At 39.9% G+C, this 288,358-nt stretch overlaps 8 protein-coding genes and 1 pseudogene across 10 annotated transcripts; 6 read left to right on the top strand and 3 right to left on the bottom strand.

Annotated features, from left to right (window-relative positions):
- Positions 1-30,281: 30,281 nt before the first annotated feature.
- caps2 (calcyphosine 2) lies at positions 30,282-64,371 on the bottom strand. The gene is made up of 17 exons (XM_062982741.1): positions 64,225-64,371; positions 61,820-61,905; positions 61,098-61,144; positions 58,249-58,294; positions 57,049-57,174; positions 54,137-54,169; positions 52,996-53,181; positions 46,419-46,538; positions 45,708-45,775; positions 45,038-45,157; positions 43,491-43,565; positions 40,988-41,146; positions 38,615-38,691; positions 37,982-38,136; positions 34,971-35,090; positions 32,941-33,037; positions 30,282-31,893 (listed from the first exon to the last, which is right to left on the bottom strand). Exons 2-17 carry the CDS (start codon positions 61,895-61,897, stop codon positions 31,718-31,720), a joined length of 1,683 nt encoding a protein of 560 aa, XP_062838811.1. The 5' UTR covers positions 61,898-61,905; positions 64,225-64,371; the 3' UTR covers positions 30,282-31,717.
- Positions 64,372-65,810: 1,439 nt separating this feature from the next.
- ccdc107 (coiled-coil domain containing 107) lies at positions 65,811-73,472 on the bottom strand. Its single transcript, XM_008110963.3, has 6 exons — positions 73,221-73,472; positions 70,726-70,931; positions 69,730-69,796; positions 68,633-68,723; positions 67,052-67,161; positions 65,811-66,288 (listed from the first exon to the last, which is right to left on the bottom strand). The coding sequence occupies exons 1-6, from the start codon at positions 73,381-73,383 to the stop codon at positions 66,017-66,019; spliced, it is 909 nt and encodes a 302-aa protein (XP_008109170.1). The 5' UTR covers positions 73,384-73,472; the 3' UTR covers positions 65,811-66,016.
- Positions 73,473-83,834: 10,362 nt separating this feature from the next.
- On the top strand, positions 83,835-96,967 carry LOC103278887 (glioma pathogenesis-related protein 1). Of its 2 annotated transcripts, none has more exons than XM_008110965.3 (6): positions 83,835-84,074; positions 88,589-88,834; positions 90,822-90,928; positions 94,537-94,625; positions 96,028-96,057; positions 96,145-96,967. In XM_008110965.3, exons 1-6 carry the CDS (start codon positions 83,910-83,912, stop codon positions 96,261-96,263), a joined length of 756 nt encoding a protein of 251 aa, XP_008109172.2. In that variant the 5' UTR covers positions 83,835-83,909; the 3' UTR covers positions 96,264-96,967. The 2 variants fall into 2 exon arrangements, with proteins under 2 accessions (XP_008109172.2, XP_008109171.1); XM_008110964.3 differs by having other exon boundaries at positions 83,850-84,141.
- A 4,211-nt stretch (positions 96,968-101,178) lies between these two features.
- On the top strand, positions 101,179-118,929 carry LOC100565505 (glioma pathogenesis-related protein 1). Of its 2 annotated transcripts, XM_062982639.1 has the most exons (6): positions 101,179-101,452; positions 107,248-107,493; positions 109,756-109,862; positions 117,025-117,113; positions 118,489-118,518; positions 118,610-118,929. In XM_062982639.1, the coding sequence occupies exons 1-6, from the start codon at positions 101,258-101,260 to the stop codon at positions 118,726-118,728; spliced, it is 786 nt and encodes a 261-aa protein (XP_062838709.1). In that variant the 5' UTR covers positions 101,179-101,257; the 3' UTR covers positions 118,729-118,929. The 2 variants fall into 2 exon arrangements, with proteins under 2 accessions (XP_062838709.1, XP_062838710.1); XM_062982640.1 differs by lacking the exon at positions 107,248-107,493 and having other exon boundaries at positions 101,180-101,452.
- A 2,129-nt stretch (positions 118,930-121,058) lies between these two features.
- Positions 121,059-136,558, top strand: LOC134299544 (glioma pathogenesis-related protein 1-like; annotated as a pseudogene).
- A 1,450-nt stretch (positions 136,559-138,008) lies between these two features.
- On the top strand, positions 138,009-152,548 carry LOC103278888 (glioma pathogenesis-related protein 1). The gene is made up of 6 exons (XM_008110966.3): positions 138,009-138,288; positions 140,696-140,941; positions 143,305-143,411; positions 144,635-144,723; positions 151,961-151,990; positions 152,078-152,548. Exons 1-6 carry the CDS (start codon positions 138,100-138,102, stop codon positions 152,230-152,232), a joined length of 816 nt encoding a protein of 271 aa, XP_008109173.1. The 5' UTR covers positions 138,009-138,099; the 3' UTR covers positions 152,233-152,548.
- Positions 152,549-157,788: 5,240 nt separating this feature from the next.
- On the top strand, positions 157,789-167,917 carry LOC100552394 (glioma pathogenesis-related protein 1). Its single transcript, XM_062982641.1, has 7 exons — positions 157,789-158,225; positions 158,965-159,210; positions 160,205-160,314; positions 162,840-162,922; positions 164,676-164,702; positions 164,793-164,843; positions 164,949-167,917. The coding sequence occupies exons 1-7, from the start codon at positions 158,046-158,048 to the stop codon at positions 165,092-165,094; spliced, it is 843 nt and encodes a 280-aa protein (XP_062838711.1). The 5' UTR covers positions 157,789-158,045; the 3' UTR covers positions 165,095-167,917.
- A 2,852-nt stretch (positions 167,918-170,769) lies between these two features.
- LOC100565902 (glioma pathogenesis-related protein 1) lies at positions 170,770-184,616 on the top strand. Its single transcript, XM_003221153.4, has 5 exons — positions 170,770-171,152; positions 174,889-175,134; positions 175,780-175,889; positions 177,279-177,361; positions 183,920-184,616. Exons 1-5 carry the CDS (start codon positions 170,895-170,897, stop codon positions 184,054-184,056), a joined length of 834 nt encoding a protein of 277 aa, XP_003221201.1. The 5' UTR covers positions 170,770-170,894; the 3' UTR covers positions 184,057-184,616.
- krr1 (KRR1 small subunit processome component homolog) lies at positions 184,213-194,269 on the bottom strand. Its single transcript, XM_003221152.4, has 10 exons — positions 194,155-194,269; positions 191,059-191,234; positions 190,620-190,754; positions 190,231-190,356; positions 190,011-190,094; positions 189,134-189,190; positions 187,931-188,101; positions 187,356-187,433; positions 187,024-187,117; positions 184,213-185,318 (listed from the first exon to the last, which is right to left on the bottom strand). Exons 1-10 carry the CDS (start codon positions 194,216-194,218, stop codon positions 185,146-185,148), a joined length of 1,158 nt encoding a protein of 385 aa, XP_003221200.1. The 5' UTR covers positions 194,219-194,269; the 3' UTR covers positions 184,213-185,145.
- Between the last annotated feature and the right edge of the window lie 94,089 nt (positions 194,270-288,358).

The raw sequence follows: 288,358 nt of genomic DNA on the forward strand, positions 1-288,358 counted from the left end.
CAACAAATTTGACAGAAAAAGTAGTTCAATACGCAGTAATGCTATGTAGTAATTACTGTATTTACTAATTTAGCACCAAAATATCACGATGTATTGAAATCATTGACTACAAAAATGCGTTGGATAATCCAGAACGTTGGATAAGCGAATGTTGGATAAGTGAGACTCTACTGTAATTGACTTCCTTAGGTGATTCCTTGCAGCCTGAGAATGATGGCCCTCCAAGTGTACTGTCTTGGTTGTGGGTGCGTAGGTGGCTGTAGAGCCTTATTCTTGTGGAAAGTCCAAGGTGAGAGAAAGAACTCTTGTCTACTTGAGGCAGGTGTGAATGTTGCAGATAGGGTTGTTGTGTGTTTTCTGGGCTGTATGGCCATGTTCCAGAAGTATTCTCTCCTGACGTTTTGCCCACATCTATGGCAGGCATCCTCAGAGGTTGTATACCTCTGAAGATGCCTGCCATAGATGTGGGCGAAATGTCAGGAGAGTGTCGCACCTCAGAATAGTTCACCTTGCTTTTGACACCAAGCCATACACAGAAGATAGTCTTTTGTAGTTTTATTGAGTAAAAGCAGTATATATGCATATATAATATCAAAGCAGGCAAAAATATAGTTCCCAAAGTAGTTGTAAAATAGAGTCAATAAATCAAATGGTCCATAGGCAAAAAGCAAGAGTCTATCCCCCAAAGATACAATAGTCCACAGGTTACTAGGATTCACGAGCAGGAGAACTCCCAAAGCATGAAGACATAGACCATCCACTCTGATGAAGGGAGAATTTGCTTTGACAGAGATTTGTCTCCCAACACACAGATTTAAAAGCAACTAAAAAAATGCATTTCTCTTCCCCTCAGTGGCCTCCCATTTTCCAGCTAATCTCAGGCTACGCTGAGGCATTCCTTTCCATTGCAAACTATCTACCCGAGATAGCAATGGAGCTTCTTGACTGTAAAGGTCAAACGGTTCATTATCTTGCACCTGAACAGGAGCCTGGGACATTATTTCCCATGGGAATGTCTCCCTGGTTTTTATCTATGACAGGCTGGTTCAAGAGTTCATCCACAGGCTGTGCTTCTGAACCAGCCTGTATAACTCCATGATTTCCCATCCCCATGACATCATCCTGGAATTAATCTTGCAACCCATCATCTGGCTCCTGCATCTGTAATCCAAAATCCCCTTCCTCATCTTCACTCAGGCTCTGCTGCTGCTGAGTCACAACGGATAGAATACTTCTGGAACATGGCCATAAAGCCCGGAAAACACACAACAACCCTGTGATCCCGACCATGAAAGCCTTTGACAACACATGTTGCAAATTGAATAGCCACTCAGCTTCAAAGCCTGGCTGCTTCCTGCCTGGGGGAATCCTTTGTTGGGAGATGCAGTGAGGGCATCTCTTTCCAGCTAGAAGGCAGTCCCGGTCAGAGTAAGGGTTGGCTTGGTGCACCTTCCTCTTGGCACATTGCTCCCTTAAGCCCTCCATTCCTGCCTCTTCGAATTCTGCAGCACTGCTGGTCACAGCTGACCTCCAGTTTGAGCACTCAAGGGCCAGAGCTTCCCAGTTCTCGGCGTCCATGCCACAGTTTTGAAGGTTGGCTTTAAGCCCATCTTTAAAACTCTTTTCCTGTCCACCAACATTACATTTCCCGTTCTTGAGTTGGGAGTAGAGTGACTGCGTTGGGAGACGGTGATCGGGCATTTGGACAACATGGCCAGTCCAGTGGAGTTGATGGCGTAGGAGCATTGCTTCAATGCTGGTGGTTTTTGCTTCCTCAAGCACGCTGACATTTGTTCGCCTGTCTTCCCAAGAGATTGGCAGGATTTTTCTGAGGCAACGCTGATGGAATCATTCCAGAAGTTGAGTGTGACATCTGTAGACAGTCCACGTTTCACAGGCGTATAACAGAGTTGGGAGGACAATAGCTTTATAAACAAGCCCCTTGGTATCCCTACGGATTTCCCGGTCCTCAAACACTCTCTGCTTCCTTTGAAAGAATGCTGTGCTCGCAGAGCTCACACAGGCGGGATCTTTGAGGTGGCCGACTGTCTTTGAGAGCACTCCACGGGAAGCCCCATCCCCACAAACATACACATGCCAAGGGATCTTTTGGGTGGGTGATCGTCTTTAAAAGCAGTCCAGGGAAAACCCTCTTATCCCCAATTCACTCTTTTTTTGCTCCCCACCTTTCCTCCTTTACAAGTTCAAGAGCCTTGGGAGCTCGGAGAGTTGTTTCATTTGATCTGTAAGTAGCATTTCCCTTCAGATGAGGAACTAAGCAAGGATGGCAGACACAGAGATGGGGAAGGGGTCAGACAGAGCTTGATTCTTCTTGGTGGAGCTGTCCCTTTTCTAGCACCACTTTTCTAGCAATCCAGTCATTGACGTGGCAACATGGGACCCCTTGATGCACATACAGAGAGGATCTTTAGATGGACAATTGCCTTTAAGAGCAATTCATGTACACAGACACACACACACACCCATCTCCAACTTGCCCTTGAGAGAGAGACCTTTACTCCCCACCTTCTCTCCTATACAAGATCATTTCACTCCAAGAGCCTTTGGAGTTTTAAAAGTTGTGTTGTCAAAGGCTTTCATGGTTAGAATCACTGGGTTGCTGTGAGTTTTTCGGGCTGTATGACCATGTTACAGAAGCATTCCCTCCTGATGTTTCACCCACATCTATGGCAGGCATCCTCAGAGGATATGAGGTATATTGGAAACTAGATAAGGGAAGTTTATATATCTGTGGAAGGTCCAAGGTGGGAGAAGAACTCTTACCTGTTTGAGATGGAAGCTCCTTCTTTGGAGACTTTTAAGTAGAGGCTGGATGGCCATCTGTTGGGGGTGCTTTGAATGTGATTTTCCTGCTTCTTGGCAGGGGGTTAGACTGGATGGCCTGTGAGGTCTTCCAACTCTATGATTCTATGATTCTATGAGGCAGGTGTGAATGTTGCAATTGGCCACCGTGATTATTAAAAAGCCTATCAGCTTCAAGGTCTGGCTGCTTAATGCCTGGGGGAATCCTTTGTTGGGAGGTGTTAGCTGGCCCTGATTGTTTCCTGTCTGGAATTCCCCTGGTTTTCTGAGTGTTGTTCTTTATTTACTATCCTGATTTTAGAGTTTTTTTTAATACTGGGGTAGACCGATTTTGTTCAGTTTCATGGTTTCCTCCTTTCTGTTGAAATTGTCCACATGCGGCGCAGACGGGAGAGCAAGCCAGTGCAATTAACTGCAATGAATCACTGACCAGGAGGTCATAAGTTCGAGGCCCGCTTGGAGCTATGTTGTTTGCCTTTGTCCTATGTTAAAAAGGCATTGAATGTTTGCCTATATGTGTAATGTGATCCGCCCTGAGTCCCCTTCGGGGTGAGAAGGGCGGAATATAAATACTCTAAATAATAAACTAACTAAATAAATAAATCTCAGTGGCTTCTCTTTGTAGTCTGGCATAGTGGTTGTTAGTGTGGTCCAGCATTTCTGTGTTCTCGAATAATATGCTGTGTCCAGGTTGGTTCATCAAGTGCTCTGCTATGGTTGGACTAGTCTGCAGTGCCTTTCATGTTCCTTGATTCGTGTTTGGGCAATGCTGCGTTTGGTGGTCCCTTTGTAGACTTGTCCACAGCTGCATGTAGATGGTAGACTCCTGCAGAGGTGAGAGGATCCCTCTTGTCCTTTGCTGAACATAGCATTTTTTGTATTTTCTTAGTGAAAGGCTTTTCAATGCTAATCAAGGAGCTAGATATATAAACCCCAATTGCCTAGTTTCCTACATCACAGTCTCTGAGGATGCCTGTCACAGATGCAGGCAAAACGTCAGGAAAGAATGCTTCTGGAACGTGGCCATATAGCCCAGAAAACCCACAACAAAACAGCGACAACATGTTCAGGGAGTTGTTTATCAAGTCTGTAAAGTAGCATTTCTCTACAGGTGAGGAACCGAGCACCTTGACACGTGACATTCAGGTGCCAAGGAAGGCAAAGACATACACAGAAGTAGACAGGGGTTGCTGCCTGTGTGTATGCATCTTCAAGACACTGTTGACTTTTGTTAATCTTATGGATGTCATAGAGTTTTCTTAGGCAAGAAATACTCAGAAGTGGTTTTGCCAGTTCCTATCTCTGAAATGTATCCTACAGCACCTGGTATTCATTAGTGGTCTTCCATTCAAGCACTACAGCCCTTTAAACAGAGAAATAGCTCTAAATCTGAGATCTAGAAAATGGGTAGGCAATATGCTTTGGTTCATGCAGCGCTATATATAGATATAACTCTAAAGACACTTACGCTTGCCCAGCTCACTCCTACTATTTTCCTTGGGAGCAAAAAGGCCACCCTGAAGACATGGATGAGTAGAGAGGTGACCAAGTTTGGCAGCGACACAGACTTATTTAGGGTAATGTGAATAAAAACTGTTGTCTTTAGGGTAGTGAACATTATTTAGAGTAGTGAGAACAAAAATGTATGTTCTCATACATTGTGAAGGTTCTTTCCAAATTGGGAAAATGAACATTAAAATAGGAAATGAGATGTAATGTAAGCGTGTAGAAAGTGATTCATATTGGGACCAAAACAACCCCAGTTTCACACATGTGGGATCTGAGCTGACAGTGACTGACTAAGAATTTTGAGGATGTGGTAGAAAGCTCCATGAAAACATTAAATCACTATGTGGCTACTGTATTTTTGTTGTTTTCTTTTAAAGGAAAATTCCACCACATTGGGCTTTAAAAAGAAATCAAAAGTAACACTGACACTATAATATTGAAAAGAACCAGCATGATGTATCGGCTTGAATGTTGAACGAAGACTCAAAGAGATCTGGTGCTGAATGCCCAACCTGCCATGGAAACCCACTGAGTAGCCTTGGGCAAGTCATGCTCTTTCAGCCTCAAAGAAAGGCAATGGCAAATGTCCTCTGAATAAATCTCATCAAGGAGATTCTAGGATTACATCACCTTAAAATGGAACAAAAAATAAAGATGGCAGCTAACAAAAATACAAATCTGTGATGCAACTACATCTGGATTACTATAGGCATCATACTTTAAAAGGGAAAGGTAGGAGAAAAGTAGGGAAGGACAATTGAAATAATCAGAGACTGAAGTAAGTTCCCTGTGAGCGAAGGCTACAGAATAGAAAAAATATGGGTAAGGTGAGACATGATAGAAATTTATAAAATTCAGTAAACAAGTAAAAAGAGACTATTTTTATAATGCTAGAAGAAACCTCCTGGATATCCACTGACTGGAGTAATAAGATATTTAGGAGAAAAAGAAGAAGTACTCTCTCTCTCTCTTTTTTTTTAAAGAGTACAGTACCTCCAGTGGAATGTATTGCCCAAGAAGTAGTGATAGTTACAGTTGCCTTGCATTCATGCCCTACTAGCTGACTTCCCATAGGGAAGTTGTTGGTTATTATTTCATCAAAATGTTTCTCTGTGTATAACTGATCCAGCAGATTCTTACAAATAGATATCTTTATACCGTTAAAAGCTACTGCCTAGAAAAGTGATGTTTCTTAACGTTTTGTTCCAATGTTCAGAAAGGCAGAAGGAGACTGAAAAGATTGTCATTCTTAATCAAACGACATGAATAGATCAACCAGAAGCCTGAAGTCTCTCCTGGGTAGACTTAAGACAGCTTTCACCAATCTGGTGCCATTTATATATATAAAAAGGTAATGTTCATTTTTCCAAAGCAGTAAACAAAAAACCACTGGATGAAATGACACCAAATTTGGCCACAATACCCCTACTCATCCAATGTATGTCCTTCACTCAAAAAACCTGTAAAATCCCCAAAATTGAAAAGACATTACAGCGCATGTGCGACCCCCCCCCCCCCCCGGGTGAGGGAAAAACAATGCACCAACCATCCATTTCCAGGGAGATGGTTGTCCTTAATACAGAAGCCAGGCTGCTTCTGGTATGACAGATTTTTTTTCTACTTGAGGCAAGTGTGAATGCACTGAACAGCCTTGCAGCCTCAAAACCAGGATACTTTCCATTTAGAGGGATCCTCCGTTGGTCACCTTGAATAGCACTGAACAGCCATAGAATCATAGAACAATAGAGTTGGAAGAGACCTCATGGGCCATCCAGTCCAACCCCCTACAAAGAAGCAGGAAATTGCATTCAAAGCACCCCCAACAGATGGCCATCCAGCCTCTGCTTTAAAAAGACATGCAGCTTCAAACCCAAGCTGCTTCCCATCTAGGGAGATCCTCTGTTGGCCACCTTGAATAGCACTGAACAGTCTTGCAGCTTCAAACCCAGACTGCTTCCCACCTAGGGGGATCCTCCATTGGCCACCTTGAATAGCACTGAACAGCCTTGCAGCAACAAAGCCTGCCTGCTTCCTACCTAGGGGAATCCTTAGTGGGCCAGCTAGAATACTGTTGAATGCCTTGAGCTTCAAACCCTGGCTGCTTCTCATTACTTTATTTTCCATACCACCAGACTATGCCACAGCAACACATGACCGGGCATGGCTAGTTCAGGTATACGGAGCTATCCCACCATGTCCAGCTAGTTAGAAGAACCTTAGATTGGGAAATGCTGGCTAAGACACCAACTACTCACTGTTAGCTTCTATTATTAAAAATAAGATTTTAACATCACCAAAAGGATATAGATAAGATTTTGCAAGCCAACATACACTTCCATTGAATGGTTCTAAACACACTTGTAAGATGGTTACTGGTTACTCTGAAATATACAGAATGCCTGCATGCACAGAACTATCATGGGGCTGGGAACTCTCTGGTCCCCTAGAAGTTGCTGGCCTCCAGCAACTTTAGCCAACATACCTTAGGATGGAAATTGCTATGGTTGTGGTTGAACATTTGCTGGGCCACACAGTTCCTACCTCTGCTCTCAAGCTATATGTTTGCATTGCATTTTTTGTTGTTGTGTACATCAAATGTGTGTGTGTGTTCTTAGTGCTTCCAGTATACTTGAAATCTACATCTTCTGCCTGTGCCCTCACTCCATCTCAACTGCCACTGCCCTGTCCCTGAAGAGAGAAAAGAGGCAGTATCTTCTAGACTTAATCTCCTTCCACACTGTTATTCGCTTTTTTGTTTGTATAATTGGAGTATAGACTTGAGAGCAAAGAACTAGAAAGGTTTGGGAGTGGGGTGGACGTTTACATGTAAAGTGCTATATAGTAATGGTGTTATAGACATCATTATATTCTCTTACAAATGCTAAGCACAAATAATGGCAGTTATTCACCAGATATAGCTGGTATAGTAAACTATATGGTGCAGTGGTTTGGGTGTGGGACTAGAATATGGGGTCCAATTCTTATTCAGCCAGGGAAACCTATAAGGTGGCCTTAGGCAAGTCATATTCTCTTGGCCTCAGAGGGGGAATACTAGCAATACACCCTTCAAATGGGTTTTGCCAATAAAATCCTGTGGTAGGGTCACCTTAGAGTTGCCATAAGCTGGAAAAAAGTTATAGCATAAACCAATGCAGTGCAGTGGCAAAAAAAAGCCAATGGGATTTTGGCCTGCATAAATAGGAGTATAGTGTCTTGATCCAGGGAAGTCTTGCTACCCCTCTATTCTGCCTTGGTCAGACCACACCTGGAATCACAATGTGTCTAATTCTGAGCACTGCAATTGAAGGGAGATGTTGACAAACTAGAAGGTGTCCAGAAAAGGCTGAAAAAACCCTATGAGGAGCAGCTTAAAGAAGTGGGTATGTTTAGCCTATAGAAGAGAAGGCCGAGAGGAGACATGATGAGGGCCATGTATAAATGTGTGAGGGGAAGTCCTAGGGAGGAGGGAGCAAGCTTGTTTTCTGCTGCCCTGAAGACTAGGATGCGGAACAATGGCTTCAAACTTCAGGAAAGGAGATTCCACCTGAACATTAGGAAGAACTTCCTAACTGTGAGAGCTGTTCACCAGTGGAACTCTCTGCCCTGGACTGTGGTGGAAGCTCCTTCTTTGGAGGCATTTAAGCAGAGGCTGAATGACCATCTGTTGGGGGTGCTTTGAATGTGATTTTCCTGCTTTTTGGCATGGGATTGGACTGGATGGCCCATGAGGTCTCTATGATTCTGTGATTCTATGATTTGTGTTTTTATGGCCCTCTTGCTGTCTCTATGTCAGGTCTCAGTTAACCAGAACTCTCAAGCAGCCAGCAAACAAATGGAACAACTAATACTTTAAACAGTGAAATAGTGTTATGTTAACTTTTTAAATTTCTAACAACTATCATGGCAGAGGGTTGGACTGAATGGCCCATGAGGTCTCTTCAACTCTATGATTCTATGATTCTAACTGTGCTCTCCCAGGTATTTTGGACTTCAGCTCCCAGATATATTCCTAGTAAAAATTGCAAAGGAATCAAAATACTGCTAGTCTCGAAGATCAAGTCCTGAATCAACTAATGGCCTCAAGAAGTTTTCATATTCATAACTGGCTGTTTAAATAGAAACATTTCTAACCATGTTTTTCATAGTGAGAACAATTTATAGTTTTCTTCAGATACACAAACATAATAATAGTAAAGTGCAAAATATTTAGATGCAATTGAGTTTTTTTATAATTAGAAATACTTCCACGTTCATTTTTTCCAAATTTTTTCTAATGGTTTAAATTATTGCATCTGTTTTTTGCACATACACAACTCTTAACCAACATTAACTGATATATACACAGACTTCCACAAGCTAGTGGTTTCATAACTGATGAATTTGTGAAGGTCTGTTGGAATGGACAGAGCTTTTTCAAACAATATCCCTTTCAAAGGAATTTTGAAAGGTACACATCTTGCATTATCAAAAAGCAAAGGCAAGAAAAGCGTTTGAACAGCACAGAAGCGGTTTCCTCTTGGGAGACAAAGGAATGCTTCCTGCAAAGCTTTTTTTCAGATCCCTGACCACTTAATGAAAAAGGATGTTTGAGAAAGTGCAAAACCACTGGCAATTTCTATGAACAAATAGCAGAAAGGAGCACACAGAGTGGGGTAATAATGTCTTCATGTGGTATTGTGATTTATTGAGAGGGTGGTAGTCACTATTTCTGTATTTATATTCCTTTCTAAATAAAGTTTCAGCCACAACACACACAACTACTATTTTTGATGCTATTACAACCATACCTGATACTGGGTAGTTAAAATGACACAATTGTTACTGGAAATGTAATAATAAAACAAAGAGTCTTATTTCATTGGGTTCTCTGAATCATTTTAACTATGCGATAAACCTGTTTTTGAATCAAAGTTTAATTATTGTTCTTCTTCAATTTGCTTGTTATTCTGATACCTACTTTAATAACAAAAATTACTTGTGCCATTTTTCTACAATTGGCCTTCCCCTGAGATTCAATAACATTAAACTTTAGATATTAAATGTGACTCTTACCTCTAATGGAGGCTATTTATGCTTTGCAGTGTCTGATTGACATTCAGAAAAGAACATGATAAGGACCTGCTTTTCTACTGAGAGGATGTATTAAATTATGACAGAGTTTCCTATTAGTGAACCCTATCCAATGGGGAATGCTGACAACGGAAGTAATAGAGAGAAATACAAATATATCTTAAAATATTAGCCAAGTGAAAAAGTACTTTCATTGTTGAAAGAATGGATAATGTGCATTAATACTAATGCACGCATTAGATGCACTATCAAACAAGAACTTAGTCAAGAACAGTGGATGAGCATAGCAGAAAGATAAACATACAGCTAGAGAGAGAAAGGTTTCATTTGTTACAAAAGACTTGTGGGCACTAATAAGAGACTGAAAAAGCAGGGTGAAAATCTGAAGATCCTTAGAAGTCCAGCAAAGCCCTCCAATTTCTCAATTTTTAAGAGAAACTGGCCAGAAAACAGACCACGGACTATCAAAAGCACCACCAAAATGTGGCTGTTGGGATTCTCTTCCCTACCAAACACACTCTGCCACACATTCCCAACAGTAAAAAACTGGCAAAAAAATAACTACTTTTAGACCAAATTTCAGAAATGGAAATGATATTGCATAGGGAAAGATGGGATGGTTTCTAGGAAGAGGAGTCACAGGGGAAATAGTACTATACCCATTAGTAGTTGTTTAACCCAGGTTTAGGGTAATTGCAGGGTTCTATTTTACAAGACTAAAATATTAATCCTAAGAGTACATAAAGGCAGTAAATCTTATTGACTTCTTTGACATTTGTTCTCAGCGTGCATGCCAAAAAAATGGGGAATGAATGTGTTAACTCTGCATCCAGGCAAAGATGTAACAACTGTAGAATTAAAGCAGTTTGACACCATTTCAACTGCTGTGAATCAATGCTATGGAATCATGGGTCTTGTAGTTTTACAAGGTTTTTAGGCTTCTCTGCCAAAGAGTGTTGGGGCCTCACCAAACTTCAAATCCCAAGATTTATTTATTAATTATTTCTATTATTTCTATCCCGCTCTTCTCACCCAAAGGGACTCAGGGCAGCTTACAAAACTGGCAGAATTCAATGCCAATACACAACAATACAAAAGAATAAAACATAAGCAATTAAATACAGATTTAAAATAATACAAAATAATTGAGCCATTCATCCAAAAAACATTGTACATAAACCTTAGTCCAGACCAAGTTGAAGCAAACGAAACTTATTCTTTGAATGCTTGCTCGCATAGCCAGGTCTTCACTTTCTTTCTAAAACTCAAAAGGGATGGAGCTTGCCAGATGTCACTGGGGAGGGAATTCCACAGCCGGAGAGCCACCACCGAGAAGGCCCTGACTCTCATCCCCGCCAGCCGCACCTGTGAGGCTGGCGGTACCAAGAGCAGAGCCTCCCCTGAAGATCTTAAATTACGTGGTAGATCATAGCGGGAGACACAGTCGGACAAGTAAGCTGGGCCGGAACCATTTAGAGCTTTATAGGCTAAAGCCGCACTTTGAATCATGCTCGGTAGCTAATTGGCAGCCAGTGGAGCTGACGTAACAGAGGAGTAGTGTGCTCCCTGTACGCTGTTCCGGTTAACAACCTGGCTACCTCCCGTTGGACTAATTGAAGCTTCCAAACAGTCTTCAAAGGCAGCCCCACGTAGAGTGCATTGCAGTAGTCTAATCGGGATGTAACAAGAGCATGGACCACCGTGGCCAAGTCCGGCTTCCCAAGGTACGGGCGCAGCTGGTGCGCAAGTTTTAGCTGTGTGAAGGCTCCCCTAGCCACCGCTGAGACCTGGGGCTCCAGGCTCAACAATGAGTCTAGGATCACCCCCAGACTGCGCACCTGCACCTTCAGGGGGAGTGTGACCCCATCCAGCACAGGCTGTAACCCTATACCCTGTTCAGCCTTCCAACTGACCAGGAGGACCAAAGTTTCAATTTGTTGGCCCTCATCCAGTCCAACACAGCTGCCAAGCACCGGTTCAGGACCTGGACAGCCTCCTTAGCGATAGGTGGGAAGGAGAGACAGAGTTGGACATCATCTGCATAGAGATGACACCGCACCCCGAAACTCCTGATGATCTCTCCTAGCGGCTTCATGTAAATGTTAAACAACATGGGAGGCAATACAGAGCCCTGCGGGACTCCACAAGACAATGGTTGTGAGGCCGAGCAGGAGTCTCCCAGTGACACCATCTGGGACCGACCCTCCAGGAATGAGTGGCGGCACTGCAAAGCAGTACCTCCAAGCCCCATCCCCGTGAGGCATCCCAGAAAGATACCGTGGTCAACGGTATCGAAGATTCCATACTATTGAGACATGGTGATGATGATGATGATGATGATGATGGGGAGGAGGAAGAAATTTATTACCCACCTTACCTTATGACTTGAGGTGGGATAATATTGGAGTTTGTGGATGATAGATGGAAGCTCTTACGTGTGCCCATGGGCCCAGAGACACCCTGCAGAATGATGCACCACTCAGCTTTGAAGAACAAATAACACAGGAACTTTCATAAAATTCAAGAGATCAACAGAACAATTGTATTTACAATAGTCTTTCTGTTTGCTTACAGAAAACAGCAGTTACAGTATAGGAAATCCTTTCTTAGTCCATGAGTCTGCTTCAGTGAAGATCAGCAGCAAACAAAGCCTCAAAAATAGTCAGGCCTCTCTGAGTACAGAGCCATCTTCTTTCTAGCCAGTACTCAGTAGACTTTCACACACAGAGAGAAACCTGTTCAAACTGGTTCTCCAGCAGCACGATAGCAACAGTTACAAACTAATTCCCAGGTCCTTGCGAACTCAGCCAATCAGCTTCATGCATTTGATTTTCCAGTGAACACACATATAGTATCTTTGCAAACCATGACAGATACAACATGGTTAAAAAAAAAGAAATATAAAACACATGATTATTAAAATACATATAACAAGATACACAGTTAAAATGCAGGTTAAAATTCACCAATAGAATAAAGTATTATCAAACTTAATTAATTCTACAGTGTAGATGCACTCTGAATTAAAAGAACTAAGAGCCTTGCATGTTGCCTCTATGTATATTGAGGAAGAAGGAAATGCAGGGTTGGAGAATGTTCAATAGTCTAGGATGCAGGAGGGAGCTGGGCATCAGAACCCAGGGTCAAGCAGTGACAAATCCAATCCTGCTTGTTCTTTGGGCTTGGTTTCTGTGCCCAACTTCCAGTTTAATTCTAAACTGCTGACCATTCTCCAAGAGGTAGGGAGGAGAACTATTTAAGCAAAAAATAAATAGTGGGTCAGAGATGCAACAAGGCTCAGGTAGACTTTTCTTTTTCTCATACTCCTTCCCGAACAAGGGAACCTAACAATTAAAGGGTACTCTACTGTGAGATTGCAGTTACATGGTTCAATCAAAACTAAAACAAAACTCCCATTTTCTAGCTAGTGAAATTATCTGCAGACAGCCACATTCTGTGACAAATCAAAAGCTGATATAAAGCTTCCAGCAACTAACTGTTTGGTCACTAATGCTGTCTTATTATCTCCAGTATGTTAACATTAACTTGACATTTAAGTATGAAAAAACATTAGAACATCCAACTTAAAATAATGTGTTTCATTTATTGTTCTTGCAGTTCACAGTAGGCCATCACTTATGCAAGCACCAATTTAAAATGAGGGAAAATGCATGTCTTTGACTCACTGTTCCAGACTACTCCTGAGTAAATAATGTGTAAGAGAGAAGTTGTAGTACCTTTCATTTCCTGAAAGTAATACTTATTCACAACCAGTGTGGTGGTGGTGACAAAAACTGTACTATTAAGAGAATGTGAATGTATGACTCAGTATGCCTGTCTTGAAACTAAGGCATTCCCTACAACAGAACCTAGTATAGGTGATCTGGCAGAATAATTCTGACTTAATCCATGCCTTGCCCCTTACCTGGGAAAATCCATATACCAGTGGTTCTCAACTTGTAGGTCCCCAGATGTTTTAGCCTTCAACTCCCAGAAATTCTAACAGCTGGTAAACTGGCTGGGATTTCTGGGAGTTGTAGGCCAAAACAATTGGAGATCTACAGGTCTATATACCAACCTGAACTCTATTGGAAAACAAGTCAAGATGTGACCAGTATAGTCAGATTGGGAACCAAGGTACAGATTAAAAGACAATTAAAAGGAGACAGAATTTGAAGAAAGCACAGGTAGAAGGAAGATCTGTCAAAAGTAAGTAGGATTGACACTGTCCTGTTTTGTATAGAGGGTCCCATATTTAGGGGGTTGAAGTACAGTTCCTATTGGGTCTATAATATTCTGTGTTCATTGATATATTGAGTGTGAACGCTTAAAAGTTTCACAACAGATTGACCCCATCATATTTGGTACACAGCAAAACAGCTTGGGGAGGGATCCAGCTATGGTAGAAGTGGCTGGTGCTCACTTATCCTACTGTCAGTAACAGGTGACTGAAACAAGGATGTGTAAGGTCCACATCAATTTTCATGAAAGGAAAGCCTTTTCAGAATGTTTCTGACTCCTGCAAGATATCAAGTTTCACAGGAGCCTGTAGCTCTTGTGAGATGTCCTCCACGTGTGGGGTTGAGGCAGGCTTTATGTAGGCCTGTCTTGAGCAGGTTGGACAACAAACAAGGTCCTGCATTAGTCAAAGCAAATCAGGAGACAAACTCCACATTCTGATAGATAGTCACTTGTTTTATTTGTTCTAAAAAGCTCAATGCATTTTAGCCAGTATCACAGCTGGGCTTCCTCGGGAGCTAGATTTACACAGAAATTCCAGGAGTTATATAACACACTCTCTAAAGAAATGGTCCATTAAGTCAAGAGTTCCTGATTTGCTTTGACTTTTCATACATGTTCATTGGTTCCTTCCTTTGTTCTGTATTGGTATCAGAAAAAACCTAGCAATTCTGAAAGTAAGGTAAGGAGATGCAAGCATGAACTTCAACCTGAAACTGGAGAGAAGCTTCAGCCTGCTTTTGTCAGGATAAATTCAAGAGAAGAAGAGCCAAGTAAAATAGATCAGCAGGGCTATCATTTGAATGCTATTCCTGATCTTCTTGACAGCCAGCAAGAAAGGTTACTAACACAAAAAACAATATACTGATGACTTGCAAAATGCTCAGTGCTGTTGCTATCATCTTCTAACACAGTGTTTCTCCCCAGATGTTTTTGGCCTTCAACTCGCAGAAATCCCAACAGCTGGTAAACTGGCTGGGATTTCTGGGAGTTGTAGGCCAAAAACATCTGGGGACCCCAGGCTGAGAACCACTGTTCTAGCACATCTAGAACGATGTCTAGTAGCTAGTGTTTCTCTCTTTTTAAATATTTTAATTAATTTTTAACAGAAAGAAAAATACACAGGAAGAAAAGCCACAACACTCATATGTACATAAACATAAACATACTTGGGCAACAATTACATAACTAACTACACAACATACATCTCTACTTTAATTACATATTACTCTAAAGCTACCAACATATACATACATTAGTTTAAAAGTGGATTTTCCAGCCTCCCATTTGTTGGGTTCTCTATAATTCAATGTAACATTGTGTTGTCAAAGGCTTTCATGACCAGAATCAATGGGTTGCTGAGAATTTTCAGGGCTGTATGGCCATGTTCAAGGACATGTATGGCCATGTTCTGGAACATGGCCATACATCCCGGAAAACTCACAGCAACCCACAAATTTAACATTTTTTCTTCTACTTTAAATCCAACAAGTTGTTAACTTCTGCTTGTTTTAACCTTAACAAGTAAGTATCTCAAGATTTTATGTCTCCACACCTGTCTATAAAGTCTTTCTCTTTCCCTCAGATATATATTGATTAAATAGTTTCCATTCTTCTAAGAATGTATCCAGTGGCTTATCCTTCGATGTTTTTATTAATCTTCCAGAAACATGGGTTAATGCAGAGATAAGCCCCATAAAGGAGCCCCCAGTGACATAGTGGGTTAAACCTCTGAGCTGCTGAACTTGCTGACTGAAAGGTCTGCAGTTCGAATCCAAAGAGTGTGGTGAGTTCCTGCTGTTGGTCCCAGCTTCTGCCAAACAAGCAGTTCGAAAACATGCAAATGTGAGTAAACCAATAGGCACTGCTCTGGCGGGAAGGTAACAGTGCTCAATCTAGTCATGCCGGTCACATGACCTTGGAGGTGTCTACAGACAATGCCAGTTCTTCGGTTTAGAAATGGAGATGAGCGCCACCTTCCAGAATTGGACACGACTAGACTTAATGTCAGTAAAAAACCTTTACCTTTACTTTATCTTTACCATAAGCCTCTTCAGCAGTTGCCACCTCCAGGAACCTGTGTGTGTGTGTGTCTCCAAGTTGACCTCTGTTGACTTACAAAAGGCCCCCCCAAATTTCACAGCATTTTCTTTGGCAAGAACTGTTTGGAGGTGTTTTGAATTCACCTGGTATCCAAATACTGCCCCTGCTTAGCTTACAAGATAAGACAAGATCTAGTGCCTTTAGGCCCTAAGGAACCTGTACAGGATTCCAAATATGGCAGAAGGTGAGCATAATAGCTGTGCTTGTTTTGTTTTGTGTTTTTTTTAATTAAGAGGGAGATACTGTACATGAATCAATTACAAAGCATGCCAGCTTCAAAGATACGCAGATATGAATGTGGAGGCGGACAGGTGAGTAAGGCTTTCCTATTCCCCATTCAAGCATTTATAAAACAACACGGTAGAACTGATCTACTTGCTTTCAGACCAAGTGCTAATAATCTTCTTTTGGGTTGTATGCCAACCCCAACCTCCCCCCCACCCCATAATATTTTTGCAGAGAAAACTGCCTGTGTTTGGACAGAGCTGTCTACTGCCATGGAAACCGAACAATGTTCTACAAAGGACCAATGCTGAGATTTCTCTGCTTGTTTTCAAGCACTATTTCCTAGTAAAGTCTCTGAGAGGCTCTTCAGGAGCTTCCTGTGATATCCTATGAATACACTATTTTGCTTCTCTGTATGGCTGATGATCAAGTAGAAGTGTGTCAGTTGGCAAATATCCATTCTTGAGCTTAGGATACTTGTAGATTCTTAATCTTTTGAAAAAGTAATACTGAAAACATGTCAGATCCCCCCCCCCCCAAAAAAAAAGACTTTCCCACTGCTTCTTTCCCCTTGAATTTACTTGCAATTTCTCCTACCAAAAGCTTTCTAAATTATGTAGGAAAGCATGCAGAAGGCTTATGAAGAAAAGAGTCATCACACAAGTTTGATAATATGGCCTAAGGTCAATTCTATTTTTTTTAAATCCTTAGAAGGGAAGATATCATAACCCACCCCACCACCATTGCCGCATGCCTCTGCAACTCAGTTTTCATGGTTTTGGGGGAACATTTTGAGTGTCCTCTGGAACAGGAATCTTCTGTGAACTTCCCTATCTTAATTTATGTTAAGAGTAATTTCACCTATTTCTGTTTTACTCCAGAAAATACTGAAGAAAACTAAAACACTGTAATTACTTCAAAGTTTCAACATTGTATTAGGTTATATAAATCAAATACGTTAAACCAATATTACCTCTCCCCAACGTCTCTTGTTAGCATATTTCCCCAGTTATTGAAAAAATGAAAACTTTTCCATCTATTTCTTTGACATGGACAAGATCCTTGGAGTGGTGAGAGCAACCACATGTGTTCTAGATCCTTACCCTTCCTGGTTTATCAAACTTGGCAGCAGAGGATTAGCTGAGTGGTTCACGAGGATTATAAATGCCTCATACGGAATAACTACCAGCCGATTTCTAATTTTTGCTTTTTGGGTTCTGGAACGAGTGGTGGCTTCTCAGCTCCAGGGTTTCTTGGATGAAACTGACTATCTTGATCCATCGCAGTCTGGTTTTAGGCCTGGTTACAGTACGGAGACGACTTTGGTCACCTTGGTGGATGACCTCCACAAAGAGATAGACAAGGGAAGTGCGTCCCTGTTGGTTGTCTTGGATATCTCAACAGCTTTCAATACCATCGACCATGGTATCCTTCTGTGGCGGTTCTCCAGAATGGGTCTTGGGGGCATTGCTTTGCAGTGGCTCCGCTTCTTCCTGAAGGATTATACCCAGTAAAGCTGGGGACTACTACTAAGACCTCTGGCCATTGACCTGTGGGGTCCCAAAAGGTTCAATTCTATCTCGCATGCTTTTAAACATCTACATGAAACACTGGGTGAGGTCATCTGGAGTTTTGGAGTTCAATGCCATCTGTATGCAGATGACACTCAACTCTATTACTCGTTTCCACCTAATTCCAAGGAAGTTCCCTGAATCCTGGACCAGTGCCTTACAGCAGGGATGGACTGGATGAGGGCTAACAAGCTGAAGCTTAATCCAGACAAGACAGAGGTTCTCCTGGTCAGTTGTGAGGTTGATCGGGGTAAAGGGTGGCAACCTGTGCTCGATGGAGTTACACTCCCCCTGAGAAGTTAGAGCACCTTCCTGAGATAACTTGGCAGACAGAACATATAAAGTGGATTGTTTTCCCTTTTAAGTTAGTAAGATACAGTAAGCTAGTCTGTTATAATTGGCCTGATTAACTCCATTTTTTTAATAACTGATAGCTCACCCATGGCCTGTTTTGTTTTGCTGAACCCTGCCATTTGTGCTATGCTAGAAATGCTGTAACCCCAATATTAAGTGATCAGGGCCAACAACTAAATGTTATTGCTACAGTGCCAGATCCTGAGAACTTGCTCATAAACAACATAAGGAAGATCTCTGTCTGCATTCTGTGATAAGACTTACCAAGTATGCATTAGATATTGCTCTCACACACTTTATCTTTTCTTTGTAACTAAATTGCTGATGCTTGGAATAAACACTCACTCTCTGGGAATGTTGATGGATCCTCTGGCCAAGGTTATTGTTTGTTGTCTGTTTGCCTTCCTGCTCAGTTTCAAGGCCCATCCAAGCTTTGTGTCCCCCTAGGAGGATATTGTGAGGCTGATATTCCAGCTTTATTCTACATGTGACTGCAACCCTATCTACACTGTCATATAATGCAGTTTCAGAATACAGTTTAACTGTGTTGAACTGAATTACAGTAGAGTCTTGCTTATCCAACATAAACGGGCCGGTAGAACATTGGATAAGTGAAAATGTTGGATAATAAGGAGGGATTAAGGAAAAGCCTATTAAACATTAAATTACATTATGATTTTACAAATTAAACACCAAAATATCATGTTTTACAACAAATAGACAAAAAAAGCAGTTCAATACACGGTAACGTTATGTAGTAATTACTATATTTACAAATTTAGCACCAAAACATCACAATGTATTGAAAACATTAACTACTAAAAAAAATGACCACCAATAAAAATAGAATTGCATAAAATGAACTTCCAGTAACAACAGTGTTGGAAGTTAAATCCGTAAAAAGTTCAGTCCTTGATGTCTAGAAAAACAGCTGTGGATCTGGGCGGGAGGCAGACTGCATTGGATAATCCAGAACATTGGATAAGCGAAGGTTGGATAAGTGAGACTCTACTGTATATTAGTCTACACTGCCATACAATGCATTTTCAGAATGCAGTTAAACTGCATCCTGAAACTGCATTCTATGGCAGTATAGACGAGGCCTATATGATAGGACTGGCAATGAGGAGACACCAAGCCATTGTAAATATCAGAACCAGCCATTCTAGCACATACATCCACTGTGCTGTAGTTTCATAGATAATGAAACTATTTTTGCGGTATGGAAATATTCACATTTTCTTATTCAGTCAGATAATTAAAAAGAGGCCAATAGTTTGTCCCTGTAGCAATCCTAAACCTTTTAAGTTTAAGATTCATTTGTAAACTTTGATTAACCAGCCAGAAAGGTTTAGTGTTGAAGCCGTCTGGCTTAGTAGTCCTTTAATGCTTTCCTTTAATCCTATTTGGACAACCTTTAATTTCTACCCAGAAAAATAAGGATTCTATTTTGTCTCCATTGTTGGTTATGCCACAACCTTCCCGCTCCTTGTTTTGTGGAGAGTGGATATCAGCCCGAGAGACTGCAACATCTAAAGCTTATTCAGAATGTCATGCCTTGCAGATTAATTAGAGCATAACTTCAGGAGCATGTTACTGGATCCGTATTAGCTTCTGGTAAGCTTCCAACTGAAATTCAAAGGAGTGGGTTTATTGGTTTCTCGGCTGTAAATGACATGGGATTAGTCAGCTGGAAAGCTACCTAAGTCTTGTTTTCCTATCTGAGTGCAGCTGTTCTAGAGGACAAATTTGCAGGAGATTCAAACAGCCAAACAGAGATGTTTACTCCGTGAAATTTTTTCCCCTCTTGAGAAATATTCTTTGCATCCATTTAAGAGCTAGCATGTATATATGCATACATGTATACAGGTTTTGCAACATGGTTACATTCTTTACCTTCAGCTTTTTGAGCTGCATAGTTTGAAACTTAGAGAGGTTATTTTTTCTTGTGTCTGATGTCTATTTTGACTGCCAGGCTGAAATGTGCATTATTGATGGTGCTTGAGTTGTATGTTTTTGGAATAATGCCCATAAAGTTGGAAGGTACATTCAGATAAGAACCTAAGTTCCCTCTGAGGAGAGAAATCTCACCGGGAGGAAAAAGAACTGTTTTCTAATTTATCAAAGTTCTATCATTAATCAGTCAAATGCCAGATGTAATTTGGAGAAAAAAAGAAAAATCTAACCAGGAGCAATACTACTTCTCTGAAACTAGGTTAGACAGCTGGTCATCTTGTGGCTTATAGCACATCTAGAAACTTCAGCTGCATAAAGTATCTTGTTTTGTCCTCAATAATTTGATGGGGTATATTCTGAAGCAGCTGTCAGTCCTGAGCCCATGAGGTCTAAATTAAAGAAGTGGGAAAATCTTTTTTTTTAAAAAAGCACACATCATACTATTATTAACCGCTGCATAAATATAGCAAATTGTGTCTGGGGAGATGAAACATTGATGCTATGTTTGTTTTAGATGTTATGAATAACTTTTCAATAACTTTAAAGCATTGGTTCTTTTTACTGCAATTTTCCAGTATGAGAAAGGGTATCAGAACTTTTACACAAAGAACGACATTAGACATAAAGACATACAGATTCTATGTAACTACATTTAATCCACAAACAACCTACAGTTACATTGGCTACCAACAAAGGGGGATTACATTTTTACTCAGCATTCAGATTACACATACACATTCATTCATCCTCATGCATACATCACCATTTCTCCTGCTATTTCCTGGAGAAGAACACTTATTAGGCCAGACTGCTTCCTTACAACTCTGCCACCTTTCCAGTACAGTAGAGTCTCACTTATCCAACACTCACTTATCCAAAGTTCTGGATTATCCAACACATTTTTGTAGTCAATGTTTTCAATACATCGTGATATTTTGGTGCTAAATTCGTAAATACAGTAATTACTACGTAGCATTACTGCGTATTGAACTACTTTTTCTGTCAAATTTGTTGTATAACATGATGTTTTGGTGCTTAATTTGTAAAATCATAACCTAATTTGAAGTTTAATAGGATTTTCCTTAATCCCTCCTTATTATCCAACATATTCGCTTATCCAACATTCTGCCGGCCCGTTTATGTTGGATAAGTGAGATTATACTGTACTTCCAGAACTCCAAAATGCATCCTCTTTCCCTAAGAACAATGCCAAGGATCAGATCTCTACAGCAGAACTAATTCCCTGCAAATGTATCATGACTCCAAAATCACACCCCTTTCTCTTCCCTTGAGAAAAGGAGGCAAGTGACCAGACTGTGTTCCATTGCAGATCTGTCACTCCCAAAGGTACACCACCTTTTTCAATAGAGCATAGTAGTTGAACAGCACAGCTGTCTGTCACACTTGAGAATTATTAGATTGAGTCTTTTATAGGAATATTCTGCTGATCTTGTTCCAAAGTTGTAAATGAATAATAAATATTTGTCCAGCCTAAAACATGTTAATTTCATCTCTGTTCCGGGCAGATGTTGACCCTCCTTAATTGGTGTTGGTAAACGTAAGGAGCCTTGTGTTGACTTCCTCCTTAACAAATACTGGTTTCTGGTTAATAAATGTTGACAGATGTAAAAATTTATCTTACCACTGTCACAGTTCTTATCACAGTTTACTAGGGCAGGTCAACCATTTCAGTTCTCATTAGCAGGTTTTAATTACAAATCATCAAGCAGGTAGTTAATGGTTTAGTCATTGCAGGCCTTAATCTTCAGACTGGTGTCTCCAGAATTATCAGCTCTTATTCATTCATTCCTTTCATTCAGCTCATTCATACCCACACATATAAAATCCACATTTAGCAAATCTATACATCATTTTAATATGACATGGACACCCATCAAATCTCCCATTTGACGTATCAAACCTCTTTCCTGTTTACTTGAATAATAGTGTTTCTGGGAGAACTATTTTCTCTTTTGTTTCTACTGACTGTAGATCAGACTATAAGATGTCCCAACTTAATTTGGCCTGTTAACGAAATATTGTGTCCAAAGCCATGTATAAGAAGCCTATGACAAAGTCAAAAGAGACTGGTGATAAAGGAGTTGATTTTATATCAAAGGCCACAAAGACTTGCTTTTAGGGATGTGAGAGGGTATGGCTATCTGCTCTCTTTACTCGGCTCTTCTCCTTCATTCAACATTATCATTTCAGCATTAATAGGAATATTTCATGCCAGGAGTAGGAACATCCTTTTGGCAATTTGGGGGTTGCAGGTCAACAACATCTGAATGATCTCCACCCCCATTCTATTCTGATCTCTCCCTGCAGAATGTCAACACAGTGGCCTCCAGATTATTTACAATTCACTGTATCTGTGACTCAGCACCGCAGCCATAATCCATTTAAAGCAGGGAATACAATGGAAAGCAAAAGAATTGGGGTATTTATGTAAAAATCCTGAATCGAATGTTTAAATGGGTCATTTCATGAAGATGAAAGGCAGAGCATTGTGCAGGTGGAAGGAGTCGAGCAGTAAAGATCATCATTAGAAGGGCTTCATGTCTTCCCATTTGGAATGCAATTTTAGAAAGCTGAATTGTGTTGCTGGCAAACGGCAAGAATAGTGGAACAAAAACCTAAGTCTATATATTTCCTCTTTGAGTGGACCTGCAGAGCTTTCATACATGCATCTACTCAGAATTATTCCCCACTGTGGGGGTTGTTTCCAAGCAAGCAGGCAAAGTATTGAGGTCTGACTTTATTAACCACTTGATTTTATGGAAGTCAGTCCAGCTGAGTTTAGTTGGGATTTACTCCCAGGTGCATATAGGATTATAAAGGCCTAACTGCCTTAAAGGCACAAGATTTTGTCTGAACTTGGAAGCTAAGTGAGGTCAACCCAGGATAATATTTGTATGGAAGACCACTAACACATATTGTGCACATAAGCTACATTTCAGAGGAACAAACTGACAAACCTACCTCTGAGTATTCCTTGCCTAAGACCATCATATGGAATTCATGTAATTGCCATGACAGGTGGTTTCAAGGCAGATATACAGTACAAATACTTCCATATAGTTATATAGAGATTGTTGTAAAAGGGTTGCAGATTAGATTCATACTGCTCCTGATCACACAACACGTAGTACCTAGATAAATACACATTTATCCATATGATGATACAGATGCAGACATACATTGACATCTTTGTAGTGAGGGTTTATATTTACCTAGATACTTTATCTCACTATGATCACAACTATGATGAGGATCTATGACCCACGTTCTAGCAAGGAGTTCCTTGAATATAAACAATCTCTCTCTCTCTCTCTCTCTCTCTCTCTCTCTCTCTCTCTCTCTCTCTCTCTCTCTCTCTCTGTGTGTGTGTGTGTGTAGCATGTATATGTGAGTGTGTGTGTGTGTGTGTGTGTGTGTGTGTGTGTGTGTATATATATATATATATATATATATCCCTGGCCGCCACCATCGATATAAACAAGCACATTGATGGAGCACATCAATGCGCTCAGGGAATTCTACTATTTATTTTTTTGCACCCCACCACTCAAACATTTCTGTGGAACCTACTCTTACATAATGGCCATATTCCACTGATCTACAGATACTGCTATGCATGAAGCTCTCCATATGCATACCTGCTAAACAGATGGTTTGTGTTTTCAGCTACAACACCTATCACTTGTTGGAGGAGGGAATCCTTGCTCACTCGATGTATTTAGAACGATATGTTCAGCCTCTGAATATTTTTGTTCAGACATGGTCTGGCTGTACTTGTCATTTTAGTTTCTGCAACTACTGTAAAATCTTCAGTTCCAAAAGCAGACATATGAGATTAGATAATCGGGTGAGTGGCAGATTAGATAATTTGTAAATCACACAAGTCTACCAAAAAGATGGGTTTATAAATAATTTAGAATGAGCAAGGGTATAGAGAAAACTGCACATGAATTTGTAAAAAGGATTAGAAAATATTTTAGTTCTCATGATCTTAAGAGAGGGAAAGAAGAGGTTTTAGAACTTCATTTTTAGTAAACAAGAAATAATAATTCCGCTATCATCTGCCCTAACAGACACCACTTGGGTCCATACTTTAAAGATACTCTGTGTAGAGTTGGTTGAATTTAACACTGAAAGTCAAACTTAGTTTGCATGTATCATAGGTCTTTTCTTTTACATTGCCATATAATCCATTTCTTAGCAGATAATCTAGATTTTATATGGCAGTGTAGAAGGGGCCATGGAGACCTGGTTGAATAGTATTGGGGCGGTCCCTCATAGCTTTGTCCATCAGAGTTCTCTGAGAAGGAGCTGGTTAAACTTGGGAAGATAGAGTGATGGCATTGCAGTAGTCTATCCGGATTGCAGCCCCCTGACCAGGTGTCATAACCCAGTGTCTTCTGGGTTCAAATGTGTCTAAAGGTAGGGGACAGGAGAAATTACCAATACTGTTGATGTACCTATCCCGCTACTCAACAATCTTCCTTTCTGAGGTAGCCAAATGGTCTTAGGGTTGGTGTTAAGAGTCCCTTTCAGCTTGTGATGCTGGGGAATTTCAACATCCATGTTGAGACTTGCCCTGTCAGGAGTTGATCAGCACATCATGTCTGCCACAACAAACATGTGTCTGTACATGTGGCATCCGGCTCCATTTATGCTGCTGGAGATAATTCTGTTGAAGCAATGGTCATTGTCTAGACTGGAGATATGGCCAGGTTGGTGGACACAACTGCTCCTAAGTATCCCTTTTTATGGAGTGGAGCTAAGTGAGCCCCGTTTCCAGGGGAGCTGGCAATGGTAAAACCAGTGGGATGAATTGGAAACTAGTGTAGTGTTGATTGCAAAACATTCAAAGCAAGCGCAATTGAACAGAAGCTAAAACTAATCTGAAGACCTACTGCATGGTAATATATGTAGCAAAAATGCATATGCTCTGTTGCCATTGCAGCTAGTGAGAGCAAACCAGAGTTGTTGTTTTGAGTCGTCATAAATCTTTTGCATGCTGGCCTATGAGAGAAAAATGAGAGCAAGGTCCCAGGGCACTGCCATACTTTTACCTTCACCGAGTTTCCTGCTATGAACAACTTCCCCAACCCTTTACAGATAAAATTGCTCAGATCCACTCTGACTTGGATGCTATCTTTAAAACAGATCAGGGAATGTTGCTTTTGCTCTATTTTTCCAGTACTTTTCAATTGCTACCTGGGGATGTGGACAGGGTTCTTAGAGATGCGAGAGCTACCATGTGTGTATTGGACTCTTGCCATTCCTGGCTTATTCCATTTTGTCTAAAGGTGGCAGTTGTAAAACACTATTTAAAAGCCATCTTTGGATCCCACTATATTCAACACCAACTGGTCATCCAACATCCCATAGTTGGGCAAGGTGCTAGTAGCTTTTTATAACAGCTTCCTAGGTCCATTTATTTTAGGCCAGTATAATGTGATTAAACCACTTAGCTGCTGAACTTGGCATTTCGAATCCGGGGAGTGGGGTGAGTTCCTGCTCTTAATTCCAGCTTCTGCCAAACTAGCAGTTCATAAACATGCAAATGTGAGATCCATAGGCACAGCTCCAGCAGGAAGGTAACAGCGTTCCATGCAGTCATGCCAGCCACATGACCTTGGAGGTGTCGACGGACAACGCTGGCTCTTGGAGATGAGCACCAACCCTCAGAGTCGGACACGACTAGACTTAACGTAACCTTTACCCTTATCTTTAACATCAGAAAAACAGGAATAATATCTGGGATTGGATGTGTCCTGATACAGACATACACACAGAGAGAGATTACTTCCCCAATAAAATACACAAATGCGTATATGTTTATAGGCCATCTTTATTACAAGTCAACAACAATTTAGATTACAGGAGAAATAAAAGTGAATTATTCTGAAGGAAACAACTGGGTCAAGGATAGAAACTGGAAGTAATTTAAAATAGTTTTTCTACTTTCTCTTCATATTTTTGTAATAGAAACATTCATTGGTCTTACCTGAAATATGTTCACTTCCGGGGGGAAAGGTGAACATCCTTTGATTGGGGTTGAAAGATGTAGCCTTTCTGGGTCAGCAGACCTGTCCCTGCATGAGTAGACCTGGACAGTATGGCAGAGGCATCAGATCCATGGCCTGGCAAATGATTTGGTGCACCAGGACCTTCTTGGTCACACCAAGGTGACTAGCAGACTCTTTCTAGTCCTATTTTCCTCATCATCCTAGGAAACAAGGCAATTGGAGTCAAGGCATATAGTAGACAATTAGACTAGGAAGGAGAAGGCATATTCTTGGTTCTATCTAATACCTCAAGATGAACCTATCTACCTTGAAGTTGATTAGGGAGGCAAAGAGATCTATGTCTGGTTGGACAAACCTTCTGGTTATTAACGTAAATACTTCTAGAAAGAAGCTCCATTCCTGTGTGACAATATTGTTTAAAGCAGTCCCATGCTCTTTAAGTCTAATTAGATTCATGAAAAGCAAAGTAATGATAAAATAATTTTATGGAAGCTACCTTGTATTATCAAACTATTAAAAATGTTATTTTAGAAAGTGAAATTGGAGCAGTGGCTTGACATTGAAGTACCTTAAATCCTCTTATCCTTTGAACGTTAGGCAAACCAGACATTTAAGCCTGTAGTTTCCAGATCTCAGCTACTTTTCTGTTGGGGTCTCTGAGACACTGTAGGAGGGGGCAGGGATTAATTGCTCTAAAATGCAGAAATAGTTACTGGATTCACATACTATGTACAGTTGTCCCTGCTATGATGTAAACGCTGCCATGAAAGAAAAATACTTCAGAGGATTTCAGAAGCCAAATATCTTTTTTATGAGCTTGATTACAGGATTTAATTTTTCTCAAGAAAAATAGCAGGATCCAGAATCAGAGGGAATTATAAGGAGTATTAAGGATTCACTTAATTAGCAGAGTTTATAGAGGAATGGAATATCACTGCCTCAGCTATTTGGACTATTGTAACTAGTCCTTTACTGTAGTGAAGCTTCTCTTTTACAGACAATCACTATTTACAATCAGATAAGGTATTTGCTGCAGAGCTAAAAAATATTTTTAGACCAAGATGGACTTCCAGAACTTTTGACCGTCTTTACTTTTTTTTGTACCTGGCAACCTCTTGGATTCAGAATCAAAGCCAACTTCAATGGACATTTAATTAAGGAGCTTTTAATTCGGCAATAGTTAAACCCATAATAGAACTATCCAGTTAATTTTTGTCACCATTAAATTATGATCAGGAGAATCCTACAGCCTTACTGGGAGAGAGAGGGTGATTTGACTGCTATATTAAGTTACACTCAGTCACTTCCCATCTAAGTCATTAAATGAGTCCTGGTAAATGGGTCCCAATAATCACTTTTATATTGTTTCTATGGATCTACAAAGACATCAATTTAGAAGCTGGCATATAAAGTGCGCTGTGTTTTGCCTTCAGAATCCCGAGGATGAAACCACACTAGCTGCACTTTTAACAAACAACAAGATTTATTAACAGCATGAAACAAGATGCTGCAGTGAATTTAAATAGAAAATAAGTGTTGTTATCTACAAACTTGCCTTGACTACAATAAGCAGACCACTTCTGGTAATGCATATGATCCATTTTTGTTCATGACTAGCATATCTACCCAATGTCACTAGGGCTACTCATTTTGTATTAAAATTAGGGTATTAGAAAAATTCATTTGCCTTTCAGTTTTATGAATTGACCCATTAGAAAATGCATACCTGTAAAACGAGATCTTTTATAAAACTGTACACCTGATGAGCTGCAACTCCCATCAGCCCAAGATCTGGTCAGGGTGCAGCTCCATCTATTCTAAATCTGGCTGGCTGCAACTTCGATCAGCCTGAAGAATGGGTGGCTGCAATTCCTATCAGCCCCAGATATGAGCTGCTGCAAAATCCACCAGCCCCAGATCTGGCCAGACTGCAACTTGCAGCTGTCGTCATAACCACTCAGATGACTCTGCCTTCTTGTTGGGCTGGAATTCCCATCATCTCCAGCCTACCTAGCAATGGAATACGGATGTTAAGAGATGCAGCCTGGCAAATAGGCTGCATCATTTGACTGGTTAAGTTGCACCCTCAGATGGGAATCATACAGCTCTCTGGATGTGATTGGACTCCCAGCATACTCTACCAGCCTCAAATGCTGCTAGTATTTGCTATGTGTTCCAAGGTTGTTTCAGAACCATTTTGGATGGGATTTATGTGGATTTATGTGGTTCTCAGGATATGACTGGACCTGGACTACAACTCCCATCCACCTCTATTAATCCCCCCCCCCCCCCCATCCAAAAAAAGCCCACCAGAATTTTTGGTAGATCATGATGGCGATGTGTACCAAGTTTGGTCCAGATCCCATGAAGCCTTTGTGAATCAAACATACATACATTCATACTTTGACTTCTATAAATATAGATAGGTCAGTCAGGAATTAGAGAGGTTTTGTTAAGCTCCTTTGCACATGTACAGCTTGGATTCTATGGAACTTTACCAGCAAACCCCAACTGAGCCTCCCCAGCACAAAACCTGGTTAAGCATAAATAAGATTTTGCCTTTCAAGGTCTTATAGATGAGCCCTGATTGCATCATGACTGTTCCTCTGAGGACATCAGAAAGGAACACTGGAGACTAAGCACAGGAAGAGATCAAAGCAGACAAAATATTATTGAACTTTCTTACATTTTGAATCTTTGCATTACAACTGCTTTCTGACTTTGCTTCCCCCTTAAAGGAAGAAATGAGGTGACACTGATTATAATTACGTCTCTTTCTCTTATACTGTCAAAATATGATACTGCATTATCTTAGAAAGATCCTCATTTTAAGAGAATCTCCAAATCTTCTTAGAAAATTATGGGGATCCCTTTTTTTTTAGATGTTGAGCTTCAAATTCAATAGCTTCAACCACCATAGACAGTGAACACGAATGATGAAGACTGCAGTCCACTATGTAGAAGACAAAAAGTCCTCACGCTACTGTCTTAGAAGAATGGAAGAAGGGAATTCAGATGTTAAGAATTCATTTTATAATCTGATTAGCTGTGCCGGCCACGCGTTGCTGTGGCTTATGGGAATCATCTGTTGACCAGGTGGAATAGCAGTGAATAGCTTTGCAGCCTCAAAGCCTGGCCGTTTTCTTCTTATGCAAATCCTTGTTTGGTGAGCTGGAATACAATGGAATAGGCTTGCTGCTTGGAAGGCTGGGTACTTGCGTTCTAGGGGAATGGTTTTTTGGCCAGTTTGAATTGCACTGAATAGCCTTGCTGCTTGCAAGCCTGGCCGCTTTCTACTTTGTTGAATTCTTGATTGGCCAGGTTGAATAGCAATTAATAGTCTCAGTGTGGCAGGTATGAATGCTGTAATTAGGCACCTTGATTAGCATTTGCAGCTTCAAAGCCTGTCTGCTTCCTGCCTGGGGGAATCCTTTGTTGGGAAGTGTTAGCTGGCCCTGATTGTTTCCTTTCTGGAATTCCCAATTTCCCTGCTTTCAGAGTGTTGCTCATTATTTACTGTCCTGGTTTTAGAGATTATATTGTTTTGTATTATTTTACCACAGTAATTATTATATATTATATTTATAATCTTATATTATCTGCATAGAAATGGATTATATGAGGCCCCTCCTACAATGCTGTATAAAATCCACACTGAAATGGATCATGTGGCAGTGTGAACTCTAGGTAATCCAGTTCAAAGGAGATACTGTGGATTATCCTGTCTTGGCATTCTGGGTAATATAGCTGTGTGGAAGGGCCTTGAGTCTACACTGCCATATAATCCAGTTCAAATAAGATAATCTGTATTTTATAGGCTGTGTCGAAGAAGCCTAACTGCCTGTGCCTTGGATGCCATCTTGGCTGAGGGAGTTGCTAGGACACGAAGGGGGCAGGGCCTAAAGGCAGCGGGGAGGGGGAGGGCTAAAGGCAGCAGAACCTACTTTTCTAACTTTCAGTTAAGGGGAGGAAAGCTCTTTCTCATCCTCTGTAATTTGGACTATTTTTCTATGTTTTTTATTGAAAGATATATTTTGGATGACTATGTCTTTTGTGGCCAAATTTGGTGTGATTGGGTTCAGTGGCTTTGTTGTATACTCCGTAGTAAAACGAACATTACATTTTTATATATATAGATAGCTATCAGCATTCCTTCTCTTGCTCAGAAGTGCTGTCCTTCCTAATACCCCAGCTGTCCTCTTACTCAAGAAAAAAAGAGTGTGTCTGTATGTGTGTGCCTTGAAGTCACCTGTCAACTTATGGTGACCCCATGAATTTTCAAAAGATAAGGAAAACTCAAAGGTGATTTGCCCCCTGCTAAATGGGAAATGCTTGCAAGAATTAATCATTAATGTAGGTCATTATATTAACAATAAAACGTAACATTTACAAATGTAGCAAATATTCATAGTTTAATGGTACATAATTACACATGAAATTTGCACGGAAAAGTCATTAGTATTAAATAATATATTTCATCTGAAGACTCCTATAATGAGACTATACTAATTTCCAGGATTTTTACACCATAAAATGGGAAACATGTTCAAAATTAATACAACCTGTATTATTTTACACGTGCAATAAAAATACATGATATTTGCAGTACTAATGAAAGTGTGAACATTTAGGCCAAATGAAATCTTAAAAAGCTTATTTGATATTAGTTCAGGTGTTTTTTTATTAGGTTTGATTAAAAATAGCCAACATTATGGTAGATCATAACAATGTAATAGATGTGAACAACATATTACAGTTATTAAGTAAGATACCAAAATAATTCTAACAGTAGTCAAGAAACTGTGTTTTTAAAATCAGAAACCTGTCATTTTAAGAAAAATATAACATTCATATTGGAATATCCTTTACAAATTGTGCAACTTTAAAAAATCTAAATAGAATATCTCAATGAATTGAAAGGGGCAATTTCTTTAAGAAAGAGTAATGTGGATTACTCATAACTATGTATGAAGTCCATTATCCAGCTTTTACTGCATTCTAACTACTATAGCAAGATTCTTCTTTGCTGTTTGCAACAAGATAATCTTTTAAAGGGCACATGACGCACATATATGAAGACTTCTGTATGCTACGTGATGTACATACAGCTACAGAAAGTAGCTAAGAAGGCACAGAAATACCATTTTATAGTAAGACATTTCATAGAAAAGTAGATTACTATAATACCATATAATTGTGTATGTGCTCTGCTAACTATACAAATTTACTAAAATAGCTCTAGCAAATAAAAGCCATACGTCTAAATCTTATTGGTAGTCTGAACTAGAACAAAGCTATTGAATCAATTGTTGAATGGTGAGTCCACACTTGTGGGAATCCCACTAGTTTGATATGCCTTGTTTAGATAGGACTATCAAGAAAGTTCAGGCCATAGCAATCACTGTGCTTCTGAAAAATTCCAACTATATCAAATAAGTTGACCTTGTGGGTAAGTCAAAGGCAGGGCTGGATCCAAAATGATGTATTATCTCTTATTTTTTTATTAAATATATATCCTTTTATCAGGTCCATGGTTCACATTATTTATTTATTTATTTATTTATTACATTTTATGTAGAATCTTGTCCAGTAAGACTTTGAGTAGTTGAAAAAGATTCTAACTGTAAGTCAAAAGTATATAACATTAACACAAGAAATATATACTGTTGTATGTCCAGACTCGAACAAACATTTGGAATGTTTCCTCAATTATCTTTATACTATTCAAACCAATCTATTAAATTGTCATTCAAAGGTTAGTGTGTGTCAAATTCTAGCATTTCATTTCTCGTCCTAGTTGTTGCTGTTGTTAACATATATCCTTTACTTTTAAATTCCCCAAGGGTTCCTTAATGTATTAACAAAATCTTCATCATCCACAATTCCAATACTTAATCCTTCATAATAATCCTCAAATTCAGAGAATGAGACTTCATTGGGATTGCTGCAAGCATCCTCCAGGGTTTCTAGAAATGAAGATTTAACTTCTTCCTCTGTTGCATTACCTGTTGAAATATTACTCACTATTACTCACTCTTGAAATTATGCCAGGAATGTAGAAAACAAAGACAATATAATCAAAACCTATGTGTGCATGTCAAAATAGAACATAAAGGGATTAAGTGAAAATTATAGCTGGTAAAATAAGACAGGGAGCTCAAAGGGGATCTCTGGAAAACTGATTCATCTCAGATTTGCAGCTTAAGTCTTATCCCAAGTTATAGATGCATAGAAAGGAGAAGCTAAGGAAAGATGTTACTTTGAGTGTATAGTATGGGTTTTAAGGACTCCTGATAAGTATACAAGGAACCAAAAATTATCACCAGAACTGCAGTACACACAATAAATAATCTTTCATGCAAGTTTTTCATCCAAGTAACATTACAGAAGAGTTTGAAAATCTGCAGGGCAAATGTACACGTATTACTAATTTGTTTCCCTTGAAACCCACCTGAGCTGGAGGAGTAGGCGAGTACACTCCTTCTCTAAATAAAGTGAAATAGGATTGCTGCAAATCATTCCGATGTTGAGAAAAAAAATCTCAAAAAGCATACTGGACTGAAATGTTGCCATGGGATAAATGGTTGCAGACAATAGTTTTCATGTTGAACAGGACTTTTCAGTTTACGTCTAAAACCGAAGAGCTAAAAAACCTGGACATCTATTTTAAGAATGCTTACTCCATTCTGGGAAACTGTGTGGAAGTAAAAATGTGGTGCCAGGATAATAGGTAGTTGGTTTCTTAATAAATTAATTGATGGGCTAACAAAAGGGTCAGCTACTATGTATGGTCATTTTATATCCTCCAGACCTATGTTGCCTGAAGATGTCTTTAGGAGAGGGAGGGAATCTATTTCCTTAGTCCAGGGAGACGGAGAGAATTCAGCCATGTTCCAAATCTCTTTTACCATGTCCTTCAAAATATATCATCAAACCCCTACATTCAGAACACTGAGTAAATCTTATTTTGTGCATAGGTAGGGAACAAGTCAGAAACAGTGAGACTTTGGTAACAACAAAAATGAAAATTAACTTTCTTGCACATTAATTACCTGCTAAGACTTGGGGATGTTTTTTAGCACAATAACATTTCTTAATATCGATCATAGGCACACTGCCAGTTTTGTTGTAATCCAACTTCATATAAGCCTGAACAAAGATAAAAAATCAGAAAAACATGGTAGGGAACAAATCAACTAAAATATTTTTCAAAAAGAAATATGTATTTATTTGAACACAATCCCAGAAATCTCACAAAGGTATTTTATACCCAGAAATCCTTTTAAGTTTTCTTTGGTCAACACTAATTTTTTAACTTTTTCTGTTGCATACACTGTGAGGTATTTTCTCACTGACTCATTTATTTTCTCACTCACTGAAAATTACGTTTGATGATCCAGAAATAGAATTTTAGTCGTTCCCCATCCCCACCAAACTGTATTGGCTTGATAATGTTCAAAGCCTAAATTATATTTTCACAAGTGAAATTCTAGTAGGTTCAGGGATAGTATAATTAAATACTAAGAAGCAGACATTCAGCTTAGTCTGAGGGGGGAAGCCTGCAAATGAAGGTAGATCAGGATGAAAGGCCTGCAGTTAAAAATAGGACAGGTTATTTCCAATGCAGAAAATTCAGCAGTGCCTTCTAATAAAGTATCATGTTATGAATAATCACTTTATGATTTCTGTAAAATATGACTTTTTCAAATGTTTATAAAATGAACTAAAGTCAATCCATGGCTATTTGCCACTGCAGATAAGCATAGTGCCACTTTATTACAATCATCCTTAATTACCACAATTCAAGATCAAAAAGAAGAAATTATTTGCGACATGGGTTGTGAACCTATGAGGCACACCAATTGTAATTGGTTCTATTCCCTCCATATTCATGCCAGAAGAGGAAGGTACCAGCAATGAAAGAAGGAAGATTTTGGCTACAAGCTGTCTAATCCTCAAAAGATTGGCTTCTTAGGAAGCTGTATTTTGAGCCAAGGTTGAACAGGAGGAGAGGTTTGGATAATTGCCAATGCCATGGAACAAGCAACTGTCCAGTACATTTCTTCCAGGTAGCTTTGGCTCAGAAATCTCCATCCTCAGAATAGGCAAAAACAAACATTATTTGTTTTTGCCTACTCCATACTGTGAGCAGGGAAATCAGACAACTTTTTTTTTTTGTGTCAGGAGCAACCGGAGTTGCTTCTGGAGTGAGAGAATTGGCCATCTGCAAGGATATTGCCCAGGGGACGCCCGGATGTTTTTTTGGATGTTTTTACCATCCTCGTGGGAGGCTTCTCTCATGTCCCCACATGGAGCTGGAGCTGATAGAGGGAGCTCATCTGCGCTCTCCCCGGGTGGGATTGGCAGCCTTCAGGTCAGCAACCCAACCTTCAAGTCAAAAGGCTTTTATCCCCTAGGCCACCGGAGGCTCCATCAGACAACTGACTATGAGTAGTGTCATAAATAGAAGTATGTTAGCAGTAATGAGCAATAAGTTAAATTCAGTGAACAACTATGGTATCCCTTTAGGACAAAAGGAGGACATCTAGCATTGCCTCTTTAAGTCCCAGGATTGGAGAGATGGGGAAAATAGAATGCTTTGAGGCTGGCTTAAGGGTTAAATCTTTAACCTCATTTCTTTGGATTTGGGGAGCAGGTAACTTTGGGCAAGACTTCCAGATGTGGGCTAATTGAGGGAGCAACCTCAGGCTCAGGTGTTTTGCCCAAGGAAAGCTGCAGGAGGGGTTTAGCAGGAGACCGCCTGCCCAAGCAATTCCCAACCTAGTTCTCTCCCACAGGTATCCCTCTAGACCAGGCCTGCACAACCTGTGGCCCCCAAGGTGCTTGGGACCCCCACCTCCCAAAAGCCCTAGCCAACTTGTACCATGGTCAGAAACTCTGGAGCTGAAGTCCAAAATACCCAGAGGGCTGCAGGTTGTGTAGGCTTATTCTAGAAGAAATAATAACTAGGTTAATAAATAGCCCAATTTTACCCCAACTTCTATGTCTGACCTCTTTAGTTTTTTATTGATCACAATACTCAGATTATCTACTCGCAGACTACATAAATAAAAAAACTTACTTTTCTGACAAATGTTTTTCTATATTCATTCATTTCTCCAAGAATGGCACGAATAAAGTCAGTATAATCAATGTTACCATTATTGTTGTCTTCAAGTATTGACCACAGAGATTCAAAATCCTAGAATTCAAAACTTTTGTGATGAATAAGTGACTAGTCAACATGAAGAACAGGAGATTCTATTACATAACAGAATGGTGGCAAAGTTCAAATTACTATCTAAAGATGAATTTTCATTTGAATATTATGTAGCATAAGCAGGACTATTTTCTTTTCACAAAAAAGCTGTATGATCTAAGCTTGTGCATTTCGGCTGAACCTCGAGCCATTTCTTCTATCTGGATTTTGGGGTACTTGCAGATCCGTTTTTGCACACCTCCCAAAAACAGACGGGTGTCCAAATTGACGTTTTTGATCTGCAGCTGGAAAATGGAGCAAGATCTGGCCCGTTGGAAGCAACTGGGGGGCTTCACGAGCTCCCCTTCCCATCATTTTTAGAGCTATCAGGATGAAAATGGCCACACTTGGAGGACACATTTAACATTGCTGGCCCACCAAGTTTCATAATGTTTGGGGTTTTAGGAATTTTTCTTTTTAGAAATAAAATCTCCTTTAAAAATTCCAGATGTGCTGCTGGAGTTTGGAGTTAGAGAGAGACGATGGGTTCTGTTGGATTGGCAAAGCTTCCACAGAACCCCAATTCTATTATTATTATTATTATCATCATCATCATCATCATCATCATCAGGCGGCAACAGTCAAATTATTATTATTATTACATCCAAGTCATGAAATTAAGAAGGCAGACAGCATAGAGAGAAATATAAACAGAGAGAACTTGTGATGAGATTGCAAAGTAAAAAAATTATTAGATATTGGTGGTAAGTTTAGGTAGGTAGGTAGTTTTTCTGAAAATGAGGGTTTGCTATTTGCTGTAATTCCTATAATTATTAACAATAATATTTTTTAAATACTTTCTGAAAGAGAGGAGGAAGAAGAGTCAAGAGAAGAAGCTAAAGGTTTTAATGAATGACTCAAAACTCAGATCCACCTTAAAAGAAAAGCACACCCACAAGTCCTCAAACACTGCACATACCCTCACCTGCACTTTCCAACTCCCAGTCCCACTAAATAAAGAATCAAGAAAATAAAGGGAAATCAAAAAGATTCAATGCTAGAGTGAGGCCAAGCAAGGCCAAAAGCTAAAGCTGAGAGTGAGAAGCAAGGCGATCAGACTGAAGCATTTCTGTCTAGAGTCAGGGTGCAACTGAGCAATGGAGCCACTTGCCCCATTAAATAGACACAGCTTGCTTAAGACATATCAAGACTTTGTTCTATTCTGGTTGGCCCAACGGGCAAGGCTCACATAGAAACCCCGTGCAAACAAGCGGCAGCTTCTTCATGCGCCACGTGATCCTGAACCGAGCAGAAAGTAGCCACGACCAGCAGCCACGTGGTCCGACTTGGTCGAAAAAAACATGGTGGCAGACCCCTTGCCATTACGGGAAGCCAAAGGCAAATGGACAAAACGAATCCGTGCACAAGTTTAGTGTGAACCATTCTATGTCTATCGAATTACAATTGTAGATATATTTTAACTCAAAATCTTCTTGGTTACCTAATAATAACCATTTAAAAATGTCCCCAAGATTGCCAAGAGAACACAGTGACATTACCTTATGCCCGCAAACAGCAAATGATATCCTACTCAATTGTTACATCCATTGCTTCCAGTCAGCCTTAGTTAGTGTGCTTTCCAAGTGAGAGAGAGACCTGAATGGCCCTGATTAGTAACTTTAACCTCTAAAACAGCTATAAGAATATTTCTAATTCTTCTGTCTTCAACATTAACATCATTTGAGACTACTTTTACAATGGCAAATCCAAATTTACAAACAGCACAGTGAGACTGAATTGGTTTCATTCAAACCTGCACTCTACAAATCAAACAATTTTCATAGAAAATTTCAGAACGCCGCCAATTGTAATCTTGACTATTATCATCAGTGAATCCCTTCTCCAGTCCACGAGTCATAAACTTCATTGTAAACACTTTCTTATAACCACCTGAGTGCTGATGTGATGTTATGATGTTTATAATGTTTTAGAAATACCCTATGCAGCAGAAACCTGTGGAAATATAATTTTCTTGAACTGTCAGTGTCATTCTTAGAATGGATGATGAGTCCCCTGAAAACTACCTGCAGAGCAGCTTGTGACAAGAAAAGTAATACAAGTAGTTTTCATGTCACCTAATATTCATATGAAGAATAGCAAGCATACCAGGGGCATTGCTGATAGGGCATGGTATCTATAAGACTGTCATAACAGTCCTTCATTTCACTATTACAGCAACTACAAAAACTACCAGGGAGTTAATGGATAGGGATTCTTCTCTGGCTTAATTTAAAATCCAAACCAGTAACAAACTATTAGCAGAATGGCAATTGATTTGCTATATACCATGACCGAGAACCAGCCCAACCCCTCTTCCACTGTTGAGGTAAAAATTCTAAAATAAAACTCCACCTTCCACAAACATCCATTAAAAAGATGCTTTTTGCTGGTTGGCCTGGACAACTGGAGTGTCTGATTCTACTATCATGGATAATGTTCCCTAGATTATTTAAAAAGAGATAAATAAATCTAAGTAATCCTAGCAATTTGTCTTATCCTAAAGAGAGCTCTGATCATGAATATCAATGCAGAAATAGGACAACAAAGCTTTTGTCTTTAGTTCTTCCTTTCTAAATTACCTAACCTGTTGATTCATATTTTATGTTCTATTCTACTCCATTTTTAAAAACTCAAACATGGAGGATGAAGATAGCACAACTAGGGAAATAAGAATCTCTAGGAAGACTGGGAATTGCTCAATAAAAAGCACCCCCTATGCTTGGTTAGAACAGAATCCATAGAGCACTGAGGAAGGTTAACTTCTGGCACAATTAGAATAGTTGTTTGAAAGAAAATGCAAGATGGGACTAGTGAGTGGGTTCAGGACAACATACCTCTGCAGGAACTTCTAAATGAAACACTTTCAATGCTTGCTTGAAGTCTGTTTTTGAGAGGACTCTATTCGCTTTCCTTTCTAACTCTCTGAAGTATTTCCCTAATCCTGTAACAATACGAACTCCTCTCTTACTCAGTTTTTCTCTTAGCTTTTCTAAGACGAAGAAAAAAAGAAACATTTTTATTGCAATTTGCTTTTTTCGTAGTTACAAAAACATAAAGGATAAGCTATTGTTGTGCAGAAAGCTAGCTCACTGCTTGATATAGTGATATTGTTCAATACTGTTTCTTCTTTAGGTTTTAGGCAGAGTGCTTTCTCAGCTCTGATACAATGTAGTGGAGATACTGAGAATTCAGCCTGGGAAATCATACATATAAAACACTATTCTAAGATACAGCATATTAAAACAAAGCATTCAATTGATCTATACAGCACTTCCCCCGAGTCAATAAATAACCAATTTATTATGTACGATCCCAGACCCTTTTTATCCTGAAGATCTGCTAATATTTATAAAAATAATTTGCAATAAACTGCATCCTATACACAAATGCAGAAATTTTGGTTTTGGAATAAACTGTATCTTAAATGTCACAAGACACAAAATGTAAAGCAAAGAAAATATACATACTTTGAACCATTCTAAAAATATTCTTGTCATCACCTTCCTGCTTGATAAGATGTTCCTCATTTTCCACATCAGAAGCCCTATAATATATGCATTCATTAAGCAGTCACATTACTCACAACAGAAATGAACTTTCACAGATATAAAAACACCAAGAATCATTTTCTGTAACAAGCTGAAGGAGAAGGAAAGGAGAAGACTTTTATAACAAGCCAATGTTTTAAATGAAATTGTTGTAATTAAGAAATGTTGAAGCTAATTTAATTGAAAGGGATGATTCTATTGTCAAGGTATACTTTTTCATGTGTCAGAACTGCAAACCCACAACGTAAATAAATAAAGATTACACAATATGACATCTTTTAAACCAGTGATTTCCAAACTCTTGTTCTTCTTGTATTTTGGGCTTCAGTTCCTAGGAGCCTCAGTTGCCTTGGCCAATGATTAGAGACTCTGAGACTTAAAATCCTAAATATCTGGAAGAACAGTTTGAGAAATACTTATCTAAGCTACATACCATACACTAAATTATCTTTCAAATCAAGACTAAGTCCAGGTTTGATGGGGCCTTGAGCAACATTTCACATTTGGACTTCGCATTCTTTTGGTAAGCACCTTTGCAATAATTTTAAGCAACATAGCATGCCTGAGAGTTGCCATTTTAAATACCCAAAATGGCCCAGAATGATTATATGTTGCAGGTACTATAAGAAAATAAACCCGCAACTAAACCAAGCCACTCTCAGTGAGGAGCCAAGAAAAAAAAAGTCAGGGAAGCATGAGACAATTTCACTATGTTTTTTATTGTTCTGGGATGTTTTATGCACAGGAGAGACTTTTTGAACAACCAAAAAAACCTGGAAGTCATTTCTACATCACTATATAAATAGACATCTCCTAGTACTAAATGCCAGAGCATCCAAAACCATAGTCCTTTCATGCTACAGAAGGGCAATTTGACTACATTTTTTAAAAAATAAAAGGATTTTTTTCTAGTGGTGGGAGCATAGAAAGGTGGATGAGCCCTCCTTATTTTGGGGAGGGGCTGCCTCATCCTTGCAGGGCTTTCAATTGACATTTAAAAAGTGCTAACCAATCCAAAGCTATAATGAAGTATAATCAGTCATATTTCATCAAAATAACATCCTACTGATTATATTTTCTACTAATAACTGTCTCTGAACTGCCTTTAAAGACAGCTAAATACCTTAATAATCTAGTTTTGATGGGCTTAGTGCATGGATTAATTAAGGCCAGACTCGTTCTCTTTAGGTAGTACTGCAATTGACAAATCAATGAAAACTGGAAAACTGTGATCTTAACTACCTCTGCTATTGGGTTGTTTATCTGATTCTTCAGGGAGATTAAAGTATCATTAAAACAAGGTGCACATCTCCACTTAATCAATACACATGTCTAGATTAAGCTTTACCTCCCTTTCTACTGAATTTACTATTTCTTTCTAACTTTCTTGTCAGGAAGTTATTTCTTTATCCTCACTCACCCACTCCTCCTCCTCCTCCTCCTCCTCCGCCTCTTAATAATAATAATAATAATAATAATAATAATAATAATAATAATAATAATACATCACACAGTCCTAGACACTTGGGAAGTGTTCGACTTGTGATTTTGTGATATGAAATCCAGCATATCTATCTTGTTTGATGTGTCATAATAAAATAATAATAATAATAATAATAATAACAGTATTATTATTATTTTATTTTTGTATCCCGCTACTATCTCCCCGGAGGGACTCGGGGCAGCTTACATGGGGACAAGCCAAAACAACACAAGTTAAAATATAACACAATAAAATTTACAAACTGCTGATCACTGCATTTTACATCATCTAGCTTTCAGTGAAGTGTCTGGAAACACAGAACAACAAACTAGGCATCTGCAGCAAAAACCTGGCTTGGTTTTTTTTTCTGCCTGTAATCTGCTTCCTATTTGAGGCTTACCTTTATACCCAACAATGTAACTGCTTATATATTCCAAAACCCCACTTTTGAGGATAACATTACATGTTATATGAAGCTTTGTGTTTTCTTGTATATGTTATAGGCAAAATTCAAAATGTAACTACACTTTCTGAAACAAAATATAAAAAACAAACAAGAGAGCAGTTTATAGCAGTTTCCTCTAGATGCATACTTCAGAGAAGGACCACACACATATTACTAATTGAAATTCCACTATAATACAATTGGGCAATGCAAACCTATAATATCTCTTAATAAAATATAAATATCTATGTCAGAAAGTGCCAGCAAAAGCCTCAGATCTCTTAAGCCAACTATAATTCTTTCTCTGTGCACATGTTTTCAAGATAGAGTAACTAGTCAGATTTAATTTCCTATCTCCACTTACTTGAGAAAAGTCCTAGCAATTTCATCAATATTTATGACACGGATTGTAAATATTGGCTTCTGTTTAATACTTTCGGGAAGACCAGGATGATGAAGGCTCAAAAACGTTAGGTCTGCTCCCTGTGAGTAATAATTTAAGAGTGATTTACAAGTACATACTCTCTTTTATATTTCACAAAATATAACTCAAGTCACCCCTACTACATTTATATATGTGAACTCTGTCGCAGAGACTTGACTTAAGATGAAGTAGAAAGCATCATGATTCATGATCAACATACAACCCACAGCTGCAGTCTAGCTGCTACACTCAATCTTCTCCTTTTTTCTTTATTGTTTATTTAGTAGTCTGAAAACACAATTCACAAGAACCACCACTGACCTACATCTTTCGTTCCTCAGTTACCTTCCTTAGTAATTTCTCCTAACCAAACACCTAAGTCCAATTCCATCGCATATGTTGCTCATTCATTTATTGATCCAGCCGCCCCCTCCAAGCTTCCACCTATTATCAGAAAATGAACTCATTTCTTAACAGACTCTTCTTTGCTCCCATGACTTTTTATATTATTTCCAACATCACAAAATATTTATAATGCATAGGCTGGAGGAGTGTTAAGCAATAGGGTGCAGTAACTTGAAGCGAACAAATTCTTGAGTCAGAGACAATTGCTGGAATGAGATGGATTTACTGTAGAGCTAAGAGGAACTTAGGTGCTCACTTCCTCTTATTAATAGTTACATTTTGAATCATAACATGCATCAAACAATCGACTGTATAGAAGTAACACTATTACCTAATTCTAGAACATTTCAGGAAATACTAATTCCAGGAAAACTATGCAACAGAAGCTTTATGTGATACACTATTATCAAACAATGAGCAATTAACAAAGCTATCTAGGCTGAAAATCTGTGATAAGGAACATGGAGAATGAGCTGAACCTATTTGGATAAGAATTGTGGGAGAAAGAAGTTAAACGGATATCTCCCAGAGAACTTCAAGCTAGAGTGAAAGACTCAGTGGGGTCTCCTTGGAAGAGATTGCCAAATATTAAAAAGATGGAAAATACAACAGTAATGGGAGACTTCAAGTATCTTGATATCTACTGGATTTCAACATTTGCCTTGAAAATAAACTCCATAATATTCAAACTCATGTGCCTTCCATGAGTTAAAATGTAGAGCAAATATGCATGCAAGTCCTGAACAGAATGTACCCTGTGTGATCCCATCCACATCTACGTACAGATACATCAGATATACCTGAAAAGTCTCTTATGTCCTGTCAAGTCCCAGGCTCAACTGCCACGATCATCATTATGATTACAGCAATAAAGCCCTGCAGGACCTGTCAGCAATCAGCTATGAAACTTGACTAGACATTGTTGCCATTAGAGACAATTCTTATCCTCTGCAGCAGCAGCAGCAAATGTTGCATATAATTGGATCTGTGCATTTTCTGAAAGGAAGGTGTGTCAGCTATTCACATGACATGACATGACATGACATGACATCCTGCTTTTCCCAGACCTAGTGATGGCACTTATCAACCCCCTTCTTGGTTATGACCATCAGGTGTAAAATGGCTGGTGATCGTCATCGCTCATTGCATCCAGTACTACTGGGCAGAGCACTGGTTCTATCAGAGAAGGTAGCAGGGGAAAGATTAAGGGATTCCTCCTTTCCCCCTTCCCTCTCCCATGTTGCTCTGGTGCTCCGGTCAGCATCAGTAGATGCAACAAGTGACAATCCCCAGCAATTTTGCATCTCATTACTAAACCAAGGACAAGAGGGGGATGGTAAGGTTGGTGGTCCAGTGGTGTTGAACCGGGTTTAGCACTGATGAGTCATGCAGACCCCATCTAGCTGCTAGGCCAGCTTGGTGCTATGCAAGCATGCACAAGCCACTGAAGTACTTGGCAGCCAGCCCTGCAGGCTCTCACGGTACTGATCCGGAGTACCCCACTCTGGATCAACACCGGCACATGTGGCCCATGCAGATGGGCCCTAAGAGATCTGAGTGCTAATTTACAAGTTTTGCATTTAACCCATGCATATAGCAAGTAGTTTTAAAATATAATTTTCAGTTAGTGATTTCAATCTGGATTAAGACTGCATAATTCAACTAAGAGGGGTGTTTAACCTTTCTCTCCTCTGTCACAAGGCTCACTTGTAGCCAGTGATTAGTAATTTTAATCAGGATCATAGCAAGGCTAAAACTGTCAAGAAAGGGCTAAAATGTGTCCCTTGCAACAGCTTATAAAACAATACTTACATTAAGTGTTACAGTGTATTTATCATTATGTGTGGATTGGTCCTAAAACTAAGTAGGAATCTGAGCTGTTCTGGAAAAACCACATACAATCTGTTGGAGGGTGCTGATATCACCCCCAAATATAATACCCACTTCCCCAAACCCAGCTTTTTGTTAACAATTTGGGGCTTTGCTTAGTCATTCATAGAAAAAAACCAAAGACTTTAGAAATAGTTTTTAGGCATACCTTGATATTAGTCTACCATCAAAGCGTAATTTGTTGGAAAGCACATTTTCAGTTAAGGCTGACCTAGTTCTTATTCTGCAAAAATAATAATAATAATAATTCAGTTCTATGCAAGCGAAACAGGACGGTTCTCAAAGTAAGAGTTTCTAGTACTTAAAATGCTAGTGAATTAAAAGTTAAACTAATCATGAAGATAGCCAAATTCAAAATGTATGCGTGTCACTAATACAATAGAGTCTCACTTATCCAACACTTGCTTATCCAACGTTCTGGATTATCCAACGAATTTTTGTAGTCAATGTTTTCAATACATCGTAATATTTTGGTGCTAAATTCGTAAATAGAGTAATTACTACATAGCATTACTGTGTATTGAACTACTTTTTTTGTCAAATTTGTTGTATGACATGATGTTTTGGTGCTTAATTTTTAAAATCATAACCTAATTTGATGTTTAATAGGCTTTATCTTAATCCATCCTTATTATCCAACATATTTGCTTATCCAACATTCTGCCGGCCCGTTTATGTTGGATAAGTGAGACTCTACTGTACATAGAGACACACAAATATCACAGAAAGTATAGAATGATGTGCAGCTCACTGATCATTGGTATAACATAACTTCAGGTGGTTTTCCATGGCTCTCAAGTAGAGATCAGTGCTAAAAAGAACTTTTATAATGAGCCAAACAACCATCTTCAGCTCACCGCTAAAACAATACTAATGATCAAATTTTCCACAGCAACTAAGTAGATGTTTATTGAAAATTCTCCTACTGTCATTTCTCAACATCTGACATTTAGAAGCCTACAACTTATGGCTACAAGCAATTTCATTTCCTTTTTAAAGCTATCAAATGGTGACTATCAACACCATCTTGCTGCAATACATTCCGCAAGTGGACTGTGAACTGTGTAGAAGTACTTTCTTTCATCTTCTGGAAGCTCCTGCCATTCAGATTCATTGAATAAGCCTAGATCCTAGCATTATAAGAAGAGAACTTCTCCCTATCCACTCACTTTACATTGTGCAATTTTTCTACACCTCTGTTATGCCCTCCTTTACTTTTCTGAACTCCACAGAGCCAACAAATACTGTAGCTTTTCTGCACTGGGGATTTGCTCAAGATAACACCTAATCTAGGATTGGTGGATCACCAAATCAAAACTATCACCTTTATATGTGAACCGAGTAATGATGCCATCATAGCATGGCTGGGAGCACATCTATGATGTCTCGACCATAGGACTGGAAAGAGAACAGCATACGCGGCCACACTTATATGTTACTATGGGCACTGAATATTCTTTTAAATAATGAGTTAATAAGATTTTTTTTAAAAAAAAAACCATAATCACACTTGATATGTGAAGAGGGAAAAAAACAACACCTTTCTGTAAAAAGAAACAGGACATGTGTTATTTCAGTTTATTATTTTCCTGTATAAAGAATAAAGAAATGTAAACACATGACTTTAAATTAACCATGCTAACCATTTCAAAGATTAAAGAAGTAAAACAAAACCATATAATAATATATCCTTACTTTGTTTCATGTAATGTTCTTTTCCTAAAGCGCAGGGGTGCTGTCCTTAATCCTGGAAGAACAGGCTCACTTTCAAAAAGAGCTCCATTTCCATTTTGCTCAGGATCACTGATCACGGCTCTAACTCAGAAAAAAAATCTCTTGGTTCATATCACAGATCCTGCTCACATAGTGTAAATCTCCACTTACGTTATTACACAGTGGCTGCACTACACTCTCATTCTGATGTGCACCCAAATTGTGCAGCTGATTGGTTATCTGTTTACTGATCCATTGTGTAAAGAGGAATATATAATGTTTGTTTCTATAAATGTGTTGAATGTGGTTTAAGTTTTGTTTTCTCAGCATCCTACATTGGTTTATATGATTTATAACATATAAGCTATATGGAGAATATTATCAAGGGGACATATAATTGTACAAAATCAATGTGTAATATAAACACAATCAAATGAATATTTTAAATTTCTATTGATTTCATGTACTTCACTCTTCCAAATTAAATCAGTGAGACAAGAAAGACCCCAGTTTCAGCTGAACTGTAATCTAAACATGCTCAAATTAATTATATCCATAATTTTAATTTCCTTTGATAAAGAGAAGGAATGCACACATATTTATAACAGAACTCTTATGTTTAGTAAATCAACATTTGTATTTATTGATTTACCTAGATAATTGATCTATCATCACTTGTTCCACTACCGTTTGTTTTTTTCTCTCTGCTGCAACATCCTCCTGCAAAGCAACCCAGGAAAAGAAAAGGGAAACACTGAATGAGTTCAGAAAATCTTGCTAAATGCAACATAGGATAAAGTTCAAAACATAGGATCATTTAGGACACAAATAAAATATTGTAAAAAGTTTTCAAAGATTATTAATCATACCCGAGTCAACAAAAAAGGGAATCCTTTCCAGCAAACTGGATAAGAAAATACTAACTTGAGTATCTGCTTTATGTGCAAACAAACTTCACCCAATAGTTGAAGGATACTTCCATTATTTTTGTTTTATCATTATTGTAAATCAACCTTAATAGAGCTAAAATGTATAATCAAATATGCACATCAATTAAATATTTAGTCAAATGAAATTGGAATTCTATGCTATTATAATCCTAAACTCAGTGTAATGATTTTAAAACACTCTAATGCTTATTGAATGTAAAGTGTTCTAATGGAGTGGAAAATAATTTAATTAGTAATGGTAAATGATGCATGGGTTTACTGTCTTCCAATTTAAGGTAGAATATAGTATTAATTTGAGCTTGTGGCATCAATGCTCTTGAATAATAAGCATTTATGCTGCTAGACTGTAACAATTAAATGCAGTGGTCTATACCAAATTTTCCTAAAAATATCACAGGTCTATGAAAACTTACTGCTTCCAATTTTCTTACACTGTGTTGCACTGTGTAGGGTTTACTTGTATAACACTGTTGCAGAAATGCCTTCTCATCAAGAACTGTCAATTCATCCTCTTTTCTTTCAGGCTGTAAATCCTACATCATAGAAGAATACATTATTTAGAGAAACAAATACCACATTATGTTACTAATTTGTTTTGTTTCCCACTGCCCAGGTTGTATAGAAAACATAAACATAAAACTTTGTTCAGGCCAGCTACATAATCTGCACTGCCATATGGTGCAGTTTCAGAATGCGTATTGACTGCACTGAAATAGATTATAGAGTTAAAGGTTTTCCCCTGACATTAAGTCTAGTCGTGTCCGACTCTGGGGGTTGGCGCTCATCACCATCTCTAAGCAGAAGAGCCAGCATTGTCCATAGACATCTCCAAGGTCATATGGCCAGAATGACTGCATGGAGCATCATTACCTTCCCACCAAAGTGGTACCTATTGGTCTACTCACATTTGCATGTTTTTGAACTGCTAGGTTAACAGAAGCTGGGACTAACAGTGGGAGCTCACTACGCTCCCCGGATTCGAACCACTGACCTTTCGGTCAACAAGTTCAGCAGCCCAGCGATTTAACCCACTGCGCCACTGGGAAATGGATTATAAACTGACATATAATCCAGTTCAATGCAGTTAGTCTGCATTCTGAAACTGGATTGTATAGTAGTGCAGTTCCAGTCTTAGCTTTGGATAAAATGTTGAAGCATGTTGAACTGTTTCTCTACAGTGAGGGAACCTATTCCTATTCTTTCCACATTATTTTCTGCCTCTATAAATGTTCTATTAAAAAGTAATGCTGGGGAGATATTCTACAATAAAAAAGAATGGAAGTGGAGGTTAGATGAAAATCTATTGAAGAAAGAGGAAGATATTGAAAGAATAAGGAAAGTAATACAAGAATATTTCGAGATAAATGACACAACAGAGATAGACCTATTTACATTGTGGGAAGCAAGCAAAGTAGTAGTAAGAGGGAGATTTATCCAACAAAAAGCAATTAAAAAAAAGGAAAGATTAAAAAAAATGAACAAGATAATTGAAGAAATAAAAAAGGAAGAAATTAGGTTAAAATCAAACCCAAGAAACAAGGATACCCAGAGGAACATAGAAATCTTACAAAAACAAAGGGAATATTTGATAATGGAGGAAAGGGCTAATAAACTGAAATTTATAAAGCAAGATTTCTTTCAAAACGCAAATAAACCGGGAAGATGGATGTCTAATAGAATTAAGGAAAGAAAGGAAAGTAAATATGTAACAAAAATAAAAGAAGGGGACAAAATATATACAAAGGAGGAAGACATAAAAACCCAATTCCAAAAGTTTTACGAAACACTCTACCAAAAAGAACAAATAGACGAGGAGAAAATAATGAAATACATAGAAGAGAGAAAAGTGACCAAAATCTCAGAAAAACAAAGAGAGGAACTAAATAGGGAAATTACAGAGCAGGAGATAAAGAAGGCCATACAAAATTTGAAACCTAATAAGGCCCCAGGACCAGATGGGCTAACAGCAGTATATTATAAAACCTTCGGCCAAGAGCTAATACCATACTTGAAAAAAAATATGAATAGGATTAGAGAAATTGCAAAAATGCCGGAAACATGGAAACAAGCAAACATATGTACAATACATAAAGAAAATTCGGACCCAGAAAAAATTAAAAATTACAGGCCAATTTCACTATTAAATTGGGATTATAAAATTTTTAGCAATATAATAGCGGAAAGATTTAAAAACTTTTTAAAAAACTGGATAAAAGAAGAACAAACGGGGTTTTTGCCCAATAGACACCAAAGAGAAAATGTAAGAACCATTATTGACTTGATTGAATATTATGAAATAAAAAATAAAAAAAAAGTTCTTTTACTGGCCCTCGACGCTGAGAAAGCTTTCGACAATGTAAATTGGTCCTTTTTCAAATTATTAATAAGGGAAATGGATATAGGTTATTATTTCCAAAATACAATTGATGCAATATACACCTCACAAAAGGCAAAAATTCTAATTAACGACCGAGAAACGAAAGATATAAATATAGAGAAAGGAACTAGGCAAGGCTGCCCCTTATCACCATTAATATTCATTTTAACACTGGAGATACTATTAAATAGAATAAGGGAGGAAGAAGAACTGAAAGGAGCAAAAATACAGAATTATGAATACAAAATCAGAGCCTTCGCGGATGATATTATATGTGTAATAGAAGACCCAGACACAAAACTAGGAAAATGGCTAGAGATAATAAGAGAATTCGGAGCAGTAGCAGGATTTAAAATAAATTTGGAAAAAACAAAAGCAATTACCAAAAATATAACAAAGAAGGAACAAGAAACTTTAATGAAAAAATGGAATATCCAAATCGCCCCCAAAATAAAATATCTAGGAATAATTATAACCCAGAAAAACTCTCAGCTATTTGAAAATAACTATCTAACAAAGTGGAAAGAGATGAAGAAGGAAATGGAGATTTGGGGGAAGTTAAAACTTTCACTGTTAGGCAGAATAGCATGTGTAAAAATGAGTATTTTACCAAAAATGATATTCCTATTTCAGAATCTGCCGATAATTAGAAACCAAAAGACCCTTAAAGAGTGGAACAGGGACATAATGAAATTTATATGGCAAAAAAAGAAACCGAGAATAAAGCTGAAATATATGATCCAGGAAAAGAACAGGGGTGGATTAGCGACACCAGACTTAAAACTTTATTTCGAAGCATCGGCTTTAATGTGGGTACGAGATTGGACAAAATTAGAAAATAATAAATTGCTAAATTTGGAAGGAATAAATTTAAGATTGGGTTGGCACGCATACCTATGGTATGGGAAATCCAAAATTGAGAAAGAATTTAATAATCACTTTATACGCTCAGCAATTCTTAAAATTTGGGAAAAATACAAAAATAAATTATATGACAAAACGCCTTTATGGGTCTCTCCCCTAGAAGCATCGCAGAGAAGACTACTGGGATGGCACAACTGGCCAAATTATAAAGAATTATTAGTAAAACAGAATGGAGAATGGGAAATGAGACCCCAACAGGAACTGAGAGAGATAAATAAAAAGATTTCCTGGTATCAGATATGGCAGGTAAAAGAACATTTTAAGACAGACAAACAAGTAGGATTTGAGGAGCAAAATACATTTTGGGGAAAAATAACACAAACAGACAGAAAAATAATAACAAAAATCTATAAAAAATTAATAGAATGGGAAACAGAAAAAGAGGAGGAAAAATCATATATGACCAGATGGAATGAAAATATAGGCAGGAAGATTAGGAAAGAAGAATGGGAAGGAATCTGGAGGGAGAAACTGAAATATAGCTATGCAACAGATCTAAAGGAGAATTGGATTAAGATGGCCTATAGATGGCACATGACACCACAAAAATTAGGAAAATGTTATAAAAACTTAAAAAAAAATTGTTGGAAGTGTGAGAAGATTGAGGGCACATACTACCATATGTGGTGGGGATGTGAAAAAGCCAAGATATATTGGAAGAAAATTAGGGGAGACATAGAAAAGATATTAGAGATAAAACTGCCAATGAAACCGGAAATATGGTTACTAGGAATAACGGAACAAAAACTAGAAAAAAATAAAGATAAATTATTATTTCTGCTAACGACGGCAGCAAGGATATGCTATGCGAGGATTTGGAAGAATCCTGAAATCCCTAAAGAAGAAGAATGGTTGAAAAAAATACAAGATATAAAAAATATGGATAGGCTCACTTTCCTTCTATCAAAAAGTAAGGGAAATCCGATAAAAGAAACAAATTGGGACAATGTAACAAAATACCTAGAAGGAAAGATAAAACATTCAAAATAAATATAAAAATAAATAAAACAGCAAGACCACAGAATAAAAATGGAAAGACAAGAGACATATATAAAAGAAAATAAATAAATAAATAAATAGATAAATAAATAAACAAAAACAAAGATAACATAAGAAGCAAAGGAAGTCAGGATAAAATGAAAACTAAGAAGGGAAATATTAAAAAACAGAAGATGAAAAAGGAAACCCCCCATCATGAATGGAAGAAGGACGGGAAGGAAGGACTCCAGAGAAACGATATGAAACAAGGAAAAGATTGAAGAATGAAAAGGAAGGAAATCTCCAGGAAGATGCCCAGAAGTCCAATTTATTTTATATATATTCTCTATTCTCTTTTTTTTTCTTTTTTCTTTCTTTTTTCTTTCTTTTTTCTCCTTTTTCTTTTTCTATCTCACTATTTAATCATGCTTATTATCTTATATCTATATTTTAATATGTAAATGGAAAACTTAATAAAGATTATTTAAAAAAAAAAAGTAATGCTGGGGAATGTATCGACTTTGCTTACTGAGGTATAACAATATGAATTGGATTAGGTTTGTTGACCCTTCCATATGTGTGGTACCTGTTCACAAATTGCAAGTTTCATGATTTGATGGATGACATTTCAAAATATCCAAAACTCATTCCTGAAAAGATGTTTATGACCTCACCCTTAGAATAGCATACATGCCCATATCATCTCATTTTATTCTCGAAAATGGCCGAACCTTAAACAGCATGTGGCCCAAGGTCTTTCAGTGATTTGCAAAAATGTGGTGATCTGAAGCCAGAGATCGTGGTTTACTCCATCCACCACCTCTTATCTTATCTTTACACAAAGCTGGTTTGCCTTATGTATTGCCTTCTTAACATGAAGCTGTCGAGAGTGCTTTGGTTGTACTTTTTCTGCATAGCAGGAGGCTGGACCCGATACCCATTCTGTGTTTTCATTTAACTTGTAGACATCTTAAATGGTCTCACTAAGTCAGGTATTAATATGGGCAAAATACACAAATGAATTTGAAAAAGTAAAAAGAGCAAACAGATTTAATTGTACAGCTGATGAAGATAGCATACTCTTGAACTCAGAGTGACGAAAGTTTCAGATATGAAAGGTAGAGAAAATTACTTAGGATAACTGAGTATGTTGTGGCTCAGAAAGGTAAGTACTGAAACCAAAGTATATAAATTAATTTCAGCATAACTGAGAAATAATACTTTGAAAATAATGCATAGATGGGACTATCATCCACAAACTACATAAAATCAATAATAGAATTTCCCTATTGTGTTATAAAAAGTGTGGAGAAATAGGGGACTGGAACCCAAAAGTACAAACATTCCGAAATGAAGTTTGAGCATGGATAAGGCAAATGGTAGGGGAAACAGTACACTTCAGGGGAGCTCTACTAATTGTTTATGTATTAGAAAATAAGAATAAGGATTTGGTAATCAAAATCTCGTATAACTCAAGTTATGTGCTGCCAGACTAAAAATAGTCTAAACATGGAAAAAACTATAACGCATGGAAGCCATGTATGATCAAACCACCAAATGTTTAAGAAAGACTGTGGATAAACAATCAGAAAATATATTACAACAATTATGTGTAATGGATGAAACTAAAATCAGTATAAAACACTATGTGAATGATGGGATAAGGGTGGGAGGAGTATAGATTTGGGAATTGATGGTGTAACAAGAAAAATGTATTATGTGAAATGTTTTGAAATTAGTAAATAAACCTTTTAAATTATTTATATAAAAAAGGAAAGGTAAGTACTGCTGCTTAATGAAGCTGATGGCATAGGCAGAAAGGGGAAACAGGATATGTACTGGATTCAGTCAGTTCTTTTTCTCTCTTCCAGAAGTTTGCAGCTGCATGAAAATATGAACAGGCACTGAACCAGGACTAGGGAGGAGAGTGATTGAGAGTTAACTGGGAAAACGGGGCAAATGTGTCAAGTGCTGATTTGAACAGAGATTAATTGAAGTTACACACTGCAGAGTTTAACTAACAGAACAAAATCTTAGCAAAAGAAGGTGAAGACAATACTTTGAGTCAAGTTAATTAATCAGTGGATTAGAACAGACAGAAGAGAAAAATGTGGAGAAAGTAGCCAGCAGCTCTGAAAGAAAGAAAAAATATTTCAATGGCAGACGTTTTAAACAAAGCACCCCCTGCTAAGAACAAGATCAAGAGAGGCTCCAACATAATATATATATATAGGGGGACATTATTCAAACTCCGAGACTGGAGGTGAAGACTAAAAGGAAGAAACAGGGTCAAAGCAATTATCAACAGAGATGTTGAAGCACTATGGAATGAAGTGGAGGTTTTGTTAGGGGGGAAAGATGACCCAGGCATCATCTGAAATGAAAATTGCAGCCAAAGGGATAATACAGAACAGCAATAACGATGTAAAAACTACTACCACAGAGTCCTATTTCATGCAGCAAATTTCAAAGGAAGAAAAACAGTGTAAAGGACAAAGTCTAGAACTGAAAAAGTACAATTGGCAGAGACTATTAAATTGGAAAACAATAAGGCCCGAACTTGTGTTACATTCAAATAAAAATCTATATGATAACTTGTAGATTGTGCCTCTATATGTCACCTTGTCCTGAAGGGTTTTTATCTTAGAACAGTCTTATTAGGCAGACAAGGATAATATAGTTTCCATTTTCAAATTAAGTAAAAACACTACCTCCTTCTCATCCATTTTTCCAGGAGGTTCACAAGTCTCATTATTTGTTTTCTTTTCTTCAGCTCTTTGAGAATAACGTTTATATTCCTCTTTCATTTCGGCTTCATATTGCTGATACTTCAATTTGTATCTATCAGCTGGAGGTGGCAGATTTTCTGGTACTGTATTCTGCTCCCATAAAGAAAACTGAAAGTAAATCAGAAATGTTCATTACGGCAAATTCTATTATTTTCCTAAGACGTATTTCCTGCAGAAACTAAGATACCCTGTTTCCCCTAAAATAAGACATCCCCAGAAAATAAAACTTAGTAGAGGTTTTGCTGAATTGCTAAATATCAGGCCTCCCCCAAAAGTAAGACCTAGCAAAGTTTTTGTTTGGAAGCATGCCCGCCAAACAGAATTACAGCATGCAGAATCGGTAAACATACGTACCATAGACTGTTGTACATAGAAATAACGGTAGTAACAAGAAATTATTGATAGGATTCAGTTTGTCTGGTTATGCTGGTTTGTGATGACAACTACTGTACAGTATATAATCAATGATCATTTTTTGTTCAACAATAAATATGAATTCTTCTTCATGGAAAAATAAGACATCCCCTGAAAATAAGGCCTAGCGCATCTTTGGGAGCAAAAATTAATATAAGACACTGTCTTATTTTCGGGGAAACACGGTATGAGGAAGGTAGCCACTCTAAGAAAAGTTATCCAAATTATACTTAGTTTTGACAATGTTGCAAAACATTTGGATACAGATCTAAAATGAAAGTTGAAGCAATGATTAATAGCCTGAACCTAATATTGCACTAATTAACAAATACATGAAAATAGCCTGAAATTTCTACAAATTCCATCCAAATGTTTTAAATATAGCAGTCAATACTTCAAGTGCAATTTAAAAAAAATAAACTAGCATACTTTTTTCTAATGGTGAGATGTTAGCTGTATTCTTTTTTTATCTATGCTGTGAACCATTCTTGGGTCCCACACTAGAAGAAAGGTGGTGTGTAAATAAAACAACTTAATTAAACATGTTTTTAACATCTGAATATTTTATTTTTTATTACTTGGCAGTAGTAAAAATATCAAAACCCATTAATCTTGATACAAAAAGCGTGTTCTTCTACAAAAAACCTACCTCAGATTTCTTCAGACCAGGTTTTCTAGCTGTCTGGACAACAGAAACAGACAAATCATGGAATGAAAGAGATAGATTATTTCATCATATTTAAATATCTCCTTTAATAAAAATATTATCAGCTGACATGCTGTTAGCCACTGTAACTCCCTTTTTTGGTGGCTGTTGAAATTCTGTACTAATGATACAATGACCCAAATTCCTCCCACTTCAAGACACTTCTTTCCTCTGCTGCAGCTCCTCTTTCCATACAGTCATTTCCTAGCTGGCAAGGGCAAAAATCAAAGAACTGCCTAGTCATTTTCCTACAGCAATGGGTGGATTGTACAGGAGAAGGCGATCCTGTAGGTAACCTGGACCCAAACTGTGTAGATCTTTAAAGATCAAAACCAACACTTTGTACTTTGCCCAGAATCTAATTGACAACCAGTGGAGTGACTGTAGTATGAGTGTGATATGCTCATTCCTAGATGTTCCTGTAACTAGTCTGACTGCCGTGTTTTGAATTAATTTGAGTTTCCAAATTTAGTACAGAGGTTAACAACATTGCAGACGTCCAGCCTTGAGATTACCAGCACATGCACTACAATCCTTAGGTCCTCCAGTTCTAGAGAAGGGGCACAGCTGGCATATCAGCCAAAGCCGATAGTAATTACTCCTAACCATCACATCTACCTGGGCTGACATTTGGAAAGACAATCTAGGAGAACTCCCAAGCTGTGAACACAGTCTTTCAGGCATACATTGTTGTGACTGCGCCTTCGGGGATTATGGTTGATGGTGATGGAATTCGAAGAGGAAGAAAAAACCCTCGTGATGAGGGTTCACTGGAGGAGTTGCGCAGGAAGCGACTTAGAGAGCTATATGGGGGATCTTCTGAGGAAGATTCAGATGGGGAGATGGATGCTGAGGAACAGGTGGTGGCTGGGAAAGCGGGCACTGAATGGGCACAGCCACCGGAGATGTCTGGGGATTTGGGGCTTATGGATACTTCTGAACCTGGGGTTTCTGCAGGAGCTGATCCCAATTGGGATGCTTTTGGGATGCTTGGAGAAGGGAGGATGGTTCTTTAAGTGTTCATGGGGCTAAGTGTGGGTAGGATGATTGGGACTCCGACGAATTGATAGGTACTCCAGATCCACGAGCTCTAGCTGTGTGGAGTTCAGACTCTGAGTAGATTTGGGACACCTGGTGTTTGGGTGTGAGTGTTTGGTCACCCAGGAGGAAGGGGAATAAAATGGGAATGTTTGGCCACTGCACTTTGCGTGTGGCAAGGTGTTGCTGAGGCGCCATTGGGATCTCTGTGAAGACTGGACTTGGACTATGATTTGAATCTGCTGATATCATCTAGCTTGGCTCTCGCTGTGTCTTATCGTGGACCTGTTTTGGATGACTGCACCCTCTTCGGACTTTGGATTGAATTTAACCTGGCTTCTGTCTACGCCCTCTGACTGATGGCTACTCCCGGCTTCTGACTATTGGTTTGTCTTTCGGAATTTCTGCTGCCTCCTGACCTGACCTTGGATTCTTCTGACGATGGCTATTCATCATCCCTTTGAGGCTCTCGGCTTATCTGCACCGTGGAAGCAGCTTTACTGCTTTTCTAGTTTGTTTATTTTCCAGCAATTAACTCTATTTGTTTTCCAAAGCTGAATTGAAGCGTTATTTAGTTTTTTATTGAATGCCAGCATGGGAAATTAGCGTGGCTCGTTTTTGAGTTATTATTGTCCAATCTACTCTCGAAACACTGAAAAGTGAAGTGTTTCAAGGATATTTCCTGTGTTTATGTTATTTTTTGGCTTATCTTCGGAATAAACTTTGTTTTGTATGTTAACTGGCGTCTGACTCTTGACATACATACATACTATTATATATTATAGTGGCCAGCTCCAGACAAAAATAAATGATACAATATTTTAACTGTTCACAAATGTTCTCTGAATATGTTCTATTGCAAAAGTCATCTTATTCAATGCAATTTCCACCTCTTTTCTATCATGCTTTGATACAATTCCTAGTGATATGGCTATTGATGTTTGTACAAATGTATGATCAGCGGTACTTGTTCTCAACTTCCCAGCAGTATATTTTTACTGATTAATATACTTGGTTTCTTTAAAACAGTCTTAAAATTAGGGACTCTTCTATACGATTTCTGACATCAAGACTTTTCAGATCAAATAATGTTTCTTTATCAGAAGCCATATTAATCATTACTTATTGAAGTCCCCATTAATCTAACTGCTTGTTATTTAAACATTTCTTTCTTTTCAAGCAACATGAAGATTCTCCATCTCAGGTCAATCAGTTCTCTTAAGCCTTTATGCTTCAGCAATCTGTTAACAAAAACCACAGCACTCTATGCTCATTCTATAATTACTCCAATCATATGTGGAGAGAAACAGAAAGAGAAAGATGGGATAGATATCAATGAAAACGTTCACACTGAATAAATAAAGAGATAGGCTTTCAATTAAGACCAGATGCAGCAATGAGGTCATTACAATCTAATTTCTGTCCTAACAGGACTGCAAAATGAATCATGTCCAGTGCATTTAAGATGCAGATGCACATGGAAAAACAACAAGACCACAATATTTTAAATATAACATACTTTAATGATTAAAGTCACACAGTTACTCTTATGTAAAATTTCAATTATTCTGACAAAAGTAGACAATGACTGAAGTGCCATTACCATTATTTCAAATTAAACTAGCAACAGTATTACAATGAAAAAAATATTTCAAATGTATGGAATAATCTAAGAATGTATTTTAAAAGCATCTCTTTGAACAACAGTAGATTAAGTGATAATTCATTGACACACCCACCCCATTTTATCCATGAACCTAATAATTCAATGCAGCATTTTTTTTCCTAACTATATCTACAATAACAAATTAACTTACCTGTTGAACATTATAATGCTGTGCATAAGGAGTCTGTAATGGAGTACCGCAGCTAATAGTTGAAGCTGATTGTAGAGGACCAGCATGAGAACGGCCAACACTATACGGTTTGTAGGTATCTCCATCCTAAAATAAAATACAAGATTATTGGCTTATATTTTACAATACATCATGTTCCATTAAACTATACAGAGCTAGTGTAAATACACAAACTACACAAAAACCTTATATTTACCTTAGATTTGTGAATTATCTGTATCATTTCTTGTGTTAGAAATGTTTCCACACATCAGTACAAATAAGTAATGAAATGTAATAGAAATAGTAATTGATTAGTACTGAGAGTATATTTTGAAATGAAATTAGATGGACATAAACTCACTCAGATTATGACTAACAACAGAAACAATAGAAATAATATCTACCAGTCTGAATACTAGAACTATGTTATGTCTGCTTTTACAGAAATCTGAAGTCCATTTAGTGGTCTCCCTTAAATTACAGCCAGCATGTCAAGGTAAAAAAAAATCATATTCAAGAGTTTCATTCTAGTATGTTGTAAGTGGACTATTTTTAAAAAGTAGCTTGAATTAAGCTTTCCAATTTTGTCACTGTAATCTACCATCATGTAGATTTTCATCTGACATCTATGATATTCAACATAGGCATTTTACATACCCTCATATTGGTAAAAATGTTTTTACAAAACTGAAATCCTTATAAGAACAACAGCTTTCTTTAGTCCTGGAATAATCATTCAGCACACAACTGAACATTTAATTCTTCTTAATAACAAATTCAAATAAGGATGGACAACTGTTTTGATGTAGGATCTGTACTAAGCCCCAGAAGGGCTACTCTCTATGGTGTTTTGAAGGCAAATTACCACAGTTCTGACCTCTTTGGGTAATTTCAGAACCAGGTGAGACTTTTTCCAACCATTTCCCCCAGCTGGCCTGGAGGGGAATAAAAAGCATTAAAGGTCTGGAAGGAAGCCCATAAAGAATCTTGAGAACGGCTTAAATTTCAGGCTGCATTTTTTCCACCCCTGCACTAGAAAGGTCACATCTAGGCCATACAAATCAAATCACAGCATGAGATATTGATTTGAAGTCCAATCTTTCTCATTAGTGTTTATATTCTAGCAACTTTTATATTTGAGTCAGTATTAATCATTTTCAGATAATTAATATTAGTTACCTCATCCTCTGAATCTCCCAGTTTTCCCAAGTCTAGGCATGGAACTCTGCAGAACAATAAGAAGTTATGAAATATAGCAAAATTTCCCCTGAGTTTCAGGGGCCATCAAATGTTTTTCTGTCAATGAAGAATGTAGCTTTCAAAATGGCCTAATCCTCAAAACCAGAAACCTTCCTATTAAAATATTTTAGCTTCAGGAAACAGGAGAAAAAAGCTGGGACTTCTTCATCCAGGATTAAAAGGGGCATTGGAGGCACTACAAGTATATAGCAGGTAATTATTTTGTTTCCACTTGAGAACTGCTCAAGACAATGCAGATTCTTTTTACTCTCTACTGGAGAGACAATACTGAAAAGTCTTAAATTTCCCAACTAATTGATCACAATTAGGCTTCATATAACCATGCATACCTTCCAGAAGCCTCTTTGAAGTGGAGAACTAATCCTAATGAAAATGGTAAAAATCTGCCCTCCCAGTTTTATCAAAACTGCAAATGCATGAGCATATTTGGAATTTAGAAACAAGTGTTCAGCCTTTTGTCTGTAGCATTTGGCTTGACCTAGTTCTCAGTGAAGTTGAGTGTAATATTGCCTAGTTTCAATATTGACATGTGTAAAAGTGTTCAAGAAGAAAACAATTTGCAGCAATGCTTTTCAAACACTGAGTATCATTTATATCCACACAAGTACTAGTTATTTTCTACCAGTAGCTTTTGGTCCTTCTAGCAAAGGGAACTGCATTTTATCAGTGCAGAATAGAGTGCTCCTGCCTTCTTGTAGCACACCTACACGAATATTTAATTCTGATGGGAAGGAGAATAAGCTCTGTGGCAAGTATATGACTTACGAAGCTGATTTGAGTTAATGAGAGCAAAAGTATTTTTTCCATGGCTTTGAACCACATTAACAAAAGTCACGGGTTGCTCTGAAGTTTCCCCAGGAATCCGGAGCAAAACGCAACTTCGTGCTAAGCTGTGGCAGTTCTAAGATTGAAATGGCTGCAATTGTTTACATGGGTATCCTGTGTTCCCAGTCCAGGAACATGGGATGGCACTTACTGTACCCCTCCTGTTTTTGTCACAGTGGCTACCAACTAAACATAAAATGACTTGGGATCATCACTCATCACCTGGAGTGACATTGGCTGGAGCACAAGGAAAAACAAAGAAGGGAGGGGAAGGAGGAGTAATTCTTCCTTTCACTCTCCCAAATCACTCTCGTGCCCTTGCCAATATCACTACAGGTGATGAGCAACAGCCAACAGCCATTCTGTGACTGGCAGTCACAACTATGATGAGAACAAGAGAGGGATTGTAAGGATGGCTATCCAGTGGCACTGAACTGGGTTTGGCACCATTGGACTGTCAGGACACTTTCCCACTTCTGCAAGGCCCAGGGACTGGTGATAAAGGCTCCTTCCCACCTCCGCAGCTACCTGGGGGCAGCACAGTAAGAACATTCTGGGGGCCTCTCCAGACTTCAATACTCCAGATCGGCCCTTGGGTATTGTGTCTGTGTAGACACACTTTTGGGTGACAGCAGAGACCTTCCACAAAGTTTTGCACAGGTATTAGTACTATCATTAACATAAAATTTATCTTTGTCTCTGCTTGTCATCCAAATACAGACACACAATGGCCAAATCAAATCTACTTTTGAGCCTTTTGGCATGTTGTATAGCTTTCAGTCATGACAGAAGAACAACCGCATGGGTAAATTTTCCCTCCAGCTTCCCTTTTGTCATAGGCATGCTTTGGTTTGGGTTTATAACCAGCTGTTTTTATGTCAAAAGGAGACCTTTCCCATTCATATTATACAGCTCCTTCATTCCCAATGACTGACACTAGGGAAAACTATTCTCAGCACCAATCGGTGAGTATAAAATGTCAACACATACGAAGGAGAAATTAACCCCTCATCCTGGTACAGCAAGAGAAGTAGCAGCAGCATATGATCAAGGTCCTATGTCAGGGCTACATAGCATAAATCTTCACACGTGAAATTAGTTAATTTTGTTTATATCAGGTAAATAATGCATTTGTTTATTTATATCAGGCTACATATCCAAATGATCAACTGCAGGATTATTACTGCCAGTTCCATGTGTGCATTGGACAAAACTGTCCAACTCTATAAGAACTTGTGCACACCTAAGACATAGAATGAGTCCCACCAATGTCTTCTTTTGTATTTTTGCCTTTGTTCTTTCTGTACCTATGGTACCTAGTCTGTCTATGAACTCTTAATATGTGTGAATGCTTGTCTCTGTGCGTGTGCAGTTTTAGTTGGCCATGTCTATACAGGCATTTTATAACCCATCATCTATTACCACATGTAATCTTTCCCCGTTACATTACACATTTATGGACTATTCTGTAGATCTGGAATAAAGAACATGGTACTTAAAATTTTAACATAATTTCATAGTGAAATGATGCCACTAAGAATGAAAAAGGAAATCAAGTACACTAAAAGCACCAGATCCCTTCTGATCTTTGAAGCTAAGCAAGGTTACCCCTGATTAGAACTTCAATGCTGTCTTTTAGAGGAAAACCATGGCAAACCACCTCTGAATATGCCTTGCCTTAGAAAATCCTATGAAATTCCTAAGGTCATGATAAGACAACAAATAATTTCAATGTACATGCATATCCATGGGTAAAAAATTGTTAGAACAGGTCAGCAACAGATACTGAACACATGCTAAGAAATAAACTAATATTTCTTCCATGTTGTTGGTTATATTTCCTTGACAACAGTGGTGCTTGATCATTCTGCCTTTTTTAAACTTATGCATTTGGGGGGGGACTATTTTGCATAGTATAGTATGTAAATGAAAGATTGACTTACTCTGCTGGTCGAGGACCATGACTTGACCTTGTTTGTGGCCTCCAGCCCTAGAAAATAACATATAAACTTCTTACCCCAAATTTTTCTATATCTTTCAAATACTAAACCTTAGGTAAGGATTGCAAAGCTTTTAAATAAAAATAAAAATATATTTAAAATAAAGGCATATCAAGGGGAAACATGAAGAAAATAAAGGAATAATTATGAAAAGAATGAAAAGTTAACTCTATGGTACTACAGAAGTTTAAATTTCCTGAATTATCCGAGAGTAGGATAGTATATGTGCTATCTACTAATAAGTTACTACCTTTTCCCTATATTCACAGTCATTTTCTATTCATAAAGTTCAAGCCTAAGAGGCAATGTGGTGCAGCAGTAGGAGCATTACACTATGACTCTGGAGAACAGGGTTTGAATCCCTGTATAATCATGCAAATCCACTGGGTGACTTTGGATACGTCACATTCTTTCAGCCTTGAAGAAAGGAAAAGGCGAACTTTCTCTGAACAAATCTTGCCAAGAAAATCTCATTATAGGTTTGCCTTAGAATCACTTTAAATCAGCAAGCAACAAGCAAGTTTGCAGATGTTGTTCTTAATGTATATAATATATAAACGACTACATAATTATATGAAAAGGGAGGTCAATTACATTCATTTGCAGTATTTTAAAAGAAAAATAATTGTATGCTTAAAAATTAATAATCATTAATTTAAACTTACTTGAGCATGTTTGCCTTTCCTTGTGGAGAGGGGTGCTTGCCTTGGAGACGCAGCAACTCCTTTAATCTCCAAATCCATTTGAACTGCTATCAGCATTTTTAAAGTGTAAAACAAAAGCAAAATAAATAAAGATATCCTCATAGATGAGTGAGATTGTTTCTAAAGGGATTTTAGTAAGGCAATAAAGTCCTTAGTAATTATATTTCTCCCTAAATTTTAGCTTGGCCTAAACATTTTCAGTGTATTATATGTCTCAATATATTGTTGAAAATTGTAGTATCTATCAATTTTAATTGCTGTTTTATGCACAAACTGATAGCAGCTATCAATGTTAATAAATTTCACGTTCCAGTCTTCACCTGAAACTTGTCATGGTACTTCAAAGCCAAGTTTTGCTTGCAGTGCCTCAAACACATTTCTTTTTATCTCTTAAAATAAACTATCCCCACTAGGTCACAGAGCTCTGGGGCCTCACTAAAGTACTACAAGCTCTGCAAATCCATACAATGTTTCCATGATTGCTAAAATGGAATAATAGCGCTATAACATCAGAGTGGAATAGGGCTCTTAGTCTCAAAGGTGCTACAAGATTCTTTGCATACTGATATTTCAGATAAGCACTGCTAGGTTTTTGGGTTCCTCCCCCATTAAGGGCTGAGCACCTCTTATTCTGAAATACAGGCAGTCCACAAGTTACAAACAAGATAGTTTCTGTAGGTTTCTTCTTAAACTGAATTTGTATATACAGTACCAGTCAGAACAGATACATTTTTAAAGTGTAAAAACAGTCAAATGCTTTGGATAGCATCGGGAAGGGTTAACATCCCTATACCGATAGTTTTTCTGTCTGTGCCCCTTCAGAAGATTTCACCTTTCAGTCCCTGCAATAATTGGATTGTGAAAAAATCGGCTTGTTGTGGAAATTGGTGAGAAAGCTTCAGTGGAGGCATCTTTCCCCCATGATAACTCTCTCAGTAGTGAATATCCCTTTCAAGGAGCTGAATTCTCCCACTTCCTGTTGTCTCGCCCCATTGTGAACTACAAGTTGTTTGAAAATCTAATGTTTGTAACTCTGTGACTGTACTCCAAAATTGTCCTCATGAGCAGCTGAGACAGGGACATCTTTACTCTCTGATTATTTATTTTATTTCATGTCAAAAGCGTTGCATAAATAAAATAAAACTTATTTATTTAATAAAACTAATAAAATAGAGGGAACACAAATAGTTTTAGACCAAAAACGGGCAACAGTGACCACACTGTCTGTGGCTTTAAACAATTCTTCCTATGTGCATGAGGCAGGGCACTGAGGGCAAGCATACCGATGCAGAGTTATTTGTTCTGCTACACAGGCACACAAGGTGGAGGATTATTCTAGGTAGTGCCATTTTGCCAGGTTGTCTTTTGATCTGCCTGCTCCACTTCTGAGTCTGTTCAGGGACTTCCAAGTTGCCCATTCTTGGTTTGCCCCTGGAGGAAGACCCTTGGCGGGGAGCCACCCAGTTGGGATTTTCTGGTTTAGCTGGCCAGAGGGAAAATGGTCAAGTGGATACAAACCTTCTGATGGTCAAGTGGATACAAACTTTGTTTAATACACAAAATGATTTTAAAATATTGTGTATATGATAACCTCTAGGCCAGGCATGGGCAAACTTTGGCCCTCCAGGTTTTTTGGACTTCAACTCCCACAATTCCTAGCAGCCTACCAGCTGTTAGGAATTGTGGGAATTGAAGTCCAAAACACCTGGAGGGCCAAAGTTGGCCCATGCCTGATCTGTAGTGTAGAATTAATGAGGTTAGATGGCACTTCAACTGCCATGGCTCAATGCTATGGAATCCTAGGAACTGTAGTTTTGCAATGTTTCTTTCGTCTTCTCTGCCAAAAAGTAGTGGCGCCTCACCAAACTACAACTCCTGAAATAACACATTGGGCCTGTCGCCAAACTACATTCATTCTGAACAGTGTAGGACTTCGCCTCCCAGAATCCCAGGTTCTAGTTGAAATGGGCTGGAGCTTCTAGGAACACAGTTTTAGCAAAAACAGACTACACAGCTGAATAAAATCCTACATTATGTGCTTTGAACTGGAATATATGGCAGTGTGGACTCAAGACACCACAGTTCAAAGCAGATACTGTATTGTGGGATTTTCTGCCTTGATATTCTGGGTTATATGGCTGTGTGGAAGGGCCCAAGGACGCATACAAAACAAAGGCTTTCCACTGCAGCGTTACGCGCGTCCGTCCTTGTCGAGCGAAGAAGTCTCAAGTGAAGAAAACCTGCTTCGTTCACTCAGAAAAATCCCTCCATTTGCCTTGGTTTTCTAGCCTCGCCGATCCCTCCCCCAGCCCCCAGCCCTCCGTTTTATTTTGTAAATACAGGTTAAAATGAGACGCAGGACCCACCGTGGAAAGGCTGGGCGAAGATAGAAGCGGCACCGACAAGTTCAAGCGAGGCGTAAAGGCCTCTTTTTGCCTAGGCCTCGAAGCGCCGCAGCCTGCGATTTTGGTTGCCTAGGCGACCAGCAAACAAGATGGCGGATCCCTCCCACACACACACAGACGCGCGCGCTCCCTCCCCTCGCTTGATTTGGAGATGTTATCGGGTCCGTTTCGCCCCTTTTATCCACGAAGGAAGGACTCAACTAAGCGTTCTCATCATCCGTTTTCTGGCTTATCTTCCCGGCGGTGGTTGTTGCTTGGGTGTTTTTGTTGCAAAGGAAGGCGTTTCACCCTTTTCATCTCTCTCCTGTAACCATAGTGCATGTGGCAGGCCTCAGACTGCATTATAAATTGTAAATGCAGTCTTAGCCCTGCCATATGCACAATGGAATACCTTCTTACAGCGACACCAGAGGCACTCCAAGTGGCCAGCTACTGGTCCAAGGACATTTAGTATAATGCCAAGTTGTTGTTGTGTGTGTGTTTTATCTCTTTATATTTTCAAATACATTACAACTTTGTACCTTTGCTTCGCTTCTGACACTATATATAAATATCTCTCTCCTGGCACGTTTCTGGGTGCATGCAATTTTATTTACTGTACATATTTATTTGACACTGTCATATTTGTCATGGCTCAATGTTATGGATAATAATTTTATTTCTTACCCACCACTCCTCATGGCTCGCGGCGGGTTACAACATTGCATAGGATTTGTAATTTTGCAAGGTCTTGAGCCTTCTCTGTCAGAAAGTGTTGGTGCCTCAGCAAAGTACAACTCCCTTGATGCCATAGCACTGAGCCATAGCAGTTAAACTGCATTCATTCTACAGAGTAGATCAGGCATGGGCAAACTTTAGCCCTCCAGATGTTTTGAACTTCAACTCCCACATGGGCAAACTTTGGCCCTCCAGGTGTTTTGAAGTTCAAAACACCTGGAGGGCCAAGGTTTGCCCATGCCCATGCCCGTGCCTGCTGTAGATGCACCTGTCTCAAGAGGTTTACTGAATTGAACTGTTTATAATATTGCCAAGCTTCTCTTTTCATGTATGGCTCATATCTTGATTATATAGGTTTAAGAAAATCTTTATGTATTGCTATCAACCTCCAGAGCCCCTGCCGTTTATTATGTTCTAAACCGCTTTGAGTCCCCCCAGGGGTGAAAAAAGCAGTATAGAAATGCAGTTAATAATATTGACCTAGGAGAGGAGCTATCATGTCTCCTCTCAACCTTCTCTTTTGCAGGTCAAACATACCCAGCTCTTTATGACACTCCTCATAGGGATTCATGGTTTCCAGACTTTTGATCATTTTAGTCGCCCTTCCCTTTTCTACAGCTTTCCAGAGTATTTCCACTGTTTCAAATCAAATGAAGTGAACAGCAGAAACAAGAAACACATTACATCTGCACTATGTCAATAAACTTCAAAATCAACTACGGGTAGTATCAATTCACAATACCAATTGGTATTTGTTCCAAGTTATTTCAATACAAGCAAATGGCTAGAGTCATTTTACTGTGAGAGAAGACAAAAAGGCTTACTGTGTATTTCGTTGCCATTCCTCAACTTTAATCATTGTAAAAATATGATAAAACTCGATAGCATATTGGACTTTCAGCATAATATAAATAAATAGAAAAGTTTCATAAATATCTCATTTCAAAGCATATTACAGTAAATGTGTACCTATTACAGGATAATTTAAAAGTGCATAATAAGATGTGCAATAATTCATCACTGACTTCTATCTGTTTTATTCATTTCTAATACGTCGTCTTAATCCAATGTCTGCTGAATCTAGATTAGCTACTTCAACAGCTTCCATCTTTGGTTCCTCCATCAGATTAAGTAAGAACTCGTGATCCAAGTGTTCATGCTCTTCTTCATCACCATGTTCCTCAGTGTCATCAAATAACACTTCATGCTCACATTTTTCATCACTCTCCTCGCTCATCTCTGTTTTAGGAGGTTCACCGAATGATTGAATAAGATCTTCAAGCTTCTCTTGGCATGTATGGCTAATATCTTGATTTTCAAAGAAACAAGTAAAATTTTCAAATTATTGGTGAGTTTAATGTCTTTACAAGAATTAAAATAGATGCTGTCCTCAAATTACATGTAAGTCATTATATACTGCATTAATATGCCCAATTGACTTCCACATTGAATCATTAACCATGTTTCTATTATTATGCAAGAGCAAACAAGTTTATAGATCATATGCAGAAAATATATTGAAAAGATAAAGCAGAAGCAAGAATTTTCCACAACTAGACTATCTGCTCCATTCATTTTAACAGGGAAAACCAACACCTATACCTAATAGAATGAGGAGTAAGCATCATCTCTTTTTAAAATGAAGGACGGTCACAATATTAGAACATTATATGTGAGAATTGTGAAATTAATAGCCTAATCAGGAGGCATAGAACTGGCTTAGATTAGAATACTGCACTAAACCAGCAAAATGTCATCTCACATTAAGACCATAAGAAACATATGTGGCATTTTTTGGGATCTAAGAGTGCATTTCCACTGATAATTAATGTAATTTGACACCATTTTAACTGCCATGGAATAATGGGAGCTGTTGTTTTATAATGCTTTTTGTCTTCTCTGTCAAAAAAGTGCTAGTTCCTCACCAATCTACAACTCACAGGATTCCACAGCATTGAGCCATGGCAGTTAATGTGGTGTTAAACTGCAATAATTCTAAAGTATAGATACACCCCAAATTATCTAATGGAGGAATTTTTGTTACAAACTGTAAAACAAAATAAATAATTACCTTGTGGTTTCATTGCTGACTTGTCCAATCCACTTTCTTTCATCAACTTCCTAATGGACTCAAGTTGTACCATAATTTCATCTTTCTGTTCAGAGGCCAAGGCATTAATGCTGAAAAGCCAGAAAAGAATGACTTGACAATTGAGTAAGTGTTAGCAAAAGGACTGAACTTATGTATCCCACCCAAACAAAGATTTTACGTTGGACTACAATCCCGGACACAAGGGTTCAAATCCTCGCTAGACCATGGGAACTCACTGGGTGAGCCACACTCTCTCAGGCTCAGAGGAAGGCAAAAACAAACCCCCTGAACTATTTTTGCCAAGAAATTGCCATAAATTTGGAACAAACACAACAAGTTAGATGAGTCTGGGGCTCATATTCTAAACCCCCCCGCCCCCACAAACACTAATATGAAAAAGAAATCAAAGGATATTGTTTTTGTGTAACATTTTCTGTTTTTAACACTAACATAATTCAAACCACAGTTTATGAAGCTGGCTTCTTTTGATTAACTTCTCTGGCCAACTATTCTCTGATGCATGAACAAGTATTCCCATCACCCTTAGAAAGTACAAGATCCTGTGACTTCGTTGTAAAACAACTCCCATCCACTGCAGCCAGTATTGCAATGTAAAGGAAGATGGGAGTGAGAGTTCAAAAACATCTACAGTGTTCCCTCACTACTTCACAGTTCACTTTTTGCAGATTCACTGTTTTGCAGTTTTTCAATAAACTCTAAAAGAATATTATAAATCTTAGAAATTTACAATTTACAGCCCAAGGAAGGGAGGAAGGAAAAGCTGAAGGGAGAGAAAAGAAGCCCAAGCGGCAACGGGAGGAAAAGGAGACGATTTATGAACATAGGATTGGTTGATAAAGATTTAAAATAGTGTATAACTACTAAAATAATGTATAAATATTAAAATAAATATAGTGTCCCTACTTTGTGGATTTTCACTTATTGCGGGTGGTCCTGGAACATAACCCCCACAATAAGTGAGGGAACACTGTAGTTGTCAAGCAGAAATCATCACACACCGAAAACTCTCAACATTACATTCTTATCATTGCAGTTTTAATGCCATGGGACTAGCTGTGCCAGCAAAGGAGGCACTATAGTCGTATCTTGATAACAGGAAGTTCATGTTGCCAGGATACAATTAAAATTAAAAGTACTGTCAAACCTTCAAACATGGAGATCTGACTTCAAGGAGCAAAAACTGGTCGGTGTGAAGGAGCTAACACCACTATCTTGATAACATGGATAATAATCCAGTTTCACTGTCCGCAGTGCAGTCAGAGGCAGTTGGGTACACCAATGAAATTTGTTCAACTTCTAGATAGATGCATTGGACCAAGACTGTGATATGCCCATCAAAGTTTTATTTTCCAATTTGCTTAGCAATCACTATGTTATGTATTTTTAACCAGATCATTAAAAAGTTGTATTAGTGTGATAAATATTTCTGTGACATTTCTGGTCAGTTCAAAAGTACAGAAATATAATTTTTGCATGCCTAAGGGAATTCAAAATTATATTATTAAAGAAAATTTGTATAGTTTAGCCTGGTTTACTTACCAGCTCGAAAGTGGATCTAACTGAGTTAACAAAGAATTCAGCATTTTCTCTGTTTGAGCTAGATGTTGCTCCAGCTCCAATAGCTGCTGTTCTACAAGTGAGAACAAACACTTACTGAATGAGTCTAGTGCTTGTGTTAATAGTCTGCATGCACATTTCCAAAAATAGTGACTATATACTGTTTGTAAATAATAGCATTCTATTATAGCATTCTATTAACTAGGTCTCATGTAAGTTTTATATTGTTCAGGTTAAAGATGCTTTGAGTTAAACAATTAAGTAAAAGAATTTTCAAAAGTCTTCTTTCATAGGATGGTAATGAAATAAAGAATTTATTGCAAGATTTCATATACAAGACAGATTTGTATGGAAATCAAATATATATCAAGTTTCATTTCCAGCATGGTTATTTTCCTAAAACTTCCAGTCTACAAATAGACTGTGTAATGCCTATTTTCCCAGAATCTTTGGTATAAATATCAAAAGGATGTGGGCAGAATGCATTTCTAATAAAATTGTAGAATATTTTTACAATAAAATTCCCATGTGCAATCTTACAAAACACTGACGGTATATTATACACTTTTAAAAACCAGTTTAATTTAATAAACCCAATATGATCAAATGGATAAACATTATGTTCAAATCTACTTTGGCAATCATTTTTAAAAGAATTTTAAAAGAATTACCTTCAACTAATTATTCTTAGAACTGAGGAATACTTAACGTTACATTCAGTTTACTTCATTTTGACTAGACTCTTCATTAATCCGTCTTGTATATGGTGATAAAATGGCAGGATATTTCTATGAATAAGTAGAGATGTCAAACAGCTCATTGTCAAAGCATGCTATCTCTCTGAATGAACAACAATCAAACTATGATGTCTAATTAACTAAACGTTCCCGTTTCAGCCATAGAATAAGTTGTGGTTATAAACTTTGGAAGAAATCAAGGCTTGAAGCTGTTTTAACGTGCTTTGGTTTGTTCCAAATTTGCGATTAAAACTTCCCAATTCAGATAAAATGAAAAGCATGTTAAACCCTCTTCATTTAATCACAAATCATGTAAAGGGAGAAGCAAAAGAACTACACTACCTGTTTCTTTTGTCTTATCTTCTGTGTTTTTCTCATTCTTGGTTAATTTTTCTTCTTGAGCTTTCATCTGCAATTGGTAAAATAAAATGCACTATAAAATGTATCAATAAATCTTCCACTGTTTTAAAAATTGCAATCTAATGATTAGAGCCTGAAGACACAATTAAGCAGGTAATATCACTTTATCTTAGAAACAAACTGTAATAGTAAGGTACTACTCCCAGAGTTGTCCTTCTGAACGTTTTTATTTGTTTGAACATGCTCCTCTTTGAGAAAAAAGGCACCAGGAAGCATATATATCCTATTTATTTATTCATGTTTAAAAAACAACACAAGATACTTTACTTGTGTGTGCTTACATGCTACCTCCAAAATCATTTAGTGCATGTGAAGAGCAAAAGAATAAAAAGTTTGATGAAACATGTTGAACTGCTCTTCGTTTTTGTGGTATAGAAGTCTACCTCTGTTCTTTCAGTATTATCAGGTATCAAAGCCGAAGAACACATCTACTTCATTAACTGAGGTATTCTTATATTAGGCAACTCATTACACCCTCAGACAAGTGCAGTTTATGAGCTGACTTATTTCAACTAACCACAGTTAAGATTGATTACAGTTTAGGGTGCAGACATATTAAACCAGAGTTAATCGAAAACAGAAGCCTTTAACATCATGGTCAAGGCAAACAAGGAAAAGAGAACGTAAGTCTAAAACTTGCTGTGGCTCATCCTTGTTAAGTAAGGGACCTTTGTTTTGCCTAATTCAGTTAGAAACAATATGAATATATATATTTTAAATACTACCTGATATAATTTAATAACACTTTTTATGCTGCAAGATGAGAAAGTCTATCTGAAATAATTGTAAAGAAAAAACTAGCCTTTTCACTTGGCACTATATATCTGAAATCACACTTACACAGAAGCACACAACAGAATCAATTCCAGTTGCATTAAAATCTATAGTCGAATAGCTCTCTGGATCCTTATTGATTACCTTTAAGAACTTGTACACAGCAAACACTCCCACACCTAGAGCATATAAAGGCATAAGTGTTAAAGCAAAATCTTTGCCATTCCCTCTACTTCGTTCAGTCTTCAACTCCTTCTCCATTGCGTTCCTCATTTGTTGAATGCTCTGATACATTTTAGTGTCAGAATTTTCTGATTTCATTTGTGACTGGAGAAGTCTCTCAGGTCTACCTATAAAACAAATATTTAGACAAATTATTGAAAGTTCAGTCCAACACATTAATTTGTATCATTTGAGCTCAAGTAATTTTTTTTGTATAGACTTGGACTTGTTTGAGATTTCTCAGAGTAAAAACTACTTTTGCTGCATTTTAGACATGGTTGGAGTACAACTGCTTAAAATTCCAGTTCCTGCAGGAAGATCAGAAGCCTGAAGCACAAAAATAATTGTTAGCAACCAATTATTAGCCCTGGCTTATTTATCATATTTTTTCAATCATAAGATGCATCTTCACTACTAAGAACCAAAATATGTAAGATACACCTGTGAGTCTAAGACTCACTCCATTTTTAGAGATGTGTATATATAGGCAGAAAACGTGTATCTTAGAATTGAAAAAATACAGTAATTTTGGATTTTTTTTAACATTCTGTATTTGAGTGTTGGGCTACAACTCGAGATCAAGGTTCAAATCATGGCTCTGTCATGAAAATCAACTAGATGATCCTGGGCAAGTCACATTATCTCAGAAAATCCCTGTCACATTATCTCAGAAACGACTTGAAGATATACAACAAGAACACAGTAAGTGTACACCCTTACATGCTGCATAGCATGTATAACACTATGTAACAATATTTGAGAAATTTTCTGTTCCTGGTCTAAAACTGTTGTTTTCTGTTTAATTGTGCTCCACAAACATTTTTGTGGCTGCCACAAACTATGTTGAATAGGTTGAGACTCTATGAGATATTCAATGAAAAACTATAGCAAAATGTGCTGCTGGATGTCCCATGAAAACAAGATATTTACACTCCCAATGATCTTCCATTGCCCAATAAATTAAAGGAATACTCCACAAACTCTGCTACCCAATACATTATGATCCAACAGGTCATAATTTATATTTATTTATTTACAGCATTTATATTCCGCCCTTTTCACCCCGAAGGGGACTCCGGGCGGATCACATTATAATCCCCAATAGGTTATGATCCTAACAGGTCATAATCCAAGAGCACAATATAAATGTCATTTGCTGATTGGTTCTATCATAAAAACATGGAAATGTTTATTAAACTGAAAAAACATTATTTCTATTTGATACTCTCAGCAGACAAAGATTCAAGCAGGGTTCTTTAAAATAACATGTTTGTTTTACTCACAACTCCATATATTTAAATATACAAGTACATTCCTTATCAGGTTAAGCTTTAAAACGTTTCAGTTTGTATCTTTAACTTATGGTTTTTAACAATCTCTCCAAAACTATATAGTTCTGTATAGCTCTTTTGTATAACAGTCTACTTCCAAGGAACTCAAACCTCAACTGACTTCTACCTTCTAACACTGGAATCTGTACTCAAACAGACTCATGCCTCAACTGTCATCCTTTTAAACTATGATCCTTTTAAACTGCATTCTAAACAGTTACTGAACCAGTCACATGGTCTGCAGCCCCTCCCACTGCCTCAAGTACATAGAGCTAAGAAAACTGCAAACCAAAGACATACACTTCAGTGAATAAACAACATAGAGTCTCTCTTATTCTGTATTATCCAACGCAGTCTGCCTTTTAGTAGTCAATGTTATCAATACATTGCGATGTTTTGGTGCTAAATCTGCAAATACAGTAATTACTACATAATGTTATGTAACGAACTTTTTCTGTCAACATGTTGTTTAGGTGCTTAATCATAACTTAATTTGACATTTAATAGGCTTTTCCTTAATCCCTCATTTTCCAACATTTTCACTTATCCAACGTTTTGCTGGCCCGTTTGAGTTGGATAAGCAAGACTCTACTGTATTATAAACAGACAAAACATTGGATAGAGGAGGCTTGAGAAGGTTGCTATCTCCAACAATTTATAACCCAGGAAAAAAATCATGTTACAGTGTAATCTATGCTGCAGAATTAATACAGTTTGACACCACTTGTAACTGCCATGGCACAATACTATGGAATAATGGCAATTGTTGATTTGCACCAGATCTCTGGCAGAAATGGCTGAAGATCCAATAAAAACTATAACTCTCATATTCCACAGCACTGAGCCATTGCAGTTAAAAGTCGTGTCTGCCTGCATTAAGTGTAGATTCGCCCTCTGAGTCTTCCATTCGCGTCTACATTTACAAATAGGTTTGGGGGCGAAGGAACGTCAATAAAGAAGTCGAGGAAGCTGATTTGCAGCGATGGCAGCTCCCAAGACACATCTAGCCATCTCATGCCGGAAGCCTTTTTTCTCGTCGGCCTTCAATAACGGGTTGGGAGTAGGAGGAGCCGGGAAACGCGTTACCATAGCGGTGCTGATGCGGTTCGTGGCGACCGGGGGAGGCCTTGGCCCCGCGGTTGGCCCTCCCGGCCCCGCCGAACATCCGGGGCATCACCACGAAGGCGCAGAGCACCAACACCACCGAGACCGCCACTTGCTGCACCGCCGACAGGCCCAGCGCCGCCATCGCGGAACCGCCTCGCCCTGCAAATGTTGAAACAGGAAACAGCCTCCGCAAGGAGGAAGCAGGCCGGAAGCCCAGCTAACCATAGGCTTGTGACGGGAACGTTCCCCTCCGGCTGCTCCTCCGTTTTCGCTTCCTCCTGACAGCGCCCCCTGGTGAGCTCCGGAGGTGCATATTGTACACTGTGGAATTAATACCATTTGAACTGGAGAAATTACACTGTTTAGCCCAGTGGTTCTCAACCTCTGGCTGGCTCCCCAGGTGTTCTGGCCTACAAATCTCAGAAATCCGAGCCAGTTTACCAGCTGTTAGGATTTCTGGGAGTTTAAGGCCAAAACATCTGGGGGCCCACAGGTTGAGAACCACTGGTTTAGCTGGTGTGTCACCACCTGACATCCGCCGGGAAGTAGCAGCCAACAATGAAAGGACCAAGGCAGTGACATCTCTGGCCCATCCTGTTTGGATATCAGCCAGTACACCAATGCCTTAAATCAAGAAATCGTTTTCTAAGATCTACTCTCAGGAACACCTCAGCAAGCGAGAATCCAAAAGTGGCAGGCTAAAACCTGGAACCTCAAGCCATGGCGGATGCTGAATGAGAGACTCCCTCTTGAGCACATAAAAGACTGGGTGACTTGGAAGGCGCTGAAAAGATTGCGCTCTGGCACCATGAGATGCAGAGCCAACCTTAAGAAATGGGGCCACAAAGTGGAGACCAAGACATATGAGTGTGGAGAAGAGCAAACCACAGACCACCTATTACAATGCAGTCTGAGCCCTGCCACATGCACAATGGAGGACCTTCTTATATCAATACCAGAGGCACTCCCAAATGGCCAGTTACTGGTCAAAGGACATTTAGTAGAATGCCAAGTTTTTAACTTTGTGTTTTTAAATACATTATAACTGTACCCTCAGTTCGCTTCTGATATGATAAATATACCAATTGAACTGCCATGGTTCGGGCTTTATAGTTTGGCAAGGCACCAGCACTCTTTGGCAGCAAAGGCTAAAGACTACGGTAGCATGCAGCCATAACAGTTAATGTGGCATCAAACTCCATTAATTGTGCAGTATAGATGCACCCTTGGAAACCACTGCGAAATTCTTGGATCCCAAGTGTTTTGGATTTTATTTCAGATTTTGAAACATCTGTATTCACATATACATGCCCTTCTATATTTACATATACATACACAATGGAGATGAGATCCACGTTTTAACATAAATTCATTATGTTTTGTAGAGACATGGAGGATCAAAGTTTGGGAACCGCTCAGCTAAAAAAATAGGTACTGGTTAAGTATCCCTTATCCAAAATATCTGGTATCTGTGATGACTCATGGGCCATGTAGTCCCGTTCCTAGCGCTGTGGTGACAGATGAAGAGGAAAACTTGGGTTTTCCACCGTTTCAGCCAGAATTGGAATTGTCCCAGCCAGAATTGGAGCCCTTGCACCTGCAGGAGGTTTGTCTTCCAGAAAGCTGCCAAACAAGCCCTGAGTCAAAATCTCCCCCATTTTCTCGCCGTAACTATTATCAACAACAGAAAGGAGTTCAGCAGGCTAATCGCAGAAGCCTGAGAATCGCAGCCAGGCATTCAGCTGATTAAGACTGCTTTCATGAGAAATTTTAGGGAGTCATGCATCTGGACACAGAGATTGACTTTCGGTTCTGGTTCCCCAGAGAAGTGTTCTTTGGTGGGAAAACGAGACCCTATTTAGGTTCTTTGCCCTGAAGGAATTTTGCGGAGTCAATTCGTCAGCAACTGGAGTAGGTTGTGTGTGGACAGCGCTACTCCCGCTTCCAAGCCTTCGTTCCTGTTTCCAAGCCTTCGTTCCCGTTCCCAGCCTTGTTTACCTCCACGGACCTTGCCTTGCTTCCTAGGACTCAGCCTTGTCTTCCAGGACCTTGCCAAGTATTTTACCACGGATTTTGTCCCTGTTCCTCGTTCCTTGCTGCCTTGTATCAAGCCTTGTGTTCCAAGAATCAAGTTTACTTCCTAGCCTTGCCTCAAGTTCCTTGGACTAAGAACCTTGTCATCTCCCCTCACTTTGCTTGGCAAAGTGAGTGTTTCGGTTATTGGATTACAACTTTGGACCTTAATATTTTATATTGGACATTGTTTTCCTGGACTATAATTGACCTTTCCTGAAAGGTCTTCTTCTGAACTACATTCTACACTTATTTTTATTGACTTTATATATTTCCTTAATAAAGATATTAGATAGATTCTGGCCTCTGTGTATGGTTATTGGTGCTCTGCAGCCTGGGTCGTGACAGTTTGACTCCGCCAACCTAAGCACCAATTAACCTAGGCCAGAATGTCTACCGGAGCCGGACCGGGGGCCCAGCCACTCAGCTACACCATCGACAAGGATGAAGTGGACCGCATCCGTGATAAGCTCAATGCGCAGGAGGGAGAAATAAGGGGATTGAAGGAACGCGGAATCCGTCTCCCGGCCCTGGCGTTGCCAACCAAGTTTTCTGGAGAAGCTTCTAAGGTTCATGTTTTCCGTCGCCAATGCCAGGCTTATCTAGAGGCCCGTAATGCCGAGTTTCCCCAAGAAGACATCAAGGTGGCGTGGATCTACAGTCTCCTAGACGGGCCAGCGGCCAACTGGGCGACGGCACTGTTCGACCAAGTCTCCCCACATCTAAGATCAGCGCAACACTTCTTGGATCACATTAAGGCGACTTGGGGGATCGAAGACAATTTGGAGGCAGCCGGCCACAAACTCCGGCGCCTCTCCCAAGGGGACAGACCCTTGTCCCAGTACATAGCCGAGTTCCGAGTGCTGGCCCATGACACCGGCTGGAACGACATAGCCCTCAGAGGACAATTTCGGGAGGGTCTCAACATCGAGATGCTGGAGGAAATCTCCAAGGTGGATCCTCCACACTCCCTTGAAGGACTCATTGAACAATGTTTACGGGCTGAAGTCATGCTTGCCAACAGAAAGCAATGGATCCGAGGCCAGAGCGGTAGGACTGGAGCGAAACCTCCCGCTCCCACCGGCGTCCAGCCGCGTCCAGTGTGGAGACCCCCGCCACCAGCCCCATACCCCAGAGGAAGCGAGGAGGTGCCGATGCAGCTGGGCAATGTGCGACCCAGATTAGATGCTGCCGAGAAGGCCCGCCGCCAACGCCTAAATCTCTGTTGGTACTGCGGGAACGGGGGCCACTTTGCCAGAGAGTGCCCAGCCAAAGGGAAGCCCGCCGCCCGTCTGGCGGCGGCGTCCTCCACGGAGACGAAGGCGTCTGAGGCGGCTGGCGTGAAGCCGGCGGGGGAAGCCAGCGACCGGGCGTAGAGAGGCTCGCCAACCCGGTCAAAAACCCCACTCAAGAGCCGCCAACCGGGGTCCTATTTCTCCTAGTGGTCACCTTGTGGTCAGCGAAAAAAGGACCCGTCATGATCCATGCCATGATAGACTCAGGAGCCACAAACAATTTCATTGATAGAGAGTATGCCGACTCTCTGGGATTACAATATCACGATTTCAAGAACGCCCGTGTGGTGCAGGCCATAGACGGCCGCCCCCTCAAGACAGGTCCAGTAAGCCAGTGGTCAGAACCCACCAGAATGTGGATAAGGGAACACATGGAAGAGATTTCCTTCTTTGTTACCGAGGTTCCCCACTTCCCTGTGATTTTGGGAATCCCATGGCTGACACTCCACGACCCAAACATCTCCTGGTCCAACAGAGAACTGCAGTTTGCTTCAAAATATTGCCAAAACCATTGTCTTGTAGCCAAGGTCTGCCATGCCACAGACGCTGAACCCATCATCACCTTGCCCAAGAAGTACTCAGAGTATTGGGACGTATTCAATGAAAAAGAAGCCGAGAGATTACCCCCGCATAGACCTTATGACTGTGCCATTGACTTGGTGGAGGGGGCCCCGATCCCGCGAGGACACCTCTACTCCCTGACTGAACCGGAGCAAGAAGCTCTCAGGGAGTTTTTAGAGACAAACCTCCGCAAGGGGTTTATTAGACCCTCTCAATCCCCAGCCGCTTCCCCAGTGATGTTTGTAAAAAAGAAGTCAGGGGACCTACGCTTGGTGGTGGACTATAGAGCATTGAACAATATCACTAAGCGAAACCGGTATCCCCTGCCCTTGATCTCGGACCTATTAGACCGGCTTCGAGGGGCCAAGGTTTACACCAAACTGGATCTTCGAGGAGCTTATAATCTAGTTCGCATCAGGGAAGGGGACGAGTGGAAGACCGCCTTCCAGACTAAATTCGGTTTATTCGAAACCCTGGTCATGAATTTCGGTTTGTGTGGAGCTCCCGCAACGTTTCAACATTTTGTCAACGATATCTTTCAGGATTATCTAGACCGGTTCTTGATTATCTACCTGGACGATTTTTTGGTGTTTTCTAGATCACAATCAGAACATGAGAACCACGTTAGAATGGTGTTACAACGATTGCGGGATCATGGACTTTATGCCAAGCTGGAAAAATGCGCTTTTGATCTACAAGAGGTAGATTTCCTGGGATATCGTGTCTCGCCACTAGGGCTCACCATGGACCCGGCAAAAGTTTCAGCAGTATTGGAATGGCGGGCGCCAACCAACAAGAAAGAGGTGCAACGCTTCTTGGGGTTCGCGAACTACTACCACAAGTTCATTCCAGACTTTGCCCGCTGGTCTGATCCAATCACCAGCTGCATCCGTGGGAAGCAGCCTTTCCGCTGGACAGAGCAAGCAGAGAAAGGATTCCAACAGCTAAAGAAATTATTCACATCCCAGCCAATCCTTCAACACCCAGATCCTGAAACCCCTTTTGTCGTACAGGCGGACGCCTCCGATGTGGCAATTGGGGCTGTACTCTTACAACCAGTGGGAGATCATCTTCACCCGTGTGCCTTTTACTCCCGTCAACTGACCGCACCAGAGAGAAATTATACTATTTGGGAAAAGGAACTTTTGGCCATAAAGGCAGCCTTTGAAACTTGGAGACATTGGTTAGAAGGGGCCAAATTTCCCATTGAAGTCCATACTGATCATCGGAATCTAGAGCATCTAAGAACTGCCCGCAAGCTAAATCAGAGGCAACAACGCTGGGCTTTATTCTTTGAGCGTTTCAACTTCCAAATCCACTATGTAACCCCAGCCCAGACCAAGCAAGCAGATGCTCTGTCACGGAAACCGGAATATGCTGCAGGGCGCAAAGAGACCTTTGAATCCCAACTGCTGCAGCCCGAGAACTTTGCCACGCTCACTGTGGGAAATACCAAATCCACTCTAATTGATTCAGCTCCCTCTACTCCAGGGCCCCTTTGTGCTCAGGAAATCAGGGTCAGTCAACAAGCAGATGCCTGGGCTCAGGACCAACTTCGCCAAGGACTACAGTTTCCCTTCTCGCTTAAGGATGGGTTACTTTGCTATAGAAACCATGTCTACATCCCTCCAGGACTGGGCAGGGAAAAGGCACTTCGTCTGTGTCACGACTGCAAGCCAGCAGGGCATTTCGGACTATTTAAAACCATGCATTTGATCCTAAGAGAGTTCTGGTGGCCCAAGATCCGCAAGGATGTGGAAAAATATGTCAATTCCTGCCCAGTATGCCAGCGCTCCAAGACAAGAAGAGAGAAGCCCTCAGGGCTTCTGCAACCCCTTCCTACCCCATCTCACCCATGGGAAATAATCTCTGCGGATTTTATCACTGATCTACCACCTTCCTGTGGATTCACCACGATCCTAGTGGTGGTGGACCTTTTTACCAAGCTAGCCCATTTCATTCCCTGCGATGGCCTCCCCACGGCCAAGGAGACTGCAGATTTATTCCTTCAGCATGTTTTCAGATTGCATGGTTTGCCCAAGAGTTTGGTCAGACCGTGGGTCTCTATTCACCTCTCGTTTCTGGAAAGCACTACAAAAACTATTGGGCATAGACTCTCGTTTATCTTCGGCTCACCATCCCCAAACGGATGGGCAAACTGAGCGCACCAATGCCACTCTGGAACAATACCTTCGCTGTTATGTAAACTATCAGCAGGACAATTGGGCTTCCCTGTTACCGCTGTCGGAGTTTGCCTATAACAATGGTGTCCAGGCTTCAACTAAAGAAACCCCGTTCTTTGCAAACTACGGCTTCCATCCACGTTTCTTCCCTTCTATTGTTGAAACCTCAGAAGTTCCCGCAGCAGAGGACTGGCTGCAGGAACTCACAGCGGTGCAACAACTTTTGCTCCAGCAACTAGACCAAGCCAAGGAGGACTATAAACGCCACGCTGACAAACATCGCCAGCCGGGCCCCGAAATCAAGGTAGGAGACCGGGTTCTTCTGTCCACTCGCTTTTTGCCCTCCCATCGCCCTTGCCGGAAGTTAGATGCCCGTTTCATTGGTCCCTATCCGGTGGTGGCGCAACTTAACCCCGTGACTTTCAAACTCCAACTTCCGCGCTCTATGCGCATTCATCCAGTGTTCCATCGCTCCCTGCTCCTTCCGGCGGATGGTGTGCGCCCTGATGCAGACCGGTCGGCCCCCCCTCCTGTTTTGGTGGATGGGGAGGAGTTCGAGGTTCAGGACATTTTGGATTCTCGCTTTCACCGCCGCCGCCTGCAATATCTCATTGACTGGGTGGGTTTTGGCCCCGAGGAACGCTCATGGGAAGACGCTTCCACAGTCCATGCCCCCGATTTAACCCGCCGCTTCCATCAGACCTACCCCACCAAGCCGCGGCCTCGCGCCTCGGGGAGAGAGCCCTATTTTGAGAGGGGGCTTGAGGAGGGGGATAGTGTGATGACTCATGGGCCATGTAGTCCCGTTCCTAGCGCTGTGGTGACAGATGAAGAGGAAAACTTGGGTTTTCCACCGTTTCAGCCAGAATTGGAATTGTCCCAGCCAGAATTGGAGCCCTTGCACCTGCAGGAGGTTTGTCTTCCAGAAAGCTGCCAAACAAGCCCTGAGTCAAAATCTCCCCCATTTTCTCGCCGTAACTATTATCAACAACAGAAAGGAGTTCAGCAGGCTAATCGCAGAAGCCTGAGAATCGCAGCCAGGCATTCAGCTGATTAAGACTGCTTTCATGAGAAATTTTAGGGAGTCATGCATCTGGACACAGAGATTGACTTTCGGTTCTGGTTCCCCAGAGAAGTGTTCTTTGGTGGGAAAACGAGACCCTATTTAGGTTCTTTGCCCTGAAGGAATTTTGCGGAGTCAATTCGTCAGCAACTGGAGTAGGTTGTGTGTGGACAGCGCTACTCCCGCTTCCAAGCCTTCGTTCCTGTTTCCAAGCCTTCGTTCCCGTTCCCAGCCTTGTTTACCTCCACGGACCTTGCCTTGCTTCCTAGGACTCAGCCTTGTCTTCCAGGACCTTGCCAAGTATTTTACCACGGATTTTGTCCCTGTTCCTCGTTCCTTGCTGCCTTGTATCAAGCCTTGTGTTCCAAGAATCAAGTTTACTTCCTAGCCTTGCCTCAAGTTCCTTGGACTAAGAACCTTGTCATCTCCCCTCACTTTGCTTGGCAAAGTGAGTGTTTCGGTTATTGGATTACAACTTTGGACCTTAATATTTTATATTGGACATTGTTTTCCTGGACTATAATTGACCTTTCCTGAAAGGTCTTCTTCTGAACTACATTCTACACTTATTTTTATTGACTTTATATATTTCCTTAATAAAGATATTAGATAGATTCTGGCCTCTGTGTATGGTTATTGGTGCTCTGCAGCCTGGGTCGTGACAGTATCAGAAGTGTTTTGAATTTTTTCCCTCCTAGATTTTGGAATATCTGCATTTGCCTTCACAGATAAATAACGAGATATCATGGAGATGGAACCCAAGCCTAAACACAAAATCCATTCATGTTGCATGTACATTTTAGTATACACATATAATATTATACAGACGAGCCCCTGGTGGCCCAGAGGATTAAACTGCTGAGCTGCTGAACTTGCTGACTGAAATGTCAATGGTTCGAATCCGTGGAGTGGGGTGAGCTCCTGCTGTTAGCCATAGCTTCTGCTGACCTAGCAGTTCGAAAATATGCAAATATGAGTAGATCAATAGGTACCACTCTGGCGGGAAGGTAATGACGCTCCATGCAGTCATGCCGGCCACATGACCTTGGAGGGATCTATGGACAACGCCATCTCTTCGGCTTAGAAATAGAGATGAGCACAACCCCCGAAGTCGGACATGACTAGACTTAATGTCAGGGGGAAACCTTTACCTTTTTATACACATATTTTTATTGTATTTATTGCATTTTGATACCGCTTTTCTCACCCCTGGGGGAATCAAAGCAGTTTACAACGTAATAAATGGCAAAACTCCATGTCTCACATATATATAAAAATACATCACATATCTAAAAATAGCATATAACTGTGGATTAAAACCATTAAAACTATAAAACATCAGACATAGACATTGACATAAAACATTAAACTTTGCACCATTTGTCATTTAACTACAGTACTTCATTATTGCTATCGCTCACCAAGTGTTTGCTTGAATAGCTAAGTTTTCAGTTGTTTACTAAATGCCAGGAGGGAGGAGGGCCGATCTAATTTCACCGGGGAGGGAGTTCCACAGCTGAGGGGCCACCACTGAAAAGGCCTTGTCCCCACTAATCGCATCTGCAAGGGCGGCGGGACTCAGAGCAGGACCTCCCTAGCATATCTTAGCGCTCTAACTGGCTCATAAAGGGAGATGCGTTCATACAGGTAAGCTGGACCGGAACCATTTAGGATTTATTGGCTAAAGTCAGCACTTTGAATTGTTGGGTTGCTGTGAGTTTTCTGAGCTGTATGGTCATGTTCCATAAACATTTTCTCCTGATGTTTCTCTCACATCTATGGCAGGCATCCTCAGAGGTATATTGGAAACTAGGCAAGGAAGGTTTACATCTCTGTGGAAGGTCCAGAGTGGGAGAAAGAACTCTTGTCTGTTGGAGGCAAGTGTCAATGTTGCACTTAATCACCTTGATTAACATTAATGGTTCCTATGTAGACTTGTCCACAGATGCATGGTATACGGTAACCTCCTGCAGAGGTGAGAGGATCCCTCTTCTACAAATGCTACATTCAGCAAAGGACAAGAAAGATCTTCTCACTTCTGCAGGAGTCTACCGTATAACATGTGTCAAATTGAATTATTCCTACAATGTAGCTGCACTCATAGTTATGGCTCATCTCATCTTTCACAAGAGGAAGATGGGATCTGAGTGAATGAAAGATTATAAATATCATATATATATATATATATATATATATATATATATATATGGAGCAGAGTGAGCTCCCACTGTTAGCCTCAGCTTCTTCCAATGTAGCAGTTTGAAAATATGCAAATGTGAGTAGATTAATAGGTACCACTCCAGTGGGAAGGTAACTGCGCTCCATGCATGAGCCACATGACCTTGGAGGTACAATGTTCCCTCACTTATCGCTGGGGTTAGGTTCCAGGACCACCCGCAATAAGTGAAAATCCGCAAAGTAGGGGCACTATATTTAGTTTAATATTTATACATTATTTTAGTATACACTATTTTAAGTCTTTATCAACCAATTGTGTGTTGATAACTTGCCTCCTTCTCCTCCCGTTGCCGCTTGGGCTCCTTTTCTCTCTCTTTGGCTTCTCTTTCCTCCCTTCTTTAGGCTGTAAATTGTAATTTTTATGATTTATAATAGTCTTTTAGAGTTTATTGAAAAACCGCGAAACAGCGAATTCACGAAAAGTGAACCGCAAAGTAGTGAGGGAACAATGTATCTATGGAAAATGCCAGCTCTTCGGTGTAGAAATTGAGATGAGCACCAACCCCCAGAGTCAGACACGACTACACTTAATGTCAGGAGAAAACCTTTACCTACACACACACACACACACACACACAGATATATATTTTTAGGAGATATATATATATATATATATATATATCCCATTTTTCTCTCCTGGAAGTTGGGATGAAGCATCTACACTGTAGGGATGAGGCATCTACACTGCAGCTACACTGTAGGAATAATTCAGTATCTATCTATCTATCTAAAATATATAAATATAAATAAATATATATATATATATATATATATATATTCGAAAACATGTAAATGTGAGTAAATGAATAGGTACCACTCCGGCGGGAAGGTAACGGTGCTCCATGAAGTCATGCCGTCCACATGACCTGGAGATGTCTATGGACAACACCGGCTCTTCGGCTTAGAAATTCAGATGAGCACCAACCCCCAGAGTCGGTCACGACTGGATTTAACGTCAGGGGAAACCTTTACCTTTACTTATATAATAATAAAATAATTATATATTTTCAGGATGAGAGAGAGAGAGAGAGAGAGAGAACAACACAAAATATTATAAATGAACTTAAAATCCCACAACCCCGTTGGTTGCAACCTATGTTACAGGCGAAGTGGAAGAATCCACTCGATGGTGAGGGAGGTTTTAGCGAAACAGACGAAACCATTCATTCTTCGGGGGGGGGGGGTGCGTTTTTCAGGATTTGGCCCCCTGTCGGATTCAGGGCCGCGACTATTGGAGGGGAACTGCTGGTTGCGCATGCAGCCCCTCCGGTTTTTTTTAGGGAGCCGCAGTCGCTGCTGCCGTGATGGTGAGGGCGTGGGCCTGGCTTTTGCTGGGGCTCTTCGTCGCTTCTGTCACCTTAGGAGGGAGCCAACGGTTCGCCCCTTACCCCAAAATCTACAACAAGACCTTTATCAAAGAGTATGTCGACGCCCACAACAAATTCCGGAGCCAAGTCAAGCCCACCGCTAGCAATATGCTGTACATGGTGTGTGTGTCCTGGGAGAAAAGGCGGGAAGGCATTTTCTGGGTTGAAGAGAAGGCCTCTCACCTCGCACCGAAGGGTGGATCTATGCTTCATATTAAAGCAATATGACCCCTCTTTTAACTGTCATGTTTAAGCGGTATGGTTTCCTTCGAGTTGTAGTTTCACAAGGTCTTTAGCCTTCTCTGCCAAAGAGGACTGGTGCCCCACCAAGCTGCAACTCGCAGGATTCTATAGCCTGGAGCCAGGGCAGTTAAAAGTGATGTCAGACTGGGTTGTTATGTGTTTTCTGGGCTGTATGGCCATGTTCCAGAAGTATTCTCTCCTGACATTTCCCCACATCTATGGCAGGCATCCTCAGAGGTTGTGTGGCATATGGGAAAACTAAGAAAGGAAGGTCCAGGGTGGGAGAAAGAACTCTTGTCAGTTTGGGGTCAGTGTGAATGTTGTAATTAATCACCTTGATTAGCGTTGAATAGCCTAGCAAGCTTCATCTCCTGGCTTCCTCCTGCCTGGGGGAATCCTTTGTTCAGAGTTGTTAGCTGCCCCTGATTGATTCCTGTCTGGAATTCCTCTGTTTTTAGAGTGTTGTTCCTTATTTACTGTTCTGATTTTAGAGGGTTTTTTTAAATACTGGTAGCCATATTTTGTTCATTTTCATGGTTTCCTCCTTTCTGTTGAAATTGTCCACATGTTTGTGGATTTCAGTGGCTTCTCCGTGTAGTCTGCCATTATAGTTGTTAGAGGGGTCCAGCATTTCTGTGTTCTCAAATAATACCCTGTGTCCAGGTTGGTTCATCAAGGGCTCTGCTATGGCTAACTTCTTTGGTTGAATTAGTCTGCAGTGCCTTTCATGTTCCTTGATTCGTGTTTGGGCAATGCTGCATTTGGTGGTCCCTATGTAGACTTATCCACAGCTGCATGGTATACGGTAGACTCCTGCAGAGGTGAGGGGATCCCTCTTGTCCTTCGCTGAACATAGCATTTGTTGGATTTTCTTAGTAGGTCTGTAGATACTTTGTAAGTTGTGTTTCTTCATCAGCTTGCAGCTCTTCTGATATCTGTGGTGGAGTATCCGTTGTCCTGTAGAGCCCAGTTTAGGTGGTTTAGTTCACCTTGGAGGAGGTGAGGTCAGAGACTGCCTTAATTCTCCAGTGTAGCTGCAACCAGAGATGCCATTGGGAGTCATTGCCTTGTTCACAAGGATCCCTGAGACTTGGGACCATTTTATACAATGCTGTTACAGTGTTCTAATTCTACTCCAACTGCCATAGCAGAATCCTATGGAGTGCTGTAATTTGTAGATTGATGAAGCATCAGAACTGTAGATGACAATTTTTTTATTGTTGTTTTATTGTTTTATCCTCCTCCCACCCTCCCCTCCTTGTACGTGCAATTTATACAAAAAAACTACAGAAGTTACATTTGAAATATCAATCTCGGTCTTAATTTTTCCACTCCACAGCTTAGCACATTCTCTAAATAATTCCTAACTGGTTCCCACATCCTCTTAAGAATTGTGACCTTTTCCATTTTATCTATATTATTCCATTTGCAGTTTGTTATTTCCACATTTAACATATTCACTATATACTTATACCAATTCGTCAGACTCCACTTTGTTTTTATTTTTCCAACCACTCACTAAACAATTTGTGCACACGCAATACATTGTGATGTTTGAGTGCAAAATTCGTAAATACAGTCATTACTACATAACGTTACCGTGTACTGAACTGCTTTTTTTTAGTCAATTTGTTGTAAAACATGATGTTTTGTTGCTTAATTTGTAAAATCATAACGTAATTTGATGTTTAATAGGCTTTTTCTTAATCCCTCCTTATTTTCCAACATTTTCGCTTATCCAACATTCTACCGGCCCATTTATGTTAGATAAGTGAGACTCTACTGTATATGGCAGGGTAGACTATGGGCCCTTCCCCATAACCATAACCATATAATCCAGAATATCAAGGCAGAAAATCCCACAATATCTGCTTTGAACTGCATTATCTGAGTCCACACTGCTATATATTCCAGTTCAAAGAAGATAATGTGAGATTTTATTCAGCTGTTTGGAAGGGGCCTCTGTAGGTGCACCATAAACATTCACACCCAGAGTTCTGATGCCTCATCAATCTAAAATTACATAGCCATACAATGTCAAGGCAGATAATCTACAATATCTGCTTTGAACTAGGTTAAAAGCCACCCTGAGTCCCTTTTGGGAGAGGGGACAGCATACAAATAAAGTTTATTATTATTATTTATTATTATCCATACTGCTATATAACCCAGGGCCTTTCCACATAGCCATATAATCCAGAATATCAAGGCAGGAAATCCCTCAATATCTGCTTTGAACTGGAATATATGGCAGTGTGGACTCAGATAACCCAGTTCAAAGCAGATATTGTGGGATTTTTTGCCTTGATATTCTGAGTTATATGGCTGTGTGGAAGGGCCCCCAGTTCAAAGCAGATAATGTGGGGGTTTTTTTACAGCTGTGTAGAAAGGGCCCTAGAGTGTCTCACTGCTGATGTTCTAGCAGCCATCTAGCCTTTTTCCACTTGTCATCTCTCCATTGGAAAAGGGTTAGAGCAGTGGTTCTCAACCTGTGGTTCTCAACCTGTGGCTCCCCAGGTATCTTGGCCTACAACTCCCAGAAATCCCAGCCAGTTTACCAGCTGTTAGGATTTCTGGGAGTTGAAGGCCAAAACATCTGGGGACCCACAGGTTGAGAACCACTGGGCTAGAGCATCAGTAGTGAGACACTACTTGTCATCTCTCCATTGGAGACATGACAGAAGCCTCCCAACAGGATGTTAACACATCTCGAGTTTCTCCTGGGCAATGTCTTTTTAGATGGCTGATTCTCTCACACCAGAAGCGACTTGCCTCAATTAGCTTCTGACGTGATAAATAAATTTTAAAAAATCTCTCAATTTGAGGGAGTCTTCCTATTTATATAGTGCCCTCTTTTGATTGCTTCTGTGTTTTGCAATGTGAATATTTTAAATTGTATAATGAAGTGTCCCTTCTACTCTGCCATATAAAATCCAGATTATCTGCAAAAGGATCACTTAGGCCCCTTCTACACTGTCATATAATCCAGATTATCAAATTGGATAATCTAGATTATCTGCTTTGAACTGGATTATATGAGTCTGCACTGCTATATAATTCTGTTCAAAGTAGTTAGTCTGGATGTTATATAGCAGTGTAGAATGGGCTTCAGTGAACGCTCCCAGACTCAGGGCTTTCCCCCCCTAGGTAACTCAGAGCCCTTCTACACTGCCATATGATCCAAAATACCAAGTCAGATAATCCACATTTTCTGCTTTGAACTGAATTCTCTAAGGCACCTTGCACACCGCTGAATAAAATCCCACTTTTTCTGCTTTGAACTGGGTTATATGGGAGTGTGGATTGGGATAATCCAGTTCAAAGCAGATATTTTGGATTTTATACAGCTTTGTGGAAGAGGCCTCAATTGGCTCTTCATATACTCTGTTAGGAGACATAACTTTTCATTTAGGCAGGCCTTTGGCTTTTAATTTTCTGTGGCAGAAAGATCTTTCTAATGAAGTTCATTATGTTTTTATAGTTTTACTGTGTTTTAATATATTTTAATTTGCAATTTAGTGTTTTTGCTTGAAATGCTTCAAAATTTAATATTTGTATCAAATAAAATACCTTCGCTAAACCTTTTGCCAGGCTGAATTAGACCCAGGGCCCTTCCACACAGCCATATAACCCAGAATATCAAGGCAGAAAATCTTACAATGACCCTTTCCAGGTTTCTTCGGTGCATCTGAACAAAATCCCACATAATCTGCTTTGAACTGGAATATATCGCATTGTGGACTCAGATTACCCAGTGCAAAGCAGATATTGTGGGATTTTCTGCCTTGATATTCTGGGTTATATGGCTGTGTGGAAGGGCCCCGGATGCCAGAGGTTCCCCTCAGGACCTTTCAACACAGCCATATAACCCAGAATATCAAGGCAAAATAACCTACAATATCTGCTTTGAACTGGAATACCAGAGTCCACACAGCCATATATCCCAGTTCAAATGTGAGATTTTATTAAGCTGTGTGGAATGGGCCTCAGCTCCCCTAGTAGTTATTAAGGGCCCTTCCACACAGCCTTATATCCCAGAACACCAAGGCAGAAAATCCCACAATATCTGCTTTGAACTGGGTTATCTGAGTCCAAACTGCCATATATTCCAGTTCAAAGCAGAAAATGTGGGATTTCCTGCCTTGATATTCTGGGATATAGGGCTGTGTGGAAGGGCCCTATGATATTTGTTGAAGCTTGATATAAAGGGTATCAAAATAAAACTGTTATATTTTGACAAGTAAATAGATTAAAGTATATATCCAGAGTATTTACTGCATGTAGAACATTTACTAAATGTCATAATGCTTTTAAAAATTTGCAGTCATTTGATGTAGCTTTAGCTAGAATAGCTGACGCTTATGCAAAGAAATGTATTTGGGAACACAATGAAGTCGATATGATCCACCCAGATCCTAAATTTAAGCCTTTTGGAGAAAATTTGTGGTCGGGACATGCTAGCAAACAACCTTTTAATATTACTGCTGCCATTGGAGGATTTTATGAAGAGATGGAACACTACAATTTCAGTACCGACAAATGTACAGGCGTATGTGCTCATTATACTCAGGTGAGTTTTATCCTTCCCTGTTCACATAGCAAATTTTGAAACATATCAATATTTTGAGGGGAAATTTAAATTATGCTGTTATAGTAGCTGAATATTTCATTAGGTAGTACAGTACTCTGTCATCTCACATATTAGAGTCTGATTACTTGCAAGATGCATACATGTTGATAGCAATTGCTAAATTTCAAAAATAAAACAACTATTGCTATTCTAAAGGAACTGTGTGAATGCAAATAACTGAGGGCCTTTCCACACAGCTGAATAAAATCCCACATTTTCAGCTTTGAACTGGAATATATGGCAGTGTGGACCCAAATAACCCAGTTCAAAGCAGATATTGTGGGATTTTCTGCCTTGATGTTCTGGGATATATGGCTTTGTGAAAGGGCCCTAAAACTTCCATAAAATCTCTGTGCTACAAATAGGAGACTATTACGCAGTATTGAGGAGGATATGCATAACCTCAGAATAAGGGGAAACAGATTTAGTACAGGGCAATTGGGAAGCCTGCCTTTTCTGTGTAAGGTGACAGCCTTACAAAGATTGTGGGGGTCTCTTGGGCAATGAAGCTTTCTGGAAGTCATAAAGATTTGGAAAGATCTAGAAATTTAAAAAACACGTTTTTTTAAAAAAAAAATCCAAACAAATTATCTGTTTTGTACTGGATTATATGACAGTGTAGAAGGGATCTGGAAAGCACTGACTGAGGTAGGGGAAAAGTCCAGACTTTCAGCATCCTGTGATGGAACAGCAAAGGTCTCCACACTGCTTTATATCCCAGGATCTGATACCAGATTATCTGATATAACAACAACAACATTTGTATCCTGCCTCCATCTCCCAAAAAGGACTCGGGGTGTCTTAAAGAACAGCACATGATAGTGCCACAAAACACATAGAAATACAGGTAAAATTACATCGTATTACATTTTTAAATGACATTTAAACTGGATTATAAAAATTTCCAGTCAGATAATCTGAGAATAAGAAAATAATCTTGGATCAGATACTAGGATATAGGGGCAGCATGGAAGCAGCCTAAAACTACTTTGAGGCTCCTACAATGCCACATAATCCAGATTATCAAAGTAGATAATCCACATCTTTGAACTGGTTTATATGAGTCTACACTGCCATAAAATCCAGTTCAAAGCAGATAATCTGGATTTTATGCAGCTGTATAGAATGGGCCCCAGGGCCCTTCCATACAGGCATGTAACTCAGAATATCAAAGCAGATAATCCACAATATCAGTTTTGAACTGGATTATCTGAGTTCACACTGCCATATAATCCAGTTCAATGTAGATTTTATACAACTATGTGGAAGGGACTTCAGGGCCCTTCTACAAAGCTGTATAAAATCCAGATTATCTCCTTTAAATGGATTATCTGGCCGTGTAGACTTATATAATGCAGTTCAAAGCAGATAATGTGGGTTATCTGCCTGAATAGTCTTGTTTATATGACAGTGTAGAACGGCTCCCAGTCTCCTTGTGGAGAGAAAAAGAAGGGTATAAATAAACATAAGACGAGAGTACTAATTTCAGTGTGACTAGACAAGGAAATGTGTAGCCAGATATATAAAAGCAAATTATGTTTGGGTTTGCCTAAATATCAGCATAAGGATGATTTTATAACTATTTCTTAAAGCTATATCTCAAAGCATGTCTGTTATTACCTCTTAGGCAGATTTCTTGCTTGGAATAAAATCTTTTTTTGCTAAAATTCTGTTTTTTCATATTTCACTCAATTTTAGGTACTAGGCTAAAATGAACAGCTAGAGAAACAGGAAATGCTTTAAGGAAATTACTCCTACCTTTTAGGGAAAGGGATAATGAAATGTATAAGCAGACATCTCCCTCTGTCCACTTGGATGATGTGTGTGTTTGTCCCAATGTTATAAAATGAGAAACTAAATTTTAGAAATGCTAACTTTTTAAGAGCGCTTTTATATTTGATGTGTCATAAAATCTATTTTTTTCTAGGTTGTTTGGGCTTCTTCTTATAAAGTTGGCTGTGCTGTTGCTTTCTGCCCTAAAGTGCTCAAAGGGGGAGAGAATATGGGAATTCTAGTGTGTGATTATGGTCCAGCGTAAGTTAAAAAGATGTAATGTTATATTCAGACTTGGTTGCTCACAGAGGAAGTACAATATTCTAACATCGTGGCTATTGTAAACTTAAATGGAATCACATGTGTATTATTATTAACATATGAAGAATAATCAGAAAATCAATTGCAATATTTTCCCACCATTACTGTGTTTTAGAATTCATTCTGACCTGAAATAACCAAAGGATGGTAGAAAGCTAGGAAAATGATATATTAAAACTGTGTTCACACTTCTGGAATTGTTTGCAAGAATTCTTTCCTGTAAGAGTGTTTTCAGCTTCCTACCCATGGTAATAGGAATGTTAACCAAATGTCCAGCAGTGGTCCTCATCCACCATCAGACCCCCAGTACCATGGTTTATTCAGAAATTAACACTTCCATGTCATCCTCTGAACACCTCCCCACAACTAATCATTCAACCCAAAAAGTCAATTCCATGGCTATCTAATAATATATAGTTCATTGGTGGCTGATTATTCCAAAAGTTGATTATATCCCGCCTTTCCTCCTATATGGAGGAAAGCTCACAGTATAAGTTAAAAATCAATACAATTTAAACAATGGAATGGAAATGCTTGTGCTGTTTAACATGTAGCACATTCAACCTCACATGAAATTTGAACAGCAAAGTTTGTGGTAGTAGAAGATTTATTACACTACTAGCTTGGGGTACCAGGCGTTCCCCGGGTTATTTGAAAAAGTACTTTTTATTTTACAAAATGCATAAAGTTGTAGGTGAACTACTACTCACATCATGCCAGGTTAATCCCCTGAAACTCCATCAGTGGTTAAAGTGTGTCATGTTTGGAAAGTTTACTCTCTAGATTCATCATCGGTGCAGTCCGTGTGGTCTCTGGCTGCAGGGTGAACTACAGCTCCCACCATGGTGGGTCAGTTCCCCTCAAACTCCTCCAGTATGTTCAGTTGGTCATGGGGGTTCTGTATGCCAAGTGTGGTCCCGGTCTATTGTCGCTGGTAGTCTCAATGTCTCCAGATGTAGGTGAACTACACCTCCCAGAAATGAAGGTTAGTTCCCCTCAAACCTCTTCAGTAGGATCAGTTGGTCATGGGGGTTCTGTGTTCCAAGTTTGGTCCCCGTCTATTGTTGGTGGTGGTCATGGTGTCTCTAGGTGTAGGTGAACTATAACTTCCAGAAATGAAGGTCAGTCCCCCCAAACCCCTCCAGTATTCAAATTCGTCATATAGGGTATGTGTGCCAAGTTTGGTACAGGTCCATTGTTGGTGATGTTCAGAGTGCTCTTTGATTACAGGTGAACTATAAATCCCGGTACCCACAACTCCCAAATGTCAAGACCAATTCCCCCCCCCCAAATCCTACCAGCATTCAAAAATGTGCATATCAGAAATGGGTGCTAAGATTGGTCCATATCCATCATTGTTTGGGTTCACAGTGCTCTCTGAATGTAGGTGAACTACAACTCTTATAAATGAATGTGAATTCCCCTCAATGCCCTCCGGTATTTTTTGTTGGTCATATGGGTTCAGTGTGCCAAGTTAGGTCCAGGTCTCCATCATTGGTGAGGATCAGAATGCTCTTTGATTGCAAATGAACTATAAATCCCAGAACCTACAACTCCCAAATGTCAAGGCTAATTCCCCCCAAATTCATCCAGTATGTTCTGTTGGTCATGAGGCTTCTGTGTGCCAAATGTCCATGGTCAGTGGGAATCACAGTGATGCAGGGTGAACTACGACTTCCATCATGTTGAGTCAGTCTCCCAACCTCCTCCAGTATGTTCAGTTGCTGATCAATTCTGCTCTGTTTGCTGTGTGCCATAAGAAAGCGTAGGAAAGGGTTATGGGAGAGGCAGTGGGCGGGGTCATGCAAATTCCACACCAATGGAGAGAGTAAGGAACACTGGGAGGTGTATTTGGTGGAGGAAATTGCCCCCGTGTCAAAGCCTTAACTTGGGTAGTGGGCAGTATGGTGTTTGTGGAGGACATTGGCAGGGCTTTTGGACACGTTCATGGAACTCACTATAACCTGCAATGTCATTGGAAAAAAGGCCATTGGTGTCTCCTGATAGGTGTGAGTTATAGTTTTTTGTGGAGACGGCAGCTCGTTTGCGAAAGTGGGCACCCCAGCTACATATACTCGTACAGATTTTCACTTTTATTATGTGTATAGATAGATTTGCCAGATTAAGAATGTGGATCCTACAGAGTTGGATCATCAGGATCTTCAATCCAGAACCTTCTTCCCTGAAAGGTTTTGTGCTCTAAAGTGGCGGAGGAGAGTATGGCTTTCAGTCCTCACTAACTTCTGGATGCGAGGCATCTGTTGAAGTGCTCGTGTTTGATTCTTACAAGTGAATGTCAAGTGGTCAACAGCTGAGCTGAGTCTCCACATTTATTCCTTCTGTAAAAATCTAGCATGCATTCATACAGTGCATTTTAGGATGGACAATGCAGCTCAAGGTCGAAAATCCTCTTTAAAATGGGAAGAGGCAGTGATGGGCTGTATTCCTGATAGGTGAACTATCCTCCCAGTTAAATGTTTTAAAGAACTTTGTTTTGGAAATTGTTGGGCCAGGATGTCTCCACATATCCCCAAGAAGAGTAGTGGAGACTTTTGCCACATTTATAGACCTCTTGGGACATTTTGGACCAAAGAGAGGTCTTTTTATGAAGGAAGGCAAATAGAGGTTGTGATGTCAAATGGGTGATCTTTGCAATGTTCAGCACTGTCTACACCTGTAACTTCACTGTATTGATGTCACACTGAAACCTGGAAACTTTGGCCCCTTTCCCACAGCTGAATGAAATCCCACATTTTCTCTTTGAACTGGAATATGTAGCAGTGTGGACTCAGATAACCCAGTTCAAAACAGATATTGTGGGATTTTCTGCCTTGATATTCTGGATTATATGTCTGTGTGGGACGGCCCCTTTTTTAATGTACCCACGTCTTAACATCTGTCTAGCCTAGATGTTATGTTTCTCTGGATGTCAAGAAAACTGTGGCATTCTAAATGGATCACACTAGAGTTTTGCTTACTTATCTGAAAAGAATTTTCTAGTGTAATCATTATCCAGATAAGCTAATATTTGATTATTGAAATAGTCAAAACCTTTTGACACTTTGATTATTGAAATGCAGGTGTTACTGATTATGCATGGAAAGGTTCTAGATGAGTAAACATTGTGACGTGTGGTAAAATACAGGACTCCCCATTATAGACCAGGCATGGGCAAACTTCTGTGGGTGTTGAAGTCCAAAACACCTGGAGGGCCGAAATTCGCCCATGCCTGTTATACATCATTTTTCTTATGGGAAATTATTTTCAAGGGGTTAGACAATTGCAGTACCTATAATGTCTGTACAGTGAGAAGTATATTTCATATATGTAGGGCAGCCAAATATAGTGTGTACATATATTTAGTGATAAATAAGCCAACCACTGGATACATAGTGTCATGACAGGACTAGCAAAGAAACTAATCTCTGTACAATTGCTCACACTTGCGATACCCTTTTAAACATATTTGCAGTTGCTTGTAATTTCAATTGCAGTTTAATTTTTATGTACTAAATACCTTACTATGGTCTAAAACATTTGTTTTTTAGGGGCAACTATAAAGGGACCCGTCCTTACAAAGCAGGAAAGCCATGTGATGAGTGCCAAGCAAAAGATACATGCCAGAATAATCTCTGTAGTAAGTATTGAACTGAACAAAACAAACATTCATGATATATATAATTATTCCATCAAAGTCAGTTTCTGAATTCCATCCTATTTATATAGCAGCTCTAACCAACACCTTGTTAACATGGATTCTGTCATCAACTTTATCTCCTTCACAGATAAGATTAAAAAATAATGTTCAATTGCACTCAACTCCCCCCTCTTCTTTTGTTTACTGATATTGTTCATTGCTCCTGCAGCTTTCTCTATCATTCTGTCATCTGAAAGTTTAAAGTCTCTAAATATTTCTTTTAAACAAGTGGACAGCGTAGAGAGACTATTGTGAGATGAAAATTATTGTGTTTTCCCTCAGTACTAATGTAACTTTTGATAGACCCTTCTTACTCCTCATGAGAGTTTTTGCAAAAGCACTGAGTGACAGCCTGGAGCTCGGTGGTTGTTGCTGCATCAATAAACAACAACAAAGGTGGTAACAACTGTCTAACAGAGCTGAACTGGGTTCGGACTGACTGGACAGCAAGGACTCTGCTGCTGCCACTGAGGCAGTGCCAAAGTGGAATGCTGTAAACACCATGTGTGTCCAGGCTTTTAATTAATAAATGGTGAAAATGACACGGACTGAACTATGGACAAAGCATGAGGAAGAACGGATCTGATTTTATGTTTGAAATGTATATTTTTAATTCATAATGTATTTTAATAGTTTTAACTGTTTTATGTGCTGTTTTTATATTGGTTTGTATGGGCATCTAATTGTTGCCACTGTTGTAAGCCGCCCAGAGTCCCTTCGGGTGAGAAGGGTGGGATATAAATGTGAGAAATAAATAAATAAATAAATAAATGGCAGAATTGAGCTGGTTTGAGGCAGTGATGCTTCAGACTAGCCCTGGATTTTGTGGTCCATGTTGTTGGACCCTGAAATATTGAAGTAGCTAAATACAAGATTCCATCCATAATTCAGTGTGAATGCTGTAATGAGCTATGATTCCTGGAGAGATTAATGTATTTTCTCTGTTTCTGGTGTGTTGTTATACAAATTAAAAAATAACAGGAAAGGAGGAGAAAACCTAGTAACCTGATGATACAAAAAACCCAAAGTTTGAGACAATTAAAATAGCTTATTTTATTAGTTTTGTTATTCATACCCTTTTGAAATCCTAAGGGATTAAGAAGGATAACGTAGCTTTAACTTTCCATCTCATTATACAGGGTGTTTGAAAAAGAACTCCCTATTTCACCATTGAATTAAATGGTGAAATAGGGAGTTCTTTTTCAAACACCCTGTAATATTAAGGATCCTAGAATTTAGAAAAAATGTTCCCTTATTCTTTGTCATGATGTACCTTAAAAGTAGAATTTAATATTTGTAAAGCTTTGCTTCATTTGTTATAGCTACTTTTTCATTTTACTAGGAAATCGAAAACGTGATCAGGAAAATACCAGTATGTACTTCTCTTCCATTTTATATTTTATGTTTATTTCAAAAATAAAATTTATATCTAATAAAATTCTTTTCCATTTTTGTACAGGTTATGCACATTGGTATCCACCATTATATAGCTGTTGCGGTTTTAAGGACTTTGTTAATGTTTATAGCATTTGTAGCTGTTTATTTCTTGAAATTCTCTTATCCTGGATTAAATTTTAAAAAAATAATATTTCCTATTCATGTAACTTACTAAAACATTCCTATGATTTCTATTTTTTCAAACTAAATTGATACCATTTAATTGTTCTTATGATACTTTGAACTTTTCTCTTGTAATAAAAAGCCATATTCTACATTAAGAAAATGTTCAATATTTTTAAATGAAGTAGACACCATTACAAAATAAAACGAGTGGAAACTACTTAATATTGTTAATGATTATGTGGGAGGAGAGACGGTTAATCATCTTCAAAACAAGTTTGTCATAGTTCACAAGCTGTAACTAATAAATGCTTTTGCAATTTATGTAATGCCTGATAACTTTATACATACTATAGTCTCACATGTCTAATTCCAAGAGTTGGAAAAAGTTATTTAAAAGGATGAGAGCTCCCAGAATTCCCCAACCAGTAAGGGATGCTGCCTGATGGAGTCTAAGGCCCCTTCCACACAGCTGAAGAAAATCCCACATTTTCTGCTTTGAACTGGAATATATTGCAGTGTAGACTCAGATAACCCAATTCAAAGCAGATATTGTCCGATTTTCTGCCTTGATATTCTGGGTTATATGTCTGTGTGGAAGGGCCCTAAGAGTTTCAGTTTGAAAAGGTGCATTCTGAATCAAACCTCTACTATTTCTTTTTTTTTAATTTTAATTTTTATTAAATGTTGAAAATAACAATAAAATCCACTTTAAACCTTTACTATTTCTTTGCCTCTCTGCCTTGCCCTATCATTCTGTTACAGTAGTAACCAAGCACATCCGAGAATCACAAGTTGAGCAAAATGATAATAGTCAAACTCTTTAAAATACTTTTATTTATTTTGTCTTAATACTTCTTTAATGGGCCGGGCATAGCTTCAGTCTCTAACACAATTGTTCTCAATCTGTGGATCCTGAGGTGTTTTGGCCTACAACTCCCAGAAATCCCAGCCAGTTTACCAGCTGTTAGGATTTCTGGGAGTTGAAGGCCAAAACAACTGGAGACCCACAAGTTGAGAACCACTGCTCCAACAGGTCCACATACAGGTACAAAATCATATGCATGCAGGTCTTCAGTATTGCTTATTTCTGAAAGGTTATTCAGGGATTCTTACAGACAAGGGACTGCTGGAGATGTTGCCCCTGCAGCTCAAGCAGATTTCCATCTCAGTTACACAAATACTGCTGTGCTCCAGAATAGCGGATGAAGATCTCTTAGGGCCCTTTCATACAACCATATAACCCAGAATATCAAGGCAGACAATCCCACAATATCTGCTTTGAACTGGGTTATCTGAGTTCACACTGCTGTATATTCCAGTTCAAAGCAGAAAATGTGCAGTTTTATTCAGCAGTGTGGAAGGGGCCTTAGTAGACTCCCTATCCACCCAGCACTATACAGAAAAGTGAGTATTACAACTTCCCTAGGAATGAAGTTCCAGAATCCAGGAGCAGCCACTGAGAAAGCCCATCACAATGCATACGTACTGGCAACCACTTCTGAAGTAACTGGAATGGGAAACTTACAGCCTTTTCCCCTAGCCCACCTTTGGGAAAGACCAACTCCATCTTTTACCAGGGAAGAATAATTGTGATAAGTGATATTTCTAATGAAGTGACAATTATGCAAAAACCACTCTCTAATACTGTCAAAGGGAGAATGTGCTGGCTATTCATAGACATCAGGAGGATATCCACTAGAATTAATGCAGTTCGACACCACTTTAACTGTCATGGCCCATTACTACAGAATCCTGACAGTTGTCTGGTGAGGCACCAGCTCTCTTTAGCACAGAAAGGCTAAATACCTTGCAAAACTACAACTCGCAGGATTCCATAGCATTGAATGACAAAGTGGTGTCAAGCTACATTAGTTCTAAACTTTAGACATTGACCCTCCAAGTGTTTTGGACTTCAGCTCCCATAATTCCTAACTGTATTGACTGTTAGGAATTGTGGGAGTTGCAGTCCACAATACCTGGAGGGCCAAGGTTTGCCCACGTCTACTTTAGATGCTTCCCAATATTCGCAATCATTATGATAGACAATAAAGCAATAGGGATTATTAGTGATAAAGGCAGCAGGTTCTTTCAACCATACACAGGTCAAAATTTGTTTTTCCCATTGTTGCAATGAAAAGTTGTATGCTTTCAAGTTGTTTCAATCCATGGAGACTCCAAGGCAAACCTATCATGGAAGCCAAGCAGAGTCAGCCCTGGTTAGTATTTGGATGGGAGACTACCAGTGAATTCCAAGTGCTGTATGCTATACTTCTGAGAAAACTGTTAAACCCATCTCTGAATATTCCTTGACTATGATTCCTTTTTTTTCATGTCAGGAGTGGGCAAAAAATGTTGGTCGCCCAATAAGAATGGAAGAATGGGAACAGATTTGGAATAGGAAGTTAAAATATACTTATGCATGGGATTTAAAAGAAAATTGGTTAAAGATATTTCACAGATGGTACATGACCCCCAAAAAGTTAAATTCAATGTATAAAAATTACCAGAATAAGTGTTGGAAGTGTAAAAAGCAGGAAGGGACATTTTTTCATGCATGGTGGACATGTGAAAAGTTACAAAAATTTTGGAAAATGATCCACGTAGAGTCACAAAAAATTTTGAATGTGAAATTCCCAATGAAACCCGAGTACTACTTATTGGGAATATTAGACACATCGCTGAAATTAGATACTAATGACGATAAACTATTTATGTATATATGCACAGCAGCAAGAATAATAATCGCAAAAAGATGGAAAACAGAAGAGGTTCCGCAACTGGAACATTGGTTGGAAAAAGTAGAAGAAATAAAGGACATGGACAAATTAACTTTTTATTTGAAAACAATTAGAGGAAAACTGATCAAAAACACAAATTGGGAAAAATTTGACTTATACATTAATGAAAAATTAAAACAGTAAATTGAACCGGGACATAGTAACAATTATACATTAATGAATTTGTTTTCCGAAAAGGGGATAGAATGGAAGTCTTCACTGTACCCCCACCCTTTTCGTGATGATCCTTATGTGTTTGTTCCCCTCCACTCCCTCCCCCCTTCCTTATTTTCCTTCCCAATTATCCCCCACTGTCATTTGTTTTTAAATTGTGTCTATGTATCTCACTTACCTTTCAATAAAAATTTTAAAAAAAAAAGAAAAAAAAAAGAAAAACTGCAAGTCACTTCTGATGTGAGAGAATTGGCTGTCTGCAAGGACATTGCCCAGGGGATGCATGGATGTTTGATGTTTTAACATCCTGTGGGAGGGTTCTCATGTCCCCGCATGGGAAGCAGGAGCTGACCAATGGGAGCTCACCCCACTCTCTGGATTCGAACCACTGACCTTTCGGTTAGCAGTTCTGCCGCCATAAGGGTTTAACCATTGCACCACTGGGAGAAGACTTTAGGAAACAACAGGTAACTTGAGCACACATACACAAACGTCATGAATTAATTGGGATTTTTTATATTCCCATAGGCATAACTTTTAAAAGCTATATATATCATGAGTTAAGCATCTCTTATCCGGGATTCTAAAATACTCTAGAATTGTCCACTTGGGTGTCTGAGATAGTGGCACCTTTGCTTTCTGGTGCTTCGGTGTACACATACACCATTTCATGTGCAAAAATATTGAAACATATTGCAAATAAAATAGCCTTCAGTCTATGTGTTTACGGTATGTATGAAAAACGAACAAATTTCACGTCTAGACTTGGGTTCTGTATCTATATTCAAGTATTCCAAAATGGCGAAAAAGAAAACTGAAATACAGAACTCTTGGTCCTAAGTAATTCAGATAACGGATATTCAACTAGTGTATAACACTGTTCAAACATGCAGCACCCACGAGGAGAGGCAGTAACAAATAAAATGCGCTATATTGTTATTTATTCAGTCCCTGGATAGGACACAGCTGCAACATCTTAGAAGGCATCTACACTGTAGAATGAAAACGGTTTGACACCACTGGAATTGCCATGGCTCCTTGCTATGGGATCCTGGGAGTTGTAGTTTGGTGAGGAACCAGCATTCTGGCAAGGAAGGCTCTTGTAAAGCTAAAACTCCCATGACTCAATAGTATTAAGCCAGGGCTGTGTTGTCAAAGGCTTTCATGGCTGGAATCACGGGTAGCTGTGAGTTTTTCAGGCTGTATCGCCATGTTCCGGAAGCATTCTCTCCTGACGTTTCACCTGCATCTAGGGCAGGCACCCTCCGATGTTGTGAGATCTGTTGGAAACTAGGCAAGAGGGTTTTATATCTGGAAAGTCCAGGGTGAGAGAAAAAAATTGTTTGTTTGAGGCAAGTGTTAATGTAGCAACTGATCACCTTGAAGAGCATTGAATGGCCTTGCAGCTTCAAGGACTGGCTTCTTACTGCCTGGGGGAATTCTTTTGATAGGAGCTGTTAGCTGGATTTCAATGGCTTCGCCGTGTAGTCTGACATGGTGGTTGTTAGCGTGGTCCAGCATTTCTGTGTCCTGAAACAATATGCTATGTCCAGGTTGGTTCATCAAGTGCTCTGCTATGGCTAACTTCCCTGGTCGTATTAGTCCGCAACTGCAGTGCCTTTCACGTTCCTCGATTTGTGTTTAGGCAATCTGCGTTTGGTGGTCCCTATGTAGGCTTGTGCACAGCTGCATTCATTCCACAGCTGCATTCATTCCTCATCCTGATTTCCACGAGGGAAAGTTTGGGTCTGGATCAATGAAGTAGCGTTATAATATCTCTAAACTAGCTATCCAATCTTATAAAGTGAATATCCCACGATGCCTTATATTGCAAGCGAAGTGGAAGAGTCCGCCTGCTCGTGAGGGAGTTTTTTTAGCGAGGCGGAAGAATCCATTCGCTAATTGGGGGGGGGGGGGGGTAGAGGAGAACTCTATTAAGGGTTTGGCCCTCTGTTGGATTTAGGAGCGAGTCAGCCGTTGGAGGGAAGCCGTTGGTTGCGCGCGCAGCCCCTCCGGGTTTTTTTTTAGGGAACGGCCGCCGCTGCCGCCGCTGCTGAGATGGGGATGGGGATGGGGAGGGCGTGCGCCTGGTTTCTGCTGGGGCTCTTTGCCTCCGCCATCACCTTGGGAGCGAGCCAGATGTTCGCCCCTTACCCCGACATCAACAACAAGACCTTTATCAAACTGTATGTCGACGCCCACAACAAATTCCGGAGCGAAGTCAAACCCAGCGCTGCAAACATGCTGTACATGGTGTGTGTGTGTCCTGGGAAACAGGGCGGAGGAAATGGCGGGAAAATGCAAGTCGCCATTAGGATCTGAGGAAAAGGCTTTTCACAACAGAGCGCGTCTACTCACTACAGGATTAAAGCGCTTTGACACCGCTTTTAACATCCGTGGCCTAATGCTGGTGAATCCTGGGAATTTTAGTCTGGCGAAATGCCAGCACCATTGGACAGGGACGGCCAAACACCTTCCAAAACTCCAACTCATAGAATCATAGAATAGTAGAGTTGGAAGAGACCTCAAGGGCCATCTAGTCCAACCCCCCGCTAAGAAGCAGGAAATCGCATTCAAAGCACCCCCGACAGATGGCCATCCAGCCTCTGCTTAAAAGCCTCCAAAGAAGGAGCCTCCACCACGGCCCGGGGGAGAGAGTTCCACTGCCGAACAGCCCTCACAGTGAGGAAGTTCTTCCTGATGTTCAGGTGGAATCTCCTTTCCTGTAGTTTGAAGCCATTGTTCCGTGTCCTAGTCTGCAGGGCAGCAGAAAATAAGCTTGCTCCCTCCTCCCTATGACTTCCCCTCACATATTTGTACATGGCTGTCATGTCTCCTCTCAGCCTTCTCTTCTGCAGGCTAAACATGCCCAGCTCTTTAAGCCTCTCCTCATAGGGCTTGTTCTCCAGACCCTTAATCATTTTAGTTGCCCTCCTCTGGACGCTTTCCAGCTTGTCAGCATCTCCCTTCATCTGCGGTGCCCAAAACTGGACACAGTATTCCAGGTGTGGTCTGACCAAGGCAGAATAGAGGGGGAGCATGACTTCCCTGGATCTAGACGTTATTCCCCTATTGATGCAGGCCAAAATCCCATTGGCTTTTTTAGCTGCCGCATCACATTGTAGGCTCATGTTTAACTTGTTGTCCACGAGGACTCCAAGATCTTTTTCGCACACACTGCTGTCAAGCCAGGCGTCCCCCATTCTGTATCTTTGATTTCCATTTTTTCTGCCGAAGTGAAGTATCTCCCTGGGTTCCCTAGCATTGAGCCGCTACAGTTAAAATGATTTCATACTGCATTAATTCTGTAGTGTAGTCGCAACTAGAAATGCAGGTGGTACACATGTGGTGTCACTGTCACATACAAAAAGTATATTGTGTTGTCGAAGGCTTTCATGGCCGGAATCACTAGGTTGCTGTGAGTTTTCCGGGCTGTATGGCCATGTTCCAGAAGCATTCTCTCCTGACGTTTCGCCCACATCTGTGGTAAGCATCCCCAGAGGTTGTGAGGTCTGTTGGAAACTAGGCAAGTGGGGTTTATATATCTCCAGAAAGTCCAGGGTGGGAGAAAGAACTTTTGTCTGGGAGTACACCTCCCAAGAAAGGATTGCCCCAGGCAGGAATCAGCCAGGCTTTGAAGCTGCAAGTCATTTTAATGCTAATCATGGTGATTAATTGCAACATTCATACTTGCCTCCAACAGACAAGAGTTTTTTCTCCCACCCTGGACTTTCCACAGATATATAAACCTCACTTGCCTAGTTTCCAATATACCTCAACTTCTGAGGATGCCTGCCATAGATGTGGGAGAATCACCAGGAGATAATGCTTCTGGAACGTGGCCATACGGCCCGGAAAACCCGCAGGAATCCAAAACTATATTGCTTGAGACCACTTAAAACTATCCTATTATAGTGGTTTGGTCCTACTCTAGCTGCTAGGCTTGCTCAAATAATTCGTTTTCCCCGTTTACCGTTATTGATTCGTTTTTTTCGATTGTTTTGAAGCAATATCGAACCTTGGTTGTCCACACGTCTGGATATCGCAGTTTCGAATCGCGAGAGGCCGTTTTTTCTTATTTCTTCGTTTTTTTCGAAAAGAAAAAAAAGCTTTTGCAAAGCACCCAAACTCCTTTCCTTTTGCCCCTCAGCCAATGGGAGGCTCAGCCAATGGGAGGGGGCGAGGGGGAAGGAGGCCGAGGAGGAGGAGGAAGACGGAGGGGGGAAATGGCCGCCGCCGCCGCCGCCTCGCCTCAGCTCAGTGCATTAATTAATTGGGCCTTAATGAGCCCCCTTCCAAGCCAAACCCACCAGAGAAACACCCTCAATGCAAACCTTGCAACGTCCTTCTCTCCTTCTTGGACACAAAGGCAAAGGGAGGAGGCACTTCGGGTTCCCAAGCGACCTGAAAAGAGCCTTAGAGAAAGGGAGAGCCAGTGCGCATGCTCCACCCTCCAAGGCACACAAGGGGGAGTTCGCATGGGAGCCGGAAGTGTTGGGGCCTCCGTCCCTCCCTTGCTTTTCCTCTTTGGTCTCCCTATCTTGAACACAGAACACGCATGAAAAAAAACACACCATAATTTCACAATATATAGTTTAAATAACAAAAGGAAGAGGAAGGAAGAGGCCCGGGATGCGAGGGGGTGTGGGCCAGGCCCGTCCTCGGCTGCTCCCAGGGGCCCAGATTCGCACCCTCCCTCCCCCCAATACAGGTCTCCAGTCCATACCACGCTACATGAACTTGAATGGATACTGTGGTTGTGTTGTCGAAAGCTTTCATGGCCGGGATCACACTGTTGTGGTATGTATTCCGGGCTCTATGGCCATGTGCCAGAAGCATTCTCTCCTGACGTTTCACCCACATCTGTGGCAGACATAGAGGTTTTGACGTCTGTGCGAAGCTAGGCAAGTGGGGTTTATATATCTGTGGAAGGTCCAGGGTGGGAGAAAGAACTCTTGTCTGTGGGAGGCAAGTGTGAATGTTGCAATTGGTCACCTTGATTAGCATTGAATAGCCTTGCAGCTTCAAAGCCTGGCTGCTTCCTACCTGGGGGAATCCTTTGTTGGGAGGTATTAGCTGGCCCTGATTGTTTCCTGTCTGGAATTCCCATTTTCTGGGTGTTTCTGGGAAGGTAATGGCACTCCATGTAGTCATGCCGGCCACATGACCTTGGAGGTGTCTATGGACAACACTGGCTCTTGGGCTTAGAAATGGAGATGAGCACCAACCCCCAGAGTCAGACATGACTGAACTTAACGTCAAGGGATACCTTTACCTTTACCTACACACACACACACACACACACACACACAAGCAGGGACTATATATATATATATATACACAATATATATCACACACACACCAATTTAACAAAGTTTCAGCCACAAAAACAAAGTTTCTGAAGTAGAACAATGACTTTCACAGTAAAGACAACCCAATTTAACAGGAAATAAGACTTTCAAACCAGGAACAGATTACTGCAATTATTAAAAAAAGGTTTATTATAAAAGCTATGAAAATTTGCCAAAAATCAGAGGATAAGGGAAACGTTCCACATTTTGGTGCGCTATCAGTGTTAAATGTGTTCTACCACTGTACCAAGTTTGAAGAAGATCACTCAAAAAATGAGGGCGGGAGAGCCCCCTAAGTCCCCCCCCCTTCGGGCTGTTTTTGGGCCACCGCGCATGCGCGTCCGCCATTAACGAATTAATTTAGAAAATAACGAATTTTCATTAATTTCGAAAAATTTTGGGGGCCAAATTCGTTATTAGCAACAAAAACGAAAAAACTGCCCCCTCTAGTATTGAAACGAGTTTAGAATCAAATTTTTCATGGATCGATCAAGCCTACTAGCTGCCATGGTAACATCTTATGAAGTCCTGTAATTTGTAGTTTGACGAGTCACCAAGCCTCTGGCTTAAACCAAGGAGCATCTACACCAGGCATGGGCGAACATGGGCCCTTCAGATGTTTTGGACTTCACCTACCACAATTCCTAATAGTCACTAGGCTGTTAGAACTTGTAGTTGAAGTCAAAAACACCTAGAGGGCACAGGTTTGCCCATGCCTGATCTACACTAGAATGAAAACAGATTGACGCTATTTTATCTGCTGTGGTTCAGTGCTATGGCATCGCATTGAGCCATGACATTTAAAAGTGTCAAACTGCATTAATTGTACAGTGCAGATGCATCCTAAACGCTCCAGGCTCAACTGGAGAGAGCAAATATAAATATTTCAATACATAGGTAAATTAATAATACTCTATTGGCGTGGGATCATGAGTATGTTATGGAACAGACAAGAAAATACAACAATATGTTGCTATATTGTCACTTACTAATGAGTGATCCAGCTGAGGACTCCAGATGCCTTGGATTATAAGTCTAGTAGCAGTAGTTGGGCCTTAGAAAATTACATGGCATTCAAAATGAAAGAATTAAAACAGATTATGTGTTTACCAACGATCTAGAAGCTTCCCTCTGAATTAAAAAGCACAGGGGGAAATTATAGTTATCTCGAAATTTAGCAGTTTGTTTAGTATTTTCCTATTTCCTGAAATCTCATGTACCATAGAGAGATTCCAGTCCTTGATATTCAATCCATGGATGCAATATAATCACTCAAGAAGTACCCCATAATGTCAGAGAGGCTTTCTCTCTGTCCTGTGATCTTGACTAGTGTGTTTGGTGAGGATTAAAAAAAGAGCTTTTTCAATGACTGCTCCACAATTCTAGACTTCCCACCCACCGCTGGCTCAAATGATGACCCTTCATGTACTCTTCTTTCTGCCCTGTTTCCCCAAAAATAAGACAGATTATATCAATGTTTGCTCCCAAAGATGCGCTAGGTCTTATTTTCAAGGGATGTCTTGTTTTTCCTTGATGAAAAATTCACATACATTCTTGAACAAAAAAATGAACATTTACCATATATTGTCCAGTAGTTGTCATCACAAACCAACATAATCAGACAAACTGTGAATCCTATCAAGAATTTCTTGTTACTAGCATTATTTCCATGTAAAACAATCTACGGTACGTACATTTACCAATCCTGCATGCTCTGGTGTTCTGTTTGGTGAGCATGCTTCAAAAAAAATTATTTTGCTAGGTATTACTTTTAGAGGAGGCCTTATATTTAGCAATTCAGCAAAACCTCTACTAGGTCTTATTTTCAGGGGATGTGTTATTTTCAGGGAAACGGTGTTAGTAAGCAACCTTATTATTTAGGCAGGCCTTTGACCTTTAAATTGCTGTGGCAGAAGGATCTTTTTATTGTATTATGTTTTTATGTTTTAGTTTGTTTGAATATACAGTAGAGTCTCACTTATCCAACATAAACGGGCCGGCAGAACGTTGGATAAGTGAATACGTTGGATAACAAGGAGAGATTAAGGAGAAGCCTATTAAACATCAAATTAGGTTATGATTTTACAAATTAAGCACCAAAACATCATGTTATACAACAAATTTGGCAGAAAAGGTAGTTCAATATGCAGTAATGCTACTGTATTTACGAATTTAGCACCAAAATATCACGATGTATTGAACACATTGACTACAAAAATGTGTTGGATAATCCAGAATGTTGGATAAACAAATGTTGGATAAGTGAGATTCTACTGTATCTTTAAACTTGCAGTTTAGTGTTTTTATGATAAATGTTTAATTTAATTTTTGTATCAAATCAGTCTTTAGTCGGGTAAGAAGAGCGGGATATAAATACTGCAAATAATAAATAACTTGTGAGTTCTTTTGCATCCTGGGTCAGGAGAAAGGTGGAATAAGACTTAAATAGTTAACATAGATCAATTCTTGGCTGAAATGTAGAGATCATGATGAATACATTATCCAAATCTTTTGCCAGGCTGAATTAGACCCAGAGGCCAAACGTTCCCCTCAGCTTCCCTATTTATAACATGTTCTTGTTTGTGAAAGCTAGATATAAAAGGTATCCAAATAGAAATGTTATATTTTAACAAGTGGATGAATTAAAGTATATTAGAGTTTTACTAGAGGTAGAACATTTACTATTTTTATTTGCAGACATTTGATATAGCTTTAGCTAGAATAGCTAAAACTTATGCAAAGAAATGTATCTGGGATCACAATGAACACAGGAACATCCATCCAGATCCTAAATTTAGGCCTTTTGGAGAAAATATGTGGATGGGAGGTGCCAGCGAAAGACCATTTAATGTTGCTGCTGCCATTGAAGCCTTTCACTCAGAAATAAAATACTATGATTTCAGTACTCACAAATGTACACATGTGTGTGGTCATTATACTCAGGTGAGTTTTATCCTTCCCTGCTCGCATACTTTACAGATTTTGAAGCATAATATCAGTATTTTGGGGGGTACTGTTCCATTATCCAGGTGGAATCCAAAAGGGCCTAGACAGAGAAAGATAGTCCATTTTATGGGGGGGGGGAGTTGAGAGAGGAAAGCCATTTTGCTGATTATTCCTCCCCCTTTACCATATCATACTTGATGATTGTTTTGAAGATAGCAACATGGATAGGGAGAATAACAGGAAACTCAGTTGGTGTTATAGTAGCTGAGTACAGACAGTCCCCAAGTTACAAAACAAGATAGGTTCTGTAGGTTTGTTCTTAAGTTGAATTTGTTTGTAAGTCAGAACAAGTACATTTTAAAGTATAGATAAGTTTTAAATAAGCTTTTTTTGCTGTCTATGCCCCTGTTCAAAACATTTCACCTCACTTTCTGTCCTTGTGATAAATGGATTTAGAAAAATTGGGCTTGTTGTGAAAACAGCTTTTGGATAGGGCAGTCAGGCAATCTGCCCTTTCAGTGTTTTTGTAAATACTAAGGGAACAACTTTAAAGAGATCACAAGAGAGCCTCTTGCGTAGTGGGACTTCCTAGAAATAGGAAAGATTTGGAATGATCTAGAATTTTTGAAGACAATATTATTTGTTTATTTATTTATTTATTTATTTACAGTATTTATATTCCGCCCTTCTCACCCGGAAGGGGACTCAGGGCGGATCACATTATAACACACATAGGGCAAACATTCAGTGCCCATAAACACATCAAACAGAGACTGAGAGACACACGCAGAGGCAAGTTAACGTTCTTCTGAGGGGATGTTCGATTCTGGCAACGGGGGAGCAGCTGCTTCATCATCCACACTGGCGGCACTTCCTCATTCCAGGTCGTAAATTAGTTAATCTTGCCTCCCCACTTTATAAGTGGTACCTTATCTCCTACTTGATAGATGCAACTATCTTTCGGGTTGCTAGGTCAGCAACGAGAAGGGGCTATTTTTTATTTTTAATTGACAGGTGCTCACCCTGCCACGGGCTGGCCTCGAACTCATGACCTCATGGTCAGAGTGATTTAAGGCAGCTGCTCAACAGCTGCGCCACAGCCCGGTGCAACGGGGATTGATAACCAAACTGCTACAATTTTTGTGCCTTTGTCTGACTGGGGAAGCAGTGATTGAGGTCCAGACTTCCAGCATACTATAATGGAAAGCCTGAGATGAAAGCACCAATTTCAATGTGGTTACAGTAGGAACTGTGTAGCCAGATATAAAAGGACAAATTAAGTTTATTTCTGTTTGTGAGCACAAGGATGATTTTATAACTATTCGTTTTAAGCTATATCTCAAAGCAGGTGTCTATTATTACTGTCTCAGTGTTTGGATAATTAAACTGTTTATAAAGCTTTGATACCACCTTTATGTTAAATATACTGTAATAAATAGAATGTGGTTATTGTAGTATAATATGAAAATATGAATTGGAACAATATTAAAAGATACATTGCTGATTCTTAAAGCCTGTTCACATGAGCCTCCTCTGTTGCTACAATTGCACTTTCTGTAAAAATGTTATTCATAAAATCATAGAATTAGAAATGATTCCCATCCCATCCAGCTTTCTGGTATGCAGGAATACACAATCAGAGCATTCCCGACAGGTGGCCATCCACTCTCTCCTTAAAAACCTTCAAAGATGAGAGTACATTTAGAGGCAGTACATTCCACTTGAAAACAGCATGATGGCTTTTTTCCCCTACCTTCAGAACCATTTCACTAAAAACATATTTCCTACCGCTACCTTCCCCAAGACCCCATCTCTGTCTCTTTTTATGTTTCATGGGGACAATAAATTGTATAACATTATTTGTTCTCTGAAGTTGGAGTAATTATATAAATAAAAACTTTATTTATATCCTGCCCCATCTTCCAACAAAGGACTTCTTGATGAAGATATTGCCCAGTAGCAGACAGGGCAAAGGCCAGTATTGATGAAAGGAACACAGATTTATTCTGCCTTCAGTTTATTTACAAGTTCACATTTCCATATTTTTATGTAAATACTGTATGTTTAAATTCTCTGTTGTCCAGATCAGAAATAACTGCCCTGATGGGGAGCATTTCTGCCTGGCTGTATTCAGTTGGCGGGGTCAAAGTTCTCAATTCCTGATAAAAGGTATAAAATGAGAGGTACTTTAGGAGTAACTGAATTTTACAAATGAGTTCTTTTATATTTGATTTATAATAAAAACCTATTTCTTTCTAGGTTGTTTGGGCTTCTTCTTATAAAGTTGGCTGTGCTGTTGCTTTCTGCCATAAAGTGTTCAAAGGAGGAGAGAATATGGGAATGCTAGTGTGTGATTATGGTCCAGCGTAAGTTAAAAAGATGTAAAGTATTCAAACTTGGTTGCTCCCAGAGGAAGTACAGTATTCTAATATCGTGGCTATTGTAAACGTAATTGGAATCACATGTGTATTATTATTAACATATGAAGAATAATCAGAAAATCAATTGCAATATTTTCTCATCATTACTGTCTTTTACAATTCATTCTGCCCTAAAATACCAAAGTACAGTAGAAAGCTAGGAAAACGATATACTAAAACCCATGTTCACACTTCTGGAATTGTTTGCGAGAATTCTTTCCTGTAAGAGTGTTTTCAGCTTCCTACCCATGGTAATAGGAATGTTAAACAAATGTCCAGCAGTGGTCCTCATCCACCACCAGACCCCTGGTACCATGGTTTATTCAGAAATTAACACTTCCATGTCATCCACTCAACAACTCCCCACAACTAATCAATCAACCCAAAAAGTTGATTCCATGGCCATCTAATAATATGTAGTTCATTGGTGGCTGATAATTCCAAAAGTTATTTGATTATATCTCGCCTTTCTTCCTGTATAAGTTAAAAATCAATATAATTAAAACAATGGAAATGCTTGTGCTGTTTAACATGTAGCACATTCACCCTCACATGAAATTTGAACAGCAAAGTTTGTGGCAGTAGCAGATATATTCATAATCTGGCAAATCTGTTTATACACACTAGCTTGGGGTACTAGGCATTGCCTGGGTTATTCGAAAAAGTCCTTTTTTATTTTACAAAATGCATAAAGTTGTGGGTGAACTACTACTCACATCATGCCAGGTTAACCCCCTGAAACTCCATCAGTGGTTAAAGTACGTTGTGTTGGGAAGTTTACTCTCTAGATACATCATCAGTGCGGTCCGTGTGTTCTCTGGCTGCAGGGTGAACTACAGATCCCACCATGGGTCAGTTTCCCTCAGACTCCTCCAGTATAATCAGTTGGTCATGGGAGTTCTGTGTGCCAAGTTTGGTCCAGGTCTGTTGTTGCTGGTGATCATGGTGTCTCCAGATGTAGGTGAACTACCACTTTCAGAAATGAAGGTCAGTTCTCCCCAAACCCCTCCAGTATTCAAATTCGGCATATAGGGTATGTGTAAGTTTGGTCCAGGTCCATTGTTGGTGGTGTTCAGAGTGCTCTTTGATTGCAAGTGAACTATAAATCCCGGTATCTACAGTGTCAAGATCAATCCCCCCCCCCCAAAAAAAAACCCCTACCAGCATTCAAAAATATGCATATCGGGAATGCGTGCTAAATTTGGTCCATATCCATCATTGCTTGGGTTCACAGTGCTCTCTGAATGTAGGCGAACTACAACTCCTATAAATGAAGGTGAATTCCCCTCAAAGACCTCCAGTATTTTTTGTTGGTCATGAGGGTTCTGTTTACCAAGTTAGGTCTAGGTCCATCATTGGTGGGAATCAGAATGCTCTTTGATTGCAGATGAACTATGAATCGCAGTACCTACAACTCCCAAATGTCAAGGCTAATTCTCCCCAAATCCTACCAGTATGTTCTGTTGGTCATGAGGGTTCTGTCTTCCAAATGTTTAGGTCCATGGTCAGTGGGAATCACAGTGATGCAGGGTGAACTACAACTTCCATCATGTTGAGTCAGTCTCCCAACCCCCTCCAGTATGTTCAGTTGCTGATCAGTTCTGCTCCATTTGCTGTGTGCCATAGGAAAGGGTTATGGGAGAGGCAGTGGGCGGGGTCATGGGTAGTGGGTAGTATGGTGTTTCTGAAGGACATTGGCAGGGCTCTTGGACATGTTCATGGCACTCACTATAGCCTGCAATGTCATTGGAGGAAAGGCCATTGGTGTCTCCTGATAGGTGTGAGTTATAGTTTTTTGTGGAGATGGGAGCCCGTTTGTGATAGTGGGCACCCCAGCCACATATACACGTACAGATTTTCACTTTTATTACATGTATAAATGTGTATAAATAGATTTGCCAGATTATGAATGTAGATCCTACAGAGCTTGACCATCAGGATCTTCAATCCAGAGTCGTCTTCTTGGAAAGGTTTTGTACTCTAGAGTGGTGGAGGAGAATATGGCTTTCAGTCCTCACTAACTTTTGGATGTGAGGCATCTGTTGAAGTGTTCTTGTTTGAGTCTTACAAGTAAATGTTGAGTGGTCTCCACATCTAATCCGTCTGTAAAAATCTAGCATGCATTCAAGCAGTGCATTTTATGATGGAAAGTAGCTCATGGTCGAAAATCCTCATTAAAATGGGGCGAGGAACTGGTGAGCTGCATTTGGTTTGGAAATTGTTGGGTTAGGATGTCTCCATGTATCCCCAAGAAGAGTAGTGGAGACTTTTACCACATTTATAGACCTCTTGGGGCATTTTGGACCAAAGAGAGGTCTTTTTATGAAGGAAGGCAAATAGAGGTCAACTTGCTTATGATGTCAAATGGTTGATCTCTGCAATGTTCAGCACTGTCTACACCTGTAACTTCACTGTATTGATGTCACCCTGAAACCTGAGAGACTTTGGCCCATTTTACACAGCTGAATGAAATCCCACATTTTCTGCTTTGAACTGGAATATGTGGCAGTGTGGACTCAGATAACCCAGTTTGAAGCAGATATTGTGGGATTTTCTGCCTTGATATTCTGGATTATATGTTTGTGTAGGAGGGCTCCTTTTTTAATGTACCCATGTCTTAACATCTGTCTAGCCTAGATGTTATGTTTCTCTGGATGTCAAGAAAACTCTGGCATTCTAAACAGATTACACCAGATTTTTACTTATTTTTCTGAAAAGAATTTTCTAGTGTAATCATTATTCAGATGGGCTAATATTTGATTATTGAAATAATCAAAATCTTTTGACACTTTGATTATTGAAATGCAGGTGTTACTGCAGCCAGCTGATCATGCAGGGAAAGGTTCTAGATGAGTAAACATTGTGTTGTGTGGTAAAATACAGGACTCCCCATTATAGACCAGGCATGGGCAAACTTCTGTGGGTGTTGAAGTCCAAAACACCTGGAGGGCCGAAATTCGCCCATGCCTGTTATAGATCATTTTTCTTATGGGAAATTATTTTCAAGGGGTTAGACAACTACAGTACCAATAAGTGAGCAGCCAAATATAGTGTGTACATATATTTAGTGATAAAATAAATAGGCCAACTACTGGATACGTAGTGTCATGACAGGACTACTTACTTACTTACTTACTTAGGCGATCCCTCGTCGTTCGAGGACGATGGTCTTCCAACCTTGGTATCTTGGGCGTGTGTTCTTAGGTGACTGAAGAGACCGATTCTTGACCCGCATATTCTCCCGCAGTGAGGACATCGGTTTCCAGGTGGGAGGCGGTCCCGGTCGGGGTTAGCTTGACGCTCCTTCCTCTTGGCACGTTTCTCCCTTAAGCCCTCCGTTCGTGCCTCTTCAAACTCCGCAGCACTGCTGGTCACAGCTGACCTCCAATTAGAGCGCTCAAGGGCCAGGGCTTCCCAGTTCTCAGTGTTTATGCCACAGTTTTTAAGGTTGGCTTTGAGCCCATCTTTAAATCTCTTTTCCTGCCCTCCAACATTCCGTTTCCCATTCTTGAGTTCAGAGTAGAGGAGCTGCTTTGGGAGACGGTGATCGGGCATTCGGACAACGTGGCCAGTCCAACGGAGTTGATGGCGTAAGAGCATCGCTTCAATGCTGGTGGTCTTTGCTTCCTCAAGCACGCTGACATTTGTCCGCCTGTCTTCCCAAGAGATTTGCAGGATTTTCCTGAGACAACGCTGATGGAAACGCTCCAGGAGTTTGGTGTGACGTCTGTACACAGTCCACGTTTCGCAGGCATAGAGCAGGGTTGGGAGGACAATGGCTTTATAAACAAGCACCTTGGTCTCTCTACGGATGTCCCGGTCATCGAACACTCTCTGCTTCATACGGAAAAATGCTGCACTCGCAGAGCTCAGGCGGTGTTGTATTTCAGTGTCGATGTTGACTTTTGTGGAGAGGTGGCTACCAAGGTAGCGGAAATGGTCAACATTTTCTAATGTTGCACCGTTAAGCTGTATTCCTGGCTTTGCAGAGGGATTAGCTGGTGCCTGTTGGAAGAGCACTTTGGTTTTCTCGATGTTCAGTGAGAGGCCGAGCTTCTCGTATGCTTCTGCGAAGGTGTTTAGAGTGGCTTGTAGGTCTTCTTCTGAACGCGCACAGACTACGTTGTCATCAGCATATTGGAGTTCTATAACAGATGTTGTGGTGACCTTGGTTTTGGCTCTCAGTCTGCTGAGGTTAAATAGCTTGCCATCTGTCCGATAGATGATTTCCACTCCGGTGGGAAGCTTCCCATCAACAAGGTGAAGTATCATAGCGATGAAGATGGAAAATAAGGTGGGGGCAATAACACATCCCTGCTTGACACCTGATTCAACCTTAAATGGGTCACTTTGGGAGCCGTTGCTGTCCAAGACTGTTGCCATCATGTCATCATGGAGGAGCCGCAGGATGTTCACAAATTTGTCAGGGCACCCGATTTTTTGGAGGATGGTCCAGAGAGCGCTGCGATTCACTGTGTCGAATGCCTTTGCAAGGTCAATGAATGCCATGTACAGAGGTTGGTTTTGTTCCCTGCATTTTTCTTGGAGCTGTCGAGCAGTGAAGATCATGTCCACTGTTCCTCTGGAGGGGCGGAAGCCATTCTGGGATTCTGGGAGGGTGTCTTCTGAGACAGGGAGAAGGCGGTTTGCAAGGATTCTTGCGAGGATTTTCCCGGCGGAGGTTAGAAGGGAGATACCACGATAGTTCCCGCAGTCTGTTCTGTCCCCTTTCTTGAAAAGGGTGATGATGGTGGCATCCTTGAAGTCTGCTGGGATTTTCTCGGTCATCCACACCTTTTCAATGAGCTGGTGGAGTTGTTGCATCAGCTCAGGTCCACCTTCTTTGAAGATTTCAGCGGGAATCCCATCAGGTCCGCTAGCTTTGTTGTTTTTTTGTTGGCTGATGGCATTGCTGACTTCTTCCAAACTAGGCAGTGCTGCAAGCTCATCCCTGGTTTGTTGTTGCGGGATTTGTGAGAGGGTCTCTTCGGCCACATTGGAGCTGCGATTCAGCAGGTTCTGGTAGTGCTCTTTCCAACGTAGTGCAATTGATGTTTTGTCCTTCAGAATTTTGGTTCCATCTGATGAGCGTAGGGGCTGTATGCCATGGTTTCTTGGTCCATAAATGATCTTTGTGGCTTTGAAAAATCCCTGAGCGTCATGGGTATCTGCAAGGTGTTGGATTTCTTCAGCCTTCTTTGTCCACCAGATGTTCTTGAGTTCTCTGGTCCTTCTTTGGACCTCAGCTTTTGCACTGGCATAGATCTTTTTCTTGGCAGCACAGTTGGTGTCTCTCTGCCATGTTTGGAAGGCTTTCCTTTTGTTATCAATCAGCTGTTGGATCTCTTTGTCGTTATCATCAAACCAGTCTTGATGTTTCTTAGTTAGGTATCCAATGCTTTCTTCGCAGGCTGTGATGATGGAGGTCTTCAGTTTGTTCCAATGTTCCTCAACATTTTCGGGGTGTTCTGTGGGTAGATGATCTTTGAGTGTTGTTTGGAGAAGGGCTCGTTTGGAGGGCTCCTGAAGGGCTTGGGTGTTCATTTTTCGCCTTGTTTTTCTTCCTTGGAGTCTGCGTTTGGGGACGATCTTGATAGCCATCGTGGATCGGATTAGCCTGTGGTCTGTCCAGCAGTCATCAGTACCTGTCATGGCTCTTGTGAGAAGCACATCGCGGCGGTCTCTGGCACGTGTGATAACATAGTCCAGGAGGTGCCAATGCTTTGACCGAGGGTGCTTCCATGATGTCTTGAGCTTGTTTTTCTGGCGGAAGAGCGTGTTGGTGATGACAAGGTTGTGCTCTCCGCATTTGGTGAGAAGCAAGATGCCATTCGAGTTGCTGTTTCCGACCCCGTCTTTTCCTATGATCCCTGGCCACAGGTCAGAGTCCCTTCCGACTCTTGCGTTAAAGTCCCCCAGGAGGATGATTTTGTCCTCCTTAGGTATCTCCGATAGGATGGTATCCAGCTGACAGTAAAATTTTTCCTTGATGTCTTCGTCAGCATCTAGAGTTGGTGCATAGGCGCATATGATGGTTGCCTGTTGGTTTTTGGCAAGGTTAATTCGGAGGGTTGAAAGTCGTTCGTTGATGCCAGTGGGTGCTTCAGTCAGGTGCTTCACCAGGTCGTTTCTGATAGCAAAGCCAACTCCGTGTATTCTTCTTCGCTCTTCTTCAGGTAGTCCCTTCCAGAAGAAGGTGTAGCCTCCCTTTTCTTCCTTCAGCTGCCCCTCTCCTGCTCTCCGGGTCTCCTGAAGGGCTGCTATGTCGATCTTGAAGCGTCCCAGCTCTCTTGCAATGAGAGCAGTCCTGCGTTCGGGGCGCTCGCTGTCAGTGTTATCTAACAATGTCCGTACGTTCCATGTTCCAAAGTTCATTTTTCTTTTTTGGCCGCAGAGTGGTGACCCCTCTGGACGCGGCAGTCCAGTCAGGGTAGGAGAGGCAGACTATGTTTAGGGCACCTTTTCTAGCCCCTTCCCCGTGTGGGGTGAGCAGAGCGGATCCTAAAAAGGGCTGCTCAGTCATGGATACAGCTGCCGGACTACTCAACTGCCTCGGTCCTTGAGGTAGAACGACTGAGTCCATATCCACCGCCCATGTGCCAGTCTGTGACTAGGGGCTTCCAGATTTCACAGTCCTGCCCCCGTCGCCACTCGCTGATCGCCATGGGACTTTTGTAGGTTTGTTTTTATTTTTGTTGGAAGACGCCTGTGCGTGATTTTTTTTAATGTGTGGAGGTCGGTGCACGGCCGGTCAACACACAGTCTTCACAGAGTGAGGTTCCAGCAGTGGTGTGGTTAACACAACGACAGTGGCTTCTCAGTCTGTTGCAGCCTTCTTCCGCCTTCACAGCCGTTGTAACATGTACCATGTTATCCTCCGCCTGCTCCGCCGTTGAGGTCTTTGGGTCTTCGGATTGTGCTTGGTCTGGAACCTCCCCTGCGGCCACTCCTGGGAGTGCATCAGGACTAGCAAAGAAACTAATCTCTATACAGTTGCTCACACTTGCGGTACCCTTTTAATCATATTTGCAGTTGCTTGTAATTTCAATTGCAGTTTAATTTTTATGTACTAAATACCTTACTATGGTCTAAAACATTTGTTTTTTAGGGGCAACTATAAAGGGACCCGTCCTTACAAAGCAGGAAAGCCATGTGATGAGTGCCAAGCAAAAGATACATGTCAGAATAATCTCTGTAGTAAGTATTGAACTGAACAAAACAAACATTCATGATATATATAATTATTCCATCAAAGTCAGTTTCTGAATTCCATTCTATTTATAATAGCAGCTCTAACCAACACCTTGTTAACATGGGATTCCGTCATCAACTTTATCTCCTTCACAGATAAGATTAAAAAATAGTGTTCATTTGTGCTCAACTCCCCCTTCCTTTTTTATTGATACTATTCATTACTCCTTCAGTTTTCTCTGTCATTCTGTCATCTGAAAGGTTAAAGTATATGTTTCTTTTAAACAAATGGACAATGTAGAGAGACTATTGTGAGATGAAAATGGTTGTGTTTTCCCTCAGTACTAATACAGTAATTTTTGATAGACCCTTCTTACTCCTCATGAGAGTTTTTGCAAAAGCACTGAGTGATGCCCTGGAGCTTGGTGGTTGTTGCTGCAAACAACAAAGGTGGGAACCCAGAGCTGAACTGGGTTCGGACTGACTGGACAGCAAATAATAATAATAATAATAATAAAACTTTATTTATACCCCGCCACCATCTCCCCAACGGGGACTCGGGGCGGCTAACATGGGGCCATGCCCAGAGCAATACAATATAACAAAATATAAAACAACATAACATAGCACCATTAAAAATACAATAAATGATAATAGGCATTACATCAAGAAATCAAAAAACAGTAAAACAAGGGCAGGCCACGTGAACACAAAGATAAAACCTGGAGTGAGAGGGACATAGGGGTACTCCACCCCTATGCTGCTGCTGCCACTGAGGCGGCCCCAAAGTCGAATGCTGTAAACACCATGGCAGAACTGAGCTGGTTTGAATCAGTAATGCTTCAGACTACCCCTGGATTTTGTGGTCCATGTTGTTGGACCCTGAGGTATTGAAGTCGCTAAATACAAGATTCTGTCCATAATTCAGTGTGAATGCTGTAATGAGCTATGATTCCTGGAGAGATTAATGTATAACAGTTTAATGCATGAGGATTAATGTATTTTCTTTGTTCCTGGTGTGTTTTTATACAAATTAAAAAATAACAGGAAAGGAGGAGAAAACCTAGCAACCTGATGATACAAAAAACCAAAGTTTGAGACAATTAAAATAGCTTATTTTATTACTCAATTTTTTATTCATATCCTTTTGAAATCCTAAGAGATTGAGGAGGATGAGGTAGCTTTAACCTTCCATCTCATTATACAAGGTGTTTGAAAAAGAACTCCCTATTTCACCATTGAATTAAATTAAATTATATTAAGGATCCTAGAATTTAGAAGAAATGTTCCCTCATTCTTTGTCATGATGTACCTTAAAAGTAGAATTTAATATTTGCAAAGCTTTGCTTCATTTGTTATAGCTACTTTTTCATTTTACTAGGAAATCGAAAACGTGATCAGGAAAATACCAGTATGTACTTCTCTTCCATTTTATTTTTTATGTTTGTTTATTTCAAAAATAAAATTTATATCTAATAAAATTCTTTTCCATTTTTGTACAGGTTATATACATTGGTATCCACCATCCTATAGCTGTTGCGGTTTTAAGGACTTTGTTAATGTTTATAGCATTTGTAGCTGTGTATTTCTTAAAATTCTCTTATCCTGGATTAAATTTTGAAAAATAATATTTCTTATTCATGTAACTTACAAAAACATTCCTATGATTTCTATTTTTTCAAACTAAATTTATATCATTTCATTGTTCTTATGAAACTTTGAACTTTTCTCTTGTAATAAAAAGGCATATTCTACATTAAGAAAATGTTCAATATTTTTAAATGAAGTAGACACTATTACAAAATAAAACAAGTGAAAACTACTTAATATTGTTAATGATTATGTGGGAGGAAAGACACTCATCTTCAAAACAAGTTTATCATAGTTCACAAGTTGTAATTAATACATGCTTTTGCAATGTATTTCATGCCTGATAATTTTATGCATACTGTAGTCTCACATGCCTAATTCCAAGAGTTGGAAAAAGTTATTTAAAAGGATGAGAGCTCCCAGAATTCCCCAACCGGTAAGGGATGCTGCCTGATGGAGTCTGAAAGGTTATTCAGGGAGTCTTACAGTCCCTGAGATGTTACCCCTGCAGTCAGGCAGATTTCCATCTCATTTACACATCTTGGTCCTAAGTAATTCAGATAAGGGATATTCAGCTTGTTGAATATCAACAGTGTTGATGCAGCACCCACAAGGAGAGGCAGTAACAAATAAAATGCACTATATTGTTTATTTTCCGGTCCCAATTCAAGGTGCAGACCATCACCTATAAAGCCCTAAACGGTTTGGGACCCACCTACCTTTGTGACCGTATCTCCTATCATAAACCTGCCCGATCCCTTCGATCGTCAGGGGAGGCTCTCCTGTCGCCACTGCCGATATCTCAGGCCCGCCTTTTGGGAACAAGGGAGAGGGCCTTCTCTGCTGGTGCCCCCCGATTGTGGAACTCACTGCCCAGTGAGATTAGGCAAGCCCCCACATTAGTGGCCTTCAAGAAAGACCTGAAAACATGGCTGTTCCGTTGTACTTTTGGCGAGTAATCACTACATACATCCCTTTTGCTGCTCTCCTCCAATATCTGTCCTCCAGATTGCACCACCACTCTATGACCCTGTTCTCTGTGGTTTTTACTCCTACTTCCTTTCTCACCCCGAGTTTTAACCTAGTGTTCATGTGGCCCGCCCTTGGTTTTATTGCTCTTGTTTAATGTAGTGTATATTTTCTTTTATTGTATTGTTTAATGTGTTACGATTTGTTGTTCTATTTATATTTTGTTATATTGTATTGTTCTGGGCATGGCCCCATGTAAGCCGCCCCGAGTCCCCGTTGGGGAGATGGTGGCGGGGTATAAATAAAGTTGTTTATTATTATTATTATTATTATTATTGTTGTTGTTGTTGTTGTTGTTGTTGTTGTTGTTATTTATTCAGTCCCTGGATTGGACATAGCTGCAACATCTTAGGAGGCATCTACACTGTAGAATGAAAGCAGTCTGACACCACTGGAATTGCCTTGGCTCCATACTGTGGGATCCTGGGAGTTGTAGTTTGATGAGGCACCAGCATTCTGGCAAAGAAGGCTCTTGTAAAGCTAAAACTCCCATGACTCAATAGTATTAAGCCAGGGCTGAGTTGTCAAAGGCTTTCGTGGCTGGAATCATTGGGTAGCAGTGAGTTTTTCAGGCTGTATCGCTATGTTACAGAAGCATTCTCTCCTGACGTTTCACCTGCATCTAGGGCAGGCATCCCCAGACGTGAGGTTTGTTGGAAACTAGGCAAGTGGGGTTTATATATCTGGAAAGTCCAGGGTGAGAGAAAAAACTTGTTTATTTGAGGCAAGTGTTAATGTAGCAACTGATCACCTTGATGAGCATTGAATGGCCTTGCAGCTTCAAGGACTGGCTTCTTACTGCCTGGGGGAATCCTTTGTTAGGAGCTGTTAGCTGGATTTCAATGGCTTCTCCGTGTAGTCTGACACACGGTTGTTAGAGTGGTCCAGCATTTCTGTGTCCTGAAATAATATGCTGTGTCCAGGTTGGTTCATCAAGTGCTCTGCTATGGCTAACTTCCCTGGTCGTATTAGTCCGCAACTGCAATGCCTTTCATGTTCCTCGATTTGTGTTTAGACAATCGGCGTTTGGTGGTCCCTATGTAGGCTTGCGCACAGCTGCATTCATTCCACAGTGTATGCCTCATCCTGATTTCCACGAGAGAAAGTTTGGGTCTGGATCAATGAAGTAGCGTTATCTCTAAACTAGCTATCTAATCTTATAAAGTGAATATCACACGATACCCTATATTGCAAGCGAAGTGGAAGAGTCCGCCTGCTAGTGAGGGAGTTTTTATCGAGGCGGGAGAATCCATTCGCTCATGGGGGGGGGGGGGGAGTAGAGGAGATCTCTATTAAGGGTTTGGCCCTCTTTTGGATTTAGGAGCGAGTCAGCCGTTGGTGGGAAGCCGTTGGTTGCGCTCGCAGCCCCTCCGGGTTTTTTTTTAGGGAACCGCCGCCGCCGCTAGGATGGGGATGGGGAGGGCTTGGCTTCTGCTGGGGCTCTTCGCCTCCGCCATCACCTTGGGAGCGAGCCAGATATTCGCCCCTTACCCCGACATCAACAACAAGACCTTTATCAAACTGTATGTCGACGCCCACAACAAATTCCGGAGCGAAGTCAAACCCAGCGCTGCAAACATGCTGTACATGGTGTGTGTGTGTCCTGGGAAACAGGGCGGAGGAAATGGCGGGAAAATGCAAGTCGCCATTAGGATCTGAGGAAAAAGCTTCCCACAACAGAGCGCGTCTACTCACTACAGGATTAAAGCGCGTTGACACCGCTTTTAACATCTGTGGCTTGATGCTGGTGAATCCTGGAAATTTTAGTCTGGCGAAATGCCAGCACCATTGGGCAGGGACGGCCAAACACCTTCCAAAACTCCCAACTCCCAGGGTTCCTTAGCATTGAGCCGCTACAGTTAAAATGATATCAAACTGCATTAATTCTGTAGTGTAGTCTCAACTAGAAATGCGGGTGGTATACATGTGGTGTCACTGTCACATACAAAAAATATATTGTGTTGTCGAAGGCTTTCGTGGCCGGAATCACTAGGTTGCTGTGAGTTTTCGGGGCTGTATGGTCATGTTCCAGAAGCATTCTCTCCTGGCGTTTCACGCACATCTGTGGCAAGCACCCCCAGAGGTTGTGAGGTCTGTTGGAAACTAGGCAAGTGGTGTTTATATATCTGGAAAGTCCAGGGTGGGAGAAAGAACTTTTGTCTGGGAGTACACCTCCCAAGAAAGGATTGCCGCAGGCAGGAATCAGCCAGGCTTTGATGCTGCAAGGCATTTTAATGCTAATTGTGGTGATTAATTGCAATATTCACACTTGCCTCCAACAGACGAGTTTTTTCTCCCACCCTGGACTTTCCACAGATATATGAACCTCACTTGCCTAGTTTCCAATATACCTCATAACTTCTGGGGATGTCTGCCATAGATGTGGGAGAATCTCCAGGAGATAATGCTTTTGGAACGTGGCCATACGGCCCGGAAAACTCGCAGGAATCCAAAACTATATTGCCCAGAATGTCAGAAAGGCTTTCTCTCTGTCCTGTGATCTTGACTAATGTGTTTGGTGAGGATTAAAAAAAGAGCTTTCTCAATGACTGCTCCACAATTCTAGACTTCCCACCCACTAGTGGCTGAATTGATGTAACCCTTCATGTACTCTTCTTTCTGCCCTGTTTCCCCAAAAATAAGACAGATTATATCAATGTTTGCTCCCAAAGATGCGCTAGGTCTTATTTTCAAGGGATGTCTTGTTTTTCCATGATGAAAAATTCACATACATTCTTGAACAAAAAAATGAACATTTACCATATATTGTACAGTAGTTGTCATCACAAACCAACATAATCAGACAAACTGTGAATCCTATCAAGAATTTCTTGTTACTAGCATTATTTCCATGTAAAACAATCTATGGTACGTACATTTACCAATCCTGCATGCTCTGGTGTTCTGTTTGGTGAGCATGCTTCAAAAAAAATTATTTTGCTAGGTATTACTTTTAGAGGAGGCCTTATATTTAGCAATTCAGCAAAACCTCTACTAGGTCTTATTTTCAGGGGATGTATTATTTTCAGGGAAACAGGGTGTTAATAAGCAACCTTATTATTTAGGCAGGCCTTTGACCTTTAAATTGCTGTGGCAGAAGGATCTTTTTATTGTATTATGTTTTTATGTTTTAGTTTGTTTGAATATACAGTAGAGTCTCACTTATCCAACATAAACGGGCCTGCAGAACGTTGGATAAGTGAATACGTTGGATAACAAGGAGAGATTAAGGAGAAGCCTATTAAACATCAAATTAGGTTATGATTTTACAAATTAAGCACCAAAACATCATGTTATACAACAAATTTGGCAGAAAAAGTAGTTCAATATGCAATAATGCTACTGTATTTATGAATTTAGCACCAAAATATCACGATGTATTGGACACATTGACTACAAAAATGTGTTGGATAATCCAGAACGTTGGATAAACAAATGTTGGATAAGTGAGACTGTAATGTATCTTTAAACCTGCAGTTTAGTGTTTTTATGATAAATGTTTAATTTAATTTTTGTATCAAATCAGTCTTTAGTCGGGTAAGAAGAGCGGGATATAAATACTGCAAATAATAAATAACTTGTGAGTTCTTTTGCATCCTGGGTCAGGAGAAAGGTGGAATAAGACTTAAATAGTTAACATAGATCAATTCTTGGCTGAAATGTAGAGATCATGATGAATACATTATCCAAATCTTTTGCCAGGCTGAATTAGACCCAGAGGCCAAACGTTCCCCTCAGCTTCCCTATTTATAACATGTTCTTGTTTGTGAAAGCTAGATATAAAAGGTATCCAAATAGAAATGTTATATTTTAACAAGTGGATGAATTAAAGTATATTAGAGTTTTACTAGAGGTAGAACATTTACTTTTTTATTTGCAGACATTTGATGTGGCTTTAGCTAGAATAGCTAAAGCTTATGCAAAGAAATGTATCTGGGATCACAATGAAGACAGGCATGTCCATCCAGATCCTAAATTTAGGCCTTTTGGAGAAAATATGTGGATGGGAGGTGCCAGCGAAAGACCATTTAATGTTGCTGCTGCCATTGAAGCCTTTCACTCAGAAATAAAATACTATGATTTCAGTACTCACAAATGTACACATGTGTGTGGTCATTATACTCAGGTGAGTTTTATCCTTCCCTGCTCGCATACTTTACAGATTTTGAAGCATAATATCAGTATTTTGGGGGTACTGTTCCATTATCCAGGTGGAATCCAAAATGGCCTAGACAGAGAAAGATAGTCCATTTTATGGGGGGGGGGGGGGGAGTTGAGAGAGGAAAGCCATTTTGCTGATTATTCCTCCCCCTTTACCATATCATACTTGATGATTGTTTTGAAGATAGCAACATGGATAGGGAGAATAACAGGAAACTCAGTTGGTGTTATAGTAGCTGAGTACAGACAGTCCCCAAGTTACAAAACAAGATAGGTTCTGTAGGTTTGTTCTTAAGTTGAATTTGTTTGTAAGTCAGAACAAGTACATTTTAAAGTATAGATAAGTTTTAAATAAGCTTTTTTTGCTGTCTATGCCCCTGTTCAAAACATTTCACCTCACTTTCTGTCCTTGTGATAATTGGATTTAGAAAAATTGGGCTTGTTGTGAAAACAGCTTTTGGATAGGGCAGTCAGGCAATCTGCCCTTTCAGTGTTTTTGTAAATACTAAGGGAACAACTTTAAAGAGATCACAAGAGAGCCTCTTGCGTAGTGGGACTTCCTAGAAATAGGAAAGATTTGGAATGATCTAGAATTTTTGAAGGCAATATTAAAAAGAAATGTTTCCAAGCAACGGGGATTGATAACCAAACTGCTACAATTTTTGTGCCTTTGTCTGACTGGGGAAGCAGTGATTGAGGTCCAGACTTCCAGCATCCTATAATGGAAAGCCTGAGATGAAAGCACCAATTTCAGTGTGGTTACAGTGGGAAATGTGTAGCCAGATATAAAAGGACAGATTAAGTTTATTTCTGTTTGTGAGCACAAGGATGATTTTATAACTATTCGTTTTAAGCTATATCTCAAAGCAGGTGTCTATTATTACTGTCTCAATGTTTGGATAATTAAACTGTTTATAAAGCTTTGATACCACCTTTATGTTAAATATACTGTAATAAATAGAATGTGGCTACTGTAGTATAATATGAAAATATGAATTGGAACAATATTAAAAGATACATTGCTGATTCTTAAAGCCTGTTCACATGAGCCTCCTCTGTTGCTACAATTGCACTTTCTGTAAAAATGTTATTCATAAAATCATAGAATTAGAAGAGATTCCCATCCCATCCAGCTTTCTGGTATGCAGGAATACACAATCAGAGCACTCCCGACAGGTGGCCATCCACTCTCTCCTTAAAAACCTTCAAAGACGAGAGTACATTTAGAGGCAGCATATTCCACTTGAAAACAGCAAGATGGCTTTTTCCCCCTACCTTCAGAACCATTTCACTAAAAACATATTTACTACCGCTACCTTCCCCAAGACCCCATCTCTGTCTCTTTTTATGTTTCAGGGGGACAATAAATTGTATAACATTATTTGTTCTCTGAAGTTGGAGTAATTATATAAATAAAAACTTTATTTATATCCTGCCCCATCTTCCAACAAAGGACTTCTTGATGAAGATATTGCCCAGTAGCAGACACGACAAAGGCCAGTATTGATGAAAGGAACACAGATTTATTCTGCCTTCAGTTTATTTACAAGTTCACATTTCCATATTTTTATGTAAATACTGTATGTTTAAATTCTCTGTTGTCCAGATCAGAAATAACTGCCCTGATGGGGAGCATTTCTGCCTGGCTGTATTCACTTGGTGGGGTCAAAATTCTCAATTCCTGATAAAAGGTATAAAATGAGAGGTACTTTAGGAGTAACTGAATTTTATAAATGTGTTCTTTTATATTTGATTTATAATAAAAACCTATTTCTTTCTAGGTTGTTTGGGCTTCTTCTTATAAAGTTGGCTGTGCTGTTGCTTTCTGCCGTAAAGTGCTCAAAGGGGGAGAGAATATGGGAATTCTAGTGTGTGATTATGGTCCAGCGTAAGTTAAAAAGATGTAAAGTATTCAAACTTGGTTGCTTCCAGAGGAAGTACAGTATTCTAACATTGTGGCTATTGTAAACGTAATTGGAATCACATGTTTATTATTATTAACATATGAAGAATAATCAGAAAATCAATTGCAATATTTTCTCATCATTACTGTGTTTTACAATTCATTCTGCCCTAAAATATCAAAGTACCGTAGAAAGCTAGGAAAACGATATACTAAAACCCATGTTCACACTTCTGGAATTGTTTGCAAGAATTCTTTCCTGTAAGAGTGTTTCAGCTTCCTACCCATGGTAATAGGAATGTTAACCAAATGTCCAGCAGTGGTCCTCATCCAACATCAGACCCCTGGTACCATGGTTTATTCAGAAATTAACACTTTTTCTTCGTGTACTCTGTGAATGCACACTAATGGAGAGGCTGCGCCTGCGCAGGTTCCAACGGAAACTTCCCAAGCTGAAGTTTAAATTTTGGCGGTAGCCACGCCCCTCCGTCCCCGGAGGGCATATAAGGCAGCCCTCGGCGGTTGCTCCCCAGTTCCTTTTTTTTTCGCCGCAAGGTTCACTTCGGACTCTCATGTCTACGACTCGCTTCAAGCGCTGCACTCAGTGTGCCGCTAAAATTCCTGATTCCGACGGCCACGCCAAGTGCCTCTACTGCCTCGGGGAGGCACATGTCGTCGGTACCTGCCGTTTCTGCCTGGCCCTGATGGCTCAGGCTAGGAAGAATAGAGCCGCGAGGCTTAGAGCAGCGCTCTACTAAAAATCGCTTGCTCCTGAACCCGTTCCGTCGACTTCGGGCACGAAGCCGTCGGTCGACCCGAGATCGATGTCGGCTCCAACGGCTAAAGCTCCCTCGGTCTCGTCCAGGGCGTCCAGAGCCTCCAGATCGGCTAAAGCCGCCAAACCGCCGTGCACACTCACCACGGCCACGATGTCGACACGTTCCGGTCGAGTCGGCCCTTCCTCGACATCGAGCTCGGTGGCCTCCGTTTCCTCGGCCCGATCCCATCTCGGGACCCCTCCATCGACCTCTGCGATGAAGATCGCCTTTAAAAGGGCTCATGAGGAAGCTCGTCGGACCCAATCCGACTCAGCAATGGTCCCGCCTACACCGGGAAAATCCATGAGGGTTCCATCAAAGCAACCGCTCGCAAAAAAGAGGGCTACCCAGCGTTCCTCCTCCTCTGCCTCCTCCAAGATGGACGTCCCTTCTTCGGCGACTTCGTCTAGAAAGTCCTCTCCAATCCCTCCCGCTCAGCGGCCTCGTCAACCTTCTCCTCAGCAACTTTCTGATGGCGAACTGCAGGACTCACCCCACCACTCTACCCAGACAGTGGTCAGGGTGCCATCTCCTCGACCTGCTGCCTCACATCGCCCGTCTCGACAACAGCTTTTTCCCCCGACCTCGACACCGGAGCGGGGTAGACAAACTGCCCGCCTGGCTCGAGCGGCCCAGGCCTCGGCCTCTAAGGAACCTCGGCCACAGATGGCTCCTGCTCTTGAGGCTTTGCCACCACCAGAGACTGTGTTGTCATCTCCCCCTCAGTCCCCTCAAGGGGCTGAGGACGATGAGATTGATATCGATCGCCCTGATTCCGCTCTCTCGGCCTCGGTGGTATCTCTAGGCCTTGATCTCTCTCCTCCTCATGATGCCTATGAGGTGGACCCTCCTTCGCCTACCGACAACATTCGGGCCTTCTCCGAACAAATGGTTAGAATGGCTGATGCCCTGGGTCTAGAAATCAAACAAACCTCTAAGGCAGTGTCTGACCCAGTTTTCAAACGGGTCCAAGCCCAGGCCCCCCCGGCCACGCTGTTACCGTTTCTGCCTTACCTCCTGGATGTCATCCAATCATCGTGGAAGACTCCTTCCTCGATTCCTCCTACCTCGAAGAGGATTGAATCTTGGTATCGTACAGATGACGACACCTTAGAATGGCTTAAACACCATCCCGACCCAAATTCCATGGTTGTTAAAGCTTCTCAATCTTCCGGTCGTGATTCCACTACCCCTGCAGATAGAGAGGGCAAGAGATTTGACGCGGTCGGTCGAAAGCTCTACTCCGGGGCCCTTCTACTTTGTAGAATGGCGAACTATGGGGCCTGTATGGGGGCCTACCAGCAGATCCTTTGGGAGAAAGCTCAGCCCTTCTTCTCGAAGCTGTCCGACGAAGACCGGTCGGTTATGTCCACCCTCCAGCAAGAGGCCGACTCGTTAGCACATCATCAAATCCAGATGGCTAAGTATACGGGCGACACGGCCGGCAAGATGATCGCCCACGCCATTGCCATTCGCCGCCACGCCTGGCTGAGGTCGTCCGGTTTGTCTTCCTCCTCGAGGCAGGTCATCGAGGACCTCCCCTTCGACGCCATGGGCCTCTTTAATTCTGGCACCGACGACAAGCTCAAAACCAACCATGACTTTAAAGTTCTGGCCACTAAATGCGGCGATCAACCCCAAGCTCACCGCACCAAGTGGTTTCCTCAACGCTTTCGACGCTTCCCGCCTCCCTCTTACCGCCATCAATCCTTCAGGCGTCCCTCGGTATCGAACAACCAGAACCGCCAACAGCCCCGTCGGGCTGCTCAACCACAAAGACAGCGCGGCCGGGCCACCCCCACCGCTGGTCAACCTCTCCGGCGTTCCTGACGCCATCTCTCTTTCCAAAGACTCTTTCTACGGTACCGTTGCAGCTCTCATTCCTCCGCACCCCTCTCCTCCACCGAATCAACCTCATGGTCTCTTTCTAGACCGCCTGGCTCCCTTCTTTCACCGGTGGAAATCTATTACTTCAGATGCCTGGGTTCTCAAAATTGTCCAAGAAGGCTATGCCTTAGAGTTCGAGGAACTCCCGCCCACGGGTCAGGTCCTTCTCTCCAACCCTTCTCAAGAAATTCTCGCAGAGGTCGACGCCCTTCTCGCCAAAGGGGCTATTCGGCCTTCTCCATCGGTACAGGACCCTCAAAGCTTCTTCTCCAGATACTTCACGGTCCCGAAGAGGGGTGGGGGCCTCCGCCCCATTCTGGACTTACGTATGCTCAATGCCTTCATACGCCCAACCAAGTTCAGGATGGTGTCCATCGCCTCCATCCTCTCGATGCTTCAGCGCGGAGACTACTTCGTGTCTATAGACCTTCGAGACGCCTATTTCCACGTGGCGATTCGAGAAAACCACAGGCGCTTCCTCTCTTTCAAGGTTCTCGACCAGACCTACCAGTTCACCGTTTTACCCTTTGGCCTCGTTACGGCCCCAAGGGTCTTTACCAAAGTCGTCGCTGTCGTGGCTGCCCACCTCCGGCTCCAGGGGATCACAGTCTTCCCTTATCTAGACGACTGGCTTCTGGTCGAATCCGACCCTGCCCTTCTTCGACGTCACATCGACTACACCCTCTCTCTTCTAGAATCCCTCGGTCTACAACTAAACCCCGAAAAATCTCATCTCACTCCGTCGAACAAAATCCGCTTCATCGGTGCCCTGTTCGACTCAATCTCTCGGACTGTCTCTCTCCCGCTCGACAGGTTCCTAGCCCTCCGCCAACAGATCATCTTTTGCGAGACCCACCGGAGGGTTCGGGCTCGATCCATCCAGGTACTGCTCGGTCACATGGCCTCCACAGTTCTCACGACCCCGTTTGCCAGACTCCATCTCCGGACTCTGCAGAGATGGTTTATAGACGTTTTCAAGCCATTTCGCCACCTCAACTCGAGGTTTCTCTCCGTTCCGCCCCACGTTCGTCGGTCGCTTCTCTGGTGGAAATCCCTCTCCAACGTCTGCAAGGGTCTTCCGTTCCACCCGATCCCTCCCTCGACCACCATAACCACAGACTCATCCAATTTCGGCTGGGGAGCCCACATGAGCGGTCTCACCGTTCAAGGCCTCTGGTCTCCTTCCGAGAAGGCCAATCACATAAACTTTCTAGAACTCCTTGCCATCTTCAAGGCTCTGAAAGCCTTCTCCCGCCTGATCTCCCAAAAATCTATCCTCATCCAATCAGACAACACAGTAGCAGTCTTCTACATCAACAAGCAGGGCGGCACGGGTTCAAGGAAGCTAATGCTTCTCTCCTCTCAGCTGTGGCACTGGTGCATAGCCCGCAACATCCAAGTCGCGGCAATTCACCTTCCCGGGATCCAGAACAATCTAGCAGACGCCCTCAGCAGGATGACGACCTCCTCCCACGAGTGGATGCTCGATCCCGAGACTCTTCTTTCTCTCTTTCACAAATGGGGTTTTCCCACTCTGGACCTCTTCGCTTCTCCCCAAAACGCACAGTTGCCTCGGTACGGGGCGAGACTTCCCCCGTCCTCCTTTCCAGGCTGCCTGGGAGACGCCTTCCTTCTGGACTGGTCTGCGGAACCGATCTACCTCTTTCCGCCTTTTCCTCTCATACCAAAGGTCCTACAGAAACTCCGGTCGATACCGACGTCGGCGATCCTGATAGCTCCAGCCTGGCCTCGCCAACCTTGGTTCCCGGCCCTTCTTCATCTCTCCAGAGCGACCTCCTTCACTCTGCCTCTTCTACCACACCTATTGTCCAGAGAGAACGGCCAGATCCTACACCCGGATCTCCCCTCTCTACATCTCACTGCTTGGAGAATTCTCACCTGACCTCCCTCCCGCACAACCTGCAGGAGGTCCTTCGCGCAGCTCACAAGCCGGCTACAACCAGATCTTACACTTATAAGGTTTCTCGCTTCCGCTCCTTTCTTCGCTCCCGAGGGATTACTGCCTTTCCAACCTCGATACCGATAGTGCTGGACTTCCTTATGTCTCTGGCAGACCAAAAACTTTCTCTTGCTTCTATGAAATCTTACTTGGCCGCCCTATCCTGGTGTTTTCAACAACATGGTAAACCGTCGTTGTTCTCTGATCACCTCGTCAAAACCTTCTTGAAGGGATACAATAACATCTGCCCACCGTCTCAGCCTCCGACTCCGGGGTGGAACCTCGAGCTCGTGCTTTCCCAGCTCACTGCCTCCCCTTTCGAACCTTTGGCTTCGACCGACCTACGTCTCCTTTCTTGGAAAGTTGCCTTCCTGGTGGCCATAACTTCGGCACGCAGACCCTCAGAGCTGGCGGCCCTTCGGGTTGATGAACCCTACCTCCGTTTTCATCATGACCGTGCCGTTCTCCGTCCGGACATCACCTTCCTTCCCAAGGTGGTCTCAGCTTTTCACCTTAACCAGGACATTGTCCTGCCTGCCTTCTTTCCAGACCCCTCGTCTCCTCTTGAGCGGAGACTGCACCTTCTTGATGTGCGTAGGGCACTCCTTTTCTATCGGGACCGTACTAAAGACATTCGAAAGACCCCAAAACTTTTTGTGGCCCATGCCCCAGATAAATTGGGCAATCCTATTTCTTCACAAAGACTGTCTCATTGGATTGCTCAAGCTATTGAGCTGGCCTACGAACTAGCCAAACGACCGCCTCCCCCGTCGGTTCGCCCGCGTTCGACGAGGGGCCTCTCCACATCGACTGCCTTCCTAAGGGGCATTCCCCTGGACTCTATTTGCAGGGCAGCTATCTGGTCCAATCCCCTTACGTTTGTGTCTCACTACAGGGTAGACCAGAAAACCTTAAAGGACTCAGCCTTTGCTAGAGCAGTTTTGTCATCCTGTTTGTCCTGAAAGGCTTCTTCATATGTTCCTTCTCTAAGGATGTTTTCATGCGACTCTTTTGTCGTCTTTTCCTGTTCAGTACATGTTTGCACTGTTCTCTCTGAAATATTGTGCCTTATTTGCTACTGCCTTCCTCCTTTGAGGAATGATGTGCCTGGCTTACACATGTTTTCTTAGATTGTTTATATCATGCCTTACCGGACTGCTCTCGGTATTATGCCTGTGTTCATGCAATACTTCAATGGGTCCTTCGGACCATGTTATTGATGTTTAATAAACATATGTTTGGACATTATCTCGTTGTCAGGGTTTGCTTAGCCCGCCTCCGAGACCTGAGCTTGCTAGTCTCCATTAGTGTGCATTCACAGAGTACACGAAGAAAAAGGACAGGTTGCTTACCTGTAACCATGTTTCTTCGAGTGTACTCTGTGAATTCACACAAGCCCGCCCTTCCTTCCCCTCTGGCAAACCCTCTTCCTTCCTCGTTGCCTTAGCGGCGTAGGAACTGGGGAGCAACCGCCGAGGGCTGCCTTATATGCCCTCCGGGGACGGAGGGGCGTGGCTACCGCCAAAATTTAAACTTCAGCTTGGGAAGAGTTTCCGTTGGAACCTGCGCAGGCGCAGCCTCTCCATTAGTGTGAATTCACAGAGTACACTCGAAGAAACATGGTTACAGGTAAGCAACCTGTCCTTCCATGTCATCCACTCAACAACTCCCCACAACTAACCAGTCAACCCAAAAAGTTGATTCCATGGCCATCTAATAACATATAGTTCATTGGTGGCTGATTATTCCAAAGGTTATTTGATTATATCTAACCTTTCTTCCTGTATAAGTTAAAAATCAATATAATTAAAACAATGGAAATGCTTGTGCTGTTTAACATGTAGCACATTCAACCTTGAAAAAGACCTTTTTTATTTTACAAAATGCATAAAGTTGTGGATGAACTACTACTCACATCATGCCAGGTTAACCACCTGAAACTCCATCAGTGGTTAAAGTGCATCGTGTTGGGAAGTTTACTCTCTAGATACATCATTAGTGCGGTCCGTGTGTTCTCTGGCTGCAGGGTGAACTACAGTTCCCACCATGGGTCAGTTTCCCTCAGACTCCTCCAGTATGATCAGTTGGTCATGGGGGTTCTGTGTGCCAAGGTTGGTCCCAGTCTGTTGTTGGTGGTGATCACGGTGTCTCCTGATGTAGGTGAACTACCACTTTCAGAAATGAAGGTCAGTTCTCCCCAAACCCCTCCAGTATTCAAATTCGGCATATAGGGTATGTGTGCCAAGTTTGGTCCATGTCCATTGTTGGTGGTGTTCAAAGTGCTCTTTGATTGCAAGTGAACTATAAATCCCGGTACCTACAATGTCAAGACCAATTCCCCCCCCCCCCCCCCAAAAAAAACCCCTACCAGCATTCAAAAATATGCATATCGGGAATGCGTGCTAAGTTTGGTCCATATCCATCATTGCTTGGGTTCACAGTGCTCTCTGAATGTAGGTGAACTACAACTCCTATAAATGAAGGTGAATTCCCCTCAAAGACCTCCAGTATTTTTTGTTGGTCGTGAGGGTTCTGTGTGCCAAGTTAGGTCTAGGTCCATCATTGGTGGGAATCAGAATGCTCTTTGATTGCAGGTGAACTATAAATCGCAGTACCTACAACTCCCAAATGTCAAGGCTAATTCTCCCCAAATCCTACCAGTATGTTCTGTTGGTCATGAGGGTTCTGTCTTCCAAATGTTTAGGTCCATGGTCAGTGGGAATCACAGTGATGCAGGGTGAACTACAACTTCCATCATGTTGAGTCAGTCTCCCAACCCCCTCCAGTATGTTCAGTTGCTGATCAGTTCTGCTCTGTTTGCTGTGTGCCATAGGAAAGGGTAGGAAAGGGTTATGGGAGAGGCAGTGGGCGGGGTCATGGGTAGTGGGTACTATGGTGATCTGAAGGACATTGGCAGGGCTCTTGGACATGTTCATGGCACTCGCTATAACCTGCAATGTCATTGGAGGAAAGGCCATTGGTGTCTCCTGATAGGTGTGAGTTATAGCTTTTGTGGAGACAGGAGCCCGTTTGTGATAGTGGGCACCCCAGCCACATATACACATACAGATTTTCACTTTTATTACATGTATAAATGTGTATAAATAGATTTGCCAGATTATGAATGTGGATCCTACAGAGCTGGATCATCAGGATCTTCAATCCAGAGTCTTCTTCCTGGAAAGGTTTTGTACTCTAGAGTGGTGGAGGAGAGTATGGCTTTCAGTCCTCACTAACTTTTGGATGTGAGGCATTTGTTGAAGTGTTCGTGTTTGAGTCTTACAAGTAAATGTCAGGTGGTCTCCACATCTATTCCGTCTATAAAAATCTAGCATGCATTCAAACAGTGCATTTTAGGATGGAAAGTAGCTCATGGTCGAAAATCCTCATTAAAATGGGGCGAGGCACTGGTGGGCTGCATTTGGTTTGGAAATTGTTGGGTTAGGATGTCTCCATGTATCCCCAAGAAGAGTAGTGGGGACTTTTGCCACATTTATAGACCTCTTGGGACATTTTGGACCAAAGAGAGGTCTTTTTATGAAGGAAGGCAAATAGAGGTTGTGATGTCAAATGGGTGATCTTTGCAATGTTCAGCACTGTCTTCACCTGTAACTTCACTGCATTGATATCACACTGAAACCTGAGAGACTTTAGCCCATTTCACACAGCTGAATAAAATCCCACATTTTCTGCTTTGAACTGGAATATGTAGCAGTGTGGACTCAGATAACCCAGTTCAAAGCAGATATTGTGGGATTTTCTGCCTTGATATTCTGGATTATATGTTTGTGTGGGAGGGCGCCTTTTTTAATGTACCCACGTCTTAACATCTGTCTAGCCTAGATGTTATGTTTCTCTGGATGTCAAGAAAACTAGCATTCTAACCAGATTACACCAGATTTTTACTTATTTATCTAAAAAGAATTTTCTAGTGTAATCATTATTCAGATGGGCTAATATTTGATTACTGAAATAAAACCTGTTGACACTTTGATTATTGAAATGCAGGTGTTACTCCAGCCAGCTGATCATGCATGGAAAGGTTCTAGATGAGTAAACATTGTGTTGTGTGGTAAAATACAGGACTCCCCATTATAGACCAGGCATGGGCAAACTTCTGTGGGTGTTGAAGTCCAAAACACCTGGAGGGCCGAAATTCGCCCATGCCTGTTATAGATCATTTTTCTTATGGGAAATTACTTTCAAGAGGTTAGACAACTACAGTACCTATAAGTGAGCAGCCAAATATAGTGTGTACATATATTTAGTGATAAAATAAATAAGCCAACCACTGGATACATAGTGTCATGACAGGACTAGCAAAGAAACTAATCTCTGTACAATTGCTCACACTTGCAGTACCCTTTTAAACATATTTGCAGTTGCTTGTAATTTCAATTGCAGTTTAATTTTTATGTACTAAATACCTTACTAGGGTCTAAAACATTTGTTTTTTTAGGGGCAACTATAAAGGGACCCGTCCTTACAAAGCAGGAAAGCCATGTAGAGAGTGCCAAGCAAAAGACACATGTCAAAATAATCTCTGTAGTAAGTATTGAACTGAACAAAACAAACATTCATGATATATATCATTATCCCATCAAAGTCAGTTTCTGAATTCCATCCTATTTATATAGCAGCTCTAACCAACATCTTGTTAACATGGGATCCTGTCATCAACTTTATCTCCTTCATAAATAAGATTAAAAATAGTGTTCAACTCCCCCTTCTTTTTTGTTTAGTGATACTATTCATTACTCCTTCAGCTTTCTCTGTCATTCTGTCATCTGAAAGGTTAAAGTATATGTTTCTTTTAAACAAATGGACAATGTAGAGAGACTATTGTGAGATGAAAATGGTTGTGTTTTCCCTCAGTACTAATGTAGTAACTTTTGATAGACTCTTCTTACTCCTCATGAGAGTTTTTGCAAAAGCACTGAGTGATGCCCTGGAGCTTGGTGGTAGTTGCTGCATCAATAAACAACAAAGGTGGGAACAACTGTCTAGCAGAGCTGAACTGGGTTCGGACTGACTGGACAGCAAGGACTCTGCTGCTGGCACTGAGGCGGCCCCAAAGTCGAATGCTGTAAACACCATGGCAGAACTGAGCTGGTTTGAATCAGTAATGCTTCAGACTAGCCCTGGATTTTGTGGTCCATGTTGTTGGACCCTGAGGTATTGAAGTCGCTAAATACAAGATTCTGTCCATAATTCAGTGTGAATGCTGTAATGAGCTATGATTCCTGGAGAGATTAATGTATAACAGTTTAATGCATGAGGATTAATGTATTTTCTCTGTTCCTGGTGTGTTTTTATACAAATTAAAAAATAACAGGAAAGGAGGAGAAAACCTAGCAACCTGATGATACAAAAAACCAAAGTTTGAGACAATTAAAATAGCTTATTTTATTACTCAATTTTGTTATTCATATCCTTTTGAAATCCTAAGAGATTGAGGAGGATGAGGTAGCTTTAACCTTCCATCTCGCAGGGTGTTTGAAAAAGAACTCCCTATTTCACCATTGAATTAAATTAAATTGAATTATATTAAGGATCCTAGAATTTAGAAGAAATGTTCCCTCATTCGTTGTCATGATGTACCTTAAAAGTAGAATTTAATATTTGTAAAGCTTTGCTTCATTTGTTATAGCTACTTTTTCATTTTACTAGAAAATCGAAAACGTGATCGGAAAAATACCAGTATGTACTTCTCTTCTATTTTATATTTTATGTTTGTTTATTTCAAAAATAAAATTTATATCTAATAAAATTCTTTTCCATTTTTGTACAGGTTATGTACATTGGTATCCACCATCCTATAGCTGTTGCGGTTTTAAGGACTTTGTTAATGTTTATAGCATTTGTAGCTGTGTATTTCTTAAAATTCTATTATCCTGGATTAAATTTTGAAAAATAATATTTCCTATTCATGTAACTTACTAAAACATTCCTATGATTTCTATTTTTTCAAACTAAATTGATATAATTTCATTGTTCTTATGATACTTTGAACTTTTCTCTTGTAATAAAAAGGCATATTCTACATTAAGAAAATGTTCAATATTTTTAAATGAAGTAAACACTATTACAAAATAAAACAAGTGAAAACTACTTAATATTGTTAATGATTATGTGGGAGGAAAGACAATCATCTTCAAAACAAGTTTGTTTGTCTTAGTTCACAAGCTGTAATTAATACATGCTTTTGCAATGTATTTCATGCCTGATAATTTTATGCATACTGTAGTCTCACATGCCTAATTCCAAGAGTTGGGAAAAGTTATTTAAAAGGATGAGAGCTCCCAGAATTCCCCAGCCGGTAAGGGACGCTGCCTGATGGAGTCTGAAAGATTATTCAGGGAGTCTTACAGTCCCTGAGATGTTACCCATGCAGTCAGGCAGATTTCCATCTCATTTACACAACTCTTGGTCCTAAGTAATTCAGATAAGGGATATTCAGCTTGCTGAATATCAACAGTGTTGATGCAGCACCCACAAGGAGAGTCTGTAACAAATAAAATGCACTATATTGTTATTTATTGGACATAGCTGCAACATCTTAGGAGGCATCTACACTGTAGAATGAAACTGGGTTGACACCACTGGAATTGCCTTGGCTCCATGCTGTGGGATCCTGGGAGTTGTAGTTTGATGAGGTGCCAGTATTCTGGCAAAGAATGCTCTTGTAAAGCTAAAACTCCCATGACGCAATAGTATTAAGCCAGGGTTGTGTTGTCAAAGGCTTTCGTGGCTGGAATCATTGGGTAGCAGTGAGTTTTTCGGGCTGTATCGCCATGTTCCAGAAGCATTCTCTCCCGACGTTTTACCTGCATCTATGGCAGGCATCCCCAGACGTGAGGTTTGTTGGAAACTAGGCAAGTGGGGTTTATATATCTGGAAAGTCCAGGGTGAGAGAAAAAACTTGTTTGTTTGAGGCAAGTGTTAATGTAGCAACTGATCACCTTGATGAGCATTGAATGGCCTTGCAGCTTCAAGGACTGGCTTCTTACTGCCTGGGGGAATTCTTTGTTAGGAGCTGTTAACTGGATTTCAATGGCTTCTCCGTGAAGTCTGACACGGTACGGTGGTTGTTAGCGTGGTCCAGCATTTCTGTGTCCTGAAATAATATGCTGTGTCCAGGTTGGTTCATCAAGTGCTCTGCTATGGCTAACTTCCCTGGTCGTATTAGTCCGCAACTGCAGTGCCTTTCATGTTCCTCGATTTGTGTTTAGGCAATCTGCGTTTGGTGGTCCCTATGTAGGCTTGTGCACAGCTGCATTCATTCCACAGTGTATGCCTCATCCTGATTTCCACGAGGGAAAATTTGGGGCTGGATCAATGAAGTGGCGTTATAATATCTCTAATCTAGCTATCTAATCTTATAAAGTGAATATCCCACGATACCCTATATTGCAAGCGAAGTGGAAGAGTCCGCCTGCTAGTGAGGGGAGTTTTTAGCAAGGCGGAAGAATCCATTCGCTCATTTGGGGGGGGGGGGGTAGAGGAGAACTCTATTAAGGGCTTGGCCTTCTGTTGGATTTAGGAGCGATTCAGCCCCACGGCCGTTGGTGGGAAGCCGTTGGTTGCGCGCGCAGCCCCTCCGGGTTTTTTTAGGGAACCGCCGCCGCTGCCGCCGCTGCTGGGATGGGGATGGGGAGGGCGTGCGCCTGGCTTCTGCTGGGGCTCTTCGCCTCCGCCATCACCTTGGGAGCGAGCCAGAAGTTCGCTCCTTACCCCGACATCAACAACAAGACCTTTATCAAAGAGTATGTCGACGCCCACAACAAATTCCGGAGCGAAGTCAAACCCAGCGCTGCAAACATGCTGTACATGGTGTGTGTGTGTCCTGGGAAACAGGGCGGGGGAAATGGCGGGAAAATGCAAGTCGCCATTAGGATCTGAGGAAAAAGCTTCTCACAACAGAGCGCGTCTACTCACTACAGGATTAAAGCGCTCTGATCCCGCTTTTAACATCTGTGGCTTGATGCTGGTGAATCCTGGGAATTTTAGTCTGGCGAAATGCCAGCACCATTGGACAGGGACGGCCAAACACCTTCCAAAACTCCCAACTCCCTGGGTTCCTTAGCATTGAGCCGCTACAGTTAAAATGATATCAAACTGCATTAATTCTGTAGTGTAGTCTCAACTAGAAATGCAGGTGATACACATGTGGTGTCACTGTCACATACAAAAGTATATTGTGTTGTCGAAGGCTTTCGTGGCCGGAATCACTAGGTTGCTGTGAGTTTTCCGGGCTGTATGGCCACGTTCCAGAAGCATTCTCTCCTGACGTTTCTCCCGCATCTATGGCAGGCATCCTCAGACGTTGTGAGGTCTGTTGGAAACTAGGCAAGTGGTGTTTATATATCTGTGGAAGGTCCAGGGTGGGAGAAAGAACTTTTGTCTGGGAGTACACCTCCCAAGAAAGAATTCCCCTAAGCTAGAATCAGCCAGGCTTTGAAGCTGCAAGGCATTTTAATGCTAATCATGGTGATTATTTGCAACATTCATACTTGCCTCCAACAGACAAGAGTTTTTTCTCCCACCTTGGACCTTCCACAGATATATAAACCTCACTTGCCTAGTTTCTAATATACCACATAACTTCTGGGGATGTCTGCCATAGATGTGGGAGAATCGCCAGGAGATAATGCTTCTGGAACATGGCCATACGGCTCGGAAAACTCACAGCAACCCAAAAGTATATTGCTTGAGTCCATTTCTACTCCAGCTGCCATGGTAACATCTTATGAAGTACTGTAATTTGTAGTTTTATGAGTCACCAAGCCTTTGGCTGAAATCAAGGAGCATCTACACCAGGCATGGGCAATCTTGAGCCCTCTAGGTGTTTTGGACTTCAACTACCACAATTCTTAATAGTCAGTAGGCTGTTAGAATTTGTGGTAGTTGAAGTCCAAAACACCTGGAGGGCCCAAATTTCCCCGTGCCTGATATACACTGTAGAATGAAAACAGATTGACACCATTTTATCTGCTGTGGTTCAGTGCTATGGCATGGCATTGAGCCATGACATTTAAAAGTGTCAAACTGCATCAATTGCACAGTGCAGATGCATCCTAAACTCTCCAGGCTCAACTGGAGACAGCAAATATAAATATTCCAATACATAGGTAAATTAATAATACTCTATTGGCGTGGGATCATGAGTATGTTATGGAACAGACAAGAAAATACAACAATATGTTGCTATATTGTCACTTACTAACGAGTGATCCAGCTGAGGACTCCAAATGCCTTGGATTATAAATCTAGTAGCAGTAGTTGGGCCTTAGAAATTAAATGGCATTCAAAATGAAAGAATTAAAACAGATTATGTGTTTATCAGCGATCTAGAAGCTTCCCTCTGAATTAAAAAGCACAGGAGAAAATTATAGTTATCTCGAAATTTTAGCAATTTGTTTAGTGTTTTCCTATTTCCTGAAATCTCATGTATCATAGAGAAAGATTTCAGTCCTTGATATTCAATCCATGGATGCAATATAAACACTCAAAAAGTCATAAAGGTTTTCTCTCTGTCCTGTGACCTTGACTAGTGTGTTTGGTGATGATTTAAAAAGCTTTCTCAGTGACTGCTCCACAATTCTAGACTTCCCACCCACCGCTGGCTCAAATGATGACCCTTCATGTACTCTTCTTTCTGTTAGTAAGCAACCTAATTTCTGTGGCAGAAGGATCGTTTTATTGGGGTGTATTATGTTTTTTAATATATCTTTAAACTTGCAGTTTAGTGTTTTTATGATAAAATGTTTGTTTAATTTCATTTTTGTATCAAATCAGTCTTTAGTCTTTTGTGTTAACTTGTGAGTTCTTTGGCATCCTGGGTCAGGAGAACAGTGGAATAAGACTTAAATGGTTAACATAGATAAATTATTGGCTGAAATGCAGAGATTATGATGGAGACCAAAACATTATAGCATTAGCTGAGAATAAGACAGAGGGTACTTTTTATCTATGAGCTATCTCAGGAGGGTAAAGATAAATGACCCAACACTTTGGAATACCTTATCCAAATCTTTTGCCAGGCTGAATTAGACCCAGAGGCCAAATGTTCCCCTCAGTTTCCCTATTTAGACTTCAGGAATAAAGTATAACATGTTCTTGTTTGTTAAAGCTAGATATAAAAGGTAGCCAAATAGAAATGTTATATTTTAACAAGTGGATGGATTAAAGTATACCAGAGCTTTTACTACAGGTAGAACATTTACTTTTTTATTTGCAGTCATTTGATGTGGCTTTAGCTAGAATAGCTAAAGCTTATGCAAAGAAATGTATCTGGGATCACAATGAAGACAGGCATGTCCATCCAGATCCTAAATTAAGGCCTTTTGGAGAAAACATGTGGATGGGAGGTGCCAGCAAAAGACCATTTAATGTTGCTGCTGCAATTGGAGCCTTTCACTCAGAGATAAAATACTATGATTTCAGTACTCACAAATGTACACATGTGTGTGGTCATTATACTCAGGTGAGTTTTATCCTTCCCTGCTCGCATAGCTTACAGATTTTGAAGCGTAGTATCAGTATTTTGCGGGGTACTGTTCCATTATCCAGGCGGAATCCAAAAAGGAGCCTAGACAGCAGAGCCGGCCCTAGGTATTTTTCAAGTGTAGGCGAACAGAATTTTGGTGCCCCCCCCCCCCCCAAACCAATCACTGAAAAATAAAAGCGTTGGATAAGCGAAAATGTTTGATAATAAGGAGGGATTAAGGAAAAGCCTATTAAACATAAAATTATATTAAGATTTTACAAATTAAGCACTAAAACATCATGTTTTACAACAAATCAACAGAAAAAGCAGTTCAATACCTTGTGGAGGCAGGCCGCAGGAGACAGGAGTTGCCTCAATGGCGCCCCCAACAAGATGGCACCACAGGCAACTGCCTAGTTGGCCTGGTGGTTGAACCGCCTCTGCTAGACAGAGAAGGATTGTCCATTTTACGGGGGGGGGGGGGGGGGGAGAGGATTTGAGAGAGGAAAACCATTTTGCTGATTATTCCTCCCCCCTTTCCCATATCATACATGATGGTTGTTTTGACGATAACATGGATAGGGAGAATAACAGGAAAACGGGGAAATGGTAACTCAGTGGTTCTCAACATGTGGGTCTCCATATGCTTTTTTGTGGGATCTCAGGGCAGCATATAAGAAACACTTCCATTGCTTTCACTATGCTTTGGCCTTCAACTCCCAGAAATCCTAACAGCAGGTAAACTGGCTGGGATTGTAGGCCAAAATATGTGGGGACCCACAGGTTGAGAACCACTGGTTTAACTCCTTCAACGTCCTTTCCCCAATAAAATGGACTATTCTTCTCGGTCTAGTTCCCCCATGTGGCCCCTGCCCGAATAATGGAACAGTACCTTTTGGGGGGGAAATTAAAGTTGCAAAGTTGGTGTTATAGTAGCTGAGTACAGACAGTCCCCAAGTTATGAAACAAGATAGGTTCTGTTTGTTTATTCTTAAGTTGAATTTGTTTGTAAGTCAGAACAGGTACATTTTTAAAGTATAGATAAATTTTATAAACTTTAGATAGCATAGGGAAGGATAATTGGATTTAGAAAAATTGGGCTTGTTATGAAAACACCTTTTGGACAGGGCAGTCAGGCAAGCTGCCCTTTCAGTGTTATTGTAAGTACTAAGGGAACAACTTTAAAGAGATCACAAGAGAGCCTCTTGCATAGTGGGACTTCCTAGAAATTAGTAAGATTTGGAAAGACCTATAGTTTTTGAAAACAAGATTTAAAAAAAGATTCCAAGCAACGGGAATTGATGACCAAACTGTTACCAGTTTTTTGTGCCTTTGTCTGACTGGGGAAGCAGTGATTGAGGTCCAGACTTCCAGCATCCTATAATGGAAAGCCTGAGATGAAAGCACCAATTTCACTGTGGTTACAGTATGAAATGATATACAAGGGCAGATTAAGTTTATTTGCGTTTGTGAGCATAAGGATGATTTTATAACTATTCTTTTTAAATTATATCTCAAAGCAGGTGTGTTGTCTATTATTACTGTCTCAGTGTTTGGATAATTAAACTGTTTATAAAGCTTTGATACCACCTTTATGTTAATATACTGTAATAAGTATAATGTGGCTACTGTAGTATAATATGAAAATATGAATTGGAACAATATTAAAAGATACCTTGCTGATTTTTAGATCCTGTTCACATGAGCCTCTTCTGTTGCTACAATTGCACTTTCTGTAAAAATGATATTCATAAAATCATAGAATTTGAAGAGACCACAGGGGCCATCCCATCCAGCTTTCTGGTATGCAGGAATACACAATCAGAGCATTCCCGACAGGTGGCCATCCACCCTCTCCTTAAAAACCTTCAAAGACAAGAGTACATACAGAGGCAACATATTCCACTTGAAAACAGCAAGATGGCTTTTTTCCCTACCTTCAGAACCCTACCTTCCTGCCCCATCTTCCAACAAAGGATTTGAAGCAGCTAATATATAGCACCATTGACAAAATTACCCTAGCCTTGTGGCAAAAGTCTTGATGAAGTTATTACCCAGTAACAGATAGGGCAAAGGCCAGTATAAATGAAAGGAACACAAATTTATTCTGCCTTCAATTTATTTACAAGTTCACACTTCCATTTTTTTAGTTAAATACTGTATGTTTAAATTCTCTGTTGTCCAGATCAGAAATAACTGCCCTGATGGGGAGCATTTCTGCCTGGCTGTATTCAGTTGGTGGGGTCAACGTTCTCAATTCCTGATAAAAGGTATAAAATGAGAGGTACTTTAGGAGTAACTGCATTTTACAAATGAGTGCTTTTATATTTGATGTATAATACAAACCTATTTCTTTCTAGGTTGTTTGGGCTTCTTCTTATAAAGTTGGCTGTGCTATTGCTTTCTGCCGTCGTGTGGTTGGAGGGGGAAAGAATGGGGGAATTCTAGTGTGTGATTATGCTCCAGCGTAAGTAAAAAAAAAAAAAGTAAAGTTTTATTCAAACCTGGTTACTCACTAAGGAAGTACAATGTTTTAAACTGAATGAGGATGTGGTTTTCAATTCCCACCAAACTTCTCTGGATGTAAGATGTTGAAATGCCCATATTTCATCCTTACAGGTAAATGGCAAGTTTCAACAGAGCAGAGTCTCCACATCTGATTCTTCTGACTGTTGTAAAAATCTGGCTTTCATTCAGACAGTGCATTTTAGAATGGACAGTGCAGGTCAAAGTAGACAATTCACAGTGAAGCAGAGAGAGGCAGTGGTGAATTTCATCCCTGGGATGTAACTTCCCCTCCAATTTAAAATGCTTTTAAGCAACTTTTCTTTAGACATTGTTGGGCCAGAATTTCTCCCCATGTGTCTAAGGCTTTTTAAGAAGGAAGACAAATAGAGATCAACTTGCTTGTGAAGAAATGTGGGTGATCTTTGCCACATTCAGCACAATATTCTCTGAAGTGTCACTGCAGTAATGTCATGCAAAGGCCTAGGAGTCTATGTTACCCACGGCCATATTTTTGTTTTATCTACCATCTTTCATTTTGGATGAAAATGTTACGTTTTTCTGAATGTGAAAAAAGCCATGGCATTCTCAATAGACCACACCAGATCTTTTTGGTTATTTGTCTGAAAAGAATCTTCTAGTGTCATCATTACCCAGATGGCTAACACTTGATTATTGAAATACTCAAAATCTTTGACACTTCTAATTATTAAAATGCAGGTGTTTTTGTCATGGGATGCTGGTTGTGAAGTGATTTATAGTTTCCAAATCATGACATCCCTTAACTGCTGCAGTCTGAATAGCAAGTGTCCCAGAAGCAAGCAAAATACAGGGTGTTTGAAAAAGAACTCCCTAGTTTTAATGTAATTTACATTAAAACTAGGGAGTCCTTTTTCAAACATCCTCTACAGCAGAGTCCTTTCACAGCACAAACATGCCTGAGCTCGTCAATCAACAGTCCAACTACCAGTATCTGACCTTATCTACACACACTGTTTAGTATATTCACGGATTCAGGTTTTCATCCAAAATATCTGGAGGCTTTAATCTTCACCGTTGCAATATTTACAAAATGTACAAAAAGATGCACAGATCTACTTTCAGCTTGTCATTGCAAACAATCGGGAATAATCAAATAGTCATTTACTGAATACTTTAGTATTGTCTGAATCTTTTGTTCTTTAGGGGCAACTATAGAGGAGTTCGTCCTTACAAAGCAGGGAGGCCATGTAGTGAGTGCCTACCAGGAGACACATGCCAAAATAATCTCTGTAGTAAGTATAGAGCTGAATGAAATAAACATTAAGTATATAATTATCCTATCAAAGTAACTTGATGGATTTAATCTTATAGAGAGAGCAGTTCTGACCAACATCTTAACATGACATTTTGTTATTAACTTCATTTCCCACACTGATAAGATTGACAGATGGTGCTCATTTGAACTCCCTTCCCGCACCCGTTCTTGAACTTTTTGTTTGCTGACCTTTTTGTTCACTAGTCCTTCTGTTTTCTCCTCAGTCCTGCCATCTTCTGAATGTTTAAAGTCTACTTGGGTTAATCGAGTGGACAACATAGGGAGGCAATTATAGGAAAAATATTATTGTAGTAACTATTGTAGTAACTGCTCTTGGACCAAGAATGAAATTAGAGCAAGAGGCTAACAGCTTGTAAAGGGCTTTAGGAAACAAGATTAAGTTTCAATAGCAAATAGTTTCAACTCATGATACAAAATGCAACAAATCCCAATCTCCTTTTTCGTTGGATTTGGTTTCCTTGCACCACAAACACTAGTGCATTTTGCATGGTGAGTTGGAACTATTACTAACTATTAGCTTGTTAATTATTATTGGTATGACTGTTGTGACTCAGCAGCAGAACCAGAGTGAAGATGAGGAAGGGGATTTTGGGTTTCAGATGCTGGAACCAGAGGATGGGATGCAAGATGAATTCCAGGATGATGTCATGGGGCTGAGAAATCATGGAGTTATACAGGCTGGTTCAGAAGGGCAAGAAGCGCAGCCTGTGAATGACCTCCTGAACCAGCCTGTCATAGATAACAACCAGGGAGACATTCCCATGGGAAATAATGAGCTGGATTTGTCTCAGGCTCCTATTCAGGTGCAAGATAACGAATTACCGTATATACTCGAAGATAAGCTTATAATCGGGTCAAGGTCAAGCCAGCAGGGAGCCTGGAGGCCACAGTATGTTTTCTTTTCCAAAACTTCCCTTCTCCGCTTCTCCTCCCAGGCTGGAGTTATCTTATTTATTAAGAGAGAGAGGGACAAGGAGGGAATGTTTTTAAAAGCGAAAGGAGTGAGTGACAGAACCTCTTGCAAGCCAGGAGGAAGAAAAAGATTGCATGGTGGAAGGGGAAGAAAAAGAGAGACTCTTGCAAATTTGCAGGATTTATTATTACTATTATTATTATTATTACTATTATTACTATTATTACTATTATTGCAAGAACGTTTGAGTCAAAAGGGAGGGAAAGGAGAGCAACAGAAGGCATTTATTTCTTTTTATTCCTAAGGAAACAAAAATGGAGTGGGTTTTTTTGGGAGAGGGAGGGAAGTTTTAAAAAGCCTTTTCTGGCTACTTTTAGAGTTTGAAAGAGGGAGAAATAAAAGAGGTGGGAAAGGGGAGGAGAAAAGAGGCCAAAGTTGTTTTTAGGAGGGCTTTGCTTGCATTTCTTCCTTGTGTAAATGCATGCCTCATAGCTTGTAAATAATATATAGATTTCCCTCTACAAATACATTAATTTAATATATGGTTTTCCCCCTCATATGTTTGCAGGTCTTTGCAAATACTATATACATGTAGATATCTAGAGATTTCCATGTACCTGTATATCTGTACCTATATGTATACATTAATTTTATATATATTAATTTCCCCTCACATGTTTGCAAGTCTCTGCAAGTCCTATAAAGATATAATTCTCTGTATATAGAGCAATGTCTAGATAGATAGATATTAATATAGATATAGGCTTTTTAAATATGCACACACACACACACAGATGTCTAGATAGATGTAAACAGATAAATGGGACTTGCAAATATTGCAGGAGGGAAATGCACATATATAGAGAGAGGATTTGCAAACTTTTCAGGGGGAAAATGCAAATGTGAAATTAGTATATATAATTATAGAGCTTTATCTAGCCCTGCATTGTTTATATAGGCATTGAATGTTTGCCTGTTACTATGTTGGAAGCCGGCCTGAGTCCCCATGGGGAGATAGATAGAGCAGGATACAAAGGAAGTTGTTGTTGTTATTGTTGTTGATGATAATTATGATGATTATTATAAAGTTATTGTTGATACCATATTGTTTTTGTTGACCCTACGTATGCACTTACATTTACCCCACTTATGCCTCAGTTAATGTAATTTTATTGGTATCTATTTTTATTTTGAAATTTACCAGTAGCTGCTGCATTTCCCACCCTCAGCTTATACTCGAGTCAATAAGTTTTCTCAGTTTTTGTGGTAAAATTAGGTGCCTCGGCTTATATTCGGGTCGGCTTATACTCGAGTATATCAACGTCACTGTTTAAGGAGCTCCACTGGCTGCCGTTTATTTTCCGAGCCCAATTCAAGGTGCAGGTTATCACCTACAAAGCCCTAAACGGTTTGGGACCCACCTACCTTCGAGACCGCATTTCCCCCTATGAACCTGCACGACCTCTTCGTTCGTCGGGGGAGGCCCTCCTCTCGCTCCCACCACCTTCACAATCACGGCTGGTGGGGACGAGGGAGAGGGCCTTTTCCATCGTGGCGCTCCGGCTCTGGAACTCGCTCCCCGGGGAGATTAGGCAGGCCCCTACCCTCCTCCTTTCGGACGAGCCTGAAGACTTGGCTCTTCCGAGAGGCTTTTGGTGACTGATCTCTGTATGATCGACCTGTTGTCCATTTGATAGTGTATGCCTTCCCCAGTATTATAATGGCACTTTATAGCCATCATAGCTGAGTGGCTACCCTTCCCTGAAGACATGATATATTTGCACTTTTAGCACTTTGGCCTAGATCCTTTGAACCCAAGCCATGATTTTAACTCTTTATCTTGTATGTGGTTTTTTATGACTTGCTTTTATTGTCTGATTGATTGGTTTTATTGTTTTGTTTTTATATTGTTCTGTTCGGGCTTGGCCCCATGTAAGCCGCCCCGAGTCCCTTCGGGGAGATGGGGCGGGGTATAAGAATAAAATAATTATTATTATTATTATTATTATTATTATTATTATTATTATTATTATTATTATTATAGTTGACTTTGACAATCAAGGAGCGCCATTGCTATCTAGAGCAGATGGTTTGCAATGAGGAATGCCTAGGCGCAGCCTGAGATTAGCTGGAAAACGGGAGGCCTCTGAAGGGAAGAGAAATGCATTTTTGGGTTGCTTTTAAAAGTGTGTGTTTAGAGAAAATTCTTTGTCAAAGCAAATTCTCGCTTCATCAGACTGGATGTATCTTCATGCCTTGGAAATTCTCCTGTTCTTGAATCCTTGCAACCAGTGGACTAATGTTTCTTTGGAAATGGACTCATGCTTTTTGACTAAAGACTATTGGATTTACTTACTCTTTTTTGCAACTACTTTGGGATCTTTATTTCTGCCTGCTTTGATTATATATATTCTGCTTTAGCTTAATAAAATTACAAAAGACTATTGTTGTGTGTGACTTGGTGTCAACAGCAAGGTGAACTATTCTGAGGTGCGACAATGACCACTATATAGTTTTGTTTCATTTTGAGGGTTGTTTTTTTTTTTTTACAATATCTCGGTTCTAAAAAGGAGGCAGATTACTAAAAAAAAACATTTTAAACTCCTAGATTTTAACGTCATGGTTGTAGCTTGCTTTTAAAAAGCAAGGAAATGTGAACCACACATTGAAACTTCATAATCATATGCTAACTCAAAACATGGTTACTCCAAGTAGACAAAAAGATGTTCTCCAGACTTTGGGTTCTTAATCAGAAAAAAACCCACCAGTTTAAAGCTAAAGCTAATTTCATTAGTCTTAGTGAATATATTTCACAACCTTTTAAAGAGATTTGCATGAGAAGCCAAGTCGTTTACAGTTATGCAAATAGTCAGACAATAGGAAATAACCTTTACGTTCAACAGTGTAGTCCTTTCTGCAAGTTGCACCATATTTAAAAATGAAATTCTGTATTTATCATCTGTAATAATCCATTGACACTACAAATACAGATCAGTTGGACTGGATTAATAAAGGCACTGATCCTGTACCTCTATATAACCTATTTATCCTAACCCCCATTATTCCAGTCATCTCCCTGACACTTGTCTATGCACTTTATCAAAAGCCCTTGGAATTATGTATTTCTTGCGATCGTACCCTTTTATCCATAGTGGTGATGTTAATATCATTGCCTTAACTTGCTTGGTCATTTAATGTTTTATTATATGGTATGTTTTAAACTGATTATTTTACTTGACTGTTATACTATTGTTTTTAGTTATTAATATGTGTTTTAATTTGTTATTCTTTGTTCTGTTTTGGGCTCTGCCCCATGTTAGCCGCCCCAAGTTCCTCCGGGGAGATGGTGGCAAGATAGAAAAATAAATAATAATTATTATTATTACTAGCTGTGCCCGGCCACGCGTTGCTGTGGCGAAGTATGGTGGTCTGGGAAATAAAGTATTGAGGAATTGGTGGTAGTTAAGGTAAAGGGTAAACGTTTCCCCCTGACATTAAGTCCAGTCATGTCTGACTCTGGGGGTTGGTGCTCATCTCCATTTCTAAGCCGAAGAGCCAATGTTGTCCGTAGATCATTGTGATATTTTAGTGGTAAATTTGTAAATACAGTACAGTATAGTCTCACTTATCCAACATAAACAGGCTGGCAGAATGTTGGATAAGCACATATGTTGGATAATAAGGAGGCATTAAGGAAAAGCCTATTAAACATCAAATTAGGTTATGATTTTACAAATGAAGCACCAAAACATCATGTTAGACAACAAATTTGGCAGAAAAAGTAGTTCTATACGCAGTAATGCTATGTAGTAATTACTGTATTTATGAATTTAGCACCAAAATACCACGATATATTGAAAACATTGACTCCAAAAATGCGTTGGATAATCCAGAATGTTGGATAAGCGAATGTTGGATAAGTGAGACTCTACTGTAATTACTACATAGCATTACTGCGCATGGAACTACTTTTTCTGTCAAATTTGTTGTATAATATGATGTTTTAGTGCTTAATTTGTATAACGATTACCTAATTGGATGTTTAATTGGTTTTTCCTGAATCCCTTCTTATTATCCAACATATTCACTTATCCTGCCGGCCTGTTTATGTTGGATAAGTGAGACTCTACTGTATATTGATAATCTTAGATTATCTGCTTAGAACTGGATTATATGAGGCTCCTTCTTCACAGCTGTATAAAATGTACACTGAAGTGGATTATATGGTAGTGTGGAGTCAAGATAATCCAGTTCAAAGCAGATAATATAAGATTATAAATGGGTTATATAGCTGTGTGGAAGGGCCTTGAGTCTACACTGCCATATAATCCAGTGCAAATTAGATAATCTGTGGAAGAAGCCTAAGTGAGGCCTAAATCTGCCTGTCCCCTAACTGAACCCTGGCTGTCCCTTGGCTGAGTTGGTTGCTAGGAGATCAAGTGGGCAGAGATTAGCCCTCTAAACTGACAGCAATTGGATAAAAACAATTATTGCTCTCCCTCTAATTTGGACTTTATTTTTCTTTTCGTTTTGTTGTATCAACCTAGAGGCATGGATGATGGGTTGTGTTGTCAAATTTCGAGGTTGGGGGGCCTGTAGTTTTGTTGTTTTGTGGGTCGCCGTGATGCCATCACTCATTTATATATATAGATTATTATTGTTATTATATTTTAATAGAGGAATAATGCCATCGAGTATGCTACCTTGATTTTGCTCTCCCAAACATGCAGGGATAGATTCATTGAGTGTTGAACCCAGATCTGGCTCCAATCCCTTTAATTTATTTCATAATCTTAAAGCCTGCTTTCATATTCATTTTAAAGACTACATGTTATAATTAGTAGACCCTGTGTGTGTGTGTGTGTGTGTGTGTGTGTGTATGATTAGTAAGGAAGTAAAGATATAAAAAAGGTCCACCAGTGTGTGCTTTGAGTTAGCATGTGGAAAGGTTGGTCTGTGGTACAAATTTTCTTGCTTCATCTGTTTGTTTCACAAGCCATCATGCAGTTCAAGCACCTTTGTGACAGTTGTCTAGGGTGGAGAGCCTCCAGCAGCATATATTATTATTAGTATTATTAGTATTAATATTAGTATTATATGTGTCAATTCTATACTGTTCCCCTGTTTTGCTGATGGGGAACAGTACAAGAGAGAGAAAACACAATAACAACGAAATCCTGATAACGCTAAGGCACTGGACAAGGATAGGTTACTTAGTGCTCGTCAACACAAGCAACAAACAGGGAATTTGACCAGAAGTCACTCCTGAGCATCCACATGACACGGGGACTTCTGGTCACTAATGCAGGGCAAAACTTGTTAACATGGCACAGACGAAAAGGGCTAGCTGCTAGCACTTAGAATCATAGAATCGTAGAGTTGGAAGAAACCTCACGGTCCATCCAGTCCAACCCCCTGCAAGAAGCAGGAAAATCTCATTCAAAGCACCCCCGATAGATGGCCATCCAGCCTCTGCTTAAAAGCCTCCAAAGAAGAAGCCTCCACCACAGTCCGGGGCAGAGAGTTCCACTGTTGAACAGCTCTCACAGTCAGGAAGTTCTTCCTGATGTTCAGGTACTTCTTTCCTGTAGTTTGAAGCCATTGTTCCGCATCCTAGTCTCCAAGGCAGCAGCAAACAAGCTTGCTTCCTCCTCCCTATGACTTCCCCTCACATATTTGTATATGGCTATCATGTCTCCTCTCAGCCTTCTCTTCTGCAGGCTAAACATACCCAGCTCTTTAAGCTGCTCCTCATAGGGTTTGTTCTCCAGACCCTTGATCACTTATTCTTGTCATTTTACATCACGGCAATAGTGACTACAGAAGAGCTTTTGCCAATGTCAGCAAAGGGACTCATGTAAATGGACTCTTATTTTATCAAAGTGGCCAGATACAAGATTTTGGCCATAGTTCACAGTTTACAGACTAATGTATCTCAATTTAATGCTTGAGGATTAATGTATTTTCTTCCATTCTTGATGTTCTGTTATACAAATTTCAATATGAACGAAAAGGAAAAGAACCCTAGCAACCTGATGATACAAAAAACCAAAAAGTTTCAGACAATTAAAATGGCTAATTTTGTTACTAAAGTGTTATTCATAGCCTTTTGAAATCCCAAGAGACTGAAGGTGAGGTAGCTTTAACTTTCCATCTCATTATATATTACGGATCCTAGAATTTAATAGAAATGCTCACTCATTCTTTTTCAGGATGAGCTTTAAAAGTAGATTTTACAACTTGGTTTCATTTATTATAGCTATTTTTTTTATTTTACTAGGAAATCCACAACGTGATCAGGACAATACCAGTATGTACTTCACTTTTTATATTTTATGTTTGTTTATTTCAAGGAGAAAAATTGTTTCTTATAAAAATCTCTTCCATTTTTATACAGGTTATGCAAATTGGTATCCACCATTTAAACTCGAGATAAGGTGTGATAAAGTATGTATTGCTGTTGCGGTTTTAAGGCCTTTGTTAATGTTCATAGCATTTATAGCTGTTTATTTTTTAAAACTCTATTATCCTGGATTAAATTTCCAAAAATAATTGTTCATATTTATGCAGCTCACAAAAACATTCCTGTGATTTTTTTAAGTAACTAACTGATACAGTTTACATAAAGGATGTAATCATTTTCCTGTGTTTTCAATTTAAATTATATAATTTCATTGTTCTTATGTTACCTTGAATATTTCTCTAATAAAAAAAACACATGTCTTAAGAAAATGTTGAATATTTTTAAATCAAGTAGGTACTGTTACAAAATAAAACAAGGGATAACCACATGTTATTTGCCACTATGTGAAAATAAAGGCCAGTCATCTTTAACTTTAACTAATAAATGCTTTTGAAATTTATTGTATACACTTGCCTGTTTTGTTTCACGTCTTTTGTAAAGTTACTTACAACATCTGTTAGGAAAAATAATGTTTGTTCAGAATGACAATTAGTGGGTGAAGGGACTGAACTGGATTCCACCAGTACAATATATTGTAGGCATAGGATTTAGCTCCAAACAACCAAATAAAGAGGGAGAAACAGGCCATCCTGATCTTAATTTTGAATCGCTAGCAGAAACTTTATGGTATGCAGATACCAACAGAATGGAATGCTGTTCTAGCTGTAAATTTAGTATTCAGATAAATTCCTACAGTTTTCAGAACAACTCATGTACATATTTTTACTGTTTTCTGCATGAGTATTTTCTCTTTAGTCTTAATTTTTAAAAGAACATCACATAATGTAGTACTGTAATCCCTACTTTTTCAAATAAAAACAGGCACATCTCAGTAAAGGTTATTTAGAATTGTTGAAATTAATTCAGAGATCTTTTAGTAACTTTCTGAATGGAAAAAATCACATCCAATCAGATTCTTAATAAAATTTCACAAACTGCTGGCACTAATAGCTCCAGATGATGAACAGTTTTTGTAGCATTTGTGAAAGCTTTCAGAACTTGTTTCATGACACATGCCTGTTAGTAGAGAAGGGCAGAGCAAACTTCCTGAAAAGCAGACCCCGAGGAACATGCTTCACCTGTAGTTCAGAAAGGCATTGGAGAGGAGAATGTCCCAGCTAGAAGCAAGAGATGTCACAGATGTGAGAGCAGGATGAGAGATTTAATTACAGAGGATGGACTTACCAAGGGAGATACAGTAGAGTCTCACTTATCCAACACTTGCTTATCCAACGTTCTGGATTATCCAACGCATTTTTGTAGTCAGTGTTTTCAATACATCGTGATATTTTGGTGCTAAATCCGTAAATACAATAATTACTACATAGCATTACTGCATATTGAACTATTTTTTGTCAAATTTGTTGTATAACATGATGTTTTGGTGCTTAATTTGTAAAATTATAACCTAATTTGATGTTTAATAGACTTCCTTAATCCCTCCTTATTATCCAACATATTCGCTTATCCAACATTCTGCCGGCCCGTTTATGTTGGATAAGTGAGACTCTACTGTACCAGAGAGGAAGAGAAGAAAGACAAGACGAGCAGATGACTGAAAGAAGAGCAGATGACTACCAATACCAGTTCCCATAACACCCAGATCTTGTTTCCCTTTGCCAGACAGCCGACGTAAATCTCTGGGAATTCTAGGTCCCAATCTAGGAGCAGAGACAGAGATCTTTTAGTGTGTTTATTTCAGGGGTCCCCAAACTAAGGCCCGGGGGCCGGATGCGGCCCTCCAAGGTCATTTACCTGGCCCCCACCCGCAGTTTTATAATATAATCTTTTTATAGCATTTTTAATAATATAATATATTGTATTTACATATAATACTGATAATAATATTATAATGTTATACAATATAATACAAATAATAATACCATATAATAATATTAATTATATATTATATATTACATATAATATTACAGTATAGTAGTATACAGTAGAATCTCACTTATCCAACACTCGCTTATCCAACGTTCTGGATTATCCAACACATTTTTGTAGTCAATGTTTTCAATACATCGTGATATTTTGGTGCTAAATTCGTAAATGCAGTAATTACTACATAGAATTACTGTGTATTGAACTACTTTTTCTTTAAAATTTGTTGTATAACATGATGTTTTGGTGCTTAATTTGTAAAATCATAACCTAATTTGATGTTTAATAGGTTTTTTCTTAATCTCTCCTTATTATCCAACATATTCACTTATCCAACATTCTGCTGGCCCGTTTACGTTGGATAAGTGAGACTCTACTGTAGTTCAATATAGTAATATATAATGCTAATATTGTGCAATGCTAATAAAATAATATATTCTATGTACATACAGCTGCTCTGAGTCCCCTTCAGGTGAGAAGGGTGGGATATAAATGTAATAAATAAATGTAGTAGATGAAGAAATAAATAATTTTAGACTTAGGCTCGCCCAAAGTCTGAAATGACTTGAAGGCACACAACAACAACAATCCTACTTAACTTGACTATCTTATTGGCCAGAAGCAGCCCCACACTTCCCATTGAAATCCTGATAGGTTTATGTTGGTTACAGTTGTTTTCATTTTTAAATATAGTATTGTTCTTTCATTGTGTTGTTGTTTTGCACTACAAATAAGACATGTGCAGTGTGCATAGGAATTTGTTCGTTTTTTCCCCCCAAAATGATAATTTGGCCCCTCTACAGTCTGAAAGATTGTGGACCGGCCCTCTGCTTTAAAAGTTTGGGGACCCCTGGTTTATTTGATCGCAATAAACATCACGATTATCATTCGCAAACAGAGCACCACACCATGCTTTGTTTTAGCTTCTGTTTTACAGGCATTTTAACTTTCGATTCTTGAAATTGCTTTATTTCTTTGTGCTAGTCAATACATCATCATTGTGAGCAAATAACAGCATATGTTGTGAGTATGCTTGTTGAAGCAAATTTTGTCTGTGCTGGTTAATTGACCTTGTAGTCTCTTATCTTCTAAGAGAATGTATGGTCTTGCTGTGTCGACTAGACCTCCATTCCCATTACCTCACTCGTGCCTAGAAGGAGCCCCTGGTGGCACAGTGGGTTAAACCCTTGTGCTGGCAGAACTGATGACCTGAAGGTTGGGTTGCTGACCTGAAGGTTGCTGGTTCGAATCCAACTCAGAGAAGAACGCAGATGAGCTCTCTCTATCAGCTCAAGCTCCATGCGGGACATGAGAGAAGACTCCCACAAGGTGGGTAAAAAACATCAAAACATCCAGGCGTCCCCTGGGCAATGTTCTTACACTTTCAGACAGCCAATTCCCTCACATCAGAAGTGATTTGCAGTTTCTCAAGTCACTCCTGACACGAAAAAAACCTCGTGCCTAGAAGAACAGCTCATTACTTCGAAGCTCCATACTTCGAGGGTCAAAACTAACTTTCAGGATGAGGCACATAGCAACTATTAGGCAATTGGCAATTACCAGTTCATACAGTGGTTCATACATATGCAATAATTGAATTGGATACATATACATTTGTTAAGTAATTAAGTAGTTACCATTAGCAATTGTGCTGAATATTTGTTAGGCAAAAGTAGCAAAAGCAAATAACAGATTTCAATTATTTCAACTTGAGTTTCTTCAGTAAGAATCAGCAGCTAGGAAATCACTTGCTAACCAATATAGAAATCAAATAGACTACATAATTCAGAGCAAAGCAGAAATCGGAGAATTCCTCCCCTAAAAATGGAAAAAATACAAAAAAAAATATATCTTCCAACTAAGCCTTTAAATCAGCGGTTCCCAACCTTCCTAATGCCACAACCTCTCACAATTTTCTCATGTTGTGGTGACCCCCAACCATAACATTATTTTTGTTGCTTCTTCATAACAGCTGTGGCGCAGGCGGGAGAGCAAGCCAGCTGCAATTAACTGCAATGAATCACTCTGACCAGGAGGTCATGAGTTCGAGGCCTGCTCGGAGCCTATATTTGTCTTGTCTTTGTTCTGTGTTAAAAGGCATTGAATGTTTGCCTATATGTGTAATGTGATCCGCCCCGAGTCCCCTTTGGGGTTAGAAGGGCGGAATATAAATGCTGTAAATAAATAAAATAAATAAATAAAACTCTCATTTTGCTACCGTAATGTAAATATCTGATATTCAGGATGTATTTTCATTCACTGGACCAAATTTGGCACAAATACCCGATACGCCCACATTTGGGGTTGGGGGAGGATGATTTTGTCATTTGGGAGTTGTAGTTGCTGAGATTTATAGTTCACCTACAATCAAAGAACATTCTGAACTCCACTAACAATGGAATTGAACCAGTCTTGGCACACAGAAGTCCCACTATCAACAGAAAATACTGGAAGGGTTTGGTGGGCATTGACCTTTGGAGTTTTCTGATGGTCTTTGGCGACCCCTCTGACATCCCCCTGTCAATCTCCCCCCCTCCGGGGTCCCGACCCCCAAGTTCAGAAACACTGCTTTAAAAAGTAACATTTTTTGGAAGGAAACGATCTCGCACAGCTTCCTTGCAACATGTATATGCATTAACACTGAAACGAATGAAAGAAATTACTCCCCAACTACCACAAAAAAGGGGCCAAGTGTTGTGCAGTGTTATGAGCCTGGTTTTCTCAGTAAAGCATGTTTAACTGTTTGCGTGGCCATTCACACTGCTAACTTCTGGGTCCCTTAGCTGAAAACCAAAATCAAATCCAGATGCAGATATTGAAGCTGTGGTAATTGGAACAAGTTTGTGAAATACTGATTCAGTACTGCAACAAAAGCATAGTTGGGAGGAGAAGGGATGTGGCGCAGGCGAGAGCAAGCCAGCTGCAATTAACTGCAATGAATCACTGACCAGGAGGTCATGAGTTCGAGGCCCGCTCGGAGCCTATGTTTGTTTGTCTTTGTCCTATGTTAAAAGGCATTGAATGTTTGCCTATATGTGTAATGTGATCCGTCCTGAGTTCCCTTCGGGGTGAGAAGGGCGGAATATAAATGCTGTAAATAAATAAATAAATAAGGGATTCTTGCAATTTGGGCAGAATCCAAGTAAGTCCTTACGCATTGGTTGTTGTAAGGCAATTGGCCAAAGCTTTACCAACAATTCACACATTACTGTAAATATGATTGGTGATCACAACTAAGTAGCCCTATTAGTTCAGTCGGGTTTACATAAATGTTGGTGTATCATTCAAGAGGAAGATGACAACAAAGGGGAGTTGTTTTTATCAAGGAAGCCAAACCCTGAGTATGCAAGACCTTGGCAAGGTTGTCTTAACGGGGTACCTTGAAGGCCTCTCATCCTAAAGACCACCATATATGGAAACCAACTTGAGACATTTTGTTCTGGAAGATCTGCAAGGCTCATTTGCCTTGAAACAAGCCATACTTGCAGAATGTGTTCCAAATTTACCTAAAAGAAATAAATTTTCATTTTGATAAGCAGATCCTCTCCCATCCTTAATAAGGGAGTAAATGTGGGAAATTACCATTGGGGAAAAAATACTTTTTTTCAGGAAAGCACTGAGAACATGAATCTTTTCATTTAAGGAATATTTTGCTTATGTGTTTAGCAAGGGAGAAAATTATAGCCATGATGCTCTGTCTGTTTCAAATGTGAGCTGCTTTGTAGGACAATTTATTAATAGTTCTGTGTGTAATGTGAGAATTTTTATATGTCAAAAACATAGGATTATACTTTCAAAAGAAGTAAGGTTATGTCAGGTTTCTTCTGTACTGCTTCCTGTACACTTGTTTCTGAGTGCTTAAACAATTATTTCCTGTTTTGAAACTGCCATTAGATAAGGTTGCCTTTTTTTTGTAAAACCAACCTTGAGTATATATTGCCATCAGAGAGCTATGCGTGAGACTGAAAAGGAAGATCCTGTTTCAATAGGTAGTGAGAAATAAATCAGATGAATAATGGCATTCATGTTGTTATTTGGACTTTGGATAGTATTGGGTCTCTTTAGTTCTTCTTATGCTTATCATCCTGCTTCCTTGCCTGATATAGAAGATGAACACTTTATACAGGATTGCGTGGAGCAACACAATAACTTTCGATCCAAGGTGAACCCACTTGCAAGCAACATGCGCATGATGGTAAGATTTTCCATCTTTTACAAATAGTGTCTCATTATACCCATTTCTTCCACCGAGCTGTAGATCATTTGCGCAGAGTAATTAATGCGCTCGTATTTGGCAAACACTGGGATTATCTTTCTTGTGCAAGGATTTGAACATTTGGAAAGAAATCGCAAACTGATGTGTTCATGAGTGAGAATAAAAGGCATGAAATATTTGCCAAATTAAACATCTCAATTTATTTAGGTCATAAATCAAAAATAATTAAACATATGTTTTTAATATTTCAAAACAAAAAAATACCTGGTACAATGGATTCAGTAAATCTTGTATGCCTAAAAATGCTTTTGAAATAGCCGCACACAAATTTACTGATAAATTAAGATGCCAGCAGCATGGACTTTGCTGATATAAATAAATAAACTTTATTCATATACCATCCTATCTCCCCAAAGGGATTTTTGTTTCATCCCAACTGATGAATAAGAATTATGAGATACTAAAATACAGACATGGTCCACTTAAAACATTGGGATGAAAATACTGGTTTTGTAATTCATAATGAACAAACGCACTTGCTTGTTTTAGCAGAAGTGGAAAGGGCGTGAAACAAAGGCAGCAAATACAATGGCTTAAGACATGGTTTCGGGAAATGTTTCATACTGTATTTTGATCATAGCAGTCTAGTAATATAAACTGTATATGTAAACAAAACCCTGCACAATGAACAGTATTGATTTCTATTTTAATTCTACAGACTTGGGACTCTGCATTGGCAAAGACAGCCAAAGCATGGGCAAAGAAGTGCCACTTTGGTCATAATATCTACCTTGAAACTCCTCGAAAAGTTCATCCCACCTTTACTCCAGTAGGAGAAAATATTTGGACAGGTTCATTCTCTCTGTTCTCCGTGGGAAAAGCCCTTCGGGATTGGTATAATGAAGTCAATGACTATACATTTGAGAGCAATTCATGTACTAAAGTTTGTGGCCATTATACTCAAGTGAGTAGTTAATTTGTCATTCTGTCACCAGAATCTCAAATAAAGTGTATCAAAGATGAAACATGGACATATGGAGAGAAACTAGCTTTTGTACAAGAGGATTGAAAGAGTAGGGAACATTTTGTCTGGTTAAAAATTCATCCTAAAAATCAGGAATGATTATTTACTACAAACAAGATGTGCAATTTCTTTATTATACGTGTATCCTTGGGGGGGGAGGGGGTTGGGTTGTATCCCAGTTATAACTTTTAAACATAGCACCTCATTTGAAATGTTAGGGGTATCCTATGCTGAATCCACAAGCCACCCATGATCAATCTGTAGATGTACTGGGCTGCCTAAAGTAGATTTAACTTGCCCTTACACACCAGAGCAGCCCTTGCAGACTACTGAAAAAGATACCTTGAGAGTCATGGGATCCTGCTGAATAGATTGGGCTTCCTTCAGTTGTGGAGGCACTTTCTCTGAGCAGTGAAGTGTTATTTTCAGGAAGTGGAAAAGATAATGGAGAGGAAGTGTCGAAGTCTGCATCAGTTGTCCCAAGGCATTTACTATGTTTGGGGTGTGTTTGGAAATGGTCTTAGTTTTCCGTTGCTGGTGTGTCATGGGATCAAGTTATTAGTTTCTAGTGTATTTTACTTCCATAGAGAGAAAGAACTATAGTGTATTGTACAAACATCTTAAATTATAAATTATGTCTTCATTGTTCCAAGAAATCTTAAGGGAATTTGTGTGTGTGTATGTGGTGGTGGTGGTGGTGGTGGGGGGGGGGTGTATTCTCCAAGGCAAACCCTTTTCAACAGATCTTGCCAAGAAAAACTCAGAATATGGTCACCTTAGGGTGGCTATAAGGTGGAAATGACTTGAAGGCACACAAAATCAGCAGTTATTGGCTTCATTGTTAATTAACCTTCCACTAGTTTAACTGTGGCAAGACAGTTTATGTCTTTTGTCAAACTGCAATATGCATTTAAACCTTTGTTTCTTATCTTAGATTGTTTGGGCAACAAGCTACAAGGTTGGCTGTGCAGTCCAGTTCTGCCAGAGAGTTACTAATACAGGCATCACCAACGGAGCACATTTTGTCTGCAACTATGGACCAGCGTATTTATTTTTTAATAAATTAAACCTTCAAATGAGTAGAGATGATGAAAAAAATACATTGTATTGTTCACTGGTTGTATATTCTGAGTAAGAGGAGTCATGTCCACACCTTATTGAACTGAAATGGCCAAAATCTGTGTTCTGTATCAATCAGAAATAATTCAAATAGATGAAGATGATACCTCTTACTGCATATTATTTTATCATGATCCCATCGCCAGTGAAATCTCATTCAAAAGGGCATGCATCACTAGGGAACACCTTATCTTTTTTTAAAAAAAGTAGTTTTTATTATGGTATCTTATAACATATGTAAAAATAGCAATGTGAGGTAGCGGGGAGAGGAGGGGGGAGAAAACATAGTAGTAGTAGATAGGTAAAGATGTTTCCCCTGACATTAAGTCTAGTTGTATCAAACTGGCGGTTGGTACTCATCTCCATTTCTAAGTCGAAGAGCTGGTGTTGTCCGTAGACAGCTCCAAGGTAATGTGGCTAGCATGACTGCATAGAATGCCATTACCTTCCTGCTGTAGCGGTACCTATTGATCTACTCACATTTGCATGTTTTCAAACTGCTAGGTTGGCAAAAACGGGCTAACAGGAAGACCTCACCCCGCTCCCCAGATTCGAACCACCGACCTTTCGGTCAGCAAATTCAGCAGCTCAGCAGTTTAATCCGCTGCACCACTAGGAGCTCCTAGTAATAAATAACAAGGAAAAAAATAAAAGATATAGGAGTGGGTATAGGAGGAAAAACTGACTTCCATCTCCCCCACCTCTGTTATCATAGTCCTTTCCTTTTTTATTTATGTTTCTTGTTATTTCCTCTTCGGCTTTCCCTCCTCTGAAGAGCAATTTTAGTTTTATACATCAGTCCTTTCTGTCCCATTTTTTTTTGTTTCATATATTTTTGTGGTGTTAAATACCATTGGTATCTCTTGCCCGTAAACCTGTTAATTGTATATCCCAACCTTTCAAGCACCAGCTTACATAATAATAACTTTATTCTTGTATCCCGTCCCATCTCCCTGAGGGTACTCAGGGCAGCTCAATGGGGACCAAGTCCAATAGTATAAAATAAAATACAATAAAATACAACAACATAAAATGCAATCCAATCATAATAAATTAATACATAGTTATAAAAACACACCATCACACAATAAAACATGGCTAGAGGTCAAAAGCAACCTCTTGGCACTTGACCTAATGGCACTTTGGTAAAGTGCTTTGACCTAATGGCACTTTGGTCTTCAGTCTTGGCGAGGGGGATAGAATTGTAATTGTGCAATATCTTGGGGTTAATAATAACATGGGGCAGAAATAAAGTGCAGAGGGCCAGGGTATAGGTAGAGGTGGGGCTCAATCAACTGTTCATCTTCATCTAAGGTGGCTTGAAAGAACCAGGTTTTCAAATCTTTTCGGAAAGAGGTCAGAGTGGGAGCTAATCTTATTTCTCTCAGAAAAGAGTTCCAGAGTCGGGGGGCCACGACCGAGAAGGCCCTCTCTCTCAAGGTTTGTGTAGGTTGGTAATAGGAGATGCGATCACAAAGATAGGCTGGACCTGAGCCGTATAGGTGATAACTAGCACTTTGAATTGGGATCAGACATTTATTGGCAGCCAGTGGAGCTGATTCAATAGTGATGCGCATTGTTTTCAGGTGTTACTGAGATATGAATGTAGCTTTACCAAGAGCAAAATATCTTCAAATGCGAATCCTGTCCCCATTGTATCCCTAGGTTGCAACTCTAAAACATATTCCTTCATGTAATGAGCCCCCGGTTTGTCATGAGAGTTTTCAGCAGTGAGAGCCACGATTACATGGTCCCCATTCATGGCTGTAATTCAGGCAGTTTATTGTGTTCTTGAAATGAAATTATTATTATTATTATTATTATTATTATTATTATTATTATTATCATCATCTTTATTTATACTCTGCCTTTCTCTCTGTGGGGACTTAAAGTAGCTAACAATCCCAGACTAGACAAGTTTAAAAAACAATTAAATGGTAACAGTGTGGTAAAAACAATTAAAATACAAAAAATTCACTTAAAATGGCATTTTAAAATCCCACCCAACTGCCCCAAAACCTGGCCCTTATCCTCCCCCAAATGCCTGTTTGCAAAAGAAGGTCTTGATCTGCTTGCAGAAGGCCAGAGGGATGGAGCCATCCTGGTTTCTCTTGGGAGGGAATGTATATAGCTCTGTGTAACAGATTCCCACAAGTCATTTGAAAACAGTGGAAGGCATGGGCCTAAGCGAAGAGTTAACAGTATAAGCTTAATTGAAACACATAATCAGACTTGAACACATATCAGAAATGTGCCCACTTTATTTGAGATTAGTACATTAGGTAACAATCCTAAACAACACAACTTGTGAAAAGCCATAGAAATCAATTTAATTTACTTTCAAACGAAAGCTATTAGAATATCTTTTTCGTACTATTATTGTAATAATTTATTAGTATCTTATCTGATTTGTTAGTTCACACATAGAATAAATGCCTTTGTTTTCACAGAGGGAATTATCCTACTAAACCTTACAAATCAGGAAGACCATGCAGTGATTGTATGGGTGAAAAATGTATACAAAATCTGTGTGGTAAGTAATAATTTATCAGTGGAAAAAACATGCACATATTTAGGGTTTTATTAAATCCAGTCTTCTGCAAATTCTGTACTATCAAAGTAGAAATCCTTTTAAGTTCGTAGGATTTATGTTCACAATAAGTTCTGTTGATTTAAAGATTTGCATGCACAGGATGACCATCTCCCCAATTCCTGCAAAAACCAGTCTCACAACAAAGTTGGGATAACAAAGGCCACTTGTTTATTGGTTACATCAGAAGCAAGGTTGGCAGCCATTCAGGGCTCCTGGGTCAAGAATTGGACAGTCCAAATGCTGGTTCAGTGCACCACAAAGTGGAAACTCTGGACGAACCAAAAGGCTCAGCCTAGTCGGAACTAGCACTAGGCAAAAGAGGGCTACAGTGCAGGCTCCCATCCAATGCCAGTCCAGGTTACCTGCATCACCTTGCCTCTAGCAGAACACTTGGTTGCTGGAAAGTGCCTGGATATGGCTGGCTCCCTCTCACTCAGCGACCGGTGGAATCAATGGCCATGAATGTATTCCCCCAGTCTGATGCTCCCAGCCAGGTATTCAGCTGCAAAAGCCAGGAAGATTCTTAAAATTATAATAGTTGTGTCAAAGAAAAAATTCTTCTAGGTGCAGCTTATCCCCAGGTTACGAACAAGACAGGTTCTGCAAGTTTGTTCTTAAGTTGAAGCTGTTTGTAAGTTGGAACAGGTACTTTTTAAAGTGTAATTCCAATCATACATAGATAGATAGATAGATAGATAGATAGATAGATAGATAGATAGATAGATAGATAGATCTATCTATCCCTGTGGTGTTTGTTTTGCTGACTATCCCCCATTCGGAAGATTTTGCTTCACTTTCTGTCCCTTTGATAATTGGATTTTGAAAATAATTGGCTTATTGTGGAAACAAGGATTGGGGAAAAAACTTCAGTGGAGACACCCTTTCTCCATAAAAACTCTTTCAGGAGTGAAATTTTCCTTCCTGGGGGTATATTTCTCTCACTTCCTGTTGTTTCACCCCCGTTCTTAACTATGAGTCATTTGTAAGTCGGATGTTTGTGACTTATGAACTGCCTGTATCAGGAAAATATCTGTAACTATTTGTCTGTTTTCTTGAGTATTTTTCCATTTTAGAAAAAGTTGTCTCCTGGATCTAAAATTGTGTGCAAGGTTTAAAATGTGCCAAATTTCCTCCCAGAGTTGCCAGAAGACATTTGTGGGCTAAAATACAAAACCTTGTTCCCTAAGAGACATTGGGGGCCACTAAAAACAGCACTAGTGGCCACATGGTTCCTGTGGGTCAGACTTTGCTCACCTGGAAACAAGTCTAAAAAGAAAGGATTTAGAACTCTATCACTTGAACAAATTGGTCATCTGTGGGCTCAGTGTAGTGGGCACATAAGAAAAACAGACAACATCCATCTGGGAACTAAGAATAATTTCCCTATAAAATTTATATATATTTTGATTTGAATGCTGAGAAGTTTCAATGTTTACTATGATAAATGCTTCTCTTAAGACATCTGGATTCTGTATTATATGCATGAGCAAGAATTTTTGGTCTGCTACAGTTTAACTGACTTAACAGGTCCTACTCCACCAAAATGGTTTGCCATTTATTTGCATAATTTTAAAAATCATGACTGCAAAACATTTTTACCATGAAGTTTTCCCTAATCAGATTTGAGCAGAGATTGTTGATAAGGAGAACACTAAACTTGATTTAATACATATTTATAATACTTTCTTTTCAGAAAATCCAGAGCGTGATCAACTGAGAAGTATGTGTTATTTGCTCTTACTTGGGATGCATTCATTATTTTTCAGAATTGCTATTATTTTTCTAAGGCTAAGACATGTTTGTATTTTAGGTTACTTCAGTTGGTCCCCAGACTGGGATATAACAAAGTCCTCACCAAAAGCATCTTCACATCCCTTTTTTCCATACCCTACAAAGCCGCCACAAAAACCACCACATCACTCCCCTCTACACCCTACAAAGCCACAACAAAAACCGCCACATTCCTCTCCTTCCTATTCAACTCCATCACACTCAGCATGTGATTCATCCTGTATTGCTGTTTTAGTTTTAAGAATATCATCTCTGTTAATTACTTTTGGCACTGTGGTCCTGCTATCCAAGCGGTATCCTCAGATGTTTATATATGAGTAATTTCTCCAACCTAGGATATAACATTCAGGAGATAGAGGAAGTCTTACCATGAGGCAGAATGGGGTGTCTGCCTCAACGCAGCAATTATGGGTGCCATAAAACACAGATAACTGTTTATTATTTTCTTCATTATTATTGCTATATACTGCCAGACTAGCGGTGAAGGACTTGTGGGTTTTGTTGTTGCTACTGTTGCAGTTTTTGCCTCGGGTACCAATATAATTTGGCTTGTATTTGAATATTATGCCCCTTGATTTGGGGGTGGCCTTGCCATTTCCTGCTTTACTTTAGTCAGAAACATTTACTTGGGCAAAGCCTGCCAAACAACCTTTGCTACAAATTTTAAGCATTTTTAATTTCATGAAGGTAATTATAGAACTGAGCTATAGTATTTGCAGTCAGCAATATCAGAACATTTGCAATTCAGAGCTGAAATGCCAGACCCATTTCCGAAGAAAGTGAGGTCGGGAATAACCATTGTTATCTGTGCTTAAGAACCAGTTGAATGTCACTGATGAACGGCATACCTTGCTTTTTTTCTTTCTCAACTGTGATTCAAGTTTCCTCTAATCAATACGTACTGTCTCATTCTTTCTTGCACTAATTCCCTAGCACAGAAATGTAAAGATCATGTCTGGGTCCAGTTGTATGGTACTAATAGCAGTGAAATGTTCTTTGCATTTTGGAAAGAGGGGTCTAACTGTCTTTTCTGTACAGAACAAATAATGTTGTGATTTTTTAAAAAGTAAATAAAATAAATATTCCAAACATGCAGTCTTCTAACTGTCACCTTTGATTGCATTCTTGTCTTCAACTTCACCAGATTTGTTTTAGTGTTTCTAGGGCAGTACAAACAGTATCAGCTTTGACATTATTATTTTGTGGCTATAGGCCTATTATGTTATCAGTTGTTATTTTAATTTTAATTGCAGTTATATAACATATGTTCTCTAGGTGACTTACAAAAGAACAATATAAGAAACAGATAAATAACAGCATAAGATATTTCCAAAATGAGATAAAAAGTAAAACTATTCTAGAAGGTATAAACATACAATAAATTATAGGTATAACACTTGAGTTTTCTTAAATCTATATATATAAAAGGATAAAGTTGCGGGCGCAGTGACTATAACAACAAAACTAAACATCCCAGAAATACGAAACTTGGCACAAAACTAAACGCCCCAGAAATATAAAACTTAACAACACAACGCAAAAGCCTTGCCTCCCGGTTGTAACAACACAACCACACCACAAAACTACAATCCGAACCCACAAAACTCACAACAATGCATCGTGACTATAACAACACAACTAAACGTCCCAGAAATACGAAACTTGGCACACAACTAAACACCCCAGAAATATAAAACTTGACAACACAACGCAAAAACCTTGCCTCCCGGTTGTAACAACACAACCACACCACAAAACCACAATCCGGACCCACAAAACTCACAACAATGCATCGTGACTATAACACAACTAAACGCCCCAGAAATACAAAATTTGACAACACAACGCAAAAGCCTTGCCTCCCGATTGTAACAACACAACCACACCACAAAACCACAATCCGGACCCACAAAACTCACAACAATGCATCGTGACTATAACAACACAACTAAACGCCCCAGAAATACAAAACTTGGCACACAACTAAATGACCCAGAAATACAAAACTTCGCAACACAACACAAAAGCCTTGCCTCTCAGTTGTAACAACACAACCACACCACAAAACCACAATCCAGACACACAAAACTCACAACAACGCATTGTGACTATAACAAATACAACATTTGACAACACAACTCATCCACCTCCCCAATCCCTACAGTCACACTTGGCCTCCAAAAAAACAATTACAATAATAACAATGACAACAACAACAACAACAATAAGAATCAACACCATCACAGGCAAGAAACAGCCAGGCACTGAGACTGAGAGGCCAGTCAGTGCTACACTGGGCCTCCAAAAAACAATACAGTAGCATCTAACTTATCCAGCCTTCATAATCACCACAACAACAACAATAATAAACACCTACACAGGCAAAACAAAAAAAAGACTGTTGTACCACAATAAAAATATAAACCGCACTCAGCAGAATCAGACATTACGATTAACAACAAACCAAAGAAAACAGGGATCTCAAGCAATTATCAATCAACACAAAAATTGAAGAAAGTAACAGACTTCAAATACTACTACTAATGTGAGTATGAAGAAGGGTGGAGGTCACAGCATAAATACAACCTAATGTAGACTGACCAACACCACCATACTAAGCCACAGCAACGCGTGGCCGGGCACAGCTAGTCTATATATATAAAATGATAAAGTTGTTTGCGCAGTGACTATAACAACAAAACTAAACATCCCAGAAATCAGAAATTTGGCAACACAATGCAAAAGCCTTGCCTCCCAGTTGTAACAACACAACCACACCACAAAACCACACAGGACCCACAAAACTCACAACAACGCATCATGACCTTAACAACACAACTAAACGCCCCAGAAATACAAAACTTGGCAAAACAATGCAAAAGCCTTGCCTCCCAGTTGTAACAACACAACCACACCACAAAACCACACTGGACCCACAAAACTCACAACAACACATCATGACTATAACAACACAACTAAACGCCCCAGAAATTCGAAACTTGGCAACACAACACAAAAGCATTCCCTCCTGATTGTAACAACACAACCACATCACAAAACCACAATCCGGACCCATAAAACTCACAACAACACATCGTGACTATAACAACACAACTAAACGCCCCAGAAATACGAAATTTGACACACAACTAAACGCCCCAGAAATATAAAACTTGACAACACAATGCAAAACCCTTGCCTCCCAGTTGTAACAATACAACCACACCACAAAACCACAATCTGGACCCAAAAAACTCACAACAATGCATCGTGACTATAACAACACAACTAAACGTCCCAGAAATACGAAACTTGGCACACAACTAAACGCCCCAGAAATACAAAACTTGACAACACAACACAAAAGCCTTTTCTCCCGGTTGTAACAACACAACTACACCACAAAACCACAATCCGGACCCACAAAATTCGCAACAACGCATCATGACTATAACACAACTAAATGCCCCAGAAATACAAAACTTGGCAACACAATGCAAAAGCCTTGCCTCCCAGTTGTAACAACACAACCACACCACAAAACCACACAGGACCCACAAAACTCACAACAACGCATCATGACTTTAACAACACAACTAAACGCCCCAGAAATACAAAACTTGGCAAAACAATGCAAAAGCCTTGCCTCCCAGTTGTAACAACACAACCACACCACAAAACCACACTGGACCCACAAAACTCACAACAACGCATCATGACTATAACAACACAACTAAACGCCCCAGAAATACGAAACTTGGCAACACAACACAAAAGCATTCCCTGATTGTAACAACACAACCACACCACAAAACCACAATCTGGACCCACAAAACTCACAATAGTGCATCGTGACTATAACAACACAACTAAACGCCCCAGAAATACAAAACTTGGTAACACAACACAAAAGCCTTGCCTCTCAGTTGTAACAACACAACCACACCACAAAACCACAATCCGGACCCACAAAACTCACAACAACGCATTGTGACTAAAACAAATACAAAATTTGACAACACAACTCATCCACCTCCCCAATCCCTACATTCACACTTGGCCTCCAAAAAAACAATTACAATAATAACAATGACAACAACAACAACAATAAGAATCAATGCCATCACAGGCAAGAAACAGCCAGGCACTGAGGCTGAGAGGCCAGTCAGTGCTACACTGGGCCTCCAAAAAACAATACAGTAGCATCTAACTTATCCAACCTTCATGACCACTACAACAACAATAATAATAAACAGTTACACAGGCAAAACAAAAAAAAGACTATTGTACCACAATAAAAATATAAACCGCACTCAGCAGAATCAGACATTACAACTAACAACAAACCAAAGACAACAGGGATCTCAAGCAATTATCAATCAACACAAAAATTGAAGAAGGTAACAGACTTCAAATACTACTACTAATGTGAGTATAAAGAAGGGTGGAGGTCACAGCATAAATACAACCTAATGTAGACAGACCAACACCACCAGACTAAGCCACAGCAACGCGTGGCCGGGCACAGCTAGTAGCAATATAAAAGGCTGATGAAAACAAAAAGATTCTCACTTAGTGGAGAAACCATAATTAAAGTGTCAGGCAACCCATTTTAGGAATTCTATTCCACAACGAATATGTTGCTGTCAGAAAGCCTTATCTTATTTGCCAGAGGCCCATGAATTAAAGTCTCAAAAACTGATCTTAAGGTCTAGATAGTTACATGCTGTTAGTTTGGTTAAACTGAGGATGTGAAGGGCTATGAAAATGAAGACCTGAAAAAAGCACTTTTACAACTGTCCCAACTATAAATCTCATGCCCCAGTTTTGAACAAACTGTAATTTTTGGACTCTTTTTATGCCACGCAGAACACATTGCAACAGTTTATACAAAGACTACCAAAGCTTTGGAAACTCCATCTATCTCCTTGCACCTATAGTTGCAATTAGTATGTCAAGTGAAGCCAATAAAAGACACTACAGACCACAGATTCCTCCAGAATCTCTGATGGCATGATTTTCCAAATCTGCTTTAATAGCCAGAAAGAGATCTGTTTTGTTGTCCGAGTGCAGCAGAATTATGTTTACTGCCTCCTCCTGCCTGTGATCTGGAATACATCAGAAACATCCCCCCTATTGCAACTCATTGGACTACAGATAATTAATGAGACAAGCTGACAACATTGTTGTGCAATGCCCCAGTCACTACCAGAACAGAACTGTATCATTCGATATGGCCACTGGTTTTTAAGGTTTGGGGGGTATTTGCAATTGTGGTGATAGTGCCAAGACTGTGATTATGGAACATGGCTGAATCCATAACTAGGTTATTAATATCAAATTGTAATGTAGAATGCCAGTTGTAATGTTTTAGGAGGATTGCAGGGCCTACTAGATCAGGTTAAATACCGAAATGGAAGAATTGCCTACCAGTTGTATTTCATTCAAACTATACCTTACATAGTAATCCCAAACTATAACCAGCTTGGGTTAACACGCCAACTTAGAAACCCTCTCTGGAAGCATGTACTGAATGTTCCTAGGAAGTCCAGGAGAAACAAAAGGATTGCATTTTACATGTTGCTTGACAAAGGAAATGTAAGTTCCAAATCAGGTCTAATGCCCAATCAAAATAGACAAGAAAATCAAGGGTTTTTTTTCAAACTTGATTAGAATTAGTCATTCCTCTACTCCTGAAAACAGAAAATATAAATAATATCTTGTTGTATGTAACACTGTGTGCTGTATATGAACTTACTAATAAAATGGGATTTGAAAGCACGAACCACTGACATTTATGAGATTTCTTTGGAGAAAATTTAGGACATTACAAATTTTAAAAAATAATAAAGAGACTGATTGAAGAATACTACAGTATTCAGTGCTGATTTGACCCAGTAACTCTACTGTTTCCTCTCTGCAGTTAAACTATGCGCATATATATCAAGACATGAAGAAATGTTAGATATATAAGGAAGTGTAAGAAAAGGAGCAGTTCAAATGCAAATGACTCATCAAGCCTCCGCCTTCAGCTAAAGCTGCTGTAACTGATTCATTTCCTGTTATCTACAGTAATATACCAAAGAACGTAAAGTAAGATAAAAGACAACATGGACTTTCCATGCCAAACATCACAAAAAGCACCTTTATAGCTGCAATATTTTGGCATTTGGGCAGTCAAGAAAGGGGCTTCAGAATGACAGCAGTCAGTCTGTTGTTTGCTGTTTTGGTGTTTCTGAATCTCTCCATTTGTGGCTATTTTTATGACCAAAATACTTTGCCAGATATTGGAAATGCACAATTTATTGAAGAATATGTCAGAGTGCACAATCATTTCCGATCCAGTGTGACTCCACCAGCGAGCAATATGAAACGAATGGTAAGGTGATCTTTATCTATAGATACTGAAAATACAAGACTGCTTTTGTTTATACTCTAGGAGGCTTATAACAGTTTAGAAATATTTGTGCTGATTTCCCACCATTACTGGATTAAGTAAACATAGATTTGTGCATAAAGTATTGTATCATGTCTGTATATTTGATTAAATAGTGTGTATCTCAGATGCATTTACATTTTTCCTATCCCTGGATGTCCCATGCTGATACCACAATGCACCTTGAAACAGACTAGGAGAATTTGGGAAGAGCCTGCACACTAACTTTCAGCTAGAGAGATGTGAAATATGCTCTTATTAATGCCTTTTTTGTTATAATGTTAACAGCAGAAGTGATTGGTGCCTTTTTCTAATACTGTTGGGGCCGAGTTGGGAGCCTTGAAATGTCCCAGAGGTGGTGCACTTAATATAAGACTAGTGACCACACCCCCAAACAGGAAAAAATAATAATAATAAAAGATTTCAACACTCATTATTCTTACAAAGGACTGGGTGGAAAAGTGGAAAATGAATTACAAATTCTTCATTAGAATGTTGTGGACATTTCTTTTTAATGTTATTCCCACATTCAAACCACTACACCATAGTAGCTCTCAGTCTGAGAGCAATAAAAGCAACTAAGTCTGCAGACTGAAGTAATTCTGTGCCCGTCTGCAAATTCTATTCAATTTGTGTTGGATTGTCTTTGCTTGCAGCAGGTTACTTTATGGCATTCTGGGAACATTCAGAATCTGACAGGAGTCAATAACACTATATAACATGATTTTTGTTCCTGGGTTATAAATGTCATTTCTTCATTGGTTCTATCATAAAAACAGAAAAAAGTTTATTAACCTGAAAAAACTGTTTTTTGTGGGACATCCTGCAGCACATTTTGCTATAATTTTTCAATTAAGTCTCAACCAATTCAACACAGTTTGTGGCAGCCACAAAAATGAAGTTTTTGAAAAATAACAACTACTTTCAGAGTAAGTACCACACAATTAAACAGAAATTAACACTTTCAAATCAGGAACATTTTTTTCCTAATTTTATTACCTAGTGTAATGTATGAAAGTTAATGCTGTGATAATGTATTGCTAACACAGTTAACACTCACATTCTCACCTGTATGTGTGTGTGTGTGTGTATGTATGTGTGTGTGTGTGTATATATATATATATATATATATATATATATATATATATATATGCGCTATTGTATCACAGTCTGCTTTCACTTTCTAAGAAAAGTGTAAGGCCCTTGAATGTCCTGATACTTCCTTCTTCTGCTGCTGATTTCCCAGAAATTTTGTTCAGGCTTCTCTTTCTGGAACCAAGAAAGACTGGTCTGTATTAAGATCATTGGGAGATACACTGGAGACAATATCCATTCTCTCATAAAGAGATCCCTCATTCAATGCTGATTCTTCTTTCTATCAAGGAAAGAGGATGTGTATATATGTTTATGGAGACACATGTATAGAACCCAACTCCCACGTTGACTATATGTATAATCCTTCAAATGAAAATATAGTTAAGCCTTGATCCACATCTTGATAATCCAAATATCTGATTGCGCTTCATCCACAAACCACACATTGGCTCTATAACTCTATAACTCCCTCACTATGTGACTCATACTGACAACGTTGCTCATTCATTCTCTCTCTCTCTCTCTCTCTCTCCTTTGTTCCAATTCTGAAATGTCTTGAACCCAACTGAATGAATATAAGAATAGCATGCTTCATTTCCTTTCACATGTTCATTTCATAGATTGAGAACCACTGAACTAGAATGATCCTACTGGCTCTAACCAGCCATTGGCGATCATCATCAGGAAGGTTTTCCTGTTTAACCTGAGCCTTTGCACCTTAGGGCAGTGGCACAATGGGTTAAAACCTTGTGCTGACTAAACTGCTGACCCGAAGGTTGGCGGTTTGAATCTGCAATATGGGGTGAGCTCTCATCTGTCAGCCCTAGCTTCCCTGCCAACCTAGCATTTTGAAAACATGCAAATATGAGTAAATAAATAGGTACCACTTTAGCGGGAGGTAAAGCGCACCCTGAAACAAAACCCATGCCGGCGATTTGGTCGACAGGCTCCTCAGCATGGAAGAATGGAACCACAGCACCTCCCCTGGCCGAGTCGAGCACAGCCTCCAGATGCTGGAAATGAAAGAGGGCAGCTTGCCTTTGTTTTTGCGTTGTCTCTGTCAATTATATAATGGCATTGAATGTTTGCCATATATGTATCGGTAATCCACTCTGAGTCCCCTTGGGAAGAGTGGAATATGAATAAATAAAATATATTATTACTGGTGCTATTTCCCCCCAAAACACTGTAAGTGAAAATAAACATCTATTGCTATCTCTTTTGCTGCTATGTGTATTCCTTTAGTGCCTCAATAGCTACTTCTAGAAAAAGTACTCCCACTGCTGTCAGACTTCTTAATTGGTATTACAGTCAGCTCATCACATTTGCTTGTTTAACTTTTCTGGATTTCATTATTCACACATTGGATTAATATATCATTTCTAGCAATCTCTAGATCAGGCCTGCACAATTTAGCAGTAGTAAGGGTCTGAAATTCAATAGGCTAAACCTCTTTGGGCTGCAGATGGGCTTTCTTTAGTTGGATATGCTAGAATAGCATACCTTTCTCACTGATAGCCCATTCCATTTCATCCCCGCTCCCTACTGCTCCAATTTGAGTCCAACAACTTCCCTAGACTGCATTTCCAACTGAGACCAGCACTTTCAGCATCCTAACTGGATCTATTGATGGTGCTTTTCTCACAGGTTCATTTGGTAACTTTGGTGCATTCAGAAAGGAAACGTGCAGAGGTAAAACACTTGGAGAAGAAAATGGCAGGTTCCAGTTGCTATTCTGCTATAATGCTGCATATGACCTCCCTTTCTAAGGTTTAAACTCAGAGCCTTTGTGGGCTGCACCAAATCCTTGTGAGAGCTGCTCCTGGCCCCTGGGCCACATGTTGTGCAGGCCTGTGCTAGATCCACAGTATGACTGTATGACTAACGTGCAGCCAAAGCTGACTCTGCTACACAGCGGTACAGGCATGAACCTCACCAAGACCTAGTTGCCCAACATTGTTTTCATTTTTCCATCTTGCATGTATCAATCTCCTAACGCAAATCAAAATCAGTGAGCAGCTAGCAGAAGTGCCTTCTCCTGCCACATTAACTACGACTCTCAGCAGTACTGTTCCTCCTATGCATCAGAGTGAAGTTACAGGCAGCTGATTTTTAGTATCACAAAAGGGCAAAAAATGTAGTTGTTTAATTTGTGATGACTATATTTTCACTGCCAATGAGAGGAAGAGGCAATTGTGCGAGATGTTTCTGTCTTGTGTTTCAGTATAACTTGTCCAATTTTTGCAAGGCAAGGGTGCAATTTGCTTCTTGGTTTCAGGCAGTCAATATTGGGGATCTGTCCTACTGCAAAGTTGCTCCTCTTCAAACTTACAAGAGGGCCATTGAGATGGAAAGAACAAAGCAAAATATGTACTTGTTACAGCTTAGTTGCACGTAAACATGTTATATAGGACCACCTACCTACACAGACTGTCAATTGATGCTGGAGCCTTCTAATGCAATTTCTAAATTTTTGAAACATGGTTAGATATATGAGAAATGTACCTTTTTTGTTCTTTTTAAATCCTATAATATCCTAGATTATCACATAAAATAACCTTAACCTATTGTTATTCTTTTGTAGAGCTGGGACCACGATCTAGCAAAGACTGCGAAAGGCTGGTCAAAAATGTGCGAATTTGCACATAATCCTGACCTCAAAATATTGGGGAAGGTTCACCCCAACTTTACAGTAGTTGGAGAAAACATTTGGACAGGTTCCCTTCAGCTTTTTAATGTGACTGAAGCACTCACTAAATGGTACAATGAAGTCAAGTATTATGACTATGATACACAACGTTGCAGTTCTGTATGTGGACATTACACCCAGGTAAGTTATTGCTAATGTTTCAAGAGGCAAGATAATGTAGTTTTTAACAAGCACTTTGAAATAAAGAGATGGCTGCAATATATTTCAGACCTGCTCTTTCATCTTCAGGATGACAATGTTAATTGTGACCTTCTTGGTCCTCCAAGAAAGCTGGACAAATTGGTTTTAAATAATGATGGTATTTCTGTTTTAAATAAGTAAGTTACATAGATATTAATTTGTTTAAATGCCATATTTTTGCAAGTTATCTAGGAAGGTTTTAGCTTCCCATTTCAGCTACACATATTAATGCTCAAATGTGAAGAAGATTTAGAATAATCTATTATAGCTTCATGAGCAGAGAGTTATAAAGTATTAGTGGAAGCAGAATTTGTCTGGGAAAGACACAAACACAATTTGAACATGTCAGCATGCTCAAGCTACATGGTATTTTTCTAGTACATATTGACTCAATCTACTTGCAAGCAGATCTTTTGTTTCTTAGCAAACATTAACATTGCACATTTGTCTTTAAATACATTCACAGGCTTTGTTTCATGTTTATTAATTGTATACAAACAGTATAGCAGGCATGCTTAATATAGAAGTTCAAGCTAAGTTTGGGTAAACATTGAATCATCAAGAAATATTCCAATTTCATTTCAGATGGTCTGGGCAACAAGCTACAAAATTGGCTGTGCCGTTCACTTCTGTCCAAGAGTAAAAGGTTTCAGTTATCCTAATGCAGCACATTTAATTTGTAACTATGGACCTGGGTAAGTTTTGGGGTATAAGAATTTCTCTCAGGAAGAGAGAAATTTAGAATCTAGAATCTGGCTACTGTCATTCTTTCTTGGAAGTGGAGAACAGTGTCAAAGTTCAACTTGAAGACTATAGTAACATTCATCCTTTTAGCACTTAGAAAGAGAGAATAGAGCCATGGTGTGTAGTTGGTGACTCTGTTATCAGTTTCATCCCAAATAGCTAATTGCCAGGGACTGGGGGGACTGCAGTCTAATGCCTGGAGAGTAACTCCTTGTCAAAGTGAAGGGTCCTCATGCACATAGCTCTGTCCATGGTCCTGAAAATTCAGCAAGCAGTTACAGGCAGGCCCTGAAACAAGTGTCCAACTGACAAACAATTCAGTTAAGAATGGGGTGTAAAACAATAGGGAGAGAAATCCAACCAAGGAAGAGTTATCATGGGGGGAAAGGTGTCTCTACTAAAGCTTTATCACCAATCTTTGTTTCCACAACAAGGACAGAAAGTGAAGTGAAACAGACACCAAAAGGTGTGAACCCTTCCCTATGCTATCCAAAGTGGCTGGAGTTACACTTTAAAATGGACCTGTTTAGAGAGCCATGTTTATATAAGTGTATATGTTATACTTTTATACAGATTTTATCATTTTATCATTTCATGATGTTATTTTTGAGGTCAACTGATCACAAATTTTAGTGGTTTATTTTAGCTGTTCATTTTTAACTTTTGGTTGGTTTCTGATTTATTTTTATTTTTAGAACATGACATTGAATGTTTGCCATTCTTGTTTTTGTAAGCTGCCCTGGCTCCCTTTGGGAGAGATGGCAAGTTAGAAATAAAGTTATTATTATTATTATTATTATTATTATTATTATTATTATTATTATTATTCTGTATAGCCTTTTAGAAATTATCCAGTAGATTGCAATGACAATCTGAGGTCATGACCCATTGTGGAATGTAGATAATTGCCAAATGGCGAAGGTCATCAGTGAATTATGCTGTTTCAGTCTTAATTTTGGGGGGAAAAAATAATCAGTCTTTGATTTAATGTAGTATCCTGTATTTTAAATATTTTAATCTTTTACCAGAAATTATGTTTTAAAAGTTTTTAAGCATTTTTTTCAAAATAATGCTGTTTTTTAACTTTTGTAAAATGGTTTTACTTTAATCTTTTAAAACTTGTTGCAACCCATCCTAGGAAAAAGATGGGATATAAATTCAGTAACTAAATAAATCAATTTTAAAATGTCCAGAAGAGTCCTTTTGTGATTTTTGTCTTCACAAATTATTCCTTCTCTGTAGTGCTTACATTTTTTTATTAAAGTTACAGATGGAATGGTTTGATTAAAACTGCAACAAGAACCTGTAATTCATCCTCTACTCATTTCCTTTCTACATAGTGGGAATTATCCAACGAAACCATACAAAACAGGAGCAGTGTGCAGTGAGTGTCAGGGAGAACCATGTGTAGACAGACTCTGTGGTAAGTAAAGAGGAAGTGGTCTCATTGCACCAGTTAACAGGAAATACAACTATGAGTTGACAGTTTTTACAAGATAGTGCTTAGTTGTTGTAAGTGTAAAACTGTTTAAATATTGCAGTTTTGCTGTACACTCATAATTTACCCATACTATAGATTCATCTGTTATTACTCAAGCTAGGATATCCTCAGTTAAAAAGACAGTCACTAGTGCTAAATAATCCAGAAGTAGTAGCTAATATTCAGGGAAGAGTTGATATCATAATACTATATTATAGATTCAGTCTCCCTTACTTGGAAATCTATAATCCAAACCTTGGTGCTACCAGCTGCCCAAGTCCAACTTTGGAGAAATGGGGTTAGTCACACCTCCAATTCCTGCTTAGTTTTTCCTTAAAGAGCCCTGGCAGGGAAAAGAGAAGAGAGGGAACAGCTCTGTTTATACCAGATCCCTGTAAAAAGGAGATATTGCTGAGCCTTGTATGCTCATCTTCAACCTAGCCAATAAAGACACATAGCATGGTGGGTGCTATGGAAATAGGCTGCTACCTGTATTTAGTCCAGAGAGGATGAAAAAAGCTCAAGGAGGGATATTGTGGGAGGATTTTCTGATCTCTTCCTGGCTACTTTGCTAAAAAGGCTAGAAAGTGTGCTGACAGCTAAGATAATGTGTCGTGGAGGAAAAAAAAAATCAGATGACACTGATTGTGTGAGTAGCCCACTTCCCCCCCCCCCCCCCCCTAATTTCTGATTCACTACAGAACTTCCAAATTCCTAAATAAATAAACTTCTGGTCCTTTGCATTTTGGATAAGAAATATTCAACATTTATCAAATTGATTAAACATAAAATAATATTCAGTACTATGGCTTGTTCTAAGAGGCACTATACTTTTACCCCATATCATGGCCAGGTGATACAAGACAGTATTCTAAAATTTATGTTTTTCATTAGAATCATAGAGTTGGAAGAGACCTCGTGGGCCATCCAGTCCAACCCCCAGGACATTAATGAATGAATGAATTAGTTAGTTAATTAATAGTAATTGGACCATATGCAATAGAGTTCTCCTAACCAAGCTGGAGAATCAGGAGAGAACCCTCCACAGCTGTAGTGAGTTGGTTGTCTGTAACAAGGCAGAAGACCAACTTTCTACAGCATGCATGTCAAACACAACCACGGGCCACAGGGTTTTCAATGCTAGGATACATAGATACATTTATTTTCTTACAATTATGAATGGCCCTTTGAAGGCAACCATTTAGCCGCCCCGAGTCCCCGTTGGGGAGATGGTGGCGGGGTATAAATAAAGTTTTTTTTATTATTATTATTATTATTATTATTATTATTATTATTATTATTATTATTATTATTATTATTATTATTATAAGGTTGATGTGGCCCTCAGTGAAAATAAGTTTTTCACCCCTAGTCTACAGGTTTCATAGTTTGTGTTAGCATCTTGGTTTTGGATGATAAAGAGGGATGAAAGAAGTAAAGAGGAGGGAAATGCAATAGCCAATTTAGTCTGATTTCAGCACACTTTGCAATAAAATCAAAATGTTTTCCTGGAAAAGAAAGAACATAGTTACGGACTAAGATGGAAAACAGCAATGAAAAAAACTCTTTTCACATGTCACACTGTCATTTAGAAAGAACAGCTGAAAGGAATAATATTGGGGCAAATCAAGAGCATTTGCCCAAGTTTACATTGAACCAATTGAAGTCAGTAGCTACTGGAGTCAAAGCAGGACAATCTATGTAGAAAGCTCAATGTGAAGTGTACTACATACAGTCAGCCTCCTGTATCCATAGAATCTGCATACATAGGTTCAACCAACCATAGCTCCAACATCCAAAAAGCAAATCTTGATTCTGTCGCATGCTGAGCACTACAATGATGTGTATGCATACCCTGCTGTATCTTTCTATCATTTCACAGGTCCTCATCTCTTTTCAGAACTCAGTTGTTTTTATACATAAAGGACCACATTTTATTACCCCATTTCATACAATAGGACTTGAGCATCCACAAATTTTGTTATCCACAGGGGGCCCTGGGACCAAACGCCGGTGGATACCAAGGTCCTATTGTACACAGACATTTCCAAACCTTTTTCTAGTGGTGATTTCCATAGCAAAAGGAAAAACAAATTATAGTCCTGCCAGGAAATAGATTGCAGGCTATTTTCGCATACTGCTCAGTTGAAACTGAACTTTCTCTCTGCATGTGGAATATCATGCAGATAAAAATGTCAAAACCTTTTCTTGTGAGCCAGAGCTAAGGACTGGAAATACCTTGCAGTTTCCTGGCATCAGGCACTTTCTAGCCAAATAATCTTCACACTATGCTTTAGAGCAGGGGTCCCCAAACTTTTGAAGCCGAGGGCCGGTCCACAATCCTTCAGACTGTTGTGGGGCCGAATTATCATTTGGAAAAAAAATACAAATTCCTATGCATACTGCACATGTCTTATTTGTAGTGAAACAACAACAACAATGAAAAAATAATACAATATTTAAAAATGAAAACGATTTTAACCAACATAAACCTATCAGGATTTCAATGGAAAGTGTGGGCCTGCTACTGGCCAATGAAATAGTCAAGGTAATTAGGATTGTTGTTGTTGTTGTGTGCCTTCAAGTCATTTCAGACTTTGGCCGAGCCTAAGTCTAAAATTAATTATTTATTTACTGCATTTATTTACTACATTTATATCCCACCCTTCTCAGCCCGAAAGGGACTCAGAGCAGCTGTATGTACATACAATATAATAATAATAATAATAATAATAATAATAATAATAATAATAATAATATTGCACAGACAGACTACAAACAGAGGCACAACTATGTGGCCCAAATGATTCATTGGAACCTATGCCTCAAGTATCACCTCCCTGCAGTTAAGAACTGGTGGGATCACAAATCTGCAAAGGTTGTGGAAAATGAACACGCAAAGATACTGTGGGACTTCCGAATCCAGACTGACAAAGTTCTGGAACACAACACACCAGACATCACAGTTGTGGAAAAGAACAAGGTTTGGATCATTGATGTTGCCATCCCAGGTGACAGTCGCATTGAAGAAAAACAACAGGAAAAACTCAGCCGCTATCAGGACCTCAAGATTGAACTTCAAAGACTCTGGCAGAAACCAGTGCAGGTGGTCCCAGTGGTGATGGGCACACTGGGTGCCGTGCCAAAAGATCTCAGCCGGCATTTGGAAACAATAGACATTGACAAAATTACGATCTGCCAACTGCAAAAGGCCACCTTACTGGGATCTGCACGCATCATCCGAAAATACATCACACAGTCCTAGACACTTGGGAAGTGTTCGACTTGTGATTTTGTGATATGGAATCCAGCATATCTATCTTGTTTGCTGTGTCATACAACGTCGTTGTGTCAATAATAATAATAATAATAATAATAATAATAATAATAATAATAATAAACTTTATTTATACCCCGCCACCATCTCCCCAACGGGGACTCGGGGTGGCTTACATGGGGCCATGCCCAAGACAGTACAATATAGCAAAATATAAAAACAACATATCATAATACAATTACAACAATACAAAAATAATCATGTACAGTACCACACAAAATCAAAAAAGCAATATAACAGGGCTGGCCGCATGAACACTCAGTTAAAACTTGGGGTGAGAAAAAGATAAGAATAAAACCACGGGGAGCAGAGACATAAGATAGCAAACAGTCTGGAGGATAGATGATGGGGGGAGTAACAAAAAAGTGTAATATATTATATTATTAGCATAGCACAATATTAGCATTATATAATTCTATATTGAACTATACCACTATACTATTATATGTTATGTAATATATAACATATAATTAATATTATTATATGGTATTACTATTAGTATTATATTGTATAACATAATATTATTATCAATATTATATGTATATACAATATATTATATTATTAAAACTAATACAAAAATGTTATATTATAAAACTGAGGGCAGGGGCCAGGTAAATGACCTTGGAGGGCCGCATCCGGCCCCCGGGCCTTAGTTTGGGGACCCCTGCTTTAGAGCCATGGGAATCATTGCCTTGCAAGAAACCACACCGATTAGTTTTTCACAAACACTCTGCTGGAAAAGGTACTACAAAGGTCTCCCTGCTGTTTGAGTTAGCAGGGGCTCACTGTTTTCTATTGCAAATATACCTAGACTTCAGATGAATTATTTACAGTTTTCTCAGAAAAAGATTAAGCAGATCTTTTGCCTGGATGCATCTCAGAATCAATCTCTGAAAAGGCACTGTGCATTTTGTGTACTTTCAAAGTTGACTCATTACTTTTCTTCTTGCTCCCCCATAGCCACCATTCTCAGAATTACCAACTTAGTCCTGTCTCTCAAAAATAGGAAGAAATGGACAGGAGGCAATAATTGCAGAAGTATTTATAAATATATTCTACCTTGCCGAGTAACAGATATTCAATTTTTTTTCATTGCTGTGTTTAATTGCAAAAAGATATTTTGTTCAGTTCAGGAATGACCCACTAATTAAACTGAAGGAAGGAAAAAACACTTTCTGAAGTGGCCACCTTTGGGATTACAGGATAGCATACATTACAGGAGAGAATACTTCTGGAACATGGCCATACAGCCCGGAAAACATACAACAACCCTGTTCTGGATTCTTCAGGTGTTGTTGGATGGTGACTCATCAGCCTTAATCCTAAAGGGATGCAGCCATTTGTTGACTGGGGCCGGCTGCAGACAACACAGCGAGTTTTCATTGGCTATCTATCTGCTTCTAGGCACAAGTGTGAATCTGACTATAAAACCCTATATGCTTTGGGGTCAGGCTATTCGAAGGCCTGTATCTTCCCATGAGCTTGGCAGGATTTTTAAGATCTTAAAGGAAGGCCATTTTTTAAAATCTTCTCTGGAGAAAGTTCAGGGGAGGCCTCAGTGGCTTCTCCTAGGACAGTGGTTCTCAACCTGGAGGTCCTCAGATGTTTTGGCCTTCAGCTCCAAGAACTCCTAACAGCTGGTAAACTGGCTGGAATTTCTGGGAGTTATAGTTCAAAACACTTGGGGACCCACAGGTTGAGAACCACTATCCTAGGAGTTCCTTTACTCTTCTGCTTGTCCTCCATTTAAAAAGTTTGGAAGTCAAGCCCTATGAAGAACGCCTTAGAGTATTGTCTAGCCTGGAGCAAAGAAGGTTGATAGGGGAAAGACAGTCACATTTATACATTTGAAAGGATATCGCATTGAAGAGTGGGCAAGCTTGTTTTCTGCTGCTCTGGAGACCAGGACATGGAGCAGTGGATTGAAATTGCAGGGGAAAAAAGATTCCATCTTAACATTAGGAAGAACTTCCTGAAAGCAAGAGCTGTTTGACAGTAGAATATGCTGTCTTGGTGGAGCCTCCTTCTCTGAAGGTTTTTTAGTAGAGGCTGGATGGACATCTGTCAGAGGTGCTTTGATTGTGTTCCTGCATTGTGGGGGGGGGGTGGACTGGATGGTCTTTGGGGTCTCTCCTAACTCTATGATTCTAGTTTGTTTGTTTTTAAATTCAATAAGCTTTTGGAAATTACAGTAGAGTCTCACTTATCCAAGCTAAACGGGCCTGCAGAAGCTTGGATAAGCGAATATCTTGGATAATAAGGAGGGATTAAGGAAAAGCCTATTAAACATCAAATTACATTATGATTTTACAAATTAAGCACCAAAACATCATGTTATACAACAAATTTGACAGAAAAAGTAGTTCAATACGCAGTAATGTTATGTTGTAATTACTGTATTTACAAATTTAGAACCGAAATATCATGATATATTGAAAACATTGACTACAAAAATGGTTTGGATAATCCAGAAGCTTGGATAAGCGAGGCTTGGATAAGTGAGACTCTAATGTACTTATGAAAGGACTCTTTAATGTTCTTATTTACCTTCATAAATAATTGTGATTGTATAGACATTTTAACTACATATTAATAATTTGTATGTTTTTATCTATTGTGCTTTTGTTCTAGTTTGTTAAGACACATGAATTCTCATTTATGGACGTTATAAACGTCATAGCTAATGCAGCAGGTCTTTGCACCTCACAGCTATACTTATTTCATCTCAGCTTTAGGGACCTTTAAATAATTGGGTAATCTGAGGCAAGCTGGTCAGTATTTTATACAATGCTTGCTAAATCAGAACTAGTAGCATACCCAAAAGTGTGTTGAGAAGGTTGCTGTGTGACAGGTGCTCATCTGGAATATCAGAAAATCCAGGAACTACTTTGATTTTGCAGAGGAATTTAATATAGAATCATAAAGAGTAATTTGGCAAACAGCAAGCAGCTCATGGTTTCAGGTTAAACACAACATATTCTGCCAGTTACTTGACTTGCATCTAAAATTCAGAATCTTTTTTTTTTGCATGATAGAGGTCAGAATTATTCATATTTTTTAAGTCCAATAATCCAGGAAGTTTGAAGCTTGCCCTGCTCTGATACTATTTGATTTACTGTACTATCAGTGAAGCTCCCCCTGAAAATAATGTTGTTCTTTTGTAGGTAAAGCCTGGAAGGAGCCAGCCTGTGATCAGTACTGCATCACCGTACTAGTATTAAGGCCATCTTTTCTTGTAGGGATACTTGCTGCAGGAGTATTTGTGAAGCACCGCTATCCCCAAATGTTTACAGAAAAATGATCTAGTCTAACAATAATGATAAAAATCAAATGCTTTAAAATATAATAGGAGATTTACAGAAAGACAAAGGGATACTGTAATCAGTCAGCATAAGGTATTGGCCGATTACAGTCAATGTATCGGTGTTGCTAGGGTACACAAAGCTGTTCTTCACAGTTAAAAAGGAACACAAAAAGATACTTTATTTTGCTTTAGTGACAACAATATGAATTACAAGATGTCTTTACCATGAAATTCATAAAATAGTATACTACCCATCCAAAGGTGAACACAAATTCAAAGTCCGTTATTATACTTATTTATGTGTCTTGCTCAATCTCTGCAGCACAGGAACAATGTCAGTGCTCAATTATCCCAGCATTTGAAAAGTACATCTCTCAAATATACATAGCATTCAAGACACAATTGAATAGCTATCTCTTCCGGCAGGTCTACCCAGTCAATTTTGAACTATGAATTTTAAACTCATGTCCTGCTTTTACTGTATTTTAATCTTTATTCTGTGTATTTTAATGTATGTATTTCATAGAAATAAATTTTAATATATGTATTTTACATAATATTTTATTAAGTTTTAACTATGTTGTGCTCTGCTCAAGTCGCGAGGAAAGGCAGGTAAGAAATAAAAATATTATGACCAAAAACCATCAAAAATACCAAATATTTAGAAAACAGTTCATGTAATCTTGGTAGACAAAAAAAAAAGACACTATTTGTATTAGGAAAAATATTTAATTTTTTCTACTAAAAACCTTCTGCCTATCTGTAGTTTATTAGTGGGCCACTCTATTACAATAGTACAAAGTGTATATTGACAATATTCACATCCTGTACATCACTCTCACTGAAAGCTCTGTGCATGCTAGAAATATTCATATACTGGTGAATGTTGTTCAGCCATCAGCTTATTCAAATGAGTATTGTAAATCTGCAAATATTACTTGTATTGTTCAGAGTGCAACATAAGCTGATGGTTTGACTGTACAAACTACAAACTTTAGAATTGCTGGTTTTTTAACATCACATAATGTGAAGTGTTCATGTGCTTTTCAACATTTGCTGTCAACACAGCAATGTAAAGACAGGTATCTAGTTTGTTGCCTTCCTCTTGGAACCAAGCTTTAAAGATGGTTTCTTTTTCTTTTCATCTGCTGCAATTTTTAACGTAACTTCTTCCACAGGAAGTGCTCCCAGCTTCTTCTTTTTCGCCTTTTTAACCTTTTCTTTAATTGCTTCAATATCAATTTTTGTTTCCGAAGGAGCTACAAAATAGAAATTACTATTATGTTGTATCTTGTACGGTTAACCTGAAATTTCACATACACCAAGTAGGCCCAGCTTAAACATGACATCAAGAATATCACAAATCCCTTAGAATCTGAACATAAGAAGTTTGTGGAAAAATTATTATACAGGTGGGGCTTGTGTTGTCCATACTGTTAAAATCTGGCCACCATCAGTCCTTCGGTGTAGCCATTGCCACAGATGAGAAACTACCAACATGTCTAGAGAACAATCTCTAATAGCAATACCAGTAAACTAACATCATATATTAGAAGTCAAGGATCCCTGATAAGTTAAGAATGCAAGAATATTATGTGCAGCACATGCAGCTCATCACAGCTAAATTGTTTTTTGAAAGTATAATCTTTAAATCAAACCGGAGTGCTGGCTGTTGGTTCAAACTTCATTTCTGCTCACTGCAGTATACTCTTGAGTACAGTTAGCAGAACAATACAACCACAGCCCTCAACTCTATGTTCTGGAGAGTTACCCAACTACCCAGAACACATAGGGTGTACATATATGGAAAGATTAATAACTATTTCACCTCCTTTATTCTCCCAAGCAGCCTTCTCTTCTGGATCATAAGCCTCCTGTGGGTAGATAACAATCCACCCAAAAGAGTCCAATTCTGGATGCAACTCAATGAATCCAATCTGAATACTGACCAAGAAGAACTTACAATTTCTGATGGTTTTTTTTTTGTCTCATGTAGTATACACATACCCAAACAAAAGCTGTTAAGCACAAAAGGATCTTGTAGCACCTTAGAGGCAAAGTAAAATGAGGTCTGCGTAATTCCATTTTACTTTTCTATTTACTCTGACATATTGTGTTGTAGTGTCTATTGTTGCACCATAAAGACAGGTGATCACTGTGAGTTGTTGTCCTGACTGGTGCTATTATACCAGGCATGGGTAAACTTCGGCACTCCAGGTGTTTTGGACTTCAACTTCTACAATTCCTAAGAGCCTACCGGCTGTTAGGAATTGTGAAAGTTGAAGTCCAAAACAAGGGGAGGGCCAAAGCTTGCCCATGCCTACACTATGCTGCAAGTGTTCCTTGAACCGTAGGCAGTGGAAGAAGGCCTCTGGGTTGCCACATAAATGTATCAAGAATATTAAGTTGGCTGGAGTTCAAGAACCAACATTCCCTTTTGGGGAAATCAAATATGACTTGAAAGCAGTTTGATACACATCCATCTTGTCTGCAACAGCCAGATGATGTTTCTTGCCAGTGGCTTTGATAAACATCTATTGTGCAGATTTCACAGAACTTACACTACTACAGTCTAAATCTCTTCCATGTCTTTATGAATTAGCTTCTAAGGCAGATTTGAGGTTAGCAAATAATAAGGATCATTTGGGGTTAGCCAAGAATATCACTTGTTAAAATATTCTCAGCAAAATAAGGAAGCAACATATTTGCAATTATCCAGGCTTGTTTCATGAATCAAAGACTGACTCTAACACTGGAGCTGGACAATTTGAAAAAAAAACAACAGATGCATACATACATATACAGACAGACACAAATGTGCTTTTAGTAATACTAGAAACTTGTTAAGTAGTTTATATGTGTTTGAATCGGAACATTTACAATGTTAGGCTTTTGCCAGTAGCAACAATGATTATACAGTTTATATACTGGGGCTTAAATAGAAGATAGTGGTGCTTAACTCACCTTTCTTCTGTTTTACAGCTGGTTTTTCTTTAGGAGGAATAAAAGCTTTGTTCCTCTCCTCTTGTCTCTTGCTGATTGCCGCCGCTTGTTTTGCCTAAGTTTTTTAAAAGGTCAAATATGTCAATGAGCAAATATTAAATATAATATAAATGCATGTTTTAAGGTAGAGGTGGGAACTGTGTGACCCTCCACTTGGTTTTAACTGAAGTTGCCACCATTCTTCATCATTACTATGTTGGCTAAAACAATTGGGTTTGCAATCCAACATCTAGATGGACATGTGATACCAATCCCTTCTTTCAAAGGAACTTCAAAAGACAAAATAAATATACCTTTATCTCTTCTACTCTCTTACGCTTCTTTTGACTTTCTTTCAAGAAAAATTCTCCACTTGCCAATTCTTTATCAACCTGAAAAATAACAATTAAGATTACGTATGTTCCACACTGGAGAATGTTACCATATCTCCCATTTAGAAACCAATCACATTACCCAGAGGAAAAACTTCTGAACCATTCTGTGACTAAATTCAGTAGCTAAAGTTAGACAGAGTTAAACTATGAATACACTGTCTGGAAAATAAAGGATATCAATAAAGGGAGTTGATATCCCTGTATCAACTCAAGAAAAAACAAAAAAGCAGTTAATCACCATAATTTTGTTAAAGGTCTGCTAAAAACTTATTTATTTTCATTTCAGATTGTAAATTGGTAAAGACTCAATAACAAATTAATTCTTGCTTCCAGCTTTGGAGGTCACACCAATAAACATTCTTTAAAACCTTCCTTTATTTATTTTGTCCCCTTTTCCCTTTTAGCATTTTCTCTATAATCTCACAGCACATTTTATTCTTTATTAATTTCAAAACTCTTTATGTTGCCCAGCAAAATTAAGAGATTGAACATACCTGACTCTCTGGTTGTGGAGGTGGGAAGGGGGTATATTCTTTCTTGACATTTTTCTTTTTTGGTTCTTTCCTTTTATTCAAATTTTTGTGTTTGAATTTTGGCAAAAAGCGTTCCCAGTTCTGTGCTCGTAATTCAGGATCTTTTGACAACTCCCTCTTAATCATCAGGGTCTTCAACCACATAAAAACACCAAAGAATGAATTAGAACACATTATTTATTCAACTCTTTCTATTTATCTATTCAGATGGATTTGGGGGGTGGGAATCAAAGTATTTTAAATACCAGATATAAAATAGTATCATCTAACAATAGGTATTATTGCAGTAATGACAATCTGGTTTACTGAACAAATAATAAAGTCTTAAGACTGCTAGTTCTTTAAATACTTTGTACTATAGTCAATGATATGCTAGATCTGCCACATACACTCATAGAAGCAGAATTTCAAATTGATGTCCGATTCAAGTCCTTGCAATCCCAGACCCATTTGCCTGTGGGCACCTCCCAGGGAACTCACTTGGGCTTATGTTTGATTGGATTTGTATATACGTTCAAGAAACAAGACTGGTCAGCTCAGGAGAGAATTCTGTCCCAAAAGGAACACTACCTTGCAATATTACAGAAAATGAATATATGTATTGATATTGGGTGGTAAGTATGGTTGGAAGAATGAGGCTAAACCTTGTAGAAAGTTGTATGAAGCATATGTACATATGAATGGTGACTGGTTGAGACTGCATTAGGATATATATTGGAGTGATGTAACAAGAGCAATGATTAGCGTGTCAGACAGAACAAGGTTCTGGAAAGGTTAGAGAGAAAAAGGGAGAAAGAAAAAAATAAGCAAGAGATTATTTTAAAAGTCAACTCGAAATGTTTATGTACCATGGAGTACAGTGTAAAACATCTAAATTCCACCATGAATTTTAAAGAAATTACATTTATTATTTGTCATAACCACCAATACCATCTAGTTGCTAAACCCATGACTTAAGACCAAAAAAAGATATATTAAAATGATAATGGAAATGGATCATGGGGATTCTAATTGAAGTAATATGCTGGAAAGCATGTGAGGATTTGAAGTGGGATCACCAGAGGCGGTGTCTGCAGTAAAATCATCGCGGTGAGATCAAGATAAAAGTACCCAAAGTCTTATCTCATGTAAAAGATTGTATTGCATACTAAGAGTCACACTCACTTTGATGTTATATATAGGATGAATATTCTTCATTGTATCCAGAACAACTTTCCTAACCTACAGTTAAGAAAGGAAAACAAAGTTTATCTTTTTTATCAATATAATAATAATAAATCTTTATATCCCGCTTTTCCCCCTCACGGGACCCAAAGCGGCTTACAACATATTAAAATCATATAAACAACCATAAAAATACATCAGTAATAGATACAAACATCGTAAAATAAGCAAATTTGAGAAATAACTACAATCAACTTAAACCAAAGTATAGCAGAATGGTGTACTACTGGTAGGAGTTCTTTAGTTAGATTGGTAAGGATTTCTAACTCTAAACTGTTTCACAACTGCAGCATTCAAATAACCCCCCCCCCCCCCACCAGCAGCTTGAAGATAATGGGGAACATTTTTTTGTATAGAGAAATTATGATTCCTATTCAATTGTGGTATTCAACTTCCTTAAGTTCTAAGTGTGTCTTCTGCAGCAGAGAAAATCAATCCTATAATTGTGAACTTGTATAGTACAAAACCACTGAATTTCTAAACAACTGCTTAAGTCAGTATAGCATTACAAGTTTCTGCTTTTGATAAAGAATGGCTGCACATGGTGTCTCCATTCCATCACTTACCCAAATGTCATTTGTTAAAGAGTTTGTACAGATGGAAAAACCACCCACACTGTGGGCACCTATGCAATCTGATCTGTAAGAACTAAATTCATTTGCAGTTGATAAGCAAAAACAAGTTCAGCAAAACCAACCAACAAATAAATAATGAATTTCTGGGATGAGGAATGAAAGTTGTATATTCTTCATAGACATAAAACAAAGTGGGGCAAATTTACTCTAAAGTATTATCTTTCATAGAAAAGACATCTTACCTCTTTTAAGCCATTAAATGGTCCAAGAGCTGAAACGGTGTTTCCCTGAACCAAGATGTAGCAGCTTGTCAGCAGTTCAAGAGCCTACATCAGAAGACAAGGCAAGTATTTCATGACACAGTTCTTACAGAGGTCTCAATAATCCACAAATCTCACCCACAAAAGGGTTATCTCACTAAATGTATTGAATAAACATGTATATTATAGCACCTTGACCCACCTTGAGAGTAGATCCATTGGGCCCAATAAGCCTCTGTCGTCTTTTTATAAATCGTTCTCTGTTTCTCACCAGGGTTCCTATTTTAATAATGTCACAGGCTACATCATCTTCAAGGATGCGCACAGCCTGAATAGAAAATCAAACAACATCTCAAATTAAGCTAAATCCAAGTAAAGACAGGAATATTAATAAAATAACCTGATTTGCTTCGATACACTCTTCTTAACAAAAGTTTTACATTTGAAGTTTAACGTTTAAGCTCAGTAACATTTTAAAAAACCCTCTGAATTAGCTCTTCACAGATTTTAATACCACTAAACAGTAAACAACTTTCAGACAATTTAATAAAGCAATAGTACAGAATTGTAACTATTAATCACTGAACAAACCTGTTCAAATGGAACACTTCTTGCTAAAAGCTTTATTAAGTCTCTGGCTCTGATTATTATATAGGGGTCAAAGGTCTTCTTTGTTGTGCTGACAGTCATGCTTCCTTCAATCAAATCTAAAGCTGCGTTTATGTGCTGAAACACAAAAGAGCAAGTAACAGTTTTATATAGCAGCACAACTGTTTGCTGCCACTTAATATAGAATGTGATCATTCATGATTTTTTGTTTTTCATCTATGGTGGATTCCAGATTAACTCCAAGATATTACAGGACCTTCTACTGATGGATGATTGAAATGGATTTAAACACAGAAGCAGCTTTACAATTCCCGTTCAGAAGTATGCCAAATGGCCCTAATCATCTTCCTCACTGACCCACCCCGATGCATCAAGAATTTTAACACAGGAAGCTTGATGAAAGTATTAAAAACAGTCCTACATGTTCATTCAGTGCTTTCTGCACCAATGGCCAGCATTCTTTCAAGTATGCTTCTCTGTATTTTGGGAAAAGAGTGGCAAAGCTGCTTTCTTCCAGAAGTCCTTTAGGATTATCTTCTCGCTTAAAGGCTGGCTCTTTCCATCCGTCAGGAACAGTAAGAAGTTCAGATTCATCTACTGTTAAAAAATATATACATATATATATTATAATGGTTTTCTCTGATTAAAAATGCTGGGTTAGGGAACAGAGGCAGGAAAGACAGAGACCACAACAACTGTATGTTGAAGCTTGATGTTGGGAAACTGCCACACTTCGAAAACTGCACCAACTCTAACTGTAAAAACTTTAAGAATTAGTGCTTGAGTTCACCTGATTCCTCCCTTATTTCCTTTTCTTTTGCATTTTAGACTGTAAGCCCATAAGCTTGACATGTATTAGAGTTGTCATATTTCAGGGCTTGTCCCACTTTTGCTATTCCTCAGAGATCAGCAGGGGAATCTAAAGCTGCTGCAGTGTGATTTCTCATGTGTTAAAACATCTAGGGACTCACAGGTTGAGAACCACTATGTTAGACTTAGGTATGTTTTTTAAAATAATGTGAATTGTATTCTGCGGGCAACTGTATTTGATGCTTACTGTCTCATGATTAATGTTTATCATATTTAATGGCATTTTGTTGTGTTTATCAAGCTTAATTGCCTCACTCCATGGCATCCCAGGTCTTGGCTTCGGGCCCTTGGACAATTCTGACCTGGTAAAATTAATGTAATATTCTGTGCAAGACCTGTCAACTAAGAGTGCAGTAAAAAACCTTTACACCAATAGCAGTCAGTAAAAATATAAGATCCCAGTTTGCAACTCTAACAGACTTAAGTAGCTGGGCTTTTGAGAATTTATTTTCATTAGGAATCATCATCAGGATGTAGCAGTAACTGCTCCCAGACTCTTCCAATCATGTCTTGTTTTTCTTGATTTTAATAGCATTATCTTCCTGAACAATTTATTCCATGCCAATCCAAGAGTTTTAAAGCAATTGACTCCATGCTAAGGAGAGCAAGGGAAACCGAAAAGATGTAAAGCAATAATCTATAACAGGAGGACACATTTTGTAATAATTTAGGAATAGGCACACCTATTTAGGAATAGGCTTTCTCAGAAACATTGAAATGCACATGATTCAATACCAATCTGTTTTTCAATAACAGCCAATATATTTTTTCTGATTAGAAACAAAAACCTAGTGGCTAGTAGTCAATTGGAACATTTCTTGCCCAGAATTTTAAAACACAAAATGGTCCAAAATGGTCCACTAGGGTGGCTAAGGGCCAATCTACACAGACATATAATCCAATTTCTGAATTCTGAATATGGCAGTGTCGATCCAGCCTGAGATATTAGCACTTTTACGTTTTAAATAATTCAATGCTTTGTTTCGCATACAAAATTTATTTATTTATTTGCTGCATTTTTAGCCCGCTTTATCTCAACCATGGAAGGGACTCAGAGTGGCTTCCAAGTTGGCAATATTCAATGCCATATTAAACATAAAACCATACAAATACTGAATACATTATGCATTAAAATAATAAAAATAATAGCATATAATTACATTACATAGACCGTTAAACACTGTACGTAGAACTGAAATCAAAATCCAGAAGCCGTTCCAAATTATATTCCATTCCATTCAATTTATAGCTGCATGTTGCCCGAATTATTCTCCAAATGCTTGGTTCCATAGCCAGGTTTTAACTTTCTTTCTAAAAGACAGGAGGGAGGGAGCCAATCTGATTTCTGAGTTCCACAGCCAAAGGGCCACTACTGAGAAGTCCCTGTCCTTCGTCCCTGCCAGCCACACTTGCAAAGGGGGTGAAACAGAGCTGGGCCTTCCCAGTATATCTTAGCTTTTAGGCTGGTTCATTGAGGGAGATACGTTCGGACAGGTAAGCTGGGCCAGAACAGTTTAGGCTTTATAGGCTAAATTAAGCACTTTGAAATGTGTTTGGTAGCAGACTAGGAGCCAGTGGAGCTGACGCAGCAGGGGGGTTGTATGCTCCCTGGACGCTGCTCTGGTGAGCTGCCTAGTTGCTGCTAATTGGAATACTTGAAGCTTCCAAACAGTTTTCAAAGACAATCCCACATAAAGCGTGTTGCAGTAGTCTATTTGAGATGTAACAGAGCATGGCCAAGTCCGGCTTCTCAAGGTGTAGATATGAAACACAGGCTCCTTCTGCACTGCCATATAATCCAAATTAGCAAAGCAGATAACCCACATTATCTGCTTTGAACTGGATTATATGTACCTACACTGCCATATAATCCAACTCAAAGGAGATAATGTCGATTTTATATAGCTGGGCAGAAGGAGCCTTAAATGATTAGAATGGGATCCCATGTCCATTATGTACACATATGCAAATACAGGGATTTGGGGGGGAGAGAGAGAAATCCCAAACCCTTTTGGCCCCAAGCTATTCGGAGATAAGGCAAAATCAAACCGATATCAAATTATTGCTCTGTGTTTCCACTTGGTCCCATGGCATCCTGGGATGTGGAGTTCGCGAAGATCCTAGTGCAAGCATAGGCAAATGTCAGCCGCCCAAGTGTTTTGGACTTCCACTCCCACAATTCCTAACAGCCTACCGGCTGTTAGGAATTGTGGGAGTGGAAGTCCAAAACACCTGGGCGGCCGGAGTTTGCCCATGCCTGCCCTGGTGTCCTCTAGATGGGAATTATAAATGGACTGCAATTCCCTCCATGAACTGCAAATCCCAGGATTTCATAAGGCGTCATTTAGGGCAGTGAAAATGGAACCATAACGCTATATATGTGTGGTGTGGAAAGATTCTGAGAAAGAAGGCTGTGCCTGAGACCCCTTCCACACAGCTAAATAAAATCCCACATTTTCTGCTTTGAACTGGCTTATATGGCAGTGTGGACTCATATAAACCAATTCTAAGCAGATATTGTGGAATGTTCTGCGTTGATATTCTGGGTTATGTGGCTGTGTGGAAGAGCCCTCAGCCCTCTCTATTTTACTTGCTTTTGAGGGGTCCCTTCCTGACCAAAGTGATGGCAAGGCGAGCCTATACTCACCCTTGCTCGCCTTCTTGCCTTTGGGGCTCCTCATCCCTCGCTCACTCTCCTCGGGCGCCGCCATGCTGCTCTCGCCTTGGCCCGGAAGTACTGCCTCGAAGCGAAAGATAGTATTGCTCTGTCTTCCGAAGAACCCGGATGTTCTCATCCCACAACAAACGCACACATAGATCTAGAAAAGTAAAGAGTAACACATCGTAGTAGATTGACGAAGCAATTAGAACCAATTTGGAGGCTCCTTCTTTGGAGGCTTTTAAGCACAGGCTGGATGGCCATCTGTCGGGGGTGCTTTGAATACGATTTCATGCTTCTTGCCGGGGGTTGGACTGGATGACCCATGAGGTCTCTTCCAACACTATGATTTTATGATTCAATGTTTGTGCAGAACGGAATTTTCACATGTATTTCTTGCCATGTAAGCAAGAGAGCATCATTCTACATTGCATTTTGATGCCACTTTAATTGCGATGGCTCAATGATCTGGAATCCTGAGAGTTGTAGTTTTGTGAGGAACCTGTACTCTTTGGCAGCAAAGGTTAAAGACCTTATAAAACTACAACTCTCAGGATGTCATGGCTCAATTTATTAAAGCATGGTCAAACTGCATTAATTTTGCAGTATACTGTTATCCCTAGTAACAGTAACTGTGTTTTACTCAACCATTAATGGTCTGGTTTTCACTTTAGCTACAGGTATAATTGCAAGTCCTCTTTGGCAGAGAATGCAAAAGATCTTGTAAAACTACAATTCCCACGATTCCAAAATATCGAACCATGGCAGTTAAAATGGTGCATAGGAGCTGCGATGGCGCAATGGGTTAAACTCTTGTGCTGGCTGAACTGCTGACCTGAAGATTGGGTTGCTGACCTGAAGGTAGCCGGTTCAAATCCGCGAGATGGGGTGAACTCCTGTCTGTCAGCGCTAGCTTGCGGGGACATGACAGAAGCCTCCCAGCAGGATGGTAACACATCTGGGTGTCTCTGTAGATGGCCAGGCTTCTGACATGATTTAAGAAAAAGTTTAAATGGTGCCAGACTGCACTAATTCTACAGTGTGGATGGAGTCTATACCACAATTGCCCTCTTCCTGCAGTTGTAACCTTAAAGGGTCTGCTGTTGTCTTCTCTGTTGGAGGAAAGAGCCAGAAATGAACACAGGGCCTATTCTATTCCTTTAAATTTCACTGCTACTTTCAGATTTTAGGGGAGCTATTGCATTGCCAGTATTCAACTGATGGTCTAAATCGTTTTACAGAAAATCCTATATTGTCCTTGACATTAGGCAGCAAATGTCAGCAAAAGCTCTGCTCAGGTTTCCCACTTCCAATGCAGAATTCTAGTAACCATGAGGGTATCTACACTGTAGAAATAACGTAGTTTGACACTATATTGACTGTCAAGGTTAAATGCTATGGCATCCTGTTATTTGCAGTTTAGTACAGTACCTGCACTCTTTGGCAGAGAAGATTAGAGATGTAAAATATATTGTCCAACCCTTTCATGGCTGGAATCACTGGGTTGCTGTGAGTTTTTCAAGATGTATAACCATGTTCAAGAAGCATTCTTTCCTAACATTTCGCCTGCATCTGTGACTGGCATCTTCAGAAGTTCTGTTGGCAGTTAAGCAAGTGTGTGCGCGCGTGTGTGCGCGCACACACATACACCTGTGGCTTCTCTGTGTAGTCTGAGATAATGGTTGTCAGAGTGGTCCAGAATTTCTGTGTTCTCAAATAATATTCTGTGTCCAGGTTGATTCATCAAGTGCTCTGCTATAGCTGACTTCTCTGGTTGAATGCATCTGCAATGCCTTTCATGTTCTTTGATTTGTGTCTGGGCGCTACGTTTGGTGGTCCCTGTGTAGATTTGTCCACACCTGCACAGTATATAGTAGACACCTGCAGTGGTTAGAGGATCCCTCTTATCCTTTGCTGAACATAGCATTTGTTTAATTTTCTTGGTGGGTCTGTAGATTGTTTATAAGTTATGTTTCTTCATCAGCTTCCCTATGTAGTCAGTAGTTCACTTGGTGTATGGTAAGAACACTTTTCTTCTGCATGGATTGTTGTCTTTGCTCCAGGGCTTGTTCTTGGTCTTGCGGCTCTTCTGATGTCTGTTGTAGAATACCCATTAGCCTGTAGAGCCCCATTTAGGTAGTTCAGTTCACCTTGGAGAAGGTGGGGTTCGCAGATGCTGTTTGCACGGTCTACCAGGGCTTTAATTGTGTTTCTTTTTTTACCTGGATGATGGTTGGAGTTGTTATATAGGTATCCATCAGCGTGAATAGGTTACCTGTAAACTGCATGGCCCAATTGTCAGACTTCATGGAAAAGCCATTGAAATCCACAAGCACATGGACAATTGCAACAGAAAGGAGGAAACCATGAAAGTGAACAAAGTCTGGTTACAAGTATTAAAAAATAATAGACAGTAAATAATGAACACCTCTCAGAAACAGAAGAGCTCCAGACAACAAGCAATCAAGGGCCAGCTAATACCTCCTAAACAGAGGATGCCTCCAAGCAACAAAGGTTAGGCTACCCCTATGGAGATATTTTCACTGATTGATTTTGCAAATTTCATGGCTACTCAGATGCTAATTCAAGCTTGCAAAATGCAACATTCACACTTGCTTTGATTGGTTTTATCGTTTTGTTGATTGGTTTTATCGTTTTGATGATTGGTTTTATCGTTTTGTTTTTATATTGTTCTGTTCGGGCTTGGCCCCATGTAAGCCACCCCGAGTCCCTTCGAGGAGATGGGGCGGGGTATAAGAATAAAATAATAATAATAATAATAATAATAATAATTATTATTATTATTATTATTATTATTATTATTATTATTGCTGCTTTAAACAGGCAAGGGTTCTTTTTCCCTACCCTGGACATTCCACAGATAGATAGATAGATAGATAGATAGATAGATAGATAGATAGATAGATAGATAGATAGATAGATAGATAGATTCCACCTGCCAACAGAACCTCTGAAGATGCTAGCCACAAATGCAGGTGAAATGCTAGGAAATAATGCTACTGAAACATGGCCATACAGCAAGAAAAACTCACAGCAACCCAAGACTAAATGTGTTGTAAAATTCTAGCTCCCAAGGTTCCAGAGCATTGAGCTATGGCAGTTAAAGTGGTGCCAAACTGCATTCATTCTACAGTGTGGATGCACACTGTACGCAATTGGCATCTTGCTGCAGTTTTAACCTTACAAGGTCACCTGTGTTTCCAACTTTATGTCATAAGACAGGAGAGAAGTTTGATAAGCACGTTTGTATTTGTGTTGCAAATCGACCATTCAGCTTGTATTTACTCTCAAGTATTTTTTGACCTTTGGTTTCTTAGAAAAGGAAAAGATGCTTTAAAATACTCTTATCATATGTATACAAAACACAAAGTCACTTTCAAAGTGTGTGTGTTCTCCTTACTCTTCCACAGTATGAAGAAACGGTATGGGCAAATCTCACTACACTGAAGTTAGTAGGCTAAATAATACATGCTGTGCTTGTATTATATGGCCCTATCTAGGGCCCCATCCACACTGCCATATAAAATCCTGATTATCTGCTTTGAACTGGATTATCTGGCAGTGTAGACTCATAATCAGCTCAAAGCAGATAATGTGGATTTTATATGGCAGTGTAGAAGTGGCCTTAGAGAGAACATGTTTAATCAAATGACACATCAAGTAAATCCAAATTAATCTGGAGTAAACTGATATTTCCCAATATACTCTGGATTAATTAGACACCTGGAAAGATCTGGACCTTAATGTAAGCTCCGGAACTTTCCAGATGTGGGTCTCCACGATCCCAGAGGTCAATTCCCATAGCGATCCTGGTTTTTTGGGCTCCTGGAGCCCCCTCCCCTCATAATTTAGGTTATTCCAAATTCATTTGTTTTTACCAGACATCATTTAGATGCCCCTGTAAAAACACAGACAGATCCCAGTCCTCAAATGTGATTCTATAGCCTTCTTTTAGCAAAGGATTAATCAGGATTGTCACTACTAAAATTGGGGCAGTTGGAGGATATGATAACCTTCATTGAAGACATTGTCCAGCGCTGATGGCCACTGTAACCTTTTCCAACCTTGACGCTCAGTAGCAGTGAGCTAAATAGATCATAGCACTGTTTCTTGTTCTAGCGGTTTCCCTTTTGTGAGGTGCTTTGCAATACCAATGATTTTATATATCCTTGACAAATGTACCTTCCTCTGCTTGCTACGTAGGAATGTTAAGATTATTTCACACATAACTGCTTTGTTGGAAATAGTGTATTTAATGTACCAGGTGATCATATTGCTTCTGTTGGTTATATTGTCCTGTAAAATTCAATTACTTGGAGCACCATGAGAGTGGTGCTTTGCCTAGCACTGCTCTATGCAAATGATCGTCCCTATTACAATGTCCTAGTGCCCAATGAATCATAGAGAAGCTTTCATATCCTTGCAACTGAGGCAAGGTTACAGCTCCAGTATATTAGATTCAACTCTAACCTAGACAATTTTTAAACAACATGTATGAATATTCAATTTAATCTCTGAAGTACAAAATATGCTGATCTTGCTGATTGTTTTCCAGTGTGATCTAATATGCATACCAAGCAGGTATTCTGTCTCCTTTGATCTGCATGTAAAAAAGGACATATCCTTGAACTCGGCTTGAAAAAAAAATCAGAAACATTCACCTTTTAAAACTGCGGCAAAAATATACATTGCAAACAAATGTTCAGATTGAGGGAAAGGCTGGAAGTTTTATATTCTTAGATAATGACAAGTAATTGTATCTGCTGATTTTTCATGTTTTCAGTATTTGTATACTATTTCTACATCATATAGGTATAGAGCCCAAAATAGGTATAGAGCCCAAAAGGTTTAAATTGTAGACCCATTGGATTTTACCGAAAGCACTTTATATGACTGGTTGGTTGTTATTTATTTTATATGTATAATTACCGTAACATTTTTTCAATGTCTGTTTTAGCGTTGATTGATTTTATTGTGCTTTTGTTTTATGTATTGATTATGTAAATTATGTTTTCCTTTGATATTGATGTATCTGTATTTATTGCACCGTATGCATTGTTCCATTACGAGTGCTTTGTAAATTGCCTCAAGTCCCTTTTGGGAGATAGTGGCAGGTAGAAATAAATTATTATTATTATTATTATTATTATTATTATTATTATTATTATTATTATTATTATTATACTTATTGAGAGTAGAAAAAGGAAAGAACACTCAGACATTTGTATTCTCGAGGGTGCATCTACACTGCAGAGTTAATGCAGTCTATTACCACTTAACTGCCATGGCTATAGAATCACGGGAACTGTAGTTTTACAAGGTCTGTAGCTGCCAAGGAATGTTGGTGGCTCACCAAATGACCATGATTCTATAGCCTTGAGCCATGGCAGTTAAACTGCATTCATTCTATAAAATTAAATAACTTGGCTCAATGTTTATAGATGTGTAAAATGGAAGAAAAATAAAGCTGAACTCCATTTATGATGAGTGCTCTATATGGTCTGATAGACATTTTACATTGAACAAACTGTTCTGGAAAAGTACAGGACTGGTATTGTAGGGATCGAGTGGAATGGATGAAAATAATTTTGTGTACAATATGTCAGTTTAAAAAAATCACTCTTTCCCTCTACCACTAGATGGGAGTAATTGCTCATTTCCTTTTATCATATGTTAGGTTTCTACTTGTTCTTCTAATTATGTCTTCATTATTTTTAGTAGTTTTATGGGATTGCAGAAGCAATTTGTTTGACTTGTAGGAGGAAAACCCCCACTGCTGGTTAAGGCTGCTATTAATCTAAAATAGAATTCAGCAAAATCCACAGATAGACTGCATTCCTGAATCTCTCTAGCAACTGTTCACACTTTGGATTCTGATTCATTCACACTGTCACCATGATGCAGACATTTGGAACCTGAACTTTATAGTATTTTTTTTGGGAAGGGGTAATAATCATAGGTAAATATATATCTAAAAATATGGTATGTTTGGGGGAAAGTCTCTGCTTTTGTAGTAACTAGATTTGTCAATTAATAGAGATTCCACTGGAGCAAGAGAAATCCTTATTGATTAAATTTGTTTTTATGTTTTAAAAGTCATTTATTGGCTTAAAACCACTTACACAAATGACATGTAAGAGATGTGTCTATAGAAAGACACTGAAATGACAATAAATCCAAGATATATTTATCATTTCCTCTCCCAAGTCAGAACTTTTTGTGTATCTTTTGTTGTTGTTAGAATCTGACTCATTGGAGCTAGCAGAATTAGGACCAGACATCAGAGAGGAAAAGGACCTTCTTGTTACAAATATCTGTGGCTTTACATGCACTGAAGCACCAAGTAAAGGTGAAGGAGCTGTATTTATATTTATCTCAGTCCTTTACTGATAGTTTGAGCCCTTGGTGGTGCAATGGGTTAAACCTTTGTGCTGGCAGGACTGCTGATCGAAAGGTTTGTGGTTCGAATCCGGGGAGAACGGGTGAGTTCTCTCTGTCAGCTCTAGCTCCCCATGCAGGGACATTAGAGAAGCCTCCCACAGGATGGTAAAAACATCAAATATCCTGGCGTCCCCTGGGCAATGTCCTTGCAGACAGTCAATTCTCTCACACCAGAAGCAACTTGCAGCTTCTCAAGTCAATCCGACATTTAAAATTTTTCCCACTGATTGTAGGAATATATCTGCCCTAAACAGTTATGGCGCTGTCTTAGAGAATCCTTGTATTTGTAGTTTAGTGGTGGTCTTAGAATTCTATTCTAGCTATAGTGCCCGTTTCCAGACAACAGCATTACAGTTGACACTTTATAGTTATTGTGCTATATTCTACTTTTATCCTTTTGTGGAACCCTGGGTTTTGTTGCTTGATGAAGCACTGGAGCTCTCTGCTTGAAATTTCTAAATCTCTTTCTCAAAATTGCAAATCTCAGGATTCCATGGGATGTTGCCATGACAGTTCAAGTGGGATCAGAGTGCTATAATCGTGCAGTGTGAAGTGACCTATCATGTGACACCGATATGCTCTATTTCTTCTGGCCATAAGCATCAGAAAAAGTGGCTGGGTGAGTTAAAGCAAGGCTTCTTAAATTTTTTCCACTTTCTTCCCAAGAATTTTTTTGTGAGTCCAAGTATATCTATATATATAAAAGAGTGATGGCATCACGGCGACCCACAAACAACAAAACTACAGGCCCCCCAACCTCGAAATTTGACAACACAACCCATCATCCACGCCTCTAGGTTGATACAACAAAAAGAAAAGAAAAATAAAGTCCTAATTAGAGAGAGATGAATGATTGCTTTTATCCAATTGCTGCCAGTTAGAAGGCTAAGCTCCGCCCACTTGGTCTCCTAGCAACCCAATAAAAAATAATAAAAAACACTAAAAATAATTAAAAACACTAAAAATTTAATACAATAAAATACTATAATAACAGAAAATAACTAAAAATAATACAAGAAAATAATAAAATATAATAAATAAAAAGATAATTTACAATAAAAATAATTTAAAAATACAAATAACGTCAAATAAAAATTACACAACAATTTTTAACCAATACCACCACCACTTTGCCACAGCAACGCGTGGCCGGGCACAGCTAGTAAGTATATAAAATAGGTACAGTAGATTCTCACTTATCCAACATAAACAGGCCGGCAGAACATTGGATAAGCGAATATGTTGGATAATGAGAGATTAAGAAAAAGCCTATCAAACATCAAAATAGGTTATGATTTTACAAATTAAGCACCAAAACATCACGTTATACAACAAATTTGACAGAAAAAGTAGTTCATTACACATTAATGCTATGTAGTAATTACTGTATTTACGAATTTAGCACCAAAATATCACAATGCATTGAAAACATTGACTACAAAAATGTGTTGGATAATCCAGAACATTGGATAATTGAGACTCTACTGTATTAAAACCCAACATTTACTAATAATAAACCAGTATTTGCAGGGCTAATTTTCTTTTTTGTGGAGTACAGCTGAAGCATATTCTGCAGAGTGCACTGTAAACACTACACATAGTTGCTAACAATTTTTGCAAATAAGTAGTGTTTAGAAATCTTTTTATTGTTGCCAAATTTTTCATGACCCTAACATTGAGCTAAGGGGACTCTATTTGGGGTTGAGACTCACAAAGTAAGAAGCGGTGAGTTAAAGGATACAAAACATGAAGACTGTAATCTAGCATATTGAGAGATTTTCCTGATAGTTTAGAAGTCCTGGAAGGCGAATGCTTTTTTGCTTAAATGTGATGTAGTTTCCTGCTGTTAATTATGAAGGGCAGACTCAAGGCTACACGTTAGCTTTATCACTCTCCAGCCATGAATTCAGTCTTCCAAAACACAAACAAATGCCACATTGGTAAAGTTTAATGGTGCCTCGTGGATTTCTGAAGCTCAGGCCTAAATTGCATGCTATCTATCTATATAAAAATGTAGTGTACGTTTGTAGGACTGAGTAAACAACAAAAACACTGAACCAAATCACACCAAATTTGGCCACAAAAGACATAGTCATCTAATCTTTGGATCTTATCCAAGATGTTATCATTATGTTTTTGTATGTGATTTTTTATGACTGGTTTTTATTGTTGTTTGATCTGTTTTATTGCTTTGTTTTTATATTGTTGATGACTGGGCTTGGCCCCATGTAAGCCGCCCCGAGTTCCTTCGGGGAGATGGGGTGGGGTATAAAAATAAAATTATATTATTATTATTGTTATTATAATCTATGTCTTTCAACCAAAAAAACCTAGAAAAATAGTCCAAATAACAGAGGATGAGGAAGAGCCTTTCTCCCCCTAACTGCCAGTCAGAAAGGTAAGCCCTGCTGCCTTTAGGCCTCCGCTGCCGTTAGACCCCGCCCCCTTCATGTCCTAGCAACTCCCTCAGCCAAAATGGCACCCAGGGGACAGGCCTCATCCTCCATACTGCCTATAAAATACAGATTACCTGATTTGAACTGGATTATATGGCACTGTAGACTTAAGGCCCTACCACAACTATATAAATCAGAATGACAAGGCACATAATCCACAGTATCTGCTTTGAACTGAATTATCTTGAGTTCATGCTGACATATAATCCAATTCAGTGTGGATTTTATACAGCTGTGTAGAAGGGGCTTCATATAATCCAGTTCAAAGCAGATGATATAAGATTATAAATATAATATATAAAAATTACTGTGGTATTATAAAAAGTATAATCTCTAAAATCAGGACAGTAAATAAAGAGCAACACTCTGAAAGCAAGGAAATTGGGAATTCCAGACAGGAAACAACCAGGGCCAACAAAGGATTCACCCAGGCAGGAAGCAGCCAGACTTTGAAGCTGCAAGGCCATTAAATGCTAATCAAGGTGACTAATTGCAGACTTCATACTTGCTGCACTGAGACTATTCGTTACTATTCAACCTGGCCAAGCAAGAATTCCACAAGGTAGAAAGTGGGCAGGCTTGCAAGCAGCAAGGCTATTCAGTGCTGTTCAAACTGGCCAAGCAAGATTTTCCCTAGATAGAGAACCCTCAGGTTTTGAAACCACGAGGCTACTTCGTCCCATTCAACCTGCCCAAGGAAGGATGCCCCTATATAGAAAGCGGCCAGGTTTTGAAGCAGCGAGGCTATTTAGTGCAATTCAAATTGGCCAAAAAAACATTCCCCTAGAACGCAAGTACCCAACCTACCAAGCAGCAAGCCTATTCCATTGTATTCCAGCTCACCAAACAAGGATCCCCAAAAGTAGAAAACAGCCAGGCTTTGAGGCTGCAAGGCTATTCACTGCTATTCCACCTGGTCAACAAATGATTCCCATAAGCCAAAGCAACACGTGGCTGGGCCCAGCTAGTATTAAATACAATTGTAATTGAGCCTCCTTTTCTTTCTGAGTAAACTGTGTGGGGCTCCAATCCAGGTCAGGACCATGATGTGGGGGTAAAGAATATTGAAACTTTCCTTCCCACAGCTGCTCTCTTTCTCTAAATTCACACCGCAACCCACACACTTGGGCTAAAAAGAAATTTTGAGACCCCCATTTGCAGTCAGGAAGGCTGCCGGTGGCTTTTCTAGCCATTGTGGGTGTGTGGGTGGACAGACAGTCAGGCGAAATGAATGTAGGGTTTCAAAAAAGCAACTATGGGGGGAAAGTTTTGCATCTTTCTCAATCCATTTGTGAACCAAATACAGCATCCCATTTTACAAAGGACAGACAAACAGGAATCTATCCAAACTCTTGGTGATGTGGTTCTGGAAACTTAAAACAGTAAGAAACAGCTGGAAGAGTTGCATATGTTTGTCAGGAGAAGAGAATAATAAGGAGAGGCATATTAGCAAGGTCGTCAAACTTATGAAAGGCTGCCATGCAGAAGATGAAGTAGCCTACTGTGGGCAGGATGAAAATTTATGGGTGAAAACTGGTAGGAAACAGCATTCAGTTATACATAAGGGCAAACATCTTGAAATTCAGAAGCATTCAACACTGAAACTATCTATTTTGAGTGGTGTTGAGGTGAACTGAAGATATTTATGCAAAGGTTGGGCCAGCAACACTCAGGGAGGTTGTAGTCTCATCCAGCCTGGTAGAGCTGTATTGGGACGTGCCTTGGAACAGAAGACCAACACAGCCATATAAGCCAGAATATCAAGGCGGATAATCTACAATATCTGCTTTGAACTGGGTTATCGGAGTCCACACTGCCATACAGCCCAGTTCAATGTGTATTTTATACAGCTGTGTGGAAGGGGCCTCCATCTTTCATTTTTTTTCATCCGATCCCCAACAATGAAATGGGTGTTCCTGCTGTAAGAGAAAGCCTAGGCAATCAGAAAAAAGGATGTGAACTTTCATGATTATGCCTGCTGATAGCACAAAGACTAAAAGCCTTGAATGATTGAAGAGCAGGCATCTTCTTCAAGATCGCTGACGGCTGCCCTGCTAGCAATTGAGATGCTGCATCATCTTTTTCTTCCTCAGGATCTGGAACAGAAGATGGGTTGAATTTACAGTTGTCCCTCCATATTCATGGTTTTGACTTTTGCGGATTTTGTTATTGCGGATTTGATTCAAATGTTCTTTCTAAGCCCCCTTCTGCACAGCTGAATAAAATCCCACATTATCTGCTTTGAACTGGAATATATGGCAGTGTGGACTCAGATATCCCAGTTCAAAGCAGATATTGTCGGGTTTTTTTAATGTCAGAAGCAACTTGAGAAATTGCAAGTCGCTTCTGTGTGAGCGAACTGGCCATCTGCAAGGATGTTGTTTTGATGTTTTACCATCCTGTGGAAGGCTTCTCTCATGTCCCCGCATGGGGAGCTGGAGCTGACCGACAGGAACTCACCCTGCTCCCCAGATTCAAACCACTGATCTTTTGGTCAGCAGTCCTGCCGGCACCAGGGTTTAACCCATTGCGCTACCCGGGGCTCTTATTCTGCCTTGATATTCTGGGTTATATGGCTCTGTGGAAAGGCCCTCAGAATCACTAGGTTCTCCAGTGTGAGTTTATGGTCAACTTTCTCTGGTCATGTTGGAGGTCCTAGAGATTTCTAAAAAGAACACTTCTTTATGAATTTTTGCATCCTCCAGTGCAATTCTATGGTCGGCTTCTAGTGGAAATCAACCATGGAGTCATGCTGGAAGACCTAGAAATTTCTAGAAGTTGTTCTCTTAAAAATAGCAATTTCAATTTTCTTTATTTGTATGTTTTCACTTTCAAGGGGGTCCTGTGTCTCTAATATCAGTGAATGAGGACTGACTGTACTCATTCACAAATTCATAATCATTATTAATATAAAGAAAGCTTTCATCAAGGTCTGGTATATTTTCCGCAGATTGCAACTCCTTGAGTACTTTAGCTGGATCATGGGATTCTGCGAGTTACAATTGATGAAACCCTAGCAACAACAATCCATACTGGCTAAAGTGCTTTTGGGGAATAGCTGAGAGAGCACTGCCCGGAGGCACTGTTCCTCAGAGACCATCTTGCGGAGCAGCTGCTGTTTATTTCCTTTATCACGGCATCATGGCAGAATAAATAGCTCCCGTGATTGGTGAAAGAGAATCCCCTGACTACAGCAGTAACATTCCCTGAGTATCTTTCCTATTAAGCCCATTCAAGATGCAGGAAATAACTTGTATAAATTATTAGACTTCACACTGTACAAACTGCTAGCTTCACCACTCACTGAATATACTTGGCAGCTGGTACTTATTCCTCTGACTTCAGTGAGCCAAGCACATAACAGCTGTTCATTAAAACAGAGGACGTTTTAGATGTATCTATATTATACAGTACTCTTGTTAGTAACCGAGGGGTATCTATTCATAAAATTTCAAGAGCCAAATTAGATTTGTCAGGTTGTTTTTAGGTGTTTAAATGATGGAGGTCATTTCCTTATTACATCATATTACTAAAATATTGGTAATATCACCCAGTTATGCTTTAGATTTGCCTGCATTTAATATATTTTAGATAACTAACAATTCTTTGTTAAATATAGAGAAATTATGCAGACATTTGATAAATGGTGGCCTTTCTTGAAATATCTTGACGTGAAAAGTCAAACAAAAGAAAGCAAGCTTTCCAAATTGACACATTTACTTTCCAGAAAAGGAATCTTGAGTCAAGTATTTTCAAATTGCTCATTTAATTCAATTTTTATGTATTAATTAAAATATTTATTTTCTGCCCTGTACCCAAGGATTTTAGTGTGACTACGGTTCTCATGATCTGTTTTCATTGGCCATGCTGAGCTTCAAGGAGCTCAGGCTCCAAACATCTGGAGTGTCAGATGTTCTTCGCTTCTGTTGTAATGGTTTGTCACGTCCCTGTGGAGATAAAGGTCTTTCAGACGTACAGGTCCCAAACCATGAAAGGCTTTAAAAGAATGGAGTGACCCTCTGAATTGTACTTAAATGTGGAGAATTCATCTATTCCCTGGTGATATAAGTTCCCAAGCACCAGTTCCAATTACCAGCTCCACTAGGGGCTCAATTTTGAACATTTGCTGACTTTTCAGCATTCACTTCACAGGCAGTTTTGGGAACAGTACATTATAACAGTCTGATAGTTATAAGATCATTGTGTGACAGTGATCAAACTATTGCAGTACTGAATAGATCATTGTTGATACAATAGCCATAGCTCGATGAATGAATATACGGTAAGACTGCTGTAACCACCAGGGATGCAATAAAAAACTTCACATGGATAAGCGAAACCACAGGTAATAAAAAGGTAAAGGTAAAGGTTTCCCCTTGACATTAAGTCTAGTTGTGTCTGACTCTAGGGGATGGTGATCATCTCAATTTCTAAGCCAAAGAGCCGGTGTTGTCAATAGACACCTCCAAGGTCATGTGGCTGACTACATGGAGCACCATTACCTTCTCGCTGGAGTGGTACCTATTGATTTACTCACATTTGCATGTTTTCAAACTGCTAAGTTGGAAGAAGCTGGGGCTAACAGCGGGAGCTAACCCCACTCCCCAGATTTGAACCACTGACCTTTTGGTCAGAAAGTTAATCAGCTCAGACATTTAACCCACTGCACGACCAGGGATAATTGTGGAAGCATATAATATAATCACTAAGAAATGCCCAGAGAGGATATCCTACATCCTCCAGTACACCTCTATGGTCAACTTCTGGCAGAACCATGCCATAGAAACCCACAATATGCCTAGAGAGAATATATTTTGTCAGACTTGGACATTGGTGTGTTGGGTCTTAAAAATATTGGTTGCCCTGAGACAAAGGAAGCCCAACACAACTATAAGGTCTTCTCATTTAATTTTTATAAAAATTAGTAAAAATCCAAGTCTATATAATGCATGTGTCGACCTCACATAATCCAAATCCGAATTATTTTTTCAAAGCTATTTATTCTTAAATGTAAAGAATCCTCAAAAAATGATCGTATTATTATTTTTTATTATAGTAGCCGTACATTCTAAAATTTAGTTGCATACAGTAATAATTTGGAACTTCTATGATATTTTTAAGCTATTAAAAAGACTTTAACATTTTTAACTTTTTGCTTAATGTTGCCATTGTGCAAGCTGACACCTCCCCTGGCCAGTCTGCCACGGGGTGTGGATAAAGGAAATCACAGGTACTGGCTCCACGAGGGTCTCTACTTCGAACCTTTAAAGCAGTGGTTTCCAACCTTCTTAACTCACGGAGCCCTTTTTAGAATCAATTTCTTTGTGCGTGACAGGCTGGCACCCAGCTCAGCCTCGTCATCGTTCCATCTCATGCTACAACAATTTTGGAGTTAGTGCCAGCAGAATGACCAAGTGTCCTCTGGTAGATGAGGGTCAAAATTCAACTTGGCAAATTTCCATTCAGAATGCAATTTCTAGTTTTCTTATTTTGATTCTGCTTTTTGTTTCTCATTCTTTAATTTTATTCCATTTTTATTTATTTTATTTTCCTGGAGAGGCTGCAGAGTTCCTGGAAAGTGCACACGGAGCCCTTAGGGCTCTGCGGAGCACAGGTTGGCAACCACTGCTTTAAAGGAAGTGCAGTCTTATCCTAGGGATCACTTACTGCAGGGCAGTCCTGAGTGGCAGTACTCCAGACTGGCCCTGGAGGTGGCTATATTGCCTCCATCCCGCTGGATGGCCAGCCTTACCTGTATCATTTTTCATTGTTGGAGCAGTGGCTACAGATCTCAAAATTGACTTGGAGAGGAGACGGGAAAGGACAATCCCCCTCCCCTCTCCTTAGATGACACTGGGAAAAGTGTCAAGTGATTATCAGGAGCACCTTGGAGCTCTGTGGCCTCTTTAACTGCCAAGGCACAATGCTATGAAATCATGGAACTTGTTGTTGATTTTATTGAGATTCGTTTTAATCTATGAGGGTTATCCAGAAAGTAGATTACATTTTGGAATTAAAAATGAACAAAGTATAGGAGAAAACATTTACCATATGCAGTTGAAAGCCACACCCAAATACCACTTCTCAACATAGTCGCCATTCAAATCTAGCCACTTATAGTGATGAATGAACTTGGCAACTCCTTCCCCACAAAACTCTGTCACTTGCGTCCTCACTGCAGCGTTTTGGCGATGATGCGCAGCTGCGAGAAGGGGTGACCATCTCATTGAGGACGCAAGCGGCAGAGTTTTGTGGGGAAGGAGTTGCCAAGCTCATTCATCGCTATGATAAGTGCCTAGATTTGAATGGCGACTATGTTGAGAAGTGTATTTGGGTGTGGCTTTCAACTGCATATGGTAATGTTTTCTCCTGTTTGTTCATTTTTAATTCCAAAACGTAATCTACTTTCTGGATAACCCTCGTATGTTTGGTTTTAATCTTTGTTGGATTGGTCTTGTCCCCATGTAAGCCGCCCCAAGTCCCTTCAGGGAGATGGAGGCGGGATATAAACATAAAGTTATTATTATTATTATTATTATTATTATTATTATTATTATTATTTTATTATGACACAGCAAACAAGATAGATATGCTGGATTTCATTTCACAAAATTACAAGTCGAACACTTCCCAAGTGTCTAGGACTGTGTGATGTATTTTCGGATGATGCGCGCAGATCCCAGTAGGGTGGCCTTTTGCAGTTGGCAGATCGTAATTTTGTCAATGTCTATTGTTTCCAAATGCCAGCTGAGATCTTTTGGCACGGCACCCAGTGTACCCATCACCACCGGGACCACCTGCATTGGTTTCTGCCAGAGTCTTTGAAGTTCAATCTTGAGATCCTGATAGCGGCTGAGTTTTTCTTGTTGTTTTTCGTCAATGCGACTGTCACCTGGGATGGCAACATCAATGATCCAAACCTTTTTCTTTTCCACAACTGTGATGTCTGGTGTGTTGTGTTATTATTATTATTATTATTATTATTATTATTATTATTATTATTATTAAATTGTAGTTTTATAAGGACTTTAGCCTTATCTGACAATAATCCTTATGCCTCACCAAATTATAACCTCAGGATTCCACTGCACTGAGAATTAGGCCAAAGGGGATTGAATGAAATACCAACTATGTTTTTAAAACAATAGATAGTTGCATGCAAAGCATTAAAATAAGTGGCCTTCCTGAATAGTTATGAGACATAGAAGGCATCTTTCAAATGCTCTGCAAAATACAGCACAGAAATTTCACAAGCTTATGAATAGAATATCCGGTCCTGGTAAAACAACATAGTTGACAACACAGCTGTTGCCCGTTGTAACCTGAGATTCCAAAGGATGGAGAATAATCAAGGGATGGTATTTACAGCTTGTCCAATAATCACTTGAAGTAGTGATGCTTTTCATAGCAATAAAACCCCACTACTATCCCAAGCCCCAGCCCTGCAAAGTATTTAAAGTAAATGCTTAAAGTTAAGCTGGGGAATGCTCCCTGTTAAATCAATGGAATATCTGACACACTGAGCAATAGAAGATTATTATGTTTTGAAAAGGCTGGGTCTCAATTGCCTGATACAGGCTATGCTCTCTTGAATGTGTATAGAGACCCTGGTGTCAATTTGTATCATCTGAAAGGCATTAGGGTTATAGAGAAGACTGCTACCTATCATCACAGATCAAAGTACAGTACATGAATATATTCCATCACCACAGCTCTGTCAAGGCAGCCTATAGAGTACAAAAACTGTGGATTGGGAAGATCTCTCAGATACATAGAAATGTTCTACAGGTGAAGATCCTGACTCCCCCTTAACCCTCCAAAAATGACACCTATCAAAATGTTTTCCTTTATTACAGCCAGACTAGAGCTCTCAGCTCATCATAAATAAGAATTAAGCTGGTTAAGATTTTTTCAATATACATACACATACAGTAGAGTCTCACTTATCCAAGCCTCACTTATTCAATGTTCTGTATTATCCAACGCAGTCTGCCTTTTAGTAGTCATTGTTTTTGTAGTAAATGTTGCAATGTTTTGGTGCTAAATTTGTAAATACAGTAATTACTACATAACATTACTGTGTATTGAACTGCTTTTTCTGTCAATTTCTTGTAAAACATGATGTTTTGGTGCTTAATTTATAAAATCATAATGTAATTTTATGTTTAATAGGCTTTTTTCTTAATCCCTCCTTATTATCCAAGATTTTTGCTTATCCAATGTTCTGCTGACCCGTTTATGTTGGATAAGTGAGACTATACCGTATATATATACAGTATATATATATCTCCTCATAGAATTTCTCATGTTTTTCATCTTTGGGATGCAGAGAGCTTGAGATTTTAAAAACTGGAACATAGGAAACACAAGTTCACCCATCGTGACTCTGAATCCCCATGGCATCTCTCTTTCTCCCTCCCCCTCTCTCTTTTCCTTGAGAAACATTTCCTTTTTAGCAACTACATCACATATTAATGCATTACAAGATGACAAAGCCTAGACCACCTATAGAATTCTGTGAATGATGTGGAAGAAATGTGTACAGTGAAAGATTCATTTGTTTACCAAATCAAACAAAGGGGATAAAGTCCATACAAGGGCTATAGTAAACTTTGAATTCTTCTGCACAGGCCTTAAAATGCAGAAGTAATCAGGATAAAAGGGGGGTTGCTAACGGACTTTTGCTGAAAACGCATGCTGGATTGCATTAATGGCCAAAAAACATGTGTTATAAAGGTGTGCTTAAAAGCCAATTTTGGCTAGAAAATGTGCATATTCTCTTGACTGTATATCCCTTCACTCAAGGAAAACAAGTAACTTGCGAAAAAGACCTTGGAGTCCTCGTGGACAACAAGTTAAACATGAGCCAACAATGTGATGCAGCAGCTAAAAAAGCCAACGGGATTCTGGCCTGCATCAATAGGGGAATAGCGTCTAGATCCAGGGAAGTCCTGCTCCCCCTCTATTCTGCCTTGGTCAGACCACACCTGGAATACTGTGTCCAATTCTGGGCACCACAGTTGAAGGGAGATGTTGACAAGCTGGAAAGCGTCCAGAGGAGGGCGACTAAAATGATTAAGGGTCTGGAGAACAAGCCCTATGAGGAGCGGCTTAAAGAGCTGGGCATGTTTAGCCTGCAGAAGAGAAGGCTGAGAGGAGACATGATAGCTATGTGTCACGCTCACTTCAAACGACCAGCATGAACGCAGATCAAAGACAGCTGCTATCAAAACCAATCTTTATCGAAGAATACACGACTTGGGAAAAGTTGAGAATGACATAATGTTTACATACAATCAATTTTATTACCTTTGCTACTACGTCACATCACACGTAAATATCATCACCAAACCCCACCCCCTGTATCACATTTCTACCATTTCCACACAAACTACTCATTATAATTGTTTTGATTTTCACTCCACAAGTTCCCATGCTCTGCTGCCAGGTGTTTTCATGAGCCGTCGAGGAGTGCTCTTTGTTATGGCTCCAATTCCAGAGCTTGCAGACTCAGCTCTGGGAATTGGCCCCATGACAGCTATGTACAAATACGTGAAGGGAAGTCATAGGGAGGAGGGAGCAAGCTTGTTTTCTGCTGCCCTGCAGACTAGGACACGGAACAATGGCTTCAAACTACAGGAAAGGAGATTCCACCTGAACATCAGGAAGAACTTCCTCACTGTGAGGGCTGTTCGACAGTGGAACTCTCTCCCCCGGGCTGTGGTGGAGGCTCCTTCCTTGGAGGCTTTTAAGCAGAGGCTGGATGGCCATCTGTCGGGGGTGCTTTGAATGCGATTTCCTGCTTCTTGGCAGGGGATTGGACTGGATGGCCCATGAGGTCTCTTCCAACTCTACTATTCTATGATTCTATGATTCTATGATTCTATGATAACTTCATTGCTATATCCTGGTGTGGACTGCTCCAGCGCATGCCCACATTTTAAAATCCAAAAATGGCTGATGAGGGCTGCAAACTGGTGGAGCCACAGACACACAGGTGGCTAAGTGGAAGCACAGTTGGAAAGCAATTCCCATGAGAACTCTCTGCAACCATTCTTTTGTTCTGATGTTTATGAAATTAAACACAGCTTGAATTTATACAGTGGGTACAAGCATGGGAGGCAAGTGACCCCAAAGAGAAGGGCAGTTCATGAGGGAAAACGTAAAGGCAGCAGGAGGGTGAGGAGAGATAATGACAAGAAATCTGCTTGTGTGTACATTCAGATATCTGCATCTGTTTTGATAAGGCCCAACACATCTCAGAGAGTCAATATATAAAAAAATAAACCTCTGCTGGATGTCTCCCATCCATCTTGTTGATTTCTATAATCTGCTACAAACTAACGTGTCAGGGTGGCAGGGAAGTATTTACCAGGACTGACAGCTCCATGTTTGGACTTGCTGTCAGGTACCGTGATTTTTGCCAGATTATGAGGCTTTCTGGAAGTGTCCTTTGTGAACTGCAAAAGACAAACAGCCCCTTGCTGCTTTTAAAGCAGGTGTGAGAATTATGGGGCCTTGCAGGTGTTGAACTTGTAGATCTCAGCATTCCTCAGCATTAAATATATTGCCTACAGCCGCTGGGAATTACATTACAAAAACATCCAGAAGGCTGCTTAATTCTCACCTCCAAGTTAAAAAAAACCAGTAGAATTGACCTATATCACCAAATGGGACCCTTTAGTTCAGCTTAGTGACTGTTTTAGACATTTATGTGAATCTGTTGTGTAGTATTTACAGTGGACTCTACAGAAAATGCTTTAGCTGTACTTCATAAAAAGGAAAACCAGCCTGTTCAGCAAACCTTTAAAAAGCTGTGTTTTTTATCAGTAGATGTTTGATTTTTGTACTTGTTTTGTATACTTATATAGAGTCATGTAAACATTTCTCAGGCCAAAATGGATACAGAGCTATATGAATGCACATCTTGTGGAAATGAATCACCTATCACCTTCAAATCTACAAATTCCAGGATTTCATAGGACAGAGCCACAAGAGTTAGAATAATAGAAGAGTTAGAATGGGCCATCTAGTCCAACCCCCTGCCATGCAGGAAAAGCACAATCAAAGCACCCCTGACAGATGACTATTCAGCCATCCAGAGTTGTAATTCAAACCCCCGATTTTCCTAATTTTTGCTTAGTACATACCATTAAGGAGACTTAAACCTGTTATGAGTGGAAGGATCGACAAAGAACAGGAGTCTTTATACAGGCTTCACCCGCTTTTTCACCTCACTTTTTGGCAGTTCACGCTTTCAATATCTGCAAATTAAAACCAAACTCCATTAATTCAATAAAGAATCTACACTTTTATCACTTCTTCTTGCCTATGAGGTTTGATTAGGACTGGGTTGTTATATGTCTTTAGGACTTTTTGCACACAAATTCATGGTCCCAAGGCTTGGCTACAGAAAGAGCAAACCACTTCTTGAATAATTTCTGAAAGGGTGAAAAGGCTCTTTAAGCTTTCTCACACATGCAAAATTAATATATAGTATGTTATTTACACTTTTTCCCGTGGTCAAAATGGATTTGCAAGTTATAATCACCTAGGTTCTACTTTTCAACCAATTCTATTTTCTGTTAGCATTCTCATCCCTAACCCATCAGATAACTGGCCTTATCCTGTATATATTGGTGAAGGACAGATAATACCGCATTGAAGGCACTTTTTGTGTGTGTCAGGAGTGACTTGAGAAACCGCAAGTCACTTCTGGTGAGAGAATGTGAGAGAATTGGCTGTTTGCAAGGACGTAGCCCAGGGGACGCCCGGTTGTTTTCACCATCCTTGTGGGAGGCTTCTCTCATGTCTCCGCATGGGGAGCTGGAGCTGACAGAGGGAGCTCATCTCTCCCGGATTTGAACCGGCAACCTTCAGGTTAGCAACCCAACCTTCAATTCAGCAATCCTGCTGGCACAAGGGTTTAACCCACTGCGCCACCGAGGCTCCTTATTGAAGACACTGAAGGAGCACAAAAGGGAATGTGTGCAAACATTATGGTAAAAGAAACAAAGCAAAATGAAGCTTCTATTCATTTCATGCTTCTGTAAAAGAGAGCTGTCAGTTGATACAATTATTATCTAGTTGTGCAGGTAGAATAATTCCTACATTTTTCCAATTCTACATAGATATCAAAATTACTATCCTATCCTCTGTTGTACTTAGCAATACTGTAATATAATAAAGGATAAGAGTTTATGTAGAAAAAATAAGAAGGAGCTAGGACTGAACATGTACTAGTGACATCTACGACTTGAAAGTAAAACCACAAATCCATTCTTTTTGTGTGCAAAACACAGATTTAAAAACAGAAGGAACATGCTATTAGTTTGAATGTCTCAAGTTGGTTTCAGTTATTAATTCTATTGTTGACTGCCTCTCCACATCTGAGGGGAAAGGATGTGGGTTTTGAGAGGAAATATTTGATAGCATGGTTAATTCCCACAATACAGGAGAAGCGGAAGCAGAAAGCATTACAGAGGGGAAGTTTAACTCCCACTATAATACCAGGTTTTGTAGGCTGTATTTCAAAGGAAGGAACTGGCAAAAGCACCTCTGAGGATTCTTTGCTAAGAAAACCCTATGAAAGTCATTGGGCCATAAATCTGAAGTCACATGCACACATAACTATATAAATTAGGTTAGGTCAGTAATGAAGTGAATTTTACTATTGCTAGATATATATGTCTTTTGAGTTCTGAAATCTATAGCTCAGAATTGATTTATCATATGCCCTTATTACTATCCGATTCTTGTCTTAGGCTTTTAAAACCTGCATTAAACACACACCTGAAAGTCGGTTTAATTATGATTTTACAGCAATGTGCAGCTGACCTATGAAGCCTGCACTGTTCAGATGTTGTCAACCAGGATGTGCTGCTCTGGTACAGGTGTCCCCCACTTATTTGACAAGTCCAGGACCAGAGCACTGCCGAAAACTGTGTTGAATTGTTGAAAAGAGGAACAGAAGCTTACCGAAAGTTGTGGAAGCTTGACTACAGAGGTCAAAAAGTGGACTGTCAAAAAGTAGGAGATGCCTTTATATGCAAAAAATCAGGCTTGATGCTGGATCAAGGGCATTCCATACCATACCACCTCGGATTTATTGTTAACTAATTGAAATGTTTGTTGCCTGAATGACATGAACTCAGCTCCTTAGTAGGAGGACCTCATTACTTCAAGACAATATGTGGACACACCATTCTAGCATACATTTTATGAGTAGCGTGCTTCAGCATGTAGGTTCTCATCACAATCCTGTCCAGAGGCATCCCATGGGCAGACAATATTATGCTAGCACTCAACATAATTCCCTTGATCAGTTTGCAAAAGGATCTTATACTCTTTCAGCCTTCCGTTCCCTCTGTGTTACGATCCCTGAGAGATCCGACTGTTGGACACAGCTGCACATTCCTAGTCTCTCTATAGGAACAGCTATCCCTAATCAACTTAAGAGACACCTCATATATTTTTGGATGGGATATAAATAAAGACTGAACTTCCTGTGTGGCAGTTCATCAGAATGGGCTCTTAATCGTCTTCGTAAGGGAAGCCTGCTGGGCAACCAAACTGCTTCCTCTTTCCAGTTCCTCTTTTCCTATTCTTAATTGCAAACACCTGATAGTCCCCAGGATTTCAGCCATGTGTTTTGCAGATGAAATATTTTCAGCTATGCAGGCTTCTGCTCTTTGTGTGTGTGTGTGTGAATTGCTAAGATTGGTAACAGCGCTCCATGCAGTCATGCCAGCCACATGACCTTGGAGGTGTCTACGGACAATGCTGGCTCTTCAGTTTAGAAATGGAAATGAGCACCAACCCCCAGAGTTGGACAAGACTAGACTTAATGTCAGGGGAAAACCTTTACTTTTACCTTTAGGGCTGGATCTACACTGCCATATAAAATCCAGGCTTGATCTTCACTACTCTATATCCCAGATCTGATCTCAGATTATCTGTTTATCCCAGATTATCTGGCAGTGTAGAATCATATAATCCAATCCAAAGCAGATATTCTAGGATCGGATCCTGGGATATAGGCCAGCGGAGATCCAGTGCTAGATTATCTGCTTTGAAGTGGATTATATGACAGTAGACTAATATAATCCAGTTCAAAACAGACAATATGGATTATCTGCTTTAATATGGATGATATGGCGGTGTATATCCAGCCTAAGACGTGATGAAGCTAATATCTGGACTTAAAAGTCCTCATCATTTGTTTCATAAGCAGCTTTCAAAGTGTTACAGCACAAATAATAAAGTATTAACATAACTGCCTGCCCCAGTCTATAACATAGTCAATATCAAAGGAGCCATAGACTACCCACCTGAATACAATAACATCCTGCGGAAACTTACTGGCAACACATGGGATGCAGACCCAAAATTAATACAAACATCAGCCTTGGCCTTGTCTTACTCATCTTCTGAGTATGCCTGTCCTGTCTGACGCAAGTCTGCCCATGCAAAGCAGGTGAACATAGCATTGAATGAAACATGCAAGATAATCACATGATGTCTTAAACCTACACCTGTTGATAATCTCTACAAGCTGGCTGGCATTGCCCCCCCCCCCCCCGATGTGTGATGGGAAGTTGCTGCTAACTGTGAAAGAAATAAGGTTGAACACTGTGAAAGCCACCCACTGTATGACTATCAGCCTCCTCCCAGTAGACTCAAATCAAGGAAAAGCTTCATGGGGACCATCACTCCCTTTGACATTCCCTCAGCAACAGCGAGGGCGTCCCTCTGGACAGCTAAGCCAGGAAATTCAGTTGGATGTCCCCCCATGAGGGTCTGCTTCCAGGAGCAAACCAAGAATGGGCAACTTGGAAGTCCCTGAACAGCCTCAGAAGTGGAGTGGGCAGATCAAAAGACAACCTGGCAAAATGGCACTACTTAAAAGAATCCTCCACCTTGTGTGACTGTGGAGCAGAACAGAAAATTCTGCATCGGTATGCTTGTCTGCAATGCCCTGTTCAGAACCCATAGTTCTGAACCCATCGTTCTGAACAAACCTGGAAGGAAAAAATATGACATTTCAAGAGGGGAGCACCTTATATTATGTGGCTTTTTTATCTTTGTCATAATTTTCCAAGACAGCAAATTATTGTTTGATAAGTGCAACCATTAAAATGAATCACTGTCATGTCTCCTGAACCCATCAATGTGTTACATAGAAGTTGTAGGAGATGTGAAAATAATACAGTAGCAGACACAGAAATGTGTTATAGTCAGGTAGTTCCTTTATTTTGATGGTATCTAGAAAAAGATATGCAGTCAATTTCTTTTAATATCTCCCCTTTGAAAGCACAAAAGGTTTTCTATAATTGTTCAGAAAGATAGACCACACTTCCATGCTAAGTAGAAATAGGATTTTTTATGGTTTCAAAGCATTCTGTGAATTTAATGTTGCTAATTTATTCTTTTCTTACAATACAATGTGTCACACACAGTGACTAAGCCCATTGAGATTTGAATATAGAATATTCATGTCGAATATCACTTCTCATTTTCTGAACAGGCTGGGTTCACATAGTATTAAATTTCATCACAGAATTCATTTTCCTCTACATATGAAATTGCCGTTCTCATTTGAATGAATCTATGATGGAATGGTTCTGCATGAGTTGTGCATAATTTATTGTATGTGTGCCTGTATAGATATATAGATACAGATGGTCTGAGAAGTGACTACTAACTGCTTTCAAGAACAGATCTATGCATAAATGTATATGATTCATATGTTATAAATGTGGACATTGTATAATTTCTGGTACAGAAGTAACTTCCATAAGGGAGGAAACTCATTAATGTTTCTTCCCTCCATCTGTAATGGACAGCCTTGAACAAATCATTCACTTTTATCTGAATATTCTTCATTGGACTCTTATGTGGATAAATACTCTGAAATGATCTCTGTTCAAAAGCACTTTAGATTAAAAGTACTAACATTTTTATTGTCCATGAGCCATCAGCAGCTCATGGCCAGTGGCTATGGTGGCTGAGAGATTCAGGGAGCTGTAGTCCAAAAACAATTAAGGCTGTGAAGTTTTAACTAAAATGCTCAAGGGATTAGAGAAAATTAAGAACCATTCATGCAGCAAGATGGTAGGCAAATGATTGGTTCTTATGAAATTGTTCATGGTGTGGAAAGGTATAGCATACTTTGGCCCAATCGTTAATCAAAATGCAGTCTGCAGTCAAGAAATCAGAAGAATTGAAAAGACAGCTATAGATGAATGATACAAAATCCTCAAGTCTAAAATATATATATCATATATGAAATACCATAATCAGGATTGTCCATGCCATTGAATTTCCAACTTCCATGAACAATGAAGAAAACGGTTCAACACATTTGAAATGTGATCTGAAAGAGATCATGGACTGCCAGGGTCCCTCTACACAGACCCAAAACCTGCGATGGGTTTTGGATTAATGGCAGGCCCCTCTGGTAGGTTTACAAGAGAAACGGGGACTGGGGGCTCACCAGATACCCTCCAGGGTTGACTCAGGGGAGCATGTAGCTACCTCTTCTCAGGTAAAACCTAGGGAGAGGGCATTTCATGCTTATCATTTTATGCAAGCCCCTTAAACTCTGTTTCTGTTATGCCTTACATGTATTCTCCCTTTCTTCCACTAACTCATACGTAACTACATTCACCTAACCACATCCCAAAGACACATCTTCCACATAACCAGTGTCTACAATTCATCCTATAACTTCTCCTGGACCCTATTATGTATGTATGTATGTATTTATTTATTTCACATATTTGTATCATGTCCTTCTCACCTAGAAGGGGACTCAGGGTGGCCTTACCCTATGTGTGGCCTAAATCACAAAAGGAATCAGGAGTTTAAATTCCAGTTCCTTTTACAATTTGGGCCTGTCTGGAAGAACCCCCAGATTATCTGGAAGTCTGTTCAGAGATGACGTGCAATCGCTTATTCTGTCCCCTTTGAGCTACATTGTCTGAACAGCCACCTTCTTCCTCTCCCCACTGGTAAGTTGCAGCAGCCTCTCCTGGAGCTTGACAATTGCAGGTGTGTGTGTGTGTGTGAAGGTTTGGATGTTCTTCAATGGAGAAAAGCACCTTGTACTCCTTCCACAAAGAGACATGCACAATATGAAAACCACACTTATGCACACATACAATTCTGGCCAAATTGTAAGGTTAGAAGCAAAGCCAGTGCTCCATGTACAGGAATTCTTGAATGCCAGACTTGCTGAGACAACATTTTCAAACATCATTCTTGTAAAACAGATTAGTCAATCAATAGCTATTAGTTAAGATAGCAAAAAAGACATCTCTCTACAAAAGCCAAACGTGAATGAATACCTAATGATGAACTAACCTTCTTCAGGTGTTAAGCACCATAATCTTTTGGATATGGGTGCAGGTGGATATCGAGCCCTATCCCCTTTATTGTAGCTTTGTTCATGAAGAAAACTGTATCTGAAAAAAATTAAGAAAGAAAAACCTTTTTCACCTGCTGACTCTGCACATGAGCAGTATCCCCAGAAAATGAGGGAAATATGATTAAGATTCCTCATGGACATTCAAAGAACACCTCTGACCTTCAAATATGTCACTTTCTATGTGGGAAAGATGACGATGAAAGGGATAAGGTTAGGTATGGCCTTGTTCCTGTGTTTAAGAAAGTGAGGTAAAGCCTGAAGAGAGTTATAGTAGTAGAAAACTGTTAACTTGCCAGCTGTGTTTATATACTTCCCATGGGCATTTTCTAGTTGGCTAGTGTTGCTGAACGAAATGGATCCTTCAGTGATTCTAGCAGAGTTTTTTTTTGTTAGTGTCATGTCTCTTCACTTGATAGCTCTGGACATTATAACATTCAATGGCTCTGCAAAATAGGAACAGGGGACTATATAAGCTGTAGTGAAGCCTACACAATTGGATCCAGCAGAAAGACAAGATAATGATGCTATAATTTATAGAGAGTGTCTACAGAACGACTCATTTCCTCCTATCCTGCTAAACTCCAACTCACTAACTTTGGAGGCTATTTTTAAGGCTTGGAATTTACTCCAACCATAACCTCCACATATTTCTAGCCGAGATTCTTGTCCGTTCAAAGCTACACTTGATACTTCCAAATGGCTTGTTGACTGCTTTTCTTGAATGGCCCTGTGCCAACTTGTCAGCTCTCTCCCCCACCTCCAACTTTTAGTAAGTATGTGAAGATAAATTTAGATGGCCAGCAGCCTGCAAGACAACACAAGGGCCCTATTTGCTTCAGGAAGTGAGAGTGTTCCAATTCTAAAGCATAAATACCTCATGCCACTGTGTACTTGATACTTGTGGATGTTTGAAGTATGTGACAAAATGAACGAGTCAACAAAAGGGGAAAGGAAGACCTGCTGGGCATACAGCCATGGCTTGTTGCCCATGTTCGGATATAGAGCAGCTCAGGACGTGGAATCCCATCAAACATGAAAGCTAGAATACTGCATTTAAGATAATGATCCTATCCACAAGCATTTCCTTCTGAAGCAAAACTATCTTATTGTTGTTACAAGAAAGCATGCATGGTTCAAGAACTCTTCACAAGTTTCAATTGTCTCAAACAAGTAGTTTTGGTGGATTTAAATTTTGCCACCATAAAGACAAAATCGTCATCTGCCTGCCAATATTTTTTTTAAAAAATCAAGATAGAGATAGCCTTGTTAGAACAATGTGAAGCTGAAAAAAAGGAAAAGTACTTACAAGACTCACACCCTTGGCATGAAGAATACAATCTAGAAAGATTAGTCTATTCAAAACAAAGTCTATTCTCACAAAGCAGCTGTTTTTACTACTTACAAATATATACCCTAAGCTAAATGTGATGTGAAGCTGAATGTGCTATTGTAAATCAGGTTCTTGTGAGGTTTTTTGTTTGTTTTTAATGTCTGATGGCATGGAGAGGGCTGGTTTTCATAGAGATCTCATTATGCTAGGAAGATTGGACCCTATATTTACGGAATGAAAATGTAGTGAAATGAAGTGAAAACCCTTCCTCCTTCAAATAGCCTTAGGAGCCAGTGAAGATATTTTGTCAGAAATGTAGTTTCCTTCCCTGTGCGGCAGGAAGTGAAATGTTGGGTTTCTTTAGATGAGGCAAATGTGCTAAGAGGTTGCAGTATTTGTTGCTGTATTTTAGGGTTTTTTAAAATGATGTTTCTCACCCTGGACTTTTCACAGATATATAAACCTTCCTTGCTTAGTTTCTCCATACCTCACAACCTCTGAGGATGCCTGCCAGAGATGTGGGCGAAATGTCAGGAGATAATGCTTCTGGAACATGGCCATACAGCCTGGAAAACATACAACAACCCAATGATGTTTCTGTTCTCAAATTGCAAATAATTTTTTCCTGCAACATTTTATTTCCATATCATGTAGGTATCTAATAACGAGTCATAGTGAAACAAAAAAGACCTCCCCTTCCTCTCCTTCTCCTTCTTAAGATAATATTTCTCTATGCATTTGGAGATACATACAATGCAATTCTATGGTCAATTTCCCGTGAAAATTGCTGGAGGATTTAGAAAAGAGATTATTATTATCTGATACACAACAAGAGTAGTACACAGCAAACAAGATCATTGTGCTGGCTTTTGTATTGGATCACACATCAGACATTTCTCAAGTGTCTAGGACTATGTCATGTATCAGTGAATAGGGTGAGTAGGGTGGCCTTTTGCAGCTGACAGATGGTAATTTTGTCAGTGCTAATTGTTTTCAAGTGTTGGCCAAGGTTTTTAGCTACTGCACCCAGCATGCCAATCACCACTGTGAACACCTTTACTGACTTGTGCCAGAGTCATTGCAGTTCGATCTTTAAATCCTTATATCGTGTAAGCTTTTCTAATTGCTTCTGGTCAATTCTGCTGTCATCTAGGGTTGCAACATCAATGATCCATACTTTGTTTTTTTCCACGATTGTGAGATTAGATGTATTGTACTCCAAAACTCCACGATTATTGTTATCATCATCATCATCATCATCATCATCATCATCATCATCATCACCTTCTTCTTTATTTATACCCCGCTTTTCTCCCCATGGGGTGACGTTTAAAAAGAGCAATACCAAAGTGAAAAAACAATTGAATTGTAACAGTGTGGTAAAAACAGAATTAAAATACAGTAAATACACTAAAATGGCCTTTGAAACTCATACCCCCTCCCAATCCCACCCAGCCTCCCTAGAGCCTGCCCCTTACCCTTCCCACAAATTCCTCTTGACAGAATAGGGTCTTGACCTGCTTCTGGAAGGCCAGTAGGAATGGGGCCGTTCTGGTTTCTCTTGGGAGGGATTTCCACAGCCTGGGAGCAGCCACTGAAAAGACCCTCTCCTGTGTTCCCGTCAAGTGATATGGTTCTTCAGATAACCTGGACTGGAGCAAGAGAGAGGTATTCTCTCAATTTTTTTTTTTAAAAAAACAACTTTTTGAAATCATAGAATCATAGAATAGTAGAGTTGGAAGAGACCTCATGGGCCATCCAGTCCAACCCCCTGCCAAGAAGCAGGAAATCGCATTCAAAGCACCCCCGACAAATGGCCATCCAGCCTCTGCTTAAAAGCCTCCAAAGAAGGAGCCTCCACCACAGTCCGGGGCACGTTTCCCCACTTTTACAAGGTTCCAATGTCCTTAATCCCTATGAAAGTGAAATGCTTAATGTATTTTATTTTATTTTGATCCTGTCCTTTCTCCCAAGACAGGATTAACATAAGAGAAAAATATTCACAGGGAATTTTAAAATGCAGGCAGAGTCATATAGGGAGACAGAGGTTTTCAGACAATCTGACCCCAAGCTGCAAAATCATGGCTTAATGGTAAATCTAACCAATGCATTTTATCATTTTCTGGCTTAGTAAAAGGGCCAGCTGATAATTTTGTTTACAATCCAAGGCCCGGCGTTTGCAGACTCTTCCTTCTATTTTCTATGGAAGCAACTGCTGGGAGCCCATAGGGAGATATTTTGTCCGGCTGGCAAGGATACTACTGGATAATAGCCATAAATCTGAAAGAATTATTTCTCTGTTTATGAATGTTTCAAGTTGATTTGTCGCTGTTATTGGAGCTAATTGGCATGTCAATGGAAAGAGTCAATTGGAGGGTGAGAACTGAACATTCATAGCATTCAGAAACTATAAAACTAAGTGGAAAATAGAATAGAAGAGGTCAAAACAACCTAAAAGTTATCTAGTTGATTACTTTTGGCAAATAAAAGATAACTACCCAAGCCAAATGCAGAATGAGTTTGAAAAGAAGCAGAATACTATTCACACATAGTTGAGTTTTAAGTTAGATTTGCCTTTTATAGAAGAAAGAGAAGAATAGCTTTTGTTCCTTTTCCTCATCCTTGATTTTCTGGGTATTCATTTTTCACATTTGCTCCATATCAAAGCCTTGCCTTGTTTCATTTTGCTGTTGGAAGCAAGCCACCAGAGAAGAGGTTAGAGCGACACATCTAAGTATGACACAAAACTATTCTCCAAAGGGTACAGGGAATATTTTTCTTTCACTGAAAAACAAACAGTGGAGCCCAATGTATTTTGGGCAATCTCAGTCTCTAAGAGACCACTCATTGCAAGAGACTGATATCATAAGGCTCCACTTTGAGAGCTTTTTAGACATATCACTCAGCATTGGCCTGGTGAAGAGCTGGCATTGCTGATAAAAATGTGTTTGAAGTTACAGGTTGCCCATTTCCCACCTACCTATAAATTGAATTCCTTCGGTTTCCTTCAACTGCCATGATGAATGAAGAATAAAGCTGTATTTTAGCCCCTCATTCAATGTTGTCTTCAAAGAAGCCTTGAAGTGTGAACTGCTGCTAAAGTGTGGGGACCAAATCATGGAAAAGTTACTTAAAACAACCCTTCCTAAGTATATTACTCTGCATGTTTAAAAGGAGAAGAAAATATTTGTTTGTTAAATGCCCCTACTTTTTACCATCAATTTATCCACAGGTCATTGCAAAATCCATAATTTTGGCTCCAAAACCTGCCCTCAAGTTATACATGAGATCAACTTACATACAGGGCTATATAGTAGATATAAGAGCTGCCCATAAAGAAAAATTGTGAAATCTTTGATTTTCCAGCCATTGGAATTCCATGTAAACCTAGATGTTCCCTCTCTCAGCAATGGGATGACTCACTCTACAATTTATCTCTCTCCACAACACTCTGGCAACTCTCCACCTGGACCATGTTTCTTTGTATTTTAACTTGGAAAATCTAGATTCTGCTTTTATTGCTGCTGTTGTGTGTTCCTTCAAATAATTTCTGACTTATGGTGACCCTAAAGGAACCTGATCTTGGGGTTTTCATGGCTAGATTTACTCAGGTGAAATTCTTATTGATGCTGAGCGTGTATTGAGGGTTATAGCGTATGCTAGCCCAAGGTTGTTCAGTAGGTCCTCATAACTGAGCAGGAATTTGAACTCTTCTCTCCAGAGTCATACTCCGACCATCAAACCACAACACCATATTAGCTTTCTAAATTCTGCATACTTAGGGATTTTACCAATCTTGCCTTTTTGCTTCAAAACTCACCACTGTCAGGGAAATGTTTTCCCTGACATTAAGTCTAGTCATGTCCGACTCTGGGGGTTGGTGCTCATCTCCATTTCTAAGCCAAAGAACTGGCATTGTCCATAGACACCTCCAAGGTCATGTGGCCGGCATGACAGCATGGAGCACCGTTACCTTCCTGCCAGGGCAGTACCAATTGATCTACTCACATTTGCATGTTTTCGAACTGCTAGATTGACAGAAGCTGGGGCTAACAGCGGGAGCTCACCCTGCTCTTTGGATTTGAACCGCCGACCTTTTGGTCAGCAAGTTCAGCAGTTCAACAGTTTAACCTGCTGCACCACCTGAGGGCTCACTCGCCACTAAAATATGCTATTTAAGTGAAGGTTGGACAACTATGCTCTTATCATCTACTGGTCACTAAATGTCCTTAGTGACCAATATTGTTTGGGTTTCTAAGTGTCTCCTTTTCCCTTTTTTCACATTTAAAAATGTTTGCATCTACTGATGTCAAGAATGCTAGCCATTATAAAATTATTGCTGTGATCATATAATGTCAGTTCCCAAATGCAGGCATCTCTTTTTGCCTTTCTAGACATTGGGTTGCACAGGCTGGATTTCTGCTGCCTGTAGTTAAGATAAGAAGTCTTGCATTAGGAGAAGTCAATTCTAATATTGAAGAGCACCGTTCTCATCCTGAAACTGTGTTCAGGCTATTGCTCACAGGTATTGCTGTTACTGTTTTTGATGGATGGGTTTTAATATCAAAAACAAGGAAGCTGAAATTGGATTTCTGTCCACAGTATTGTGAGTGATCTGTCAGCAAAAATACAGTTTCCCCTTGTGGCTGAAGGTTTGATAACTATAGTTTTGCAGTTTTTAAATCCCACTACTCTAATTTCCTGGTATTTGCTGTGATAGAACTTTGACATACCTGAGACAAAAGGGTAAAAGGTTACAGCTACGTGACTGTTTTTTAATATTGCAGCTACTGTGCAAGAGAAACCATAAAGGTTCAAAAAGAAGTGTATGCCTTCTGCCTTCAGTATGGCTTAGCAGTTCATAGTTTAACAGACAAATTCATGTTTTTATCCATTATCTCTAGCCCAAAGGGGACTCAAGGTGGCTTAAATAGAGGCAATTATTCAATGCCTCCAAAAAGCATTTTCACAACCTCAGCTTCAACTCTTTTTATATATTTTAATATAATTGCAGGATTTATAGTTTTTGCTCTTCTCCATAAAGTTGTGTGATTAAAAAGGAAAGCTTTCAGCAAATTCCCCAAGTTTGGCATACTCCCAGCTGGGATCTTACATCTTTCTTCCTCTGGTGACTCAACATTCTGTGGAACTGTAATGTATCTCTGAACCTCAGATGCCATCAGTTAGCTTGTTATTTGCTTAGGACAAGAATTCTCTCAGTCAACAGGCTGAGGTCTATTTTATGCACAAGGCAAAAAGGCGAATTTGTTATGTTTTAGTAAGCTTGTTATGAAACAAATTAATGCACCCAGGCTGTTGCTTCTTAACATGCTATCCTCCAGAATCAGGTTAAAGTAAGGATTGACAGATCTCAGGGCACCTATTCTCCTGTCCTCAGGGTGATGTGGAGGAATCTCAGTTTTGGGGGTTTTTTTTCGTGTCAGGAGGGACATGAAACTGCAAGTCACTTCTGGTGTGAGAGAATTGGCCAAAGGCAAGGGCGTTGCCCAGGGGATACCCAGATGTTTTGATGTTTTTACCATCTTTGTGGGAGGCTTCTCTCATGTCTCTGCACGGAGCTGGAGCTGATAGAGGGAGCTCATCCGCACTCTCCCCAGGTTGTATTCAAACCGGCAACCTTCAGGTCAGCAACCCAATCTTCAAGTCATCAGTCCTGCTGGCCTTGGGTTTTTTTTATTTATTACTCTTTTCACATTTTTAACTGCATTCTCTTATTTAGGTAGCTTCCAGCCACGGCCAAATCATGACTTTGAAATGAACTAGTTATTTTTCAAAAAATGATTTAAAATCATAGAATCATAGAGTTGGAAGAGACTGCATGGGCCATCTAGTCCAACTCCTTGCCATGCAGGAAAAGTACAAAGCATATTTCTGTTTGGTCTTTATGTAGACTGCTCTTTCATCTATTGGCTAGTTCCTGTATTAAATTGAACTTGAACTGCTCCATTAATTTTTATTCCTTCTTCCCATAGGACTTACATGGTTTCTAATTTTACTCTTAGCTAAATCAGATGTATATAGGATTGAGCAGAATAGTGAGAATACTCTCCAGTGTTGGTTTTCTGGTTGAAAACTACAGTTTTACTATGGTAAATTCCTCCTAAAGTATACCGTTTTGTGAATATTTCCTTTTTAAAAACTCCTTTCACTCACACTGTATTAATTGCCTTGGTGCCATTTTTTTCTAACTGATGGTTTCTTTTTGGAACAGTCGCAGGTAATTGCAGCCAGTCAAGTGGTAAATATGACATCACAAGGCAAAGTAACTAATCAGAGTCCTTTATCAGAGTTGGCTACATGATGGCATCAATGACAACTAAAGTCAATTCAGAGAGTACAGCATAGGATTATGTCAATGAATCTGTAAGCATTTCATTAAGAATGATGAAGTGATAAGAAAGGGAGTTTTCAAATGTTATTGTTGCATTTTATGAAAAAAGACATTTTTGTTCAATGTATATAATGTTTCAATATAATTAGTGCATATAGATCAATTCCCTGCAATGTAAAATAGTGTATTTTTAACCATAAGGAACAGGGACAGCAGTTTCCATGGGGTAGTAAGCAGAGCATTAGGTACTCAGTTGAGGAAAGGCAGAAAGGCGTCACTTGCAATCTTTGCCATCATTCATCTTCTCTTCTGACAAAAACTACATTAAAGGTCATATAGATAGAGGACTAAATAGTTTAACCTTGAGTGGCAGTTTGGTATGATTTTATGTGAGAGTCAAATTGTGTGTTAAGGAAACTGTGTTATTTTAACCCGTTACTGCATTTTTCTCTCTCTCTCAGGATGCAATTCCTTCAAAGCTCAGTGCCTGGGAAAAAATGACTTACAAAAAGAATTGAAAAACTGGCTATGGAAACAGGCCTTTGAAAATGGCCAAATACATTGCTATCCAATGGATGGAGGATTTAAATGGGAAATTTTTTACTGGACCTGTGACAGTGGCTGGGATGTTTTAATAGTATCATTAAGTACTGTTTACTTTATTTTATTTATGGATGATGTCTTAATATGATTTTTTTTTTCATGTCAGGAGCTACTTGAGAAACTGCAAGTCACTTCTGGTGTGAGAGAATTGGCCATCTGCAAGGACATTGCCCAGGGGACACCCGGATGTTTGGTGTTTTACCATCCTGTGGGAGGCTTCTCTCATGTCCCTTCATGGAGAGCCGGAGCTAACAAAGAGAGCTCACCCGCTCTCTCCGGATTCGAACCGTTGACCTATTGGTCAGCAATCCTGCCCCCACAAGGGTTTAACCCATTGCGCCTCCTTCAGCTCCCCCCTCCATAAAATAAAATATTTTTCTCTGTCTAGGCCCCCTTTTGGAGTCCGCCCTAATAATGGAACAGCTCCCAGTTTTATATAGACTGAATAAGTTGCCAAAATAGAATCCGGTATTTTGGTGTGTGAGCCTTTCATAAATGAGGGCATCATAAAGAGGACGTCAATTTTACACACACACACACACACACACACGGCTAACTTAATTTGATATCAACACTTTCATTTGGTATTTAGGTTGGACTTAAACTTGCTAATAACTTTCCTGAATTTCAGTGCTACATGTAATTGATTTTGACTGCCCCTCGTTGCTGTTTTTAAAATTTGACAACATTGTGCTATTCTCACCAGCCTTAACATAGTGAATGTGGATGGCTTGTGGAAATTGTCACCCAACATTTGGAAGGTCACATATTGTATAGTAACAACACTAATTTCAGCCACACTTCCAAAATATTGTTAGTTCAACCATAGCACTGGCAAATGCAAACAGTTCCTGTTCTGCATTCAACATTGTATATGACCTTAGGCTAGTCATTGGATTTATCTGCTTGACATTGCCTGCCTGTTCTGTGGGCATAATATTTCTTTTATTTGCCTTGTCTACATAAATAGCTAACTCTCCATAACAGAATGTGTTATGTGTGTATCTTCGTAGTGCAGAGCAGAGTGTGCTTCTAATCTCCCCTGGAGCTCCAGGCACCAGAGCACAATGAAAAGGTTATCCATACAGACAACCCAGGTTGGAAAATTGCGTAGATAGCTTAGTGTAAAATGTAGGAATGGTTATCTTTTCAAAGAAGTTCTGAGATGCAGAAAATTAGAAGCAGATGTGCCATTGATTATTCATTAGTATTGCTATAGTTATAGAACTTTCAGATTGTTAGTTCTATATGTATATTTTCACATGGGTTAATTTTATTTTGTGAGCCTAAAATGATGCAGAATGATACATGTATTTGGGAAACAGAAAGGCTCTTATGTGACTTAATTTATATAAATGAAGTCTGACATTATGAACTAAAATAAACATGAAGTGACATAATTCCCAAAAACATGTGTAACATTCCTGCAAACAGGGCATTTAAAAGAATGGTAATGCAGGAGAATTGCCTTGGCCACATATGTAGTTTGAAATCATGGGAGTTGTAATTTTAAAAAGTATTTTGCCTCCTCTGCCAAAGAGTGCAAGTAATGCATTAAACTACAAATCTCAGAATTCCATAACATTGAGCCATGACAGTTCAAATGGCATCAAACTGCATGAATTTTGCCATGTAGATTCACCATAAGTGCACATTTTGAACTGAATAAATACCAAATTGGGTTGTTCTTGTCAGGGTTGTTTCTTGACACTCAAAAAACACATTTTATGACCATATTGTCAAATATTCTGAATATTCTTCCCATCTCTAATATAATATTTTGCTTAGCTTCAGAAAAATACAGTTATGCTTGGGAGGTGTTTCTGCTCCAGATGGGGATTTAAAGTTGAGAGACTATTCACAACAACTGATGGCAAAGCAACGATATGAACACAGTTCTCCCAATAGCAATACTTAGCAGACTGTAACTTTGTAAAAGCATTTTACATTGAATTTATATTATGACACAAGCTTGGAAGTGAATGAATTGTGCTCATTCTGAGCCATGCTTTCAGTTTTTGGCATCTCTGAAAGTGTTTATTCTCCAGTATAAGTATGAGTCTATACTGAGAATGTATGGCACCAGGGCTATAGCCAGAAAAAAAATGGGGGGGGGGGGGGGGGTTGAAACTTTTTTTAGCGAATCAAGAAGAGTAGTTCCATAATGCAAAATAATTTAGAAATCAGGCTCCATCGATAAACTTCAGTGGACACTCAAGATAAATAAACTTCAGTGGACACTCATAGGGATTTGGTTAATCAGTTAAAATTCATTTAAAACCTGAAAAATTTCAGGGGGAAGGTTGAACCACTAACCCCCCCCCCCCCCCCCTTGGCTACAGCCCTGTATGGCACAGATCCTTTGCTAGGTTTTCCATACCCAAATTAACTGTGAACTATTTATGTGGCATGTATTTACAAATAAAATATATTATAAATGTTGCCGTTTTCATTCCCAAGGAAACCACCAGAGGGAGATATAAAAATATTTTTTGTGTGTCAGGAGTGACTTGAGAAACTGCAAGTCGTTTCTGGTGTGAGAGAATTGGCCTTCTGCAAGGATGTTGCCCAGGGGACAACTTGATGTTTTGATGTTTTACCATTGTTGTGGGAGGCTTCTCTCATGTTCCCTCATGGGGAGCTGGAGCTGACAGAGGGAGCTCATTCACGGCTCTCCCCAGATTTGAATTGGCAACCTTAAAGTCAGCAACACAACCTTCCAAATTAGCAGTCCTGTTGGCATAAGGGAGCACTTTCTAAGACCCCCGGTTACACTGCCATATAAAATCCAGATTATCTGCTTTGAACTGGATTATACGGCAGTGTAACTCATATAATCCAGTTCAAAGCAGAAAATGTGGATTATCTACTTTGATAATCTTGATTATATGGCAGTATAGAAGAGACCTAAAATGCCATATAATGCAATTCGGTGCAGTTAAAATGCAATATATGGGTCTATACTTACAAAATCATGCAGTTCTAAACTACATTATATGACAGTGTAGATCCATCCAGAGTTTTAAAAAGATTTATGCTCAAATTTTAGAAATGCATGTTAAGCCTATTAACCACTAAATTGTGTATGTTGTATATTAGGAGAACCAATAAGAGTTCAATATTGTTTGTTTTTTCCAGTTAAATATCCCGACTAGTATGCAACATTGTACTTATGTATTAATAAACTGTATACATGCTTCCTTGTTATGCTTTTCAAAGTAAGAATGAATAGTTTCTCTGTGGTTGCATTTCTCAGTGATCATATTCTACTGTTCTGCTGGAGGTTCAAACAGCAAAGCAGTACTTTTAGATGTTTGGCACAATGACTCATCCAAAGTAGTACATTTCAGATCTTTGGACTGTTAAGAACCGGAAAACTATGGAGACAGAATTTAACAAAATGGCATGGAGGAAGCATGGAAGTGAGGGAGAAATACCTAGTACCCACAGATGTAAACTTGTGTCCCACTGGACCTTATTTAAACATGAATGCTGTAGGGGTGAAATGTTGTGCTTGGAGCAGGAAAAAAGCAATATCCACGATTCATTGCAGCCAGCTGCAAGCATTTCCGGCTGATGCCACTGCCAAGAGCTTGGAGGTTATTTGGCTTCAGCTCTGAAGTACAGCAGAAGAGATAAATCCTTGTTTCGTATTTCACAATGAATTACAAAAGGCACTACTTCTTCCCCTCCTGGTTCCTGTTCTAATAGGAAATTCTGTATCAGTGACACATTTATTGATCAGAATACGATTGGCCAAAAGAAAAACAAAAAAGCAAAGCTTGGAACGTTACTTTTCTAAAGTAATTTGTCCCATCATTCACTGTAGTGTTTAAAAAGCAACTTATCCCTGCTATTCTCAAGAATGATACAAACATTAATTCACCACATACCTTGTTGCTCTGTTCATTATATATCATGACTAGAGATGGGAAGGCCTGGAAAAAAAACTGTAAACATTGGGGGAAAACGGTGTTTTTTTTGGTTATTTCCAATTTTTTTTTTCCATTTTGGGCACGTGCCGCAAAACCAGTTCTGCTTGCCCATGCATCAGCCATGCAGCCACCTGAGTGGTTCAGGTCATGCTAAAGAGCCTCCATCCCAAGGCAACTGGGGATGTGGAGTGTAACTTTTGGAGTGTAACCATCCCACTCCAAATCAGCATAGCCTTTTCTACACTATCAAGATGCACCTTATGTAATTCCTAAAATGAATACAGTGCTCCAAATCAGATCTGACTAGCGCATCATATATGAACTAGAGATATGCACCAAATTTTTTCCTTCGTTTCTTTTGTTCAATCGTTTCCTTTCGACCATTCGTCTACACAAAACGAATGACAACATTTTCATAGGAAACAGGAGGTGAGATGAAAATAAAAGCCGCACAGTCATTGTGCTTGCTTTTGTTTTCCTTTTGTTTCGGCCCCGTAACAATAAGCTGCCACAGGTACTGACAGAGGGCTGCTTTCCCATTACAGCTGATGTGTACCAATGGGTGTTAATAATAATATTAATATAAATAATGATAGTTATTCTGGGACCCTAAGCTGAGATAGGAGTGCCTCCTCATCTGATGTGTGCCAAGGGGTCTTACTATATATATATATATATATATATATATATATATATATATATCTACTCTGGGAACCTAAGCTGAGTCTGGGAGAGGAGTGCCTCCCCATATTAATCAGTTAAAATTATTATTAATAACAATAGCACTCTGGGGAACTGGGCGTGGGGGTGAGCCTGGCATGAAAATTTTCGTGTTTTTCATTAGCCAAATGAAAATTCATGTCATATAGGCAGCCCATTTTTGTTAGCGGGAACCAAATACAAAAATGAGATGATACAAATGAAACTACATAAAACGAACAACAATTCCATACAAAAACACAACACTAATATGAACACATGGGCCCCTGGTGGTGGCGCAGTGTTTTAAAGCACTGAGCTGCTGAACTTGCAGACCGAAAGGTCCCAGGTTCAAATCCTGGGAGCGGAATGAGCGCCCGCTGTTAGCCCCATCTCCTGCCAACCTAGCAGTTCGAAAACATACAAATGTGAGTAGATCAATAGGTACCGCTCCAGCGGGAAGGTAACGGCGCTCCATGCAGTCATGCCGGCCACATGACCTTGGAGGTGTCTACAAACAACGTCGGTTCTTCGGCTTAGAAATGGAGATGAGCACCAACCCCCAGAGTCGGTCACGACTGGACTTAACGTCAGGGGAAAACCTTTACCTTAATATGAACACAATGTATAAACATACTGAAAAAGAATCTGTGAACCAGCCATATTTTACTTTCTGAGTTATGTTGAGACACTCATTTCATTTTGTCATAAAATAATAAATTACTACTGTTACAAATATTTTAAGGGGACTATTAAAAATGGCTATCTATTACTAGAGTTCTACAAAAGCTAATGTATTTTAGGGAAAAGACAGCATAGAAATGGTTACACATGCTGTTGTTCATACATGCACTAGTATTAATGTTTTTAAAATGTTTTCTATTTATTTCATAAGCATACCCATTTTTTAACTTCTCTCCAGATGCTGATGTGCAAAGTAGGACTCCTACCACAGTGGCTAAAGCAGCAATTTATGATGTAGCTTCTCAGCTTGGCATCTTCAATTTGTATTTCTGTCTTAATGGGAGAGAAAAAAAAGCCTAAGGCTGTATTGGAATCTCTCTATATATAATCACCAACTCAATTCAGTCTATAAATATTGATAGAATGCTATACTGGAAGAAGGAGCTGACCACAATTGGATTGAACATTAAATCTTGCGATTATATTCATTCATGTTTTCAAGCAGTTGAAAGAAAAAAGTTCTGACAGATGGGAGTATGGAAATCCAAGAGCTGAATGAGTTTTAAGGGAGAGCAGGTGCATTCACATCAAAGCCTCTGCCCATGCAGCTGTAACTTTCAAGGCTCTCATTGACATTTTAATGGCTCTCATTGATAAATCAAAGTTGCATTGGCCTTGCACAAGCTATTCCCTTCATTCTAATGGGCTTCCTGCAATGGATGGAGCTGGCCCAATTGGCTGCCATGTATAAAGGGACAAACAGGCTTTTCTTGAGCATCTCCAGCTTCTACTTCGCTATGTTGGAGATGTATTTTGTCCTGAACTCTGAAAGGAAAACAAGCCCCTATTGACAACAGGATTTTCTCGTGTTCTTGTTGCTGCAACAATTTAAGGTATTCATGTTCGTAGCAAAGTATCATAGCGTTTTAGTGACTCAAAAACCTTGTTGGCATGTCTTATAAGTTGCCTCCAGAGCATAGACCTGGGAGTAAATTTCAGCCCCCTTCTACACTGCCCTATATTCCAGGATCTGATCCCAGGTTATCTGCTTTAAACTGCCAGATAATCTGGGATAAGAAAATAATCTGGGATCAGATCCTGGGATAGAGGGGCAGTGTGGAAGGGGGCTAGGAAATGTGTACATACATTACTTTGAATCACTTGCAATTTATGACCCCCTGAATTTTGTACAGTTTTCTGAGATCCCTTTTAGGGTCCTTCCAAACTGGCCTCATATCCCAGGATCTGATCCCAGGTTTTCTGTTTATTCCAGATTATGTGGCTGTGTGGACTCATATAATCCAGTTTAAAGCAGAAAATCTGGGATCAGATCCTGTAATATAGGGCCTGTCTGTAAAGGTAAGTGATTATCTGCTTTGAACTGGATTATATGGCAGTGTAGACTCAGATGATCCAGTTGATGATAATGTGGATGATCTGCTTTGATAAACTGGGTTATATGGCAGCGTAGAAAGGGCCTGAGGCAAGGAGTGCTCAGAGGTGGCTTTGTCAGTCCCTTTCTTGAACATATAGCTTACAGTAACTAGTATTCAGTGGAGGTCTCCCATCCAAATAGTAATCAGGATTGGGCATCAGACAGAATCTGATGCCTTAAGGTATTTAACAAGTTACTTGCCATTACCTGCTTTTTTGTAACAAGGCATAAATAAATTAATGGCATCACCATAAACAGATAAATGGCCTGAAGGCACATACACCCACTATGTCCATTGTGATTTTGATATAATTAAGGAAATGTTCATTGATTTTGTAATGAAGTTCTAGTTGTAAATATTACTTTTATAGTAATAGGCAGTGTATTGCCTCAGTATTGAACTGTTTCACTCAAATGCCTTGAACTTGCAGCATACTGATGTTGCTTTTGAGTAACTAAAAAGCAACGATTGTGGTTTCTTTTTAATAACAAGAGAAAGTAGGCTTCATGTAGATAGCTATTTCATCTGGGTTAATATAAAAAGAAATAAGGAAATAAAAGATTCTGGATCAGAAAGTAACCTGGCTCAACTGCATGGACAGAGCATTGTATTCTGTCCTTTGGATGCAAGAGCTCAACCAGTAAGAAAAATTGTATATATTACATTACATAATATTTTATTGATGTTGTTTCAACATGAAATTATGATGGCTTACATTTTGCTGTTCCAGAACTGCAGGCTGTGAAATATATTAGGATGTTTTATCTCACTAGCTGGTTGATACAGCAGAAGGAAAGCTATTATGAGCTTTTCGTTCTTCGGTGTCTTGTACTATCTGGAGTGGAAATAAAGGACTCTGAGTGTAACTGAAGTACCAGATGGATGGAGGTTCAAGGCATTCTTTTTTCTGTATTAGCTAACAATATTATTCCAGAGGAAGGAAATGGGACCCTGCGTCCACTTTTCACGATAAAACTATTTGGACTTGATTCTAGGTATCAACTAGACTGAAATCAACGAATGCAGTCTTACAGATATACAGGCCAACTAAAACATTTTACTCCTTTGGAGGTATTTGCTAGATGTTTAATCTACTCTGTCCTATCAGGCTCATGAAAGGTGACAGAATACTGAGACTCTAAAGTATACGTTTACCTGAAACCTATCACTAAAAGTAAATATCCAATTCAAGGTCAAAACTAACTTTCTCCCTTATCCACATGAAACTCATATATGGAGTGCAATGCATTGAATAGGAGATTCTGGGCGAAGTGGTCCAAAAAGTAACTTTTTCATGATTTGCTCTGCATCAATCCTTTCCTTTCCCCTACGGTTAGCATTCTTTTTATATCATGGAGGAAAAGCTGTCTGTGAAATCCTAGGGTCAGTTCTGAGTTTCACTAAAGGCAATTATCTGCTAGGTATCCGTTTAATTAGCTTCATCGCTCCCGTTAATTTATTGCCACCAACTGTCCAACAATCTCATCAGCACTCCAAACTTCTCAGTGAAAACTAATAAGAAGTTAGTCCTTCATATTGATTCTTAAGAGCTATGCCTTGTCAGCAGCTATAGAAGGAAATAGAGTTCATCTGAGGTCATATCTCCAGCGATTACGTGTGACTGGCATTAAAGTGTGAATTTCCTTTCCTGTATAAAGAATTTTGAAATACAGTTCACGTTGTTGGTTATGATGCTGTATATAATTCAAATAATCTTGCAGTCTTTTTTAAAACTTGATAATTTTTTTGTTATGCATGGCAAGTAGTTCCTCATTAAACACATGGCAACTACATTATTGTGATGGATTTGAACACCAGCCACATGACTTCATGCAACATAAAACTGATATAAAAGGTCATGTAAAGAGATGTTATCAAAGGGTGTCCTACTAGAACCAAATGCTCACCTTTCGCCAGTGTCTTAAGTAAGTCCTTCTTTGGTGAAGAGGAAGGTTGAATTGAATTCTTCAAAGAAAGGTGGTACAAATGATTTGTTTCCTAGCTCTCCTTTATTTGACCTTTTGCTTAAACAAACAAACCTCTGAATATATAGCACCGCATTTGGTGCTGCAGTGGAAAGACTACAAAAGATTTCTCTTTCTTAGATTGCTTCTAATCGTTGAGTTGAACATATTACCATTTGAAAACTAGACATGACGCAGAGCCAATACCTGTGGTAAATAATGCATGGTTTTGGATAGGAGTAGAAATATAATTAGCATTTTGGGTCCCATTCCGAGTACAAGCATATGGACAATTTCAACAGAAAGGAGGAAAGCATGAAAATGAACAAAATCTGGCTACCAATATTTAAAAACTCTTAAATCAGGACAGTAATTAAAGAACAACACTCAGAAGACAGGGGAATTCCAGGCAGGAAACAATCAAAGCCAGCTAGCACCTCCCAACAAAGGATTCCCCCAGGCAGGAAGCAGCCAGACTTTGAAGTTGCAAGGCCATTTAATGCTAATTAAGGTGGCCAACTGCATCATTTACACTTGCCTCCAACAAACAAGAGTTCTTTTTCCCACCCTGGACTTTCCACAGATATATAAATCCCACTTGCCTAGTTTCCAACATACTTCACAACCTTTGAGAATGCCTGCCATAGTTGTGGGTGAAACGTCAGGAGAGAATGCTTCTGGAACATGGCCATACAGCCTGGAAAACTCACAGCAACCCAGTGATTCTGGCCATTAAAGTCTTCGACAACATACAAAATAATTCACTGAAATGAATTCAACCCCACCCCCAATATTTTCTGGTTGTCCTTATGCTGAAATAAAAGCCTTAAATATCACTTCAAGGCTTGCACACCAAAACCAGAATTAAAATTCAAATTCAGCATTTTTTTCTAAAAGCCAATTATTTCCCCCCTTTTCAAATATTTGCTATCAAATCCCTTTTGGGGCAGATTCAGAGGTGGGCTTGAAATGCAGAAATCTCTAATGCCAGTGAATATATTCAAAGCATATTGTGCCGTCCGCCGGACAATAAAAAACTATAAAACTGAAACGTGCTGTCCTTTATCCGGGCGAACTGCAAATCCCTATAAGCTGTCCTATAGATATTGAACGACTGAGTCTGGATAACTTCAAAAAAGGATGTTTATTCATACAAGGTTGTAAACCTGGCACAGATCTTAAAGTTGCAGAAAATGAAACAAATTTCCATAGGTTTTAGTTGCAGAATTATCCCTGGTTCCAGAAGGCAAAAGTGATTATAAAACCACTATACCCTAATCACGCTGCCTATATTAGAAGGAGAAACTCTTTCCTTCCCTATCTTTACAGCAAAGATTAGTTCTAGAAGCGATGGAATAACTTTGCTCCTCTAACTAGATTTCCTATTCCAGATCAATATAATTCAATACTTATCTAATTTGGATAGGCTTAGATTGGCCTGGTTTTGAGGATGATTTGTCCCAGTTAGCTTTGCACAGCTCCAGCACGTTGGAAGACTATAGCCAGAATGAAACTCTAAAATGGATACTAGACCCTGGTAAAAAGGGCGGTCCTAAGATGTTGCACTCTTTGACCAATCACTGCAAAGAAAACTGCAGCCAGCTCTTGCAGATTCCAAGCCACTTTTCCTAGGCTTTTGCAGCCAGAGGCTCAAACAAAATGTAAAGGAGGGAAAGCAAACAAACGACCAATAGGTAAGGCAAACCATCGTCCTGGGGGACGGAACACTCCCCGCTAAATTCCCAGGATGTGGGAATTTACCAATCAAAAACATACAAACACCTTTGTATACACAACAATACAAACACTAGAACTTTAAACATCTCCAATAAGCAACACGAGGTCACTAATTGGTCTGTCCAAAATGGACACTTTGCCTCTGTTGCAAGTCTTTAATTGAACTTTCCTGACCTTACCGTCCGGGCAAGGAAAGGTCTTTAATACAATGCCCATGGGCCACGCATGGCGGGGCAAGTCTTTGTCCTTTAACAACACAACGTTGTTAACCTCAATGTTGTCCTGTGGGCTTTGCCAGATTCTTCTAGCTTGAAGCTGGCTTAAGTACTCAGCTTTCCACCTTTTCCAAAAGTGGTTGGCCAAGGACTGCACCTGTTTCCACAGGGCACGGTGAGTTCCGTCCGGAACTGGCAACATGACGTCCTTCCATCCTGGCACCTTTTGTGTCAAAATAAGTGCAGGAGTCAGTGGTTGTAAGTTCTCAGGGTCACTGGTAAGGGGAACCAGCGGCCGGTTGTTGATAATTGCGGTAACTTCCGCCATAAGTGTCACCAAAACATCATGCGTCAATGACCTATGACTCAAAAACATGGCATTAAGGATTTTGCGACTAATACCAATCATCCTCTCCCAAACACCACCCATATGGGAGGCGTGAGGAACATTGAAAGTCCACATAATTTGTTCAGTATTCGTAAAGTTCTGAACCTTTGGGTCTCTCCCAAACCTAGACACACAATTGAGTTCTTTGGTCGCACCTACAAAATTGGTGCCACAGTCCGACCGAATTGACTTAATTGGCCCTCTGAGGGCTATGAACCTTTTCAATGCGTTTAAAAATGATGAAATGTCCATTCCTTCTATGACTTCTATATGGACAGCTCGTATTACTAAACAAGTAAACAAAACTGCCCACCTCTTGTTATTTACAACACCACCCCTGGTTTTCCTAGTGACAACCTCCCAAGGACCAAACACATCGATTCCCACATGGGAAAAGGGGGGGTCTGTCAAAGTCCTGTCCTGAGGTAACTCAGCCATCAGCTGACTCTGAGTCGCCGACATTTGACACACTTAAAAATAACACTGCTGACCAAACTTTTAGCATTTACCACCCACAGGCCTTCATTTCTAAGGGTCGCCTCAGTCAGAGTTCTACCTTGATGATGGATTTTCTCATGGTAATGCCGAACGAGCAGCAATGCAGTGTGACTATTAGGGGGTATGATGATGGGGTTTTTTATGCACGCCTTGAGTTTAGCTTTGGCTAACCTTCCTCCAACTCTCAAAATACCCTCCTTGTCTAAAAATGGGTTTAACTCATTTAGAAGACTTTGATTAGGGATGTTGAGCCCTTGCTCTAGCCTAGCTATTTCCTGCTTGAAAGCAGATCTCTGTACTGACTTGAATATGACGCTCTTAGCCTTTATCATATCCTGGACCTGTAAAGGCTCACTATCTTTGCAAGCTAAACGATGTATAAGCCTAGCAACTGCTCTAAGAAGACTGTGCCACTCCGAAAAACGTTCAAAACGGTGTGGTTCCAGGCAAGATCTTTGGCCCATCTTGATTTCTGTGGTTGATTTGCAGGCTTTCACCTCTGCACTTCGTGAGACTTGAGCATTCATAATGTCCGAAAACCTTTGCTCATCTTTCGAGAGCGCTGTGGCTTCGTCTCTCTCAGAGACTTTGAAGATGGAGGAATACTCTGGAGTTATTGCTTGGCAGTAGACTGAGATGTGACTTAGGCAACTGCGCACAAGTGTAGGACGTCCACCTTTAAGCACCTGTGCTTGATTGGAGTCCAACGACGATGGTGGGTGCATCTTGTTTATGCACACTGGGCCTGTAACTGTCCAGCCTAGTGGTAGCAGCTGAGCAATGGGCGCCCCTGGAGGTCCCTTAACTTGGTCGTTCACATAGAACAAGTTCGGACAGTCCGCACCAAGCAAAAGGGCAATGTCCACATCTGGCTGAAAGGCTGGTATGGCATTCTTTAACCGTCGCAAATGTGGATGAGCCTCCACAACTTCTCTAGTTACAATTTGTTTTTTGTTCCGAGGGATGGAGGAACACTCAATCAGGTCTGGCAACTTGAACTGTCTCTTCTGGTCGCAAGAGGAGACAACAAAGCCGGATGCTATGCGACCCTGCAACTTCTTCTTCCCTACACAGGTGGACATGGTGTAGTCGACCGTCTGGGTTTTTATGTCAAACAGTTGGAAAAACTTTGGAGTCGCCAGGGAGGCGTCGCTTTGTGAATCCAAAGCCACGTAAAGTCTCTTTTTAAGCCAAGGTCTTCTGGCTGGATATACATCTGCTAGGCAGATGGGATGGCAGACTCTGAACTGGTGCACGTCAGAGCATAGTTCAGTACAGGCGACCGATGGAGCATCCTCCTGCATCCGTGACGCGGCCTGCATGTTGGTGGCTTCAGTAGATGACCCTTCTTTGGAAGACGTGTCCCCTTTGGCGCGGGAGACAGCGTCAGAGTTGTGCATCGCGGTGCAATGCTTAAGGCTGTTACACCTTGCGCATTTGACGTCCTCTTTGCAGTTGGATGCAAAGTGAAGAGTTGCTCCACAGCACCTAAAACATATGCCCAGCTTCTGTACAATCTGTTGTCTTTCTTTATAAGGCTTCTTGCCAAATTCCCGGCAGTTGGCCAAACTGTGAGGCCTTTGGTGAATGGGGCAGAGCACCTCCTTCACCTCTGACTTGGATTCGTTGGCCCTGTGCTGAGTTTCAACAGCCTTAACACTAACCGGTCTTTTGGCCTCTCTGGATGGTTTTTTCTCCACTTTAGGTGCCTTCTCTGGCTGGGTCCCTTGGTATAAGGTGGGGAGGCCCGTCTGCGGATCATTCCTTTCTCTGGCCGCCCTGGTGATGAACTGGACCAAATGAGAAAATGGAGGGTATGCCTGGGAGTGGGCCTCCTTGTAGTTGAAGACCTCCTGTCCCCAGCGTTCTTGCAAAGTGAAGGGCAGCTTGGTCAAGATCTGCCTCTGGGACAGGTGCTGATCGAGGCACTTCAAACCGGGCAGTTCTGGATTCTCCTTGGCCGACTCTAATTCCGTAAGGAGATCGCTGAGGTCCCACAAGAGTTTGAAGTCTTTGAGTTTTAAAGCTGGGAACCTTTGGAGCTTGTCCATAAGAGATGCTTCAATCTCTGTGCTGGCCCCATACCTCTGCTGCAACCTGGCCCAGGCCTTTTCCAGGGCTTTGTCGGGATCGGCTACGTGGGCTGCGTAGATCTTCTTAACTTGTGAGGATGAGGCTGGGCCCAACCATGCAGCCAGAAGAGTCAGTTCTTCCTCAGGCAATAGCTTTAAGTCTCTGATTGCTCTCTGGAAGGTGGCCTTCCAGAGAAGAAATTCCTCAGGCTTGTCCGAAAACTTTTCGACACCCTTGTCCTTAAGATCTCTTCTGGGGCTTCTGATGATGGAGACAAGCTGGGACTCTGGCGTCGAAGGGAACAATTGAGGAGTTTGCTGTTGTGGAGTGGACTCCCACCGTGTACCTTGCGTCAACCTTTGGCCTCTTGGAGGGATGACATCGACCACTGACGAATCGATGGTTCCCTGTGCAGCTGTCTGTAGGGGCCAACTAGCGCTCGGCCTTGAGGCCCTGATTGACTGACCTAGGGTTTTAGCAGGAGGCACAGGTAGCTCGAGCAAGGGTGAGCTCCCCGCTATGACGCTCTGCTCTGCAGGAAACTCAAACGTGACTTTGGGGCCCTGCTCTGGGTAAGGAGAGAAGTCTTCCTGTTCCTCATCCGAAAACTGGCTGTTTAAGCTATTAAGATGCACAAGCACCTTGGAAGAAGGGTCCTGTATTGGTAACTGGCTTACATTTTCTTCTGTGAGTGGCTCAATTAGGGCCTTGGCCAAAGTCTCAGCCCTTACCCTTTTGGCTGCGGCATCCATCTTTATTCTAAGCATCTCTATACGAGCCTGTTCCATTTGCATTTCGCTTTGTCTACGGGCCTGTTCTATTTGCATTTCGCTTTGTCTACGGGCCTGTTCTATTTGCAGTCGTTGCTCTTCTTCTTTAAAGGGAAGGGTGAGATCAGCTGCCTTAGCATCAGCCTCCGCCCCCGCTACCTTGCTCTTTAGCTCTAGACGTGCAGCCTCCTTAATGTGCAAGGCAGCTAGGGAAGAGATGGCACTCCCAGCAGCAGAAGACTTGCTAGAGTGGCTATGTTTAGATGATGCACACTCCCTTAGTTTAGATACCTGGCTAGAGCGGTTAGACTTAAGACTAAGTGCCACAGCAGGTGATTTTAAAAGATTGGTCTCATGGCTGCATAAGGAAGACTGATTTCCTTTTGGCTCAGACCTTAGATTAACAGGTGGAGAACTAAATTCCAAGGCATCTAGAATTGCCCTCACCTTATTTTCTTTCTCATTAGTGTCAGCTAAGACACTCACTATTTCTAACTCTGAATCCTTGGCGTTAATGCGCTCGAGGACCTGGACTATCTTAGACACTAAACCCCTCCAAAGACCGAAGGCTTCTTCGAGGTCTGTCTGTAATATGGCTGGCACCCTTGTGATACCCAAGCTCTCTATTCTGTCCATTAATGTTACAATTCGCTCCCATGCCGAACCTAACCTCACATGGAGGAGCTCCTTTTCATCTATTAGATGGGCTAGCATCTTGGCTGAAGGGTGCTTTATCCTTTGGGGCCTTTCATTCCTACTTTCAGCCTCAGAAGGAGGTATACCATCTGTATCATCTTGAAATTGCATAGACATTATGTATTCTTAATAGCAAGTAAATTTACAACAAAGGCAAATGCAATATACCTGCAAGTAAATTTACAATAAAAGCAAATTCAATATATAATACAATTCACAGCACTTAACCATAGCAATATATATCACTAAGTAACTATACTTTACAAAGATTGTGACCTTTGGCGCCAGACTTTGGTGGGCAAGCTGCAAAATGTCAACTGACAGCAACTTGCCACTTGATACCTCCCTTGCCCGAGTGACGTAAACTGCCAAAATGGCGACTTCGCCAAATTTTCAAGCACCTCGTGCTCTGCGGCTCGAGGCCTGCCGCCGAAGGAGCACCGAGGCTGGCTTTGGAAAGGAGGAGAGAAGAGACGCCTCCTCCCCGCTGTGAAGGGAGGTCACCACCGCAGGTCGATGAAGCAGGTCACCACCGCAGGACGATGAGGCAGGTCACCACCGCAGGACGATGAGGCAGGTCACCACCGCAGGACGATGAGGCAGGTCACCACCGCAGGACGATGAGGCAGGTCACCGCCGCAGGTCAATGAGGCAGGTCACCACCGCAGGACGATGAGGCAGGTCACCACCGCCGGACCATGAGGCAGGTCAAAGCCGGCCGAGTGCTCCGGCCGAACTCCCAGCAGCGTTGCCAGGCCTGTCCAGGTTCTAGCCTGGTTCTGGTGGGCTCCACGCCTCAGAGCCAGCCAAAGAACTGTCGCTGGTGCTCCGCGGCTCGAGGTCTACCGCCGAGGGAGCCCTGGACGTTGCTGGGAACTGCACAGCCTGTGCAAACCCAGAAAGCCACTGGGCTACGTGCGCACACGCGAGCCAAATAGCAAGGAAATAGAGCCCCACTATTTGACTCCTTCAGGTCTGAGAGCGGGCTCCACTGCCTCAGACGCTGGTAGAGTCTTTAGGTATGCAGACTGAGCTCAGGCGGAAAAGCCGCGGCCTATACTAAACTTCCTAAACTATAAAAAACTATAGGCTGTGCAAGCTAGCTCAAGCGGAAAAACCGCTGATCTACCTCAAAACTGTGCCGTCCGCCGGACAATAAAAAACTATAAAACTGAAACGTGCTGTCCTTTATCCGGGCGAACTGCAAATCCCTATAAGCTGTCCTATAGATATTGAACGACTGAGTCTGGATAACTTCAAAAAAGGATGTTTATTCATACAAGGTTGTAAACCTGGCACAGATCTTAAAGTTGCAGAAAATGAAACAAATTTCCATAGGTTTTAGTTGCAGAATTATCCCTGGTTCCAGAAGGCAAAAGTGATTATAAAACCACTATACCCTAATCACGCTGCCTATATTAGAAGGAGAAACTCTTTCCTTCCCTATCTTTACAGCAAAGATTAGTTCTAGAAGCGATGGAATAACTTTGCTCCTCTAACTAGATTTCCTATTCCAGATCAATATAATTCAATACTTATCTAATTTGGATAGGCTTAGATTGGCCTGGTTTTGAGGATGATTTGTCCCAGTTAGCTTTGCACAGCTCCAGCACGTTGGAAGACTATAGCCAGAATGAAACTCTAAAATGGATACTAGACCCTGGTAAAAAGGGCGGTCCTAAGATGTTGCACTCTTTGACCAATCACTGCAAAGAAAACTGCAGCCAGCTCTTGCAGATTCCAAGCCACTTTTCCTAGGCTTTTGCAGCCAGAGGCTCAAACAAAATGTAAAGGAGGGAAAGCAAACAAACGACCAATAGGTAAGGCAAACCATCGTCCTGGGGGACGGAACACATATGCTGTGTTTCAAATATATATTGAATCAAGAAAACTCATAAATACTAAGTTGGTATTGCAAATACCAGAGAGTGCTATTCACTAGAGGCAAATTGAATTCTAAATACCCAGGGAGCTCCCACATCTCATCACCCACAATTTCTCTTTTATAGTTTCAATCTGAACAGATTACTGACTACTGTTGTCTTGCAGAGGTTACACTAGTCAGTGGGAAGTGTATTTTGATTTCAGGAGATAGAACTGACAATGGCAGCTGTTTACTTGTCCATGTGGATGCCAAGATATGGTTGTGACAAGAAAAAGAACAGCCCACCTAAATGAAAAAGCCATCATTTTATTCTATGTTGAAGGTTTACTCAGCTCATATTATTCCAGGCATTGGGTATAATGGAGCTTGGTGTAACAATACATCTGGAAAGTGCTAAGTGTTGTAAAGTAATGAGGAGAAACAATGCCTGTTATTTTTCTTAGAATGATTCCTCCTTTGGTCACTTGATCTAATAAAAATCAAAGGTTAATGTCCACAGCAGTCCAGAAGATTAATGGCCATCTTTCAAAATCAAGGTGTTCTCAGGCTCACACATACTACAATTTCTGGATGCATCTGCTCAAATGGAGAGGTAATTTATAATCCTGGATTACAGATCTTGTTCCATTGCAGCCTGAACTTATTGTGCCCTCAAAAGCAAGTCCCATTGAGCTCAATATCACAATGGACTAGGGATGCCAAATTCTCTGACAATAAGCCCCAAATACCTCTTAAAGTCTGTTACTGAGAGCAACACTGTCAATTGTTGTTCATTCCATGTAACTGAATTTTATTGAAACGTAAGAGTAAAAAGAGAAGGAACAATTATTTTCATTATATCCTTGGTATCATGGTCTTGACCTGTTCAAGACACATCCAGTGTTAACAAGAAGACTCTACTAAATCATTCAATCTGGCTTTGTCAAGCATGTAACACATGCTTTCCATACACACAAACACATATACTTGGCATTTGGGGATTACATAAGCGGGATGTGGCTCCCATGCCAGTGTGTTTGTAAAACTGGAAGATGGAAGGAGAGAAGAGCGGAAGGAAGGGACACAAAAGGATGTGCTGGACCCAATCAATCAAATGTCTTTTATCTGGTACTGCTCAACACTGAAGCACCAAAACACAAATAAGCATTGATTTACCAAGTTCCCTTTGATTCGGTGAGATACTTCAGTTGGGACTAACAGCATGATTTAGGCCCAGAGCTTGGAATGTAACAAAAGTACATTGAAAGTAAACACATCAACAGGAAAATGCAGGAATCTATCCAGAACCATTAGATTTTGATCATGACACATTTCATTTGCTGTGACATCACAGTCCTTAATCCCAGATGGAAGATTTCTAGAACTAATAGCTACAAGGCTCTGTACTACTATTCCAGCTAGTCTTCACTGCTATTTTTTTACTTATGGGAAAAATAAAACTGGAAGCAGCAGGAGGTGAACACCAGATCGGTCAAATTATAGACAGAAATCTCCAGAACCCCTTTAAAAATGTATATGTAATTACACAATAAAAGCCTTATCTGGACTCATCATTGTATGCAACCTCTTTCTTTTCCCCCAAAAATAAAATGTCATATACAATATTGTTCTGCTAAAGCAGTGGTTCCCAACATTTTTGACCAGGCTCCATGTGACCAGGGACCACTTTGACCAGGGACCACTTGAACAGGGATCACTTTGACCAGAGACTACTTGACCAGGGACAACTTTGATCAGGAACCACTTGACAAGGGACCACTTGAACAGAGACCACTTTGTCCAGGGACCGCTTAGACCAGAGACCACTTTGACCAGAGACCACTTTGTCCAGGGACCACTTAGACCAGAGACCACTTTGACCAGGGACCACTCTCCAACATTAGTACCAAAAGGGTTACAAATCAGTTTTTGGTCAATTTTAGATTCGGTTTGGTTATTTGGGGTGCTGATTCAGAAAACTGCATTGGATAGACTACATCAGCTCTAGTTTCTGAAACAGAACATATGCCATCTGCTTGTTCACAGAAAACCATATTTAATAATCTTGAGCTGATGTAGTCTATCCAGTGCAATGGTCAGCTCTGCTGAAAGGAGCAGAAATAAAATTAATAAAATACACAATAAAGAGGAAGGAGGTTCGTAGACTGGATTGTCATTCTGGGCCACAGCCCACAGCTTGAGAACCACTGTGCTAAAGCCTCTTCAAGATTAAATTTGTCTTTCCCTTGTTCTAATTATGTACGCAATGGAAGTACTTACAGTTTACATACTGTATTACTATGCACATATCCCCACTTGCCCCTCCCAGCTTCTTCTTATGTTAGTCAATACTCTGAAGGCTATTATTTTTAAAAAAATCTTTATACAGGTATTGCAACAAGTGTACACAGAGTGTACTGAATATCTGAAATTTTTATAAGGTTAGAATTTTTAGATGGCAAAGAAGATGAACATCTTCATAAAATATTCATTTCCATGGTTTGTAAACTGCAGGGGGAAGCTGATGATACCATATTATTATGAACTTTACACACAAAAATCTTCAAAAGGCTCCGCTCCTGTTTTGATCTTCAAGATAACTGGTTCCCATGGGCTTTGACCTTTCCTCTTGTCATCCAGCTGATACCATTGTAACTTCAGCACAAACTGTACTGCTGTGCTGCAAGCCTTGGCTGAATATGTTGGAAGACTAATGTACGGTTCTGAGAAATTGCACTGAGAAGAGATCTTTTCAAATATCTTCTCTCAGTGCACCCAACCTTTCAACATGCAAGGCTTTTGTTCTACAGTAATGGTCCACCTTTGTAATGAAATGGTCAGAGATAACAAAATATTTGTTAGAGCTCTGTAGGCGTGTTCCTGATACAGTGGTTGATCTCCATTCTCATCACTGTGAGCCATCTCATGTCTTACTTTAGACATCTCTATCTCTATATGTTGTGATCAATAGTGGTAAACTTATCTTAGCCTCATTTCAAATGAAGGGGAACTCAGATCAATTTTGTTATCAATAACTGCCTTATCTTTGACTTCTGGTGACCCTATGAATGAGGGACATCCAAGTCACCCTGTTATCAACAACCCTGCTCAAGTCTTGCAAACTCAGGCCATAACTACCTTGATTGAATCTATTCACCTGTAATGTGGTTTTCCTCATTTCCTACCCAATTTCAAAGAGCCTCTGATTGTTGCTTTACTCCTTTCTTCTATACATGTAAGTTTGACTTGACTATGTTGATTGATAAATTTCAGTAGAGGCAAGTGTTCCAGAGATGGTAGTAAATGGCCAGTTATGTCATCTGAAAGAACCTGTCATTTTGAAATAGTGTGTAGTGTAACTTCTCTCAAAATGAACCTCACTGGACTTGGAAGTATGTGAGAACTACTCCTCTGTGACAAATGTCTTCTTTTTGGACAAGATGTTTGAGCATGTAATGCCGGTGTTTTGGCCTACAACTTCCAGAAATCCAAGCCAGTTTACCAGCTGTTAGGATTTCTGGGAGTTGAAGGCCAAAACATCTGGGGTCCCACAGGTTGAGAACTACTGATGTAATGGCTAGATTGGGCACTCCAAGAAGAGCCTATCATAAGATTATCTTGATCAGATTTGTTCAGAATGGGTTTGCAATTATCTGAGTGATTTGCAGAAGTGGATTTTCATGATCAAGTAGAGATTTGAACCTTGGTTTCCCAGACCTATAGCCCAATGCTCAAACTACTATGCCACACTGGTTTTGCAGATAGTAACACTGGTTTTGCAGATGATAGAAGGAATTGTGAAGCTCCTAGAGACCAATGTATTTTCAGTAAACTACACAAGAATAATGTTTCTGGAATTTACATGGCCTATGAAGTTAGTCTAGGCCATTCGGGTATTGTATGTTAAAAGTCAACATGTTGTTCTAAAGCTTGTTACTTCTTGGGCACTGAAACAAGACTTCAGATCAGGTAGATTCAGAATAAATTTAGTGTGGCATTGCTTTTCTTTTTATCCCCTACAGCTTTCAAATCATTAAAATGGGAGAAGAACAAGAAGCAAAGAAAAAGCATGAAAATCAATTGTAATAAAAATAGCCCATTGCCACCACCTTGAGGACATCATGTTCTTGCACTTTGGGAGTAGAACACACTCCGGCATATAGCCTCATAAAATCAATCAGTAGAAAAAGAAGTACAGTGCAAGGTAGAGATATATGTATACAGTAGAGTCTCACTTATCCAAGCTAAACGGGCCGGCAGAAGCTTGGATAAGCGAATATCTTGGATAATAAGGAGGGATTAAGGAAAAGCCTATTAAACATCAAATTAGGTTATGATTTTACAAATTAATCACCAAAACATCATGTTATACAACAAATTTGACAGAAAACGTAGTTCAATACGCAGTAATGTTATGTTGTAATTACTGTATTTACGAATTTAGCACCAAAATATCATGATATATTGAAAACATTGACTACAAAAATGACTTGGATAATCCAGAAGCTTGGATAAGCGAGGCTTGGATAAGTGAGACTCTACTGTGTGTGTGTGTGTGTGTGTGTGTGTGTGTGTGTGTGTGTGTATAATATAATAGAATTCAGGCAATTTTGTTATAATAAAGACATCAGTTTTGTGCTGAACAAATCTGAATCCTGTTTTTAATGCCCAAGTAGACAGAAGTCTATGCAATTTGGATGTAGGCCAGGCCCTAGTTATGCAGAATGTGAAGGCATACATATGGAATATACTTGTTCATATAACATTACACTCAGTTTTAGTCTAAAGGTCAAAAATAACCCCCAATATAATCCCTGTTGTGTCCTGGATTTATTAAAGCTACATCATAGCTGAATCTATACTGTGGAGTTAATGCAGTTTTACATCATTTTCACTGTCATGGCTCAATGTTATGAATTCATGGGTTTTGCTGTAGGGGATAAAAAAGAAAGGCGATGTCACACTAAATTAGTTTTGTAGTTTTGCAAACTCTTTAACCTTCTCTCCCAAAGAGTGCTGGTGCCTCACCAAACTACAGATTCCACAGGTTTTGTTTTGTGTTGTTTTATTACTTTATGTATTTTATGCACACATATATAATTTCAGTTTAAATACATAGTCATTATAGAACATATCTGATTGAAACAAAGGCTGCTGAACGCCATACATCATGGAGAATCCAGCAGTGCCCATCAGGGGATGTGGGGAATCTGTTGCCCCATGCCCCGCATCGCCCGACTCACCCGTCGCCATATCCCAAGGGTGGGGGGGGGGACATTGGACACATGGCTTCCCCCTGTTGATCACAATTCAACACAAGAAACCTTCTGTGTTGCCACAGTGGCGAACATGCCAGTTGACCTTCCTTTTCCAGTAGAGTCTCATCGGAAGTGGCACTGTATTGTAGGATGGGAGACGGTGGATTCCATCACAAAGGGGAAGGTCAACGGCATATGCTACTCAAAAGCATCCCATCTGTTGAGGCCGTATGACGTCTTTCAAAAGAAAAACAAATACTGCGCAAACAGCCATAAACCCTGCAATAAAATTAAAGGATTTGTAGGACCTATACCCTATTATCTAGTTTAATACAAGAAAATTGAAAGAGAGAAACATTAGAGAGTTGTGACCACTAAAGCACAAAAATAAATTTCTTCTAAGATTATTGATGAGGAAATAATGGTGGTTGTCCTATTTCTTAGGGTAGACAGAACAATCTTGTATCCTGCCCAGGGGCAGTGCCACAATGATGACAAAATTCAGATTTCAACTAGTCCAAGGTATGAAAAGTACACATTACAGTACAGCCACAGTCTCCTTTTGTAGAACATAAAGTATATATAATCATATATATGTGCAATCATTTGTGAACCGTGCTATTACTTTCTTTGGTGAGAAGAAATTTAATTATCTATATTAGCCCTATGGGCACAGAGCAAAAAAACAGAATAATTCTTTGTGACACAGAACAGCAAAATACATTTCAAGGCAAATAATGGAAGATTCTCTGAAAAGAATAAAGTATTTTTCTCACAGTGAAATAAATGCTTACCTGAAAATGATCTGGTTGGAAACAACATACAAATGGCCCTCTGTAACCACAGATTTCACGATCCATAGCTTGAGAATACCTTTCCCTTTCCAAAAAATTCAGAAAACAAAACTTCATTTTGCCATGTTATACAAGGGACATCATTTTTCCAGTCTATTGTATATAATAGGACATGAGACTCCCTAGATTTTGGAATTCACGGAGGGGTCCTGGAACCAAACCCCAATAGACACCAAGGGCCCACTATATTCTGATGTCTGCTTATTCAAATTGTATGGTATGCATTCTCTTTAAAGCTGTGCATTTAACGTTTGTTTTTCTGATATTGTTTCATGACTTTGAGTCATCTCTGACTATGGAGACCTGAAGGAGAACACATCATTGGGTTTTCTTGCAAGACTTGTTCAAAGAGAGTTTGCTTTTCACCTTCTTTTGGGGAAAAGACAGTTTGACTTGCTCAAGATTACCCAGCAGGTTTCCATGATTGAGGGGGGAATTGGAACCCTTTTCTTCCTTAGTCCTAGTCCAGTATTTAAGCCACTACACCAGCAGTTCTCAAAGCATACTCCAGGGAGCCCTTGGAGCTCTGTGAGGGGCTCCACAATGGCCCCTTGAGTTTATTTATTTATTTATTTATTTATTTCAATTATTTATACCCCGCCCTTCTCACCCAAGGGGACTCAGGGCGGCTTACAAGTGGCAATTGATGCCGTTACACTGATATACAATAAACTAAAATGATTAAAACAGTTAAAACAGTCATAAAATAGTCAAAAAATAGTCATAAAATACAATATACAAAGTTTCTGCTATTATTATTATTATTATTATTATTATTATTATTATTATTATTATTATTATTATTATTACAACAAAGGCTGGATGGCCATCTGTTGGAAGATGCTTTGCTTGTGCTTTTCCTGCATGGCAGAAGGTGGTTGGACTGGATGGCCCTTGAGTTGCTCCTACTATTTCTACTACTACTACTACTACTACTGCTACTACTACTACTACTACTACTATTATTACAAAGGCTGTGTGGCCATCTGTTGTGGGTGCTTTGATTGTGTTTTTCCTGTGTTGTAGAAGGGGGTTGGACTGGATGGCCCATGGGGTTCTCTACTGAAATGCTGTTAAATTTATATTATATTATTATAATATATATTATATATTTATATTGCTCAAAATGTCTAATATATGTACATTATATTTAATTGAGGCTCCACTAGAAACTTTTGCATCAAAAAGGGCTCTGTGGCTGAAAACGTTTGAGAACCCCTGCACTACATCAAGCTAGTTCAGGTTTATTTTATGCCCAAATTTGATTAGAACTTGATAAGCTCTATTTATCTAATTTAGCTATTTCCTGCTTTTTGCCAAAAATAAGACTTCTTGAAATTTGCTTTTAAAAATGAACATGAAGCCACCCATAACTAAGCAGTAACAACATGATACTTTGAGTGTCTGAAAAGTAACATCTCAAGGTCTGACTTTGATCATTCTTTGAAGAAATTCTTCAGTTCTCCCTCTGAGCCAGAGGGGCTCTCTTCCACTCTGAACCTGTTCAAGGACACTGAACATCAGTCCTTGTTTCATATACTTTAAACTCTGGCAGTGAAAACATATCTTGGGATGGAACAGCACTTTGAAAAATTAGCTCTCTGGACTGTAAGTCCTAGAATCCACTAGTCAGCATGCTAGCTGGAGTCTTGTCTTATTAACATCACATCAGTAAAGATGTACAGGAGATTATGGAGAATACGTTATGTGGATGAACGTCTGTGATAATACCATGTTGGAAATAGCCTCTCACTATTTGTTTTATATATATATATATATATATATATATATATATATATATATGCTAACCTGTATTCTATGTGTATGTTGATTTGCCAGTTTGACTGTACCTCTTTGGTGTGGGAGGAGGTATAGATATGTGATTGTACTGAGCATGTTCAGGCTCAGGACTCCATTGAGTTCGCTTTACACCTCAGTGGAGGTGGATGCATGTTGCTGTTAGAACTTCAATAGAGAAGTATGCTTATGGACTACAGTGAATATAACTATACTTAAAAACTATGGACTATTGATTAAGAATGATAACCCTGTGTACTCAACACAGAGAGAAGCTACATCCTATCCATAACTGAACTTTAATAAGAAATGTGCTTGTATGGTTAATTAATACAAGATGTTTATGAGTAAACAAGATGTTATTAAACCAAAGAAGACTTTGGTTTTTAAAAAAATCTCTGAGTGCATTTTTTAAACTAAAAGTTTTTAAGGGAGTGTATATGTTTTGGGCAACTGCAACTCCAATTACAATTACAACTGTAACTTCAGTTTCAAAGAAACAACCATCCTCTGCTAACCAAATATATATTTGTAGTGGCCTGTCTTTTTCCTTGGCAATCCAAAGACATGGTTCTTCAGTTTAACAGCTGAGTTACCTATGTGTCATCACATTAATGCTTGTGAATATCACTTGTTCAAAGAGTTGACTTCTAACATGATCATGCATTTATTGACTAGTGGTTTTCAAAAGGTGGTCTCCACATGTTCGTGGGGATTCACAATTTCCAAATGGATGTGACATCATTTTTCCTTTTAAACAGGGTTATGATTGTCATTTATTTCCAAAAGGATATTGCCTCAGAGAATGGGTGCAGTAATTTCAATATATCATGACTTCTAGAGTTGCAAATTTTGACATTAATTTCAAATTGTCAGTAGAGAACTGTACAGAATCTACCATTGTTTGGAGTGCTAGTTCAAAGACACTGAGAAATCTCATTTTGTTGATTGCTTTGCATTTACCCATTTTAGCACAATTTAAGCAAATGTCCATGCAAACCCAATTCTATGACAGTAGTACAATAAGCTCTCTTCTGCACTACACAAATGTAATATTATTATACCACTTTAACAGGCAGAGTACCATCCTAGAGAATCCTGGAGATCGCAGTTTAGGGAGAAGTTTTGAAAATGCTCAGTCAAACTGCTTTAATGTCTCACCAAACTACAAATCCTGAGATTCTATAGGATGTAATTGTGACAACCAAGTATAGATAGAACATCTCTTATCAGGAATTCTAAAATCTGAATTACTCCAAAATTGTTCACATGGATGAGTAAGATAGTGACACCATTGCTTTCTCATGGTTCAATGTAATCAAACGTTGTTTCATGTACAAAATTATTAAAATAGTATGTATACAATTACATTAACATGAAGGATAAATGAATTTTGTGTTTAGACTCAAGTCCTATCTCCAAGATAACTCATTAAGTATGTAAATGCAAATATGGGTATTCTAAAAGCCAAACAAAACCAAATCCAAAATGTTTCTGCATTTCAAATAAGGAATGTTCAACCTATGACATCAAAATTATATAATTGAGCAGTATGACAAAGATCTAAAGCACTTTTCCTCACACTTGTGCCCTCATAATTCATTAGACTGCAACATTGATCTTTCTTAACATGGCAATCCTGGATGTGGATTATATGACTGGAAGTCTAAGATATCTGTACTAACAGATAGGTGTAAGCTATACTGAGCTCTAATGTAACAATTTCAGTCATCACCATTCACTTAAAACACCTTCAGCTAGCTGGGAAACTTTTTGTTTATGGCATTAGAGCTCCCATTCTTATAATCAGTGCCTGGTTTGGACCGGTAGCTTTACCTAATTAGAATCTCAAGTTATCACGGTTTCTTTCTCCCAAGATACAAAACATTATAATTAAAATTAATGCATTTGGTAGTTATTTGATCACCATCTCCATCTGTGAAGAGGAGGCTTCTTAATAAAGGGAGCTCAAGGGATCCAGTGGTAGGATATTCAAGATGTAGACTCTTTTTGAAGCTTTGAACAGTTGTCACACTTTTTGACATTACAAGGCCCATCCAAATGGACCCTATATCCCAGGATCTAATCTCGGGTTTTCTGCTTTAAACTGCATTTTATGAGTTCGCACTGCCAGATAATCTGGAATAAACAGAAAACCTGGGATCAGATCCTGGGATATAGGGTCTGTCTGGAAGGGCCCACAGGCAAGGCTGTATTGGATGAAAGTTAAATTGATGATGTTTTTTTTCCTTTTCCAGCATAGGCCAGATGGATAGCAATATGGTTACCATATGATTTATAATGGCTGTCAAGTAAGTTTTCAAGACGCAGCTGTTAGAGACACTGAATTTGCTTCTCAGTTTACTAAAAGTCTGGCTAGAAATGGCACTGTTGTTAAGGTCATTTTTCACCCAAAAATATTTTATTTAGATATTGCATATATCAACACATTACTTCATGCAGTAAATGCACACTGGTGACACAGTAAATGAGAGTGCCTAAAATATGCAAGCGCCCGCACTTTTACATGAGGCGTCCAAACGAAGCCTCCGGTAAAAGCAAATTAATTTGGGACAAAGCAGGAAAACCCTACTTTGTCCCAGATTAATTTGAAAAACCTGGAAAGACCTGGGTCTTTCAGAAGACCTGTGTCTTTCGAGGTGTGGGCGCTGTGTGGATTGGGCCTGAAGATCATGTCACGTGACTTCTGGTCCCCATCCACACAGCTGTCTCAGGATTTTTGGGCTCTTGGCTGACATTTCCCTGTTGCTGGGTCTCTTCTGGCATGTAGAAATGATGCTCCAGGAGAAGGGAGGGGGGAGGAAAATCGTGTTATAGTAAGTAGTAACAGGATCAAGTATATGTGTGTGTTAAAGAAAACCTTATGGTGTTAATTATTATGAGCAACTGCTGATGTAGGTCAGCAAACAAGCTTGGACCACACCTGGTGGGGTATAACTGTATGGATGTTAGAATACAGTTTGGAGATGCGGAATTAACAATGACTTAACAGCAATGCTCCTTGCTATGATAGAATAGCTATTTGTTTTATGTTCTACTCTTTTGGATGAAGAAAACCTACTCTGTGCTAATTACTAGGACTGTATAAGTTTGTTGAGCTATTTGATTCTGTATCTCTGCTGACAAGAGTAAAGATTTTTTCCCCCTTTTCCTCTTGTTTGTGTGTCTTTGCATTGGACCTGACTGATATCTGCTTATGCACAACAAATTGCTCCTGTCCCCCCTTCTCCCGGAAGTAAATGGTAACACAAGTAACACAATAAACTGTCCCTAGCTCTGCTGTACTCTGATTTTACGTTTTATGATCTATGTCTGTAGCAGCCACTGGCCTTCATGTCAGGGTGGTTTTTCACTTTCACAGAGGTCCTGTGTTCCTAACCTCAGTAAATGTGGAAAGCTGACTGCACTTAGAACTATCAGCCAGAGAGTTCTAGTGCCCCACCAAACTACAAATGCAGGTGAGGGCTGGTAACAGGAAAATGCCAGTCGGGTAAGTTATTTTCTCTTTTTAAAGATTTTCTAGGGTGTTTTCTTTTGACTGGAAGATCCAGCAGGGCACCACCCCTCCCCAGGAAAGTGTGAATGTTGGGCCGGTGTGTGGACTGCAATGCAGGCCCAATTGGGTTTGGGCCTGCAATAAAGTCTTGTCTGGAACCTCCCTGAAATGCTCAGATTTGAAAATTTCCCCTGCTCAACTCCCTGGTTAATTAGCCTATGGGGTCCCTCTGGTCTTGTTCCCTGTACTGTTTATTGCATGGTGGCCTCTCAGATCCAGGGATTCTTGAATAAAATGGTTATCTAGTTCCATTTCAACCTAGCTTTAGACCTGGTTATGGGACAGAAACAACTTTGGTTGCCTTGGTGGATGCCCTATGCAGGGAACTATATAAGTGGTGTATGTCCCTATTGATTCTGCTGGACCATTCAGTAGCTGTTGATACTATCAACCATGGTATTCTTCTGGGATGCCTCTCTGAAATAGGAAATGGGATTTGGAGATACTGTGATACAGTTGTTCTGGTCCTGCATGGAGGAGCCTGTGTTGTAAGTTTTGTCCCCTTAACTTTTTAACATCGTCAATGAAGAGAGCATACAGTTTTGTGGTTTGCTGCCACCAATATGCAGATGAAATATAATTCTATCTCTTTTTTGCCATGTGATTCCAAGAGAATGTTCTCAGTATCTAACCAATGTTTGTGGTCGGTAATGGACTAGATGAGAACAAACTAAACCTTTATCCAGATAAGACAGAGATACTCAATCAAAAAGCATATCAGGGAATATGGACTTTGCTTGTGCTGAAGGGAGTTATACTCCCCTTGAAATCTCAGGCTTGCAGCTTGGGTGTTCTCCTGGGCTCAGCTCTGAAACTGAACATCCAGTTTTTGCAGGGGCCAGCGGTGCATTTGTACTGCTAAAGCTAGTATGCCAACTTTGCTTATTCCTTGACATATCTGATTTGGCTATGATTATACATGTCTTGATTAAATTCCATTTGAATTACTGCAATACATTTTATGTTGAAACTGTTCAGAAACTTCAGTGGGTTCAAAATGTCTTGGCCAGAATGTTGACTGTGGCCAGTTAGGGAGCATATAACTCCCTTGATCAATAGCATCATTGGCTATTAATTTGTTATTGAAAACAAATGATCATGACCTAAAATGCCCTATATGGTTCCAGACTTGTGTAATTTTCTACCACTTGTGCAACAAAATTACTTATTATTCTCTTACATTATAATACCAGAATGCTTGCCCCAAAAGCAAGACCCAAAGGTGGGAGAGGAGTTTGTAGGGAGTTTGATTTTATTTGTATGTATGTGTATGGGGAAATTTTCTGGAGCTGGCAACAGGAATGACTAAATGGCCCAGCTGCCAACAGCCATCATTTTATGAATAAGAAACTATGTCATATGAAGGAGCTTCAAACGGGAAGTTCAACAGATGGCCACTTGAGTTCACTTTTCTCATAAGTGCAGACTAAAGTCAAGACCTTTGCATCAACAAAATCATATCAAAAGTCAGTTTAGTTCATTAATCTTAAGGAAAATCAAGTTTCTGGTGCTGAAATCATGGAGCCCTGTAGATTTGTTGGGCCACTGGCTCCAACAGACATAGTAGGCATCACCATTGTTGAGGAACCCAGGGACATGAAAAATGTCCATGTTTGTAAGGTCATATGATTCCTACCCATTTAGCCATATGCATATTCACATGGGTTTAAGACTATATGGACTTTCTTTCTCTCTTTCTTTCTTTCTTTCTTTCTTTCTTTCTTTCTTTCTTTCTTTCTTTCTTTCTTTCTTTCTTTCTTTCTTTCTTTCTTTCTTTCTTTCCTTCCTTCCTTCCTTCCTTCCTTCCTTCCTTCCTTCCTTCCTTCCTTCCTTCCTTCCTTCCTTCCTTCCTTCCTTCCTTTCCATACCATCCCTGCTTTGTTCTGCTGATAGGATGGTAAGTATTTGTATATCTTAAATTGCTGATATTCCATAAGTGGAAAATTTGAGTGGAAAATTTCTCACTGTGTTACATCTAAATAAAATTGGCTGCTCTGAAGATATTATCTGAAATGTCAGGGCTGTGGGAGCTGAAGTGGGAGCTTCCTTGAGATGCAACTTGTATCACCTTTAGAGGTGTTCACCTCAGATTTCTCAACCTAGGGCTAAGCCAGACATTACTACCATATGTCTCTTCTCCAAATTTCTGACAGGTGGGAATTGGTGCACAGCTTTAACTTCAGAGTATTCTGCTTAACCACCACACCTCACCCTCCAATGTAAACAAAAGCAGTCACACTATGGGAAAAATAGAGGGATCAGAGAGAAACAGAAAGAAATGGGAAGACGACAAAGAATGAAGAAGGCAAGAAGAATGGGAAACGGATGCAATCCTACATTTAATATACGGTGAATAAAGTATACCCAAGAAAACACAAATAAGAGATTTCAACATGCTTATTGACTAGAGTGAAAGGAAAACTAATACAGAGGACAGAACTACGTGTGCTGCAAGCAAGCCCAGCTCCTTACCCTGCATGAAAATGAGAACATCCCCCCTTTTGCACACAGAGAGAAAGAGAGATACAGATACAGACATGCTGTAGGGTTGGGAGTGAAAGTCAATTTCCTTTCATCTGCTTCAGTGATGCAGACAGACTCTAAGGGGATGTATCAATTAATAAAATATTGGAATTGCTAATACTGTGCTCCATATATCTCTGGTTACAGCAAAAGGAAGAGGATGCTGAAAACATCAGAGAAGTACTGTGTTCGCTTCTCTTGCTAAGCAGTGGAAATGTCTACAGAGCGGAGCAGATGTAGAGATGCTGTTTGCAGTGAATATGGCCTGTAGGGATGTGTGAGCTATATCCAGATTGTGTGCTGTGTGTCTTTGGTTGCTGGCTATATTGAATTTTCAGAAATATGGCTGAACATTTTAAGATCTGCTGATTCTTCTTCTCAGGGCCTTTGGAAAAAGCCTATGCTTGTATTTCCTGAGGGATAAAGAAGATGAAGAGCATAGCATGGAAGTAAATGGTAACACAATAAACTGTCCCTAGCTTTACTGTACTCTGATTTTACGTTTTATGATCTATGCCTGTAGCAGCCAGTGGCCTTCATGTCAGGGTGGTTTTTCACTTTCACAGAGGTCCTGTATTCCTAACCTCAGTAAATGTGGAAGTCTGACTGTACTTAGAATTATCTGCCAGAGAGTTCTAGTGCCCCACCAAACTACAAATGCCAAGATTCAATAGGAAGCAGACATGGCAGTTAAAGTGGAATCACAGCATATTATGAGTGTGTTAAAGAGCCCCTGCAGTAAAATCCTACTTGTTCCTTACCCCAAGCAGAAAAATGCCTTGAACCAAGAGTGGTTGAGAGACAGCTACCCGTCTCATGTACCTTTCATCCTACTTGGTTCAGGTTTATTTTCAGTGACATGCTGGCCATTTTCATCATGGCTCATTTTATATCCTGATTGATGTCTGCTGTTTTCTAACATTTCCATTGTACAGCAGTGGCCAGTCTGCCTGCCAGTACTCACTCGTCCAATTGTAAATGCTCAGGAAGGAGGAGGTGTCCTTTTGTTACATGTGTGCGCAGTTCCCATTGTCGTGTTGCCCTGACCCATGACTGCCACAGCGGCCGCCTGATCCTAATCAAGGCTCCAGGCAATTTGCGGCACAGGTGTGTGGCAGACTTTGGCTGGCTCCCGGCATGCTTGGCTTGGGCTTTGTGATTAAAAAAAGACAAAGTGTGCCTTAAACCCCGATAACTGAGGGTGTTTTGTCAAAGGCACAGGCAAGTGGTTCAACAGAAACTTCTGTCTTAAATCAAATAGATGAAACAACTAAACAGCAAAAGCATTTATCCAGCACCATTTAATTCCAGAACCTGAAGGGATCTTCCTTGCAGCTATTAAAAGTCCGATCAGAGATAGTTGACATAAAATAAATTATTTGAACTACCATGATAGAAAAAGAAAACCGAACATTCATGAAATTTAGCCATTTGCTTCCATGAGTGGCCTGTCTGTCTTAGCTTCTTCAGTATTATCTGGTAGTTTCCATGTCAATTTGACAGTGAATCCACTCTGGGTTTTATTTTGAACTTTGAAAGAGCTATTCTGAATCCTATCCCCCAAATAGGGTAACATTGTTGTTTTAAAGTTGGATTAAAACCCAGACTGGATGCACTACCTCATTGATTTAGGACCCAAAAGTTGACAATGTGGCTTTTAGTGTTGGACAAACCTCCTTTGATTATGCCCTTTCAAACCAGACTGAACTATCCACACACTTTTTATCGGTATTTACTACTACCATGATTCCCTCTCCTCAAAAGTATGTCTCCTTTGCTCCTCAACACACAAGACAAAGGTCTCTGTCACAAACTCAAGCACGTTACCAGGAGCTTAAGTTTCAAGGACCAACAAAAGAATCAGTCAAAATCAAGTATCTGATATCAGAAAAGCCCAAATACGGGAATCCTTGAAAATCAAGCCAGAAAAATAAGAAGTACAAACCACAAACAGGTAGGGGTGAGCCAATGCCAAGTTCCATAGTCCAAGTAGTCAGCAACGATCCAGCGAAGTGACAGAATCAAGTCAGGAACAAATAACAGCCAAGGTCACAAATCAGAGTCAGAAATGCTAGTAATCCAAAAAACAGCAGAGTCAGGTTTCAAGCCAAGAAACCCACAATAGCAATGGTGACAGTCCAGAACCAGAAATTCTAGTAGTCAGAAGAGCAGCAGAGTCAGGATTCAAAACTAGGCTAACAATAAAACCAAGGTCAGAATCCGGAGGTCATAAATACCCTTTGTCAGAGTCCAAGGGAGCTTCCAGACAGCACCAAATCACGGGTTTTAGTGAGGGGCAAAAATTCCCGGGACTTCAGAAGAGGTCCACACGCAGACCTATTGGTCTCAAAATTTCTGCCTTTGTTGTCCACACTTGATGCTTTGTTTAGAGGCTCCCAAGATGGCCACCGCAAGATGTCCGCTGGAAGCTTCGGCATTTAAAAAAACAACAAAAAAACCCCTCAAGATAAGGATTTGCAGATATGCGAATCACTGCAAAAGTTTTGTTCTTTGTCCTGGCCAGAGAAACTGTGCCATCCACATGTTTCATGAAGTATCTGCCACACAAACAATGTTAATGGGCTGGACCACTTTTGCCCAAGTCAACACTACACAATCAAACAGGAACACACACTTTCAAGCCAAGAACAGAACCTAATCATTATTGATACTTTTCAGAGCCTGTCTGCCTGGCCATCTGTCCAGACAAATTTTGTTGTGTACTTGTGGCATTGGACAACAGGGTGCTGTTCCTGGGTTATATATATCTGTTCCTCATTGCTGTTATCCAAAAGATATGGGGGAAGTTGATTACATGGCAAAACCTTTGTGTGTCACAAATTTTATTAAACGTGTGGAGGATGAAGCTTCTCTTGCCAGGATAAAGTGTTCACCCTCTAGTCAACTGCTACCATGTGATTTCCAATTGCAGGGACATAAAGACATGCAAAGATCCTCATTTTCGGCTCACATTCCTGCACTTGAAAACCTTGTGTTTTTGCTGTTTGTAGCACCTCCTCCCGCATTTTGAGGGAATGGCATCTGGCCACGCTCCTGTTTGCTGCAGAAGCTCCTGGGATGGCAGTCTCCTGGCATAATCCAACTGGTTTATGTGGGCCAGATAGCTTTTGACCAGTTTTGGTTAATGCATCAGCTGCATCCTTTCCAAGGGGGACAGATCTGGCCACAATGGTTCTTGCCTTAATCATCTCTGATTAGATTTAAGTGATATGCTCTATGTGGGGCTGCTCTTGAAAAGTGTTCAGAAACTACAGCCAGAGCAAAATATGATCATCAGACCATAGAACTATTTCTAAAGAGGAGTTCGTATTTGTTGTTATTTAATTAAATATTTATGTTTTAATAGTGTTTGTATTGATTGTGCATTGCTTTGGTTCCTGGGTGGATCAAGAGAAGATAAATAAACGCCTTGCATAAATATTAAATAAATAATCCTTCTGATGTAGGAAATTGCTTTGAGACCACTAACACACACACACACGGAAGTGGACTGCTGAACACAACAGTGGCTGGCAGTCAGTCCTTCGGTCATGGTGACAGCTTTTCCACCATGTAAAATTGATTGCAGCTTCCACTTGCTACTGCTAGTACATTTCATCTAACAACCCAAATTGGAAGCCAGCTCTCTGAACCAACAAAGTTGCTCGGTATGACCACTTCAATCTCTTTTGCTTGGATAGTTAAAAATAGAGACAGTTCTTAATCATTTTAATGCCTCAAATTTTAATAAATAGGAACCACATTCTATATTCCTTTTGCTTCTCATTTTACATCTATACAATATTTCACAGAAACTCTCAGGCTTTTTTTGTTTGTTTGTGGGGTGTACCAATGATATACAAAGTGAAATTAACCAAACAGTTTGAAAACCTGATTAAAATCATTCACACCCTTGGTGGATGATCTCTTGTCCTTCACTCCAATTATGAGAGAACCCTTACCATGCTTTAATGAGTGTTTAATTAACTCCAGTCCGAACCTTTGGCTTTCATATTGAAATAGCTGAACAGTATCTAGCAAGAAGATACAAAGGTTGGTCGTTTGGCTGCCAGGGAGTCTTGGCACAAAAGGGGACAATTCATCTTCCCTGCAGACCTACATTATTTATTACTCCAAGGTTGTATGCATACTCTCAGTTTGATAAACACAACAGATATTGTAATGCCCAGTTCTTTGTTTAGTATGAAGCCAGTGCTGAATTTAGAACAAATGAGGAGATGTGCTAGTTAAGTTATGAGGCCCCTTACTTGGGCCCTGAAGGAGGGAGGCCCAGCAGGCCTACTTTGTGGCACACTCCCATAGACTCTCAACTCTATCATTATGTCTGGAATCGTTCTGAAACCAAACACCTTCACATTTAGAATTGCTCTACATAAGGAAAATCCATCGTAATTTTGGGGAGCAAGAAGGTGGGCTTTCTGACCAACAGGGCCCTGTGCTTAAGCACACCTAAGCACAGTGGTAAATATGGCATTGTATGAAGCACTAAACTAGCTTCTTATGTCTTGCTTCCATGATGGGATGCAGAATAACTCCTATGATCTAGTAAAGCCATGCGGAACCAGAAAAGGCCAAAGAGCGCAGATGAGCATTGTGTATCCCTCCATATATTGCCAAATTGAAATTTCCAGCTATTATAATAATAATAATAATAATAATAATAATAATAATAATAATAATAACTTTATTCTTATACCCCATCCCATCTCCCCGAAGGGACTCGGGGCGGCTTACATGGGGTCTTGCCCAACACAACCAATGTAACAACAACAAGACAATAAAACAGATATCCCAACAATAAAAACATCAGCATCAATAAAATAGTCATAAAAATCAACATACAGGATAAAATGTTAAAAACAGGAGACTAATACACGGATCTGGGCCAAAGTGCAGAATATTTCAAAATGGGGAGAGGTAGTTCCACAGCTAAAATAGTCAATAAAGTGCAATATAATACTGGCAAAGCAACATCGATGGAGCTATTGTTGAATGGGCAGATAAATCGAACCTACAACGATTAATCACCTAAGGCCTTTTGGAAGAGCCAGGTTTTTAGGCTCTTCCGGAAGGAGAGGAGGGTAGGGGCCTGCCTGATCTCCCTGGGGAGTGAGTTCCAAAGCCGGGGGGCCACGACGGAAAAGTCCCTCTTTCTCGTCCCCACCAACCGTGACTGCGAGGGTGGCGGAAGCGAGAGGAGGGCCTCCCCCGAAGAGCGAAGAGAACGTGTGGGTTCATAGGGGGAGATGCGGTCTCTAAGGTAAGTGGGTCCCAAACTGTTTAGGGCTTTGTAGGTGAGAACATGCACCTTGAATTGGGCCTGGAAAATAAACGGCAGCCAATTGAGCTCCTTAAACAGAGGCGTTGAAGACTATTAAGGCAGGAATGAAGGGGTAGGAGGAAATGGCCATATAAGGAGGTACGAGCAGGCCAGGAACACAGCCGATGGGTTATCACATGATTTCCCTGAAATCATGTGTTTTGAGAGAAACGAAAGTAATGAAATGTAATACTGCACCACAAATATGCACCAATGGTTTGATATGTGGGCGGTCCTAAACCGAACCCATTGAATTGTATAAATAGACACTTGACCCTGTCTGCGGGGTTCTCCCTTTTCAGCATCTAGTTGTGCGTGGGATGAACCTCTGCAGCTGCATGAATTTTAGTAAACTGCTTTCTTTGGAAAAAAACTCCAGTTGTCTGTCTCCTACTTCCACTGCGTCCGCTCAGACACACGACAAGCCGAGAAGAGGGGAAGTCTGGCTTCCGCTACATTTTCTGGTGACCCCGACGTGATTCCACAATAAGACGGGCCAGGAGATCGGAGACGGATCCCGTTGGCGGGACGGTCCCAACTCGGCGGTGGGGGCCAGAGGCAACTACCGTGAGACGAGAAGGGGCCCCTGAATATTGTAAGACCGGCTGCGGTACTTGCCTCTGATGCCAACGCCGGCCGACGGTGGGAGCCGCAACGACAGCGAGGTTCCAAAGAAACCAGCCAGGAGGAAAAGGATCCAGGGAAAAGTCCAGGGGTGAAGGTTGGTCCGACGTCTATAGCAATCTGGCAAGTATAGTGGTTAAATGAGACACTAAGGGAACACCGTTACCGGCGCCGGGAGGGACACACAAAGGTTCCCAGGGAGGTATAAAGGGGTTCTGTCTTGTGATTCCTGACATACACCGTTGAGTGTCCAGGTGCCCAGTCCAAGGCAGTCCCCTCTATTAGGCAGGATGGGAGGCAGTGGGTTCAAATCCACCACCCCATTACAGTGTATGTTAGACAATTTCGGCTCAGTTGCAAGTAGAGCCGTAGAAGGAATTCCCCAGAGAACAAGACTTGTGAGGGTGCCCCAAGACCAAGTCGTGCAGGGCTCATGAGGAGTCGCAACTCCCGGGGAAAGGAAAAAAAAAACTGTTTGATTTCTTTGTCATGTGTGGGGAATAATGAGTTTCAAGTTCTGCATGTTTCGTGGTAATATTGAAGTGAAAATGAAAAATGAGTCTATAGATTTACACAAAAAATGTTGAGCACAAATATCTAGAAATGTTTTATTACAGTTGAAAAAATCTGATTTGAAGAGGGTCTGTCTGTGTTAGTTTGCTTTTGCTGACAAGCTGCAGAGAGGCGAGAAAAAGGGAGGGAGGCTGTTAAAGTGGTGTTGAGGCTCAGAAACTGTCTTTCAAAGGAGTTTTCCTTGTTATTTCTGAGGAACAAAGGCTGTTTTCTTAAAAAGTTTTCCTTTGCACCTGGGCCTCATGCCAAAAAGATAGTGGGAAAATCTTGGCAGACAGTCCAAGGTAAAAACGATAAGTTTGTTAGAATGTTTCTTCCCTGTCATTCTTGTTAAACTCAGGCGAAATGCCCAGAGAAAGATAATGGAATTCCAGTGGACAGCCAAGGTCAATGAAAGCCGCTGTGAACTAGTGAAGTTTTAAAAATGTAATGTGAATTTAATATGAAAAAAAAGAAAGAAAATGATGATGTAAATGTGTGTGTATATATATATATATATATATATATATATATATATATATATATATATTGAGGTTCTGTCTTTCACCTGGATCTTAAATCCTTGCTTTGGACTTGTTTTGGGACAACTGGGTGAGAATGTTTCATGAGCTGAGAGAGTGTGTGTGACTTTATCTAAACAACTAACCACTAATCAGAATTCCTGTGGACCTTGTGTGAATGAGATGTATGTGTTGAATTCAAAATGCATAAAGAGTTATAAACAATGTTAGTAGATTTGTTCAGAAGCAATTCGGAAGCTGTAGATATTTTTTTTTGGAAAAAAAAATGGTCTTAGGCTTGAAAAAAAAATCCTTGTTTTGAAAGAACAATGCTTCAGTGTTTTTAGAGAACATGGTGATACAACAGATAAGAGCTGGACATCTGCCCAGAAATTGAATCTCAAGGAAAAAAAAATGAGCCTGAACAAGTGTACTTTTGAAAACTCAAGCCTCTGTGGGCTACTCCCCTTTTTTTCTGTTCTACAGACTGTTTAAACCCCTTACAGGTTATAGGGAAATGTTGGAGGTTCTTTTTTGCAGCACTTTGGAATACAGGTGGTCTTGGTGAGTCAAGAAGAAGGAGAAGGAATGTGAATGAATGTTTTGGAGAGGAGATGAATGCTGAGGGGAGAGGACAAGGAGAGGAGTTATTGGTTGTGGAGACTTTGTATGGAAAACTGTCACAAGTTGGCAGTGCAAAAAAATATATTTATTTTTGAAAAAAAATTGACCCCATATTCCTGACACAGAAGGATTAAGAACTGACATTGATTTTTAAATTTTTGATTGACATTTTATTCAAAAAGGGAGCTAGTGCCCAAGTGATAAAAAGTTATCCTTTTGAGAACCAAAGACATGATATAATTGGCTACGTCTCATGATGCTTCATAATAATTTTGTGAGATTTGGATTCTGGACTTTGTGATTTTGGCCCAACTCTTTCTAAAGGTTACGGAAAGGGAGGACTAGGACTTTTGTAAACGGGACATTAGATCATGCAAATAGGGGCATTTTTTCCATCGCCCCCAGCCTGGATTTTGCCAGATTTGAGAAGCGGCAGGAGGCTTTTCAACTTGTGTTACTAACAAATTTTGATCTGTTCAACGAGTCGGTGTAAAAGGGGAATTGAGTAAGTTTAACACTGCAGCAGGACTGGAGTGGAAGATTGCATTGCAGCAAGTGGATAGACGATTGTTAAATCGTTTGCGGAAAAGAAAAGAAAAAGATGTGGAGAAGAAAGATTTTGTTGGATTTCAAGACAGATGAGTGTGTTGTCAAAGGCACAACCTCTGAGGAGGCCTGCCGTGGATGTGAGCGAAACGACTAGAGAGAGTGCTTCAAGAGCCATACAGCCTGGAAGGATGAGTATTTCCCTCCCCTTCTTTTCCCTCTCATTGTTTTTTGCTACAGGTCCTGAACTCCTGTATGGGATAAACCCAGAAGTCTATGAGACATGTTTATTGAGAGGCCTGGGAGGGCCTATAGGTGTTGCTGAGTGCTAAGGCTGTGATGGAGTGTGGCATCAGGCTGGAGGCTGTAAGGGCTGACCAACTCAACAACATACAATTTTCTATTTTGACCCAACTCTCCTGGATAGGACCTTTTGTAACGGGACATTGCAAATAATTCGGATTTTTGCCGGATTTGAGAGACAATGAGGGACTTTTTCATATGCCATCTAACAACCTTGCTTTTTAAGCCAAAAGGAGGATATAGCACGGAGGCAATGTGACAAAGAATAAAATAAGTTAACCATTGCAGCAGGACCAGAGTAAAAAGGATTACTGCAGATCGCGAAAGAAGGCCCATGGAGGAATCATTTCTCAAGAGGCCATGGAGGGGTCGTTTGGGAGCTGAATAGTGGCCTACCTGCCCCACCCGTGGAGAGACAAGGGATTTCAACAAGATTGGCTGAGACAAAAGTGATGCCGAACAGGATGATCGACAGATGGGTAATCCGTTCCCCCTCCCCCATTCTCTCCCACTGTCTTCCTGCTTTCTTTTTCAGCTTTTTGGACTCCTGTTCCTAAATTGGAGATCCATAAGGCATTGTTACTGAGAGGCCTGTTTTCCAAAATGGAGATCCATAAGGCATTATTACTGGAAGGCCTGTTTTGGAATCCAAAACCCGCAGGAGTTTAAGTCTACCCCACGCCACACGCTGGGTATACTGGGTATGACAGCTAAAGCCCTGTGAGAGATGGAGATTTTCTTTACAGACTTTTCTTTACACAGAGACAATTCTTAGAGACTAGAGACTTGATTGGACAAAGAGACTTTCTTCAAATTAACTGAACATTATTCCTTTGATCAAGGAAGAGGAAACACACCCCCAGTTTGACTTTATGCCAAAGACTGAAAAGACCTGAAAGTTGGACATGTATGTGAATGGCCACCTCTGGCCATAGCAACAAATCCATCATCGGAAGAAGCCAAATGACTGGGCTAGATCAGAATTCTACTGTGGACTATGTCCTTTCTAAAACCTGATTAATATTTTTAATCCTCATGTGTTGTTTACCTCTGGTGATGAAACTATGTACAAATGCTATTCTGCGCTCATTTTCCACTGAAAAGATAGCTTGGCTGCAAGCGAGAAGGGATTGGAGGGACCCATAAGTCTGCTCATTTGGTTTGCTTCAGCTTTTGTATACACGCTTCGCAAAAAAAAAAAAAGGGGGAATAAGGCAGGAATGAAGGGGTAGGAGGAAATGGCCATATAAGGAGGTACGAGCAGGCCAGGAACACAGCCGATGGGTTATCACATGATTTCCCTGAAATCATGTGTTTTGAGAGAAACGAAAGTAATGAAATGTAATACTGCACCACAAATATGCACCAATGGTTTGATATGTGGGCGGTCCTAAACCGAACCCATTGAATTGTATAAATAGACACTTGACCCTGTCTGCGGGGTTCTCCCTTTTCAGCATCTAGTTGTGCATGGGATGAACCTCTGCAGCTGCATGAATTTTAGTAAACTGCTTTCTTTGGAAAAAAACTCCAGTTGTCTGTCTCCTACTTCCACTGCGTCCGCTCAGACACACGACAAGCCGAGAAGAGGGGAAGTCTGGCTTCTGCTACACTATATCATCACCATTACCTCTATTTGCTACAGCTGCTAGGAACTATAGTTCAGCAATCTCCAAACAACTTCTCACCCCTGTCCAAGGGTAATAATGATAATGACAAGTTAAATGAGGCCCTAGACTGAAAGAACAATACAACTTGGAGCCAAACCACTGCGCAGAGGATGCAATAGGACTTTGGGCTTGTGTTTCCGGAAAACACAACTGCATCCCACTCTCCAGCTACATAGAAAATCAAGGCCTCTTCCATCTCGTTTTCAATGGGCACAGTTCAAAATTCCTGGTGAAAATGGCTCTGCTCCCTTTGGGATTCAAATAACATTATCCCAGCTTGGCAGCAACAGATGTGATAGGGAAGAAAGTTCATAAACTGAAGGGAGGGGAAAGGAAAAGATTAGAAGAAATACTCCTGAAAAGTATTTCTGTAATTGAGACTAGTCCAGGCCACAGACACCATGCTTTCATTGGATTGTAATTTTATCCAAGCAATGTAGTGTGAGTGGCTGCATGTACATTTTCCCACCCGTTTTAATGCAAAGAGGGCATTAGTGACAGGCTTTTTAGTACTTCTCCTTTGTTAGTTTAAGTATCACCTAAGCCTAGAAGGGTAATCTAATAACCCAAGAGGTCTGTAATTGAACTCTAGCTTATTGTCTGGACTGAGTTGGGCACAACACACGTTCTTCTGTCTGGATGCGTTGTGCTCAAATGAAGTACTCTAGGCAGACAACATTCTCTTTATACTTAAATTCAGCAGGATTGATTCTACAAATTATTATACTGTTTGATGCAGAACCTAGGGCAACATCTCTAAAGCAATCTTTCCTTCAATTTTTTAATATGTGTGTGTGTTAGTTTGGGATAAAAGTTCCCTGAAAATTGTTGAATTACTCTTCCTGTTTGCAATGTATGAAACTGCCCTTGTTCTTTCCATATTATATCTGCCTCTGGTTCCAAATTTTCTGTTACAGATGTAATGCCAAGGTACACATATACTTTATTAACTGTAGTATATATCTGTGTGTGTACATACATGTGTGCACATTTAATTCATAAATGGGAAACCCTATGTGTCACTACATATGGCAGAAATGCAAACATAGTGTGGAAAATCTAAAAATGAATATCAGGAGGAGGAAGAGACCAATTTTAGCTAACCTCAGGCACATTTTAAATTCAGTTTGCTCAGGGCACAAAAGCAAACCCAATTAATGCAGGTCATGTCATCAAATTGCTCAGGAATGTCCATTTAACTTGATAAATGTTTTCCTCACATGCAAGCTTGGGAAAGTTAACTTGGTTTACATATGGAGTGGCAAACAAATCTTTTGATTCTTCCAGCAATGAGATCCTAAGGCTCCTTCTCACAGCTAAATAAAATCTCACATTTTCTGCTTTGAACTGGGATATAGGACAGTGTGGTCTCTGATAACCCAGTTCAAAGCAGATATTGTGGGATTTTTCTGCCTTGATATTCTGGGTTATATGGCAGTGTGGAAGGGCCCTTAGTTTGTTTGTTTTTTAAATCACTTCATGAAGACTTTCTTATTAAAAACACAGGGGGAGAATCAGTATGTCCTTGTCATTCACAGTGGGAGTAAAGAAAGACCCATGATTGATATATTCTGTCAGTGCTAAATGTCAGAGAGCAGAGCTGTGCTGAAATGCATATCTAATATGATTAGGCACATAGGCTGTTCCCTAAATGTAATTGTTGTGATGCTGCTCATGCATTTTCACAAGACTGTGTGGTGATACTGTTTGCATACCTTCGGTATTAGTTCACAGAACAAACAGGGAAGCTGACCATCAAAGCAGCCATTCTACTTTCGCTCTGTCTGATAAGGAGGAAGAAATCTGTACAAAGGGGTATACCTGATTTGAATAGAAAAGACCCCGGAGAAGGCAGTTAAGAACTGGTCAGCCATGAAAGGAAGAATATTCCCAATGTGAAACAAGAAGCATTTTAATTTATGTCAGGTGTTAACTATTTTTTAAAAGAAATTTCAAAATAAAACATGAATCATACAGATAATGGGGGCCATCCAGAGTAGCATTTCTAATAAACACACTGCATTGTGTTATTATGGATTTCCCACCATAAAACGAATAAACTGAATACGGTTTAACTTCTATAGTTATAAATGGTATCTGACAGAACACTTTGAGGATGCACTACTCCAAGGAACCCAGATGGGAAAGCACAGGTGACTGTCTCTTTAATATCGTCAGCAGTCGCGTTTCAGGTGCCACATGGAACGGCTCTGCTCAGGGGGAGGGAGGAGGAGGAGAAGCAGCAGTCAGGAGGCTTGTTGTTGCACCTTTCATGGGTAGTCAGCTTCTCCCCTCCCATCATTTATTTATTTATTTATTTCAATTATTTATACCCCGCCCTTCTCACCCGAGGGGACTCAGGGCAGCTTACAAGTGGCAATTGATGCCATTACACTGATATACAATAAACTAAAATGATTAAAACAGTTAAAACAGTCATAAAATAGTCATAAAATACAATATACAATATACATCATCCCCATTGCCTTGGCACTATAAGAGGGTTTCACAAGACCAGTCGCTCTTATTGCAACGGTGTAATAACTGTGAGGCTGTGGACCATATTTTAATGCTTGGGGACCACAGTCTGGGAACCACTGCTATACAGAGAAAGAGATGAGGTTTGAAAGGAGCGTCAGGAGCTGAATTCAGAACAGGGATGGAGCCAATGTAGGTCTAAGGAGGGAAGGAAGGGGCGGTCGAACAGAGGCTTATCTGGGGCTGCGGAGGGGTCCCACCTCACCGAGTGAGTTCCTTGGAACAGCTTTCACTAGACTAGAAATGATTTGGGGGGTGGGGGCGGGTTCCTTTCTTAAGCAGACCCCTCCTTCCCAAGAAGGGCACTCTGGGGAGTACACTGAACTTGATTTAAACTCTTGAAAATATGTCAAAGCTTTAGGCCCATCCTTTCTTTTTTCAGATCCGCTTTAATTGCCAGGAGCAGCACTGGGTGAAAGAGATCTGTTCTGCTGGTGATTCTGGTTCTGATTCGTATGGGTTCTACTCCTCTCTTACAAATGATTTTCTGGCTAGCAAATAGGATCACTAGGACAACTGATTTCTGCTAGGCATAACTCTTGGCTCTAATTTAGTTTGGAGAACCAGGGCAGATAAGTATATAACTGCATCTATACTGTCGATTTACAGCAGTTTGACACCACTTCAACTGCCATGGATCGATGCTATGGACTGATGGATTTAAAATATTTGTAATGGTACATAATTTTCCATAATAGCAGCTATCTTTTATTCTCAGCAATTTTCTTCAGTTTTTCCCCCACAATGAAAACAGAGAAGGGACAGTGGTCAGGGACAAATCTCAACTGTGTGATGCCAAATCAATGGAGGATTCCTGAGTAAAATGAATAGATTGAAAAGTGTGTGATGAAGGTAGGAAAATCATCCATTTAATTTCAAAATGGAATATGCCGAAACTGAATGGTAAACTTACTCTCCCCAACACTTGACCTGTTCAGTGGGATGAAGTCTAAAGTTTCAGAAGTAATTTCCTCAGCATTATTCACATTACAGTTTTGTTGAGGGATATAGTCAAAACAGCCAGCTCGCAGCATAGAATGTATTTTGTTAGCATACTCTTATTAAAAAGAGAACTTAGCTTGCGGCTCTCTTTCTCAGCCCCTCCAACTCTTTCTAATGAGGCCTATCGTATGTGGATGAGATGTCATCTTGCTGAATAAGCAGAAACAAATGTGGTTTCTGCAGTACAGAAAACAGCCTTTCCACCTCATGAATAATGCTTCCATTTACAGAAAGATGAGACCTCGTTCCCTTTGTGTATGTTAACAGCTTTCATTTGGAAGGCTCTTCATGAAACTAGTGAAAATCTGCTTTATTTGGCAACCAAGGATTTTGCTAGCAATCAGTTCCTTTTAAAGGCTTTTGTTTAGCAACCATACGTAGATGGAGACTGATAACACGTATTCATCCACAGCAGCTCTACTTGATTAATAATTTCTTGGAAGCAGCATTTAAGAGAAAATAGCATGAAAGCTTGTTGAACAAGAGTTTTAAAAACACATTAAAAAGTAAAAGGTTTGGATACTAGTACAGTGGACCCTTGATATCAGTTGCAGTTTGGCTCCAGGACCATTTGTGGATACTAAAATAAGTGGATGCTCAAGTCCTATTAAATATAATGGCATAGTAAACTGATGTTCCTTATATAAAAGAGGAATTTATGAAATGTTAGGAGGCATCAAAGATGCTCCCTTAGCCAAAGCAGCCTCTGCTGTGTGGCCCTGAGTTCAAATTATTTTGCTTTGATTGTTGTTATAATGCTGCATCCTGGATTTGAATCTTTGGACCTCATCAGATGGGGTGAATTTAGCATCCTAGGATGCTTTCACCCTGTCTAATGGACAGAGTCCTATGCTGGACATAACACAATGTTGTATGACATCCGGTGGAGGCCTCAACTGAATGTCACCCAACTGTGTTGAGCTGTCTCCAATAGTGCCAGCACAGGGCTTCACCAGGAGAGCAACACTTTCCCCATGTGATGGCGAAAGTGTTGCAAAGAGGTAGCTGTGCGCGGTGCAACAAATTTGCCCTGCTGCCCTTCTCTTTCCTCCCAGATAGCAGGCAAAGCGGGATGCTTCGCCTGGCCTTTATGATGAGGCCCTACATGTAAGATTCGGTTTTTGTCAAGATTGTCAAAAGCACCAGATCAGATCCAGTACTTTGTTCATATATGATTTGGCCCCCGGGCCAGACGTTTCCTACCCCTGCTGTAGACAATATTTGCACATAGTAATAGTGAAGCCTTGAAAATTGTTGCAAGCTGCTACCAACTAGATGAGCTAGACATTTGCACCCAGCCCTTACCTCTTTTTTTTCCTTTTGTGTCTTCCTTTTTAGATTCTAAACCACAAAGCATGAGCCATCTTATTGATTTGTTGTAATCTGTTTTGACAGAAGAGTAAGGTTAAGTAAGTTATCAATTTGGATGCAATTTTGTTCTTCCTGCAGTCTGTCTGAAGTGAGGATCATGTCAGATTCTATTGCTGCATTCTAATTAAATCTTGAGCATGTGGAATGACCCGTAAGGAAAGGCCTCAAAAACATGTAATCTGTGTATATATTTTACATTTATCAAATGACCTCAAGATGACTGGCAGTCCAATTTCCACAAAATTGCATAGCAGACGTATAAGTGTGCCAACCACCTGCAGCACACAGTCTGTCTCTGTTACAATCCCTTAGAGCTGGATCATTTTTAATAAAGTCTCAAAGAGTAGATTGCCAGAACAATATTGGGAAGATCAAAGTGCAAATCCACATTCATCCATGATGCTTATTGGCAGTCTATCTCTTTCAGACCTATATTATATCATGGGGTTGTTGTAAAGATAAAATGGAGAGTGTGAGGAACTATAAGCGACCCTTTTAGGAAACTGGATGGGTATGATAGTGTATAGGATTATACATAAAAAGACAAAGTCCAATGTCTCCTTTATTGCTAGTTTTCTACTTGCATCCGTTTATTTCTTTGTTTAATTCTATCTGTAATTAAGTATTGCAATTATAGATATGGAATGTAGAGTTAGAGATGTATAACTGATTGGTACTTACAAAGTATGTGATGCCCCTCAGGGCTTGGTTCTGTCCCACATGCTGTTTAATATCTAAATGGGGATAAGGGCATACTGATGTTTCTCACTTTTCCATCTGATTTCAAGGATGCTGTTTCTGTACTAAACCAGTATCTGCCAACAGTAATGAATTGAATAAGGGTGAACAAACTAAAACATATCCAAACTAAAACAAAAGAGGTGCTCCTGCCAGTCAACAGGGAGATCAGGAATAGGGATTCAACCTTTGCAGAATGGGATTAACCTCCCCCTAAAAATTTAGGTTCACAACTGAGTGTGCTCTGATCTGAGTCTGAGTGGCCTTTGGCTGTGGCTAGAAGTACATTTTCTTAATTAAAACTAACATGCCAACTTCACCTTTTCCTTGAGATGTCAGATCTGGCTACAGTGACATATGCTTGGGGCCTGAGTATTTGCCACCCAGCTTTGCTGCCTTGCTCAGCCCTGGGCTTACCGTTTACACTAGCACTTTATATCGCCTTACCCCATGGTAATAACACATAAAACCACTTTTACTTACAGGCTTATGTTTGGCCTGTGGGGGGGAACGTGATTGGGAAACTATGTTTTTAATCTGTTTTATTGCATTTATGTGTTTTAACTGTTTTATAATTTGAAACATACTTATTATTTGTATGTATAATGCGGCATTGAATTTTGCCATAGTCCGTAAGCCGCTCTGAGTCCCCTTCGGGGTGCGAAGAGCGGGATATAAATATAGCAAATAAATAAATACATTCTATTGGGACTGTTGTAACACTTCGGCTGCCTTTGGAAATTGTTGGGAATCTTCAGTGGATTCAAAATGCTGCAACCAGGTTGTTGACTGGGAGCGCTTCCAGTCAGTACCAAAATGCGGGATTTATATGTGGGATAAACAAACCAAGGACCTCAGAGCAGATCCCCACATAGACCTGCCGGTCCTTGGCTTTCTTCCCCCTCCTTCCTCACAGCCCTTCTGAGTATTGGGATAAAATGGAGGGTGGATGGGGACATCCGCCAGAAGAGATATATATATATATATATATATGCTTATAGTTAAGACAACATGTACACATAAATGGATCAGCACATAACGAAAGGAATTTTTTTTAAAAAAAATTGCCTTGCCACCCCCTTTTTTGAAATGGGAACTCCTGTCTTTAAAGACCTGTCTGGATGGGCACAGGGAGTAGCTACAGGGATCATGTGCCTCTTCAGTTAAAACAGCTGCATTGGCCACCAATTCATTTATGAGCAGACCTTTGAAGCCCTAAATGGTTTGGGTCCCAAAGAGTTGAAGGGCCATATCTCCTTATAGAAGCTGATGAGAGATTTAAGATCTGAAGGGGAGGCCTTTCTTTCAGACCTGCCACTTTCACAGGGACATTTGGTGAGGATCGAAGAGAAAGCCTTCTCTCTGGCTGCTCCCATGCTGTGAAACTCCCTTGCATGGAAGGCTTCCTCCCTGCTCTTTTTCCACCAGACATTTTAAGCAGACGATTGAACTGTGAATTTAAATTCTGGAGCTATTGTGCTTGTGAAAGCAATGTGCTGTTTCTATGTTTAGATTGTGTTTTAGTGATATATAATAATGATACTTTATTCCTTTTTAACTTTTACTTGCATTTCTTAAAAGTTATAAAATTTTTGAAAGAAAGACTGGATATAAATTCAATAAATAAATAAATTAGGATTTAGGCTATATGTGAATTGTATATGTGCTTCACCTATTGTGTCCATTACCATTGTGTTCAGAATGGGGGAGGCTCTGCTGTGACTGAACTACTAGAGCAGTACCTTCATCTGTTTCTAATACCAATTTTAAGTAGAATTTGCAGACAGAACACAAGGCCCTCATTTTTGGATTAACAATTGCTTGGATAGCAGATTCTCAAAGGCAGAAGCAGCCAAGCAAGCTGGCCATAAAAATGTTCTGCACAGTGAAATTCAATCCATCTGTTTTGCTTGTAATGAGTTTGCTTGCCTTGTCAGGCACTGTTTTCAGTTGTTCCAGCTGTTGTGCAAAATGCACGAAGTCTTAATGATTAAGAAGTTCCAATCAACTGGAGCCTTCTACCAATGCTGCATGATCTTATTCTCCTTAGCTAGTCAATCTAGATTATTTGTGGGTTTAAAAATTGAAATGTAATTTTAGATTTGATACATAGTTTATTTTCTAGGGAGGACTCCAAAAGAATCTATTTACTAGGGGCTGGGCTGTACAGAAGATGGAGCAAATCAAGCAGATGTCTGAAAATAAAAGTTGAGAAGAAGAAACATACATACACTGGTAGTATCGGGGCCAGCCCACTTCCTGACTCAACATGCAACATCAATTGAGCCAAAAATGGCCACTGTGCATTGGTGAATCAAACTTCTTTCCACTTTCTCAGAATCTCTGGAATGTCACTATGTTGTCTGATCACCACACCAATACTATCTGAAGATCTCTCCCACAGATTGTCATACTTTCTTTGATTGTGATAAATATGGAGCTGGTCCGTGACTACATCATCATTGCCCATTGTGGTCCCATTCTGCAGCAAAGATAGACTGCACCATTTTTCATGCATTCTTCTCCCAAACATATGGATATTGCCCTTCTTTCACAGGCAAATAATTTAGTATTTAGTCATCAGCTGAGTTCATAATGAACTAGGATCAACCCATCACTCTTGCATAATCATGGCTTTAAAATAATGCTGCCCATGACAATTTTCTTTCAACAGAGATGACACATAAGGGTCAACACATATATGCACAGTAACAGATGTGAAAGTACCTCATGCCTTTTAAAAAGGTACTCTAAAAATAAAAATTTGATCACAGATGTATTAGGAGAGGGAAATGATACTTAATTCCTGCCCCCCCTTCAAATTGCAGGTGTCCATTTGTACCCTGAATAGGCATGGAATGTGCTAAGTGACAATCCCTTCCCAGCAAATTCTCCATGCTCAGTTTTTCACATCCAAGCCAGCTTGTGAGTTTTTTTTAAGATATGGGTGAACTCTGTTGAACACAGCACTACATAATGGCCAGTATCCCACATCGCAGAGTGTAACACAAAAGTACCTTAGCTGAAACTACACTATAGCTCCCTTCTCACTAATTTCAGTACTCATGGTTGAACAGTGCTAGTTCCCACCTTGTTTCAGTGACAGTGGAAAGCAGGGAGAAACAGAGAAGTGTCTGGCCATAACTTCACAGATTATGACCAGAATTTTGTATCATCTACTTAGCTAGATGACCACCTTAGTTATGTAGCTAAGTATTGTCTCCCAGTTCAGCCTACTCTCCTCACTCACCAAGCAGCAGCCATTGTGAGTGACAGTGGTCTGCTCTCCTGCCAATCAGGAAACAGATGACTGATGGGTTTGTACATCCTGTGAGAAATCTCCAATGCAACAGCCAGAAGCAGAGTCCATATCACAATTCTTATTAGTACTAATGCTGGATAGGCGTGAGTGGGATGGAAATATTAATAAACTACTTCCTGAATGACAGAAGAATAGACTACTGTCACTTGTGCGAGCAGCTTCCTAGAAAGTAAGGATATGGGCTATCACAGTCTTTATATTTCCCCAAAACTAGTGAATACGTAGAGATCTTGAATGCAAACCAGTCATGAGAACATAATACTAGAATGTATTCTTCACCTCCTTACTAAATTCTGGCTAATGTTCTTGTTCTGCATCAAGCTATGCCCCATAGACAGGCATGAAGAACAATGGCATCTCGATGCCTTTACTTTCAGCAGATAATGCCATTGTTCTGTGTTTGTTTATGGAGAAGAAACTAGACCACTTCTTTGATCCCTCAGTTATCCAGCAATCACTGAATGGCTGTCAGATGGGCTGTAGCAACTAAACAGTGAGGGGGGGGGAGGCACTTACCAGTAATTGCAGAGGAAGAATTCTAAACTCTGCCATGACCATAAGAAGCAAACACTAGTAGACATTGTAGTTACATTTGTGTATGTCACCAACAGGATGCCAGGCTAAGTGTAGTTTATCTTAGGCCCCTTCTACACTGCCAGAAAAAATCTGGATTATCTGCTTTGAACTGGATTATATGACAATGTAGACCAGGGGTCCCCAAACTAAGGCCCGGGGGCCGGATGCGGCCCTCCAAGGTCATTTACCTGGCCCCCGCCCTCAGTTTTATAATATAATATATTGTATATACATATAATATTGATAATAATATTATAATGTAATACAATATAACACTAATAATAATACCATACAATAGTATTAATTATATATTATATATTACTAATAATATTACAGTATAGTGGTATAGTTCAATATAGCAATATATAATGCTAATAGTGTGCTATGCTAATAATATAACATATTGTATGTACATATAATTTGTAAGCCACTCTGAGTCCTCTTTGGGGTGAGAAGGGTGTGATACAAATGTAGTAAATAAATATAGTAAATAAATAAATAAATTTTAGACTTAGGCTCGCCCAAAGTCTGAAATGACTTGAAGGCACACAACAACAACAACAATCCTAATTAACTTGACTATCTCATTGGCCATAAGCAGGACCACACTTCCCATTGAAATCCTGATAAATGTATGTTGGTTAAAATTGTTTTTATTTTTAAATATTGTATTGCTTTTTCATTCTTATTTCATTGTTCTTGTTCTTGTCGTTGTTTTTGCACTACAAATAAGACATGTGTAATGTACATCGGATTTTTTTTTTCCAAATGATAATTTGGCCCCTCAACAGTTTGAAGGATTGTGGACTGGCCCTCTGCATAAAGAGTTTGGGGACCCCTGATGTAGACTCATATAAGCCATTCAAAGCACATAATATGTATTATCTGCTTTGATAATCTGGATTATATGACAGTGTAGAAGGGGCCTTAGTCATTAACAACGTTTGAAGAATACTGTCAAAAACTAATGGATTCTAAAACAAGAAATACAGTATGTTGAGCAATATCATTTTTGGATTGTGTAGTGTAGTGTAGGTCAAGGACTCTGAAGGTTAAAGTTTAAAGTATAAAAAATTATAGTTCAATAGAGAACCTGCAGAAATTACTCCTTTAGCACCTCCAGGTGGCTTCCCTGATTAGTATAAGCGTATCAATGAAGCCACACATGTCCTACACAGCTTCAAGATTGTTTTAAATAAAGTTCAGTGAAATACTCTGATGACACCAATCCCATCTGATCCTGCAAGATAAGCCGAATTAGCTATGGTTAGGACTTGGATGGGAGTCCAGCAACAAATACCAGGTGCTATCAGCAATGTTTCAGAGGAAGGACCTGACAAACTAACTCTGAGCATTCCTTGCCTGAGAAAGCCCAGTGAAATTCATGGGGTTGTCATAAGACAACAGATGACTTGAAGGCATATACACACAACCTAGTTTCAGGACATAGGAAGCAGAAGTTGTGTCCCCACTAGGTTTGGACCCCTTTTGAAATATTGGGAGAAGAACACAATAATGTAACACATTGATAACAAGCAATGGAGCATGTCACATCTCCCAGCCTGAATATAATAAAAGCAAGCTGCCAAGTGCTTGGGGAATGAGTAATGAATGAGGTATTTTTTAAAATAAAGTTCCAAACTCTAATGCTAACTAGATGCTGTAGATAAATGCACTAAATAGTTTGAACATTTTCTAACATGTAAACAAAGAAATCCCTAGAGCCAGTTTTATGTGAAGGATATACTGTTTGACTAGGATTGAATAGATCTGTCTTCAAATCCCTGTTCGGCTATGAAGCTCACATAGGATGCATCTATGCTGCAGAAATAATGCAGTTTGACACAAGTTTAACTTGCCATGACTGAATGCTATGAATCATGGCAATTGTAGTTTTACAAAGTCTTTAGCCTACTTTACCAAAGAGTATTGGTACATCACCAAACCAAATGGGTCCCTATTTTCAACTTTGAAATGTCTGAGAGTATGGTTTCCTGTCTTGAGTGATATGGAAGGAATGTGGGGTGTAAATGCAATAAATGAAATTGCCGGAGTGTGAAATATGAACGAAATCAATAGGGAATATCTGGATGTAGTGAGATAAGTGCCCAAAATATTTTTCAGTCCCTGAAAAAACACAGCCAGATAAAATAGCAAATTTCCTTTATTCAACTTCTCACTCTCCTTTGTAAGGCCATAGCTTGTGTCAGAGTGATAGGCATTCTCTGTCTGACAATATTTGCTATACAACAACCCCTGGAGGTCCTGTGTTTGGCCAAATTTATAAGCATTTGACAGCATGGAAAATAAAATGTACATGAGTGTGTACACATACACACAGCTAAAAAAAGGGGCGATGCTTTGTTAAATCTCCTCTTACATGGAGTCAGATTTTAATTGCAGTTTAATTGCAAAGAGCTTTCTGTTTGCATTTGGAATGAATGTTATCTTTAGGCATAGTTAGGCTCTCTGATGGCTTTCATTTAGATTCATCTTTGGCTTTCTAATTCAGAGCCCAGGGTATTTGCTTATTTATTTATTTTGATTTTTATGGATCCTCTTGTTTGACTGTGGAAATGAGAAAATAACATCTGCAAACCATAACAAGACCTGTGAATTATATGGGCTCCAAAATAATCAAAAAAGCTATTTTTTGTAGCATCTCTTTTAGGAGAGTGAAGCAGAAGATTTTAATGGGCTGTTTCTTTTACAATTACCCCTGGTACTTCTGGTATTTTCTCTGACCTTTTAACAGTCTGTATTGGAATATTATTATATGAATTTGAACATAACTATATAACATGCATTCACAGCTGGAATCACTTTATTAATTAGAGTAATTCTTTAAACTCTGTGTTTCTACCATAAAGTGACTCAAATTAAAAAGACAGTAAATTTTTAAAAGTTTTGATTTTATAAAGAAGTATTGATAAAAGCTGAAGCTATGAAACACCATCTTTAAAAGGGTATTCCCTCCAGCATATAATAATAATAATAATAGTAATAATAATCTTTATTTGTATCCCGCTTTTCTCCCTAAAACAGGACCCAAAGGGGATCACAACTTTGTGTATAAGACAATATAAAACAATGTAAATATATAAAACACAACCTATAAAACAATTTTACAATCAGAGATAAGTAAACATACTTAAAAACATTCACATGTATGTGTGAATTGATTTTCAAACCTTCTGTGACACATCCCGAAACAAGAAAATCATGTTATTTCCCTTTAGAATTATTTTTCTCCATATAATTTTCATATACAGTTGCCTTGGGTGACACCCATTGACTTCAGAAGGGTTAACATTTAACAAGACATATATACAAGTTTGTACAATGAATAACTTAACAAATTACTTGACTACAATTGATTTAACACAGTTAAAAGCCTGTTTTTTTTTTCTTGCAAAATATAGGTATTTTTTCTGTTTTCTAAAGCTGAATGGAAAGCGAGGAGGCTGCTGGACTCTTGAGGGTATAGTAGGTGTCTGAGATGCCAGATCAAGCCCACTTGATGGGTCAGTGTAGTCGGCCTTATTTTAATTGAAAATTGGACTAGGGACCTCATCACATGAACCTTGAGAAGCTTTTGGGACTGTCTGTCTAGCAAAGGGAGTCATACCATTCTTTCCCATGCCTTCCTTCCCTCCATTATACCAGTGTAATCTTAAACCCCTTTGCCACGATCCCCTCTTACAAGGCTTTCTTTCCGTCTCTTAGTCCAGTGTTATGTCAAAATACTAACAAGAGTACAATCTTGAGCCTAGAAGAAGAAAATGTAGTGAAATCAATTGGTGATGAATGCCCATTCCTCCATATCACTGAAATGATTCAACATGGGTAAATCTGTCAGATCCCATCATATGTGTTTTTGGCATTAGTGATTGGTTCTGGCATGCACCAGAGGCTCAGAACACTATTTCTCACCTGTGTTCTGAATTCCCTCCTTTTAGCAGGCTTCACCTCCAGGCAACGGATGATGGCCAGAAGTAGGCAAAGGTCATCTGATGGGCTCCATGACACTTGGACCTTGAAATGGACTTAAAGTGTCCTTCAATGGGGAAAATGCATCCCTATGATGAGGTCCTATATCAAACATGCAATGAGCAGCAGAGTCACACAAAACCTAAAATGGTTCTTTCAGACCTCTGTGATCTAAGATATGAATATACAGGGTCGTATCTATACAAAAGACAAGATGCAATGTTTTACATTTACTGGATCCAATGGCATCCCATTCTCTTCTAGCCCCATAGGAACCTTCCAGAACAATTTATTCCAATACATTTGACAAGAAATTGAGTAAAAAACATTGGATATAGAGGAACACCATTGGATCTGGGCCCTTCTCACAAAGTTAGAAGAGACCACAAGGACCATCTAATATAACCTCCTGTCACACAGGAATACATGATGAAAAATACACATCTAAACTCTGTTTAAAGTTCTCCAGAGAAGAAGAGTCTCCCACTCCAAGGCCATCATTCTACTCCCCAGCCTTTCTGTTAGGTTCCACTTACACTGTAGAATCATTGCAGTTTGATTGTCATGGCACAATGCTAAGAAATCATAGGTGTTATAGCTTTACAGGTTCTTTAGCCTTCTCTGTCAAGTAGTGCTGGTGTCTCACTAATCCACAAATTTCATGATTCCATAGCATTAAACCATGATTGTTAAAGTGGTGCTAAAATGCATTGATTCTACAGTGTAGATATATCCTTGCTCTGCTCTAACTATAACTAATGCTGGATACAACTCTGAAAATCCTAGTTAATATAAAGTAGTATGCATCAGTACATTTGGTGAGAAGATTGTGTTTAAAGCTATTGGATATTTCCAATGGCGTACTCAGAAATTGTTGGGAGAAAACTAGATGGGGCACAGCAGTTTCAGGATAAAACCCACAGGATTCAGCTTATGGAGACCTTTGAATCAGATACCATCTCCCTTTGTGTACGTTCTGCATTCAGCCTGCAAATCCCACATTGGATCTGATTGTCACATTTGATTCTATCTCAAAATAAGTGAACAATTATCCAAAGCATGAAGTAAGCAAACTACCAACCACGAATGCTTCAATTGCATAACCAAAATACAATTTAAATTGTGATTTACTTTCTGTTCCATAAACTAAACAAGAGAAACAGCAAGGTTATTTGAGTTCTGGGGAAGGCTTCCTTTTCTATGGATTGGAAATACTCCTTTCCCACCAACTCTTTTTCATCAAGTTGGAGGGAGTTACTGCCAGCTTCCCACAGCTTTCATGAGATCGCCTGCTAGGCAGTTGTCAGGGATGTGTTTGCTGAAACTGTTGTCTGTATAAATCTATGAATAATTTGGTGACCTACTAAGTCTTATGAACACTAAATTGTGTTCTTGATTTGGCACCATCTGTATAAACGTCTTGTAAACTATTTCACTCTGTTGTCGTTTCTCCTCCTATTGCTTGTTTTATTTGTCCTACATTGAAAAGGGAATTATGCAGTGAAGAATGGGTGTCAGACTTTTTGTACCAAGCAGAAGGGCAATCCTGTCTCCTGGGCTAAAGGCACAGAGGTGTTATTCAATAGACTCATACAAACACAGGAAGAGCCATCTTGAACCAATCCAATGGCTTATCTAGGCCAGCATGCTATTGCCACAGTGGCAACCAGAATACAAAATCTCAGAGTTGGAAGAAATAGCAGGGGAGCCCCCCACCCACTTTCCCTTGGGGAATGCCCATATAACAAGCCTCTGTTTCCCTCTTTCTGTTTACTCAACTTCCTAGGGCTCTGTTTACTGAACTTTCCTCTAGACCCTGAAACACAAAGCAAGCTTCCAAAACAAACCAAGCAAACAACAGCTTTAACCCTCCACCTTAGTCTGTCCCTTCCACCAGTGCAATGGGCAACACCACTATTTTTTCACCTGCTCACTGGATCCCTAGTCACCCATCTCTATGGAAGCATCTATAGCAGTGGTTCTCAATCTGTGGGCTACGGCCCAGCAGTGGGCCACGAGGATGAAAATCTAGTCCACGAACCTCCTTCCTCTTTATTTATTTATTTAATTTCCGCTCCTTTCCGCAGAGCTGACCATTGTATTGGATAGAACTCATCAGCTCTATATTATTTAATATGGTTTTCTGTGGGCAACCAGATGGTGACTACTGGATGGCATATGTTCTGTATCAGAAACTAGAGTTGATGTGGTCTAGCCAATGAAATTTTCTGAATCAGTATCTGAAATAACTAAACTGAATCCAAAGTTGACCAAAAACTGATTTGTAACACTTTTGGTACTAATGTTGGAGAATGGTCCCTGGTCAAAGTGGGCCTTGGTCAAAGTGGGCCCTGATCAAGTGGGCCCTGGTCAAAGTGGGCCCTGGTAAAAATAATAATTGGGAACCACTGATCTATTGAGACCTCACTATGGGAAACCTATAAACCAAGGAGGAATACCATTATGACATCACATAATCTTGCTCTCTCACGCATTTAGTAAATGTATGGGGTTGGGAAAATTCTGGAAATGTTGGTTCCTCATATTCTATTATATCCTGGCCTTTTTTAATTCATGAGATACAACAAGGTGAATGGAGCAGGAGAGGTTGGTCTATGAAGACAAATAAGACATTGTCCAGTCAGGTTCAGGTTATAAACAACCATCCTTTCTCCTTACTGATTACCAAACTCCTCTCCACTGAATCATTTTGCTTACTAAAGGTTCACTTCTTATTTTGTCCACGCATGAGTACCATGAGTACCACGCATGAGGACATTCCCCAGGAAAGCTCTGTTATGCTATGTGGGGGCAGTGGGTACATCTGTTGCAACAGGTTTTGTTATTTATGGTTCATTCTCTAACACAGTTGTTCTCAACCTGTGGGTCCCCAGGTATTTTGGTCTACAACTCCCAGTTTACCAGCTGTTAGGATTTCTGGGAGTTGAAGGCCAAAACATCTGGGTGCCCACAGGTTGAGAACCACTGCTCTAACAGCTGCTCTGAATAGTAAAGTAGAGTGGATTCACTGCATCCGTGGCAACACATCCACTGTCTACGCCAGCTGTTACGGATTCAAAAGATCCATATTTTATTCCATAACCCCAGTGTTACTTTACTCATACGGGGATGACCCATTTTGCTGTAACAACAGTGTATGAGTTGTAATGTCTTTTTTCTCTTCCCATTTGCAAAAGAAATGACTGACAGAGAAAAATGAACTGCACCAGAGAGAATAAGTAGCAAGAGTCTCACAACAAGGAAATACAAAAAACAAATAAAAAAATAGATAACAACAGCATTTTCAAAGCCCCAAACCAGCAACAGATCTAAGTATGCTGGGTTTGAAACATTCTAGTCTTGAAACTGTTTGAAAAACTAAACTCTGGAGCTTTCCTCAACCTGGACTGACACACAGGGATTGGGACAAGTGTTCATGACGTCCTCCTCCTTTCTAGTTTTAGCTCTTGCATGTTCAGGCAAATCGCTGAACAGGACTTCATGCCAGCACAATTTTTATAATCAAAGACATCCCTTACTCTAAAGCAAAAGCTACTAAAAATAAGGCAATATTTGTTCAAGACAACCATTCTTTATTTTATTTAATTGCAATCTTAATACAAAGTAGTTTGTAAATAAATAAAGCACAGCCAAATTCTATTAGTCCAAAAGTCCAACAAGCAATTCAACAAATAAAACAAACAACCATGCTTCAAACCTGAGGTTTCAAAGGGAGAGTAACCCCATTCAGCAGAAGCTGATTACACAGTTAAATGCTTAGAATTTTAGTTTTTTTTTTTACTGCTATTGACACATGAAGTGTATCTACACTATAGACCTAATGCAGTTTGACATCCCTTTAACTATCATGGCTCAATGCTATGGAATGCTCAGAGCTGTAATTTGCACTTTTGGGCGAAAAAAAGGGCTAAAATATTGAGAAACTACAACTTCCATGTAGATATACCAATGGAAAGACTGTGATGGAATACATTTAGATCCAACCATTACAAACTCCTGCCTTTCCCTTCAAAGCTTTCCTATTTAGTCTAAGGTCTAGATTTTGAGGCTAATCTTTGGCCAGAGCTATAGTTGCTCAACATTGCATGTGATCAAAGCCACCATGAAGTGAGCTCAGGCAGCCACCGAATGGTTTTGCACTGTCTGCCTCCATTCATTTACAACCAAACAGAGGAGATAGTGATCTAAACAATACAGGGATGCCTATGCTTGCTTTACTTTTCTATTTTTCTGCTTTCATGATCATGATTGGCCTTAAAGTATTACACGCAACCACTCACTTCCACTAAAGCTGACACATGATATGCTCAACTATGTGCTTAACATTTATAGCTGGTTTTGTCCTCATCGGCAGGGTAATTTTGTTTCGCATCATAAATACAAAATGGAGTTTACTGCTTTTCTGTACGACTCTGCTTTGCTGCCTTTACATAAAGCTCTCTAACATTTATATGTGTGCTTTGTTTTTTTGTACAGCTTTATTAAATGAATTTGTTTAATGGCTGGGGACACGTTGTTGCCTTGGTAACAATGTTATTTCCCAAAGCCTATTTTCTAGTATCTCAGGTCTCAGTGAAGTACCAAATTTGTTATTACATGTCTCGCAATACAGAGAATCTTGAAGGGACCACAAACGGTGAACTGCCTTTGTGGTAGGGAGACCATGTTGGAAGTAATGTGTATTGTGTAGTGGCAGTTGAAGCCATTTAAAGTAGATATTTCAGAAGATGCTCGAATGTAGAAAGAGAGGAAGAGGGAGGAAGAGGGAGGGAGGAATGCTTTGTTGCAGCTTACCTTCTATGCAGAGTGGAGAGGAGAAATTGCCTTTATTTGTCCCCGGGGAAAGAACACTTT

This window comes from Anolis carolinensis, chromosome 5, assembly GCF_035594765.1.
Source record: "Anolis carolinensis isolate JA03-04 chromosome 5, rAnoCar3.1.pri, whole genome shotgun sequence".
In the NCBI taxonomy this organism is placed as follows: domain Eukaryota; kingdom Metazoa; phylum Chordata; class Lepidosauria; order Squamata; family Dactyloidae; genus Anolis; species Anolis carolinensis.

Excerpts from the sequence above, each read along its gene's own strand:
- LOC100565505 (XM_062982639.1), top strand. The coding sequence starts at position 101,258 with ATGGGGATGGGGATGGGGAGGGCGTGCGCCTGGTTTCTGCTGGGGCTC. Across the intron at positions 109,863-117,024 it reads GTGTGTGATTATGGTCCAGC|GGGCAACTATAAAGGGACCC; the intron begins GTAAGTTAAAAA and ends TTTGTTTTTTAG. Across the intron at positions 117,114-118,488 it reads ATGTCAGAATAATCTCTGTA|GAAATCGAAAACGTGATCAG; the intron begins GTAAGTATTGAA and ends TCATTTTACTAG.
- krr1 (XM_003221152.4), bottom strand. The coding sequence starts at position 194,218 with ATGGCGGCGCCCGAGGAGAGTGAGCGAGGGATGAGGAGCCCCAAAGGC. Across the intron at positions 190,357-190,619 it reads GAAGTGTTCCATTTGAACAG|GCTGTGCGCATCCTTGAAGA; the intron begins GTTTGTTCAGTG and ends TTTTCTATTCAG. Across the intron at positions 185,319-187,023 it reads AGCTGTAAAACAGAAGAAAG|CTCCTTCGGAAACAAAAATT; the intron begins GTGAGTTAAGCA and ends TCTATTTTGTAG.
- LOC103278888 (XM_008110966.3), top strand. The coding sequence starts at position 138,100 with ATGGGGATGGGGAGGGCGTGCGCCTGGCTTCTGCTGGGGCTCTTCGCC. Across the intron at positions 143,412-144,634 it reads GTGTGTGATTATGCTCCAGC|GGGCAACTATAGAGGAGTTC; the intron begins GTAAGTAAAAAA and ends TTTGTTCTTTAG. Across the intron at positions 144,724-151,960 it reads ATGCCAAAATAATCTCTGTA|GAAATCCACAACGTGATCAG; the intron begins GTAAGTATAGAG and ends TTATTTTACTAG.
- caps2 (XM_062982741.1), bottom strand. The coding sequence starts at position 61,897 with ATGGATTTGGAGATTAAAGGAGTTGCTGCGTCTCCAAGGCAAGCACCC. Across the intron at positions 54,170-57,048 it reads AGCATTATAATGTTCAACAG|ACAGCTAGAAAACCTGGTCT; the intron begins GTAAGTTAATTT and ends TCTGTTGTCCAG. Across the intron at positions 43,566-45,037 it reads AGAACATTACATGAAACAAA|AATAAGAACTAGGTCAGCCT; the intron begins GTAAGGATATAT and ends TTATTTTTGCAG.
- LOC103278887 (XM_008110964.3), top strand. The coding sequence starts at position 83,959 with ATGGTGAGGGCGTGGGCCTGGCTTTTGCTGGGGCTCTTCGTCGCTTCT. Across the intron at positions 88,835-90,821 it reads TATGTGCTCATTATACTCAG|GTTGTTTGGGCTTCTTCTTA; the intron begins GTGAGTTTTATC and ends ATTTTTTTCTAG. Across the intron at positions 90,929-94,536 it reads GTGTGTGATTATGGTCCAGC|GGGCAACTATAAAGGGACCC; the intron begins GTAAGTTAAAAA and ends TTTGTTTTTTAG.
- LOC100565902 (XM_003221153.4), top strand. The coding sequence starts at position 170,895 with ATGCCAAACATCACAAAAAGCACCTTTATAGCTGCAATATTTTGGCAT. Across the intron at positions 175,890-177,278 it reads ATTTGTAACTATGGACCTGG|TGGGAATTATCCAACGAAAC; the intron begins GTAAGTTTTGGG and ends CTTTCTACATAG. Across the intron at positions 177,362-183,919 it reads ATGTGTAGACAGACTCTGTG|GTAAAGCCTGGAAGGAGCCA; the intron begins GTAAGTAAAGAG and ends GTTCTTTTGTAG.
- ccdc107 (XM_008110963.3), bottom strand. The coding sequence starts at position 73,383 with ATGGCGGCGCTGGGCCTGTCGGCGGTGCAGCAAGTGGCGGTCTCGGTG. Across the intron at positions 67,162-68,632 it reads TTAGATCCACTTTCGAGCTG|CATTAATGCCTTGGCCTCTG; the intron begins GTAAGTAAACCA and ends CTGGCTTTTCAG. Across the intron at positions 66,289-67,051 it reads GTCAGCAATGAAACCACAAG|ATATTAGCCATACATGCCAA; the intron begins GTAATTATTTAT and ends TTGAAAATCAAG.
- LOC100552394 (XM_062982641.1), top strand. The coding sequence starts at position 158,046 with ATGGCATTCATGTTGTTATTTGGACTTTGGATAGTATTGGGTCTCTTT. Across the intron at positions 158,226-158,964 it reads CAAGCAACATGCGCATGATG|ACTTGGGACTCTGCATTGGC; the intron begins GTAAGATTTTCC and ends TTAATTCTACAG. Across the intron at positions 159,211-160,204 it reads TTTGTGGCCATTATACTCAA|ATTGTTTGGGCAACAAGCTA; the intron begins GTGAGTAGTTAA and ends TTCTTATCTTAG.